The sequence below is a fragment of the Phyllopteryx taeniolatus genome, chromosome 19 (genome assembly GCF_024500385.1).
Source record: "Phyllopteryx taeniolatus isolate TA_2022b chromosome 19, UOR_Ptae_1.2, whole genome shotgun sequence".
In the NCBI taxonomy this organism is placed as follows: domain Eukaryota; kingdom Metazoa; phylum Chordata; class Actinopteri; order Syngnathiformes; family Syngnathidae; genus Phyllopteryx; species Phyllopteryx taeniolatus.
Window position 1 is genome coordinate 5,814,372 of NC_084520.1, and position 233,496 is coordinate 6,047,867.

The following is a 233,496-nucleotide window of genomic DNA, read 5'->3' on the forward strand; positions in this document are numbered from 1 at the left end:
AATCAACAGGGAAAAGGGAAGGAAGGGATGGGGTCTGTTTTTGGAGGGACTACAAATAACTAGTGGAAATGTAGGAATGAATCTGAATGACAACACCTCGAGAAAAAATAATAAAAGACACGAGTGAGACCTCCGGGGCAGAGACGCATCAGGCGACGCATCAATCCAGCTAACAGTGCCTGCCTGTGCCTCACATCTATAACTCCAAAAAGCTCTCCCACGCACATACACAGAGGAACACCCTGAAATGCATTATTTGCCACCCTCAACCCTGAGGGACAAAAACAGGCGATTCGTAGAGAGAGAAAGTCTCCTGTGCTTGCTTTCTCATCTCCAGAATCAGTGCAGGTCTGTACACTTATGAATCAATAACTCGCTTCGGTGGGAATAATTCAATCACACTTGAACTGAGTGAGGGGGAAAAAAAGGTGGCTCGATACTCCAGGTGAGTATCAATAAACCACTTATAACACGTAGCCCCCTCATGCCTATACCCTGACTGTATTCAGCCTTTCTGATGCCCTGTCATATGAGGATGATTGATTTTCTTCTCTGGTTGTCATTCTGTTTAATCGATAGGAAGCAAAACAGAGAAGTCAAAGCACGAGACTATTAGTCTTGAGGGACAGATTGATGGCAAAGAAATGTGTAAAACACATTTATGCCGACAGCCATATGAAGCTGAGCCAACACATACTGTACTTCGAATCGTCGGTCCTTCTTCACACAGCACAACTATTGCCTTTGAGGGCAGCACCAAAATATATATTTTTTGACAAAAACAGGTGATTCTTACCTATAAGATGACTGCTATCTGATGTTTTGTTTTGTTTTGTTTTTTAAAAAAGGATATGGGTTGCAGACCATCTTGAGACACCAGCTCCGAGGACGGGTGCTCTGTTTCATGTAGAAGAAGACCACTGGGGCCAGGGTGGGGTAAGGCAGGCTTTCCTCGCCGGAGGCTGACCCTTCATCCCCGGTTGAAGAAGTCCCGTCAAGGGCCGGGGAAGCCGGGGAAGCCGGTTCCACCATCGCCTCGGTCCGCTCCACACCCCCTCCAGTCCCGTCCCCGGATAAATCATTGAGCCGGATGAAAGTCCTCGGCAGAGAGGAGCGGCCCTCCGAGCCCCTGGAGTCGGGGGTGCCGGAGAGATTTCCCCCATCCTCGGCCATCATTCACCTCCTGCGTGGATGAGCGTGATTGCATCAAACCATATCGCTCAACGGCCATAGTCAGACTTGGTGAACAGCTCACCGAATGCAACATCCTCACAGTAATTCTCAATATCAGTCACAATTGGGAAACTGGTAGCACATAAGATAGATAGATAGATAGATAGATAGATACATAGATGACATTCTCTGAAAACAACACAAAGGCCTGCAAAATTACTGATACAGTAATAAGATATGAAGAATATTAAACATAGTATCTGTACATTTTTATTTTTTAAATACAAAAATAAACTACTTCCAGTGCAGGCTAAAGGTCCAGGATAAGGTTCATGCAATTATGAATTGGTTAATTGGAAAGGGGGGGGGGGGGGAATAAATACATAAAATAAAACCTTGTATTTTACCTGATTTGGACTCGGTTGATGTATGTAAAGCGCGTTCAGTCATCGCATGATCAGTTTGGCGGCTGCAAAGTGGCAGAAGCTTTCGGTGGCAACGGGAGGATTTCGTTCAAACGATGTTGTGTGGGTTTGGAGGACCGCAGAGTTCCCAAGTGGTTCTCTGTCGCACTTGGTCCGTCTCTGCAGCCTCAGTGTGGTGCGCAGGGAGACAGACAGCGAGAGAGAGATTGAGGCCCCCTGAGCGGAGCCCCGGTGTTCAAACCTCTATCCGCGGGGGTCTCGGTAACACTTTATAAGCATCCACCAGTTAGGATTTGCAAAAGGCTTTGGGTCCGGTGCTGCAGCGTGGAGCCTTTCTTTCTGTTCTTACAACTTCTTTGGAATTCCTTCCTTCAGTTGATCCCCCCCCCCCCCCAAAAAAAAAAAAAAAAAAAAAAAGGAGAACTCAGATGAATACGTTCGCTCTTCTTCCACCGTCCTTCCTCTTCTAAATTAAGTAGCCTCCAGCACTTTTCGTTGCATCCACAGGCGTTTTTGTTCAGCGCATACTCCGCAACACGGTTGTAAAAAATCCATCAAGATGCTGCCCGTCGCTAAGTCGAGCCTCACAAACAAAACACGGTGTTACTTTCTTTCTGTTTCTTTTTTTAAGCATGACAGAGCATCTTTCCTCTTTGTTTCCGACCGCACACTCCCGCTCTCACCCTTGTCTCCTCCACAACTGTGTTCTCTCGGTTCCGTCCATCAGGGAAGCTCACACAGCTGGATGGAGAGGGAGGGAGGGAGGGAGGGAGGGAGGGGGTGTAGGGACAGAACTTCTAAATATCTGCCCACCGAGCTCTTCTGAGCCAATCAGCGAGCAGCTTGCTCCACAGCTCGCTTTTCATTGGCCGAGGAAGCTGTCGCGTCAGCTGCAAAGTGAAGGCGAGAGGGACTAAACAGCTGGAAGCTTATGTCAATAGTCAGCCAATGAGGAGCAAGTGTGTGAAGGCATTTTGGCAGCGGCGCTCTGTGATTGGTGGAGAACTTTATGACCGGAACTTCTAAAAAGTGATGGGGAGTTGCACCATGGTGCAATGGGACTTGGACTTGTTGGTCCAACGATAAAACACGAATTTAAAAATAGTGTTTTTAAAATGTATATTTATTATGATGTTTCTATACTTGATTCTCATCAGAACTATAAATTTACAATACATCTCCTTGAAATATCTTAAAAAACATAATTCTCCAAGTCAGATGAATTGTCTTTTATATATTTGTTTATTTTCATTCCCACAAGCCATCGCTGTACTGAACACCAAAACATATTCCAAAACGCTGCTACTTTTTACATTAAATATATTCCTGACCCCGCTGCTCCTTCTGTATATCAATTATTCCAATTTGTACTGTATTATGTCTTAGTTCAATAATTTTTGATTTTTTTTATTCTTGATAACAAACGTTACCGTCCAATTTCTTTGAATGTGCGCTAAATGACAAAAAAGAAAAGAAAAAAAAGCTTTCTATTTTTTATTTCTATTGTTATTGTTGTTGTTGTTGAAGTTGTGGTGGGAATTGAGCTGGCATGCGGAACTTCTATACTGCCAGCTTTAGTCAAGTGCACTTGCACAATCTGAACGCAATGAAAACATCTTTTATATAGATCAGTGCTTCTCGCAGTGTGGTACGAGTGCCATTGGTGGTACGTAGGCACCCTCTAGTGGTCGGCGAAAGTATCACTGCCCAAGTACAGTTCAGTTTCATTTAACTTTTGAATTCAATACATCCATCCATCCATTATCTGAGCCGCTTATCCTCACAAGGGTCGCGGGAGCGGTGGAGCCTATCCCAGCCATCATCGGGCAGCAGGGGGGGGGGGGGGGGGGGGTACACCCTGAACCGGTTGCCAGCCAATCACAGGGCACATATAAGCAAACAACCATTCGCTCTCACATTCACATCTATTGAACCCTGGTTCTTTAGAACTGTGAGGCAGACGCTCTAACCATTTTTCCGCCGTGCCGCCGAATTCAATACATTTTAATTAAGTATTTAAGAAGTCTGCTTTTAAAGATTTTACATTTTTATGTAACAATATATAAACACAGTGTTTATGTTCAAACTGCTTAATGTTCCAGTGGCTTACAATAATATTAAATATACATTTTTCAACAATAAAACCTTTTTTTTTTTTTTTAGAAACACTTAGCACTGTTACTCTACAATTTTAATATTGGTCATTATAGTAGAGTGCAAGAGAGAGAGAGAGAGAGAGAGAGAGAGAGAGAGAGAGAGTGAGAGAGAGAGAGAGAGCGAGAGAGAGAAGGGTAGAAATTTTTTAGGTGGTACTTGGTTTAAAAAGTTTGAGAACCACTGATATAGATATTAGGCATCATTGGAAGAGAAGGAACTGACTGACATGGAAAACACTTTTTATTGAAGTTGTACAACAGTTTGCATTGGCTTGGATCTGCTTCATTCTTGCAGAGAGCTGTTTGTACAACCCCAATTTCAATGAAGTTGGGACATTGTGTTAAACATAAATAAAAACAGAATACAATGATTTGCAAATCATGTTCAACCTATATTAAATTGAATACACTACAAAGACAAGGTATTTAATGTTCAAACTCATCAAATGTATTGTTTTTAGCAAATAATCATTAAATTAGAATTTTATGGCTGCAACACTTTCCAAAAAAGGTGGGACGGGGTAATGTTTACCACTGTGTTACATCACCTTTTCTTTTAACAACGTTCAATAAACGTTTGGGAACTGACGACACTAATTGTTGAAGCTTTGTACGTGGAATTCTTTCCCATTCTTGCTTGATGTATAGCTTCAGCCGTTCAACAGTCCGGGGTCTCCGTTGTCGTATTTTACGATTCATAATGCGCCACACATTTTCAATGGGAGACAGGTCTGGACTGCAGGCAGGCCAGTCTAGTGCCCGCACTCTTTTACTATGAAGCCACGCTGTTGTAACACGTGCAGAATGTGGTTTGGCATTGTCTTGCTGAAATAAGCAGGGGCGTCCATGAAAAAGACCTTGCTTGGATGGCAGCATATTTTTCTCCAAAACCGGTATGTACCTTTCAGCATTAATGGTGCCTTCACAGATGTGTAAGTTACCCATGCCATTGGCACTAACACAGCCCCATACCATCACAGATGCTGGCTTTTGAACTTTGCGTCCATAACAGTCCGGATGATTCTTTTCCTCTTTGGCCCGGAGGGCACGACGTCCACAATTTCCAAAAACAATTTGAAATGTGGACTCGTCGGACCACGGAACACTTTTTCACTTTGCGTCAGTCCATCTTAGATGAGCTCGGGCCCAGAGAAGCCGGCGGCGTTTCTGGGTGTTGTTGATAAATGGCTTTTGCTTTGCATAGTAGAGTTTCAAGTTGCACTTATGCATGTAGCGGCGAACTGTATTTACTGACATTGGTTTTCTGAAGTGTTCCTGTGCCCATGTAGGGATATCCTTTACACATTGATGTCGGTTTTTGATGCAGTGCCGCCTGAGGGATTGAAGGTCACGGGCATTCAATGTTGTTTTCGGCCTTGCCGCTTAATTGCAGTAATTTCTCCAGATTCTCTGAACCTTTTGATGATATTATGGACCATAGATGATGAAATCCCTAAATTCCTTGCAATTGTACGTTGAGGAATAGTGTCCTTAAACTGTTCGACTATTTTCTCATGCACTTGTTCACAAAGAGGTTAACCTTGCCCCATCTTTGCTTGTGAAAGACTGAGCAATTCAGGGAAGTTCCTTTTATACCCGATCATGGCACCCACCTGTTCCCAATTTGCCTGTTCACCTGTGGGATGTTCCAAACAGTTGTTTGATGAGCATTCCTCAACTTTCTCAGTCTTTTTTGTCACCTGTGCCAGCTTTTTTGGAACGTGTTGCAGCCATAAAATTCCAAATTAATGATTATTTGCTAAAAACAATAAAGTTGATCAGTTTGAACATTAAATATCTTGTCTTTGTAGTGTATTCAATTAAATATATGTTGAACATGATTTGCAAATCATTGTATTCTGTTTTCATTTATGTTTAACAGAACGTCCCAACCTCATTGGAATTGGGGTTGTAATATTGTACCTTATTTAAGGGGGGCAGAATATTATATAATATTAAAGACACTTATTAACACTTAAGTCGTAGTATGGTGCGATGGACTTCATATTGTCAAAAAAAAAAGTGTAGTCATTTTTGGCTTGACAATGTTTTTGATACAGCTCATGCAGGCTCTAATAAAATAGAGGCAACAATAATGTCCACCTTCCGCAATAACAAACAATGTAGATTTAAATTGAAATTTGGGGAGTGTGGGTCACATAAGAGGGCTATGACATGTATGCCAGTGGCCACTAGAGGAAGATGTTGCCTTAGGTCGCCTAATACAACGCAGACTAATGCTGCCTGAGGTAGAAATGATGTTTGCTTAGTTGCTGTGTCTTGTGCATTGATTTTTGTCCCTTGTTTGATTATTAAACATCATGTGTTGTTAAAATTGTACATGCCTTGGTCACAGCTGCACTTGCAGTTTCAACCCTCTTTATTCTTCATTAAACAATATTATTATTGATCTAAAAGAAGGAGGCAATCAATGAGGGGGATGCATTTCCTTTTTTATTACATCTGTGAAAGCCGTAGTGCTTTTGTGTGGACTTCTAGTTATTAATCACCCAGGACATTATTCGGCACGCATGGTGAAAATAAGATTGAGAATCCCCACGTTTTCTCACATATGAACTAAAAACACCCGCGAGTGAGCACAGTAAAAGGACGAGAGGAGGTAGAAAGCGAGAATGGGACTCTTTGCTGTGGCTGTCAATAGCGCCTGTTCAGACTGATGAGTTAATTGTGTTATTTCTCAACCGAGTATTGATCCAAGCCTGCTGCTACCTGTTAGGCATCAACAGGGCCCTGTTGTGATTAGCTAGAGTAACACAATAAAGTTCTGGTTGAAGTGCACTGGAAGTAACATTCATTAATAAAATACAGCACAATTAACCATCTATTATTCATACAATGGAATAAAGCATTGGTTTTTCAACAGTGAATGCGTGGGAACACCTCCCAAAGCGATTTTTTTTTATGACGTTGATTACATATATATATATATTTTTTTTTTTTTTTCTAGGTGACATTTTCTTGTAGAACTTCAAACCAAAAAGTTTGTACTGTCCTCACCTGAACATTCGGAGGAATCTAACTGTCAGTGAATTCTGAGGGAGTTAAAGGGGGAGATTTGTCACTTGGAGGTCGACAGGAGACCTTTATCAATACGCTTGGCAGCTGCTGCTCTTCGCCATTTCTGAAAGAAGAAACATCAAATTGTAAAGGAGTGATGATGAGTGGACTACTGTATAATAAACACCCAACTCCCACATATTGTGATTTGACTTCGCAAATTCACTTATTTGGGGATTTTTGGGAGAACCTATCTTCCATTATTCACTGAAAAACTTACCTGTTAGCTGTTTTTGAACTCAGGTCCAACTCTTCGGCGCCTTCTTGTGGCCTCTTGGTGTAAAGAGCCCTACAGTACGTTGAAGTGAAATGAGGAGCACCATTTGGACAAAAGTAATTTTTTTGCATTCCTCGCCATTGTTCTGAGTATGTGTACATTGCAGAGGCTTCTTATTCTGTTTTTGATGAATTCCTGTGGCAGTGTTACAGCGCCACCTCAGGCCTGGCATATATACGACAGAGTTTCCGCATCTGTGTGGACACACACATTTTTGGAAACGATTTTGTGTGTACGGGAAACTTAAAAAAGGAAAAACAAATAGATGGGCACTGTTTCAATGTGGACATGGCCTCAGTTATTACCGTGTTTGGTGGTTTACAGTTAACTTCTGACACATTCATTTGTCCATCCATCAATTTTCGGAGTCCCAGGTGATCTGGTGGCTATCCAAGCTGACTTTGGGCAGAGGGCAGACTACACCCTGGACTGGTCAATCACAGGTCACATATAAAGCAAACAACCATTTCCTCTCACAATCACACCTATGGGCAATTTAGAGTCTTCAATCTAGCACTGCATATTACTCTGTAACAATAAGAGTGGCACAAAAGGTTATAAACTTCTTAAGTAGATGATCTGAACTATCATAGTAATTAGCTGCTTGCAAGCTATTATTAGCAATAATATTAATAATATCAAGCTATTATTTCACAGATTTTTTCTTTCAGCTCAACCATCACTTCTTTAGTTATGAGCACATTTTATCGATATTGTACTGTCAAATTTCTCAAGTGAAATAATTAAATGTGATGTATGAATTTGGAATGATTCGTCTTTAGTTGCATGATCTCTGGTGGGGTTGCCTGCTGTTAGAAATACAAACCAGATTCATGTCAATGATATTGACCAGCCTCATAATTTGTGACCCTCAGGGCAAAGAACATTGTGTTCCACATCAAGTACGTGCCAATTGTATAAAACAATAAACTCATGCCTATTGGATGGATCTGATACATGATCATCACTCATTAGCAGGCATCAATGCGCACACTGGCATGTGCGATTTCCCTCTATGCATGATATTGAACGCTCATTAGTCCTTCCCCTACAGGAAGAGGTTTTTTTTTCAAAAGCAGTAATTACTATATTGATTATACTATCTCTCCCTGCTTCCACATTCCTCTTTCAGTTCCAGTCACCTACAGTAAAGGACTATGGGCATGTATTCACACAACAGTTCCCAATAACTCAGCTGTAGAAAGGAAGAAGTGTCCCGAGTTGATCAAACGTTCGCTGATGCTAATGAAGGCAAATTCGGTTAAGGGAACATATACAGCAGCTGCAGGTAAGTTTAGGTTTGGTAGATGCGGTATTAACCTGGAAGGAAATTCTTCATTGGTATATGTTTGCTTATGCAAGGTGGCCCAGCAAAAGATTTCTGAAAGGGGGAAACAAAAATCGGTGGATGTCTCGAGTGACTGCTCATCCACAAGTGGTGTATACAGTCAAATTAGCCAGTGCTGGCTATGCGCACACGCAATTCATTTGTGGTCTTGACGTGGAGGGGGGGGTGAAAATTTTCTCTGGACGGAGTCTCAGAGTCTACAGAAGTCTTTGATAACACTTCAAAAAGTGGCTAGATTTGTTGCTCATGGCTTTTCAGAAAAAGAAAAAACTAAGTTGTTTAAAAAAAAAAAGAGGTCAGAAAAGTTTTTAAATACTGATGACCACAGCCTATAGTTGGCAACACTGAGTAGGCTTACTTAATCGCATAGCCGAGCTCCACTCCTTGTCATCATGGTAACAGGAGATGCACTCTACATTTGCGTGAGACAGAACTACGCCCCAGAATGGCATGTTTTGAACCAGTATGTAACAAGTGGATGTTAAGTGTGCTGTTCTTCGTTATTTCTATTTTGTTCATCAAGACTCGTGAGTACTGTTTGAAATTGAAAATGCTCTTTTAAGGTTGGCACCAATAGAAAAGGACAAAGCCAAACAATAAAGGTGCACAAGAGATGCCAAAGAAAAATTGCTTGATGTTGCATTGAAACGTACTGAATGGAAAAATAGAAAAATGCAAATGCAGACATTTACAGTATTTAAGCCCCCACGTGTATCCTCCAAACAACAAAATAATGCATTGCACTTTGTGTTACCTGTGTGGTGTGTAATTACATGCGTGGGAGTGTGCAATGGCAGCTTAAAAAGGTCAACAACAGCAATAGTCATTTAGAAACAAAGTTTTAAGAATATTCTTAGTTTAGTACTTTTGGATCTAGACCCAGGTAGCTGTCTAAGGGACCCACACTTATTATGAGAGTATTTTTATTATTTTTGTTCAATGCTTGGAATGTGATCATTTTTATAGGATTTATGGTAATCTTGTGCATCTTCCTGACAGTTTTTAAGGTCATGACAGGAGTAAATGTTGTTGTGACCTTTTGGTTGTACGCACATCAGAAATCATTTTCCTTTAATTTCCTCCCTCGTGACTGTCAGCCAATCAAACTGTTCATTAAGAGCAGCTTTGTGAGGGGACTGACTGGGTATGTGAACGTTCAGAGTAAACACAAAACGTTGTACAGGTACTTTAAAATAAGAAAAAAAATAAGAAAATAGCAAAGTTCTTCATATTACTTCTGCTCATTCTTATCCTAATTACAAAGTATTTTTTTCAAATGTACTTTATCAAGAAATAATGCAGCAATGGATTTCTTGAAGTTGATTTCATATTTACTGTATTTTCTTTGAACAAATGTTCAGGCAGAAACAAATATTTTACATAAAATTGAGTATGGAATGTTTGTTGTTTTCTATTCTACACTACACTATACTGTTACTTTGTTATACTCATATACTTTGTATCACCTTGGTAAAGGCGAAGACACAGACAAAAGACAAAGAAGGTGTCAATATGGATACACTAAATTGACAAAAGCCATGTACAGTAAGTCTAGGAAGTAATCGGCCTGAATTGGAACAATTTAGCATGCCAAACGATTTTGGACAATTCGATACTTTGAACTGTGTGGAACCAGTTTGGGGAAGGCTCTTTTCTGTTCCAACATGGCTCCTGAATTCATAAAGGCATATTTGGGTAAGCATGTGAGCACCACTGACCCCGCCTCTCGCCTAAAGTCCGCTGCGATAGGCTCACGGTAACAAGGACGAACACTATAGCAAAAAGATGAATGGAGATTGAGATGGGAAAGAACAACATAACCTAAATACAAATCCAAATTAAGAATAGAAAGAGGAAGAACAGGAATAACACAAAACAATACGGTGCAATTTAGATTGGATTCCCACATCCTTTCTCTATCTCAGCCCAATTAAAAGTTTCTTTTTAACAAATGGTAACAGAGACTAAATCATTGTAGATCATCGAAAGAGTGAGCCAGAGAAACAAAAAGCCCTTTGCTTGTTTCGTTCTTTCATCTTGCGCTCTCGGAGCATCCTACCAACTCTTTGGGTTTGGGTTCCAGATCTCTGTGCTCCCATGGGGGATCCTTCCTAGTCAACTCAGGTTGAGAAGCTCCCAGAGGGGTAAAGCTGGGCTGAATGTGGCCCAGCTCTGTCACCTGTGCTATACTAAACAGCCAAGAGCCAACCAGAAGAGCACATAGAAAAGCAAGGGGAAAATGAAGAAGGATGACATTTTTGAGCAGTCATGTGAATTCTTGCTAATGCCCAGGACCAATTTAATATATACAGCATTATGCATGTGCACATTGCAATGAATATTTACATGTTGCACATACAGGGGTTATGTTATGTGCCACAATATTTTCAAATCATGTAGTTCCACCACTTGTGTTGACTGCTTTGTTTCATGATTTTTTGTTTGTTTGTTTGTTTGTTTTTCTCAGAAGAACTATGCACCAGGAAGTAGAGGCAAATTCCAACTTATTTATTATTGTGACCTTATTATCTTAGTAAGGATTTTGTATTATTAGTAAGGAATTGGAAGACAATGTAAGCACTACATTATCTACATATGGAATATTAGTTGACAAAAATGAATCACCCACACTATAGTATGTAGCAAGTGGTAAAAAATTAAAATAAACATTTTAAAATGGGTTTCAACCCTAACAAACTGTCTGACCAATGAAAACAAATTCTCAGCAAATTATGCATTTATGATTATTTCCCAAGTAATAAAAAATGTCTTTTTTATTTAAATAGCATGAAAGAGCCTTCTTGATTTTTCTACAAATTCTTAACTCACAAACTTTATTGATACATTTTTATTGGGGAAGCATGGTTGCTAGTAGTTAGTACGTTGGCCTCACAGTTCTGATTTCTGGCCTTCCTGTTTGGATTTGGTTCATTTCCTGCTTGTGCGGTGTTCCTCCCACATTCCAAAAACCTGTTAATTGGATACTCTAAATACTTGCACTCCATCGGTGTGAATGTGAGTTTGAATGGTTGATTTTCTCCATGCATATGTGCCCTGCGACTGAGTGTGGACCGATAGGTAGAGTGAGAAAAAAAGAGAACAGCTATCATCCACTCTGATTTGAGGGTTGCCATCTATCTAGGTGGGTTAAACACTGCCTGCGCCTATTTGAAAATATATAAATCAAAGGCATTGAAGCTTTCTTATAGGGTGAACATATTATACTGGCAAACCGGCTTGGGCTACTCATAAATCAATGTCTCATGCATTGTACGACGTGTACTTTTCCCGTGGATGCAACGGCTGTGTCGAAAAGAAGATTATAATGTTGCGAAGATAATAATGTTTGGTTTCAAAGGTGCCATATCATGTTTTTATTTTTGTGTCGTAGAACTGCCAAACCTCTTTTGTCAAATTAAGAGAACCAACATATTAGAAGCCCATCTCAGAATGATGGTGTGCAATCTCTCTGAAGTGCCAATCAAAAGTGGGTATTATCCTTTTTGTAATGGCATTTTTTTGTTTTAATAATACACTCCTTATATAAAGTGGTATTTTTTTCAGAGCAAACTTTTATCACTACTTTCCATTATTGTGAAATCTGTCATGTCTTTCGAAGATGTCAATCCTTTTTTGGGGTTCTTTTATAACAAGTGTAGTGGTAATAAGATGGTTTGTCTGTCTGTGTTCTTGACCTCTGACCTCAAAAGGGATTTACAGCTGCTACCTGCCAATTGTGCCTGACAAGTTGGTCATCTACCTATGATGTCTCCACACGTCCATCCTGTGAGCACCGCATAAATGCACACATACACTCCTCTCCACACACACACACACACACACACATACACGAACACACTGGAGCACCACTTGATTGTATGAAGTGAAAATTGACTATAACATCGAGGATCTCTCATGCATCATTCCTCTGACCACACTGCGTGGTAGATCAATTATTCAATTCTTATGATGGCTGTTGTGGGTGTTTTAAATGAATCGAGCGATGGAAAAGTTAGGATCTGCGCATTACATAGAGGACTGAATTTTCAGTGGATTATGGAAATGTACTCCTACTTATATCAGCATCTGGTCCACTGGTGCCTTCTCTCTGATCTGTGTCCAGATGACATTTCTGTCTGGTCAGCTGCACTGCAGTTTCTAATCAATGAGGCTGCCTGATTTGCATCATACATTGCTGCAACTGTAGAAGCCGGAATAGAAGGACACCCTCCTTAAAGTCTGAATGGTCAAATATACAAATGTAATTTGTTACCTCTGCAAACAAAGCCTTTGAAGTCAGATAATTTGGAATTTGTCTGTATTGTTTGATATTTTGATTTCAAACCACCGTGACATCACGTGACACTTCAGCTTAACGTATCAAAATTCAGCAAGCATGAAAGGATGAACATACAATTTGTTTTCTCAGCCTAATAGTCCTTATTTTATTGGGAATAGATTTTTTTTACTATTCCCAAAGCATTTGTGCATATGGTGGAAAAACTAATAGAAGGATTTTGAGCTTGACTCACTTTTTAAAACACTCCGAACACAACTGTACACAGAAAATTAGACTCACATTCAAAGACATAATTTCTTATATGTTACGGTAGAGTTTCTAATGACTTCTTTTTTTACTATTAAAATGTAACTTTGTTCTTCAGTCGTGTGATACTTCTTGAAACAGACGTTGTGTTGTCGTGTTCAATGGGAGGAGGGAATGCAGATTTCAATACTGCACAGCAGCCATTTATTTGTATTTAGGAATATTGATTGGCTGATTTTGGCTTAGGTGTGCAGATCAAGTTATGCAGGGTGCCAATATCCTAATCAACAAGGCCATGAAAATGTGGGCCTTGTGTAGCTCCTGTGCTGGCTACATAATACAAACTTTGACCTCCACAACCACTTGGGAAAGGGACCTACATTATGACAGGCCAGCTTGAAGCTGACTAGTACTTCAATGGCGCTGATTGTCTTCTAGAGAACAATATGGAAACAGTCTACTTTATTTTTTATTGAAGAATGCCAGTATGAAGCCTGTTTTGTACTTCCTTTTGTGACAACCTTGTCAAAGTTTCCTCACAACATACTATTAGCAACAAGCGATTTGTGATTCTGTGCCTGTTAATACTAAATTCAAATCCACAATGCTGTAAATGCTCTGGCCTATTTGTGTGCATTTTGCATGCTCTCTCCCAGGTTTGTGTGGATTTTCTGGGGGTTCTCTGGGTTCCTCCAACATTTCAAGAAAATGCATATTAGGTTAATTGAAGACTCTAAATTGTCCTTTGGTGTAAATTATGCATGCAAATTGTTTGTATGTGTTTGTCCATGTCTCCCTGCAATTGACTGGGAACAGTTCAGGGTGTACCCCGCCTCTCAGCCATGATAGGCTCCAGCACAATGAGGATACGCGGTATAGAAAACGAATGGATGGGTATTCAAAGAGAAAATATGTTGTGCTATGGAGTAGAAATGCTGAAATGATTCCTCCGTTTATTCAATCATTTGACTGAGATTTGGCTTTTTGATCATCAAATAAAAACGTACAAATTCTGATTGTTCTCCAAACCGCGTTTCAAGGTGGTCTCAATAGCTGATTCCAAATATCAGTCTAGTTCAATGTGTGTACTCACCGCACATTCTTGCCAGTACTTTCCCAATGACAGTAAACGTGTGTTGAAGCTCGCCAAGACCCGAGCACGCAACATCAATGTGGCCAAGCCCTGTCCTTCGCGTGGAGAGAGTCTTGGTGTGATGAAGGAGTTCTGTGCCGTAAATTGACAACTAAATTATTTGATGATGAAGATGATGCATATCTTTTATTTATGTTCAATGATGTCGTCGCAGTTTCGACCACAATCCAGTCACTTTAGACCATTTTGGAGTATGATTAAAGTATTCTGCCACAACATTAAGAATCATGTTTATAGTTCATAGAGTTGAAATGCACTAAGAGAGATTGCTGAAAGAAAATGGCATATTACAAACCAATGGACAATTTGTAGATTTTTTTTATCTCCACATTTACACAAAGAACAAGGCCACTGAACCATGGTACACACATACACACAAATTAAAAGGAAGACTAATGGATAGACAGTTTGATTTGTGGTATTCGTGAATGTGTGTGTGTAAACTGTGTGTGTTTGTGTGCTGTTTTCTCTGGAAAAATAGAATAAAGCACCAGGAGAGACCTATTCAGGGGGGTTCCATGAGTGGGTATGCTCTGACTGAAGTGACAAGACAAAGACGGAACAAATGGATGTGCAAGTGTGTATGCGTGGGTCTGCGTCTGTGCCACTACAATATGGTTGGCCTTCATCTTTTTTCAACAGTCTGCAGAAAGTTATGACCACAAAAGCGAGAAGCCACGTAAAGTGTTCCCACCCGGCTGAAAAACATCCAGAAGAAAAATGATCTGCAGCTTTTATCCATGTTCTTTGTGGTCACACCACTGTTTATAGAGTTGAGATGTCTCATCAAAAAGGAATTCCACTTCCACTTTATCAGTCTTTGTTTCAAGAGGCCAGGAGCCTGCAAAGGAGTTTGCAGATGTGACCTGGTGGGATTTACGTGTGGGTTCATATAGCCGATATTATATAATTGGCCACACATGGAATTATTGCTTTCTTTAACTGTACTAATAATATTTGGCCCTAAACCAATTAATGAGATCTGCAAGAGGGTTAAGGCCTCTTCATACTCCCGCGGTCACGCGGCCGACAACACCCGCATCACATGACCGACGAATTGGCCCTCGCGGCCCCTCTGCGTAGCTTGACGCATACACGGCAAAAATAGTTATAACGTCAAAAATAGTCGAACGCCGCGGAGATCATCTCGTGATTGGTCTGTTTTAGTCACATGCTGTGATGACGTACTCAGCGTGCCCCTTTGTTCTACATACCATCGACGCCGCCGCCTTCTCGATCGATTTTGCGGCTTAATTAAATGTATGATCTGGTCATCTAGGTCCATTTGTTCTAGCAGACACTGTTCCACGGTCGCCATTGTTGTTGCTTTGTTCCTTATTACTGAAAGGAAAGGAAAAACATCTACCGGAAACGGCCAGAAAAATGCAGAGGAAACTCCACCCTGTGGTGTCCTAGCCAATACCTTCGACTTGGAGGTGAACTGCAGTACATTTTCAAAACTGCGCGCGTGGGTTGCGCTCAAGTATAAAGGCAAAGGCGGGACATCCGCAGTGACGTCAGCACGGTCGCCATCCACGCGAGTATAAAGAAGCCTTTAGGCTGCCATATGGCAGAGATTGATCAGTTAGAAAACACCTGGTTCTTCCATGATATTGTCCTAAATTGTTTCTTTGTTAGCGTAGCTAAAAGAGGGAGGTCTGCGCTGCTGTGGGTGTGTTTACGGCAGTCTTCATTTGCCGCCAATCAAAGCAGCTCCTCTCATTCCCTTTAAATGTGTCGCACACTGACAGACAACCAAATTTTTCCCAAGAAGAAACTGATTTACTTGAGTCCGAGAGGTCGAAGTGCGCAAAGTACGTTTATATGGAACTGGAAAAAGACATTTTAATAATAGTAATAACAATAATAATGCATTCATTGAATTGATTTCTACAAAGATTCTGAGGTACTGATGGCTGCTGTTTAAAAATCTATGAATTAAATATGTCTGACATCAACCATGTCCTTAGAGCTCAGAATCTGTCTGCCTATATGCCCCAATCAAATTCACGACAAGCCAGACCAGCGGTCGACCTACTGCGCAGGACTTAGACGTGGTCTGAGCAGTTATAAGTTTAGACAGACTTTCTGCCACCCAATAGTGACTCTGCCGGGCGCATGTCCAAGGACACACCCTGCTGTGCCAGAACGTAAACACGCACAGCGAGCCTTGCGTTTGCACGGAAATCAGCATATGCCAGCGTTTCCGCCACACTGCAGATGCGCCGTCTACAAAAATAGAGTCCTTTGACTAATGACTTTAATCTACTGTGACTTGTGCTGAGAAGTTGAAACATGTTTGTGATGATTGACAAGTAGCAGTGAGTAAAGATGAAGACTGCTACAGTATGCTAGCTTCTCGGTCTATTCGTTAGCAACAGTCCCCTACAAAGGTATTGGAACAGTGAGGTCACTTCCTTTGTTTTTGTTGTATACTGAAGACATTTGGTTTTCAGGTCAAAAGATGAATATGAGGCAAAAGTTCAGAATTCCAGGCTTTATTTCTTGGTAATTACATATAGATGTGTTGGACAACTCAGGACAGAGCACCTGTTGTTTGAACCCACCCATTTTTCAAGTGAGGAAAATTATTGGAACATGTGACTGATGGGTCTGTCTAGTTGCTCAGGTGTTGCCTTTTAGATAGATTGCTTAAACATTAGATAGTGCTGGTTTTTGGCTTTGGGTTGCAGCAAACATGAAGACCAGAGTGGGATAAAAGCAAGCCATTTTGAAGCTGAGAGAAGGGGGAAAATCAACCAGAGCTATTGCACAAACATTGGGCATAGCCAATACAACAATTTGGAATGTCTTGAAAAAGAAAGAAACTACTGGTGTACTAAACAACAGACATCAAACAGGTCGGCCAAGGGTATCAACAGCAGTTGATGACAGAAACATTGTGAGAGCTGTGAAGAAACACCCAGTCAATCAACAGTCAGTGACATCACTGCCAACTTCCACAAGGCAGAGTTGAAGGTATCACAATCCAATGCTCAAAGAAGACTTTGAGAGAAGACTATACAGGCCATACCACAAGATGCAAACCACTGATCAGCAAAAAGAAACGGATGGCCAGATTGGATTTTGCAAAGTACAGAGATGAGCCACAAACATCTTGGAACAAAGTTTTATGGACTGATGAGACCAAGCTTAACCTCTACCAAAGTGATGGAAAGGCCAAAGTATGGAAAAAGAAAAGATCTGCTTATGATCCAAAACACACAAGCTTAATTGTGAAGCCTGGTGGAGGTAATGTCATGGCTTGGGCTTGCATAGCTGCTTCTGGAACGGGCTCACTAGTCTTTATTGATGATGTAACTCATGATGGTAGCAGAAACAAAACCATTTTGTCTGGCAATTTACAGAATAATGCATCCAAAATGGCGGCACGGTGGACGACTGGTTAGTGCGTTAGCCTCATAGTTCTGAGGACTCGGGTTCAATCACCGGCCCCACCTGTGTGGAGTTTGCATGTTCTCCCCGTGCCTGTGTGGGTTTTCTCCGGGCACCCATGTTTCCTCCCACATCGCAAAAACATTGGAGACTCTAAATTGCCCGTAGGTGTGAATGTGAATGTTTGTTTGTATGTGCCCTGCGATTGGCTGGCAACCAGTTCAGGGTGTACCCCACCTCCTGCCCGATGATGGCTGGGATGGGCTCCAGCACGCCCGCGACCCTAGTTAGGAGAAGTGGCTCAGAAAATGGATGGATGGATGGAATGCATCCAAACTAATCTGGAGAAGCTTCATCATGCAACAAGACAATGACCCAAAACACACTGCCAACACACCAAAGTACTTCATCAGGGAGAAAAAGCGGAAGGTCTTAGATTGACCAAGTCAATCACCAGACCTTAACCCAATAGAGCATGCATTTTAACTCCTGAAAAGGAAACTGAAGGGAGAAAACCCTAGAAACAAATGGGAAGAGGCTGCAGTAAAGGCTTGGAAAAGCACTTCAAATGAAGAATGCAACAGTCTGGTGAAGTTAATGAGTTGCAGGCGTGATGCAGTTATTGCAAGTAAGGGTTATGCCACCAAATATTAAATGTTATTCACTTTAAGTTAATTTAAGAAAGTCTGTTCCAATACTTTTGCTCATTTGAAGAGTGGGTGGCTTCAAACACAAGGCCCTCTGTCCTGAGTTGAACACATCTAGATGTAAATACCATGAAATAAAAGTTGGAAGTCTGAAATTTTGTCTCATATTCATCTTTTGATCTGAAACCCAAATGTCATCAGTATACAACAAAAACAAAAGGAATTGAGCTTGCCATTCCAATACTTTTGGAGGGGACTGTTGCTCGCTAGCTGGAGATTGTTGGTGCCGTATGCTATCACTCATTTGTCATTTAGTTAAGTTAAAAGACGACAAAAAATTTACTTTTTTTTTTTTTTTTAAATATTCATATTTGTGTGGTTATTCATCTGCTTGTATTTGTATGACAGTTAACCATTTTAATGTTACTTAAAATATTGCACATACAGTACAGTTGATAGGTTAATTCTAGAGTTGAGTGGTAAAATAGGGTTGAAATCCTCAAAATGTAACTGTAGTAAAAGTGGTTTCAAAATATTTAAAATGCCAAATAGCTCTTGAGCACCCTAAAATGTTTTTTTTTCTCTCTCTTGTTCCTCCTTCATAACCAATTTACAAATCAAATGTAACAGAAATTAAAAAATATATGGGGTATGATTTTGTTGAACTCTTCCTTGTAGGTTAAATTGTTAAAACATTTTGTTATAACACGGACACATTTAAAATAATAGTAATTATGCTCTGAAGTTGTGTCACTCAACATATACATATACACGCAACCCTGTTATTGAAACATTATTGGCCACCTAGAAAAAGAGAAAAAAAAAGTGAGGCTCATCAAACTAATTGCTCTGACCGTGGGCAGACTTAAGGTAATTCCTCTCTTCGATTTTTTTGTTTTGTTTTCGGTTATAATGGTGTGCCACTTAAACCAATACAACCCTGTTATTGATATTACCAGAAAAAGACCTATTAATATCAAAATGAAAAGGAATGAAACATAAACCCTGTTACTGTCATCAGAGAAACAAGGTTAATTAAGAGCCCTGCATATGTTCTAAAATGAAAATAGTATTACAAATATTTAACTATTTAATTGTGAATGATGTATGGGTCAATATTTAAAACAAAAACAAAAAAACAAAAGAAAAGTTTTTCAAATTTGAGGCTCCAAACAGCTCCATCCCTGGTTCTCTCGTTAAAGCAAAACTGGATGTAGCCTACTTGAGTTATCACAACCAAAACCAACTGCTTTCAAGAGAGCTCTAACAAAAGTGGGTGATGTATTTTGGGAAATTCTTTAGCCTGTGGTCTTTACTACAACCTTAACATCATTACATCATCATCATCATTATCGGTTAAGACAAATATCTAAAATGATATGACTCATTACTGACTTTAATGAAGGGGAATGAGACTGTTGCTTTGGTTAAACATTGCTGGGTAATTTTTCAAATTGAAAATTGCTGGACTATGAGCGGGATTATGCAAAACTTGCATGTGTTGTCTTGAAATGTGGGTTGAATTTTTGTTTTTTCAATCATTGTCTTTCACATTGTGGATTGTTTTTTTTATATATACAGTTTGCCAATTTTCCAGGTGATTTAGTCATACTTTGGACACAAATTTGTATCTAACAGCTAAACTATGTTAATCATCATTTTAAGTATACCCAGTGATGGAAAATTACGATGATGCAATTATAGTTGATGGTTAACTGGTTTAATCTGTGCAGAATTGTACACGCAATGTCTTCCCTCGCAGCTCAGAGTTATTTTAGGAAACAACGAACTGCAATGGGACTGATGGTAACGTTCATCACACTATGTAGTTTCAGGGCAAGTTAAACAGTTGTTTTTGCTTTCAAGGCCACCGACGTTAAAAAAATATAAACATGCTGTGCCAACTATAGGAGCTATTACTATTGTACAGCATGTATGTACTGTATTGTTTTGCCTTGAATGTCTCCCAAACTATGACTTAATTTTCCATTGTTTCAGCATCAATCACAAAATTAATTCTATTCTTTCAGACAGACCTTTGTCGTTGTTGTCAGAAAATGGCAGAATTCATCATTAATTTGTATCGGAAAAGCAAAAAAATACATATACTTTCTTCATGGTTTACATGAAAGAAAAATACCAGAAAATCTGGACATACATGCTTTTCATTCAACACCAATGATTCGGATGATTACTTATTTCATCCAAAGATAGCAGCATTATGACTCACTGCAAGACAAGCAGTAGTAATGATGGAAGATGTTTGTAGCCTTTTAAAATTCAACTAAGAGTCACCTATCCTACACTTTTAATAAACCCACGAACCATGGTGTTTTCATGTGTCCGTAAATGGCAATACTTGATATATGAAAATAGGTAAACCTTTAAAAAAAAAAAGATAAACTTTTCTTTAGAAATATGAGCATGTCAACAGATTTAGGAGGGCCAAGGCAGCATAGTGGAAATCAGTCCAGCAGTTCAAGAAACTTAATTTGACTAATTTCTTAGGCAACTATTTGACACATATGAAAATGTATAACCTACATTGATTTAAACATACTATAAAAAATAAATGCTATGTAACACAACCTTGTTGACGCAAACGTTAGTCCAATCAAATTCCATCATGTTTTGAAATTAGTTGTTGTCATGAACGGAACAGAGGATAGGACCCAAAAATGCACGACTCCACTACAAATGGACAGTTTCAAAAAGAGAGGTTTAATATACTGGCAGAGGTCGGTACACAGGTAGGCAATCCAAAAAGGCAACAGTATCCAAAAACATGAGGCAAAAAGGCAAGGTCGATAATCGGAGCTGCTAAGGACCTGCAAGTTAATACTAACCTCAGTGGCAGTTACGATGGATAATACAGACACATACAGCAGTAAAAACTGAATAATAAGCACCAAATACCTTCTAGTGTCAAGTGGTTGTATGTAAGTTATGCACATAACGGATAAGTGCAACTGGAGAAGAAAGTGGAGAAATTGTGAGGTTGGTCAGACCGGATTTAATGAGCATACCTCTCTCTGTGCTTTCGCCTAACTAGGCTAGCATGATAAACTAGTTTGCTCATTCCCCCTCAGCCTCCATCGCTCTACTTACCTTACTTGCCGCTACGCAAACTGGGGCCTGGCAACGCATAATAAATCTATGGACAGAAGAGGAGTTAGGGGTGGAGGGTTCACTCTGGCGAAAGGAAAAAAAATGCTGATTTGTTCTCAGATTTGTCTGTAGATAGAACTGTAATGTATTTTACCAATGCAATCCTCATTGTGATATACTGCAATACATTTTCCAAACAGGCGGCACGGTGGGCGACTGGTTAGAGCGTCTGCCTCACAGTTCTGAGGACCGGGTTTCAATCCCCGGCCCCGCCTGTGTGGAGTTTGCACGTTCTCCCCGTGCCTGCTTGGGTTTTCTCCGGGCACTCCGGTTTCCTCCCACATCCCAAAAACATGAGTGGTAGGTTAATTGTATACTCTAAATTGCCCGTAGGTGTGAATGTGTGTGCAAACGGTTGTTTACATGTATGTGCCCTGCGATTGGCTGGCAAACAGTTCAGGGTGTACCCCGCCTCCTGCCCGATGACAGCTGGGATAGGCTCCAGCACGCCCGCGACCCTAGTGAGCAGAAGCGGCTCAGAAAATGGATGGATGGATTTTCCAAACAAAGCAACAAGATTAATGGACTTCTTTTATATGATGAGTAAGTATAAGGCCAATTTCATGCAAACATGTACCGTAATACAAAGTGATGTTCCTGATGTAAACACATCTTGTAAAAGATGAGCCCCCCCAATTTACACACATGGCTGGCAATGAACATAAGTCATGAGAAAACTGTGATCCATATATTGTACACTCATTAGACAATTATCTACACCTATACTTGAATAAGATTCATTATAGAAGCTGCAGATCATATCAGATCAGGGCGCAGGTGGAGACAGGCTTAAGCAACGAGACGTGGAAGGTTGGGTGAATTTTCAAGGACAGTGGAAGCTTCAACCGGACGGAAGTGGGATTGATGATTTTGGTCATCGGGAAAGGACCAATAAAACGGGGAGTGATCTTACGGGATTCAGTCTGAAGTGGGAGGTCGTGAGAAGAAAGCCAGACAGATTGTCCCACCTTGTATTCGGGCGTCAGGGAGTGGTGATGGTCTACGAGCTGTTTGTTGCGTGGGGCGGACCGGGTCAATGCCGCACGGATGTCATTCCATACAGCCTGGATCCGCTGGAGATGATCCTTGACTGCGGGGACTGCCACTGCCCGCTCCTGCTCCTTGAACAATGGCGGTTGGTGACCGTAGCAAGCCATGAATGGGGACATACTGGTAGCGGAACTGGTGAGGGAGTTGTGGGCATACTCAATCCACGGGAGGAATGAGCTCCAGGAGGAGGGGTTGCGTGCGGCAACACAACAGAGGGCTGATTCCAGGGAATGGTTTCCCACTCCGTCTGGCCGTTGGTCTGCGGATAATATCCCGATGACAAGCTGGCTGCTGCGCCAACCGCTTTACAGAATTCCTTCCACACCAGGGATGAGAACTGAGGACCTCTGTCAGAGACAATATCGATGGGAATACCTTGGATTCTAAAGACATGCTGGACAAGAAGGTCAGTACTTTCGAAGGATGGTAGCTTGGGGAGAGGTATGTAATGGACAGATTTGGAAAAACGATCGACAATGGTGAGAATGACAGAGTTACATTCAGAAGGAGGTAGACCGGTAACGAAGTCCAGAGCAATATGGGACCAAGGGTGGCCAGGAATAGGCAATGGACACAGCAGCCCAGCTGGGGGCAGGTGTGAAGACTTCCCTCGGGCACAGACGGAGCAGGCTTGGACGACCTCCCGGGTGTCTTGAACAAGGCTGGGCCACCAGAAATGCTGCCGGATTAACTGAATGATGCGGGTGATGCCAGGATGACAGGTGGGTTTGGAGGTATGAGCTCACTGAAGAACGTCAGAGCGTGCAGAATCTGGTACGAACAGGCAGTTTGGAGGCCCAGTCTTGGGATCCGGGTGAGTTTTTTGGGCCTCCTTAACCACCAGTTTGATTTGCCAAGTGGCAGCTCCAACGAAGCATGAGGAAGCAAGTATGGGTTCCGGTTTGTCAGGGCTGGTGGGGAGTGAGTAAAGTCGAGACAGGGCATCGGGTTTTCCGTTTTTGGAGCCAGGACGGAAGGAGAGATTGAAATTAAACCAGCTCAAGAAGAGAGCCCAGCGAGCTTGTCGGGAGTTAAGGCGTTTGGCGGAACGGAGGTAAGTGAGATTCTTGTGGTCTGTCCAAATGATAAATGGTTGTTCAGTCCCCTCCAACCAGTGCCTCCACTCTTCCAAGGCCCATACAATGGCCAGTAGCTCTCGGTTTCCGACATCGTAGTTCCTCTCGGAAGCGGACAGACAACGAGAAAAAAAGGCACAGGGGTGCAGTTTCTGGGTCGTGGGGTCCCGCTCCGAGAGGACAGCCCCTGCCCCCGTGTCCGAGGCGTCAACCTCGACCACGAACTGGAGGGAGGGATCTGGGTGGCAAAGAATGGGCGCACTGGTGAGCAGGGTCTTGAGTCTGTTGAATGCTTGGGATGCTGCCGGGGTCCAACGAAAGAGGGAGCTGGCGGATGTGAGGCTAGTGAGGGGAATAGCGACCTTGCTGTAATCACAGATAAACCGACGGTAGAAATTGGCAAAACCAAGGAAACATAGTTCTTTGCGGGTGGTGGGAGTGGGCCAGTTAACGACTGCTTGGATCTTGGCAAGGCCTGGTTGTAGTTGACCTTTGGAGATGACGTAGCCCAAGAAGTGTACGGAGGAGAGGTGGAATTCACAGTTTTCAGGTTTAACATAGAGCTGGTTTTCAAGCAGACGCTGAATGACTTGGCGTACATGTACGTGTCCCTCGGGTGGTCCTGTGGGGGGTGCTTCGGGAGTATGGCGTACCGAAGCCCCTGATATGGGCTGTCCGGTCCCTGTACGACCGGAGTCAGAGTTTGGTCCGCATATCCGGCAGTAAGTCGGACTCGTTTCCGGTGAAGGTTGGACTCCGCCAAGGCTGCCCTTTGTCACCGATTCTGTTCATAACTTTCATGGTCAGAATTTCTAGGCCCAGCCGAGGCATAGAGGGGGTCCGGTTTGGTGGCCTCATTATTGGATCTCTGCTTTTTGCAGATGATGTGGTTCTGTTGGCTTCATCAAGCCGTGACCTCCAACTCTCATTGGTGCAGTTCGCAGCCGAGCATGAAGCGGCTGGGATGAGAATCAGCACCTCCAAATCTGAGACCATGGTCCTCAGTCGGAAAAGGGTGGCATGCCCTCTCCAGGTCGGGGATGAGATCCTGCCCCAAGAAGAAGAACAAGAAGAAGAATCACCTTTTATTGTCATGAACATGCATGCATGCACATGAAATTTGTTCTCTGCATTTAACCGATCACAGTGACCACATACACATGTTAGTGGAACACACTGGGGCAGGGGGCAGCTGAAGTGCCCGGGGAGCATTTCGGGGTATCAGTGTCTTGCTCAAGGACAACACAGCCGTGAGTCCAGGGGATGTTGGCGGATGGTCCAGTCGGGGTCTTGAACTTAGGTCCCCCACGGTGGCAGGCGATGAGCTTAACCACTTGAGGTCTTCTTCACGAGTGAGGGAAGAATGGAACGGGAAATCGACAGGCGGATCGGTGCAGTGTCTGCAGTGATGCAGACTTTGTATCGATCCGTTGTGGTAAAGAAAGAGCTAAGCCGAAAGGCGAAGCTCTCGATTTACCAGTCGATCTACGTTCCCACCCTCACCTATGGTCACAAGCTGACGGAAAGAACGAGATCCCGGATACAAGCGGCCGAAATGAGTTTCCTCCGCAGGGTGTCCGGGCTCTCCCTTAAAGATAGGGTGAGAAGCTCGGTCATCCGGGAGGATCTCAGAGTAGAGCCGTTACTTCTTCACATCGAGAGGAGCCAGATGAGGTGGCTGGGGCATCTGATTCGGATGCCTCCCGGACGCCTCCCTGGTGAGGTGTTCCGGGCACGTCCCACCGGAAGGAGACCCCGGGGACGACACAGGACACGCTGGAGAGACTACATCCTTCGGCTGGCCTGGGAACGCCTCGGGATCCCCCCGGAAGAGATGGATGAAGTGGCTGGGGAAAGGGAAGTCTGGGCGTCCCTGCTGAAGCTACTGCCCCCGCGACCCGACCTCGGATAAGCGGTAGAAGATGGATGGATGGATGGATGGATGGATGGACCGGAATCAATCAGGCGCAGTGATGGGGGTGCTAAGAGCCGAAACTATAATGCAAGCGGGAACGGTCATGCGAGAAGGAGAGATTGAGGGGATGGAGGTTTGGCTCACCACGACGCTCTCAGGTTGCGGTGAGCCTGGTCTTTTGGCTTGAGGGGACATAAGGAAATAAACTGACCGGTTTCACCGCAGTAGATACACAGCCGCTGGGCGATACGACGCTGACGCTCCTGTGGATCTAATCGTGTCTTAGCAACTTGCATGAGCTCTTCAGTGGCTATGGGGAGTGACGGAAAGGCGGAAGACTGTGCAGGAGGCGGGTGTGAAGCTGACGGCGCAGCGCTCGGAGTGGGAGGGTTTTTACGCGAGGGAACCCCCCCTCTCCCGTATACGCTCTCGCAGTCTGTTATCCAGACGGATGGAGAGGCCGATAAGATGCTCGAGAGAGAGGAGGGCTCGTCCCGGACTGCTAGCTCATCCTTAAGCTGCTCGGAAAGGCCATTGGAAAAAAATCCCCCGAAGTGCCACGTCATCCCACCCACATTCACCCACCAATATCCGGAACTCGATGGAATATTCCGCTGCAGAATTAGCACCCTGCGTGAGTGTGAGGAGACGACGGGTGGCTTCTTTGCCCTAAACGGGGTGATCGAACACTTTATGAAGTTCATCGGAAAAGGAATTGAATGCCATAAGGAAGTGGACAATTTAGCTGCTTTTCCGCAGAGGATGTTAGTGACATACGCTACTTTGGATTGTTCGGTGAGATAACTGTATGGTTGAAGGTTGAAAACAAGTGAGCAATTGAGTAGAAACTGGCTACATGCACCTAGGTCCCCGGAGTAGGGCTCGGGCGGCGGAACATGATGTTCTTTATACAGGAGGCATGGTGGCGCTGAGGCTGCTGGCTCGGGAAGGCGTACTTACAGGTGGATGGTTAGCTAGCATTGTCGTAGAAAGGAGGGATACCTGTTGTGTGAGAGAGTGTAGGGATTCCGTGAGTTCTTGGAGAGTATTTTCATGTTTTCCTATGTGGGCTTCTTGGAGAGTGAGTGCGTTAATCAGTGCCTCCGGAGTTGCTGGGGTCCATCATGGTCGAAGTATTCTGACATGAGTAGAGGGTGGCTGGATACAAGAGCAGTCGGAGGCAGATGTGAAAGGATGAATAGTTTATTGATGAAAAGGTAATGGCAATATTTTTCTGGCAACCCACTTCATATTTTTCCCCACTTGAATTACTGACCTGATGGCTACCTGTTTCTTCTTTCATCCTTATTTCATCTCATTTTATCATACATATGAATAATCCTCTGCTTCCTGTCCCCCTGCACACAATGTGTAGTGAGGACATGTGAACTGAGCTACAACTAACCGCATTTCTTGAACTGTCCTTTAAAGGGGGTATAACCCTGAAATAAGGGACAGCAAGGACTTCTCTGCTCCGCTAAAGACTATCAGAAGGACTTACCTACGTTCATAACCTAAATTGTAATATTTGTTCTATGAAATTGTATTAATCAATTACCAACGGTCTAGTCTCCTCATTTCTCTCGGCTCCACAAGGCTGGCCTTCGATGACATCAGCATTTTTCCGTCCTCAAATTGGTTGGTCAGAACAAAACTTGGTAAAGTCGTAGCAATCAAAATATTTAAGAATCAGCCTCTCTAGTGAATATTATGTCTTGTATTAATTTCTTAATGTTTTTGTCATGTTATTAGATCAATATTGATTCTGAACTGCTCAAGGTGACATACGTGGCACATCTGAGTACAGTAGTATTCCAGTTTTACATTGTTTTCAATAATTGCAATATAATGAATGAAGTCAGGTATGTCCCCACTGAAGGCCTGGGTAAGAAATACACAGCCCACCACTAGATAAGTGTGTTATAATTCTTTACAGTTTGAGTATTTAAACCAAATAGTATCAGAATCTTTTTTAAAAGACACCTGAGAACTGCTTGATATTGGCCCAAAAAATTGATAACAGTGTGTTTCTCGCACCCACAACTGGGTGCCCCTCCCCTCAGCTACTTCAATGAGCTAGCTATGTGGTCCCCACATCTCTGTCCAAGATGCTCAGTATACTACTGCTGTCAAGTTTTTACACTTGTATGACAGTTAAGAATATTAAAATATTACTTAAAACATTACCTGGACAGATAATAAAGGTTTAATGACAGCAACATATTGACCCTGCAACATCCATACCGTACATGTTTTTTTCTATTGCGCTTGTCCTCATTTGGGTAACAAGGGAGACCATTATTATTCCCATTATGATGATTTTGTTAAAATGCAGAAATCCCAGTTTGGCCAGTGTCCCTGAAGCAATCGTGGTTGAAAGTACAGTGGATCCTTCATTTAACGGACCCCAATTTAACAGTCTTCAGATTTAACAGACACAAAATAGTGTCCAGTTGGAACTCAAAATCACCACTTTCATGCACCAATGAGGGAAGTTTGGACAAACTTTAAAACTTTTTACACCGTTTTTATATATATTTACACTAATTTTGTACTGTAATGAGTGTTTTATACCATGAAAAAAAGTACAAAATAATTTTGTACTGTAATGGTGTTTTCAAGCCAGAAAAAAGTCAAGGTTCCACTGTGTTTTCTGTTGTCATGTACCACACCTGTTCTTAATGCAATGCATAATACATACGTAATTTGCTGTTATTCACATAGTGTCCACTAATCAGAAAAAAAGAGACCAAAATAAAAAGAAAGCTAGATGAATGCCCCATGTTTCTGTTGCAACTTCACTGACCCATCCATCCATTTTCTGTACTGCTTATCCTCACGAGGGTCACGGGACTTTACTGACCCATTTTATTTATTTATTCAAGCTAGACAGTGACGATAACTCCATCTCCACCTGCCCTCACGCTGACTGGTCGTCCTGTTGGCCCGGAGGAGTCTCCCTGGATGCGCCCCGCTGCTCATGACAGCTTTTGTGATGCTCTTGTACCCAATACAGTTTCAGCCATGATCCAATTCTGTTGTCTGACTACGTCTGGCAAACATGTCAACACCAAGGGGGAGAAACAGGGCGCTGCGGTAGCTGAGAAATGGGCTTAAGCTTCAATTTCTTTAAGTTTACAGATGTACTTTTTAAGAAACATGTATAATAGGTCCTACAAAGTATTTTATGAACATTTTATCTTTTATCTGAACCTTAAAGCCCTTAAAAAACCTAAATGAATGAATATCATGGAATATCATTATGTATTTTCATAATCCCATTAAAAAAGTTAAACTTGCATAGACTATAGTTTCAGGGCCTACAATTTAAACAATTTAAAGTATTTATTTGTTTATTTTTACATAATTTGGGCTTCCAACTCACAAAATACACAAAATCAGGAATTCAAAACAAATAGAATACTGTGAAAAAAAATCAGCCCAAATTTTGCAGGCCATGAATGTTTTAAACTGAGTGTCACACACTAATCATCTACTAAACTCAGGGAACCTGCACAGGTTTCCCGAGGTGTCATTAAATTGCTTCAGTTTGGTTGAATTGTCTGAGTTGGGTTCAATATGGGGATTACTGCAGACTTGACAACTGGCCAGAAGACCACCATTGATACCCTCCATGGGTAAGCCACAAAAGTTCATAGCTAAGGAGGCTGGCTGTTCACTGAGTGCTGTGTCCAAGCACATCAAGGGAAGGTCTAGTGGAAGGACAAAATGTGGCAGAAGAAGATGAACCAGCAAAAGAGATGACCGTGGGCTTCAGCAGATTATCAGAGCTGAATGAGGTGGGAGCCACAGCTTCAAAACCCACCACATTCAGCATCCGGGGATGGGCTACAACTGTCGGGTTCTTCGGGTCAAGCCACGTCTGAGCCTAAGCCAACGTAGGAAGCGTCTCAACAGACCCAAGGAAAAGAAGGACTGGACTGTTGGCTAGTGGTCCACGGTCCTCTTTTCCGATGAAAGTAAAGTGTGCCTTTCATTCGGGAATCAAGGTCCAAGGGTTTGGAGGAAGATGGGTGAAGAACAGAACCCAAGCTGCTTGAGGTCCAGTGTGAAATATCCACAGTCAGTCATGATTTGGGGTGCAATGTCCAGTACAGGTGATAGTTAACGCTGCTTTCCTCAATCCAAGGTCAGCGCAACAGTCTACCAGAATGTTTTAGAGGGCTTCATGACTCCTTCTGCTGAGGATCTGTATGGAGATGCAGATTTCATCTTCTAGCACAACATGGCCCCTGGCCATAACGCCAAAAGCACCAAAATCTGGTTTGATGCCCATGCCATCACAGGCCGGATCTAAACCCCACTGAGAATCTATGGGGTATTATCAAGAGGAAAATGAGGGGCACCAGACCCACAAACAAAGAAGAACTGACAGCAAGAATCAAGGAAATCTGGGCTTCCATAACTCAGAGGCAATGCCACAGGCTGATTGCCTCAATGCCATGGCGCATGCATGGTAGGTTGATTGAAAACTCTAAATTGCCCGTAGGTGTGAATGTGAGTGCGAATGGTTGTTTGTTTGTATGTGCCCTGCGATTGGCTGGCAACCAGTTCAAGGTGTACCCCGCCTCCTGCCCGATGATAACTGGGATAGGCTCCAGCACGCCCGTGACCCTAGTGAGGAGAACCGGCTCAAAAAATGGATGGATGGATGGATTTTGCGGGTTTTATGAGCTGGAAGCCCAAATTGTGTAAAAATAAACAAATACATACTTGAAATTGTTTAAATTGTGGGTCCTGAATCTATAATCTATGGAAGTTAAACTTTTTGAATGGAATTATGGAAATAAATATACTTTTCCATGATATTTTTGATAGTTTTTGGAAAACGGTCTGTATATATTCTGGTATAATGTAGTTTTCAATCAACCAATCCAACCATTCATCCATAAATCAGTATTTTTTTTCATAAAGCGCATTTCATTCCTAAGGCAAACTTAATATGCTTTACAATAGTTAAAAACATTATTATACAATGCAGTAACAGTGCAAACAACGAAGTGCAGAACTTTTTAAAACAAAACAAATAACTCAAAACAGTATATATACACATTTTTCCACATGCATGCTCCAGGACACACATGGGCACACATATACACATATACCTACACACAATTTAATCAAATGCAGTTGTGAAGAGGAACATTTTTAACTTGATTTTGAATGTGGCCACCGATGTTGCCATTTTTATGACCTCGGGCAGGTTGTTCCAGATGCGTGGGGCATAGATGCAAAAAGCTGCCTTCACTTGCCTGGTCTAATTGCGAAGAATGCTTAGACTGCAATTGCTGGTAGATCTGAGAGTTCTCCGAGAGTTCTAATGATATCCAAGGCCTTTGGTGCCAAATGGTTTTTAAAAAAACTCACTTAAGGAAGCATTTTATTTCCCTGCACGTATGATTCATTTTAAACGGCAATTGATTCAAAGAAATTCTGTATTTTTGTGGTGAAGGTTTCCACATGATCACCAGCTATATAACTCGTTGCCATTTATTTGAAAGCTTTGAACATGTATTATGATTAATAATGTTGTTTAATGGTCTGAGTACCATTACCGTCTATACGGAAACAGCAGACACATCAAAGAAAATGCAACAGTGATCTGCCAAAGCAACATCCATAGTATGGGGTGCTGTGATGAGATGTCAAGTCCTTTGCGATGATGAGGTCAAGAATACGTCCTTTATTTTGGGTAGATCTACACACATTCTGTGACAGATCAAATGACTCTGAAACTGAAATTAGGAGGTGTAGTTTCAATAAGAGTAGCGGCATCATTTCTATCTAGTCAGGTTTCAGTTAACTGGGTAAAGTCTAAACGAAGGGTGCTGACGAGAGTGTTTATGAAGAATGATTCATCTTAAACATAACATTTTATCAATTTATTTAATGGCTATGTATGATTAAAATTTTTTATTTCAATCCATTTAGTGATCACTGTGCAATCGGCTGTGATAGGCTCCAGCTGTCCTATGACCCGAATGAGGACAAGCACGATAGAAAATGGATGAATGATTACTGTATTTAACTGAAGTGAGAAATGTTGGCTCTGTGTTGGACACTCCCTGATAACATTTATGGTACCTTGCCTGTTGGCTAGTACCCTTCCATTGATGTGCTTGGACACAGCACTCAGTGAACAGCCAGCCTCCTTAGCTATGAACTTTTGTGGCTTACCCATGGAGGGTATCAATGGTGGTCTTCTGGCCAGTTGTCAAGTCTGCAGTAATCCCCATATTGAACCCAACTCAGACAAAGGTAAATAACCTCAGAAATAGGTGTATAACTAATACAACATAGTTTTCTATTAAAACTGTCCATCCATCCATCCATCCATTTTCTTATCCAAGGTTGACCCCGAGGCCTCCTCCCAGTGGGATGTGCCAGGAACACCTCACCAGGAAGGCGTCCGGGGGGGGGCATCCTAACCAGATGCCCGACCCACCTCATCTGGCTCCTCTCTATGCATAGAAGCAGCGGTTTCACTCTCATCCCCTCCCGGATGACCGAGCTTCTCACCCTATCTCTAAGGGAGAGCTCTGACACCTTGGGGAGGAAACTCATTTCGGTCGCTAGTATCTGTGATTTTGTTCTTTCTGTCATGACCCACAGCTTGTGACCATAGGTGAGGGTAGAAACGTAGATCGACCGGTAAATAGAGAGCTTTGCCTTTTGGCTCAGCTTTTTTTTTCACCACAACAGACAGACACAGAGTCCGCATCACTGCAGACGCTGCGCCGATCCACCTGTCGATCTCCCGCTCAATTCTTCCCTCACTCGTGAACAAGACCCTGAGATACTTCAACTCATCCACTTGGGGCAGGATCTCTTCCCCGACCAAGAGAGGGCACTCCACCCTTTGCCGACTGAGGACCATGGTTTCAGATTTGGAGGTGCTGATTTCCATCCCAGCCGCTTCACATTCAGCTGCAAACCGCTTTAGCGAGAGTTGAAGGTCACAGCTTGATGAAGCCATTAGAACCACATCTGCAAAAAGCAGAGACGCAATGCTGAGGCCATCAAACAGGACCCCCCTCAGCACCTGCTGTGCCTAGAAATTCTCTCCATAAAGGTAATGAACAGAATCGGTGACAAAGGGCAGCCTTGGTGGAGTCCAACTCTCACTGGAAACATATACAACTTATTGCTGGAAATGCGGACCAAACTCTGACACCGGGCGTACAGGGACCAAACAGCCCTTATTAGGGGGTCCGGTACCTCATATTCCCGGAGCACCCTCCACAGTGCTCCCCGAGGGACACAGTCGAACGCCTTCTCCAAGTCCACAAAACACATATAGACTGGTTTGGCAAACTCCCATGCACCCTCGAGGACACTTCTGAGAGTGTCCTTGACCAGGACGAAAACCACACTGCTCCTCCTGAATCTGAGAATCGACTTCCAGACGGACCCTCCTCTCCAGGACCCCTTAATAGACCTTACCAGGGAGGCTGAGGAGTGTGATCCCCCTGTAGTTGGGCCATACCCCCACCAGCCCAGTCTGCCAATCCAGAGGCACTGTCACGCGACACGCAATGTTGCAGAGGCATGTCAGCCAGGACAGCCACATCCAGAGCCTTTAGGAATCCGTGCGGATCTCATCCACCCCCGGGGCCCTGCAACAGAGGAACTTTTTAACCACCTTGGTGACCTCAAACCCGGAGATAAAAGAGCCCGTCTCAGAGCCCCCAGACTCTGTTTCCTCTTGGGAAGGCATGTCGGTAGAATTGAGGAGGTCTTCGAAGTGTCCGGCCCACCGACTCCCAGCGTCCCGAGTTGAGGTCAGCAGCGCCCCATCGCCACTATACACAGTGTTGATGTGGTGCAATCCTTTTCCCTCCTGAGATGCCGGAAGGTGGACCAGAATTTCCTCGAAGCAGCCTGGAAGTCGTTCTCTATGGCCTCACCAAACTCCTCTCACGCCCGAGCCAACACACCACCAGGTGGTGATCAGTTGACAACTCCGCCCCTCTCTTCACCAGAGTGTCCAAGACATGCGGCCGCAAGTCTTATGACACGAACACAAAGTCGATCATCGAACTACGGCCTAGGGTGTCCTGATGCACATATGGACACACTTATGTCTTAACATGGTGCGCGTTATGGACAATCTGTGACGAGCACCAAAGTCCAATAACAGAACACCGCTTGGGTTCTGACCGGGGGGGCAATCTTCCCAATCACGCTCTTCCAGCTCTCACTGGCATTTCCCACGTGAGCATTGAAGTCCCCCAGCAGAATGAGGGAGTCACCAGCAGGGGTGCTCTCCAGCACCCACTCCAAGGATCCAAGAAGGATGGGTACTCTGAGCTGCTGAACAGTAAGGACCCATCCCCCCACCCGAAGGTGTTGGGACCCTCTCGTCCACTGGGGTGAACCCACACGTACAGGCACCGAGAAGGTGGACAATCAGTATATACCTACACCTGCTTGGCATTTCTCACGGTGAGCAACTCCAGAGTGGAAGAAATTCCAACCCCTCTCGAGAAGATTGGTACCATAGCCCAAGCTGTGTGTGGAGGCGAGCCCAACTATAACCAGTCGTAAATTCTCGACCTCGCACACAAGCTCAGGCTATTTCCCTGCCAGAGAGGTGACGTCCCTAGAGCTAGGTACTGTAGCTGGGTTTCGGACCGCCAAGGTCCCCGACTTTGGCTACCGTCCAGCTCACATTGGCCCCTCCCACAGGTGGTGAGCCCATGGGAAGGGAGACCCACGATGTCTTTTCGGGCTGTCCGGCTGGGCTCCATGGGTGCCACGATAAAATGATGGCTCCAGGAGGAGCTATTAAAATAATCTCATACAAAATGTTGAAATATGAATTAATTACACTATGAATCACTCTCATTTATTCATGAATTTTACTTGAATCATAATGTTCCCATATAAATTCAAAGTTTGGAACAAAGTGCAGTAACTTTTCAAAATCAATCCTTTTTTTGACAGCGATGTGAAATGTTCTCGAACATGTGAGAAGCATGGAAATCATTTTGAACTCACTGAACGCTCTTCCTTTCTTCAAGTTAGTGTGTCGCTGTTGTCAGGCCCCCTGTGGCCTTATTATCATGCAGACAGATGAGAGAGACAGCAACCAAATCTGGAAACAGGCACAATAACAGACACACAAACACACAGGCACGCGTGCGTGCACGCACACACACACACACTCGTCGACAAAACCTTTTTTTTTTGCTACCCAAATTGTTTCACACAACATAGCACGAGGACCTGGCAACAATCACTTATTCAGCTGTAAAAAGAAACAAAAAAAAAACAGTACTGCACAAACCCTGATCGTGTCCTCATTAGGACTTAGAAGGACACCCATACATGAACACTAACTTGTAATTTGAAAACTGCATTTTAATTTAAAAAAAAAATCACCCTAACCCCATAAAGCAGCAGGACTCACCTTAAGTAGCAGTGATTGTTCATGTTGCAGAAATACAGTTCAGTTACAATATTATTGCTTACGTTAAATTTCTTACACTTCCGAACAAACCCCCTATATTTAACGGTTACCCCATGGTAGGATACTACAAGGCAGCACGGTGATTTAGTGGTTAGCACGACTGCCTCACAGTTCTGAGGTTAGGTGTCCCTGTGTGGAGATTTCGTGTTGTTCCCATACTTGTGTAAGGTTTTTTCAAGCCTTCTTCACACATTCTAAAAACATGCTTCTTAGGTTAATTGAATACTCGAAATTGTCATTAGGTTCGATTGGGAGTTTAAATGGTTTTCTGTATTGCTTCAGCTCACCTGCGACCCGAAAGAGAATTAGAGATCGGTATGTCCTGATTTACATATCATATTTGCCTTTTTCCATATCTATCATTAAAAAAATCTAGTCTATCTCCCTTTTATGGTTTTGCACCTTTAACTATAGGAAGTCGTATAGTTTCGGTTCGCAATTTCTATTGAAGTACAAGTTGAAAGTTTTCTCTTTTGAAGCAACATGCTTTGGTAAACAGTTGAAAGGGGAACTAACCCCCCCCAAATTTAAAGCAAGAATACAATATATGTGCCAGCACTATTCAAAACAAAAACACGCTCTCTCGTTAATATTGTGTTAGTGGAATAAGACTTGAATGGAAAAATTCTTCAACGTAAGAAGGCCGCCATGTTCAGTGAAATGGCCATCACTGCAGATCGGAAGTGACGTCACAGCTGCAGTTACACCTTAGTCTGCTGCTATTGAACTGCTTGGGTTGACAGATTTTGAGAGCCATGGATTTAATCATTCAATCCTGAGATGAAAAAGATGCAGCGAGCAGAGAAAGTGAAGCAAAGACTAAAAGCATTGTACATCAACTTTTTGAAGTGAGAGAGATGTAGATCGGCTCATGTAGATGATGACGTTTATGATCATGGTCCATTATGCAGCTTTTGTACATGAAATGAAATCGAGTACGTAGGTTGCTGTTGCTGAATATTTACCAACTGTATGGTTTTCTTAGTAAACAAAGCATACAAGAATTGGCCAACACAAGTCACATTCTTGCAGTTTTTGAGAGTGAAAAGACCTAAAAATGGCAGGCCCCGTTAATGTGGCGTAAGTAGGAAGCGTTGCGAGAAGGGCAGGCTACGCAGATGTAACGAGATGACCATCCTAAACGTGTATCACATTTGTACGAAATAAAAACAAAGGGCTTAAGGCAGTTTAGGTTGGGTTAAGGTTAGGAATCGGTGATTTAGGGGTAGTGGGGAAACATTAACGCCACCACACTTAAGTCACATACTTCTTTTCCCGTCTGGGAGCAGTAGGGTGTGTTCTACCGGGATGCAGCATCCAATCATACTGCAGCAGCGTGTGTCCTGGAGCCAGTAATATTGGAACAGGGCGTGTCCTGCCTGGAAACTATGTGGGAATCCTAATAATGGGTAAATGATGAGATTTTTTTAATAAATACTAATACAGTAGATAAAGGAGATATGCACATTCAAATACACCAGAAAGTTTTGACATCTCGGTTTAGTTCCACTTTAAGATGAGCAACTTATCATGTTTAACAAGGAATACTGGTTCAGAATAATTTAATTCTTGTTTCAATTAAAAACTTGTATATTGAAACAGTGAAATGGGTTCTTAGAATAAGAATATAGAATATTAAATGAGGACTTGCGGGTATGTTTTCAAATGAGGGCAGTATGCACATTGAGATGTCGAAAGTCGGACGCCACTGGGGTTGAACAATTTGGAATTTCTCCAAAATATTCAGGAAAAATAAATATGAACTGACCACTACCAGTACTGATGGATTGACTCTAGACATGCTTTGAAAAATGTTAATGAGATCCATATGCAATATGCAAGTCATTTTAGTATTACAGTTTAGCATTCATTAGTAAAGTAAGGCTTAAAATCAACTGTGATATACTTCAGTCAAAATACCCCAAGGATCAACAACTACAGAACACTTATCACCCGTACCCCATAACAGATCCTTTTGAAATCAAGACTGTTTTGGAAGACCTTCATTTGTCATGCAAATGAGCCACTGCTCAACCCGCCCTCCCCTATTGATTTGCCGATTCAAGTATGGCTTCACGCAATCATGATAACCAAACATGAATCCTAGAAGAAACATGGCTCCATTTTTGTCTCATCTTTCCAAAGGACATTCTCCCAGTAGCTTTGTGACATCAGTATGCATTTTGGCAAATTTGACTCTCATCACTTTTAAATTTTTCTCAGTGACCATTATTTTTTCTTTCATTAATGGAAGAGTATGAACGATTTTGTCCATGACTTGAACCCAGAACAAGGTGACTCAAACTGAGACTCCATCCATCCATCCATTTTCTACCGCTTATCCGAGGACGGGTCGCAGGGGCAGTAGCTCTAGCAGGGACGCCCAGACTTCCCTCTACCCAGCCACTTCATCCATCTCTTCCGGGGGGATCCCGAGGCATTCCCAGGCCAGCCGAAGGATGTAGTCTCTCCAGCGTGTCCTGGGTCGTCCAAGTGGTCTCCTCCCGGTGGGACGTGCCCGGAACACGTCACCAGGGAGACGTCCAGGAGGCATCAGAATCAGATGCCCCAGCCACCTCATTTGGCTCCTCTCGATGTGAAGGAGCAGCGGCTCTACCCTGAGATCCTCCCGGATGACCGAGCTTCTCACCCTATCTCTCAGGGAGAGCCCGGACACCCTGCGGAGGAAACTCATTTCGGCCGCTTGTATCCGGGATCTTGTTCTTACGGTCACGACCCACAGCTCGTGATCATAGGTGAGGGTAGGAACGTAGATCGACCGGTAAATCGAGAGCTTCGCCTTTCGGCTTAGCTCCTTCTTTACCACAGATGCCTGTCGATCTCCCGTTCCATTCTTCCCTCACTCGTGAACAAGACCCCAAGATACTTGAACTCCTCCACTTGGGGCAGCTTTTTCTGGCCATGCTATTTGCTGCTACCATGTAACAATATAACGATATATTTGTGTTTTTGGCTTTGACGTGATAGTGGTTCCATGTAGCCGTCACTTGGGGAAAATGTGTCAGTTTTTTTTACCCACTGCAAAGTAATGGCGGGAGGAACTGTAGGTGCAGTATTATGTAAATTAGTCTGATTGTGATGCAACAATATGGCCAAAATAGTAAAATGGTAAACAGACTGCAATTATCTCCACTATTAACAGTGCCCAAAGCGCTTTACAAAGCCTCATATTCACACACATTCATACACCAATGGGCGACTGCTGCCATGCAAGGTGCTGCCAGGCCCACTGGGAGCAAATTAGGGTTTAGTCTCTTGCCCAAGGACACTTTGACATGCGGACAGTCGGAGCCAGGATTCGAACCACCTACCCTTCGGTCACTGGATGTCCCCGCTCTACCTACTCAGCCACAGCCGCCCACAAAATCTCAACAGCTTGCTTAATTAAAGGTCAGAGGACAAGATTCCGCCGCACGGAAAGTCTTTGCCGTGTCTGTTGGCTTGTCATATAGGCAAAGTACAGACAGTACTGAAACGTACAGTGTGGGTCTTTTTTTCCGACTACCCAGTGCATAATAACCATAATAGTCATATGTATGTATAAGGAAATCCTCATCTCTTGTCTGCGCCATGGCACCGTGGCGGCTGCGAGATTTAGTTCTCTTGCTGGTGGTTGAGGTCCCAATGGCTGTAGGAAAAATAGTTGGCACCGCAGCTGGTTTCAGCCTCTGCCTAACGACACCTGTGTATCCAATTCTTTCTGCTAAATCTGTCTCAAAACACGCCGGTTCGAAGTGATCAGCACTGTTTGGAATGCCTGCTAGGCACCCACAGCTGACCACGTTTCTTCCCCCGTCGATTGACTTTTTTAAATTCCTTTTTCACTTGGAAAGCCAAAAAAACTCTTGCCACTGCCTGAACCATTTGTACAACAAAATGCCACCCAATAAACCATCGTGACATCGCTAAATCATACGACAACAAATACACAAGGATGGGAACAACAGGATGGAACAATAGCACGCAACGCCGACTGAACAGTCTATTTCCCTCGTGTTTCGTCACAGCGCCAGATAGAGCCGAAGACCGGAAGGCGCTGGAAGCAATAAGCAGAAGGCGCATTCGGAATCATATATCGGTTTAACTCGAAATGGCAGATGTGGTTTGTAAATAAGTTCGAGAGTTATCACCTTACATCTGTCTTCTGTTGAACTTGAAGATATGCATTTTTAATCACATTTCATTTGTCGAAAGTATTGTGTGTGCCATGTGTGTGAAATTATTTCATGCATCTGGCACCAGATGGAGGATGATAGAATGAGACACAGGTGGAGGAAAAGAGCGATGAGTGAGGAGGGTATTTGAGGGAATGCAAAATAACCACAAAAAAGTAAAAAAGTGAGATGCGCCAAAACACCTAAAATAGAACGAAGTACTACATCTTGCGGTCCCTTGTCAAGCTGTGCTCTGTACTCTCCCTTAACCTCTTCTCTATAAACAATTTCCAGTTAAAAACATCTTCTACGTTTGCCACAGAAAAGAAGCATGGATTATCTCCATGATCAACCCGACACACAAAAGTTGTGCGAAAGAGGGAGGAGAAAAAAAACTGCGGAAAAGGAGCAAACGCACAGTGGATAAGGTGACAATTTTCCTCAGGCGAGGAGAGTGATGCGGTGCTCGTATTGTGACTGGATGAAACATCTTATTTGTCTCCTTCATTCCAGAGCCCAGAGCAGGAACCTGCGAGCCAAACTGCATCGCCTCAACATCAGCCGCCCATCTGTCTCCTTTCCTACACTCGCATAGAAACACATACACACATGTACACTGAATATTCCCATGTGGCCCTTCTCCCAACAACACAAAGTCACACAGAGTTTACATTACCTTCATTCAGCCTGCTGGCATTCCAGAGAGCGACAGGGGATTTCTCTGTGTAAGGAGTATAAATAGTACAAAAGAGGAATACGGGAGACAACTGGGACATAATCACTCTCCTCCAGCTGGACTTTTCCCATCTGAGATTTATTGCAGAAAATAAAAATGAACACAAAAGTCAGACCATTTATTAAATACAGTATTATCTGTTTACAGTTATGCCCATGAAAAATTTATATCGTAAACACATTTTGAGGGAAAGTGAATTTCTATTTGGGGAATTAGTATCTTAAAGTTGGAAATGACATGGGTGGAAAATGACGGTAGTCAGCAATCAAGCTTCAATAATTGAAATACAAAATTTTCAGCTTTACTGTGTTATGTGCGATATCTTTAAAAGTATATTTTAGTAATCAAGCACATTATTGGCTGCCTTTCTTTGTGCATGACATTATAAAATAATGAAGTGTCATTATTATTATTATTTCATTAAGAATCATCGATGATGCCCTAAATACAAATTAATGGTCAAACATTTAAATAACCCTCTCACTGCCAAATGCATGGACTGGGAATAATACATATTTTTTAATATGGAGGGTCAGATGATTTAATGTAAAAGCATGGGTTTCATGGGCTCTCATTTAACATAGTTCAGAAGTGCTAATCTCCTCAGAGCAGGTTGTCATTTGTTGTACTTGCTGTATGTGGCGTCTTAAGAGATACAATGAAATTGTTTTAAGATGCGAGTATAGTGCTGCTATTTTTTTTTTCTTCCAAAAAGGAGGCATTCAATTAGCAGAATAATAAACTTTGGGGTATAAATTGTTGTATTTGGGACCAAAATGCATACATTTTTTTTTAACCAGGATTTAAGAAGAATGACAGCCCGACAGATGCCACCATTATGATTTTGGGGCGGGTGGAATGTTCCATGGATGCCATTGTAACTCAAACAGTGAGAACAAACTGCTGTCACTGCACCTTCTTCCAGAGCTATCCCGTCTCCCAAGTTTTCAGGAAATTTGATTTGTTTTTCTCCCTCTAAATGTATCTGGCCTATTTATTGTTTAGGACTTTTCTAGATAAATGTGCTGCCTATATCGTCTTGTAAAGTTGTCTTTGCTGATATGGTGAATTTTAAGATTGCAAGAAAGTGAGTGAGGATGGATGGATGAGTGAGGGTGAGAGCAGATGTTAAGAGTGGGGCTCCTCACTTGTGCAGCTCGCTCACTGTCAAGTGATTACACATGAAGTCAAACGCAGAAACGTACAACTGACTAACAATAGATGGTACATGCACCCACCCCCACACACACACTCACATTTCCGATGTGTGGGAAACTACCGTCAGATCCATTTGACATGTGAGCAGGAACACGAGGCTTGCAGAAGAAAACCGATTCAGTTGTAAAAATGCAAGTTCAACACAAGGTTAAGTTCTATTAAAAGTGTGCGACTCTCTTCTGAGCAGTCACAAAAGACTAGAAGCGCTTCATATTTAGAATAAGCTGCCACTGCAGCTGTGTGTTTCTTGACAGGGACTTTTGTATACCTAATCGGCTCTATGAGGCCGGTAAGGTTAAGACCGTGCAGATATTTAAAGTATTAAGGAAGAGCAATAATTAAAGCTACACAGATTAGTTTAAGTCTAATGTTGTGGCAAAATAATAAATAATAATAATAATAATGAATGAATGAATGAATGGAGCACTTGATGGGTACATCCAATTTAACTAGCCACTGAAAGAACAAGCTAGGCTGGCCAGGTTTGCTCATAAATTGAGTTTTTAAAGCTCATTTGGTGAAGTCGGACAGTGTTTCAACTCATCATTCTGCCTGCATCTCCATATGCCCGTCCAGTAGCAGCCTGCGTAGTTCCTGGGGTTCAGTGACGGGCAGCGAGCAGGTGAAGTCCTGGCACACGTAGGCAGTGGCCACGATGCCCTGCTGAGACATGGCGGAGAGCGCAGGCAGACGCTGGCAGAGGAAACTGTCCGCCTTGCCGTCTAATAGCATCAGGACCTGCCAAACGGGAGTAAAGAAAAACAAAAGATTCTTAAAATATGCTACAACGTAATTTAGAGTGATGTACATCAGCATCTGAGACCATATAAACCTATAACTGTTTTCAATAAAGCTGAACCCTACAACATTTTAGGGCAAAACATGCTTCCAAAGTTACACGAACCTCTGAGTTTGAACTGCTGTCTCTACTTCATGTGAGACATCAGCGCTCATCACAAAAGCTCAGTTCAGAAAAAAAAGAGAGTTTATTTTGCTTGTTGCGTGGCTGCATTGCAATGCTTAGTCCAGAGAAGCCTCAAACATGGGGTCTTGATTAGAGAAGAACAAAGTGAGAAGAAGACATTACAGAAATTACAGAAAATTGAAAGACTGACACATCACTTAACAGGTAAGGTGTTTTGTCGTTTAACTTCTTTTGAAATTGTAAAAAGATCATTTCAAATTATCTTTGCATTACTCCATCATTTGCAATAGGATTAAGACGAGTGATTTATTGAGTTTTATATCGTAGTGAGTTCATATCTTTTTACACTTGTATGAGAGTTAAGAATCTCCCAAAACGACTTCATCTGTATGGTCAATAAAGATTTTATGAGGGTGAAAGACTATTTCTACTACTTCTTTTCCTTATACGAAAAGTTTTGAAATTCAAACAACAAAGGGTGGCCACGGTCACAGAAAAGATTGTGTTCAACACTAAAATATTCACTGATGAGTCTGTCCGAACTAAAAATATTACAATTAAATAGAAATTACAGTTTGCCCAGAAGTTGTATGTACATTAACATGCCAGCATCATTGAGAGCCAGGGAATGACATAGCAGCAGTGCATCTTGACAGAAAGCCATTTGTACAGGATGATTTAAAGAAGACTGTCATGGGAGACAGTGTGTAGTCTCCACAAAGTATTCACTAATTAGTAAAGAGGAAAAGCTGAAGGTAATTGCGACTGATTGAGCAGTGACAACAGCAGTTATTACTGTAAGCATCTTGAACTAGGGACATCAAATCAGGTCCTCGCGTCATTTATTTATTTTTTTTCTTCAATGGCGACTGGATCTCGCCAGATTGCGTGTGCGTTTGACCACCTCACCTTACTCATCGCTCGGTGGGGAGTGTATGCTGCGGGTAGCTGCTTATAGTATTATACAGTATGTGTCCTTTAAAATAATGAGTAATATGCTCATCAATTTTGTGTTTGGCATCAAACCAATGGCGCTCTAATACTGGAAAACAACAGAGTTCTCTTCCTAAACAATTGAAAATACTCAATAGTGAAAAAAGATTACTTTGTGAGGACTCAAATAAATCAAGTTTCATACCCTAAGAAATTGTTGTTTGCATTCCAAGTGAAAAGGCCAGTCTTGATGTTGACACATTCATTGTGTGTATGTGTGACTCAAGTTAAAGAGCACTATCCTATTTGTCCCTAGTGGCTTCCTGTGTTGGAATCAAAGACAATCACGTAATTTCCTGCTCTCCATTTGTAGTTTACGCCGAGAAGTCAACAAATTAAAGGTAATAAACAAAGAGTGGATGATTTGAGAATAGTATGATGAAGGGTGGCGTGCTTACCTTTAGTGAGAGTCCCTCAAGACTGTGGTTTACATATTCATTTGAAACTGCAGCATTGATTTTATCATGAAACAGGCTATACATTTCTTTTTTAAATAAAATGTGCAGTGTTTCCAATAGCATCTATGGAAATAAAAGCTACTATTAGGGATTTTGAGCTTTACTCACACTGCTATTATTGTGGGAGTATTGTAGAGTGAAGGCCTGCATGTGCCAAGCAGACCAGGAGAAGCTTATCCATGTGTTTATCACAAGAGCATTAAACAGCTGCCCATCATGCATCAATGCTGCAGCTCGGGTTCTGACCAGAACAAAGAGATCAGAACTCCAATGCTAAAGTATCTACACTGGGTCCCAGTCACCTTTAGAATAGACTTTAACATTCTGCTACTGGGCTATAAATCACTTAATGGGTTAGGTCCTGAATACATGAAAGAAATGCTAATGCGATATAAACCCACTAGGGCTCTGAGATCTGCCGACAGATAACGAAGCACAGAGTCCAACGCAAACATGGTGAAGCAGCTTTCAGCTGCTATGCTGCAGGCAAATGGAATTAGTTGCCAATAGAATTGAAGTCAGTCAGCCCCAAGTGTCAATGTCTTTAATTTTAAGTCCCGGTTAAAAACCTTTTTCCCCTCATGCTTTTTAGAACATTTCCACTTTTAAATGATCTTTCCTGCACTGTATGTTGTTTTTAATTTGATTTGTTCTTTGTTTTTAAGATGCTTTTTATTTTGCTATTTTTAAAAACACTTTTGATCACGTAAAGCACATTGAGTTTCCTTGTTTATAAAATGTGCTATATAAATAAGTTTGCTTAGCTTTTATTCTGAACACAACTTTACAGTATGGTATTCTTTGGTATATTATGTGGATAACATTTGAAGAGAGGAATCACAACAGAGACTTTTTTAGGGACCCTAAAGACCTTCCACCCAAGCCCACTGACCAGAATCTATCATATTGACAGTCATATTGAGCTTTTGAGTTTTCATGCACTGGCGGCCTCAATGGTTCCAAATCGTTTACGCATGTGCACCTCTTATGCCAGGAATCAATTAGTAGGTTAAACTGCATGTGTTTGAAAGCTGTCACAGCATCGGAGAAGTATTTCTATTACCAATCCAAGCAGGAGGGGGAAGTACGCACGTACGTACGTCATCATTAAAATATTAAACATTTATGCTGCACTATTTCATTCAGTTTACAGATGGTGGCGAGCATAAGGAACTGGAGGCACAGGTAATTCGATTTGCACAGGGTGCTATTGACAACTGGCTGTAAACATTTCTCCGACATTTAGACACACACACGGGAACACTGTGGCAAAAAGAAAAAAGTGTGATGGAATGTGTTCATGACGGTGTGACTGTTGCTAAGGAGACAAGATGAGGATTTCCATGCCAAGTGGAACCTTTGGCTCTTTGTCCTGTCTTCTTTTTGCTTGTCAGCATCATGTTGTCCCCACGCGAGCCCAGACCACATGGAGCTACACAACCTGTAACTAGAAGGTCACACTGCAGTGTGTCTGTGTCACAACTCACTGCAAACACCCATGGGGACAACAAGAGTCATGAGGAAAAAGAGGGTGTACGAGATGGCTATACTTCATGTAAACAAGGATTATAAATTAGCTAAAGTGTGTGGCCTTGCCCATTATTTTAGTAGACCTTGATGAGGAAAAACTCATCACAATTACCGGAAATGAGAAAGTTTAGTTTACACCAAGGCAGTTTTGTTTAACAGGCGTTCTTAGTAAGCCATGTAGGTTCGATGTTGTTGAGCTCTAGGTCCAGATCCAACATTTGTGAGACAACATTTCTACAATAGCATTGTCCTTGTTTTCTCAATTAATATTTGAATAATTTCTACTGAATATTAAAATCTTAATTGGATGTTCAGGCAATTTATTAAGTCATATCTTGTTCCAACGGTCAGACAAGTGTAGAGGAGGTTAAAAAAAAAAAAGAATTATAAGACTCCCTATGTAGGAACCCTAAAAGCAGAAGTGAGAAGATCTTTCTTAACTGTCATATCAGAAATAATTTATTTACTCTCCAGTTAAACTTAAATTTGGTACTCACCCTTAACTTTGGGTGTCAGACAGTGAGAAAAAAAGAGGATGGAGAAGTGAGTCTCTTAACACAAAACATTAAAAAGATTAGGTCTTAGCACTGGAGCACTGTAGTAGCAACTAGGGATAGGCATTTTAGTAAACTAACTAACTTGCCTTGATCAATCAGTAATTATAAATGTTCTGTTCAAAACTCCTGTTTCAAATCCGTCACAGTGAGCAGAATAATGCTACCAAGAGATGCTTCAGAAGCAGTTGTCTTGTAGATGTTCATGCGTGTATCTGCAACGTCTACTACCATGAGCAAAGCCTCTTTTCAAGTTTTCAACTGCACTCATGTTAACAGATAAGCCAACAGTTAAATCTGGCTTCGTCTACAGTGGGGCAAAAAAAGTATTCAGTCAGCCATCAATTGTGCAAGTTCTCCCACTTAAAAAGATGAGAGGCCTGTAATTTTCATCATAGGTATACCTCACCTATGAGAAACAAAATGAGGACAATAAATAAATAAATAAAAATAAAAATAAAAAATCAAGAAAATCACATTGTCTGTTTTTTAACGAATTTATTAGCAAATTATGGTGGAAAATAAGTATTTGGTCAATAACAAAAGTTCATTTCACTACTTTGTTATTCCGTTTGTTGGCAATGACAGAGGTAAAACGTTTTCTGTAAGTCTTCACAAGGTTTTCACACACTGATTCTGGTATTTTGGCCTATTCCTCCATGCAGATCTCCTCTACAGCAGTGATGTTTTGGGGCTGTTGTTGGGCAACACAGACTTTCAACTCTCTCCAAAGATTTTCTATAGGGTTGAGATCTGGAGACTGGCTAGGCCACTCCAGGACCTTGAAAAGCTCCTTACGAACCCACTCGTTCATTGCCTGGGCGGTGTGTTTGGGATCATTGTCATGCTGAAAGACCCAACCATGTTTCATCTTCAATGCACTTGCTGATGGAAGGAGGTTTTCACTCAAAATCTCACGAAACATGGCCCTATTCATTCTTTCCTTTACATGGATCAGTCGTCCTGGTCCCTTTGCAGAAAAAGAGCCCCAAAGCATGATGTTTTTGCCCCCATGCTTCACAGTATGTATGGTGTTCTTTCGATGCAACTCAGCAGCCTTTCTCCTCCAAACACGACAAGTTGAGTTTTTACCAAAAGGTTCTATTTTGGTTTCATCTGACCATGTGGCACTCTCCCAATCCTCTTCTGGATCATCCAAATGCGCTCTAGCAAACTTCAGACGGGCCTGGACATGCACTGGCTTAAGCAGGGGGACACGTCTGGAAATACAGGATTTAGTCCCTGGCGGCGTAGTTTTTTACTGATGGTAGCCTTTGTTACTTTGGTCCTAGCTCTCTTTCCACCATAATTTGTTAATAAATTTGCTAATAGTCTCGGCGCCCTTTGCACAATGGTCATTGCACCGGACTATTGCAATATTAGTCATTCGAACTGCTCTAAGTGCTAGAGGACTCTGCATCTTTTTGCACAATTCTCAAAAAAAAAATAAAAAAATGTAACGGCATTACCAGATAACTAGCAACCCTTTACTGCTCAGTGACTGTTTTTTTTTTTTGTTTGTTTTTTTTGGTCAATGTCTTTATGTCTCAAAAGTGTTCTGTCAATTGACTGTCTGTTGTCGTACTAGAGCGGCTCCAACTACCGGAGACAAATTCCTTGTGTGTTTTTTGGACATTGGCAAATAAAAATGATTCTGATTCTGATTAAATTCTTTAAATATAAGACCATGTGATTTTCTGGATTTTTTCCCCCCTCATTTTGTCTCTCATAAGTGAGGTATACCTATGATGAAAATTACAAGCCTCTCTCATCTTTTTAAGTGGGAGAAATTGCACAACCTACTCTTTCTTCTTCTTTGTATTCCTGACAGTCTGGATACCTGTGTGGCCCCATTTTGCCTCTCACAGGTCAGTGTGAGCACAATGATAGACACCTAGTCAATAAGACGAGACCTCACCATAATTTTTGTTGTGTTGTTGTTGTTTTTTTTTCATAAATATTCCTCACGAGATCATGTTGAGTTTCATACTGAGTGACTATGTGTTAAATTACACCAGACATTTGGCTACACATGAGAGCAGACAAACTTAAACCTACATCAACACAACTCCCACCCGTTAAATATTCTCACAGTGACATCTTCTTCCCACTCTCCCCACTGCATTCTACCAAACCAGCCAGGCTAAAACACAAAAGAACGCTGTGTACTTGTGTTGACAGCAAACCCATCTTCAAGGCACCATTTCACTGTGGTTTCTGCAGTCAATTTAAAATCAAGCTGCAACACAACTGCGGGGGTGCCCACTCAGTGACACCAACGTGAAAGTCATGCAACACAATAAACACACACAAAGTTCTGTCATTCCTGGGGAAGAGTGATGATGGTGGCTCAGAATAGGGCCATGTGCAGCAGAGCATGAGGAGATTTACTTCCTCAATCCATCCCTCATTGTCCCTTGTTTTGACTCTCTCTCCCGCACACAGATATATGAAGAAAGCAGCCCAGTCATCATAACAACCAGGCATCTGGACTCCAGCCCCAGGACAGACACACACACATTCACACTTAGACAGCTTGGAAAGGCTGGTGATGGTGGGTGATGATGGTGGTGTTGGTGCTGCAGGACCACATGCACTGCAAACATCATCAGTCATCCCTTGACATCCACTTTACTAGCAGCTCCATTCACATGTATGGTTTTTCTTTCTTTCTTTCTTTTTTAACCATAATATTAGGATTGTGGGTGGTAAGGAGAAATAAAAAGCACAGGTGGAGAAAAACACAAATGAGAATTCAGCAGGATTATTAGATCACATATCTGCTAGCCAGTACACATTATTGACTGCAGTAAATATTTATGGTCCCATTGGTCTCTAGTATCCATTCCACAGCCCTATAAATTACAGAAGAAATAAAGTGCTTAACAAATGTATTAAACCATAACCCAATGTAAGGTTCATACCAGATCTAATTTAACATCATACAAGATTTTCATATGGAAGCTCTAAAACCAGAATGAGATATCAATGCTAAAATTAAATTATTATTATTGCTAGCAAAATGTTTTTTTTTTAATAGATTTCTAAAATATGTTAAGCACTGAATATAATAGAAGGTTGATGTCTCACTCTCCACAAATGGACCATCCATCGAAAACTTGCACTTTATATTTGGGTTGAATATCAGTTTAGAGATGCTGAAATGTTTGTGACTTGTGATCAAGAGGTAAAGTGTTTGATGAAACCAAGATTGAACCTTTTGGCCATAATTTCTAAATGTATGTTTGACGAAAGGCGGCACAGTGGAGACTGGTTAGAGCGTCAGCCTCACAGTTCTGAGGACCCGGGTTCAATCCCCGGCCCCGCCTGTGTGGAGTTTGCATGTTCTCCCCGTGCCTGCGTGGGTTTTCTCCGGGCACTCCAGTTTCCTCCCACATCCCAAAAACATGCATGAATTAGAGACTCTAAATTGCCCCTAGGCATGACTGTGAGTGCGAATGGTTGTTTGTTTCTATGTGCCCTGCGATTGGCTGGCAACCAGTTCAGGGTGTACCCCGCCTCCTGCCCGATGACAGCTGGGATAGGCTCCAGCACGCCCGCGACCCTAGTGAGGAGAAGTGGCTCAGAAAATGGATGGATGGATGGATGGAATGCATCCAAACTAATCTGGAGAAGCTTCATCATGCAACAAGACAATGACCCAAAACACACTGCCAACACACCAAAGTACTTCATCAGGGAGAAAAAGCGGAAGGTCTTAGATTGACCAAGTCAATCACCAGACCTTAACCCAATAGAGCATGCATTTCTGAGCATGCTCAGAAAATGGATGGATGGATGGATGTTTGACGAAAATAACACTGCTCATCACCGGAAGAGCACCCTGGACAGTATATCCATTGTATCCCTAAAGAAAAAGGTAAACAAAAAACATATGGTTTGATGGGGTGCAGATGCGTTTCATTGGGAGGCTCTGTCCTGTGTCACATTGGCATCAGTTTTCACCCGTTGACAGTCTCCACTGGAGCCTCTCCACTAAATCACTAAAGGTTTGCTGTGAGTTGTGAGACACCTCGGTGTCAGAGCGGAATTAATGACCGAGCTCCTCAATCAGTCGCTGATACCTACGACATATTTCACCAGCTTGTGCTGCATTCACAATGAAAGCAAATTCTCCTTTGGTAGAGTCATAAAAGCCACATCACGTTTAAAAATGTTGGAGATCAAACCCGACATGCGAGCGTTATAAACGAAGATTGACTGGGGAAGGTTTAATAAATACATCAGTGACACTATGAACACTAAAAAAGTAAATGCCAACACACATCAACAAACAGAACTTTAGTGGCACGCTACAGACATCCATCCATCCATACATTTTCTGAGCCTATACCAGCTATCATCGGGCAGGAGGCGGGGTACACCCTGAACTGGTTGCCAGCCAATCGCAGGGCACATACAAACAAACAACCATTTGCGCTCACATTCACACTTACAGGCAATTTAAAGTTGTCAATTAACCCCACTACAGACATCTGATCTGCTAATAAAACAGAAAAAAAAAAAAAAAAAAAACTGTGCATGTATGTTAGTAGTTAAAACACATTCACATCCCCAGTTACAAGAGGGTCTGTACACTTGTGGAACCACTATATCTTAGCTGTTTATTTTTCTTCACCTCTCTACAATTTTGTTTTTCAATTGACCTGTCCAGGTTATACGTAACATTATTGTCATAATAGGTATTAAAATCTAGCATTTGAACAGGGGTGTGTAGACTTTGTGTCCACTATAAGCCTTAAGATGTTCGGAATAGAGGGAGCTGACCATTCCACCACTCAAATAATGGTAAGAAGAGAAAAAAAAAACCTGTATCTGCATTTTTATTTGGATTTCCATGAAAGTTGAAAGCATTTTTTTTCCCCATCACATCACATCCACGTTTCATGGAGCTCAGTTATGCAATTCTTTTCCATAATGAAAAATAATTTTGCCAAATTTATAATTGCTGTGTGAACATATCTGAAACCTCTTGCTCAAGAGTACCAAAAACTGTCCACAAAAACTGTCTACAGCGCTGCAGAAAAGGCAGCCATATGTGAGAGGAATCTTTGGTGTTGTTTGGCAACTTATTGGAGAACTATAAGTAAGTTAAAACATGGAACACCTATAATAACTAGATTCGTTTAACATTGAATATTTTCCACTTTTGTATGTAGACTACAGGGAGAGTAATTTTGCATTATTCCTACATTGGCCAAATTGAGAGTTAAAGTTATTTTGTTGATTTATTGAATGAGCGCGGCACGGTGGACGACTGGTTAGAGCGTCAGCCTCACAGTTCTGAGGACCCAGGTTCAATCCCTGGCCCCGCCTGTGTGGAGTTTGCATGTTCTCCCCGTGCCTGCATGGGTTTTCTCCGGGCACTCCGGTTTCCTCCCACATCCCAAAAACATGCATTAATTGGAGACTCTAAATTGCCCGTAGGTGTGAATGTGAGTGCGAATGGTTGTTTGTTTGTATGTGCCCTGCGATTGGCTGGCAACCAGTTCAGGGTGTACCCTGCCTCCTGCCTGATGACAGCTGGGATAGGCTCCAGCATGCCCGCGACCCTAGTGAGGAGAAGCGGCCCAGAAAATGGATGGATGGATGGATATTGAATGAGCATCTTCTGGCTGGAAATTACAAAAAGTGACAGAAGACTTGGACATTTTGTTGAGCCATATGTATGTATTTATTTATTGATTTACTTACTTTTAATGGTAATACAGTACTACTGTATTGTACAACTATCTATTTTCTATACCGCTTAGCCAGTTCAGGGTCATGGGCACCAACAGTGAGTGGAAACTGAACCCACGCTGCACCGAAGTTCGGCGGCTTGCCGAGTGTACCACTCCACCATCAGTAACCTTGTACTGTACATGATACTGGTAAAAAAAATATTTTTTTTAACTTGAATGTCATCAATCACTTTTAAGGGTGACATCCTCTTTGTTCTTTCCAATAATGCCTTTGAAAAAGACTTCTTCACATCGGAACATGGTTTCAACTTAGATGAGTACATTAAACCCAGTGCATCTCACATTATTTCAGTAGAAAACACTCCCAACCTATATAAATAAGGTGAAGGAAACACAGACATATGTAAAAGCGTGGGTGTAAATGTATCCGCATGTGGCCATCTTATCTGTCAAACATAGGTCTTTATTAACCAAGCAGAGATGGGGATTAGCGCGGTGGGGAGCGTCAACTACGGCAGACGCGCAGACATGATACAACCACAGGGAGGATTAAATCTCAAACAAGCCAGCTAAAGCTGTCATGAACATACAGTACCTCCCCCATATCTTTGTGCATGCACAGAGACAAGATGGGTTTACTACATAGGATGACAAAGAGGAAAATGTAATATTCAGATTAGCAATTCTAGGAAGGGAAAAGTGGGATAATTGTCAGGCGTTTACGGGGAATATTTGTGCTGAAAAAAAATGATATCTCAGTGGTTTACAGACTAGTTGAGAGGTACATTCTATCGGCAAGAACCATCTGGGACCTTTCTCACAGCTGCCAATCACCATGTGTCCAGCGCTTTGACTTGTTATTGGGCTTAGCAGGTTATTAACACAGAGGGCGCCAATCTGTTCCAAGCACAGATAATGTCTTGGGACAAATAAACACACACATCGGCTCTGATGGGTGAAAGGGAATTGTGATGGAGGGAGACAGGAGTAGCAGCAAGACAGCAAGTGGTCGTGAGGGTGCTAAGAAATCATAAATGAGTCGAGAGGGACCACATTGCTATAATCCTCTTCTCCTCGGTTTCTTTGGAGTACGAGTTCGGCACTAGCTAGTTTCTTTACCGTTACATGTTCATCTTTCTGGCTGCCTTCTTCATCACCCTTCCAACCTTTTCTCAGTCTCTACGGACTTGTTAGGGGTATCCTGACGTTTCCCTCCAGCGTTTAAAAGGTGCTTTCTGTAAGAATCATCTTTCCTCTTAAAGGCCATTGCTATTGCATCCTTCTTTTTGAGCTGTACATCCCGCTCGTCTACCTCTCAGGGTATTGTGAATAGAAAATGTGAATGAGCAAAAGGACAGAGAAGCAGAGGTTTTGTTTGTTTGTTTGTTTTTTAAGGAAGGAGCAATTATAGTAACAGTTCCCTTCTGATGTAGATCTCCATAGATTCTCACTGAGTTCCTTGGAACATCCCATTGTTCTGATTATTGGTTGATGCATGATGAGTGATCCTTTTATACTGACAAACAGAAAGTACCAGCAGTCAATCATGATCACTAATGAGAAGTTAATTGGGCATGGGCTTGTCAGGTCAAATTAAAAGACATTCTTGAACGTTCAGCACCTCTAAACATTTTAGGTGGCAGTATCTCTATATTTTGAGCCCATATGTATGATTTTGACCCAGTTTAGGTTAGAGAAAATCCTAAATATAATGTAAACCAAATCTTGCTTTTCAAAAAAATTGTAGAATAAGAACAGTTCAAACAAAAAATCCAACTTCCCAAATCTAAATTTATGACAGAAACTGTATGCTGTACTGAAGTAGTTTTGTTCTTTTGCAGATTACAATTTCTATACTATTATTATATGAAAATATTATAACAAAATGTTGACAAATGTATTTTATAAACTTTAACACTGTACTGTCAAGCAACTTTATTCACCACTAAAAATCATGCAAATATTGATTTTATCCTGTGGTTGTTTGGAGGTACACCCTTCACTGTTCGAGTTTTGTTATTCCTTATATTTTTAAAACTAGCATTTTTACGTGCTCTTTTCCTTGCAGTATGGTACTTACATACTTTACTTACAGATGTAACCCTCTTATGAAATCAACAGCAGTTTGCCAAAACATGTCAGGTACTCTAAATGAAGACCTTTCCACCCTGTCACATACAAGCAATCTAAATAGTATAATTCTGAGACAGTATGGGCCTTGTTACAGCCATTATTAATTTTGATTTTGTTATACTACTTATTCACCAGAGGGAAAATTATTTGTTAATTTGATGCGTAGTGGAGGTTTGTGGACAAAATGTCAGTCAGTCGGCAAGAGGTCAGTGTTAAGAACACAAATTAAATTATCTGGAGACCACATCTTAACGTGTTCCGACTTTACATTGCACATCAAGAGCTTCAGCAATTCCAAAAAACAAAGGTGAACCATGCCGTAATCAAGCTACAGTTTTGTGTAATGGAATAATTAACTGTAATTTAATGCTGCATTTCCAGTACACACAGCAGAATTCTATATGTCCTCATGGATTCAAAGAGCAAATGAGATTCTGAAGGAATTTGTCCTGGCTTGCTTGTGTGCGTGTGTGTGTGTGTGTGTGTGTGTGTGCGTGTGTGTAGTGCTCAGGGCTTGGTACAGCTCATTCAGCACACAAGCGAGGAGTAATTGGATTTAAATTAGACATGTTCCTCGACTCAGAGCTTCCTAATGTAACGTGAAACAGAATACCCTCACTTTCTTGTCTTTATCTCATCCAGTTATCTCCTTTAGTTTGTTTTGCCACCCGTAGTGATGCCACTCCCCTTGACCTTATTAATTATTGTGTATGTATCCGTTTACTATTTAAAAAATGTTTCAGATTTTTTACCAGTCAAATGTTTTCAGTAGAATAAGAAAATATTGTATTTTCTTATTTATTAGGTTCGCGCTACTGTTAAAAAATGCGTTTTCGGAAGTATCAATTAGCATTTGTCCTTGTGATTAACTTGTTTGCGGGATTGAACATTTGACGTGTTGTTGGCGTATATGATTTAATTTGTGGGTATACCCGCTGCTGTACAGGGATATCCCTGTAAGTGCACTATATCTTTATAAGTGTGTTGTGCTAATTCACTGGGAGGACCGGATCTCATCATCTGTTTGAGCGTGGAGGTGTGGGGGTGTATGTGTGTGTGTATGCAGCAACTAATGGGCAGCAGCTCACCCAACATCTGAACATACATATATAGTAGCCTACATGCTTGCTGATACAGAATATGTGATTTCCCCTGCAAATACAGTCTGTTGTACAAGAACTTTGCCCTGGAATAATACACTTCGCTCAGTGCGTATATAGACAAGTATGACTGGGAACTTTGCAAGCATTAAGGGGGGACATATTATGGAAAATTTACTTTTCATAGTTTGTATACAGGCGGCACGGTGGACGACTGGTTAGAGCGTCAGCCTCACAGTTCTGAGGGCCCGGGTTCAATCCCCGGCCCCGCCTGTGTGGAGTTTGCATGTTCTCCCCGTGCCTGCGTGGGTTTTCTCCGGGCACTCCGGTTTCCTCCCACATCCCAAAAACATGCATTAATTGGAGACTCTAAATTGTCCGTAGGTATGACTGTGAGTGCGAATGGTTGTTTGTTTGTATGTGCCCTGCGATTGGCTGGCAACCAGTTCAGGGTGTACCCTGCCTCCTGCCCGATGACAGCTGGGATAGGCTCCAGCACGCCCGCGACCCTAGTGAGGAGAAGCGGCTCAGAAAATGGATGGATGGATAGTTTGTATACAAATACAGACCCCCTTTCCAAAAAAAAATGAATATCACGAAAAAGTTTATTTATTTTCAAAATTCCATTGAAAAAGTTAAACTTTCATAGATTATAGATTCAGGGCCCACAATTTAAACAATTTTAAGCATTTATTTGTTTATTTTTACATAATTTGGGGTTCCAGCTCATAAAACCCACAAAATCAGGAATTCAAAAAATGTTATTACTGTGAAGAAATCAGTGCAAATTTTGCAGGCCATAAATGTTTTAAACTGTATGTCACAGACTAATCATCTACTAAACTCAAAGCACCTGCACAGGTTTCCCCAGGTGTCATTAAATTGCTTCAGTTTGGCTCAATTGTCTCAGTTGGGTTCAATATGGGGAAGACTGCAGACTTGACAACTGGCCAGAAGACCATCATTGATACCCTCCATAGGATGGGTAAGCCACAAAAGTTCCTAGCTAAGGAGGCTACCTGTTCACAGAGTGCTGTGTCCACGAATATCAATGGAAAGTGGCAAAGACAAAATGGGGCAGGAGAAGCTGCACCAGCAAAAGAGATGACCGTGGGCTTCAGCGGATTATCAAACAGAGAAGATTCAAGAATCTAGCAGAGATCCAGAAAGAATGAAATGAGGCGGGAGTCAAAGTTTAAAAAAACACCACATTCAGATGCATCCGGGAGATGGACTGGACTGTAGGCCAGTGGTCCAAGGTCCTCTTTTCCGATGAAAGTAAAGTGTCCCTTTCATTCAGGAATCAAGGTCCAAGGGTTTGGAGGAAGACAGGTGAAGAACAGAACCCAAGCTGCTTGAGATCCAGTATGAAATATCCACAGGCAGTCATGATTTGGGGTGCAATGTAAACTCTGCCATTGAGAATCTATGGGGCATTATCAAGAGGAAAACGAGGGGTACCAGACCCAAGAACAAAGAACTGACAGAAAGCATCAAGGAAATCTGGGCTTCCATAACTCCCAGGCAATGCCACAGGCTGATTGCCTCAATGCCACGGCGCATCACGGCAGTGATTAAAGCAAAGGGATTCCCAACCAAGTATTGAAGATTAACATATCGCTTTGAAAGTACCATATTTTGATTGATTTAATGTGACCCTAATTTCTTTCTTTTTTTCTACAAAAGATGAGAAGTAAATGGTGATTTCACAGTTTCTCATTTTTGGAATTCCTGATTTTGAATGGGATTATGGAAATAAATAAACTTCCATTTCTGAGCCGCTTCTCCTCACTAGGGTCGCGGGTGTGCTGGGGCCTATCCCAGCTATCATCGGGCAGGAGGCGGGGTACACCCTGAACTGGTTGCCAGCCAATCGCTGGGCACATACAAACAAACAACCATTCGCACTCACATTCAAATAAACTTTTCCATGATAATACATTTTTTGGGGAAAACAAGTCTATATACAGTAGTGCTGTGGTAGACAATCCAGTGTGATAAAGTTGACAGTAACAAGGTTCAGCATGTGACTGGCTGTGGCCCAGGTGTGATCGTCCATCCGGTGCATTCCCCTTGACAATAGATCAATGCTGATAATGACTATCTGGCTCGCTCTCGGGTATATTCTCTCCCCACAGGGGATGAAACCATAACCTCATGTCTGATAACGCACAACTTGGTTCTATTACATTTGGAGGCCTATTGAGTGTGAGTGTCTTTGTACAGTGAGAATAAAATATGTACTTTAATTTGCTGATCTAGTTATGACTTTGGTTAAGTACAATACAACCTAATACAAACTTGTAATTTGCTTTTGTAGGATTTGCTGTGGCTGCATGTTTTTCATTTTTTGTGTGTGTTCATTTTGGAGAAAGTTACTTTTCTGCTTGTGTTTGGCTTTGTTATTCACATGTAAAAATGTGTTTGTTTAAAAATAACCAAACAATCATTAGCTGAGGGAAGAACGGGGAAACAAGGAGATTGTCCAAATGTAAGGACTGTGCCCATAAAAACTTTCACAATCTAATATGTTTTTTCTTTTAACTATGCCCATGGTGTAAAAAAAAAAAAAAAAAAAGACATTACATTGGATCTTGCTAGGTTGATTTTTACTGGAATATTTCTTGGTGATTACAAGACTTTCACAATTTGTGCTAATGAGTGATTATTTTCAAGGAAACATTCATGAGGTATTTTTATTTTTTAGAAACCACAAATATGGTACTTTTGGACAATATAAAGCGTTATTGTTAAAGGAGACATATTACAGATTTAGATTTAAATAGAAAATAGTTTCTAGGTCTCTTAATGACATGTCTGTAACAATACTACAATGATCAAGAACTATACATAGCACTGTTTATAAAGCATTATTCTTTTCTTGCTGAAATTTGCTTTTAGGCGGATGTACAGTACGCCTTTTGGCTGGCATTTGGCCATTTCCCCTTCCACATAACCCAGCAGTGAGAATGCCGAGTGTATGGAACCGAGGCAGCAGTTCATATACTACACTGTGTGTTCGTGGTGCCTGGAGACATCACCAAACACAAATATCACCCAACCCCCTCACCTTCACCATGTAGACAATTTCCCTGAGCAATCAAGTAAGTGCAACTTATCAGAAGCTAATGCAGAAGTGCAGAACGGCTTGCTCGCCGACACATTTTCAGAAATAGGCTGAAAGAAAGGATATACTTGGTTGTTTAATTTCACACTTGATGGGTACGCATGAACTCCAGAGACTCAACTATTTGTATCCAAATAACGAAAAGGCAATGTTCCCAAATTTCCTCTTTAAATTTAGAAACATCTGAAAAAAAAGGTACCCAAGAGGAAGATCCAGTCACTGATGGTGTAGTGGTACACTCGCCACACTTGCGGGCAGCGTTGGTACAGTTCCCACTCAGTGACGGTGTGAATGTTGAGTACAAATGGTTGTCCGTGTCTATGTGTGCTCTGTGACTGAATGGCGACCAGTTCAGGGTGTAGTCCGCCTTTCGCCCGAAGTCCGCTGGGATAGGCTCCAGCGCCCCGCGACCCTAACCAGGATAACCGGTGTTGAAAATAGATGGATGGAAGAGGAAGATCCACGTCAGTTATCTATCCTGACTTGAGCTCTGAGTGTGACAGCAATTTTATGAATTTAAGACAGTTTGAGCCAAGTGAGGCGAGGTAGAGCCGACAAGAGGCGAGGAACTCAAGTTGCCCTTTAAGGATCCACACTTAAATCTTACAAACCGTCAGGCTGCTCTGTCTTGGTCCCACCAGGCATTTGTGCCCGCATTTTCACTTGCATGTCTCAAAGGCTACCACTAAATCTTTTAACGCCTCAATGATGATCAGTGAACATTTTCCCAGCGAGGGGAATGATGGACTGTGTTTGTTAAGATTAGGTATAAGATACAGATATAAATACAACCTATAATACTTACCCTATGTGGTACAAAGAGGGAGTTGACTGCCTCTAAAAGACCTTTAGTATCTGGAGAATCTCTTTGGCCACAGATCACAACCTAAGGAAAAAAGGGGTGATGTGGGAGAAATATAAAAGTGAGTCAATGGGAAGGGAAGCGAAAGAAAACAAAATGAGAGCATGATTGGAAAGAAAAAAAGAGGGGACAGGTGGTACATAAAGGGGGATAAGGTGACAGAGGTCAGTGTTGTATTTGTAGCAGTAACAAGGAAGGCAGGTGTTGCCACTGCGACTGCCTCACCCTTGAGCTCGTTACTCTTGCCCAGCAGCCCTAACTCAGCCTCCGCAGGTCACATACGTTGGAGAGAAAGTTAACTAGACTCGCTACTGTGTTTGTTTTTTTCCTCAGGGAAAGTTTGTCAGGGAAAATCTGATTGAATTGTTTCTCCTAACAGAGGATGTATGATGAACAAATGAAGAGTTGAAATGGAAAAGCAGCCATCAGCATTTTTGGGGGGTAGTTTCTGGTTACAGGTTAAAGCGAATAATTTGTATTTAGGGCAGTCTAAGTTAATATGATTATGCAAGTTAGAGGCTAATTTGGAAAAAAAAATCCTAACTTTTATTGAAAAGACATCTTTTCTTTGCAAAACCAGACAAGTCCAAGAAAATAATTTTAAAAAACATTTAATTTACCTAATTTTCACATTGCGCAGTCTACGAAAATAGAGCCCTATATGTTTGCATTAAACTTGTGTTCGACGAAATGATATAAAATGATATGTTATACATTTTGCACATTTGTATGCATGTACCCCACACAAACTGTCTTTGACACACAAGAGAATCTTAGTGGCAGGAAAATGAATAGACGAACAATATTTCATGTTTGCTTAAGTGTGTTCGTGAGACGAACCTGCTTAAGCATGTGGTGCTGTGCCATAAGGGCACGGACCATCTCGGGTAGACTGATGGGGATATTGGTAAGACGGTCAGAAAAGGCTGCCAGCAGCTGTTGGCATCTCTGGAGCCATTCTTGCCTTCCGGTGTACTGAGACAGACGCAACAGATTGGATGCTGACACAGAGTTAGCACTGGCCTCGGCTCCATCCTGATCTGAAAGACACAAAAACACAAAAGGAAATGATCAGAAATACAAACACAACTTTAAATCCGGCTGTGTGCTGTGGCAAATAAGAGTGTATATTCTTTTTTTATAACAAATTGTAAAAAGTGTCTGCGAAACCACCTTATAGCTGACCGATTATTACGTTTTATTGCAGTTTCTACATCAGGAATCCACATAAAAATAAAACATAACTAAACATGTCTGAAAATGTGATCCATACAAAGTACTATAACAAATATTGATTGTTTACCTGGAAAGTTATTCAGTGCATTAGAGTAAATCAAGAGATCACAAGTAGAGGTGCAACAATTAATCAATTCATCGACAGCTAATCAATTATCAAATTAATTGATAACTATTTTGATTATCGAATAATCGTTGAGACCTTATCTAACTTAAAATTGTCCAAATCCTTAGAATTTTAGTCTCAACAGTTAATATTTTCAGATTTCTGTAGTCTTCCATGAAAGCAGACGGATTATATTTGTGTTTAATCAAAATAATACATTTGCAAACATCTGCTTTTACTTTGGAAAACAATGCTCAACATTTTTGCCTATTTTCCGACATGTTATTGACCAAATCAGTAACGGAATCATGATCAATGTTTTTTCATTTTCCAAACTGTCAATTTAAAATAAATAAAATAATATTATCTAATATAGAAATAATAATTGGAAATTTAAAAATAAAATCTTTTGATCCTATTCATCGAAAAAAAATAATAGATCCTAATCACAAGTAATGAGAATATACCTGAACTTTCCGCAAAGTAAAGACCCCCCATATTTAATGTCATAACAGAAACAAGGCACAGCAATGATTGAGATGGTACACTGGCTTCATATTAGGAGTATGCCGTCTTAGCCATTATTCCTGACTAGTGGTTTAAAATAATGAACAATTTTCATCATCTCCTTTTAAAACAGTATACATGTAGCTGAATGCAATGATAACAAGAATGTAGCTATGCTGCTACATCTTTTTGATAGAAACTCGGCTTCCCATCAGGACAGTGGTTTCTCTGTTTCAAAAACAACAGATAATTTACTTAAGTGGTCCATAATAATAGGACTAGCTCGGACATTTCTCATCTTGTGGTTCATGATAGCCATGGAATATCATTTAAATTCCGTATTTTTAGTACACTACCTTGAGTCACCTATGAAAGCTCTGATACTTACAGGAGTGCAGATTTTTTTTTTTTTACCACAAAAGTGTAAACGTCATTGTTACTTGTACTTTTTGTATAAATGTTATCATTGACTCAAAATGATATATATAATGCCAGCCATCATCATCATCTTTTTTTAACAACATACATGCTAGAGGAGTCTGCATCTTTTTGCACAATTGTCAAAAAAATAATAATAAAAACTAAAAATATTGTACCGGCATTACCAGATAACTAGCAACCCTTTATTGCTCAGTGACTGTTTTTCTCAATGTCTTATGTCTCAAAGGTGTTCTCTGTCAATTGACTGTCTGTTGTCGTACTAGAGAGGCTCCAACTACCGGAGACAAATTCCTTGTGTGTTTTTTGGACATACTTGGCAAATAAAGATGATTCTGATTCTGATTCTGATGTGACAGAATGTTTCGCCATTACATTGACAATGGGGAAAATGTGAGCTCTGGGAGTTATTTCTGATGATTTATCATGAACACTAAAGATACAGCCATTCCATTAGGATTCCATCCGCTCAGTGTGGGGTGTGATGAGACCAAATTATATAGCCCTGTTAAGTGATTGGTAATCTTTTATCAGTGTCCAGTGAGAGCCTGCAGGCCATCTTCTCATAACCTATGACCCCACAAAATGCCTGCATCTCAACAAGATGTGTGTGGAAATAATGTCTTTTTTTTTCAAGGCAATACAGTATATCCCATGTCCTTTAGAAGGCATGACTATCCATCCATCCATTTTCTGAGCCGCTTATCCTCACAAGTGTCGCGGAAGTGCTGGACCCTATCCCAGCTATCAACGGGCATGTGGCGGGGTACAGCCTGAACTGGTTGCCAGCCAATCGCAGGGCACATATAAACGGACAACCATTCACACTCACACCTACGGGCAATTCGGAGTCTTCAATGAACCTACCATGCATGTGTTTGGGATGTGGGAGGGAACCGGAGTGCCCGGATAAAACCCACGCAGGCACGGGGAGAACATGCAAACTCCACACAGGCGGGGCCGGGGATTGAACCCCGGTCCTCAGAACTGTGAGCCAGACGCTCTGACCAGTCGGCCACCCTTCCAAGGCATGACTAAATAAAACAAATTCATCTTTCAGGACAGTAATAAATATTGAAAACATTTGTGGAAGTCAGTCAAAAAAATCCAAATAATTTTTATTTTTTTTTTAAGGTTTTTATTTGGATAGTTTTTAAATGGCATGCCTCAACTCGACATATCTAAATGTAGAAGAAAAACACAAGTTGAGAGAGGCAGTGGTGTAAATTGTGGCAGCTGGGTAATCCGTCTTGCAGAGACCGGCGACGCTACGGAGACAGACGTACGTGCCGGTGTAGCTTCACGAATAGACTCTGGCCCATTCCAGTGACACCACCATAATGTCACAGTCAGTCCTTTCAGATGAGAGGTCTCTCACACGTCGACTTCAATCAATACACACACATGCAGGTGTGACAGCCGTGAGAACCCTGACGCCGCGTGCAAGCTCTCTCAAATGCCATCTCATCAATGATGTGTCAACAGTTCACAACCTACATAACTATTAGCTTTTCCCCATCTTTCATTACAATATATATTTCTATTTCTTTTCTATTGTTTACGGTAGTGTTGTCGCCGCCTGGTTTTGACAAAGTTTTGGACGCATGTTGTTTCATGTGTTCAGTGAATGTAAAAACATATTGCATATGTGTCATTTGAAATGTTTGTGTAAATAGAATCCACCCTAAAAAGTTCTGTAATCACAATTCCATGAGGTTTCTCCATATTCCAGCTTCCTCCAGGAGTGCAAAAACATTTGTAAGATGTAGGTGTGAAGAAGAGTGTGAATAAGAGTGTGAATGGTTGTATGGAAAATGGACTGGTGATTAAATGAGCCTCAGTGACAGCATCAATCAAAACTGGGAGAATTTTGGCAACGGCCATTAGGTGTATGGAACCAGCAAAATTTGACTAAAGCAATGTAGTACAAAAATACAAAATAATAAAAGGGAAATGCATGGAGAAGCATCACCAATTACCGGAAGTGTGCATTTACATTTGTTCAAACACTGTTTGGTCACTGCTTCTGATTTAAAAATAAAAACGGACTGGTTGATAATAAAACCATTAAAATAAAACAATTAAATCATAAAACCAGGTAATTTAAAATAACTAACGTAAATCTTGCAATGTTGTAAAAATAAATGATATGTCAAAGGCTTTAAACATTTGTCAACCCTGAGCAATATTTTAAAATAGACAGTCCAAATATGATAGTGAGAGTCTATACACGATAAGTCTGTACAATATTAGTGAAAAACATAGGTTAGGACCTTTAAAATGCCCATTTTACCAAAATGTCCTACAATTTGAAGTCCAACCAAAAATTTCCACAAAAGTTCCACAAAACTGAGTTTGAACCATCGTCATCAAGATATCAGCAAATACAATGTCAGTAAATCTCACTAGCCCTCAGTTCAGCATGCATACATGATCAACTCTGTGTATTTTGCTTTTTTTTTCTTTATTTTTCTTCTTTTTTTTTTTTAAAGGACCGGTCTCAAGAGAATGTCAACTGACAACAGGCTGCAGAGCATTTCAGGGTCAGACATTACATTGTTTGAACCAGGGATCTCTTGACTGTGAGGCAGATGTGCTAACCACCACTCTACTTACCAGTACTCACTATTTAGAGTACATGACATATCAATGTGTAGTACATTATGCAAGCCCCACTGCTCCTTCATTTTGGTGCGTATTAATGACCTGAATTATTTAGTTTACCAATTAATTTGTGAAAATGTGACTCAATCCTTTGAAGGCAATTCATCCATCATTCACTCACTTTCTCACCTATCACAGCCACCAGCAGCATTGATTATTTTTATGCTACATAAAATTAGTGATGCAGACTTTGTATCAGTCTGTTGTGGTAAAGAAGGAGCTAAGCCGAAAAGCGAAGCTCTCAATTTACCGGTCGATCTAAATTCCTACCCTCACCTATGGTCACGAACTGTGGGTCGTGACCGAAAGAACGAGATCCCGGATATAAGCGGCCGAAATCAGTTTCCTCCGCAGGGTATCCGGGCTCTACCTTAGAGATAGGGTGAGAAGCTCGGTCATTTGGGAGGGGCTCAGAGTAGAACCGCTGCTCCTCCACATTGAGAGGAGCCAGATGAGGTGGCTGGGACATCTGATTCGGATGCCTCCCGGACGCCTCCCTGGTGAGGTGTTCTGGGCACGTCCCACCGGAAGGAGACCCCAGGGACATCCCAGAACACGCTGGGGAGACTATGTCTCTCAGCTGGCCTGGGAACGCCTCGGGATCCCACCGGAAGAGCTGGATGAAGTGGCTGGGGAGAGGGAAGTCTGGGTGTTCCTGCTAAAGCTAATGTCCCCGCGACCCGACCTTGGATAAGCGATAGAAAATGGATGGATGAAATTAGACTATCAGGAAAAAAAAAAAAAGAAATTGCTTTGTTTTTCATGACAGGTCAAATATTTGGGGTCTTATTTCAAACTGTTATTTTTAGTTGTTCAAAGTGTCAAGTTCTTATCGAAAGAAGGATTTTAACTTCCCAAATAATGATTCCTATGCGAACACCTCCAACGGGCAATGCATAAAATATTTGAGCAGAGCTACTGTATAAGATGAAAGCCTTTATATTTTTTTAACCATGCATCTAACCTGAGAGTATTTCACTACAACTAGTAATACGGTGAGGGGGCATATGATATTACTGTACTGTACATCTCTCTCACCTTCTTTGAGTTGCAGAAGAACAGTGCTGTCACTGGGATCACAGCAAAAGTACCCTCCACCCGCTGAATCCCAGAACAGCGCATCCTGTCTGATCTGGAGCTCTTCGGCCCACTGCAGCCACTCTGTCTGCAGTGTGGCCTCATAGAGATCGAGCAAGCCGCAAATGATGAATGCGTAATCGTCCAGGAAGCCAGAAATAGGCGGTGATCTGTAGACGGCATTAAAGGGATGATTAATGTCAGCAAACTTGCGATATGAAATGTGCCTATAGTCCTGGTCCGATAGGTACGGCTTATATTTGAGCCGAATGTGTAACTTCTACACCCACCTGCCACAAAATATCTGTCTTTACCAAATCACTGAGGAGGTTCAGTAATTTATCAACGTGACAGTTATTGCGGCTGCAGTTCGCATTGGTATAGAACTGCAAGTCTGCCTCATAGTGGAGAGGTTGAGTGTGATGTCACAGTAACATTTTATTGAAAATCTCAATTCTACTGAATTGCATGAAAAGTTGCAACAAAAAAACAGTATTGTTTGAAAAAGTACAGGATTACATCAATAAGAGAATTTCAACCCATAGTATTTTGAAGCATACTGTTAAACTTCATAGCTCTGGAGTCTTTTTTTTCCTCTTTATTTCTTAATCACCTCAAAATTCAAGCATGAAGGTGTATAATTTGGTGCCAATCCAAATTTGAATTATTCAGCCATTCGAATTCCTCAAACATATCCGATGACAGTCTTTTCCATTTATCCAGTTTACTTTCAAACAAATGAATTTTCTCATTTTACCAAATTCTACTGTCCTATGCCCAATTCCCTCTCCATCCCCATACATCTCTTTCAGGACCTTAAAGGGGGTCACGTCTCCGTTCACTAATTGCATTCCCCCTCAGGTTCCCACAGTGACACCATGCATGGGTGAGTGCAAGCGGATGGACAGTGACAAGGGGTCAGATAGCACTGTGTTAGGGAAGACTGGTGGACAGAGCTATGGAGACAGCAAGGAGAGTGCTCAAGTGGCTGAAAACAGGCCTTTGGATGACATGGAGAAACTTAGTGCTCTTGTAGAGGTGAGGAAACCCATTAGTTTCTCAGACAGAAAGTCTGAGTCATAGGTCCGAAGGGGGAGGCGAAGGCTCAGGCATTTCACAGGAACAAAGCTAGACTTGAGAAATACATTTTGACATTGTGGCAAATTTGAGGGAAAACGAAGTGGCTAACTCTGAAGCAGCCTATGGGGTTTGGAAAAGTCACGAAACATACAATATCATTGCATACTTTGCATTCAGAAATGCCACCGTGTTTGTTAAAATTTTAAATTAAAAAAACACTTCCTATTATTTCTTGCTAATAACATAACATTTGTCCAAGACTCAGTGTCCAATAAATTTGTATTAGCCATGTCTAAATGTAAATGAAAACACTGCAACTTTGCCTTAGAGGGCAATGAAACATATTTGGTTAATTCATATTTAAGAATAATAATTAGGGATGTTCAATGCAACTTTTTTTAGACCAATACCAGTACGAGTATTTCTTAAATACTTACCGATACTGAGTATATAATAATAATAATAACAACTTGTATTTAGGCGGCACGGTGGCCGACTGGTTAGAGCGTCAGCCTCACAGTTCTGAGGTGCGGGGTTCAATCCCCGTCCCCGCCTGTGTGGAGTTTGCATGTTCTCCCCGTGCCTGCGTGGGTTCTCTCCGGGCACTCCGGTTTCCTCCCACATCCCAAAAAACATGCATTCATTGGAGACGCTAAATTGCCCGTAGGCATGACTGTGAGTGCGAATGGTTGTTTGTTCCTATGTGCCCTGCGATTGGCTGGCAACCAGTTCAGGGTGTACCCCGCCTCCTGCCCGATGACAGCTGGGATAGGCTCCAGCACGCCCGCGACCCTAGTGAGGAGAAGCGGCTCAGAAAATGGATGGATGGATGGATGGAACTTGTATTTATGTACTGTAGTCTCTCAAGGGATCCAAGGACAACATAATTTTCCTCAAGTTACAATTTTAAATTTCCAAACCTTTCAATGAGTGTCCTGTAAATGGTTTGTCATACTTCAATTTCTGCAATACTTCTTATTATATTGTGTCTGTATTTATCAGTGACTAAGAGCGCACTAACTAGGAAAGCCAAGCGATGCTTGGGCTCACTTGACACCTGAAGTCTGTTTGTGTGAGTGCTCCAATCTGTACTCAAGTTTAGTACACTTTCTCTCATCTGGCATGCTTCGAAGAAGTGGGCCAAGGCCCAGCCCAAGTGGTCAAGTAGACGTTTCATACAATTACTGCAACGCAATTGCTGAACCCGTTTTTTAATGATAACCATCACTTGCATAACGAGAATAAACAGAAATACTAAAGACAAAATGATACATACTCCGGTGTGGTGCACTTCCTCTGCCATACTTTGAAAAGGTAGTAGTCCAGGGCCAAGCCAGACTGGTCAGTAAAGCAAGTGTTTTCAGAATGATAAGTAGTAAATGAGCAATTTGTGTATTTGTGTGCAGAACTGAATGTTTTCTCTGAGGGCCCATGTCAAATCTGTTTGTATAAATGAACTAAGGTACAAATGGAAAGTCCTACTTACGTACAAAATCCTACTAAAAGAACAAGCTATGTGGATAGCAGTTCAAGATGTCAATTACTCTACCGGTATAAGCCTTTGAGTTAAGGAAGCTGCGTGATAAGAGTTCAGCGAGGAGGTCTATAAGTGTGATGGCTGTTTATCACAGAATGAGAGACATTATATAGCCACTACACCAAAGAAGAAATTATCCTGAAAATGACGCCCATCATCATAGCTACATTAAAGTATTCCCCCAGCAACCACATCACAATTGCACTTTATCTCAGATAATAATGTCTCCTTCACACAAGGACATGTCAGTTGGTTGAGGTGACCGGTTAAAAGGACGACGGCCTTCAAGAGAAAAACTCTTAAGAGATTAAAGCGTGTTGGAAATGTTCAAGGGCCTTTCTATTCCCCCTTCTACTTGAAATGTTTTAACAGAGGTGAACCAAAATTGGGAAACAAATGGAGAGGAACAGTACAGATCCTTGATGACCTATTTTGTTGCTCTACCCTCTCTGCAAAGCATCAAACACGTAGGCAGGGAACACATACTGATACTTGGGCCAAATTTGAGGATTTTCACCCCTTTTATCAAAGTCAGCAAAGGGTTGCTCATAGAATATCTATAAATGATTACCCTGACATGACCAACTATCTTACAGTGTAGGTTGTGTTGAGTACTTTTTTGTTTGTTTGTTTTTCGCACAGTGATCTGCTCAGGAAACGGTTGGGCTGAAAATTGAAATGTTAAACCTGACTTGAAGCTTGCGCTGTTTCCAGAGAAGAGTGACTCAATGTGTGGAGTATTACACTGTATTACGTGTAAATCTAGAATAAAAAAAAAAAAATCACAAATTATATCTTAATACAAGATCAATATTTGAAGAAAAAGAATAGCAGATGAGCAGCTGTGAAGACGAAGAATGTAGTTATGTAGTATAATTTAATGTAATGTAGTAACTTTTATTAATTTGGAACATTACCATCTTGATCCTGGTGTTATGTTCATACTCTCTTTATAGCTAAATGTGCTTGTAAGTAAATATATAGATGTTATAATGAAGTTTATGAGTTTTTCTCAGATATTGAAGGTCATTCAAAAGAAAGAAAAGTTAAGTGTCAATCGTGCTGACATTTCTATATGAGCCTGATTGTTTTGTTGAACTCTTTTATGTTTCATAGACATTCCAAGAAAAAGGATGCCCACTTGGATGTGCGGTTATCACATCTACAACAATGCCTTTTATTTTATAATTTGAGCCTGATTGTTTTGTTGAACTCATTTCAGTCTATAATACCACAAAATATTTGAGGGTGCCCTATGGATATATTTTATTTATCCAAACTACAACAATCCATTGTATACACTGAAATTTCTATTAAGTGATTTACTTAAAGAGTAATCAGTAGTGACTCACCATCTCTACTCCTTGTTAGTGAAAGCAGTAAAAATATAAATGATCCAGGTCCTGACAAAATCTATAGCATCAGCTCAGCAACACACCTATTAACTATTAACCCAGTTGGCCGCGATACTAAACATTGCTCCTGCTAAATGAGTCCACACTCCATATGTGCCTCTTATGACATACATAAAAGCTGTATCGCGCTTGAGAAAAGCGCCATGATAAGCATTCTCCATGCTGACACGCAAGCAAAGATGACAATTATGAATGAGACAGGAGCTGTGGATCAAGGCCAGGGTGTTTAAGCACAAGTGTGTAGCTCTTCATGTGTGTTTAAAAATGAATGTGTTTTATCTTGGGCGTTGTGGGACTCCTGGCATATTTGTTTTTCTGCTGATGCGGTTGCTTTATACACACACACAGTCATTCACATTAACTAGGCCACAGTGTTGGTCAACAGAACCAGGACACCTGCAGTGGTGCTGTACATGAGTGAGTATAAGAGTAACGTATTTTCCGCACCATAAGGCTCACCGGATTGTGAGGCGCGGTCTCAATTACGGGGTCTATTTCTGTACTTAAGCCATACATAAGGTGCACCGTATTATTCGGCGCATGCTAAAACAAGGTAACAGAAGCAAAACAGTGAGTTTGGTTGAACTTTATTCTACTACGCATTTAAAAATACACTCATTATTTTTTTATCAATCTTTTGTCACAAATCCATCGAAGTCCTCATCTACTGTATTTGAATTGAACAGCTGGGCAATTTTGCCATCAAACATGCCGGGTTCCCTCTCGTACTCGTCGGAGTCAGTCTCGTTGCCGGGTGGCTGTTCAGCAATGATGCCGGCTTTCGCGAAAGTTCGGGCAACAGTCAAAGCAGATACCCTAGCCCAGGCATCCACAATCCATTCACATATGGTGGCGTAACTCGCCCGGCGCTGCCTCCCAGTCTTCGTAAAGGTGTGTTCGCAGTCTCTACGCCACTCGCAACTTCACTTTGAACGCCCTGTTTTCACCAATGTCCAGCGGTTGGAGTTCTTTTGTTAAACTTCCCGAAATGATGGCAAGCTCCAAATTCTTTTGCTGCACTTGTTTTTTCACAACAGCATTGATATGGGCGCGCATGGCGTCTCCTGCTTCCTCCACTTCCGAACCATAGATTCATTGATTTTGAATTCTCTCACGGCTGCTCTATTCCCATTTACAACCGCATAACTGATAGCCTATAGTTTGAATTGTGCCTCGTAAGCATGTCTCTTCGCCAATGCCATTTTCGGGGGTCCTTAGACAAACAAATGTTTAGCAGCATACCAGTAGTACAGCATACCTACCGGAGGCGTGGCGGAGGTAAGCGTACGTACTGTACATACCTTTACGTACCTTTACGTAATGTTCTCTAATTGGTTTATCGCTGCCAGCGTACGTAGTGTACGTATTACGTCCCTATGTCGGCGGGAAATGCTCCGACAGTCAATCAAGCAGAGCGCTTACCAAAATCGCACAACAACATTTTTACAGATTTTGGAACACAGTGCACAAATAAGGCGCACCGGTTTAAAAGGCGCACCGTCAATTTTTGAGAAAATTAAAGGTTTTTAAGTGCACCTTATAGTGCGGAAAATATGGTAGACACAAACAAGGTTTCGCTGGCTTGCTTTAAAAACTTAATATATTGCAATCGCTTGTTATTTCTGTCATAAAGGCTCTGACCTGAAAATGTCCACAGCAAAAAGATCATATTCATGCAACAGGCTTGCATAATCAGTTTAAAATTTGGCCAACCTTGATTTAATCATGCAGTATGATCAGACTGTCGAGAGGTAATGTAATTACGGACTGGTTCATGCAAATGCAGGGTTGACTATAATGAGGTTACTGTGTCATGTTTTTGGACCTCCCATTCAATTTCTTCCAATAGTCCTTTTACCATATATGCAGGACCCGTTTTCTTGCATCCACACACAAACCAATTTTTAATATTTGAAATGTGAGACCCCACACATGACGAATAAAGTGTGTGTTTACTACTCTTATTGTGCGTGCTGTACTCAAGATAACCAACACAGCACATATCTCCACCAACAATCGCAAGTCTGTGTGGGAAGTAGCATGATTATCGGTATGTGTTCCATCCATCCATTTTCTGAGCCGCTTCTCCTCACTAGGGTCGCGGGCGTGCTGGAGCCTATCCCAGCTGTCATCGGGCAGGAGGCGGGGTACACCCTGAACTGGTTGCCAGCCAATCGCAGGGCACATCGAAACAAACAACCATTCGCACTCACAGTCATGCCTACGGGCAATTTAGAGTCTCCAATTAATGCATGTTTTTGGGATGTGGGAGGAAACCGGAGTGCCCGGAGAAAACCCACGCAGGCACGGGGAGAACATGCAAACTCCACACAGGCGGGGCCGGGGATTGAACCCGGGTCCTCAGAACTGTGAGGCTGACGCTCTAACCAGTCGGCCAACGTGCCGCCCGGTATGTGTTCATCCTGCTTAATGTAAAAACTTTTTTTTAAAGCGTCCTGCTTTTTGAGGGATGTACAGTGGGTACAGAAAGTATTCAGACCCCCTTAAATTTTTCACTCTGTTATATTGCAGCCATTTGCTAAAATCATTTAAGTAATTTTTTCTCCTCATTAATGTACACACAGTACCCCAGATTGACAGAAAAAGGAATTCTTGACATTTTTGCAGATTTATTACAACTCCAATTCTAATGAAGTTGGGACGTTGTGTTAGACATAAATAAAAACAGAATACAATGATTTGAAAATCATGTTCAACCTATATTTAATTGAATACACTACAAAGACAATATATTTAATGTTCAAACTGATAAACTTTGTTTTTAGCAAATAATCATTAACTTAGAATTTTACGGCTGCAACTCCGTTGTCGTATTTTACGCTTCATAATGCGCCACACATTTTCAATGGGAGACAGGTCTGGACTGCAGGCAGGCCAGTCTAGTACCCGCACTCTTTTACTACGAAGCCACGCTGTTGTAACACGTGCCGAATGTGGTTTGGCATTGTCTTGCTGAAATAAGCAACCATGAAAAAGATGTTGCTTGGATGGCAGCATATGTTTCTTCAAAACCTGTATGTACCTTTCGGCATTAATGGTCCCTTCACATATGTGTAAGTTAGCCATGCCATTGGCACTAACACAGCCCCATACCATTACAGATGCTGGCTTTTGAACTTTGCGTCCATAAGAGTCCGGATGGTTCTTTTCCTCTTTGGCCTGGAGGACACGACGTCCACAATTTCCAAAAACAATTTGAAACATGGACTCGTCGGACCACCGAACACTTTTCCACTTTGCATCAATCCATCTTAGATGAGCTCGGGCCCAGAGAAGCCGGCGGCGTTTCTGGGTGTTGTTGATAAATGGCTTTTGCTTTGCACAGTAGAGTTTCACGCACTTGTTCACAAAGTGGTGAACCTCGCCCCATCTTTGCTTGTGAATGACTGAGCAATTCAGGGAAGCTCCTTTTATACCCCATCATGGCACCCACCTGTTTCCAATTAGCCTGTTCGCCTGTGGGATGTTCGAAACAGGTGCTTGATGAGCATTCCTGAACTTTCTAAGTCTTTTTTGCCACCTGTCTCAGCTTTTTTGGAACGTAATGTTAATGATTATTTGCTAAAAACAATAAAGTTTATCAGTTTGAACATTAAATATCTTGTCTTTGTAGTGTATTCAATTAAATATAGGTTGAACATTATTTGCAAATCAACTTCATTGGAATTGGGGTTGTAAAAAAGAAAAACTGAAATATCACAAAGCCATAAATAAGTATTCCGACCCTTTGCTGTGACACTCATACACTCTTGAGAAGGTTCAACACCTTCATTGGAGTCCAGCGGTGTTTGATTATACTGATTAGACTTGATTAGGAAAGCCACACACCTGTCTATATAAGACCTTACAGCTCACAGTGGATGTCAGAGCTAATGAGAATCATGAGGTCAAAGGAACTGCCTGAAGAGCTCAGAGACAGAATCGTGGCAAGGCACAGATCTGGCCAAGGTTACAAAAAACAAATCTGCTGTACTTAAGGTTCCGAAGAGCACAGTGGTCTCCATAATCCTGAAATGGAAGACGTTTGGGACGACCAGAACCCTTCCTAGAGCTGGCCATCCGGCCAAACTGAGCAATTGGGGGAGAAGAGCCTTGGTGAGAGAGGTAAAGAAGAACCCAAAGATCACTGCGGCTGAGCTCCAGCTATGCAGTCGGGAGATGGGAGAAAGTTCGAGAAAGTCAACCATCACTGCAGTCCTCCACCAGTCAGGGCTTTATGGGAGAGTGGCCCGACGGAAGCCTCTCCTCAGTGCGAGACACATAAAGCCTGCATGGAGTTTGCTAAAAAAACACATGAAGGACTCCAATATGGTGAGAAATAAGATTCTCTGGTCTGATGAGACCACGATAGAACTTTTTGGGCTTAATTCTAAGCGGTATGTGTGGAGAAAACCAGGCACTACTCATCACCTGTCCAATACAGTCCCAACCGTGAAGCATGGTGGTGGCAGCATCATGCTGTGGGGGTGTTTTTCAGCTGCAGCTGCAGGGACAGGACAACTGGTTGCAATCGAAGGAAAGATGAATGCGGCCAAGTACAGGGATATCCTGGACGAAAACCTTCTCCAGGGTGCTCAGGACCTCAGAATGGGCCGAAGGTTCACTTTCAGACAAGACAATCACCCTAAGCACACAGGTAAAATAACAAAGAAGCGGCTTCAGAAAAACTCTGTGACTGTTCTTGAATGGCCGAGCCAGAGCCCTGACCTAAACCCAATTGAGCATTTCTGGAGAGACATGAAAATGGCGGTCCACCAACGTTCACCATCCAAACTGGCAGAACCGCAGAGAATCTGCAAGGAGGAATGGCAGAGGATCCCCAAATCCAGTTGTGAAAAACTTGCATCATTCCCAAAAAGACTCATGCCTGCATTAGCTCAAAAGGGTGCTTCTACTAAATACTGAGCAAAGCGTCTGAATACTTATGGCTGTGTGATATTTCAGTATTTCTTTTTTCATAAATCTGCAAAAACTTCAACAATTGTTTTTTTCTGTCAATGTACATTTTTTCGGTGTGTACATTAATGAGGAAAAAAAATTTACTTAAATGATTTTAGCAAATGGCTGCAATATAACAAAGAGTCAAAAATTTAAGGGGGTCTGAATACTTTCCGTACCCACTGTATATTTCACTTGGTTAATATTATTTCAATCTTGATAATGTACCAGCAAAAATGTAATAGTTAATCACGTACACGTGCTTATATCTGGAATACTGCAGACAGCATTACCTGAACATATTAGGGCATGAGCTGGGGCTTATTCTAGCTGACACTGGGCAAGAGGTGGGGTACAACACAGGGTGCAAAACCAAACCAGGGACTTCTCGACTCTGAGGCAGACACGCTAACCACTAGGTCACAGAGCTGCCACATTAAAATTTTGATTATCTCAAATAATTAGATCAACTTAAAAGTAGTAATATGATTCAACTACAGTATATCGCCTGACAACTTTGTATTCCCATGTGCCCACTTTCCTCCTTACAGAGACATGTCATTGTGCTACACTCTTCTACCATCTTCTGGTATGCTTTGGTGCTGTAACTAACTCCCCAAATGACACATTTGATATATACACAGTCTCTTACATTTGCTGCACCTCCATCTGGTCTCCACGGTAACAAGATCGCAGAACGGTCTGCCTCTCTGTATCCCACAGGTGTTCCTTGAGGAAGTGGCTGGCCTGCACCGCCCTCTCCAGCAGGGCCTTGTCCCCAAGCACGGCTCCGACACGAGCGTATGCTGACAGCATCAGACCTGTTGGTACACAATGATGCTTATGATAATAATGCTTTGCTATAAAATGACTGCTAAAAATATCCTGTCCTTTTATAACCACCCAACAGTACAGCTATTTTTCTCACTCTTTGAAGTCTTATCGCTGTGCTCTTTCAATCGATTCCATGTTCCCTCTTTACATAATATTCACCCGTGTTTTTTCTTTCCAGTCCCCTTTCATGTGTGTATCAAAGCCCGGGGAGGGCACAGTCTTGTCTTCAAAGTGCTGCAGCCGAGGACAGGTGACTAATGGAGGGGTTTTCTTCATTAGAGAGGATGGGGGAAGTCTTCTGTCTAATTGGAAAGTTCCGAGGAATGCAGGACCTCATTAGCTCGCTAATACAATCTGTCCTGTGATAGATACTGAGTGGGAGGCAAATGAGGAAACCTTTTCCCCCCAATGTAAATGAGTCTCATATGCAACTTCACCTTACCACCAAGAAGTCTGCGTATTTGTAATTCAGTATGGTAAGGTTTGGAACGGTAAACGCTGACCTTGTGTGCTTTTACAATGGTTAGGTAGTTGGGATGTCATTTACATATTTTTTTTTACATTTTTCTTGCTTGACACACTATAACCCATAAATGAATGACACGAAAGAGTAACCTTACAAATGGCCACAATCCAAGTTACCGCAAGTTACCTCCGCATTCAGCAAAACGGGTCTAAGCACTTACTCCTGGATCGGGTGAATGGGGCTGTTACAAAGCAATTGTAGGTACTTTAAACGTCCTCAATGTTTTGTGTTTTTTCCACTATAGAGCAACCAAAACTCACAATATTTGATGTTTAGGCTTCATTCGTGTTCACATATATAATATAATATACATTTATTATTTAGTATTTAACTTTTGCCCAAAGATACCAGCCATAAAGAAAAATTATTTTTTCAAGTTTGGCTTCAAACAATCATGCAATCAAACCCTACTCACAGTCAGCACAGTTAAAGGTTGAATATTTGTATTATTTACTAATTATTGTTTACTTCAATGTTGTCACTGCCCATTGTTGACACTTATGGGGTTATTTATCTGTAATTTGGCCATCTGCACATGTGGGTTGTTTCATGTGTTTGGTGGATGTAAATACAGTCATATCATGAAATGCAGTATGTGTCACTTGAGATGTACACGTAAATAAAAGAGTTAAGAATATTGGATATAGGCATTAAATCAGAATTGGGCACTTGGACCTGCAGTGTAAATGCAGCACAAAGGTCTGCATTATAAAGAGCAAAATACAGTGCAGTATTTGACGAAATTGGTGGGATGGTTGTGTTTGAAATGGATTTAGTCACCTCAAGGTTTTAAGTTGTGTTGTCTTTGTTGCGACTTCATACAAATTTGAGATACCAGCCCGTTGGTGTTAGGGGGATGGCCGGGTTCATCTGGCTTGAATCCAAAATGATCCCACATTGTCGCATTGGCGTTAGGCTTTGGAACTAATTCCATTAATGCCGCTCAATTATCTGCAAGTATGCAGCTACCGACTCGCCGTCAGAAAATTTTCAAACACAAACACACGCACGAACACAGACACAGCCAATAAGACGGAAGGTCCTCGCACTTCACTATCTCTGATTGGTTTAGAGACCACGATGGGTTTCATGTGTGTGCTTTCAAGTCGCGGGAATGTTTTGTCCTTCCTAAAATGACTGGACACCTCTATGCACCCTGTTTTGTTTTGGGGTTTTTTTGCAGCATCATTCATGAATTAAAGCGCATGCAACCAAATTACTCGCACTCTAGAGTCCTGTCTTGTCAAAAAAAAAAAAAAAAAAAAAAAAAAATTCATACACTGGATTTCCAGCACCTTGACTGAGTACTAAGCCACACCTCTGTGTACTAAGACCCAGATTGATCTTACTTTATGGGTCCCTGCTAATTTTTGTGCATCTCACATGTGGGATGGACATCGAACGAGATCCCTGGTTATAATTCATGGGAAATCGATACTACACGAGTAATTTTTTTAAACACAATATTACACTACCGGTAGCGTCTACCCATCCATTTTCTGCTTGTCCTCATTAGAGCTGATGGCTATTGCAGCTGAATTTGGCCGAGAGAAGCGGGTGCAGCCTGGACTGTCAGTCAGTCAGTCACAGGGCACTTATAGACAAACATCATTCAAACATCCCGACTCACATTCCCACCTATGGACAATTTAGAGTCTTCAATTAACCTAACATGCATGTTTTTGGAGTGTGGGAGGAAGCTTGAGTACCCGAAGAAAACCGACACCAGCATGGGGAGAACATGAAAACTCCACAAAGGTGAAGCCAAACACAGAATCTCAGAATGTGCTTACCACTAGGTCATTGTGCAACCCACAACTGGGATTTGTGATGAGTGCATACTTGTCATTTATATCCCACCAAATCAACTGGAAATGTCAGATGAATTCAGAAAGCTTGACTTGTCTATGCAGAAGCAAGCTATCAGGTGTAATGCAAATGTGTGAGTGCACTAATAAGTCTTTACCATTCCAGGAGGCCACCATTTTGGTGTCCAGATGTGGGCGTGGCCGAATCTTCCTCACTTCTGCCATTTTGGCTCGTGCCGAAGCCAAAAGCTCATTGACCGTCTCCAAGCTAACGCCAAAGTGCGCAGCTGTTAATTCTGCGGAATACCGCACAATCAGCACATTCTGGCCCTGCAGCTCCCCATGAGGGTCCTGGCAAAATACAGAACAGATATGAACTCATATGGACTGCAGATGTCTTCTTTATTCTAACTGTCATAATTCCTGACAGCTCCTGTCATCTTTACCTGCAACTTATGCAAAGGTTGTGCAAAGGTTGCAGCATCAACAGCATCCTTGCTCACCTGTTCTGGGGCAACATTGCCTTGCTCTTTCACTCCATAATGATGCATGAAAACATCTGCCAGGGTAGTGGGCCCACTAGCACCCACTGCCACATCTGCCAGCAGCTGCCTAACCTCCGAGGCTGTCCAAACGCAGAAAGCTCCCTCACGCTTTTCGGAACCCCCTGATGTTGGGACGGAGTCTGCATCCTCTGCACTGTAGAAGCCCCCAGACTGTTGAAAAAGGTCAGAGAAGGAGCAAGCTTTTTAACCGCAAGCTCATTTGAAATCAACAAAGCACTAAGAGCCTTCAGATGACACAGTAAACATATGAAGTCGCATTATGAATAAATGATAAGAAAATGTCAAAACCCCAAATTAATAGACAAACAATTTAAAGGAACTAAACAGATGTAATAGCACCAACATTACGCACTCATTTACTGAAGGAAAAAAATAGCTTAAGTGTGGATTTATATTGCATGGTTCACATGACAATTCAGATTTTGTTTTGTTCTCAAGTGGTACAATACAAATATACAGCGGCTGAAATAAGTACTTAACGTCACCATTTTTCTCACTAAATATATTTCCAAAGGTGCTACTGACATGAAATTTTCACCAGATGTTGGGAACAACACAAGTAATCCATACATACAAAAGAAAGTAGAACAAATCAGATCAGAAATTAAGTCGTGTGTCATAATGTGAAATGACACAGGGAAGAAGTATTGAACACATGAAGAAAGGCAGGTACAAAAAGGCATGGAAAGCCAAGACAACACCTAAAATCTATCAAAAATCAAAGAGTAATCCAGCCCCTTGTCAGTGCAAATGAATATCAGCTGGTTCAGTCCTAATTGATGGCCTACAAAAAGGTCTCATAATATGTTAAGGGGAAAGCCAATCATACCACCATAAATTTGCTTCGATCAGGTGCTCCTTGCAAGATTTCTGACAGAGGAGTGCAAAGAAAAATCAGGAGTTGTCCAAGAGCCAAGGACCACCTGTGGAGTGCTTTAAAAACACCTGGAATTATCAGGTACTGTTGTCACAAGGAAAACAGTGAGTAATGCACTCCGCCACCATGGCCTGTATGCACGCTCATCAGGCAAGACCCCATTATTGGAAAAAAGCATGTCAAAATTTATTTCAAATTTATTGAACAACATTTGGACGAGCCAGTTAATTATTGGGAGAATATAGTCTGGTCTGAGGAGAGAAAAATTGAACTGTTTGGATGCCATAATGCAAAGCACATTTGGAGGAGAAATGACACTGCACATCACCCTAAAAACACCATACCAACAGTGAAGCTCGGAGGTGGGAAGATGATGGTGTGGGGCTGCTTTTCAGCAAATGGTACCGTTAAACTTCATATTATTGACGGAAGGATGAATACGCAAATCTACAGAGACATTCTTTACAAAGATCTGCTGCCATGTACGAGGATGATGAAAATGAAACAAGGGTGGACATTTCAGCAGGATAATGATCCAAAACATACTGCCAAGGAAACTCTCAATTGGTTTCAAAGAAAAAAAAAATAAAGCTGCTAGAATGGCCCAGCCAATCACCTGACTTGAATCCAATCGAATATCGATGGAAAGAACTGAAACTCAATGTCCATAAAAGAAGCCCATGTAACCTTCAAAATGTGAAGACTGCCTGTGTGGAGGAATGGGCCAAAATCACACCAGAGCAATGCATGTGACTTGTTTCTCCATACAGTAGGTGTCTTGAACCTGTCATTATAAACAAATGCTTTTGTACAAGGTATTAACTAAACACCAGTTGGCGTGTTCAATACTTTTTCCCTGTGTCATTTCACATTATTACACACAACATAATTTCTGAACTTATTTGTTCTATTTTCTTTGTATGTATGGATTATTTGGGTTGTTCCCAACATCTGATGAAAATTTCATGTCAATAGCACCTTTGGAAATATATTTAGTGAGGAAAATTATTATTTTGATTCATTATATTTATTTATGCTGTGTTAAATACTTATTTCAACTGCTGTATGTTCTGGCACCACAACAATAAAAAAAACATCTGAATCAAATGGGAATCCGGTTTCCTCCCACATCCCAAAAGACATGCATGGTAGGTTAATTGAAGACTCTAAATTGCCCGTAGGTGTGAATGTGTCTGCAAATGGTTGTTTGTTTATATGTGCCCTGCGATTGGCTGGCAACCAGTGCAGGGTGTACACCGCCTCCTGCCCGAAGATAGCTGGGATAGGTTCCAGCCCTCCCGTGACCCTTGTGAGGATAAGCGGTAAAGAAAATGGATGGATGGATGTACTGTATCTAGTATCTGTGAATTAAGTGCAATGTAAACTTTTTGGATATACTATGTCAAGGCACACAACCCAAATACCATTCATGTTCACCATTGCAAAGTACTGTACTGTGCCATCTCATACAAATCCCAACACCCACCTGAATAATAGCGAGTCGTATCATACTGTAGGACATAATGCAAGGAAAAAGCAATCTACTTGCTGTACATTTAATCATTACCATATAATTGCATCATTAATATTAGAAAATCTAATGATTACAGCAGGTGTGGGCTTTATTTCATGACCTATTTGTTGTAAACTCATTCATCAAAAGAAAAAAAGGTAGACCCAGGGAACGCAAAGGTTTAAGAGGATGTTTGTAATGTCTTTCGTATCAAACTCCTAATGAAATTAACTGTTCGTGTATGTCCTTAGTCAGCTGATTGCTTTCTTTCACTTGCACTAAAAAATCTTGCAAATATGAATTTTAAACAAAAGACTGCAATGCGTACTTACCTGTTCATTTTATACCTATCAGTGTACATTATGTATGTTGCGATACTTATTTGTAAGCATCATTACCAAGTCTTCACATTATTTAAAGTAAGTGATGTTCACCAGAACATCCAAAAATTGTACTCAAGTAGGAGTACTTCTCCTCACTAGGGTCGCGGGCGTGCTGCAGCCAATCCCAGCTGTCATCGGGCAGGAGGCAGGGTACACCCTGAACTGGTTGCCAGGCAATCGCAGGGCACACACAAACAACCATTTGCACTCACATTCACACCTACGGGCAATTTAGAGTCTCCAATTAATGCATGTTTTTGGGATGTGGGAGGAAACCGGAGTGCCCGGAGAAAACCCACGCAGGCACGGGGAGAACATGCAAACTCCACACAGGCGGGGCCGGGGATTGAACCCGGGTCCTCAGAACTGTGAGGCTGACGCTCTAACCAGTCGTCCACCGTGCCGCCACATACAATTACATATAATAAAATTTTAACTTCCACAAGAGAACTCACCCACATTTAGCAGAAATATTGACATGTTTCCATCCATCCATCCATTTTTCGTACAGCTTATCCTCACTAGGGTCGGGGGCGTGCCGGAGCCTATCCCAGCTGACTTTGGGCGAGAGGCAGGGTACACCCTGAACTGGTCGCCAGCCAGTCACAGGGCACATATAGACAAACAACCATTCACACTCACACCTACGGGCAATTTAGAGTTTTCAATGAACCTACCATGCATGTTTTTGGGATGTGGGAGGAAACCGGAGGACCCGAAGAAACCCCATGCAGGCACGGTGAGAACATGCAAACTCCACACAGGCGAGGCCGGATTTGAACCCAGGTCCTCAGAACTATGAGGCAGATGTGCTAACCAGTCGTGCTAACCATGTCACCCTGTTTACATATTTCATAACACAAAAATAATTTGAGTTCTGCAAACTTCCATCATTATATTTAGTGATGTGCATACATTGCAAATTTCCTTCTCTGCCCGCTCCTTTTGAATTAGCGCCAGCCTTTCTACAGCGAGGAACAGAGCTCAAACGGGTCTGATTGGGTCAGACAAACTGTAATTTGCTTTCATGTGCTGTGGTTGACTTGCTGGTTTTATCCCACACAGCATTACATTTTAAAAAGTCAGACCGAGACAACCTCTTATGTTTCTCCATTTCCAACTGGAGTTCTTGTAGGCTGAAATGCTGGCATTTTCATGCAGATACAAATGGCTATTCTTTATCATAGGCAATCTATCCATTTTCCATACCACTTATCCTCACTTGGGCCGCAGGTGAGCTTGAGCCTATCTATCTTTAAGTTAACAATACGGTAATTTAGATTTCTGCCATGTTTCATGTGAAAGAGTCCCTTTGAAAACTTTGCTTCTGTGTGGAGTTCCATAAACCGTGCGCAGTCATGTGACTGCCTGGCTCTGTTTTGATTGGTCAAATGGAGTCAAGCATCACAAGTTGCTACGTTGTATTGATGAAACAGTAATGTGAAAAGTCTCTCTGACAAAAAAATAAATAAATCGTGCAAATAATAAATACCTGTATAGAAAAATACTAGTGAGCGAAATGTAGCTCAATGTAACAGAGTAAAATTACTGTTTATTCTTAACAAAAATACTCCACTAAAAGTAAAGCGTGACATTGAAACTATTTTGACAAGTACAATTTAACAAAAAAGTTATTTAAGTACCTCTTGATGTTAACCATGCAATCAAAGCTACACACCATTGAAGGGATCATTTAGATTGAAATTTAAAATAGTCAATTCCTTTGTTTTTGTTGTATACTGAAGCCATTTGCGTTTCAGATCAAAAGATGAATATGAGACAATAGTTCAGAATTCGTTTTTATTTCATGGTATTTACATCTAGATGTGTTAAACAACTCAGGACAGAGCACCTTTTGTTTGAAGCCACCCACTTTTCAAGTGAGCAAAGGTATTGGAACATGTGACTGATGGATGTTTCTAGTTGATTGCTTAAATAGATAGTGCTTGCTTTTGGCTTTGGGTTTCGCCTGTGAAAACTGCATTTGCTGTTAAGTAAACATGAAGACCAGAGAGCTGTCTATGGGGAAAAAAAATAAAAAATTTTGAAGCTGAGAGATCAACATTGATCAGCGCTATTGCCCAAACATTGGGCATAACCAATACAACAATTTGGAATGTCCTGAAAAACAAAGAAACTACTGGTGTACTGAGCAACAGACATCGAACAGGTCACCCAAGGATATCAACAGCAGTTAATACCAGAAACATTGTGAGAATTGTAAAGAAACACCCAAAGAAAACAGTCAGTGACATCACTGCCACTCTCCACAGGGCAGGGGTGAAGGTATCGCAATCCACTGTTCGAAGAAGACTTCGAGAGGAGAAATATCCAGGCCATACCACAAGATGCAAATCACTCATCACAAAAACAATCTGATGGCCAGATTGGATTTTGTAAAGAATGTACAGAGATGAGCCACAAAAGTTTTGGAACAAAGTTTTATGGGCTGATGAGACGAAGATTAACCTCTACCAAAGTGATAGAAAGGCCAAAGTATGGCGAAAGAAAGGATCTGCTTATGATCCAAAACACACAAGCTCATCTGTGAAGCATGGTGGAGGTAATGTTATGGCTTGGGCTTGTAATGGCTTCTTCTGGAATGGACTCAAAAGTCTTTAGTGTTGATGTAACTTCTGATGGTACCAGAAGAATGAATCCTTAAGTCTACAAAACCATGTTGTCTTGCAATTTCCAGAAAAATGCATCCAAACTAATCGGGAGAAGCTTCATCATGCAACAAGACAATGACCCACAACACACTGCCAACACAACAATGGACTTCATCAGGGGGGAAAAGTGGAAGGTCTTAGACTGGCCAAGTCAATCACCGGACCTTAACCCAATAGAGCATGCATTTTACCTCCTGAGTAGGAGACTGAAGGGAGAGGGTTATGCCGCCAAATATAAAATGTTATTCACTTTGTTAATTTAAAAATGTCTGTTCCAATACTTTTGTTTTGAAGCCACTCACTTTTCAAGTAAGCAACACTTGAAAAGTGAGTGGCTTCAAACAAAAGGTACTCTGTCCTGAGTCGTTTAACACATCTTGATGTAAATACCATGAAATAAACGCTGTAATTCTTAACTTTTGTCTCATTCACCCTTTGAACTGAAACCCAAAAGTCTTCAGTATACAACAAAAACTAAGGAAGTGACCTTGCCGTTCATACTTTTGGAGGGGATAGTAACTTGGTGCAAAAAAGTTTGCAAAGCTGATTAAGCTTGATGTTATGTAACATCAATTCTCCATAAGACCCCTGACAGTAAGAAGAATGTACACAAACACAAGAGGAAGAACTATCCATGGTCACCTTATCGCTCAAGTCTCTGGAGACATAAAGCAGTATGTCCTTCGCCACATCCACAAAAATCTGCTCACCTGATACCTGGGAAAGAAGCAAACAGCACACAGATGCTTAGAGTCGTGATTCGACATGAAGGTAACCTTCAAGCTGCTGTCAGGTGATTTATATGCAGTGTAAATGCTGAGGTGGTAGCTAAAGCCTCATTATACATGGGCATGTATGAGGCTGTTCATATTTGAGCAACCCAGCATCCGTGTGCCCTAATTAACTTTATTTTTAATGGTTGCTCCCTCGGGAAATGAGGCCAAACCAGCTAGAATAAACTTAATACTATAATAAAACAATGTTATCATTCAATGCTGAAATTACTATAAATGAGAAAATCTATTGAAATAATAAAATATTTTTTTCAAAATGTCATAATTACGTTGGTTGCAAGTTGCGAGTGCGTTCCAAACTTCAGGCTGTAAGTGACTGCAAAGCATTTGCAACCATGTATTAAAAAGTGAAACTTTGATTTTTTACTTTTTGGGGAGGCCTGTTTATAAACTGTTGCAATTCCTACACTGTTAACCTGATTTGGATATAGAAATACCCTCAAATTAAAGCCGAAAGTCTGTGGTTAAAGCAAATCCTGTTGGTTTCATTTCATACCCATTGTCGTGGTGTTTAGAGCCAAAAAGATGCGAATTGTGTCAATGTCCAAAAATGTATGTGCCTGTAAAGTTTCGCTTACTGGGTCTTCTTCAGGGAGTCCTACTGGTGAGACATGCCCAGATAAAGCCCCTGACAACTGGAGTACTGGGATCTACTGTAAGGTTGACCACAATAAGATGATGGCTCAAGTAGACGTGTCTGCATGTAGTATTGAAAACAAAAACAAAAATTAAGTATGTCTAGTTATCGAAAATCTTTTTTTTTTTTTTTTTTTTAAATCAAATACTTCTATTGAAATGTGATTGTGATTAATTAATTGCAAGTTCAACCATTGATATAAACACTATAATTACTGCCACAAGAATCACTAACAAACTGGGTAAAATAATGGTGTAGTATTAATTGCCCTGTCAGTAGTGAGAAGAACCCATTCACACAGCCAGGGGACACACAATCACACACAAACACACACCTGGAAGGCAGTTATGTAAGCGACGGCAAGCTGGGCCTGGTCGTACAACATCTTTTCAAAGTGTGGAACGTGCCAAGAGGAATCTGTGGAGTAACGATGAAAACCCTGAGAAAAACAGACACAGAGAGCAATTGGAAAAATTAGGGATTCTGCTTTGTGATTGTGAAAAGCCTAAAGGGGAGTTTGCAAATCAAGAGTAAACCTGGGCAACGTGGTCGTGGATGCCACCCAACGCCATCATACGGAGTGTATGCAAAGCCATCTGGAGAGCCTCAACGCCCTCCGAGGTGGAGCGATTCACAGACCAGTAAGACATGAGGAACATCAGATTCACTGGAAAGGGAAGAGACAAAAGGAAGTTGAGAGGAAAAAAAGGTAGAACGCAGAGAGTTGACTACTGAGGCTTCTGTGGTCATGCCTACCCGGTGTGGGGAACTTGGGAGCATCTCTGAACCCTCCATACTCTTCCTCATAAGAGCGAGCCAGCTGTTGGAAGCAGCGTTGAGCCACATCAGGAGCCAAAGGAGGACTGTCGCCCAGGTTTGCAGTCACAGCCGTACCTTTTTTCAGTGCCTCGAGGATTCTGTCCCCGCTGGACTCCAAGTGAGAACGGTTATTCTGCCACTGAGTAGATGAGAAAAACCGGCAATATAGCAGTGTGTGCTCAAATTATAGAAAACTCATTATTATACCTGATCCATGATTCGGGTGAGGACTGTCTTAAAGCCAGGTCGTCTTCCGTGGTCTCCGGGTGGAAAGTAAGTGCCCCCGATGAAAGGACGGAGATCAGGAGTTAACCACACACTCATGGGCCATCCTCCCCCTCCACTTGTTGCCTGCAGACATTGCAACCCCCTTAGACCACAAGAAATAAATTGCAGCTTTAACAAGATGAACCTATGTGGCAAAGTACCTGTACGAAGGTCATGTAGACTTTATCCACATCCGGTCTTTCTTCTCGGTCGACTTTGATGCAGACGAAGTTGTCACTGAGTAACTTGCCAATTTCCTCATCCTCAAAAGACTCCCTCTCCATAACATGGCACCAGTGGCATGTTGAGTAGCCCACTGATGGTCAAAAGGTTCCAAATGTTTAGTTTTTCAAAACAAGTGAATGAGAAAAGTGAATTTAATTAAGAGTTTGGTTGTAATTACAAGAGTTAAGTCCATATATTATTTGAATGAAGTCATAATTTCAGAGGAAAAGGTCTACATACATGGAAAGAAAAAAATCTAAACACAACACTTTTGTTTTTGCTCCAAAAATCATGAACTGAACTCAAAGCTCTAAGACTCTTTCTATGTACACAAAAGATCTATTTTGCTCAATTATTGTTCACAAATCTGTCTAAATATATGTTATTGAGAACTTTTTCGTCGTAGAGAAAATCCATTGACCTCACAGGTGTGGCATATCAAGATCAGACAGTATTGCACAGGTGTGCTTTAGGATTATGATGATTATCGTGGACATTTTAAGGCACACCTGTCCAATAATCATGCTGTCTGATCTTGATATGGCACACCTGTGGGGTGAATGGATTATCTCGGCAGAGGAGAAGTGCTCACTAACAGATTTAGACACATTTGTGAACAATATTTGAGAGAAATTGGCCTTGTGTACACACAGAAAGTCTTAGATCTTTGAGTTCAGCTCAAGAAGAATTGGAGCAAAAACTAAAGTGATGGGTTTATATTTTTCTTCATCCATCCATCCATCCATTTTCTGAGCCGCTTCTCCTCACTAGGGTCGCGGGCGTGCTGGAGCCTATCCCAGCTGTCATCGGGCAGGAGGCGGGGTACACCCTGAACTGGTTGCCAGCCAATCGCAGGGCACAGATAACAAACAACCATTCGCACTCACAGTCATGCCTACGGGCAATTTAGAGTCTCCAATTAATGCATGTTTTTGGGATGTGGGAGGAAACCGGAGTGCCCGGAGAAAACCCACGCAGGCACGGGGAGAACATGCAAACTCCACACAGGCGGGGCCGGGGATTGAACCCGAGTCCTCAGAACTGTGAGGCTGACGCTCTAACCAGTCGTCCACCGTGCCTCCTATTTTTCTTCAATTAAATTTATCTTTAATTTACAACTTCTTCCTTATAACTATGCACTTTTTGTTGTTTGTATTTTGATTATTACATTTTAAAGCAGTGATTTTCAAAGAGCTGGTACGCAAGCTTACTCTATTGGTACACAAATGAATCACTGCCTAAGTACAGTTCAGTTGTATTGAACTTTTTTTTTGTTCACCACATTTGGATTTACATTTTAAGAAGAAAAAAAATCACAATTGCATTTTTGTTGTATTGGATTATTTTTTTTTTTAAACAAAACACCTGATAAAAAGATTGGTTTGTCTTCATGCCGTGCCTTGTCAAAGGCATCTTGTCCCCATGGATACCTGATAGAAGCATAATTAACATTAGAGTCCTGATCAGAAGCACTTGCTAAATGCTAGCCTATCTGTGGTTAAACACTACTCACCAGTCAACGGGGTTGTGTGCATGTTGCAGCAGGTAGGGTGACCTCTCCTTAGCTAACCTGTTGGTGTGTTGGGGAGGAGTAGATGACGAACCTTCACCCCCTGATGCCATCGTAAGGGAAGATGATCTGGGTAAAAAAAATATATATATATTCCGTTTGTAGCTTATTTATAAGCATTGTATACTTTTATACCTTCACTTTAGAATTAGTTAACAATTGCCTTCATAATGATAGAGTACTAGGAAGATTATGGAACAGAACCACCCTAAAATAAAGTATGTATTCAGAAAATACGCCTTTCAGCTTCCGTAGCTACTCATGCTCAAACCCATGTGCGGATTTTCTTTGAGAGATTCTCAATTTACGAATCCTCCTTCACAGAGAACAATTCAAACGCCCAAAGTCTCTCTAAAGACCTATTCCTAAACATCAGATCGTTCCTCTACATTCGGCCACATTTAAACTACATTAGCCCTTTGCTTTGACTTTTGGTATTGCTTTGGCTGACTAAATTTAACCTTGCAGGAGCAGTCCTGTCACCATGACTCGACATGTCTTCGCAAGACAATAACACCACGCACTCGACTTAGGTTGGTTTTTCATGAGAATGCAACTATGCCGAATGAAAATATACGGCATTTAGATAATAGCTGGAAGTGGTTATCGAAATAAAATGTCTAAAAATTGTCAATAGTCTCTGGGGAGTTATAACGACTATAATTTATTATTGAAGTCTCGCGTAGCACGCCTCAACAAATCCTAGTTAATCGCACACTAAAATATAATTATTTATAGTATATCTGGGTTAAGTAACGTCACAGTTATCGTCTCTTTTACCTGTGGAAGTGGACGGTTGCTGAGTGGTGGTGGGTAAACTGTCGGAACAACGTTACGCTATTAACCGAACTCTTGCCAGGAGGGGTCGTGTGCCCGAGGGCTGCAATGACAAGACGCGCAGGTTCCACGCAGCTATATTTGGACGCCGAGCGACACCATGCTAGTCTGAGCATTCTAATCCATAAAGTGTGGCAAGCTAGCATTTGGCGTTGACACAGTGAGGGTGGTTCCAAAACTTCCCGACTAAGCAGGCACGAGGAGGCGTTGTTGTAATACCGTAAACGGACACGCGATGTCGCGCAAAAGCGCTGATGCACAAACTGTTGGGAAGACGTGAAGATGACGATAAACTTTTATGTTTAGACATGGATTTCAAAGGTTTATTATTATTATTATTATTGCTGTTAAATTAAACCAGGCCACCACAATGCTTGTTTTTGTAAAGTGTATTGTTCGAAATCATCAATTTAATGATTTATTTATTCTTTTAGTTTTTATTTCAGTTATATTGGACGTTACAAGATAGCATGCTACTTTTAAACTAAAAATCTATATACAGAAACACTTTTGTTTTTAAATAAAACCAAAAATGTGGGTACGAGGCGGCACGGTGGCCGACTGGTTAGAGCGTCAGCCTCACATTTCTGAGGACCAGGGTTCAATCCCTGGCCCTGCCCGTGTGGAGTTTGCATGTTCTCCCCGTGCTTGCGTGGGTTTTCTCCGGGCACTCCGGTTTCCTCCCACATCCCAAAAACATGCATTGATTGGAGACTTTAAATTGCCCGTAGGTGTGACTGTGAGTGCGAATGGTTGTTTGTTTGTATGTGCCCTGCGATTGGCTGGCAACCAGTTCAGGGTGTACCCCGCCTCCTGCCCGATGACAGCTGGGATAGGCTCCAGCACGCCCGCGACCCTAGTGAGGAGAAACGGCTCAGAAAATGGATGGATGGATGGACAGTGGGTACGGAAAGTATTCAGAACCCCTTAAATGTTTCACTCTTTGTTATATTGCAGCCATTTGCTAAAATCCTTTCAGTTCATTTGTTTCCTCATTAATATACACACAGCAACCCGTATTGACGGAAAAAAACGGAATTGTTGAAATTTTTGCAGATGTATTAAAAAAGAAAAACTGAAATATCACACAGCCATAAGTATTCAGACCCTTTGCTGAGTATTTAGTAGAAGCACCCTTTTGAGCTAATGCAGGCATGAGTCTTTTTGGAAATGATGCAACAAGTTTTTCACACCTAGATTTGGGGATCCTCTGCCATTCCTCCTTGCAGTTCCTCTCCAGTTCTGTCAGGTTGCATGGTGAACGTTGGTTGGCAGCCATTTTCAGGTCTCTCCAGAGATACTCAATTAGGTTTAAGTCAGGATTCTGGCTGGGCCATTCAAGAACAGTCACAGAGTTGTTCTGTAGCCACTCCTTCGTTATTTCAGCTGTGTGCTTTGGGTCATTGTCTTGTTGGAAGGTGAACCTTCGGCCCAGTCTGAGTTTCTGAGCACTCTGGAGAAGGTTTTCGTCCAGGATATGCCTGTACTTGGCCGCATTCAGTCTTTCCTTCGATTGCAACCAGTCTCCCTGTCCCTGCAGCTGAAGAACACACCCACAGCATGATGCTGCCACCACCATGCTTCATTGTTGGGACTGTATTGGACAGGTGATGAGTAGTGCCTGGTTTTCTCCAAACATACTGCTTAGAATTAAGGCAAAACAGTTCTATCTTGGTCTCATCAGACCAGAGAATCTTATTTCTCACCATCTTGGAGTCAGTCCTTCAAGTGCTTTTTTTAGCAAACTCCATGTGGGCTTTTATGTGTCTCGCACTGAGGAGAGGCTTCCGTCGGGCCACTCTACCATAAAGCCCCGACTGATGGAGGGCTGCAGTGATGGTTGACTCTCTAGAACTTTCTCCCATCTCCCGACTGCATCTCTGGAGCTCAGCCACAGTGATCTTTGGGTTGTTCTTTACCTCTCTCACCATGGCTCTTCTCCCCCAATTGCTCATTTTGGCTGGACGGCCAACTCTAGGAAGGGTTCTGGTCGTCCCAAACGTCTTCCATTTAAGGATTATGGAGGCCACTGTGCTCTTAGGAATCTTAAGGGCAGCAGATTTTTTTTGTAACCTTGGCCAGATCTGTGCCTTGCCACAATTCTGTCTCTGAGCTCTTCAGGCAGTTCCTTTGACCTCATGATTCTCATTTGCTCTGACATGCACTGTGAGCTGTAAGGTCTTATATAGACAGGTGTGTGGCTTTCCTTATCAAGTCCAATCAGTATAATCAAACACCGCTGGACTAAATATACGAGTGTCACAGCAAAGGGTCTAAATACCTATGGCAGTGTAATATTTCAGTTTTTCTTTTTTAATAAATCTGCAAAAATTTTAAAAATTAAAAAATTTTCTGTCGATATGGGGTGCTGTGTGTACATTACTGAGGGGGAAAAAAGAACTTAAATTATTTTAGGAAATGGCTGCAATATGACAAAGAGTGCAAAATTTAAGGGGGTCTGACTACTTTCCGTACCCACTGTATAAAAAGACTGTACACAAAATGTTAAATGTTACAAATTATCACACTTACTAATTTTAAAATGTAATTGTTTTAATTAAAAAGTGTAAAAATGTAAACAAAATGTTGATTGTTACAAGATACTACTGTTTTTAAAATATTAAAAAAAGTAAAACAATTTTGAATGTTACAGGGAATGGGAATGTTCAAAAAAATGCAAAACAATGTTTGATGTTACAGGATATCACATGATTTAGTTTTAAAGTAAAACATATTGTTACAAGGTATTACAATATATGTGTTATGTTAAAACCTATCACACATTTCTTTTAATTCGAAAAAAATATATATTGCAAAAAATGTACGTAAATGTATGTCCTATGATTGACTGACCAGTCCACCTTTTGCCCAGAATAGGCTCCAGCTCCCCACAACCCTGAACTGGCTAAGCGGTGTAGAGAAAGGAAATTATAAAAAAATAAAATAAAAATTGAATGATACAAATGTTCACACTATTTTTTTAAATAGTAAAATTGTTAAATTGTTTTACAATTTGTCACTGTTGGTGTAGTTGTACATTCACCTGACTTGGGCGCAGGCAGCGTGGGTTCAGTTCCCACTCAGTGACAGTGTGAATGTGAGCCTTTCGCCCGAAGTAAGCTAGGATAGGCTTCAGCGCCCTGCGACCGTGAATAGGATAAACAGTGTTGAGAATCGATGGATGAATGGATTTTAAAAAAACATGTTTAAAAAATATGGAGTGTTACAAGATGTCAAACACTTTCTTAATAAAAACTGAAAAAATAGGATACACTAGTTAGAAAGATTTTTCACATGGCATTACAACTTTTTAGTTTCTTTTCCTTCAAATATTCCAATATCCAAACACGTACACTGAAAGCATAATAGGAAAAACTATTTTTCACTTGTGTTTGGCAAGCTTAGGGGAAGTAATTATTGCAAAAATGTAATTGACAAAATTGAGACCCTGTTGTCTCTCGTCTTTATTCTCCAAAGAAATTCCTCTATGTTTCACCGGTTCCAAAATGTAGATAATTTTGATGTGAAAATGTTTAAGAGGGTCCCTCAGAGATCCAAGCCTTCCTCTTTTTCGGCGCCCCATCGCTGATACGTCTGCTTATGCCCTCTTCGCTATTTGGTCGGTTGAAGGTGAGAGCAAAACTGCCACATGGGGCAACACCGCCTTGTTTTAGCCACAACCTTTGAGCTGCATCAGCTGAGTGAGAGCTTCCAGAATGCCACGCTCTCCTCTTGGGAAAACTAATAAAAGCAGGAGAATTTACAGGATGCAAGCTGTAGATTCCTGTTGCGTGCTTTGCTGCTTCAGTTGTGTCACTAGACATGTGATACTGTCGATGTAATGATTCAGATTCTGAGTGAGAGCTCCTTGTCCGTGGGCAGAGGTGGACTGGTGCATCAGGGGGTTGAATTGTGGAAGGAGTGAAAGGAAACATGGATGAAATGGATTTTTGTGGATTAGCGTAAAGCAAACCTGTCCTCCTGCGTCTTACTTCACCTTTAGTCCTCCCATCACATTCCTGATCCTTTGGATTTGCTGATTTTTTTAATCTGTCCTCACATTTCTCCTTGTTACCGATCTTACTTTTCTTTCTCCTACACAGAGCTCTACATTCACTCTCCAGGTTGTGCACATCCTCAGTTATCTGGGTGACCCGATCAAACTGAGATAGCAAAGCATTGACACACGGCAGCAGGTGGTCCAGGAAAGGTTGGACGTCAAACCCTTGTTCAGAAAGTGAAAACTCCTCAGACAAGACAGAGAGGGATGACGACAAGCGACGTGGAGATGAAAAGGAAGGAGCTGAGGACGGCGACTGAGAAGATGGAAGGGAGGAAAAGAGAGTGGAAATATGGGATTCCTGGGAGACTCTGGAAGAAGGAACGTCGATGCCTTCAAACTTCACCCTGTGCCTGAACTATAACAGAAAGGAAATAGCTAGCATCAGTGGCATAAAGTGACTACTTTTCAATAAAAGTCAATTCATCAATTTTCTATTGTGCTTGTCCTTATTAGAGTGGAGAGTGATCTGGAGCCTATCCCAGCTGACTTTAGGCAAGAGGCGAGTCGTGGGTACACCCTTGACTTGTCGCCAATCAATCACAAATCAATCGCAGGCACATACAAACTATTCACATTGAAGAACAATTTAGAGTATTCAATTAACATGGATATTTTGGAACGTGAGAGGGAAAGCATTGGGAGAGCATGCAAACCATGGCCGGAGCAGAAATAATAAATAAAAGTCAACTAATGTTTATACTCACTTCTTTAGCCTTGGTGAGTCCAAGCCACAGCTTGAGTCTCTTGATGAAGAACTCCACCATCTCATAGTCCTGCGGTTCTGTCGTTGGACGATAAATGTCTGCTTTCTCAGCCCTTGAAAAAAATACAGCCAAATACAGTAATAACAAATCTGGTTGTACAGGAACAGTTGTGGCTGTACGTTTGGCAATGACTCAGATTTCTATTTCACAAACATTGCTTCTTCATTGGCGGCACGGTAGCTGACTGGTTAACATATCTGCCTCACAGTTCTGAGGCCTCGCCTGTGTGGAGTTTGCATGTTGTACCCGTACCTGCGTGGATTTTCTCCGGGTACTCCGGTTTCCTCCCACTTCCCAAAAACATGCATGGTAGGGAGATTGAAGACTCTAAATTGCCCGTAGGTGTGAATGTGTGTGCGAATGATTGTTTTCTTTATATGTGACCTGCGATTGGCTGCCGACCATTTCAGGGTGTACCCCGCTTCTGGATAGGCTCCAGCACGCCCGCGACCCTAGTGAGGGTAAGCGTAAAAGAAAATGGATGGATGCTTCTTCATTTTTCATGGTTGTGATATCATTTTTGTCTACAATTGTCTACAATTGAAGCACTGGACGTTGGCACGGTGAACTAATGGTTAGCATATCTGCCTCACAGTTCTGGGGACTGGTGTGCGAATGGTTGTTTGTTTGTATGTGCCCTGCGATTGGCTGGCAACCAGTTCAGGGTGTACCCCGCCTCCTGCCCGATGACAGCTTGGATAGGCTCCAGCACACCCGCGACCCTTGTGAGGAGAAGCGGCTCAGAAAATGGATGGATGGAGGAAGCATATTAATCCAACCATCCATCCATCCATCCATTTTCTGAGCCGCTTCTCCTCACTAGGGTCGCGGGCGTGCTGGAGCCTATCCCAGCTATCATCGGGCAGGAGGCGGGGTACACCCTGAACTGGTTGCCAGCCAATCGCAGGGCAGCATATTAATCCAGTTTAGTTAATTATTAATGATGCTAGGCTAGGGCAGCCCTGGAGCACGCTTAGCAAAGACAAATACAAAAGTGTTGTGCAGTACCTGTACGCACGAATGAGAACAGCTCCTAAGAGTTTGGCCATGAGCCAGAAACATGCCCCCATCAACAGTAGTCCATAGAGAGGACCGAGGACAGGGTGGACCCTGCATAGTCTTTGGAGGCCAAGCCGGCCACGCAGAATGGACATCAGTGAAACAACCACCTGATGCATGGACAAAAAGCCTTCCACTGACCGTGAGAAGAGCTGAAACCAGAACAGAGATGTTAAATCCAGTTCTTTTTAATAATCAATTCAATTTTACAATTTTACCGTATTCCCGAGGTGAGTAATGAACAAAAGCAGTAGTAGTAAGAGGAAACTTAAGGCCCACAACTCCTTCCAAGCTCTGTTCAGGACTCTGATGATCAGAACCCACCTCCGCACAAATCTTAATGTTCCCAACAGCTGGAACACAAAACAATGGAAAAGTGTATTTATTACAGTCAAAAACAACAGGCCGATATTGTTATGTGTTACAGGAAACTGCAGCTCCCAATTACCTTTAGGACCAGAAGAGTAAGTAAGACAGCAGCACATTGAGAAGACCTTTGAATCAGTAGAGCAGGGCCATGGAAGTTGATGAAGGTGTCAGGTTGAGATCGCAGCTAAATCATAGGAGAGGATCAGATGCACATTACAAGGACCTAAAATACGTATCAAATTTGCATAGTGGAAAGTTGCAGTTGGATTTGGCTTTGAACAGGGATCATTATGTACTGCATATTTAAGCAGTATTTCATTTTATTGACTGCCCTGACTGTTTCCAGAGTGGATAAAAACAGTCATAACACACCCCATGCCACAGGTTAATTGATCAGGATAATATTTTAGAGACATCCGATCAGCAGACTTTTGTTGACTTCAATTGGAATAGAGGAAATCTGTCTTAAATTAAGTATAATTATCGGTACTGTGTGTATGCCCTGTGGAATGATGAGGCCTCTCACAGGTCAGTCCTGATCCTATGCCGGACTTCTCGTACAGGGGAGGAAGATGAAGGAAGTTATGTCTCAATATTTGTATCCATATTTTTTGATTGTACATTTACCTGGGAAACACAGGAAGTGGCCTCGGAGAGAAAACAGAGGTGGAGCACACTTGTCGCCAAAGACAATGCAGCCAACATGAGCTGTAGCCAATGTTTGGCTTGACACAGATACTGAGAACGCTCATTAGCCATCGACCACAGTTCCCCAAACAAGATGAGGAGAGCAGAACTGAGAAGGAAAACCTGTCAAATAGAGCCAGAATGTTTTAAGAAATCAGTTTTAATTTGTAGATGATAAATGTTAGCGCCTGGGTTGGTTTTACCATCAGGACCAGATGGAGGTCTAAGCCTTCATGCGATGATGGAATGAGGACCGGATAGATGGAGAGGGAAGAAGTGACTCTTTGTGTCCAATCGAGTTGGATGGACAGACATAGAAATAAACTGGACTCTCTGTGATACTGTGTAAAATCCAAAGAGAGGGTCTTGAGCCTGAAGAAGGTGATAAACAAGCCCAATTAGCATCAAAATCTAAGCATTTTGACATTATGGGAGATTACACCGGAAATCTGCTTACTGATTAATGCAAAAGGCTCCCATGTGGAGGTCGTCCAGGACTCGCTGTGTCGCCACGCTGCTGTTTCCCAGAGTGACCCGCGCCCGGCCCAGTGTGTGTGTGTATTGGAGACGTGGTGACCCCAAAAGTCGGAGCGAGGGGTTTTGGTGCAGGTAGGTCACCAAGGTACTGTTCATCCACAGCTCTACATCTAAGCAGCTGCAAAAGTGTAAGCAATTAGCGATTAATAATTTTCAGCCCCACTGCACTGTTAGACATTTCATAGAGTTTTTACTACTGGCAACACTTGCCAGTAAGTTTCTCTAAACTTGATTACAGTAGTTACTGACAACAGTGTCAAATCAATGTTTCTATTGATTGTGGTGCTGATGAGTTACACAAGGTAAAAGGGAGTGCTTTTGGTTTGCAGAAGAAGTAGGCCAGGTAACACTTACAGTATGTTAGCTTCACTGAGCATACATCTGAACTTTACACAACCCACAGTCAGGGTTTCATGAAAAAATAAGTGCAACATGTAATGCGCGAGTTAAATAAGACACATTCAACAAACTACGGATAACATAAACACACATGATCAATGTTACGTTAATCCTCATTGTTCATGAACAATAAGGATGAACATCTTTATTATGGGAACAGTTCAACATTTTATGGCACAATGCATGCTGGGAGCACGCAGCTTCACAATTTTGCTGCATGCAAAATACAGTTGCTCTCTTTGTGACAACCAAAATTCCATGATGCAGTGGAAACTGTTGTTAATTACTGCAAAATCACTTTAAAGTATTTTACTGTAAGGTATGTGGTAAATAGCTGTCAATCAAAAGTGAGCATTATTATTTTGATATGAGCACTTGTATTGGATCACTCAATCTTGCAAGTGGTCTTTTTGTTATGACGGGTCAATGTATATTGGTTGTGGATCTGATTTCTTTCTCCAAAACTGGGCCCTAATTTAAACTTCAACAGTAAATCCAATTCAGAAATTGATGTGGTCCAGACATAGATAATATGGCCATTGAGAGATAGCAATAAAAAATAGTAAATTATCCTCGCTGAGTGGTGACTGATGCTATTTGATTTACAATCCCTGGGGCTATGGTAACTGTTCTACTCACCTGATATCTACGTGAAAAGCCTATGATCATTTGAGTTTGAGCTTTCTGTTGCTCAGATTCGTGGCACAGGTGTATTCTTTTGACGTTAAAATGGATAGCCTGCTAAAGTCTACTCAGTGAGGCATTGACTCAAAATAACTTCAAACTTCATACACTTCACTTTTCAACTTTAAAGCCAATGATGAGGGTTTGGTTTCCAGTATGTCCCTTTAAAATGGGCTACAGCTACTCCACCACGAGGTAGTATTGTTTTCTTCTCTGTAGACCAATTTACAAAGTCGATTAACCTTATCCTCCTCACCCACAGGTACTGCTGAATTCAATTAGAATTTTGTTTTAAGAAATAAAAAAACAAAAAGCAACAGGTTTTGGCATGCTTTCAGTTCAGGTCAGCGGTAGTTACTCGCGTTGTGCCACTCGGACGTATTCAGGCGCCAATAAATTAATAGCATTCTGAATTGGTTTAGAGTGCATTGTGCTTACTTTCTGATAGATGTTAGGTTGAGGTCACCGTAGGGAGCGCTGTGAAGCTGGCGTCTAACAGCGGAGTGCAACAGCCGCCCCTGGCTTCTTTCCACACTGTCCTGGTAGTTCACCATGAGCACCAGCAACAGAAATAGCAGCTGGAACACACATTGCTTCATAAAAGATGAAAAAGACAATCAAGATAAATGTGAATTGTAACAAAGACCGTAGCTCTTTTTTTTTTTTTTTTCTCACCCTCATGAGTGACCTCAGTGCACGGACTTTCCTAGCCTCCTCTTTAGCCTGCAGCAGTCCATAGCCACAGGGTGGTCGAACCTTCCCACCATGTTCTCCAAATGCTCTCACCACTGTGGTCTCCTGGGCTAGTTGGTCCTCCACCTCTGGATCCACAGGTCGCCAAATGACAGTGTAGATCAGGGCCTGAATGCACACCTAGGCGAGGTAGAACACCCACTAAAGTTCTAAGAAGCATTGCCAGCGACTTGGAGGGGTTTGATCTGACCTTGAGAGGTTCCAGGAGGAGAGCTGAGGTGAGGAAGGCAGACAGCGCAGATATGAGCCACATGAGGACCACTGTTCTGGAGAAGAGGCTGCCATAGATTCCGACAAGAGCAAGGCAGGCTCCGATCAGGACAGCTACTAGTGGGTAGATCATATACAGCACCCAGGGAGGAAACAGCCAGCTGCGCCGACCTCTAATGATGCCTAAAGCAGAGTACATGGAAATGAAAAAGAAAAATAAAGCGTAGTAGGAGAAACTGAAAGAAAGGAAGCTCGGATACCCGTTAGCTTATCTAGTAACGACATTGCCGTGGCAAACTCTTGTTATTTTTATTTTTTTGTATTGAATGACTTTATGAGACATGTTATACAAACAACACCACCAGTTGCTCCTCTGTTTGTCTCCATCAACAGTGAGCTTCCATTCCATTCCTAATTGACAATAGTTTTATTTCACGTCACAGTCATGGTGTCCGTGGCTCAGCCGACCTCGATGCTGACCACACACATAAGGACTTGTGATTGCAAATATTGAACAGTTTTAATATTTACGATTGTCGACCTGACTATTTTTATCCAAACAGACCGAAGAGGAAAAATCCCTCAAAACACATCCCACACCACATGTCTAGTCGGTCAGGATTATCTGCTAAAGACATCCTACATCCTGTAAACTAAAATCTGTTCTCAATTGGCTTACCTGGTTTGATAAAGGTTAAATAAAACATAAACTGAAATGTTAAGGAATCATCCAACTCTCCATTTTCTGTACAGGTTATCCTCACTAAGGTTGTGGGCATGCTGGAGTCTATCCCAGCTGACTTCTGGCGAGAGGCGGGGTACACTATCCCAGCTATCAACGGACAGGAGTGGGGGTACACCCTGAACTGGTTGCGAGCCAATCGCAGAGCACATTTAAACAAACAACCATTCGCACTCACATTCACACCTACAGGCACTTTAGAGTCTTCAATCAACCTACCATACATGTTTTTGGGATGTGGGAGAAAACCGGAGTGCCCGGATAAAACCCACGCAGGCACGGGGAGAACATGCAAACTCCACACAGGTGAGGCCGGATTTGAATCCGAGTCCTCAGAACTGTGAGACAGATATGTTAACCAGTCACCCACCATGGTGCCCTAATGAATTATTATTATTATTATTATTATTATTATTATTATTATTATTATTATTATTATTATTATTATTAATCTTTCAACTGTGCAACTGTGGAGGGCTGCCCTGTGAATGTTTTCTTAATTCAAAGACACTACTATGGCTATTAATTTTGTATTTCCCACCGACTTTACTGTACCAATGCGTGTGGTGGAGGAGCATCTTGTCGAGTCAGGATAAGGACTCGGTAGGAAGGTGCTGGCCACCGAGTCCATAGATAGAACAGACGGACATTTGTAGAGTTTTGTCTCGCATAGGGAAGGACACGAATGAGGCTCAAACTTAAGAAACTCCGGCTCATGGAGGTATTTATCCTCAGTGTGATCCGACCAACTGCTACACAAGGTGCTCTGGCTAAGAAAAGACAAGAATATTAATAAATCGTCAAAATAATCTTGGATCATGTCTTAAATTACAGTAAGCAAGCCATGCAAAGAGCAGTCAGAAGTAGACCTTACGCATTAGAGAATGATGAGGCCGTAGTTGGAGAGTCCCGACCGCTGTCTGAGTTGTTTCTGGTGAAATGGACACTGTCCTCTGTTGCTTCTTCTATTGACATCAGCAGATTCTCCTCTGAAAGAAACACATACAAATAAAGATAAACTCTATTGTAAATAATTACATTGATTTACTCACTCACTCTTCTGTTGCAGATTAGGACAAAGATTCTCTTACCAGACAGAGTCAAAATGTTTGTCATATTGTGGTTGTGAGCCTGCAGCGGATTGGAAATATCCCGATCCTGTGCAGGAGAAGAGTAATAGTCCATAGTGTCTTTTTGGAGGGGATGAAGTAGGGCAGCAGGTGGGTCAGAAGAGGAGCGTGGGGTCAAGTTCAGCTGCATGCGAGCCTTTTTCCTTCTTAGTTGGCGTGTTGTGCACAAAGTAAGTGAGGCCTCACAGGTGTCAGGGACTTCCGATTCTTTAAGCAGACTGTCACAAGATGCCCAGGAAGCCGCAATATCGTCCTGACATGTGTCGTCGTTTTGGGGCACCAAACCAGAAGCAGCCCAGAAGTCCAAGATGCTGGAGTCAATAGCTTTGCTCTCCAGTAACTACAGCAAAATTATTTAAGAATATTAAATTTTAGCAGACCTTGAGCAGCAGAGCAGCAAGAAAAGTGTATTCGTGTATGCTCACTGATGAGGGACTGTCTCGAAGTGGGCTGGAGAAAGATGGCCCTGATAGTTCTGATTGGCTGAGGTAGACATCCATCTCCACAGAATAACAAACTGGTGACGGAGGAACTGACATGTCCACGATTACCTGTGTTACAAACACGCCACAAACATCATGTACTTTTATCGGTCCGTCCATCCATGGGATAGGCCCCAGGCGAGAGGCGGGGTACACCTTGGACTGGACGCAAGTCAATTGCAGGGCATACTGTATGTTAAAAAACAAGCATTTACACTCACATTCACAACTACGGACAATTTAGAGCACTGGTGTCAAACTGGTGGCTAGGTGGCCAGATGCGGCCCACCACATTATTTTATGTGGCCCGCGAAAGCAAATCAAAATTGCTCATTGTGTTCTGGTGTAATACCAATGAGATATTTGCAAGCATTTTTTTGGTTACCAATCCCCCTTTGAAAAGAAATGTAATGTAATGTTTTTAGAGGCTTCTGATTTCAAAACTGGTTATTCATCAATGTGTTGTGTATACTGTATGTAATAACAGTATATGAGGTAATCTTTAATTGCTATGGGTTCACAGTCGTAGCGGCCCTCCGAGGGAAGTCATGACTACGATGATGTGACCTGTGACAAAAATGAGTTTGACACCCTTGATTTAGAGTCTTCAATTAACTTAACATGCATGTTTTGGGAATGTGGGGGGAAGCTGGATTGCCCAGGGAAAACTCATGCAACTACACAGGAAGGCCGTAGCCAAGATTCAAACCCAGGATGTCTCAACCATGAGGCGAATGTTCTCACCACTTGGGCCACTTAGCTGCACTTTGTCCTTACATCAAAGGAAAGTAGCTGTGTGAGGGTGTACCAATAGAACACAACACGGAATTTGAATATCATATATATAAACCTACCATTACGTGGTAGATGAGCACAATGTTTGCTAGCCAGGCATCCTCCAATTCTTTAAGATGCTGTCACTATAAAAGTTGCTTAACACAAGAAACAGGCTCTCGTAGTAAATTGTTAACCAATTTACAAATGTGATTTAATCTATGAGGACAAAATGTCAAAACTTCCTCAAAATTGAGAACAGTTTAATAATTTATATTCTTTTTTTCATTTTACAAATTTCTGAATTACTTGTCACGTTTCTGAATTCGGAAGCACAGCAGGCAGGCTGGTGGTTAGCATGTCTGTGTCAGGTTTTCCTGTGGGGACTTTCCATGTTTTGTTCTGCCAGTGCTTGCCTTGGTTTTCTCAGAGTACTCTGGCATTCTCCCACATTTAAAAATCATGCATGCTAGGTTAATTGAAAACTCTAAATTGCGAATGCGTGTGAAGTTCAGTATGAATGATTGCTTGTCATTCTATGCAGTATGTGCCCTGCAATTGACAGGCAACCAGTCCAGTTGGATTAAGTTTGTTTATCAACACGTACAACTAATTACAGTTACATAAGAAGATCTGAACAATGTTACATTACCTGACTGTGGGCATTTCTAAACAAAAAGCAGATCAAACACTGAAGAGGAAACAGCAGAACTGCAACAACCATCCCCACCGCAACAGTTTCCATATTGACCAGCAGTTTGGCTGACACTGGCCCACTTGCAGGAACACAAATACTAATTGTTTTAATGCTGTTATAGCAGCCATTCAAACGACTCGATAGTTATGCAGTTTTTACCTGTGCCCCTCGGAACCCACAGCCCCGTACCACAGAGCAGCCAATGCCAGGTACAGATGCAGCATGAGAGCACTACAGGTAACTCTCTGAGCTCTGGTGAAAACACTGTGGATGGGGCGTTCCCATAGCGATAGCCACAAGTGGCGCTCCACCATTCCAAAAAGCAACTGGGATGACAGGATTCGCTGAAATTGGGAAAGTTCTTCGGGACCTGCGAAGAAGGAGTTCAGGTTTTTTATATTTGACTTTATGTTATTCTTTTGCAAGGTGGACGTTAAGTAATCTTACATGAGGCCAGGATTTCTTTCTCCACTGTACCATTCTTCGGATTTTCCACAGAGAGCCAGTCATCCACCAGGAAGAAGAACATGTGGTCAGTCATAGGGTCCCAGACCACCACATGGTGAACATACCAGGATGGGTCTAAGCCTACATGGACAGAACAGCGCATGGTCACGTGTAGTCATCTTTTCAAGCTTAGATCTGTTCACGAAACTCATTCAGCCATCCATTATAGGGCACATACAGCACAGAAAAAGAACCATTCCCACGCACATAAACACCTATGGACGATTTATATTGGGATGGCTGCAGCCAAGATTCCAACCCACAAAGTCAGAATTCTGAAGTAGATGTGCCAACCACTAGCCCTCCCCTGTGGTCCTCCAATTTGGAATTTGATCATAATTTTAGGGGGGGGTGGGGATTGAAGCGCCGTCATGTGTGACATCACGAGAAACATAACGAACTTTAATTAGATCAACAAACACACTACTTATAACCCTGGAACTTATTTATTTTTCTAGCGGTTATCCTATTTTTACAACTATTTGATAAACATTTTAAGTGAGATATTTGAGACAACACTCACCTTTGCATTAGATTTATTTTTCTCTTTGTAATTTAATTTAAACGTTTATTGTATTTATGTTGAACAGTGATTATATTTTTACACAAAAAGGTGTGAATGTGAGTGCAAATGGTTGTTTGTTTCGATGTGCCCTGCGATTGGCTGGCGACCGGTTCAGGGTGTACCCCGCCTCCCGCCCGAAGATTGCTGGGATAGGTTGCAGCAGCCCACGACCCTAGTGAGAATAAGCGGTAAAGAAAATGGATGGATGCATGGATGGGTGATAGCACTTCAAGTTAAACATGAAAGTGTTTCTTGAAAATAGCTATAAAGTTAATTGGCGTTATATGATGGCATTGTTTCCCATAGGAATAATTACTTCCGTACCCGAACAAGCCAGCATTCGAGAGAAAAAAATGCATTCAACTTTAGAGGTTCCACTGTACAGTATTTCTGCTCTCACCACATACCTGTGTTGTCATGCCATATTCGAATTTTCCAAACTTCGCCCAAATTGTCGTCTGTCTCTAAATGAAACTGGTCCAGGCTGCCACGTTGAAAAGCTCCATCCCTTTGCAGATGGCGAGAGCCGCTCTTGTTGACACCATACAGACTGATGCCAACATGTGCTGTGGTACCTGATGGGATAAGGTTGTGCATTAGAATTTGCTGCACAGTATTCTGATCTGTATTTTTCCATGAAATGTGTGTACTTTGTTGTTACTTTTGCTGACCTGCTCCATGCCTCCAACCAGTCTTGACCAGCACTCTGTAGTGGTACAGTCCCGATCGACCACACAGGGGTACTTGCCTCTGTCTCAAGCTGTCCATGTGGTCCAGTTTATGGGCAATGAGTCCCACCAGCAGGTGAATCAGGATCAGAACAGCACATACAATCCCCACCATCACATTAAGACTGGGACCACCTGCCTGGATAGACATGGACCATAATTCCAAAGGGCTATATTTACTCGTGTGTGCTGGATTAGACCACATACAGGCGGCAGTAGCACAACGGCCCCAGGATGAAGAAACAAACTGGCCCCAAACATGGTGAGGTGGTGCGTTAGGCACTGCACTGTTTGGAGTGTAGTGTCGTCCAGTGGCTTGAGACCCTCACTACTCCAAGTCCTCTCCTTGACGCTGTAGTACTGGCACACAGAGCTGAACACACATAATGACACGGCAACAGGACCGCCCTTCACCATAGATGAGGTCAGGCTCACAGACAAAGTCTTCTCTGTCCGATCGAAACTGTTAAAGAGATTTTTTTTATATATATTTTTTTTCAATTAGATCAGTTTAAGTAATATGAGAATGAAAGTGTACTCACTGTGGGGACAGAAATATAGTTTCCTCTGTGAAGGTTTTAAGAGTCGAAATATTGATAGGCCACTCTTTTATGAAGGAATCCTGAGATGCACTTGTCATTTCTATCGTAACAAGGCCCAGAGTCTCTGTGGTGACTCCTAGATATGCATAATATATCACATCATAATCAAAACGCTCCTAGATAAAGAAGGATCAACACTATTTTAATTTGTTGTAATTTGAAACACTCATATTACACTATTCAGACACATTATGCTCTTTGTAGCTACAGTAGGTTCAGTGCATGTAAATACTGCAAAAGGAAAAGCTTTAAAATATTGCCGGTGTTACCTGGTAACATGCTGAAGTTGAAGGAGATGTATAAACCTGTATTGTCATCCAGGCCACCCACAGTTTTTATTGTGAAGTTCAAATGTTTCTCAGGTGGAAGCGCAACAGTGGGACATGTACCATTAGTATGTCCATCCACTCTCCCATCCCCACTTGAGTTACTCTTCTCCACAGAAAGCTTGCTGTGCAGGGTGACTCTAATGGCCTGGTCAGGCTCCAGATCTTGGATGGGTATGGGCTCGCCCTGAGGAGTGGTTATCTCCATGGCGACCAGGGTGGTGGTGATTGGAGGGTCAGCGGCGGGCAGGAACGAGTGAGACTCATCCAGACCCAAAACCACCTGCACCAGCTCTGAGCGCTGACTCTTGAGGTGAGTGGTGAGTGAGGTTGGGATTAGAAATGGACATGCTGGAGTTGATAGCTGGGAGGGATTCGACTGCTTAGAGCCGAGAAGGTCGGAGGGGTCTCCAATGAAACCGGCTGTACTGATGTAAGGTGTGACGAACGAAAGGGGCACCTCACCAGGAGCGGGTGAATGCATCAGGGAGCGCATTAAGGCCCCTGCATGGCTCATTGCCGACAAGGTGATGACTGAAGCGGCCTGCAGACTTCTGGAGTAGTTCTGACGAGGACTTGAAGCAATGGCCGATAACGACGCAGCAGCCAGAGAGCTACCTGCAAACAAAGACCACATAACTTCACCTATTTTGATATATAGTATATATAAATCCTCAATTCTAATTTGGGCAAGCACGGTAGTTGTAGTGGTTAGCAGCTCTGCATCCCAGTGCTGACGTTTAGGGTCCAAAAATCTCAGCTCTGGCCTTTCTGTGTGTTACCCCCATGCTTGCATGTGTTTTTTCCAACTACAACAGCTTCGTCCCACATTCCAGTAGCATGCATGTTAGCTTAATTGAAGACTCTAAATTGTGAATGCGTGTGGCTGTGTGTCTATGTGCCTTGCGATTGGCTGGCGACAAGTCCAGGGTTTACCCTGTCTCTCGGCTCCAGCTCACCCAAGAGCTTTAATGAGGATAAGCACAATAAAGAATGGATGGATTTGAACTTGCATAATTAGTACTGATTAAGTTTTACACCGTGTTGGGGCAATGCGTAGGAACCAAAACCGAGCTAGCGGCATAAAAGGCCGGAATTCAAACTACTGTGTCCCTGATACGTACCTGTGATTTTGTTGGTAAAATTCTGGGCATTTTCAAAGTTTAAAATTTACATCATGATTTATGAGTGAGTTTATAGGAAGGTGTTGGAATAAAAAGTGGTCACCCACACACATATTTGTGATCCTATACTATCGGTTTCACCTATTCGCAGATTTTATTTTGTAACCTATCCTCTGTTATTTGCTGAAAAACTCACCTTTTCGTAGTTTTTGTGTTCACGCCAAAGTCTTGTGTAATATAAAAAAATATTTCTTTGGCATCATCTTGCAGCATCTTGGTGCCAAAGGAACAATGTTGAAGTGAGTTGAATATTAGTCATTCGAACTGCTCTAAGTGCTAGAGGACTCTGCATTTTTTTTGCACAATTGTCAAAAAAAAAAAAAAAAAAATGTAGCGGCATTACCAAATAACGAGCAACCCTTTATTGCTCAGTGACTGTTTTTTGTCCTTGTCCGTGTTTTTGAACATACTTGGCAAATAAAGATGATTCTGATGATGAGTTGCATGTAGTACTTTGCAGTCATGTTATGGAATCTATAGGTAAGTTGAAACCTTTTTTGGGGGTGTCAGTTCATATTTTTGCTATTCGAACAATGTAATAATAATACAGTAATTGTGAAATGGACAATCATATGTGGTGGCATTATTCAATGAAATAACCTTACATACTTAAATAAGGTTATTTCATTGAATAATGCCACCACATATGATCATCCCAAAAATACATACAACAACAAAAATACATAACACATAAATTCAATTTAAATAATTCACATTAGTTTTAATGAAACACATGTCTGCTTGTATAACAACATAAAATGTGAACTATTCTGTTTCTATATGCTACAGTTTGTACCTAATTCTCATTATTTCACATGGAAACTTTCCAGCAACTCTGAAACTACAGAAACATTTCTAGAAATTTACAAGAAATGTTCTGGAGCCTTGCGGCCTTTGCAACCCTACCTATGATGCTAAGGATGTTCCTCCCGGTGTCAAACGCTGAAACACCACCACCAGGACTTTTGTGTTCTTCCATTACATGAATCATCTTCCCGACTGCTTCAAGAACCTTCTCCTGACAGTTGGCACACATTAACTCAGGGGGAACAGCCTGGAGAACATTAAGAGTGGTTACAAACACTCGTATAAAACACAGCATTATTATCTATTTAACTTTTTAACACTGCTAGCGATTTGTATTGTTGTTGGTGAATGACTCATTCTAATGTAAAAAAAAAATGTATGTGTGAATGAATGATGGGATGGAGACAGAATAGTACATTCTTACAGTGGACTGGGCTAAAGCTGAGCTGATTTGATCAACATCCATCAGGGAGGAAATAGGGAGAGAGACCAAAGCTTTTGTAACATTTTCTCTTATCTCCCTCTTCATTGTGAGCTCTCTGGTTCTTTGTCCAGACATGATCTGTGGATCAGAGGGGGGGGGGGGAAGATGTGTGGACATTGCAAGCAAAGGTAAAGCTTTTAGTAATTGTCTTTTGTCCATTGTCTGGAATCATGGTCTAAATGAAAATAAACATGTAAATGAAAACCAATGAAAATCAGTCACCTCCTGGAGGATGCTCATGCACATGAAGGTAAATGTCCATGAAGAAGAGCTACAGTACATGTTCTGTGACTGAAATCTGCTTTTGCATATTACCTGGTTGAGCTGACTGGTGAGAGCAATGGAATACGGGATGATTTCCTGAGGGTTGCCATGTTGGACTAAGGCCCACATCTCTGTTTGGCTCTTTGTTCTAAGCCACTCACTGGCATTTACGTGAGTCTGAACACTCAGAGTTCTGAAAGGTAAAGGAAATTGTGAAAATACAAAGAAAATGTGCATTGAACACATTAACATGGTGCTTTACCTGTTTAGACCCAGGATACTTGCCCCAAGATTGTCTTCTATGTGCAAAGTAACGGTGATAAGTGACTTATTTTGTCCTTTCACAGGACTCCCCACTGGAACTATGCTGCCAAAAGTTGACCGGGTGCCCCTTGGGAAAGAGATAACAAGCCTTTACATACAGACAAGACAGAGTCAGTCTGTCCAGTCAGCTGGGATATGTTCCTGTTCCCCCGCTGATCCTTATGAGGGTAAGAGGTACTCTATATAAAATGGATGGATGGACATTTTCTGTTAATGCTGTGAGGTTTTATTTACTTGTACAGAGTGAGAACAGGGCACATTATAGGATGGCATGGTGCAACCTGAAAGGTATAGATGAGCTCAGAGGATGTGTTTTCATCATCTCTCCACCCTGCCATAAAACAGAACATACAGTACAAGTGTATGTGACAAAAGTTTAAGAAATAATACAGGTGTGATAGTTTTGTGTTGTGTCATGCAAGATTACCCGAACAGTTGAAGGTGACTATAGTCCCCAGCGAATGAATGTGCGACTCCGGCTTCAATTCACACAGGCCTCCATTAGGGGGCTTGTTAGGTACAACCATTTGACTTGCGCTGCCCCACCTGCCACTGCCAGGCAAAGTCACATTGACAGTGAAGGTATACATGTTCCCTGGCAGCACAGCATCTGAACGTAACACCAATTTAGAGGAGTGTCTTCCTGTAGATGTGGCGACCTTTTCGAGGTCAACTGTCGTGCCTGACTCATCCTCAGCGCTCCAATTGTACTGCGATGACAGTTACAAACCACAAAGTATTTAATTAGTTTTAAAACGGTTTCCACAGTTTAACAGAATTAGTCTAATTCCCAGAGGAGATCAACCTATCCATCTATTTTCTATAGCGTTTGTCCTCATTATTGTCACAGTGTGCTGGAGCCTATCCAAGCTGACTTTGGCAAAGTAGCAGGGAAGACCCTTGACTGGTTGCCAGTCATTCGCAGGCTATATACACAAACAACCAATTTACAGTATCCAGTTAACCAAAACAAAATAGATGGCTGGACAACACTGTGGACCAAACACCATCACATTGATAACCGATAAAAAATAAACAAATTATTGATTTATTTATAAGTTTGAAATACTCACTCAGCAAAGCTTCATCAACATACGACCAAATATATATCTTAGCTTATTAAGCATCTAAATTCAAGTGTTGCTGTTGTTTTTTGTGACCAAAAAGGTTTACACCCTGAACTGGTCGCCAACCAATCGCAGCGCACATATACACAAACAACCATTCGCCCTCACATTCACATCTACGGGCAATTTAGAGTCTTCAATTAACCTACCATACATGTTTTTGGGATGTGGGAGGAAACCGGAGTACCTGGAGAAAACCTACACAGGCACAGGGAGAACATGCAAACTCCACACAGGCGAGTCCGGCTTTGAACCCCAGTCCTCACAACTGGGAGACAGATGTGCTAACCAGTCGTCCACTGTGGAGCCACGTTGAATTTCATAGCCTTTATTTTCCTGAGACCAAACTGATGTGCTCTTACAAGCTGAACTCTTACCTGAGCTTGGTCATCACACTCTCCACAATGTCCAGACAGGATGATGGGGGTGTGGCTTGGACAGGATAGACACTCCACAAACACAGCAAGTTGTTGTGTTTCAAACACAGTCACCTATAAAGATCGTAGACATCAGAATGTGCTGCTGGGATTTGACTGTGAAAGAAAAATGCCCATGAAGATAATTTTACATCTTAATTAAGGAATAATGTAAAACGATAAATTTGAAATTTGACATATTGGGGTAATAATCATTACAGAAAACGATTTTTTGTTCATTATCAATGCTGTTACTTTAGGGCAGCATGTGTTCAAACCGTAGCATTGTCTGACTGATAGATTTGATGAGCGCTGTACATTGAGGATATAATACTTTATAATTGCAAAAAAAAAGCAAAACAAAAAACTATAATGTCTAATTATATCATACTGGTTTATCATTATAATACATTTAGTGTAACAGTGGACAACCTCACTGAAGGGTTAAATAAATGTAATAATAGTACAGTAAATGAGAATTAGTTCTCAAATGACTTACCTGGTAACATAAAAGTTATAGTAAATTAAAAAAAATAAAATATTAAAAAACAATCTACAAAGAGCTCTACTGCATCAATAACAACAGCAAAAACATCAATAACAGAAGAAGGAATATGAATCAAATACAAGTTGTGTAATAATGCACAGCTCAAAACAATTAACAATAGATAAATAAATAGACTTTTTAAAATGTGGCTTAAAGGGATACACCAACTCTGTAAGTATTGAAAGCGGGGAGCATTAAAATATTTGTGAAAGGCTGTTCTAGTCAATACTCACTGTCTGTCTGAAGGATACCGGTGTCCTTCCCGTCTTATCGATGATTAGGTTGAAAGTATAGATGGTGCCTGGATGTAACTGTATACTGGGTACAGTCACAATACTACTGTTGCTCTCAATGGGGATTGTGAAATTCTGCAAATTCAAACACAGGGAGGTAAATTATTAAAACCAGAGTGCTATAATTAGAACTCAATTTGTTTTCTAATATCACACTTAAAATGATGGAAAGTACAATGGTCCCTTGAGATAGGAGTTTAATTCGTTCCGTGTCCATGCCCTTAACTCAAAATACTCTTATGTCAAAGTCATCTTTCCCCATTGAAATGAATGGAAATACCATTATACCGTTCCAGTCTCCCCGTCCTCCCCCAGAGAAATAAATAAATAAATAAGGAAAAATAGCATTCTACAATATTGTACTTTATAAAAGCACAGGGCTATAAAATAATATAAATAAAATATGAAGCATTAAGCACTTTATGCCTCTAATGTTTTATCCATCAGTGTGCTGCGCCTTCTAGTGTGGCCGCCTTGGCCACCGAGAGGCACTACTGTATAATACAGTCAAACGAAGTCGAATAGACTTTTTCTGCTGCTGTTCGACCACTCATTAAGTTGCTGAAATATTTTTTTTTGTCGAGGATGAAGAACATATGCCTGTGAATAATGTAATATTTTCTGTCTATATGTGTTGTTCGGCCATATGTGTTCAACTATCCATTTCTTAAAGGGTTCAAAAACCGCGACTGTCGAACTGTTATCATGTCAATAGTGTTTTTCATTCATTTGGTCGTTGTTTGTTAGCATTAAGCGAGCAGATTTTCCTAAGAGGCGGCACAGTCAACGACTGGTTAGAGCGTCTGCCTCACAGTTCTGAGGACCGGGGTTCAATTTCCAGCCCCACCTGTGTGGAGTATGCATGTTCTCCCCGTGCCTGTGTGGGTTTTCTCCGGGCACTCCGGTTTCCTCCCACATCCCAAAAACATGCATGGTAGGTTAATTGAAGACTCTAAATTGCTCGTAGGTGTGAATGTGAGTGTGAATGGTTTTTTGTTTATATGTGCCCTGCGATTGGCTGGCAACTGGATCAGGGTGTACCCCACCTCCTGCCCGATGATAGCTGGGATATGCTCCAGCACTCCCGTGACTCTTGTGAGGATAAGCGGCTCAGAGAATGGATGGATGGATTTTCCTAAGACAAAGCAATTTTATGCTTAGTTTGACCATAAACCTCAACTAGGAGTAGCATTAAACAGCTTGAAACCTCTCTTTTTTGATGAAATGTTCACCATTTGTAAAAGTGCTGCTTATTGTGAAGTGTGTTGTATTGAGTTTACTGCCACCACATTGTATCTCAAGTTGGCACTCACAAGTCAAGGTAAACAAATTATATTATTTATTATTATTTTTCGTATCTCGAAAAACTCTTAAATCAGGTCACCCGTATCTCAAGGTACCACTGTTATGCTTAAATCAAGTGGCATGCACCTCTATCATGAAGGTCCAGTGATATTGGAGTGCATCCTCTTCGCCTTGGCCTGCATCAGGATCTTGAGACGCACTTCCATCCAGAACAAGATTACGGGTGCTTGACCACAGTCTATGTGAACCTCCCTTAATGACAGCCACCAACGGGGAGCAGACCACCGTGACTGTGGTTTTTTGTTGCACTAGCAAAGGGGTTCCTTGGAGTGAAACGGTGAATAAAAGGCAGTACTGTCCCACATTGAGCGTATGCTTTGGAAGACGGAGAAAAGGTGACGTTGTACCATTGAGAAGGACTCTGTTCCCAGTGAATTCCATATTAACATTAGTGCAATTGGACACTCTGAACATCTCCCACTGGTATGTTGTCTTGTAGGCAGAGCAGTTAATATCCACACTTGCTTCAAAGAAACTCACTCTGGATCTGAAGATAGTTGGCTGGCTTTGGATAAGTGAGGCTTGAGGGTTGGAACATTCCAACTCCACCACTTCTATGCATAGTTGTGTAGACATTTGGCTGACACTGTTGGAGACGTTGACCATTACAATGTATACCCCAACATTGTCAAATGTATGATTGACTGCACTGAGATGTGTTGGCCACTCTTTTATGGAGTTTCCAAGTTTCCACACGTATCTCAGGTTGCTCCCTCCATTAATTTTAGCAGAAAATAATACAAGATGGCCAGAAAATATTGGTTTTGAGTGACAAAGAAGTTGGACCTCTTTAACAGGCCATTCAACTGTCAGAGTCTTGTTTAGCATCTTGAAGCAAACACCATTGCTTGCCAACACAGTCACTGACAATGAACCATTGATGTGTGGCGTAAAGATGACTTCTTTTCCTCTGCGCCACAAAGGTTCAGTATCTCCTAGGTAAAATATCCAGGTGTAGTTGACTGCAAACTCATTTTTATTATCCACCTCAAAATGAAACTTCTTCAGAGCCTCTATGGCATGGTGGACAGGGGTTAAGAGTCGTACAGTTTTTACATTCTCCAAGATCTGCAGTTGGGTTGACATCTGTGCACTGCTCACCTGATTCCAAGCTGTCAGTTTAACAATATGTGTCCCTGCTGGAAGGTTTGATGTGGTGAACAATCCATCAACCACATTCTGACTATGCATCCAGTCTTTAGTTTCAAACATCAAAACAAAGCTTGCATTGCTTCCTTTCTTGACTGTTGGTAAGAAAGTAACTTCCTCCTCAGAACAGAGAGTATCCTTGGTAATGTTTAGAGTGAGACCTTCGATTCGATCCTGGACGATTACACTGTGTGTAACTTCCTGCCAGTTAATTGCATTGGAGACATTCAAAGACACTCTGTAAATGCCTTCATGGAGAAAGGTGTAGGTAAAGGTGTGGTTGGTTGCACAAAAATGGTTATTTATGGAATCTCTAATTTGCCAGCCCCAGTGCAGATCACTACCTTTGTTGACAAACCCTTGGAAAGACACAGCAGTACTTGTGCTCATATGAAACGGAAACATCTTGCCACCTATTCCAAAGTCCACCTCTTCGATCTCTTCTTGAACTGTAAAGATTTTGGTGTCGTTACTTTCACTGAGGGCGTTCTGAACTGAAACTTTAACAAAACGATGCCCTGAGCTTGTGAACCTGTGAAGAAGAAAAGGGGCATCTGTCTCAAGGAGTGGAAGATCAGTGTCCACATACCAAAAGTACTTCAGGTCAGAACCGGTAAGGACAGACACTGAAATATTCACAAACTTCCCCACTGCCACAATATCTGTCCGTGTGGCTATGTGTGCACTTGTTACATGTTCTACAGCCAGAACAGAAGCAATGCTATTGGAATCACCCAACTTGTTAGAGGCACTTAAGTGAATTGTGAGCCGACCAGGAGTTCGAACAACAAACTGAAAACGTTCTCCATCAGCTGTAACCTGATGCTTTATTTCATTTTGTTTAACAAGCCACTTATATGTGATATTGGAGCCTTTTGTGACAGAAGCGACAAACACCACATCCTCGTGGGTCGGTAAATATGTCATATTTGTCAGTCTAGGACAATCAATGTGAAGACCCTCTATTCTCTCAAAGACTTCAACGAAAATCACTGCCTCCCTTCTGCTCACCAAGTTCTGGGCTATACTTTTCACTTGATACACTCCTGCTTTGGGGAAAACAAATCTAAACTTACAAGTTCCTTGTTTTGGCACCAAACCATCCACTGTCCAATAGTAGGTGGCACTCCTCTCTTCACTGCTAACTGCTGTGATAAAAGTTTCTTCTCCAACCACACTGTACGGCTGCATAGTTTGAAGGCTAAAGTCTGAAACAGGATGCAAGACATTCACCTTGAGGGTCACAGATTTATGACTTATGGCGTTAAATGCAGTGGCGGTTGCAGTGAATTCACCCGTTGCGGTAAAGACATGCGACACATTTTGTTTCTGCTCTGCCCGGGAACCATCTCCAAAATCCCACAGCACAGACACATTGCTGCCTGTGCAACTGGCAACCCAAAATGATACAAATGTATTGACAGTCACAGTCTCACTTTCACACACCAAAGAGAAATTGCTGACAGGTTTTTGAACAGTGATGCTCGCAATGACTGTTTTGCTGCTTACTTTGTTACTTCCTGTTACAGATACCTCTTTAAGGCCTTCATCACTGAAGGTAAAACACTGTTGAGTATGTTCTGTCATAGAAGCTTGACTGTAAGAGCTGCTGAACCACTTAAATTGGCAACCTGGTCTCAGTTCTGGAGAAAATAACACCCTGAAACAGACTTCCTCCCCTGTGGCTACTATATCTTTAGATGACTGCACTGCCATGTCAGTTATTGCTGTTTGGACACAGATAGTGCCATTGTATGAGACAGTCCCAATAGAGCTTTTCACAGTAAGATTAACATGGAAAAACCCTGGGCTGGAAAATATGTGTGTAACTGTGGATTGCCCTGTCACCACAGTTACAGGTGTTCCTTCACCAAACAGCCAAAGGAAAACTAGCATGGATACATTTCCATTCAGCAAAGCAGAAAACTCAGTGTTTCTACCAGTCATGACACACTCAGTAGGTGTCACTCCTATAACAGCCAACCTATAGACCACCACACTGATAAACTGGTGTGCATGGCTGACAGAATTCGAGACATTTACCCTAACTGTGTATTTTCCAGGAAACTTGTAGATTTGTGAAACTGAGCCATCTGTGAGGCTTCCGTGCTTGGATCCATCGCCAAACTCATAATCCCAAATAAGCCTCGTACCAGTTGCAACAGTAGCTCTGAAATCTGTAACAGAGCCCAACTCACTGGGTCCGTTGCAGCTGACCCTAAGTCCAGTTATTTTCTCCATAACTTCTACCATGTGCCAGGTGTTAAGCACAGAAAGAGTGTTGTTGGCACTCAGTGTGATGTTGTAATCTCCCGCAGATGAAAAGGTGTGATCAACTTTTTGGTCAGCACATTGGACAATTTTGGATTTGTCACCAAAATCCCATGTGTAGGTGATGTTGTAGGCGGCAGGAACAGTGGAGGCCTCGAGAAGATAAGTCTCATTAACAATGCCCACCAGAGGGAAACAATCGAGCAAGAGACATTTTAACAGAGGACGAACGCTCATCTCGATAGATTTATGTACTTTTTCATACTGGTTGGAAACTCCCACTTGAAGTTTGTAGTTACCTGCAATGAAGAAAAGCAGATTCAATTTAATTTGCTTGATTAAATATATATGACAGTTAAAATATTGCTGACTAGTGGGGAACACTGGATGTATGACACAAAATGGAGTAATTTGTGTTAAATAGAGCAACAACAACAGCAAAAAAAAAATTATAGCATGAAGAAAGGTGAGTGTTTACCTGGTGTCGAATAGGTAAAGTTCACAGAGTGCTGCACAAACGCTTGAGTCTCTCCTCTTTCCGCAAGTGCCTCCGTGGTCTCACAAGGAGCAGGCTCGGTATGGATAACTCTACTGCTACCATCTCCAAAATCCCATCTACATAGCATGCAGACGTTAACTCACATGTATTATTATTTATATGTATATATATATATATATATATATATATATATATATATATATATATATATATATATATATATATATATATAATTATATAATATTTCATATAAGGGTACACACAAAAGAACAGGTTCTAAATTAAAACTGTGACCTATGTGCATACGGCATACTAAAAAGCATACTATAAAAAAGAATGTATATGTTTAAAGTTAAGGGAGAAATATGTAGCATTATATAATTATAGCGGTAGTGGTTTACAGTGGTGCAGGACGGTTCAGCATATATAGTGATGTTTCTAATATTTTGAGTATATTTAGTTACAGTACATACTAACACGACATGTTGTATTCTTCCTTCTTTACTGAGTTTTATTGTCCTGCCAAAAGCAACATTTTGGAACAGTCCTTGTATTGGATCAGTCTAGATTGTAGGTATACCCAATGTGTTGATTGAGTGTACATAGAAGCATACTTTACCTAAATGTAGCTGGCAGGGCGATGTCCACTTTGACCCTGAGGGTGAAGAGGTGTGTAGCACCCACTGCTACAACCTCCCTGACAGACATGAACTCAGGCTCACCCAGTGGGTTAATTTCATCGACAGTCAAGAGGAGCTGTTTGCTCTGAGAGCTCACAGGGTTGGATGCTGTTACCTGTTAGTTCAATAAATGATGTTGAAACAGCACTATTAAAATCATTTAAAAACTGCCGTACCTTTAGTTTGTACTCAGCAGCTTTCTTGAACGCAACACTGTAAGATTCTCCTTCATATGCAAATGCTTCCAAGTTGTCAATGACCCATGAGAATATCACAGATGAGCCACTATCCACTCGGGCTGTAAATGACTGTGAGATAGGGAATATGCAGAAGAATTAGGATGTAACAATTCTTGAAAATTGAGCAACACGCCTTGTACTCAAACCTGAGGAATGTCCACAAGCATCCTCTCGTGTCCACGTGGCTCCACGCTGAGTCCCGACACTGTATCGTAGCCACACATTTTCACATTCAAACTCTGAGATCTTACTGCATCTGTCACGCTGATGTTCAGCGTCTGAAGCCCCACTGAAGGTAAGACTAGAGTCACAGAAGAGAACCACATATGCTCAGAATAGGTCTCGCATTTGGGCAGAACATCGGGGCAAGTTCGACTGAAAGGAAGTCCAGTTTGGAGCACTGGAGCTGACCATGAACACTTGGCTTTCTCTCCTGATCGTACCATGACAACCATGAGGGTTGGAACGTTACGTTGAATGTGGATCTGGTTCTTTCCATCCAGTGGAGGGTGGATGAGCTTTAGCCCAAATGTAGATCTTACACTCGGTGTCAGGGCATTCATGTAAGAGGGTGTGGTTGTTTCCACCATCAGCTTATGCTCACTACCTCCATGAAGTGTGTCTACATAAAGCAATCTCAGATCACACACCACCCCATCCACCCAGTGTTCACCTTGGGGCATGAAAGGGAGGCCTCCCTCCCACCAGCCCCCCCACTCCGTCCCCCGAAGAGATCGGTAACTCTGTCGCCACACAGAATTTAGGGAGGCATTGCTGGTGAGGCAGTGTAGAAAGGCTCCAGGGTTACGATTGTGTTGAATGGCAACAATATCGTCAGGGTAGACAATGATGGCTCCTTCTGGAAGAAGAACCTGCAGTGATATACAGAAGAACGTGTCACGAGTCACGACTAACAAAAAATTCAAAGTTGTAGACAACCAGTATGTACTGTATGTACTGTATGCTCCCACATCCTCCGATTGTAGATTTATTTTGGCGGTTGGGGGGGAGGGGGTGATACTGGAATGACGAGCTGAAAGATTTTTGCATTGTAGTCTACTTGAAGACCTTAATTAATGGCTTGGATGAACAGGTTTATGTAGATGTACTGTGGATATATTATCAAACGTATTGTATATTATGTGTATTGTATAGTGCACATTTTGAGGATACTCACGCTGAAAGTTTGCAGTTCGGAGAAGGGGCTTATTCTCAAGGGTAATTCTGCTACCAAGTGGTAAAAAGGTGCTATTGCTGGGTATCTGGGTGGTAACGCAAAGCCGCGTCCCACTGCTGCTGAGGCGTAAAGAGAACAGGGATCGCTGTTGGGAAGACAGGCTTCTAGTATATGACACCAGTACTGGCCCGTGCTGCACCCCCCTGTCGTGTTGCACAGCGGAACCACTGAGCAGCAGCTGAATGGATTCAACAGAGAACTGCAACCTGAAGGACCAAAATGAGTATATTGTCGCTATTGTGATGTGTTTTATTAACAGATATATACAAAAAGGGTGACTTGTATTGTACCTGGAGGTACTAGGTGGTTGTTGGGGTTGCAGTAGGGTCGAAGGATTTGAATGCGGGCCAAAGAGGAGGTCGAGCTGGGCTGCACCACTAGTTCTAGTGAAGTCACCTGACCTGCATGATTGAACCACAAGCCCGGGAACAACTGTATCTATAGAACAAAAACAGTCACTTTCACACTACAGTCACAAACATGTCCCTTCAAATCCTGCACATTTACAATTTTACACATTTTAAAAACACGGTTCTCTCTGTGCTTCATCATGTACAGCAATATGTGCTTATAGTTTTCAGCATATCAATACAATAAGAAAGATATTTGACCATTGTGAATGTCTTGCTACTGTCCAATCAATACTGCACATATTAAACTGCACCTTATTTATGAACTGCACTGAACTGAACATAGTTACTGATCATTATTTATTTTTTAGTAATGCTATTTGGATCTGTGTGAAGGGACCTGACAAAGTAAGAATTCCATTGGTCAGTCTAATCCATTTGTCTTTGCTGTCCAAATGATAATGTGATCTAAAGATCTTTAACTGGTGATATATCTAAAACTCATGGAAAATGACTGTATATACATGTATGCGAAAGGCTTTCAAAATTCCAATTTCTCTCTAATTAATATTAACTTTCACAAATTACATAAAATTTCACATAAGTGCCTTTTTTTTTATTTTTAACTGGCTTCCCGCATTTGCTGAAAAACACAAATATGTGATGTTTTGTTTTCAGGGCCAAGCAATAATGTATTACTTTGGCACCATATTGTGGCATTTTGCTGCCAAGAAACTATTTAGAAGTGAATTGAGGAGCTGCATTTAGATAAAAGGCTATGACTGTCCGCATGTCGAAGTGTCCTTGGGCAAGACACTGAACCCTAATTTGCTCCCAGTGGGCCTGGCAGCGCCTTGCATGGCAGCAGTCGCTCATTGGTGGGTAAATGTGAGGCTTTGTAAAGCGCTTTGAGCCCTGTGATGGTGGAGATAAAGCTCTATATAAGTGCAGTCCATTTACCATTTAAAAGTAGTGCTTTGCATCCATCTTCTGGCATCTTGATGCCAAGAAATTATGTTGAAGTGAATTTAGTTCATCTAGGCAAAAATAGTACTTTGCTGACATTTTGTAGCATCTATAGGCAATTTTGCTGCAGGGCTTGGTCCTTATTGTCCACATATAGCAGGGTAATACTGTACAGTATAAGTTTATCTACAGACATCCATCCATTCTTAATACAACTTATCCTGTTCACTGTCGCGGGGTGCTGGAGCCTATCCCAGTTGACTTCGGGCAAAAGGCGGACTACACCCTGCATTGGTCGCCAGTCAGTCGCAGGGTACATGTAGACATGGACAACCACTCGCACTCACATTCACCCCGTCACTGAACTGAACCCACGCAGCCCACACCAAAGTCAGGTGAATGTACCACTACACCAAGTCTCAAAACTGAATCACAACTCTGTATTAAATATAAGATACAAATGGGGCAAAAGTAAATTTACCCCATTCCATAAAGTCGTGGCTGTTCCGAACCTAATGCAGAGATGCCACCAGATATTTTACTGACCTCCACAGTGTGTTGTTCAACATCAGGGACATTTGGTAAGGGGTCGATCCGGACACGATGGTAGATGCCAGTCATCAGAACCACTCCCACCAGGTAACTGTCCGGGTCTGGCAAAGACTCTGGGACATACACAAAAGAAGTACATTATGGAAAGACTTAGAGAGTTCTCAATAGCAATTATGAACTGTCATGCTGAAGCTTTAAAGCTTACCATTGAATTCATTTTGACAGAAGAAGTAGTATTGTTTAACACAGGGGGATGTCCTCCAATTTCCAGGCATCCCCAGAGCCATCTGAGTGCACAATTTCTGTTTGTCTCTGCCTCCACCTTGCCATGCAGGACTTGCTGACTCCACAAGTCCAACCTTGTCTGGTCCATCTCCACTTGCTCCCTGAATCCAAACCCACTCAGTGCTTTTCCTAGACAAAAAAAGCGGGACAAGTGTGATCGTTACTCAAAGGGGGCATTTGACAAACTGGAAAATTGACCATTTAATTGTTTGCAAACAAATAGTTTGGGTCTCTAGAGAACAACGGAGTGTGCCCAAGTGTGACATTGGAGAATGAAGTTCCTTTTTTTTGTGCGCAGACTATTTCCCAAAATATATGTGAGTAAGCTGTTCAGAATTTTGCACAATTGTGATGACACAATTTGCATATAAAATGTCGCCGCTAAGCTTTTGAGTCTTAATGACTGAGACTCAGTTTTCACAAGATGGCTGGAAATTCACCCAACAAAATTTCATAAACTTTTTTTTATGCCCAAAAAGAAAGGAATTGAAATAAATATCTGACACAAATTGTGGAAAAATGTTTTTTATCAAAGTTAATATATTATTATTTTTATGTCATGCTGTTTGGGAATGATACAGTTTTTTATTTCTTTGTGGACTCACACTGGGAATGAGTGGTGGAGGAAGTTTTGGAGCGCCAAATTGTCAGCAGCTGCCACACGTCCTCCGCGAGTTTGCTGACAGGAAGTTGAAGCCTCAGACCACGTGGACGGCTTCTCAGAGAGCCAGAAGCATCGCAGGCTGGGCAGGTGGACACGACTGCCTTTTGGACAGGAGCTGACTTCTGCAGGGCGGCCTTCACATTCACGTGCAAAAGGAACTATTGAGCACACACATCATCAGCCTTAAATACCGTATTTGTCACTTAAACACTCACACATACTATATGTACAGGCTGTTGTGTTAGAAGTTTGCTGAAAGGGGATTGTCTTGCTTATAATAAAATATATTGTACAGTTTGAGATGAATGGGCAATTAGCACATTTCTCAGATTGATGTTTGTTTTGAGTTAGATGGCATAGTAGATTATTCCTTTGGAGTGGAAGGGCTCATATTTGATGACTTAAATTGAAATGGACGCCACATGACTTGCTATAAGGCAGTAGAAGAATGGTGCCGCCGTTTTTTGACATTAAATCTATATTAATATTTCTTACTGGTATATAATTACAGTGTTAAAAATAATCAAGCTCAGCATTTTGAAAAGTTTTTTGTATGTACTGTACAACAATCATTCTGATGTCAATTAATAATAAATGTGAATTAATAAGGCCTAAGTACTAGTGTGTCTGAAATAAAGTAAATACAGCAAAAACGGACTTTCATTACAAAAAAGAACAAATCTATTATGACGGTGAATCCTCAACATCACTGAGTGGTCATTGAAACCACGCTGGCTGCCCAGATGTCAGTCGAGTTAACCAATACCATCTCTAACTCACTTAGTAAGCAGTGACATCCAAATTCAGTCAGCAAAAATTGGACCAAAGTCTCAACTGAGCTGCAAAAAAAAACTGTCCCAATTAAAGTTCTAAAACAAACTTCTCACCTCCTGTTGTGCTCATCAAAACAATGCAAAGAATCCTCCATGCTTGCTTCTGCGGAGTGAGCATGACTCTCATCATGCACAGTAAGAGGTGTATCCTATACAAAAGAAGCAGTCATAATACCTTGACTTCCCTTACATCTTCAGTGCAGTTGTACAGGGAAAAAAGGATCAGGTCCTCACAATTATTTTTGCTTTTCTTCAGCTTCAACCTGAAGCTGTGTCTTTACTCTCTCCCTCACTAACATCCTGTGTCTTCTCACAACCGTCCCACAATGAGTTGTGGTGATGTGTCTGCTCAAAAGGCCTCTTCGCCACTTTCTTTCAGCACCCGGGTGACTTCTTCTTTGTCTCTCAGCAACAGTCGTAGAAGCAGAGCGGACAGCGGAGGCCCACACATTAGCAAGCTGTAAAACTCATAGACAGACACAATACAGCACAGGGCACACAGAGATAAAATAAATCAAGCTCATTGGGTACTGTTGCATGAGACATGTTTGAAGAATATACAAAGAAATGTTGCTTTGAAAAATGGTATATATATATATATATATATATATATATATATATATATATATATATATATATATTAATCAATTTGGTGTGCTCCAATTTTAATCTCATCATTGACTGAACAAAGAGCCTGTGACGCACATGCAAAAGAAATGGGCCTGGTTTTAAAAGAAGAGATGCCATTGGTGTTGCCTGGAGAGAAGGCAGAAAGTTGGAAGGGGGTGGTAAAGCAAACCTGATCTGACAAGTTTAGTCCATTACCATGGAAACAATTGTGGGTTTTTTTCATGGAACTGATTCCGATAGTATCTTACATTTTCCCCCCATCCATTTTCTCGGACGTGCTGGAGCCTATCCTGTTTACTTTAAAATTCCAATTAAAATAAAATAAAAACAAAAGTTTCTTACCTTGGACACAACGCCGTCATATTGTCCGTCAAATGCAAACACCTCCATGTTGTCAATCATCAAAGAAAATGTTACTGATGAGTCTACGGTATAAATTATGATTAACATGTATTACTGTTGAAAGTTAATTATTGATAAAACAGGATATTATTTTGTATAAATATGGTTGATAATAGTTTCAATAGTACAATATGAAATTCGTGTTTTCTTTAAGAATATGAAACACGTTGCCAAATTGGTGTAATGCTACATGGAGACAGGAGGGGCAGTAATGTGCATTTGTAACTGAATTTCAACGTCATTGAAATTACAAGGAAGAATAAAACAGGAAAAGCGGACGGCCTACGGTGACACATCGCTGGTAAAACCTCGAAAAAAATATGCTTTTTCTGTTTAATGACCACATGTCAAAAAGCAAAGAACAGTTTTCATAACAATAAAATATTTTTTTGTGATGGTTGCGGTTGTTGTTTGAGCAGAAAGTGAATGGAATCGGACCCGTGCGGAAACACGGATTAACATGACGGGTGGGCTTGAACTGTTGTTTACATTTAGCTGCTAACGGTAGTTTAAGATAAGGATCAATATGTAGATCTTAAATCGTCATTATTTTCCTAATCGTAAACGGTAATTATAGAAGAAAACGTTATTTACAATTAACCGCCAACATTAGCTTTGTTTGGATTTAACCTAGTGGCATTTATTCCGTCAATGCAAGTATTTTGTATTTTATTATAGTTTCCTGGGCGTAAACGATAAATGTAACTATTCCTTCTTTAGTTGATATCTTAGTGATGTGTATCTTGTTTATTTATGTTTTATCTTATGTTGTGAGGAGAGTATTGTATAAACATTGTATGAAATGTAAACGTTTAAGGCACAGCTTCACACCACTACAAACTACAACTACATCATTAACTATATTGCTGAATTAATACCTCTTTAACATTGGAAATTTGGATTATTGTACACTGCTCACAAAAAGTTAGGCAGAGGTAGGTAGGAACCTTTCTCTATTCCAGTTGACATCATCTGTGTTCGTGTGCCTTGTCCAGCAGGTTCTCTATGCTCCAGCTCAGGACCACAGAAGAAGAAAGTTGTTGTGAAATCTCCCAGCTCCGACAAGCAGTGTTACAAAACAATGAAAGACTCCTGGATGAGATGTTGTGCCAGGAAATCTACAAGAAGGTCATCAACTACCGAGGAGGCTGGGGCATCGCGGGCACCCCTCTGCACGCCGCGGTGTCCAAGGGCCATCTCAGCTGCCTGCAGGTCCTGCTGACCCACGGTGCCCTGGTGGACTGCGTGGACGTCAAGGCTCAGACGCCGCTTTTTGCCGCCGTTCGCGGGAAGTACCTGGACTGCGTCTTAGCGCTCCTCCGGTCCGGTGCCGACCCTAACGGGAGCTCCTCCAACAACTGCTCCCCCGTCCTCACCGCGGCTCGCGAGGGCGATGTGGAAATATTACAGCAACTGCTGAGACACGGCGCCGAGGTCAACTCGCGTGCCAAAGTCCTGCTGTGGACCTCGAGCGCCAGGGTGTCGAGCGGCCCGCTTTACCTGGCAGCCGTGTACGGACACATGGAGTGTTTCAGACTGCTACTCCTCTATGGTGCTGATCCGGATTACAACTGCGTCGATGCCAGACTGCTGAGCTCCATCAAGCAGCCCAAAACCGTCCTGGAAATGTGTCTGAGGCACGGCTGCGGCGTGGAGTACATCCAGCTCCTCATCGACTTTGGCGCCAACGTCTACCTTCCCACGCTCATCATCGAGAAGTCCACCAAGCAGAACGAGGCCGTGGAGTTGCTTCTGCAAGAGAGAGGTGTCACAAATCATATGAATATATGTGATTATAAACAAAACACTATCAGCGTACTCAAAAAGTTGCTGTAATGCAACAACAAAATTTGGTTTAGCATATTAATGACCAAGCATCCAGACTCACGTTCACTAGATTGGGCAATTTAGACCATCTTCAATGCCATTGTTTATATAAGGCGGGTACAAGCCGGACTACCAGGAGGAAACGTGGAGAACGCATGAACTCCACCCAGGAGGACAGATGTGTTAACTACTAGTCCACCGTGAACAAACCGTTCTTAAAAACAAAAAAACAGCATTATTCTTTAAGCACAAATTAAACCCTGACATTGTCTTGCTTGTTGGGACGAATAATCATAAAAATAACAACCTGGCAATTGTGATCTTTTCAGTGGGATGTTGTGATATTGATACATAGAGTACTTAATGTATACCCCCCACCCCCTCTGTTATGTCCTCAGGAAATCCCAAGGCCTTGACTTCACAGTGCCGATTGGCGGTGCGAAGATACCTCAAAAAGATCAACAAGATCCACTGTATTGAGCAGCTGGACATGCCAACGAGTCTCATTCGCTTCCTGCAGTACAAGCCGCTCACAATTCTGGTTCTCTAGCTACAGGCTAAATCATGTAAAGGAAAAAAAAGTGTGTGTAATTAAAGAATGTCCGTCTTTTTTATTGACCTCCTACTCATGCTTTATGCTCTTAACTCTTAATACATAAAATGTTTATGTGTGACTTTGTAGTTATTTATTCGGTTAGCAATCTCAAGAAAAAAAATGTAGATTTTCAAATAGAACATTTTCAAGATTAAAGTCTTAATTTTAGAAGAACAAAGTCATTATCAATTGATAATCTAAGAAATACTCACAAATACACAATTTTATTCTTGTAAAATTACAAGTCTCAAAAATATGACTAACTTAAAAATGTGCGACTTGTCAAAATTGTATTGGCGTCCTTATTGTGCATTAACACACCAGTAGATGGCGTCGATACGTTTCTTTATGATCTCTCGTTTACAGAGTCGGGGTTTTTACGTCACGTGACCGGAAGTCCATCGTCAACACTGATGACGGGGGCGCGAGCTCCCTCTAGCTCGCACTCTTAATTTTAAAATGGTTCTAATTGCTTTTAGCTGACATTGTAAAGCGAATCAGGGTGTATTATTTCCTCCTGCTTCGGGGTGGGGTTCCACCATGGCGGGCCCTCTGCTGGAGTTTGAGACCGAAATGTTTCTGAGCCTGTTCGGCTGTGACGGGCTGCTCGCGGTGGCGGAGGGGATGGGGATAGACCGTATCCTGCTGCAGTTCATGCGGGTGTACTCGGAGCAAGGCAGCCTGGTTCTACTTCTTAACACCACCACCCCCGAGCAGGTCAGCAGAACCACCACATCGTTAGCCCGAATAGCATACTTGCCCGAAAACAAGTAACACCGCAACAAACCACATGAGTCACGTTGCCTCGATTCAACCTTTACAGATCTCCATAACCTGGGTGACTGAGAATCAACACAGACATTAAAAAAAAAAAAAAAAAAACGTTTTAGCAGGCATGTTGGTATTTTTTTGAATTGATATTGTGACCCCAAGGTAAAAAAAATTACCTATGCAAATATGCTATTACGCTAACGACATTCCTATAAACTGCCAGTGTAGTGTATCGTGTCAAACACCAGATCTTGCAAAAGTACTCACACTCTGTACTTAGGTAGAAGTATAGATACTTATGGTTTAAGTAGAAGAGATGTAATAATTAAACTCGTGTACACTTTTTTCCTTTTTTTTTTTTTACTAATGACTTTTACTAATGACTCAAATGTACTTAAGTAGAAAAGAAAAAAGCCCTTCTGATGTCAGTTACATAATATATATATATTGATAACTGCACAACGGGATGTATCTGTACACAAAGTGCAGTGTTTAATGAACAGCACTTTGTTACAACTGCGGTTTTTCTTTAAGTGCTCTAGTAATCAAGTTGAGTTGAGTAGTTACGCTCTTTTATTATTAACAACAACGTGATCTCATAGTTTACTAACGTTGTAAACTAACAAAAAAAAAAAGATGAATTAGCAAATTATAACAACTGTCAAATTTTCAATGCCAAATGCTGGTGGTTTTTAGGCTGGACGGTTATTCTTGGAGCTGACAACATCAAACAATTGTCTTTAATATGGCCATGGATGGGGAATATCTTACTTCTAGGAAACTGTTGCGTCATTACTGTTAATGCTCCCTGGTTCACGTTCCTTCATATCACTTCTGTCCTTGTTTTTTCCACTTTATAAGTTCCTGAATAAGAATCAATATTTTGACAAACGTCAGGAGTAGAAAGTACAGATATCTATTTTGAAATGTAGGGAGTAAGAGTGAAAAGTTGTCAGAAAAAAATATATACTCACATTACAGATACCTGAAAACCCCTAAGAACATGAACAAAGTATTACAAAGTACAAGGTTATACTTCCCACGACCGCTGTCAAACACCAGGTGTTTTCATTATTAGGAGTATTTTACGGAGCAGTTGCGAGTGGAAGGTGTGACTCACTTGCCAAGGACGGTGACCAGCGAGGTCCAAGGCACCGAGCGATACAATGTGTACACCGAGGGAGGGGTACTGTTTGTCACCAGCAGAATCCTGGTGGTCGACTTCCTCACCGACCGCATACCTGCCCATCTTATATCAGGTGAGTGTACATGCGTCGTGGAGGCATATTTCTGGTTGACGTTGTTGAAATGGTTTACATCATGTTAATTGGAACTAACACATAAAGCAGTAGAATTAATAATAATAGTAATGCCTCGTCTATATCAGAATAGCCCTGTAATGTATTTTAAAAACTGTATACAGAGGTAGGAATCGGCATAATAATCAATTACTGATTATTAAAGTAGAAATTAATGCATTTTTCCACAATTTAAAAGCATTCCCAGGTGTCATAATGAAAGGTCTCTGACATTATTTCATCAAAATGTGCAAATATCTTGTGTAATGTCATTGCAGCACACGTAATAATCACTTGTCACGCTATGATTTAGATCACTTGATTTTGGCGGTTATGGTTCTGTCTCAGGCAGCACGATAGTGAGTGGTTAGCACATCTGCCTCACAGTTCTGAGGTTCAAATCTTGATTCCGTCCTTTCTATGGGGAGTTTGTATTTATTTATGTATGTATGTATGCATGCTTGCGTTGTTTTTCTCCGGGTACTCCAGCTTCCTCCCACATTCCAAAACATGCATAGGTTCATGCGCGTTCATTGAAGACTTGTCAACACTTGTCCATAGGTGTGAATTCTTCTTTTTTTTTTTTCTTTGTGTTGTGCAATTGACTGGCGACCGCTCCAGGTTGTACCCGGCCTCTCGCCCAAAGTCAGCTAGGCTCCTGCTCACCTGTGAGAAATGAGGTCTTCTGGAGACTCTGAGACTCCCTCCAGAGCAGGCGATGTTGACCCCTACGCGTCCTCACTGCAATTGACCCAATCAATGTGCGGGGCAGCTTTTAATGTAGTTTTGAAATTTCAGAAAGGCTCATTAAAGAAATCCAGTGAACCTCCGTTCATTGATGAAGAATCATCTTTTATTGTCATGAACATGCATGCATGCTCATGAAATTTGTTCTCTGCATTTAACCCATCACAGTGAACACATACACATGTTCGTAGAACACACAGGATGCAGGGGGGCAGCTGAAGTGCCCGGGGTGCATTTCGGGGTATCAGTGTCTTGCTCAAGGACACCACAGCCGTGAGTCCGGGGGATGTTGGTGGATGGGCCAGTCGGGGTCTTGAACCTAGATCCCCCACAGTGGCAGGCAATGATCTTAACCATTGGGCCACGGCTGCCCAATGGTTGCAGGGAAATGTTCCAGACTCACCCGCAATAGGCGAAAATCCGCAATAGGGAGACCATCTAAAAACGTAGTTTTAATTGATCCCTACCAACCTTGACGTACGCGTTAAACACACTTAAACTAATTGAAACACATTGTAAACTATTTGGGTGCAAAAAAAGTCATTCCAAGCCGTATGAGTGTGTGTGTGTATGTTACAACTGCTTTTCTGCTTGCGTTGCAAATGTCACATGATCAAACCTGGACAACAGGTTTGCGATAACTAGCAAAACTATGGGTTGATGCCCAAACTTGTTAAAATTTCGTTCAATATGCAACACATCTGTATTTGATTGTGCAGGTGTACTTGACCGACAGTACTTTCTTGGCCAGTGAATATGCACACAACAGACAAGCTATTTATTAGAATTTCTATGTTCCTTTGGAGTCAATTGTGCATACATTTTCTTTCTGTTGCCTATACTTTCTGGCAGGCATCCTGGTATACCGCGCTCACAAAATCATCGAGTCGTGTCAGGAAGCGTTTATCCTACGACTGTTCCGACAGAAAAACAAGACGGGCTTCATCAAAGCCTTCACCGACAAAGCCACAGCCTTTTCCTCAGGCTTCTGCCAGGTGGAGCGTGTGATGCGGAACCTCTTTGTCAAGAAGCTATACCTTTGGCCCAGGTATGTACTGGAACTCATCACAAATCAAAGCAGCATAATGTCTTGACTATCCAGTAGAACCTCAAAAGCAGGTGTGTCAAACAATTTTTTGTCACAGGCCACATTGCAGTTATGGTCATTACGACCGCGAAACCATATAAATGTTTAATCGCCTCAAAATATACACATCAAATTGATTGATGGGTTTTAGTAACAAAATAATGCTTGCAATAGCTCAACGTTATTATTAATTACATATGACCAGATGTGGGTAGAGTAGCCAAATGTTGTACTGAAATAAGAGTAAGGTTACTTTAGAATAAGATGGCTCAAGTAAAAGTAAAAAGTAATCCACCAAAGAGTAAGAAAGTACTCAGTGAAAAAACTACTCAACTATTGAGTAACTCGTGAGTAACTTCGGGTTTATTTATTAAATAAGCGCATGAACGTCAAATAAAATAATATCGTGTGCATGCATACCTGTTCATGACAATAAAAAGGTTATTCTTCTTCTTCTATAAAATAAAATGTCTGTAAAATAACAAGCCAAATTCAGCTCCAAAAATGGTCTTATACTATATTGTTTCCACTTGTTAAACAGCCCAATACTTTAGGCTCACCAGGCAGATTAAAAACAGGGACAAGGCTGCAGTGTATATTCAAATTATACACACGCCTGGTCAAATGCCAGGTATTTGTGATGGAAAAGAATTTTGACTAAGATAATTCTTTTTAAAACTTTTTCCACCCTTAATGTGACTTACAATTTGTACAACTCAACATGTTTTTGAGAGGGGAGGTGAAAATAAATAACTGCAACAAACTTGTATGTGATTCACTTGGACATGACGAACTTTCTGCTTTCTTGGCCAGGTCACCATTGCAATAGAGATGTTCTGTTTTAAATGGTCTTTTACCTGATTACATAAAGGTTAAGTCAATTAATACAACTAAATCTGGTTGCACAAGGATGCACTCCCTCTTGTAACTGGCATGTGGCTGTGTTCAGAAGTAACAGATCACATTCAAACTCATGTTCAATGGGAGTCCACATACACCTGCCACATTAACACAGGAATTTTGGTACAGATCTTAGCAAGAATCATGGAGGTTGACGCATGATTTGCTTTCGCGGGCCACATAAAATGATGTGTCAGGCCTGTTCTTCACACCCATCAAAGTCCCAACAAATGGAAACAGCTTCCTGTAACGTTGTGTGTTTGATTTCTGATGGTCTGCTGCCATTTGTCTTTTACTTTTTTGTCCCGCAACATCTCACACTGTTTCTCTTTCTCTCTCTATGCTATGTTCAACAGATTCCAAGCGTCAGTGAACACAGCCCTAGACAGACACAAGCCGGATGTGGTGGAACTCCATGTCTCATTGACTGCTTCTATGAAGGCCATCCAGAGCTCCATCTTGGACATCATGGGTGCCTGTCTGAAGGAGCTGAAACGCTACAATCCCACCTTGGAGGCGGAGGATCTCTCCTTGGAAAACACACTTAGCAATGCCTTTGATAAGGTGCGTACAGTTTATGTTGCTTGAATCCAAGTATAGGTAAATGAAATATAGGCAAGTGTATTTCCTCTTCTGTTTCATCATCCAGACCATCCGCCATTACCTGGACCCCTTGTGGCACCAGCTGGGATCAAAGACAAAGGCGCTGGTCCAGGACCTGAAGGTCCTGAGGGTTCTGCTGCTGTACCTCACCCAGTACGACTGTGTCACGTTCCTCAATCTGCTCGAATCCCTTCGCTGCAGCCAAAAAAACTTTGGCTCCAACTCAGGTGAACTGCTGCCCCGATAATTTTAAGGGTATTATGTCTGTGCTAAGAACAGTGGCAGTCATAAATGTGCATTCAATCATATGCCCATCAGTAACAACTCATTAATTAATCTCTTCTATTTAACTTCTAATAGAAATTATTTTATTAATATTTAAATTCAGGGTGGCTCTTCTTGGACTCCAGTACCTCAATGTTTGTAAATGCCAGGTCCAGAGTATACCACATCCCGGAAAGCAAGAAGAAACTTAAAGTGGGAGCTGAAGCAGAAAAAAACCAGCCACCCTCCGCTTCAGGTGACTCAATTTAACGCAACTTTATTTCTATAGCTCTTTAACAACAACCACAGCTGTAACAAAGTGCTATGCATAAAACATAAAAGACAATAATTAAAATAATGAGAAAACAATCATAAATCATCAAATAAAATATTATTTCTAATTAAAATATACAAGAGCTCCGTTTACATTGCCCTTTTAGTATACAGGAGTGCTTTATTCCCTCTTGTTGCACATTCTACGTTGTGAGAAGATGTTAGTAGATGAGAGAGATGAGCGAGATTGAAATCTCCAACGTACAGAAAATACACACAGAAGACAGTTGAGTCTTCATGCAAAGATTGCTTAAAGCGTGTGTGTGTGCGTGTGTGTGTTTGTTTGTGTGTGTGTGTGTACGCGTGTGTGTATTTCAGAGGTGAAGCGGGTGCTGGTGCTGGAGAAGAGCCCAAAGTGGGAGGCTCTCTCTGAAGTCCTGCAGGAGATTGAGAATGAGAACAAGAACTCCCAGTATGAACCAGGTTAGATTTGTCATCCTTAGAATAGTTTCTGTATTTACCCTTACACAGACTTGGGTATTTTTCAAGTAAAAAAAATAAAGAAATAAATAAATTTCTTCACAGCAGTGGTGTTTGTCCACACAATAACCACTTCAGCCAATCTCATTTTATGAAAATTAGTTTTCAAATAAAATTTTCAGAGAGCTAATATATCGTTTGTGTGAAAACAAAACACATAGAAAAAGATTTGAAGTACAGAGGAACCTCTAAGGCAAGGGTCGCCAACCTTTTTGAAACGGAGAGCTACTTCTTGGATGCCGATTAATGCGAAGGGATACCAGTTTGATACACACTTCTGAAATAATACAATAATTAATTACTAATTAAACTAAAACTAAAAAACAACCATTCATCCATATCCAACACTTAATTCCTATATATCTCTTGCAAGTGTTTACATTTTATAATGATCACTTCTACAAGATTCTTAGGACATCATAATTTGCCATCACTGGTGAGCTATTTTTAGAAAGAGCTCGCAAGCTACTCATGTGGTCCTTAGGGGCTACTTGCTGCCCGTGTTGGTCACCCCTGCTCTTACACTCTCAAACACGATCTGTCCCAGAATGTTTTGATTTCAAAACTGAATTTTCCATAGGAAATAAAAGAAATATAAATAATACTGTTCCAGGGTCAAACTGTCAGCAGTTATCTCGGTAGAGGCAATTTGAAGTACTCTGAAGTATAGTCCTATTTGCATTTAATATTTATCCATCCATCCATTTTCTGAGCCGCTTCTCCTCATTAGGGTCGCGGGCGTGCCGGAGCCTATCCCAGCTATCATCGGGCAGAAGACGAGGTACACCCTGAACTGGTTGCCAGCCAATCGCAGCATATAATATTTATCAATTATTTATTATTGGTATTTAATTATTATGTTTGCATATAATACTTCTTTTATAGTCCTCTATGAGTCTCAAGGTCTTTTCTTTAACACCCCTTGCTGGTCCTTCTTTTGGACTCATTGTAACAGAAAACCCAAGGAAAAAGCCCAAGCGCGCACAGCATGAATTTTTTTTTGCTACAACCTCAGGGGCAGCACAGTAAACGATTGGTCAGCGCGTCTTCCTTATACTTCCAAAGTTGTTTTTTTCTGCTGGCATGTTTGGTTAATTGAAGTCTAAATTGTCCATGGGTGTGAATGTGAGTATGAATCACTGTTTGACGATATGTGCCCTGCCGATTGGCTGGCGACCAGTTCAGTGTGTACACTGCCTCTCGCTCAAAGTCAGCTGAGATAGGCTCACGCTTACCCGTGACCCTAATGAGAACAAGTGGTATAGAAAATGGATGTACGACCTCAGGGTTGTCCTACTTTAGACGTTTTACTGTATTTAATGTGGACATATTATGTTATGTAAACAGATATTTTAATGGCTTGTAAACATATAGTTAGGTCTGTATGGTGCCTGTCCACCCATGAAGTGTGAAATAAAACAATGAGGTCAATATTTTGATGTTTGCCTTTTTTGGAAATGTATCTGTTCGCGACCTGTTCCGCATTTCCACCTGTAACAGTGAGGATAATTTACTAAATAACTTCTGCTCACACCGAGTTCCTGGTTAAATTAGCCTGTGGTGGCTTTGTGCATGCGCCATTCAATTGCAGTCTAGATGCATAGGGGGTGAACATCACCTGCCTTGAAGGGAGTCCCTGAGTCTCCAGAATTCTCCACTTACACCACAAAAAGTCATTAGATTGCTTCCTCATCACTTTAAAAAAAAAAAAAAAAAAATAGTTGCTTAAGAGGTTAGATAAGTTATCGCTGAATATAGAGACAAAGTTGACAACACTGAATAGGCTCGCTTCATCACCGGTCATCATGGTTACGAAAGCTGTACTTGGAATTTGTATGAGACAGAACTCCCCACTGAAAGTGAGTGATTCTAACCAGAGTGTGACAAGTAGATATTAAGTGTGCTGTATTTTATTCCGTTGTGTATTTTACTGAAGAATGTCAGAGACCTTTTATTGAGACCTGAAAACTCTTTTAAATTGTAGGGAAAAAAATGTACGTCTTTTTTAAAACAATTGTGGGGAAAACTGCTATATTCTCTAACAGTGTGCACGCTTCGTATTGTTGTGTATGGATATTAATAATCATAATTGCATATTATGCTTCTATGAGTCCACAACATGAATTAGCTTCTTTTTCTTTTGATGTTGTAACCCATCACCTTCCAGGTCGCGTGCTGATCTGCGCCAGCGATGACAGGACTTGTGCTCAGCTGCAGCAGTACATCAGGCACGGTGCAGAGTGGCTCCTGAACAGACTTTACACACGCACCATCGCCAAACGAGATCCGTCGTCCGCCTCTGCTTTTGAGTTGGCGAATCACAAAAAAGACAAGGGCCTTCTCAAAGGCGGGTCCAAAGGAAAGGGCCGAGGGAACGCGAAAGGGAAGGAGCCGAAAAAAAAGACTAGCAAGGCTAAAAGCAGACCCTCTCTGACCTTGACTCAGATGATTGGTAAAGAGCAAACCGTTGAAGCGGCGGTGATGGGCAGCAGTGAGGATGAGGATGACTTTGGCGATGAAGACGATATGGCGGAAGAAAATGCTCTGAAGCTGGATTTGTCATCTGACGCTTACTACGCAGTCCTGAAGGAGCCCCTGATGGTCATTCACCCACTGAAGGGTTGCACGGACCCCCACAGCCTGACGCGTGTGTTACATGAAGTGGAGCCCACGTTTGTGGTGCTTTACGACGCTGAACTCAGCTTTGTGCGCCAGCTGGAGCTCTACAAAGCCTGTCGACCTGGCAAGGCACTCAGGTGTGTGAGTAGGCTATTACTTCCACGAAGGAGAATGTCTTTGTTTGCGTCTATTTTCCTGTCTACAATTATTGATCAGGGCAAGACATATTATTTGTTTTATTTCAATATTTTCAATCCTCATAATTATATCTACAACCTTGAGGAACCAGTATAATATACTTGCATTTAGTCAATATCACCTTCACTGATTGGTTCGCAGAAATCAGATAATGTGTCATTGCAGCATCAAGAGAAAACATTGCATGGAATCGATTGTCTTCATTTGCCTCTTTAGGGTATACTTCCTCATCTATGGCGGCTCAACAGAGGAGCAGAAATACCTGACCGGGCTATCCAAAGAGAAGAAAGCCTTTGAACATCTCATTAAGTAAAAATCCTTTCACTTTCCCATTCAGTTGCTTTAGTATTTGCGGGTTTCGGTGTAAAACGGCTTTGCTAACTGGTTGACTTGTGACTGTGCAGGGAAAAAGCTACTATGGTCATCCCAGAGGAGAGGGAGGGACGAGAAGACACCAACTTGGACCTTGCCAGGAATTTAGACCCTGCCAACGCCACCACCAACACTCGCAAAGCCGGCAAGTTTGTTTTTGTTTTCATTTAGCATTCACAACAAAACAACCTAGTAAAAATGTACAGTATTTTTGAAATAGTTTATGTAGCAATGACAATGTTTTGTAAAAATAATCACACTGATCTGCAGAAATGCAAACAAAACATGTATGCTGGACCAGTAGTTAGTCAAGTCCTGGGCGAAAACGATTTTTGTTGGTGTACTGTAATTCTGACTTTACGACTGCATTAGTGTAAGTTAGTGATAGTATACGGCACGTTCTGGCTGTGTACAAATTCGGGTTGTATTAGGAATGGAACTCCTTCGTAAACCAAAGACTCCCTGTATCCATTTCAGTAGTGGCAGTTGCAGTGCTGGTTCACAAACTTCAACCTGTTCTAGATTTCCGATGGTTACTGATGGTGAATCAAATTTTTGTCTCTCATGATGAGGATCAGTTTGTGTTCAAACAGGAGGCCAAGACCAGCCTAAAGAGCCCTCCCGAGTCATTGTAGACATGCGTGAGTTCCGCAGTGAGCTTCCCTCTCTGCTCCACCGCCGTGGCCTGGACATCGAGCCTGTCACTTTGGAAGTCGGGGACTACATCCTTACGCCGGACATTTGCGTGGAACGCAAGAGTGTCAGCGATCTGATTGGCTCCTTGCAGAGCGGTCGCCTCTATACCCAGTGCCTCTCCATGAATCGCTATTACAGGAAACCAGTGTTGCTCATCGAGTTCGACCCGGCGAAGCCCTTTTCCCTAATGGCCCGCTCCGACTTCCGCCACGAGATATCTGCCAACGATGTTTCCTCCAAACTCACTTTGCTCACGTTGCATTTCCCGCGTCTCCGCATCCTCTGGTGCCCCTCGCCGCACGCCACATGTGAGCTTTTTCTGGAGCTGAAAAAAGGTCGCAAAGAACCTGACGCCGTGGCGGCTCAAGCGGTCACAGCCGAATCAGACGTGGTTGCTGAATCGACAGAGCTCTATAATGCCGGGCCGTACGACTTCTTGCTCAAGATGCCGGGGGTCAACACGAAAAACTTTCGAGCGCTCATAAGAAATGCTGACAGCCTGGCAGATCTAACCAAACTGAGCCAGGACAAGCTGGCAGAAATACTTGAGAATGCCAGTAACGCCAAGTTGCTCTATGAGTTCTTGCATAATGTTGCAGATGTTCAAATTCCACCACAAAAGGGGAACAAAGATACCATCAATTTAATGCAGACTTTTTAAAATATATTTTTCATTTAACAGTGCAAAGTAGTTTTGTGCGAATGTACAGAATTAACTGAGTATTACTAAGTATTACACTGTAAAAATGATTTAAAGCCATGAACAAATCTTTTTTTACATTAACTATTTTGTGTCTTGTCAAATAAATCGATACACTCCAACGCTTAGAGTAAAATATATGTGAAATATTTGTTCTGTCTGAAAAAATATATTTGTAATTCCATCCATCCATTTTTTAAATGTTGCTTTAGCCTCATTAGGGTCACGGGTGAGCATATCCCAGCTGACATTGGGGGCGGGGGGGCAGACTACACAGTCAAATCACAGCAGGTCACGTATCGAGACAGACAACCATTCACACCGAAGGACAATGTGTAGTCTTCAATGAACCTGCATGCATGTTTTGGGAATGTGGGAGAAAGGCTGGGTTTTAATATTCAGCATTAACAAGTGCAGTACACTAGAGTAATTTGTTAGGAATTAATTTCATCCATCCATTTTCTACCGCTTATCCTTGGCACCACGAGAGAGTTGTTCAATCAGCGCTGCAGACAAAAAAAATTAGAATGGCAACTGTAGTTGTTGGAGAGATGCACATCTTCTTGACTACTATTAAGGTACCCTTGAGCAAGGCACTACCTCTGCCCCTCCAAACCCAACACAAGAGGTGCAGCACTGTTTGCGTGCGCCTTTCACTCTGACATTTTGCATGCCTGTGGGTGTGATACAAAATGTATAATATGATTAGTGTAATATGATTAGTAAAATAAATGTAAAGAAAATATCAATATTTTGTTGTAAAATAGTTTGTTTAAAGGAATTGCAGAGGCAATGTTTTTGCTACATATTTAACTGGGTGTTTCAAATATTCTAGAAGTGCAATGATTAATCGATTAGTCAGCAACTAATTGATTATCAAATTAATCGACATATTTTGATCATCGATTACTCATTTAGAGACCTTGCTTAACTTGGAATTATCCAAATGCTTGGAATTTCAGCGTCTCAACAGTACATATTCTCAGGTCTTTGTGTTTCATCAAAAGAAGACATTTGCAAACTGCTTTTACTTTGGAATACAATGATCAGCATTGCCTATTTTCTGACATGTTACAGATCAAACCAGTAACTGAATCATAATCATTATATATTTGTGCATTTTCTGCACTGTCAATTTGAAATGTTATTTTTAATAAAGGGGTGGAAATTTAAAAAAAAAAATAATCTAATTAATTGAGAAAATAATCAACATGGATGGATGGATGGAATTGTTAGTTGCCGCCCTAAAGTATCAAGTTATGAAATTTGAGAGGAATTTATTTGAATTATTAATTTCATACTGTACCTTTGTCTTGAGGGTGTGGGGGAAGAATATAGATTTTACAATTCCACACTATTGCAAAATTATTCAAATATAAGGAAAGGATTTACCTCACCCAATAACAATTAGTTAAACAAACAACAAAATGTATAAAATAACACTATGGCTGTTTTACTGAAGTAAACACCTAAGTCTATATTTAATGCAAGTGGGCTATTTAATTACAGATTAAATGCATTTCTAATGAGCTGGTTCAGTTTACATGCTGTGCACATGTGAGTGACTATTACGTAACACGACAACACGTCGAGAGACTCGAGACGAGACTTGAGTTGTTCAGTGTCGGTGTTACGAAACAGGTTTGACACGGAACGAAGGTGTCGGGTTCCTGTTGTACCCGATTGTTAACCTACAGCTACAGAGAGTTGGCAACACCCTGGCGAGTCGCCACGCCCCCCTTTTCGTGTCCGGCTGCGCCATGACGTCACTCCAGCAGCACCCACGGAGCAGTCGCAGCCATTTTACTCCGCCAAATAAACTTCAACCTCACTGCCGGAGGAGAGCAAAACATCACAGAGGACTTGCCAGTTGTCACCTACGGATATAACACCATGAACGTTAAGTCGGACGTTCTGAGCTTTCCTGTGTTGTCTAGTTGGTGAGTTCTGCTCGTCATGGCGGCGTTGTCTTGTTTTTAGCATGTTAGCTCGCTGTAACTAGCCAAAATGCTGTAACTAGCCAAAATGTAAAGATATGCACAGCGACATAAGTCTTGAGAGGGTCTACACACTAAAGCATAGGTGCACCATGAGCAGTCAATAGTTGTATTTATTTTCAGTACTCGGAAACAATCAACAATGGCTCAGTGTTTAGTGTTTGATCCTGTGGGTAAGTGACTCACCTGTCAGATTGAAAGTGCTGCGCCCCACACCCACTGACCTTCTCCTTTACGAACAATGCCCAAAGCAATGTCATTCAAAATGTATTTTTACCTAATTGTAACCCTCGTCCTAATGAGATGTTTATTTATTTATGTACATTTCTAACGAATTTGTTTGTGTGTTTAGCTCAGAGCTGTCCAAACTACGGCCCGCCGTTCTTTTTTTGTCCTACTAATATACCAACTATATCCATCCATCCATCCATTTTTCGTCTCCTCACTAGGGACGTGCTGGAGCTTATCCCAGCTAACTCTGGGCAAGAGGCAGGGTTCACCCTGAACTGGTCACCAGCCAATTGCAGGGCACCTATCGACAAACAACCACCCGCACACACATTCACACCTATGGGCAATTTACAGTCTTCAGTTAACCAACCATACATGTTTTTGGGACTTGGGACGCAACCGGGGTACCTGGAAAAAACCCACACAGGCACGGGGAGAACATGCAAACTTTACATAGCCGAGGCCGGATTTGAACCCAGGTCCTCAGAACTGTGAGGAAGATGTTAACATTTGACACAGGTGGAGGGGGTCTTGGGACACACACGTTCCCCATGGGTGCGACACCCCTAAAAACTACTATTACTAATACATTGGTTTTATATCGAGTTTTCTAGTCAAGGTCCAATTTATGAACATATCACGTTAATGATTCTCCAGACACTATCCCATTCACTATCAAAAGTCTGTCTTTAGAAATATATTACGGCACATCTTTGATTCCACTGCTAAAGAGGTTTTAATTCTTCCATACAATTCATCATGATTGTGGTTCGTATTTGTGCAGTTTTTCCAGTTTTTTGCTCGTGATAATGAGAATGACCATTATTGTCTACATAGAATGTTTTTTGTTATTGCTCTGCACTTGATCTAATTAAGCGGGGTACACGCATACCGATAACCAACAGAATTTGACCCTTTTTTTCCCCCCGCACCTTTCGACCAAAGTCAGCAAAGACCTAAAAGTCGGATGTCTCTGAAAGATTATCTAGACTGATTATCCTGTCGTAGGTTATGTGTTAAGAGTGTTTTTTACTCCTTTATCTGCTATTGTCGAGTCTGACAATCGTAAAAGTTAAACCTGTCCAATATTTACTATCGGAAATCATTGTGGTTAACACAAAATTTGGGATTCAGTCACTGTGAAACGAAATGACTGATAGCCAGTTAGGAAGCTCATGCTGTTTGCCAGACACAAATAGAGGAACGACTGGTCGTGTGGAGTGTTTGTATAATCTGTCTCATGAGTCATTCACCAGATTTAAAATAGGTAGAAGCGTTTGCAACACCAATCTAGTTAACAGATAAGCTACTTCTATTTCTCTGTCTTTTTGTTTGTATTTTACGATAGTCTGGATGCTTTATGGCACCATTCTGCCTCTCAGTGGTCAGTAGTTGGTACTATGACAGACATCTGGTTTGTGGGGTGGAGACTTTCAGTTGAGTCACTGATGGTGTAATGGTTCACTCAACTGACTTCTCTGCAGGCAACGTGTGTTCAATTCCCACTAATTGATGGTTTGAATGTGAATGTGAAAGGTTGTCTGACTTAATATGTGCTCTGTGATTGAGTGTTGACAATTGCAGGGTGTGGTCCACCTTTTGCCCAAAGTCAGCTGGGCAACAGACCCTGAACAGGATAAGCTGTATAGAAAATAGGATGGATGGATGGACTCGATATTGTAATGTGTGTGGTTTTGATCATCTTGGGTGCACCACACACTATAGAACAAACAAACGAAAACACATAACTGTATGTCACTGAAGTCATGAGAGACAGGATAAGGTTGGTCTCGCCGCATGATGTTATCGCCCTCTAATTGATCTGAAGAAGTGAGGTGATGCCTCAGCAAATCCAGACTGTGAGTCATGCATGCAGGAAGGATGTGGTAGCCACATGTTGAAAAGTGTGCATTAACTTAAACGTCATGCGTATGGTTGGATGGCAAAGTAATCATCACTACCTGAGTTTTTATTTCAACCTCCTCGGGCCGTATGAATTTATGGGAAGATGAGTCTGATATGTTAATACCAGGCTTTCCGTGACTTCCCACTCTTGAGCTGGAACCTCTAAACTTGCTCATAATTCATTGGTCGAGCTCCAATTTGTTCAGATTTGTAAACAACTTTTGCCAATGGAAATCGAGATACAGTGAAGTTGAGTGAACCCCTATCCATGGCTGGGCATAGGTTCCCTGCATTAGGTGAAAATCTGCAATATGTAAAGGCTAAAGACCATTAAAAAATATATTCTCCCCCCCATTGTTTTTACCTTTAAACTAGGGATCTAATTAATCTTGTATAATGTGCATTTCCCCCCCCCCCCCCCAAAAAAAATTCAAAAGTCACCAGTGCGCATTATACATAGCTATAGTAAAAGTTAGAAAATTCCTTCACAGTGAAATGAGGTATATGAGGAGATGTGTGTTTTAGAAAAGCTATCAGTTTTAAGTCTTGTGATTTATGTTTACATCATATTTAGGTTCACATTTAAAATAATTCATCTACTCCTTTATTGTGTCTAGGTATTGAGGCTGTGATGCACCCGAATATATAGTTTTTACACTGCAGTATGATTACTACTACTAAGGTTTACTAGTTCTTTAGTAATGTATGTAATACTGTGGCGCGCACACACATTTAGTTTTATCACTGCAGTTTTTCTACCTCTCACATGACCATTAGCACGTCAGTCAGCTTGCATAACATACAGAAAGCTAGAGTGGTCATGTGCCCAGATAACACGTTCATAAAAAGAATAGTTAAAACACAGCAAAAGCTGCAAAGGGCAGATAAACGCGCATAAGATCTATTAACATACAGATTATTACAACTATTTATGGGATTAGGGGACTAACTGATTTAAAACAGCATTTTATCAACTGTACAATAGCGCTAGGCATGCTGGGAAATCCTCTGACAGCAAGCCGCCACAATGACATCAGCAATGACGTCCCATTCTGCAAGGCCATGCAGCTGAACATGACAGGTTAAAAACAAACAAAACAAAAACAACAATAATGATGTCATCATAAAAACATGGCGGCTCACTAAAGCTGCAGTGTAAAAACTAAACAGTAGGGTGCACCACAGTAATATATACATTACTAAAGAACAACCAAACCTTAGTATTAATAATAATACTGATCAGACTTCCATCCATCCATTTTCTGAGCCGCTTATCCTCACTAGGGTCGTGGGAGTGCTGGAGCCTATCCCAGCTATCATCGGGCAGGAGGCGGGGTACACCCTGAACTGGTTGCCAGTCAATCGCAGGGCATATATAAACAAATAACCATTCACACTCACATTCACACCTATGGGCAATTTAGAGTCTTCAATTAACCTACCATGCATGTTTTTGGGATGTGGGAGGAAACCGGAGTGCCCGGAGAAAATCCACGCAGGCACGGGGAAAACATGCAAACTCCATACAGGCGGGGTCGGGGATTGAACCCTAGACCTCAGAACTGTGAGGCAGATGCTCTAACCAGTCATCCACCGTGCCGCCCTGATCAGACTTAATTAAAAAAAACAAATTAGGAGGGGATCACCACTAACATTTATATCAATGGATGTGGGTTATACATAGGAAGAAAGGCTTTCCTGATTTTTGGGGGTGCGCATTATACTCGAGAGCGTATTATACACAAGAAATAACGGTATATCTGCTGTTCCTGCTGTGCGCGTCTTGGCCTCTTAGGAGCAGTGTGGTGCAATGCACGCACGGAGCAAAACGTTAGCAGTAAAAAAAAATGTTTAGAAATAATAGAACGTCGTATAAATCAATTTACTTCTTTTTTTTATAGATTAGGAAAAATATATGCCTTTGAGTATTGTTATATTGCCTGTCTGTATGGTACTGCAGAGTTTGTGTATACATATTCGTTATTTAAAGGTAAATCCTGCCTGTGATTTAGTGCTAATTCTAGCAACCCCATCAATGGTGGTTTCCATTGACTGTTAGCATTGAGCTGGCGATTTCTAAAATGACCGGGTCATGTATTTAAATATACAATGTGTGTAATTATTTTTGTTACGTCTTTAGTTTCACAGTAACTACACTTGGGTTGTCATTAAACAGTTTAAAGCACGCTCAGGGAGGGCAGAGACTGTGTGTGTGTGTGTGTGTGTGTGTGTGTGCGTGTGTGTGTGTGTGTGTGTGTTTGTGTGTGTGTGTGTGTGTGTCGCACGCACACACGAACACATTGAGTCTGCGTGTCAGTTTCACTTACAGTCCCCTCCAAAAGTATTGGAACGGCAAGATCAATTCCTTTTTTAGGTGTATACTGAAGACATTTGTGTTACACATCAAAAGATGAATATTAGACAAAATTTCTGAATTCCAGCTTTTATTTAATGGTATATACATCTAGATGTGTTAAATTTGATTTCATGTTTGCTTGCATTTGCTGTAAAGCAAACATGAAGACCAGACAGCTGTCTATGGGAGAAATACACACCATTTTGAAGCTAAGAGAAGAGGGAAAATCGATCAGAGCTATTGCCCAAACATTGGGCATAGCCAATACAACAATTTGCAATGTCCTGAAAAAGAAAGAAACTACTGGTGTACTGAGCAACAGACATCAAACATGTCAGCCAAGGGTATCAACAGCAGTTGATGAGCTGTGAAGAAACACCCAAAGAAAACAGTCAGTGACATCACTACCAGCCTCCACGGGGCAGGGGTGAAGGTATCACAATCCACTGTTCTAAGAAGACTGAAAGAAGAAATATACATGCCATACCACAAGATGCAAACTACTCATCAGCAAACAGAATCGGAACGCCAGATTGGTCTGGTGAAGTCAATAGTCGCTGGCTGGATGCAGTTATTGCAAGTCAGGGTTATGCCACCAAATATGAAATGTTATTCACTTTAAGTTAATTTAATGTCTGTTCCAATAATTTTGCTCCCTTGAAAAGTGGGTGGCTTCTAACAAAAGGTGCTCTGTCTTGAGGTGTTTAGATGTAAATACCATGAAATAAAAGCTACAATTCTGAACTTGTCTCATATTCATCCTTTGATCTGAAACCCAAATGTCTTCAGTATACAACAAATACATAGGAATTGACCTTGCCGTTCCAACACTTTTGGAGGTTTCTGTATATTATACCGGTACAAAAATACCCCAAAAAGTTACATTGTTTAATATGAAACGAAGCTATTAGTGTTGCATTTGTCAAGCTCTTTGTACCTTTGGGTTATGTTGTCACTTTGTGACATTTAAAATGTCAGAAAACAATTAAAACCCATCTTTTTCACCCAATATTGATAAGCTGAAAATCACGTCATAAACCCCGAAAAGTTAATATTTTCATTGTTTAAAAAAAAAAAAAAGTCGATATGACCACCCAAAAAAAGATTTAGCGATTAAATGGATAAATCGCCCAGCCCTCATTCAGTGAAGTGAAAGTTGCGTCGCAGTTGTGCTTCATGTCTCATTTTTTTGTAACATGAGCTTAGCTTCAAAAGTTAACCACTGATTTAATGTGAAAACAATAAAATACTCTCCCCTTGATAACAATGTGTACAGCAGCTAGCCAGCCAGCTGCAATCTATCTGAATAGTTACGGTTTACGGTCAACGCCACTGTTGGTAACATTGAACACGCAATCGGCGACACATTGGAGTCTTTCTGCTTGATGCTCGTTGAATTGAACTCCAGCGAGGTATATGCTGAGGTCTCAAGATTTTCTAAGTCTGGTGAGATGTCGTTTCCCAAAAGCTTTGTGGAATCGGGTCATGTTTTTTTGTCCTTTGTCCATTCCTTAGCTACCGTTTTCAGTGCACAAAGGCAGCCAGGAAGGAAGCGGCGACGCACGTGCGAGTGAGACTGTGAGAACAGAGCCGACCTCTGCCTCTACTTGATGAGTCCAACTTCCAAGTGATGACATCACCGCTCATCTTATCACTGTATAAAAGCAGATGTTTTTCTTTGACCATATAGTCTATTTAGGGCCCTAAACTGCAAACGCCAACGGAATCTTGACACAAAGGGATTATCATGCATGTGTGCAATGTGTGTATGAGCTTAGTGCATATACATATACTGTATAAAACTGTGCACAATTGTTTACAATAGGACCTGTTATAGGTTTATTTAACCATTAGGTTATGGTTTATTTGTAAAACACATTAAACGCACAGTATTTATTAGGTACACGTAGGTTTTACTTCTTCCTCTGACTAGTAGCACAGTGTTTCAGTATGGGCTAAAATTTAGATTGTAAATGTTCATTTCTTTGTTTTTGGGCGGCATGTTTGAAACAAACCTTTAATCATTCATCACATTTTCATTATCCTTATCAAAATAGTTAATTTGCAGTGTTTTTTTTCCTTCTATCAAACTTTCAGTTTTTGATCGGAACAGGATCATTTTAACAGTTAGTGCTACATTAGCGTTTAAGCTAAGACTGCTGTTAACACATAACGTCTGTCACTTGAGGTCAGGTTTGTGTGGGAGTTGACGCAGCCATTACTATTTGTAAAACAAACCCTTTCGACATCTTCATGTTGTTGCACCAAGACTGTGGGACACTGACCTTTCTATTCCCTCAATGACGGTAAAACAACTCATTTGTTTGGTTTGGTCAAAATAGATTGAAGAATTTGAAGTATTTTATTGGTCTATGTCCAAAACATTGCCGCAACCAGGATGGTGGTGTTTTCATTAAGAATGGAAAATTACTAGTAGGCTATTGTTCATGGAAAAATAAAATAAAAGTCCATCTTATCAGTTCAAGAAGTACTGGTTTCTTGACCAATATCTGGCTTTAGATGCTTTAAAGCCATATTTCCATTTGGGATAGCAATATAACTTGTTTAATCATGATGAAGTTAATCGATTTTATGGAATTAATTATCAGTAGCATCAGCAAAAACATGAGTGATGGGAAGTAGTGCTGCATCCACGCTTCGGCACAACTCATCTGGCCAGTGTTATTCTGCTCAGTACAACCCAGGTTTTGAAACAAATTCAGAGCGACAATGTGCTTTTTATGAAGCTCATGTTGGATGTTATTAGATAAGCCTAATGGCTACCTACATAATAAAATGCCTAATTTCCTCTAGCAGTTGTACCGGTATGTTCATTGCAGTTTCATGTATCGACTTGCACTTTAACCCGTGGGACTCTTAGGCCCACTGCACACGGAGCGATGCGGCCGAAACCGACTACACTGTTGTTGTAGTGTACATGGTTCGGCAACTATGTCTAATGAGTGCCTGACTGTCTGCCACTGCTTTTGCTGTGATTCAAGTCATAACAATAGAGAGAGAGAGTGTGTATAGTAGAATACTTACTGACTGTATGTTTATAATTTCATGTGTACCTGTGGCGGAAAAAGTGAAGTGTGGTGATTCATTTCGCTTGCATTTCCACTCTTTGAATTATTCTAACATAGCAACAGCGGCCAGAGCAAGGTGTCAATGTGAGTGTGAATGGTTGTTTGTTTACATGTGCCCTGCGATTGGTTGGCGACCAGTTCAGGGTTTACCCCACCTCTCGCCCAAAGAGAGCTGGGATGGCCTCCAGCATGCCCGTGACCCTAGTGAGGAGAAGCGGTACAGAAGATGAATTAATCAATGAATACTGCTTATGTGGTATCTCAAAAAGCTGTTTCCCGATAAGAATGTCAGGGGTTGCAGTTTTTCTGTTTCAGCAAGTTTGTCTATGCCAATCGCCTAGTGTGCGGGTATGAGTCACCGCTGAATTTTTGTCATGATTATCCAGTTCAGTTGTTTTCGGCGTGTGCGGGACGAGCCTTATATTCTATTTAAAGAAAACTGCACATATATTTATCACTGCCTATGCAGTTCCAATGTTTACTCTTCACTGGTTTGCGTCAGGCATAACAGTTATGTATTCCTTCCTCTCTCTTGCATTCTCTCACATTTTTTTTTTTTTCCAGAGCCCATTCTTTCATTTCTGAGTTGTTTTTTTTAGCTATCTCGGACCGACTCAAACATTGCAGTTAGCTATTTTTACATGGCCAACATGATGCTGTGTTCAGTGGGGAATACCACATGAAAACATCTGTTGTACAAAGGCAGCGCCGTAAATTCACTTATGAATCCAAACCAAATGTTTTGTAACCTAGGCACATTTGCTGAAGATCACTTGAGGAGTGTGTGTGTGCGTGCGTGTGCGTACAGATTGATTTTGTATTCTGAGAGTCGCTCCCCTCAGACTGCAGTCTGGCTCTCTAGTATTCAGTTCCATAGAGCCATTGCCTTTGTTCCAAGCAGTGTGCGAGCTTCCCTTTTGTATTCCCTGTGTCCTTAAATGTCAACTACCTTCATTCAGGCATCTTAAAGTGGTGCTCATCCTCCATTTTATTGTTGCTCTTTCAACAGAGAGCCTTGCATGTTTTTATTTCATTCATGTTTTTACCAGACTTGTTCCGTATATAAATCCTCAAGCACGGACATCCAAAGGAATCTTAAATTTCATGTTTGGTGTTTGTCATGATAAATGCCTCATTTTGTCTCCTATCAGGTGTGACTCCATGGTCTAACATTACTGTCAAGGGAAAGAAGCCTCTAACCTCGTTCCCTCTATGTCGTCTGCTACTTAAGGTAGGCACTTACCATTATAACAGCAATAATATGGTTATTATAAATGAAAGCTCATCATTAAGGGTGGGGCAAGATATTGATTTTTATGCATATTCCCTTGTCGCCTACTCACTTAACGGAGAGTTTTTATTGTAAATTTTGTGATGGTGTCTATCCAGAAGTAGCACGACCTTCCATTAAGTTTACTTTATCAGACTTCAGCAAAGTGTGTGAACCTCACACCACAAGCAAATAAACATAACTTTTACAAATCCATGTATTACATATTGGCTGTAAATAGAAGGACAACAGCCTTTTGTTGGTCCCTTGAGGGGAAATACAATGTTATCTTGAGCATGGGTACACTCTTGGGTCATAGCTATAACCACACAGGCAAATGATGTCAGAGTGAGCTGGCTGCATACAAAAAAAGCAAACCAAGCCAATGGGGGATAGATGGAACACAAGCAATGCATGGGAACAGAACTGGCACCTCCCCAGTATCCAGTTCCAATAGTCATATTTTGGTCCGTAGCAGGATGTGAACCATCCATCCGCCAGTCACCAAGCCAAGTCATAACCAACTGAGCCCCGGCTGCCAAAATCTGCAAAATTATAGGACCGCTCACTATTGGATTTGAAGTACAGTAGTCACATTCTATAGCAGAAGCACATTTATAATGCTGTCACTCAAATCTGGCAAGTCCAATTTCCAGAATCAGGACTATAATAGCACAGTGTTGTTGTAGTGTTGAAGTGGGTGTGGCCAAAAAGCTATCCTTTAATAACTGTTTGACCCTCCGTTAGTAGTAATCAGTGTTGCCACAGTTACCTTGAAAAAAGTAACTTATTTACTTTACTGATTACTTGAGCTTAAAATTTGAAAAGTAACTAAGTTAGAAAAAAGTTACATTTCAGTTACTTTCAGCAGCTGCCAAGTGGCACGAATATCACTTATCCACAGTAAAAAAAAAAAAAGCATTAGCTTAACTGTACCCATTACTTGGTAATGTACGCCACACAAGAATGATGTCCTCAATATGAACCAATAACTTAAATATTTGTGTAGTTGAAGCCACATTAAATCGGAAACTTAGGGCTGACTTGACATGACAACACAGTACAGTAAGTACCTAGATGTAAACAAGCACACCATTCTCAGTAAACCTATCTAATCTTAACTGATAGATAGATTGTGGTCCATGAAGGCAACTGCGTGTGTGTGTGTGTGCGTGCGTGTGTTTGTGCGTGTACGTAAACGTGAAAGTGAGTGGCAGTTTGATATTGGAGCGCACACACACTCACACATACACGCACACATGCACTATTGCTCCCAACATCATAATTTTGATGAGAAGAGTGAGAAAAGGTGACAAGATTACGCAACTGTTTAACTTGCAAAGCTGTGGGTGATTGACGGGGGGAGAACCACTTACTTATGTGACGTCAGCCGTGCAGCGCGTCAAACCAGCTCATAATACAGACAAACTTGAAAGTTCTCACTTTTCTTTGTAAATATAATTTAAGATAAGTATTGTAAGTCCTTCCGTGAGTCAGTCCTTATTGTGTGAGGATTTATGACCGCGCATTTCGGTATGAATAATTAATCTACAATGCATTAAGCACTTAACATGGCTGTAAAACTGTATTATTAAATGTGTAAATAAAAAAGTAACAACTATCAAATACACTTTTTACAAAGGAAAATAACAAAAATAGTGTGGCGATAGTGAAATCGTGCATTTCTTTGCACTTTTATGGGACTGCACCCCGTCACTGTGCATTGTACAATCAACAATCACCTCCCAATCACTTTCCGCCGCTTACTGAGAAATCAGCGGTCTGCGTGAACGGTTAAATGCCATTGAATGGCTGAACTGTAGGGCACGGTGGGCGACTGGTTAGAGCGTCAGCCTCACAGTTCTGAGGACCCGGGTTCAATCCCCGGCCCCGCCTGTGTGGAGTTTGCATGTTCTCCCCGTGCCTGCGTGGCTTTTCTCCGGGCACTCCGGTTTCCTCCCACATCCCAAAAACATGCATGAATTGGAGACTCTAAATTGCCCGTAGGCATGACTGTGAGTGCGAATGGTTGTTTGTTCCTATGTGCCCTGCGATTGGCTGGCAACCAGTTCAGGGTGTACCCCGCCTCCTGCCCGATGACAGCTGGGATAGGCTCTAGCACGCCCGCGACCCTAGTGAGGAGAAGCGGCTCAGAAAATGGATGGATGGATGGATGGATGGCTGAACTGGGATTTTTTGAGTCACCAGCAGCCACAAATCAGAGACATTGATGACTCAAAAGTAACTATTGCTGGTTTGAAAAAGTAACTGTAGTCTGATTACTCTCCCAGGGAAAGTAACATGTTACTTTGCTCGTTACTCAAAATGGCGGAATTTTGGAGTAACACGTTACTTAATAACGCGTTACCATTGATGCCGGGACCAAACGTTTTCTGTACTTGCAGATCAGATGTACAACGATCAGGATGAGTTTTGGGCCATTCCTTTTTAAAATCTGCTGCAGTGCACCAAGATTCCTGGAATCCATCCATCCATCCATTTTCTATTGCTTATCCGACGTCGGAGCGCGGGGCCAGTAGCTTTAGCAGGGACGCCCAGACTTCCCTCTCCCCAGCCACTTCATCCTGCTCTTCCGGGGGGGATCCCGAGGCGTTCCCAGGCCAGCCGAATAGACCTTACCAGGGAGGCTGAGGAGTGTGATCCCCCTGTAATTGGAACACACCCTCCGGTCCCCCTTCTTAAAAAGGGGGACCACCACCCCAGTCTGTCAATCCAGAGGCACTGTCCCCGATGTCCACGCGATGTTGCAGAGGCGTGTCAACCAGGACAGCCCCACAACATCCAGAGCCTTTAGGAACTCCGGGTGAATCTCATCCACCCCCGGGGCCCTGCCACCGAGGAGCTTTTTAACCACCTCGGTGACCTCAAACCCAGAGATCGGAGAGCCCGCCTCAGAGAACCCACACTCTGCTTCCTCATGGGAAGGCGTGTTGGTGGAATTGAGGAGGTCTTTGAAGTATTCTGCCCACCAACTCACAACGTCCCAAGTCGCGGTCAGCAGCCCCCCATCCTCACTATACACAGTGTTGGTGGTGCACTGCTTTCCTCTCCTGAGACGCCGGATGGTGAACCAGAATTTCCTCGAAGCCGTCCGGAAGTCTTTCTCCATGGCCTCACCGAACTCCTCCCATACCCGAATTTTTGCTTCAGCGACCACCAAAGCTGCATTCCGCTTGGCCAGCCGGTACCCATCAGCTGCCTCAGGAGTCCCACCGGCCAAAAAAAGCCCGATAGGACTCCTTCTTCAGCTGGACGGCATCCCTCACTGTTGGTGTCCACAAACGGGTTCGGGGATTGCCGCCACGACAGGCACCGACCACCTTACGGCCACAGCTCCGGTCGGCCGCCTCAGCAATGGAGGCGCGGAACATGGTCCACTTGGACTTGATGTCCCCCGCCTCCCCCGGTACATGAGCAAAGTTCTGTCAGAGGTGGGAGTTGAAACTCCTTCTGACAGGAGATTCCGCCAGACGTTCCCAGCAGACCCTCACAATACGTTTGGGCCTGCCACGTCGGACCGGCATCTTCCCCCACCATTGGAGCCAAATCACCACCAGGTGGTGATCAGTTGACAGCTCCGCCCCTCTCTTCACACGAGTGTCCAAGACATGCGGCCTTATGTCTGATGACAGACCACAAATTCGATCATCGTACTGCGACCTAGGGTGTCCTGGTGCCAAGTGCATGTGTGGACACCCTTATGCTTGAACATGGTGTTCGTTATGGACAATCCGTGATGAGCACAGAAGTCCAATAACAGAACACCGCTCGGGTTCTGATCGGGGGGGCCGTTCCTCCCAATCACACCCTTCCAGGTCTCACTGTCATATGGTGGTATTAGTTCAATCAGACTGTGTTAGTTTATCCTTGTGATTTAAATTCAAGTCATGTTTATTTGTATAGCCCTTAATCAGAGAAGTTTTAAAGGCCTTGACAGGCCCACATTTGGCAATTATTGACTACATCCCCTAATCTAAACCCTCTACCCCAACCACCACCCCAAAAAAAGATGCTGATTATCAGACCACATTTTATGACCAATTTATGAAGAAATTTAAGAAAGGGTTCGCATCCTCCAACTGTAAATGTACTAATATTTGTTTATTAAAGGTGATAAAAGGGGTGATTCTTCCCCCTTGAAAGGCGCTGTATAAATCTAAGTTTGAATCTTGGCTTGGAGCGTTCCATGTGGAATTTGTTTTCCTTGTGCTAGAGTTGGTTTTCTTAGTCCACTCTGGTTACCTCCCACCTTTCAAAAATACGTTGTTAATTGAAGACTCTAAATCGAGCGGGTAGTCTATTTGCTCTGTGATTAACTGCCAATCAATCCACGGTGCACCATGACCTTGAACCAATAAGTGGCAGAAAACGGATGGTAAGGTAATACAATCATTACTCAAAAGTTTTAATCCATACCGATGAGAGTATAAAACAAACCTCCCTCTTTCTCTATCACCCAAAGGTGAGTGCGGTGGCCATTTGACACTAGTAAACTCATGATCAGAAACCATTTGGAGATGATTTAACGTTTGTGACATGTTACAGTGTCTTACTGGAAGTTACCAGCCGAACATCATAAAGGTGTGGTTGGAAACAATACCAATGCGCATGGGGTGTTTGTTACTTAATGTGACATGAAAATTCCTCCCTAACACTACACCCAGCCTGAATCCTTTATATAAGGCTGGTTGGAGCCCCCCCCCCCCCCTTTTATTATTTGTATTGCAAAATTCTACTATCCCATTGTACATACAAATGTCAAAGCAGAAATCATGACTCATCACACTTAGGTTTTACAATCTTCTGTTGTTTCATTTTGGTTTAGAATAAACCCCTGGTATACACAGGGGATGCAGACTGAGCCTTGCCGCAAATAGTCAAAATAAGCGAATAATTGCCCCCCCCCCCCCCCCCCCCAAAAAAAAAAAAAGGGGGTAGGGGAGATTTATTTTAGTTTATTTATTTAACCTTTATTTATACAGGTAAGGCAATTGAGAACAGATTTTCATTTGCAATGCTTTTTTCGTCTGATCAAAAAGTCAAGCAATCCACCCAGAAACTGCTGCTCAGTCATTTTCTCATTTTCAGAACAAACTTTGTAAACTCCAAAAACATAGAAAAGATTCTACTACATCAGCAGTTGCTGAAATATTCAGACCACCCTCTGTGACACCAACAACCATGTCTCATACAAAACTTAACACTTTCACGCAGTTACACAGTTTCATCTTTGTCGTTTCCAGTTAGTCAATAACAGACAAAATATATATGATGCCTGATTTGATCATATAGCAATTTTTCATTGGAGGAAAGCAATGGTTTTAAGAGAGGTGTGGTTTGTGGTGTTTGGATGTATTACTTTGCAATCACCGTCACTTCCAAGAATGAACACATTTGAGTTGTAGCCACATATTTAAATTTCTCTCCCATATTCTATGTGGATCATCTCATCATGGAACACTTCTGGTACTTGTGGACCTACAGGGAGAAATGACAGCGACCATGTCAACATAGCCAACAGTAACATCAGAATCGTTAGTTATAGGTCTTGGAGGTCCTGGAATGGAGAGATGTTGGCAATAGCACTGCTAGAGATTGATAAATGGCATTCATGTTTAAACCAAGCATGCTGTCATCTATTTATTAAGTACCCGTTGGGAAGCTTAAATGGTTTGTTTTGCTCCCCGAAATGTTTCCGTTCCCTCTGTTCGAAACCACCACAACGATGTCATATTCCAGATTGTGAAGCCTGTCTGAACATAGAGACATTCATGCTTAAATGGATGTTGTTTTCCATGGGCAGCGGTTATTCTGTATAATGGTCATCCATGTGGGCTTGGATTGAGCTCTTCCAGATGGCTGTAATGAATGCCACCCTTAGCATTTTGCCAGTTGGGTGAAGTAGTCATACCAACAGAATGATGATAATGATTCTGAAGTGCTCAGATGTTCCTCAAGAACCTACAAGAATGTCTTAATTCTTGCAAGATTTTCTATGCGAGACAATTTATTCTTTCCCCTTTTTCTTGTTTTTTAACAGGTAGCAACCACACTCAACCTGAAGGACGGTGACCTGTTGTATATACTTGTTGCGTGCCTGGGACACCTCGAACAGCCCCAAGTTCTCTCCTGAAGCTGGATGGAGCCCCAGGCTTCCCAGGGGCTCCTTGGGGCAGAAGGGATGTGTCTGCTGGTGCCCAGTCCCCAGAGTGAAGGAGTGACCCATGAAATGGAGGAGTTGTCACTGCAGCCCACCCAGAATCTGCTGCCGCTCAATGAACGCAAAAACGGTGAAGTTACTAACCTGAGTGTGCATGCATGGACAGAATCATTAAGTGGGCCATTATGTTGAAAGAGTGCAGGAATTTTTTGGGACTCATGGTCAGTAATTAACTTGTCACATCTTGGTAACAAATGCGGAAATCACGCAGTGAGTTGAAACGAGTCCTTCACTAGTGTCCAGAGATGAATGCATGGTAGTGTTGTAGTAAAGTTTATTGCCTTCTTCATAAAATACCGTAATTTCTCATGTATAATGCACATTTTCCCCCAAAAAATTGTCAAAAGTCAATAGTGCACATTATACATAGGTATAGGGGAAAATGAAAAAAAAACGTTCACATTTTATAAATGTATGCCGCCATCTATAGGTTATGAGAAAGGTGTACACTTTCATTATAATATGCCACTCCCCCCCAGAGGTTATGAGAGGTGTACACTTTCATTCTAATATGCCACTGCCCCCCAGAGGTTATGAAAAAGGTGTTGCCTACACTTTGATTCCAATATGACAGGGGTACGTCTGACTGCATATATGTACAGTTGTGCTCATAAGTTTACATACGCAGGCAGAATTTGTGAAATGTTTTTTTTAAATACGACTGATGACTGAGCAACAGCGATCATTAATTTCTTTATGGTTATGTTTTGTTTCATGATAATGGATTTCTGAAATGCTTGACAGAATCCCATTAAAATACAATTGAATGTGTTTTGCCTGGTCCTTCGTTTTCTTTAAAGAATTGTACCCATCTTACAAATTCTGCCTGGGTAATCAAACATGAGCACAACTGTGTGTTTTCTCATTTACTCACTAAAAGTAGGGCCGTGAATTTCAAAGTAAGAGCAAGTAAATAAAAAAAGTATTACATGTTCAAATAAGGTGCTTCACGTCAGAATAATTCTTTGGAAAAAATTAACAAAATACAGATAATGTTTTGATCATATTGTTAGAAGCAAAATCATGCATTGTAAAAAGGCATTTTACATATGTAGAAGGGTTTTCCAGAATTTTGAGGTCAACTTTGGGGGTGCGTAATATACATGGGTGCGCATTATACGCGAGAAATAACTGTACATAGTTGGTAAAGCTTGTCACCACATGTAGTCCCGTGTTAAATTGCTTTTCTTTGTAATACCAGCTCATGGTAGATTCATTGAACATTGTTGGAGTATGATACTGTAAGTTTGTCAAAATTCAGTTTACAACTGGAAAGAAAGAACAGTCAATATTTCTCGTTATATGCCAACCATTAATAAATCTCTCCATATCTTTTGGAGGGACCCTGATTGTACTTCCCAAGAAAACTGAGATAGCATGATATCAAAGTGCGGTTGTTTCGCTAACCACACAGCGATGGGTTGGTCATGACAGTCAAGGTTGGATTTCAACTCGTGATTGTTAAATTATATACTGCACAAGCTTTAATCTCAATCAACACACTAGTTTATCAGGGGAATGCAGGGTGTAGGACTATATGCTGTGCATGGTTGCTGAGTTCTGCAAGAGACCCCAGTTAAACGTCTTGGCGGTGGAAAGGGTTCTGTGGAATGTCAACTGTAGTAGTGCTCACTCATCATTTGGGCTTTTGTCATTTCCCCTCCAGTGAGAACACGCGCACACACACTTCATGCTTTCCACCATATGATCCATCACTAGCACTGGGCCAACCACAGAGCCCCTTTAATATATTGCCCCTAATGCCCAGATGTAAATCTGCCCGCCATCATTCCTGTGTCGGAGACACTTCAGTTGCACTAGGCACGTAGTTGCAGGAAGTGGAGGGAGTGCTGGAATGCTGCTCAGTCAGCAGAGTAGCAAACAGTCACTCAGATCTTGTTGTGGCTAAGATTAAGCCCGGTTTATATTTGTGTAACCATAATTAATATTCCAGTGACTTGCTTTAGGGAAAATGTCGTTTATTGATTCAATAAATTTCTTAGTGTTACAGATTAAGCTCAATTTTCTTTTATGTTATACAGACAGTAATTTTAAATTGTATTAAGAATACCCTAATAATTCTTCTTTGACCTGCCAATAGTGATTGTTTGTCTCTCTAAACAGCTCACCTACCCAATTGCGTCAATTCTCGTCATGTGTTTGTCAAGTTGACTGGAAGTGTCTGTGATTCACCCAAACCAAATGTGTCGCTGCGTGCTGTTCTTGATTGCATTGTTTTTGCCAGTTGATCATGCAGATTCTCAGCAACCGTAATAGCCCACTTTGTGCAGTAGAAATGTTTCCTGCAGCAGATCGATGCAGATTTCTATACTTTTACGAGTGCAAGATGCAGTTGCCAGGCAAGCTTGACCCCCCCCCCAAAAAAAAAAATAAAAATAAAAAAAACACTTTACCATAAATGTCAAGGTGATACAAGTTTTAGCAAACTGGGTAGGACACCAATGGCTATATACCAACGGGACCTTTTCTAGATGCGGCACACCCTATGAAGCTGATCACAGCCGCTTTGTTGTACACTGCTAAAAATACATGCCCTGTCTATTTTCGACAGGGGACTCATTACACTACACAGCAGAGCAGATGAAGATGGGCAGGGAGTCTTCCATTTAACTTTCATAATGAGGCACTCCATCATGTGATCATTTATTATGCCATCATTACAAGCACCAAGAATAATCTAAGCCTATCTGTGTGATGCACAAGCTCCAGAGTTGGTGTACCAAACAGTTAAACCATTTCTCTAGAACAAAAATGATACTGATGATTTAATTTATTCTCTTATGTAATAATTCACATTTACAGTGTTATCATTTTTATCACACATCCACCAAAAATACATATGTAAAGTCAAATCCTATGGGATGCAGTGAAGGACTGATGTATGAGATACACAGTGCAGCCCAACCGTTGGCTGTTCAGTACCTTGTTCACTGACACTACAGTATGGGTGAGACAAATATTTTGTTTATCCAGGTAAGACAATTGTGAACATATTCTCACTTGCAATGTCGACTTTGCTGGAGACAGCAGAGTAACAAAATTGTGATATATCGATTTATTTATTTTTTTATGATACAGTATCTCAAGCATCAGCATCAATTGTAGAGAATTTTGCTGCGATGAAAACAAAGTGTGAATCTCAAATCTCTGTTTTGCCATCACTGCATATCAAAAGGAATATGCAAATTGTTTAATTTACAGTTATGATAATATAGTATCATTCAGTTTTTTTTGTGGTTACTTTCCACTCTTGCACCAGGAATGCAAACTTTCACAGCACTTACAACCAGTCCCTATTTCAATATCTTTAGCCAGTAGCGCTTGATGTAAACCCTCATTGGTGTGCTAGACATTATACCATATAGAAAAAGTTTTTTAGATTTACAGTTCAATCAGTGAGTCAATCACTGGAGACTTGACTCGTTTTGTTCCTCCTGTGTCTTCATTTTGAGTTTTTGGAGAGGCTCTTTTCTGCCCCAGTGCACAAAGCAAGGTCCATTAAGTCATCCTTGGGTGAATTTGGGCTAGACAAATATGACCATCAAGAACCGTTGGAATGGACTAGCGTGAATATTATGAAAACTGCCCTATATTGCAATATAGTGTTGGTTTGTGTCAGTTGGGTTGTGGCTTCTTTGAGGTTTCCACTTTTGTTTTCATTTCAAATCATGTGTATCCCTTTTTGGTCTTGTTCTTCTTTGGTGAGTTTGTCTTTTTTGGGTTATAATATTGTATTTTTCCTACCAGTGCTGCAGTTGAGACTTCAGCAAAGACGAACTCGGGAGCAGTTGGTGGATCAGGGCATCATGCCACGTGAGTAACAACGCTCGTCAGTTGGACATCAATCTAAGGAGTGTGTGTTTGTGTGGGAGCTTACCTAATACTGACAACTGTGATGATTTGCATGTTAGCCTTTATTTTTTAGTGGGGGTTCATTGTTTGGGAATAATGTTGGACCAAATTGTGTTCTGTTTAGCGCTAAAGAGCCCGGCTGCGTTCCATGGGCAGATTCGCAGCTTGGAGAGAGCCAGGGTATGCTGCACAGTTTGAAAATAATTTGGGGGGGAAAAAATCATAAGCTCTGAAAGATTTTGTCTCTTATGTGACTCTCCTCAGACTGAGAATTTTCTTAAGCATAAGATCCGCAGTCGTCCAGAGAGAGCAGAACTGGTCAGGATGCATATCTTGCAAGGCAAGTATAGTGTACATTTTATATCCATGTTTGGTTTTTGTTGTCCCCCCTAAACCCAAGATAAAATTGCTCCGCTGACCTCTGCACTAGACACTTGATAGTAAATGGATGTTTCCCTAACTAAAACTACTTACACGCTTTTATGTATACTTAATCTGTGATGTTTTCCTCCAGAGACTGGAGCTGAGCCATCACTGCAGGCCACCCAGATGAAATTGAAAAGGGCTCGGCTGGCTGACAACCTGAATGAAAAAATAGCCCAGAGACCCGGTCCCATGGAGCTAGTTGAGAAGAACATATTGCCTGTGGATTCCAACCTTAAAGAGGCCTTAATAGGTGAGATCAGAAATAGTACCAAACAGCAATCCGATTCAGGATCACAGGGAAAAAATATTTGCATCAACAGTTAATTGGAACTATGCTGCTCTGTGAAGCTTGTTGTCTCTTCATGGTTTCTTGGTAATAGGGCAGGTGAACTATCCGAAGGTCATGGATGAGGACAGTAGTGATGCCTTGTCCCCGGAGCAGCCTGCCAGCCAGGAGTCTCTGAGCTCTCTGCCCTCACCTGGGGACATCAAATGGCAAGAACCTCCCTCGCCAGCCCTACCTCCTCCAGGCCCCATTTTGAAGGTCAGATAGAGTAATACCAGTGCTGCTATCTGTCCTCAAAAAGTTTAATAAATGTCTGTACTTTTGTCCAATTCATCAGTCCCCCTCAGCTGCTACACAATCCACGACAGACTTGATGAGGGTGATCGTTACTAATGAGCAGCCTACAAGCCGCCCAGCCATTTCTCATGCTCAACCAGTCACTACAGTTGCTTCCTCTAAGCCAGGCCCAACCTTGGTGAAAGTGCGTGTAATAAGGTTTCTTCTTCTGATTGTCTTTTTATCTGAAATCTTTATGGCACAGTTAAATGTTTTGGTGCCCTTCCCCTACAGCAAAGCCAGCACAAGATGCCCTCTGAGAAGATCCGCAGTAAGAAAGGTAAAGATGCCAAACCCAGAGTGAAAAAGCTGAAGTACCACCAGTATGTTCCACCAGACCAGAAGCAAGAGCCCAGTGAGGCCCCAATGGACTCCTCCTATGCCCGACTTTTGCAGCAACAGCAGCTTTTCCTGCAACTGCAAATCCTCAGCCAGCAACAGCAACACTACAACTATCAGACTATATTACCAGCCCCACTCAAGTATGTTTCTGTAATAACCAAAAACAATACTTCATATCACACCAGGGACAGGCCAGGTCCCAATTCTTCAGTTTTCATAGTTGTAAAAACTACTACACATAGGCATCTTTTGAGAAACCATTTTAAGCCTCTATTTCTGCGGTAGGGATATTTACAACTGTAAAGTGATAGCCACACAGCTGGTTTTAACAGTCTAAAAATGGAAAATGGGACATCTTTTTTTTTTGTTTTTTTTAACTTCTCCTTTTTCTGTCTTTCATCCTGTTTCAGCGTTTCAAATTTTACTGTTTGCTGTGATGATGATAACTTTTTTTTTTTTTTTTTTCCTTTGTGTAGGCCTGTGGCAGAACGCCAGAGCAGCAATGCCAGCGGTATACCGGCCTCCATTGTGGTTTCTTTGCCCACTGCACCTCCACTGCCCCCAATGCCTCTGGCCCGGCAGAACAACTCATTATCAAACCGCAAGCCCGGAGTCTTGCCTGCCAACTTGGAGGAGATGAAGGTACTTAAACTTCATGAAGTGACCTCACAAAAGCGCCACTTTCAAAGCATGCCAGGGACTTTTAAACTATATTGTCATTTTATGAAAGGGAGGGTGTCTTATATTAAAACAATCTGTATAAATATAGGAAGCCATTGAGCAGACATACTTACCTACCCCAACATCATGCGCAATAAAACTCAGCTATCCATTTTCTTTACCGCTTGTTCTCAGGATCGTGATTGAGCTGCAGCGTGTACCAACTAACTTTGGCCGAGAGGTGGGGTACACCATGGACTGGTCGCCAGTCAATCACAGGGCAGATAGACAAACAACCATTCACACTCGCGTAGGGTCTTTAATTAACCTAACATGCTTGTTTTTCTAGATTGGGATTAAGCCGGAGTACCCGGAGAAAACCCACACAAGCACGGGCCGTACATATAAACTTCATACAAGAAGGCCTGTGCTTAAATTTGAACCCAGAACCTCTCAACTGGGAGGAAGATATGCTAACCAGTGTTTCGACATGCTGCCCTTAAGAAACCCAATCCAAGAAAACTAATATTTTATAGCTAGCAGGGTTTTGCAATTACGACACCCATCGACATCCACATAACGGTAGTGCTAAGTGTTATTCTAGGTACCAATAATTAAGAACATTCAATCAATGCTGACACTTTGAGCTGATATATCATTGGCTTGAGCTAGTTTTCCATGATTTCTCTTCTAGGTGGCCGAGCTAAAATTGGAGCTAAAACTGCGTGGCCTCCCTGTGTCAGGAACTAAAACAGATCTGATCGAAAAGCTGAAGCCCTTCCAGGATCTTCCCAGCTCCTCAGCTCCCAACACTATTCCCACACCTGCCACTACCACACTCACTGCCATCCCCATGGAGACTACCACTACCAGCCCTGCCATTGTCCATCCACCCCAGCAGGGAGCTTCTGAAAACATGAGTGCCACACCTCCAGTCTCCCCTGTTCCCAACGATCCATTCACCCTCCACCAGGATGCCAGCATGTCTGAAGTTAATTATGAAATACAGTTAGTATACTCAGGCTCAAGAAGGCCAGGCTCCTCAGCTCTCCCAACCTTGCCCGTGCCAGAGAAGGACAGAAGGCTCCATGAGAAAGAGCGGCAAATTGAAGAGTTGATGAGGAAGCTTGAACAGGAGCAGAAGTTGGTGGAAGAACTCAAAATGCAGCTGGAGGTGGAAAAGAGGAGTCAGAGCAGCTATACCGATTCTACCACCATAGGCCCCAAGCTCACTACAGTTTCATGTTCCATGAACCCTGTTTCCACAGTCCTGAACGCAAACACTGTAAAACCAGAGAAAACAGTCTTGACAAACTGCTCTCCAACTTCCATTCCTAATTCTATCCTGGGCTCCCAGACTCTAACAAATCCACTGCAAACTGTGGTCAAGTTGGAGGATGTGACTGTTTCTTCTGGAAAGCCAATGCAGCTGCAATCCCAAACACAGCTCATCACCCAAACCCAGGCCCAAGTAAGCACTAGTCCACAGCTTCTCTGCCATTCCCAGAGAAGCCCCAAACTCAAGACCCAACCACAGTCTCAACCCAACACCCCCAGCTTGCAGCAGTTCCTCATCAGCCATCCCGGCGGGGTGTCCCAGGTGCTCAGGCAACGCCAAACCTTGTTAACCACAACTGGACAACCTCCAACTCTGCTGACAGCAAGTGGCCATACTGGAACTCAGATCCTGCTGCCTATGTCACTACCTAACAACCCCACCGCCATCAAGCTCCCAAGCACAACCGTCAACCTGCAAGTAAGAAGAGAGCACAAATGCTTAAACCATGTCCCCAGTTCAGTTTAGCTCACTTTGAAATGGTTTAAAATGGGTTTCCACCGTAATGTGTGTAAGTTAAATGGTGATAGTTGTATCTGCTATGTAAATGGTGTTCTACATCATACACGGTTAATGCATTATAACCTGCCCAACACAGATGAACCACCCTTTAGCTACTGTACCACGTAGATCGGTGACAGATTGCAGACAGATAAGTTGTTTGTTTTGGAAGCACTCAAGAAATTTCCTTTTTCTTTTTTAAGCAAAGAAACCTAAAAATGTACAGCACCAAACTAAACTTGTTTTTCCCTTCATCTCAGCCTGTCCTTCAGGCTACTGCCTCAAATCCAGGCCTCGTCCCAGCCTCTATTTCTCAGCTGCAGAGCACCAAGATGGAGATGTCCCCTAACCAGCAGTTAGCCAATCACAACTCATTGCTGCAGGTTAGACACGCCTCAAAACAAGTTGCACATCAAGCATTGCTTTCTGGAAATTTTTTTTTTTTTTTAAATCTAGTATTTGTCATTCCAGTTGAAATGTTGTTCTTGACAATGCTTACAGACTTTGACTATGTGCAATAATACAACTGACATGGAGAACCACACTCGACTCGAGATAAATCCCCAGTGTTTTCTGAGGAGCTCCCCAGACAGAAGGGCCTCGCCCAACCACGTCAGCAATGGGCCGCTCAATAAGGTATCTGCAGTTATCCAACTTTTATTTGCTTGTATTATTTAAATAGATAGCAATGAAGGACTTCCATACCTTTATGGCGTTACTATAAATATGGAAGAAAGGGACTGAGCCCTGCCTCAACTATAGGAAAAAAATGCGAGTAATTGAAGCGTATTGGCATATATTAATAGTTTAAGCCGTAGATATACTGTACCACAAAATATCCCCAAAACTTCCATATTTCAAACTCATCTTACCACATTACTCTTAAAAATAGTTGGCTTACAGATGATTTGATTTATGGACTTGTGGTTAAAGAAGCTAGCCTGTATGTCGCCTTCACAACCTGTAAAAGTAGCATGATTCGGTATTCGTTTTTTCAAGCCAATTCGCAAATTAATCCGAATTGGCATTGTTCATTTGTTCCTAGCACTACTTGACACCAATTACTACTTTCATATTAACTTTGGCACCATATTAAGGGTACATTAATAGCTGAGAATACTGTCGGTTCCACAGAAAATGTTTACCTAATAGCGAACTTGGGTTCACTGTATTTCTTTACTTTTACTCAGTGTCTTTTGCTTCTATGAAATGTGATATGAAAATCCAAGTTATTATTAGTGCCCTTGTTTATTTTAAAGACAAATCAACTGCCTTTTTGGTGGCCTTTCCAAATGCATTCATTTTACTGATTCCAAACACCACCCCCTCAAAACTCACTCAGTAGGGCCCACCTGTAAAGTTAGAAACAATTAGCCCTGACACCGATTTCAATGATCGACGCAAAATTTGGTGGAAATGTCCATCATAAGAGGACTCAAGTCTCAATGTCCCATGCATGAAGTTGAACAGGACCTTTTGGTTTGAAGCAGCCATTTTGGGTGTATACTAAGGTTTTATACTTCTTAGAGAAACTCCTACTAGGAAATCCGCCCAAATGAGCCCCAATCAGAAGTATCCTGGATAGATGGCGGACACTATATTGCAGAGCTGTTTTGCCTATGCCATCTAATTTGGGGGGAGCGTTTTGAATTGAATTTCTTAATTGAGTTCTTTATTCGAATGTGAAAAAAAATAAAAAAGCAGAAAAACAAGATTAGAACAAAGAAAAAATGTAAGTTTACCTTTTTGAAAAGGAGTAGGAAAAAGTAAAAGTTTGATGATTGTGACTATTCATCGCTTTTGCAGCTTCAATAATAATAATTATTATTATTATGCTAAAAATATAGTTTGTTTTTCTTTACGTCAAGTCTTCCTCTCCACAGCCCACCTTCATCCTCCAGCCTACGTCTCTTCTATCTCAGCCTCCCAAGACACGAGAGCCTCCTCGCTATGAGGAGGCTGTCAAACAGACCCGCAACTTGCATGTTAACAATGTTTCACAGGTTAGACTCCCCTCCACACAAACACGCACACACTATTCACACCATGCGTGAACCTATGTCAAGTCCCCCCTCCCCCCAAAAAATATATTTTGTCTTTGCAGGTTGCCACAGCAACAAGTCAGCAGATGGATGACTTGTTTGACATTCTCATACAGAGTGGAGGTAAGGAGGCTCTCAGTGAGTTATTCATTTACTTTTGCGGGAGTAGCAATTAATGAAGTAGCATGGCGTGAGAAGTTTAAAAAAAAAAACAGTGGTACCTTGACTTACGAGTGCCCAAACTCCTGAGTTTTTCTAGTTAAGAGCTGTTGGCTTGGTCTTTTTTTGTGCTGCTGCTAGAGTTAAAAAGGTCATACAAAATAAAAACACTCACAAGCATATCATATATCAACCTAGCCCGACGTACAGTATGGCTAATGCACCCACTCACATCAATATGGAACAAAGGAAAGTAAGGAGCAACATTTAGCTTCACTTTCTATAACCCGTAGCTAAAAAGGGCACCGCAAAGAAATTTGGGAAGCTGCAGCAAGCACCATGAGAGCTCTGGGCTGTCTACAACACCGAGACTGTCACTGTGCGGTACATTTAGTCAGCGAATTGCCCATCTTTTGCACATCTGCATAGGTTGACTTTCATGTCACTCAAGCAGAGCACACCCGCCTTTTAAAAAGCTTGTGTAGAGTGTGTGGTTGGCGACTTCATGTGGACAAATAAATACCTGTAACACATTTGAATTGCATTTATGAAATTAATATCAATAATAAAGTAAATAATTAGTCGCTACTTGGCGAAATTCGTCTGTTGTGGAGGTTTTCTGGAACGGAAGGTACCCCTGTACCTCAAGTGACTTAAGGCCTCAAAGAAGTCCTCATTTAAGATGTTTTCTGTGTTTAATCCCTTTGCCCCATTTGACCGTTCTTTAGAAATCACTCCATTTATCCAGCACAACCCTGAAGTCTCTGTCACCAAGACCCAGCCGGTCACTGCCAACATCACCACCCTTCCGGTCAACACCGTCCTCTCCAGACACCCTCCTCAGATCCAGGTGGCTCCTCCTCCAATCTTGAGTCTGGCCATCGACCCCAGCCTGCCTAACATCTCCTCACTACCCACCGACAACCAGTTGGAGGCCTTTCTGGAGAGGACGCTGGCCGACACACCGGCGGCATCCGACCCTCGCACCCGGGGCCTGATGGAGGAACTGCAGGCACAGCTGATGGACCATCAGCCTTACTCGCCCATGGATACATCTGACCTGTCCTTCTGTGACTCCTCCTCCCCGCATTCCTCTTTCAATATGGGTCTGTCTGATCCAGCGCTGGACAACATGGAGTGGCTGGACGTCACCATGCCACCAGGTCCCGGCGGGGCTCTCACGCCGCTCGGGATCCCGACAGACTTCCTGGACACACATGACCTGCAACTGCACTGGGACTGACGAATGAATATGAGAAGAGCTGGGGAAAAGTAGCTGAGAAGGAGCGCACTAAAGGAAAACCGAGATCCCGAAATATACCCCACCATACCACTACACAGGCAGTGCACTGATTCACAGGGAATGACAAGCAGGAGATAGTACAGCTTTAAATGATGTCACTTGTAGTATTATGATTGGAGGGGGAAAGTAAGCGATAACGACTGTTTCGCCGTCTGATGTCACGATTGTTTAGCGAGGTAAATAGAATTTGAAACCAAAGGAAATCTGGTAGCAAGGACTTTTTGTACATAATACGTCCTCCAGGATCTCTAGGCCTGGCTCATCATATCCATTGCAGGATTATCAAGCAGCAGCCGTAACGATGGCTGCTGTATAAAAATGAAGTCGTTCTAACACGACGACAGTCTTCCTGACCCATCCTGCATGTTTGCCGACTTATCAAATGTGACTTGTTACACTGTTATGACGCTGATGAACTGATTGCGGTGGAGGTAGGATGCTATGAAAAGCAGTTTGAGCATTTATTCGATACCCTTGATATCCAGCTTAAAGCCCAGTAGTAGTATGTTCGTTGTCCTCACTAGTAAGACAATTCAGCACACCAGTAGAGTTAATGTTATCTTACTAGTAAAGATTTTTTTCAATAAATGCTCAAAAGGCTTTATGGAAATTCATATGAGCGTTTATTCAATGTCAAGGATATGATTGAAAATTGTCTTAAAATAAGTACAGTAAGACGTTTCCAGTAGAAATAAGATAAATTCACCAAGTAAGATTTTGTGTTTTTGCAGTGTAATACTGAGGACAAAGCGCATACTAGAACATGGACCTTAAGGATATCGAATAAATGCTCAAGCGGCTTTCCATAGGAGTCCTCTCTGACCACACGGGAGCTATGCATCGAAGAGGTGTGGAGTCGGTCGCCTCAAAACTACGCTTAATGTGAACTTCGCATATCACAAGTTGCTCCAAAACGATCAACATTGATTGTGATCAGTGCCGCTCGGGATCACGAGGCTGATCGTCTTTTAGAGATTTGCCGTTGGGTCTCTTGTTTTTGAATGTATTCTGCAGATTTGACAAAAAAGAGATTTTACTCGTAATGCCGGCAGCTATTGTGACGAACAATTGGGGAAAGGGAACAAATACCAATCGCACTCTTTCAGTCGGTGTGGCTTACGACTGAAAAAACACTTCAATTAACAATTGATTAACAGTAGGGTTGAAGACAGCCAATTTTGCTGCTGTCTTTTATTATCATGACTAATGTCAATTATTCATTGTCCTGCATGTGCTACGGTGCATCGTCTTCCCGTCTTTCTGCATGTGTGTCGTCTTTCCGTCTCCGTGTGCATGATTGTCCTCAAGTCTCGGCGTGTCAACAAAACGTGCTACCACGATCAAATCGTTTTCGAATGAGTAACAAAAGGCTTCTAACGACTTTTCTTGGCTATTTGTGGTCCAAACATGTACTGACCCCCTGAGAGGTGTCAGCAAAGAGGGCTCTGCTATTTTTAAACCTTGTCTGTGTCATATATGCAAAATAGCGAGCCGCTCTCGTCCACATCTTCAGTTCAGTGCGGAGTTCCAGTTTGAATCTGCTTCTTTCCCTCATCTCGTACCACTTGTTCTGTTCTTACGTCCGTGACCACTAGAGGGCGTCACCACGCTTGGTTTTCAACTGCAGCATTCCAAAGGATTTGAATTATGTTGTCGGCTGGATTTACACTGAGCGCGCAATTCTGATTTAATGTGTTTTTTTATTTTTATGTATATTTCAAGTGACACACATCAGATATGGCTGTGTTTACGTTGACATGAAGCAACCCGCCCACATTGCACGTGTACAACTCCACAAGTGTCAAAACCTGGCAGTGACAACACTGAATTGAACAATAATACATAAAAAATACAAATATTAAACATCACATACAGTTAAGATGGCCTGGGCTGATTTAAATGATGCCATGGATTTGATTGTCAGATCCCCCCCCCCCCCCCCCCACACACACACACACATTTTTTTGCTCTTGAAGCTGCCATGACACACATCCAAATTGTCTCACATGAGCAAAAAAACAAAAAACAAATCTGATTTGGTGTCACGTGAACCACGCAGTGTAAAACCAGTTTATTTCAAAATGCTAAATAACCGAGAGCTTTTTGTCAGTGCTGTAGCCACACAGTGACGCACACTCATGTCTGCGTCTGTGTGTATGTATGAAAGTGCACAAAAGCCAGCAATACCTGGAAAAGGTTTGAGCCAAACTCAACTTTAGACCCCGTTTGTTCCACATCTGTGCACAAACAAACATGAGTTGAAGCAGTTTGGTGGCGATCTACTTGTGTTAACTCTGTATTGTGAGGCCATCTTGTATTTTTCTCTCCCCACATTACTGAGCGTTAAATCCTCGGGGCTAGGTTATCCTTTTTGGTTTTATATTAATATCTGTTTGCTTTGAATGCTCTATGCCCCCCCCCCCCCCCCAAAAAAAAAAAAAGCGTTTGGATATATTATCACTTGTTTTTTATATATATATATATATATATATATATATATATATATATATATATATATAGAGGCGGCACGGTGGCCGACTGGTTAGAGTGTCAGCCTCACAGTTCTGAGGTGCGGGGTTCAATCCCCGTCCCCGCCTGTGTGGAGTTTGCATGTTCTCCCCGTGCCTGCGTGGGTTTTCTCCGGGCACTCCGGTTTCCTCCCACATCCCAAAAACATGCATTAATTGGAGACTCTAAATTCCCCGTAGGCATGAGTGCGAATGGTTGTTTGTTTCCATGTGCCCTGCGATTGGCTGGCAACCAGTTCAGGGTGTACCCCGCCTCCTGCCCGATGACAGCTGGGATAGGCTCCAGCACGCCCGCGACCCTAGTGAGGAAAACCGGCTCAGAAAATGGATGGATATATATATATATATATGTTTTGTCATATCAGACCTCTCGGCTGCAGTTGTGCAGGCGATCGGACTCTCACTGGCCAGTTGAGGACAGCTCGTGCTGTAGTGATGACAGCTGCTCCTTTTCTTGATGTACTGTACTTGAATGCAGACTCACGCGACACTCAAAATCCCTTCATATCAGAACGCTTCTTACAGACTGCACATTTTATTGCCGTGCTAACATTTTGAGATTTTCAAGCTAAGTGCAAACTATTAAGGGATGTTAAACTAAGCACAAGTGAGGTTCTGGCCCTTCTGCAGCCGATCCCTTCATTGTAGCTTTTGGTCCCTCTTCTCCCATTGCCTCTTGTTGTTCGTAGGCCATATGTTTTGCACATTATGTACATATTTATATAGATGTAATTCATATTTTTATACATGTGTGACTTCCACGGGCTCTCTATTTTGTAAATACTCAAAGTTGTATGACTTTTATGTGACAATAAAAATCTGGTGTACTATGAACGGATCGTTGTCAACTGGGAGTTTGTTGCCTTCTACTAACTGGGTTCTGCCTTAAAAACCACAAGCTGTATCAGAAGCACTTTACAAAAACTCAAACTGTACAAAATCCTACTAAGGTCAAGGTCAGTGCTGAGAAAAAAAAAGAAAAGTAATAGTTACAGACTCACAAGACGAGTAGTAATACGGTATTACCAGAATATATTTCTGGTAATACCGGGGAATATAATTCCCCGGGCGCTTCAGCTGCCCCCTGCTCCAGTGTGTTCCACTAACATGTGTATGTGTTCACTGTGATGGGTTAAATGCAGAGAACAAATTTCGTGTGCATGCATGCATGCATGTTCATGACAATAAAAGATGATTCTTCTTCTTCTTCTTCTTTTTATGACTAAAATAGCCTCTTTGTTTTGATTTGGACTTTGATTTTTGATTACTTCTAAATCGAGACATAAGCAGCTGATCTCAGGCATTTTTTTTGTGTGTGTGGAAATTTATAATATATACAGTGGGACAAAAAAGTATTTAGTCAGCCACCAGTTCTCCCATTTATGATGAGAGAGACCTGTAATTTTTAATGTAGGTTTACCTTACCTATGAGGTACAAAATGAGGAAAAAAATCCACGAAATAAAATTATCAGATTTTTAATGAATTGGTAAATTCCTCTGTAAAGTAAGTATTTGGTCACCTACAAACGAGCAAGATTTCTGGCTCTCAAAGAACCTGTAACTTCTTCTTTTAGAGGCTCCTCTGTCCTCCACTCGTTACCTGTATTAATGGCACCTCTTTGAACTTGTTATCAGTATAAAAGACACCTGTCCACAACCTCAAACAGTCACACTCCAAACTCCAGTATGGCCAAGACCAAAGAGCTTGTCAAAGGACACCAGAAACAAAATTGTAGACCTGCACCAGCCTGGGAAGACTGAATCTGCAATAGGTAAGCAGCTTGGTGTGAAGAAATCAACTGTGGGAGCAATTATTAGAAAATGGAAGACATACAAGACCACTGATAATCTCCCTCGATCTGGGGCTCCACACAAGATCTCACCCCGTGGGGTCAAAAGGATCACAAGAACTGTGAGCAAAAATCCCAGAACCGCATGGGGGGGACCTAGTGAATGACCCTCAGAGAGCTGGGACCAAAGTAACAAAGGCTCCCATCAGTAACACACTACGCCGCCAAGGACTCAAATCCTGCAGTGCCAGATGTGTCCCCCTGCTTAAGCCAGTACATGTCCAGGCCCGTCTGAAGTTTGCGAGAGAGCATTTAGATGATCCAGAAGAGGATTGGGAGAATGTCATATGGTCAGATGAAACCAAAATAGAACTTTTTGGTAAAAAACTCAACTTGTCGTGTTTGACAGAGAAAGAATGCTGAGTTGCATCCAAAGAACACCATACCTACTGTGAAGCATGGGGGTGGAAACATCATGCTTTGGGGCTGTTTTTCTGTAAAGGGACCAGGACGACTGATCCGTGTAAGGGAAAGAATGAATGGGGCCATGTATCGTGAGATTTAGAATGAAAACCTCCTCCATCAGCAAGGACATTGAAGATGAAACGTGGCTGGGTCTTTCAGCATGGCAATCATCCCAAACACATCGCCCGGGCAACGTAAGAAGCATTTCAAGGTCCTGGAGTGGCCTAGCCAGTCTCCAGATCTCAACCCCACAGAAAGTCTTTGGAGAGCGTTGAAAGTCTGTGTTGCCCAGCAACAGCCCCAAAACATCACTGCTCTAGAGGAGATCTGCATAGAGGAATGGGCCAAAATAACAACAACAGTGTGTGAAAACCTTGTGAATACGTTTGACCTCTGTCATTGCCAACAAAGGGTATCTAACAAAGTATTGAGATGAACTTTTGTTATTGACCAAATACTTATTTTCCACCATTATTTGCTAATAAATTCTTTAAAAATCAGATGTGATTTATTTTTATTTTTTCCTCATTTTGTCTCTCATAGGTGAGGTATACCTATGATGAAAATTACAAGCCTCTCTTATCTTTTTAAGCGGGAGAACTTGCACAATTGGTGGCTGACTAAATACTTTTTTGCCCCACTACTTTTCTTTAAAAAGAATGTGGTTTTCTTGTGAGATCACTTTTTTGCCATCACAATATTTTTAGTTTTTTTCAAATACATTCCATGCCCTCTAAAAAAAACCCTGCATTTTCTACTACTTACACTCCTTTATCTTTAATGCAAAATCCTACTATATTGTCACCACGACAAGACTCCATGACCAATGAATTTTTGGCTTTTGTGCGGTGGCGGTATTGCTAGGAAAAAAACAACAGTACAGCACTTTACAGCTTGTTTTTGTTTTGTTTGTTTTTTGGGGGGCTGGTTTTAGGGTACGAAGTGTAACATCATCCACAATGTGTCTGTTCTTAGTCTTGAGTATAATTCAATGTAATGCGACAATCTCTCAACCAGGCTGATAATCATCCCAAAAGAAGACCGTGACTTCATTCAAAATAAAAAAAAAAAAGAAAGGAAACAGTGTCCTCGGGAAGTCTTTAAATCAGTTGTCGTCCTTCAGCCTCAAGAACAAAGTGCCCATGAACTAAACCGAGTGCATGTTTTCCTATAATTTGCTAACAACTTCCTAAAGACCGCAATGACCTCGTTGCATCTTGGTCACGATGACTTCATTGCGACGTCCTCTCCTGTTTCCCGTGTTTTCCCAAGAAATTCTCTGCTTTCTTCTTTCTTGGCACTCCTTTTGAGGCTCATTGCTTAAAACTGATGCGGTCCGGTTGGAAGGTGTTCAGTGATGTGTTTCTCTCCAGGATAAACCACAATCAGGTTTTCAAAGGAATCTACTCCCAAAAGCCACTCACGGAGGCAGTATTTGTTCTTGGTAGGGATGAAATTATTACTGAAATGGTAACCCTCTCCTCTAGAAGCTCTGCCAATTATTTAGAGAGCAGAAAGTATTCAAACATTTTACCGAGGCTCTTGTCCATCCATTTTCTCCACTGCTTATCTTCATTCGGGTTGTGGGTGAGCTGGAGCCCATCCCAGCTGACTTTGGGCAAGAGGCAGAGTCCACCATGTGGGACATGTGTTTTTGGAATGTGGATTAAAGCCGGCCTACCTGGAGGGGGGGAATAAAATAAAAATGCAAGCATGAGGAGAACATGCAGACTTCACACAGGAAGTGCAGAGCTGAGATTATTTTGTTGTTTTTTTTTTTGTTTGTTTGTTCCAGAACCAGCTCAACCAAGGTGTTTGAACTGGAAATAAAATGCCAGGAAAGGCCTACTAAAACATCTGACCTTTATTTGGGGCTCGTCTTCAAATGGTGGCAGTTGTGTGCTGACTCCCATTTGACATGAGGTTGAGTACAGTTGTTACAAAACTGAACACATTTTCAGAAATAGGCAGATAACAAAAGATTAACTTGGTTTAAGTTCGCACTTGATGGCTGGCCAGGCACTTAGAGAATTTAACTATCTGTATAAAAGCAATTAAAAAGCAAGTTGTCAGGCAAAAATGTTAACTCTTTAGTAGACAAGAGACAGGACAAGCACTTTGAGAATGAAATATAGAATTTAATAAACACTTGCAAGCAAGGAGAATGCTCAAATGCAACCTGTTGGCTCGTTTCAGAAGTGCCTGCCTATTTCTCCCTAGGCAAAATTATATACGCACATATGAACGGGCAGTTATCATCTGCCTCATGCAACTGGGACCCTCAACCGCAGACATCTTGCTTTGTCTCACAGCAAAGTGAGAGGGACAAGGTCTGCTTTCTTATCCTTGCACGAAACCAAAATATGATATAATATTATAATTAACAAAGGATACATTGTATAAGTGCAAAGGCATCAGAATCAGAATCATCTTTATTTGCCAAGTATGTCCAGAAAAACACACAAGGAATTTGTCTCCGGTAGTTGGAGCCGCTCTAGTGCGACAACAGACAAGTCAATTGACAGAGAACACTTTTGAGACATAAAGACGTTGACAAAAAAAACAGTAACTGAGCAATAAAGGGTTGCTAGTTGTCTGGTTTCTAAGACAAATGTTCCCTTCAATATTCAAGATTGTCCATTGGAATGTGCTGTGCTGTACAAAAAAATAATACACAAATTTAAAAAAAACAACAACTATGTTTTAAAACCATGAAACGCTATTGGTGAAAGTATGAGAAAATGTGTGATCAATATTTTAAAATAATGGTGTTTCAGTTACAAAGCAGTTGTATGACGGTTAAGCGTAACCTCTATGAACCTCTATTACACGGGGCAAGATTATCCCCATAATGATTGTCTACAGTACTGCAACAAGTGAAATCCGCGAGGTAGCGGCCACCTTTTTTGGATTACAAATATTTTAAAGCTATATGATCCTCCCCAGATGCTTATGAATCTTCCCCACAATCCAATAAACCGCTACCATACTCTTACAAACACTTTTTATACTCTTAAAACACCTTTTAAACTCTTAAACCTACAGTAAGGCAAAGTAGTACTGTACATGCATGTTTTATTCCTTGTAATATGTTTAATGAAATGTTCTTCTTTTTTTCTTTTAACAATGTAATGTTTCAGGCTGGGAGGTATTTATTTGACCACAAATAAAAAATCAGGCAAAAAAGAATTTGCAACGCACTGAATCCGCAATAGGTCAACCGCGATATAGGGTTAGGGAATATCGTATATCAAATTATGAACTGCAAAGCTTTTCAATATCGCTTAAGTGACAGTAGAGCATGAATGATTAATCCTTAATGAATGTTTCAGAGAAAAGCGAAAGTGTGTTTTGATTTGCTACATTGCAGCTGCAGATTTCGTGCCTGCGTCAAGGCAGCCTCTGACCTCGGTATATGACTTCTGTTCCTTCCTTATGTTTATGATGAGTGGCCATTCTTATCTTCCACTGTTTCGAGATTCCCCCATGACCCTTCAAAGACCACCAGCTGCCTGTTTCCGTTGGAACCTACACAAATGCGGTGGTTGCACAGACAGTTCTCGGGACTGTTTCAAGCTCCTCTGTGAACGGCGTAAGAATACACATGCATATGACTTGGACTCATTTACTGTTTTGACGTTACCCCATGACCCTCCGTAGACCAACAGGAGCATGTTTCCGAGGGAACGTGGAAATGTGGTGGAAACACAAGACAGTTCTTGGGACTGTTTAAAGTTCACTCTTCAACACTGTTACCTTTGTCTCATACAAAATAGAGAAATTTACGGCATGTAAGGTTTAACAGTTTCAAGATTCCCTCCATTTTCCTTGGTTTGACACACTTGTACGACCAGACACGGGTCAAACCTCTTTGTGGCACCTGTACAAAAGAATGACATTTGGAAAATATAAACATTTTTGGTGTATTTTGGACCACTTTAGAAAAGGTCCTCAAATTCTGACATTTAAGGTATCTTTATTGCTGTCAGATGTCAAGACCAAAGGGTATGTAAAGGTTAACACACTACAGTTACATGGTCAAACCTCATGAAGCCTTACCTTGTGACCTCATTGAGCCACCTTTATGTTTTGACGCCGTGCGACGCTTTGGTGGTGACATCCTTAAAGCTTTGTGTTGCCTTGTTCCTATGGTGCTTGCAGGTTGTCGGGTCACTGTCATCATGTTGATGTCACGAACCCAAAAGACTGCAGGATTCTTCATGCTTTACTGCGGATTTACATTTCTATTTCCCACCCCAGATGAAAAAAAACCCCCAACGTGTGTGTGTGTGTGAGTGTGTGTGTGTGTGTGTTTTGCGACCACTAGATGTCATCGTGGCACACTAAAACCAGGAGAAGAGGCCTTCGGTGTCCTCAGTTTACATGGATGACATCACCAATCCTGCAGGGGAAGAAGATCCAACAAGCCATCCATCATTCCATCCAGCCAGCATCCATCCATCGGTGCTTGTATGTATTAACCTTATTTCCCAGCCACTGATGGTCTAGTGGTTCAGTTTCCTGACTTTCACGCATTCAGTGTCTCTGGGTTCCCACTCGGTGACAGTATAATGTAAGCGTGAATGGTTGTGCTGTGCTGTGATTGACTAGAGGCCAGTCTGTGCTGCGGTCAACTGGGATAGTCTGGAAAAAGGACGAATGGATATAAGCAATCAATTTCCTCCATGCAGTTTGCTCTTGCACTAAGACGCCATTTCTCACTTGTTATGAGTGTGAGATATCAGCTGAGATCAAATAACAATAAAACACGCGTGTGTGCCACCTGTCGGGGTATTAGTCACAAGGGAAGGGGGGGGGGGCTCAACACAGCCCGCCTTGCCTAATGACTTTCATAATTCAACTGCAAATGTTCCTTCTCAGCTTGTGTTCATTGAAAGTGAATATTTGCTCCAATGGCATCTAGTTCCAAATGCACCGGAACCAAGGAAACGTGAGGCATAGGTACATTTCCACAATCTAATGTGATCCAATGGAAGGGATGAATCGCAAATCATTCCGTCATGCTCGTATGGGTTTCTAATATTTTGCTTAACTTATATAGCGACATGCAAGATAAAACATCATACAAAGCTCCCAATATGATGTTCTTATTGTAAACATCTATAAGCGTCTGACATAGGGATGTTCAATACCACTTATTTTCAGATGGATAACAGTACAAGTATCTGTAAGTATCTCTTGAGTACTCAACGATACCAAGTACCGCTCTCACTAGCACTTTTGATACCTAACATTTCAATTAACACAATGACATAATTGTGAAGAAAGACCATTCTTTATTCCTGACGTACATGATGATTCGCCAATGTGTCACGAAAGTATCGGTGGCTGGTATCGGCAGCCTTCACGAGTACCCAACAGGGTAGAAAAAGAACAGGCAACTATCGGCCCGATCGGTACTCACCCATCCCAAGTCTTCAGTAAGGTGCAATAGTCTTATATCTACGCGATGTATACCGTATTGCCTCAAATAGTGGCCAAGGCCGGTTTATTTACTGCATAGAGTACAAGGCATGTATTGAAAGAAGGTGTCTATTTGAGCACATGTCTTGATTTGTACCAATAAGGTGGAGAGGGACTACAGTATTTACTGCAGTGAGTGCCAGTGTAGGGATGGGAGAGTACCGATACCAGGTATCGGTATTGGGCTGAGCCTTATTTCAAGGTATTAGGTACTTGTGAAGGCTGCCAAGATCAGCCACCGATACTCGCTGCCATTGACGGCTTTAGAAGTCAAATATCCATGTTAACTGGGAGGGCTGGCAGTGAATGAGGGCAAAATAATATGACATCGACTAAGTAATTCTTTACGTGTTAGCAATTATTTGTCTTTGCGTGAACTGATATTTTATGTATCAAAAGTACTAATGGTATCAGTATCAGTGAGTACTCATGAGTGAACTGGTACTGGCAACGGTCTGAAAAAATTGGTATTGAACATCCCCACACCAGTGTAATCCTTTGAACAACTCTTACAAAACAAGATGAAAGCCAAAATGAACGTCATTGCTATGCCATTCATTGTGTACAGGCTTTACTTTTATTAAGTACGTTCAGACTGGGCCAATATTTGTTTGTTCATAAAATTCAAGGGATTTGCGTGAATTAATATCATATTTTAAAACAAGTGGATTTACAGCGTTTTGGATAAGAGCTCTTCATTTGTACAAATGCTTGTTTATGGTTGGAGTGGCACTATTTACTGTAAGAGCTCTTCCAAAAGGAGATAAAAGCCAAATATAAAACTGATCAGTCTTACCATGCCGTTCATTGTGTGCAGACTGTTAACGTTAAAAAAAAAAAAAACTGTTCGGACTGAGCCAATGAATTGTTTTAAAGGATTAAAATTAAGTAAAAAAAAAAAAAAAAGGTTAACCACATTAAAAGATTTTTCAATAAAAGCTAACCAAATTAGGCTGTAAAAAAAAAAAAAAAGCATTTATGTTGTTTATTTGATAATGTTGACATCCTTTTTGAGGCATGGCATCCATTAGAGTGTTAGAGGCACCTATTTGGGAATTCATTGTATAGTGTGCAGTAATAGCAATTTTCTGATTGCTAAATACAATACATAAAATCAACCAATACAGGATAAAGAAACCAGTATCGTGATACCTTCCCACTCAAATTCTACCAGCATAAGGTCAGTTCTCTACAATAGTCCATGCAAACAAGCAATAAGTTAACACAAAGCTCCAAATACATACGATAAGCACAGCATCATTAACTTAACTATTTAGTATCTTTAATACACAAGAAAAACTTAAATGGTATTTTTTCCAACTGTCTACACATACATTTACTGTACACAATATGTACTCCATTTCGATATACAGTATGTTGCCCATTGCACAAATTACACTGCTCTAATGTAGTTTTGCACATCATTTGCATAATTTAAACATGCCAAATATGTTTTTTAAAACACCTCAGAGGCACAAATGCAACAAATTATCATTTTGTGTCCATATTTTATTTAACTTTAAATTTGTCAAATCACAAGGGAGATATTCAAAATGACTGTTACTACTTAAAATATTGGAAACAACTCTCAATATGATGAGGTTTTGAAAACTACAACCACCGTTATATGTAACTTCGGGTTGTAGCCGACTCCCTTTTGTGATATAATTGTAAATATAATAAATGAAACATATTATGGTATTAAAAATAAGTATGTATAATATAATAAATGAGAATATTATTTAATACCTCTCAAGTGAGTGTCTATCAGAAACCATGTATTTAAAGGCATCATTTTTGATGCAGCTATTGTATTGAATGTCATTAAATTGCTCAATTTTACCTAACGAAGTAGAACAAGCATACGTGTATATTGTACGTACAACTCGGCCGATGCCTGTTTGTCTCTTGCAAATAGACGATTTCAAATTGAATCAAATGTAGTAAATCATCACTGTAAATATAATAAACTTGAAATGACAAATAACCACGGCAACAGATAAGCAGCCAGATAATGACCAGTTTGCTTATGTGAAGCCAGTGAGATACCGTTACGTAACTCCTATCTTAAGGCCTATCAGAGGAAGCGGCTCTTTGGAGTGTCACGGTATCGTAAATGCACTCGATGTAGGTCAATCTGTGATGAGCCGGCCGTACAGTAGAAGAGTAGCCGAGGATTATTTGAACGCGCTCTTGCCGTCCGCTGTGACGACATTCGGTTGTGGCTCAGGCCAGGCGTTGGCGTCATGCGTGGAATTAGTGTGTTTAGTTTGTCTCCTGCCTTTAAAATTCTGACATCATCTTGTGGAACATACTGCCTTCACGCATCACATCTAGTTGGTGATGTCATTGATCGTCATAGGGATGATTGTTGATGCTCACCACACAATAACGGTACAGACACACACACAAAATCCCATTTAGCAATTTTTTAAAGACAACTTGAATGGCAAAGAAGGAATGTTTGTAAAATGACCCCAAAAAAAGGAACTCGGAAGACACTAAGCTGCATTTGCGTTATGTTTCATGGAAAAGGCATATTAAGCAATAGGAGAAAAATCATGACACCTCATTTGGGACACATAACGGTGACGATATTTTGGCATAAAAGGTTTGACTTTTTTCTTAGAAACTATTATTACTGTTTCAATGACGACAACGGGCAGTAATTCAAGTCATATTGGTAAAGTTTGTAGATTTTCAAAAGGAAATCAGTGGGGTATCTCTTTACCATTATTGATCCAATTATATGAAAATGACCGATATGACGTGTGCTTGATGTATCACATTGTTATGTCCACTTCCTGTCCTTGAGATTGACAAGAGGCGAATCTGATCTATGATGTCTAGCATGCTTGAGGGAGCAATGATGTCATCAAACTGAGACAGTTTCTTTGATCTTTTTGGATGGATGGACAGCTGCGATCATTGCGCCACCGTAGTGAGGGAAAAGGGGGGGGGGCAAAAACAGGACGAGCGAGAGGATGTCAGGCACTGTGCCAGCATGCGGGATCAGCACTATGAAAGACCACATGTGCATCTCATTCGGCTCGCACGCGCACATTATCTCTCTGTACCACAAGTTACGCTCACAATGGGGTCGCCATCTGTCGACACAGCACACTCGGTTTCTATTCCGATATTTTTTACCAAAATATGAATACACTGCTGCCATTATGGCAGTGGCGGGCCATGCATTTGGTTACCAGGGATTTACGTGACTTTATCCAACTTAATACCATCACTATGACGTAGTCATTAGAGAAACCAATACTATACAAAAATTGCAATATAACGCACGGAAGCTACATTTTCTGATTCCTTGTTATGTACTGGATTTATCCAAACAATTTGGGTAAAATGGGTTTTATTCTAGCTTCATCATTTGGACATTTTTTTCTTTGTTTTCCACCAGATTACACAATTTATAAATGTTTTTACAATCGAGTAATTCCATGTAATATTCTTATATTTCGAAAGAGCCGTTTAATGGCTTACTGCGCACCAATGATGCAAATGAATGACACAACGGGCTTTAAAATGCCGAATGTCACGTGACCAAACTGGAGAACAGGTTGGCGGGACTTCCTGTGTGCGCAGTGATAACTACGACAACTACGCATAACACCAATAAAGCTTAAACATCTGAAATGGTCATCTTTGGTAGCAAGACATTTCGTGTAAAACAAATTACATGGTAGACAATTCAATATTTCTCCAGGTGCTTTGTGCCAGTCTCCTGCCATAGGGCTCCACTATTGACCTGAACCGCACCCTGAATCAGCGTTCCTGATGTGCTTCTATGTGAAATTCTTGCTTGGTAAATAATCATCATATTGCTGATCACATGTGACCGAGCTATCTCGCATTGAATATCAGTCAAAATAGTAATAATGTCAAAATTGATAAGAAATCAATAAGATTATCGCTCTTAAAACAAAATTGAACCAAATGTTTGAAAGAGAGAATTCTGATTGGTTGGAGTTCTTAAAAAAAAAAAAAAAAAAAAAAAAAAAAAAGAGTCTCTTGTTCTAATTTTTGCATCTGTGCATGCTTGACTGTTTCTTGTGTTCCGTAAATGTAAACAGTCATATCGGATATGTGTCACTTGAAAGAAATATTCATGTGAATATATGATATAGGCATGATATCAGAAGTGAGCACTTGGACATGAAGTGTAAATGCAAATTAGGGAAATTATGATGTAATTAGTGGAGGTAAATAGTCGTGGTAGAGGACTGAAAATATTATATTGCAACTTCCTGTAATATGGACCAATTGCAATCAAGTTTAGAGGCCAAAATAAACTGCTGCATGTGTGCACAATCGACAACATAGCAGCATGGACACTGAATTTATTAATCCCATAACTGTATGCGTGGTTGTGCAGTATGTACACATCAGGTCTATTTTGTGTTAAGTGTTCATTTCATGTTTTGTACAACCTATTTGCTGTTTCTCTGCTCGCTCTCAAATGGACAAATTCCCCTTGGGGGGATCATAAATGTTTCATACTAGCTGCGAGCGTAGATCTGCCTCGCAGATGATATCAGTGCAAAAAAATGTGTTTGATGCAAAGCAGAATAGCTATAAGTGCATACTGACTCACACTTACAGTAAGTCAATGTTTTGGAGATGGGCCGTTGTTCCACTCGGTTACAAAAGAACAGCTGCCTTCATCAACTGGGAAAGGAAGTGTGTGTGTGTGAATTTTTGGGGCGGTGATACCCTGCAGTGTAACAAGCTGCTCATTCACCTGTAAATGTCTTTTATTGTTGGACACTTTTGCGAGGCTTCTCTTGTGGAAATTTTATTTGACGCATTCCAGTCTCCCCTTGTCAGGAGGGAGGTGGAGTTACTTTGAAAGAGGGTGTGCTGGCTATATTTCTGTTGTTTCACATTGAATAAAAGCCATTTTTATTGGGGACACAAGCATTTCAAGCTAACTGTGTGAAGGTATTTACAGTTGTACCTCCACTTAGAACTAACCGGACTTGTGAGTTTTTAGAGATACGCGCTGTCGCTCTGGCAATTATTTGGTCTTGCGAGTAAAAATTTTAAGTTACAAGCGCTAGATGGTGGCAGCAAATTTCACAGCAAGCAGCAGATAGTGAACAATTCTTACTTATAGTGTCCAGATGACCTATATATTCACAAAGTTCTCATGTATTTTTTGCTTAAAAACAATTTTTAAAAATGAAACTGCCGCCATTTCCAATAATATCAATTCATTTTGGAGCAATCGGTAAAAAAAGTAAATGCCCTTATATTGCTATCATGTACCGTTGCACACCATGTCAACTCAACATGTCACTCCAAAATTATGTTCAATTGCTAATTTTATTTGTTGAAAAATTGCTAATTTAATACGCTATCATTGATAATAATTGTTTATACACGGCGAAAGCCCATCAAAGTCCACTGCGGTCGCACTTCACCACCGACCGTACAAAGAGCGTTTAACTTCACAAAAGCAAATGCCTGTGGTATGCCATCTTCCCAAATTCTTTTTAAAGGTCTTCGAGCCACGAGTGATGCAATAAATACAGCAATGACCTGACTAAACCTGTGCATCGTGCAAACTCCACACAGGAAGACCAGATTTGATCCCGGAACCTCGGATCTGCTAACCAGTTGGTCACCGTGCTGCCTCAACATTTTCTAATAATTTAAAAACATGGCCTGCATCAAAGACACAAGAAAAATGTAATTCAAAAATGAAAATGTAAAAAAGCTGTTGCTATGTCATACTTTATTTGATTTAAAAAATTTTAAAAAAAAAAATTTAAAAAAAAGGGAAAATTTGTCACACTATATATTTTTAAATTAATATTGTATCGCTCCATCAATTTTCCGTATCACTTATCCTCACGAGGGTCGGGGGGATTTTTTTTTTTTATTAAAAGGCATTTTTGATTTCACAAGACATCACACTGATACGTGTCCCGTTTTTCTTTTTGCTGTACATCCATATATAGAGCTGCTCCATGCCAGACTATTTGAGCCGCTTTTAAAGGAAATGGAAGAAGCTGCTTCGACTGGACAGGATTAAAGTCAGATGTGGCAACTCCCGCACCAGTGCAGACGTCCCACTTTTAAATGCACTGGGCTACGTCGCTCCAAAAAATTACCAACATCTGGTCTAACCTGCGCGGCACGGTGGACGACTGGTTAGAGCGTCAGCCTCACAGTTCTGAGGACCCGGGTTCAATCCCCGGCCCCGCCTGTGTGGAGTTTGCATGTTCTCCCCGTGCCTGCGTGGGTTTTCTCCGGGCACTCCGGTTTCCTCCCACATCCCAAAAACATGCATGAATTGGAGACTCTAAATTGCCCGTAGGCATGACTGTGAGTGCGAATGGTTGTTTGTTTCGATGTGCCCTGCGATTGGCTGGCAACCAGTTCAGGGTGTACCCCGCCTCCTGCCCGATGACAGCTGGGATAGGCTCCAGCACGCCCGCGACCCTAGTGAGGAGAAGCGGCTCAGAAAATGTTACTTTGTCTTAAGAAGCCAACTAATAACAACCTTGGATCAGAAACACAATAATTCTAAAACCATTATTTTTAGAGGGACAGTAATGGTCGTTACTTCTCTGTGCAACGCTGTTGAAGTGAAAACGTCCTTTGTATCTACCAAAGCCTCACGGTTGCTCTTCTTTGAAAGCATGAATTGAAACCAGTTCCGACGAAACTGCTGCTATGGCAACATGCACGCTAATCTACAGTTTACAGGCTGGCCGTTTCTCCTTGGCTCACAACATATTCAAACGCCCACAGCGGTTGCCTCAAAGGACGCTCATTGGTTTGGTCTGCTGTGTGTTTTTTGGGACCGTACCAATCGTATCAGTTGGAATAGTACTACGGTACATCATTTTAGTCACACAATCCAGCTGCCTTACAGGAAATGGGAATGTCACTTCCCCCCAGTGCATGTGTGTCTATTTGCTGAGGCTGGTGCTGGTGCTAATGCATGCAGTCAGGCAGCACTGATACAACTGCGAGAACAGAAAGAAAGCCGGCTTTGTGTTCCACTCAGGATCTCGGACACAAGAGTGGCTGGAATGGCACACAGCCATTGTCGCAGGTTCATTGCGGTCACACACACGCCGGGCAGAAAGTGCAGCAGCAGTGGGACTGTCGCTGTAATCTTTGGCAGCCATAAACACAGACAAGCAGCAACCAGACTTGTGTCTTGTTTTTTTAAAATTGAGCAATTTGACAGGAGAGTTGCCTGATTACAACACGACAGAATGTTCTGTTTTGTCTGTCCTAATTTAATCTTTTTTGGTTCTCATGCCCGAACACATATAGCAATATCACTAGAGATTTGGGAGGTTCAAAAGCAGGTGAAAGGGTATAAAGTAGGTCTTAGTAGCTTTCAAGTTAAAATAATAGATTTTGATAACACTGAAGAAATGGCACTTTGTTGCAACTTAAAAGTAGGCAGTGTACAGCTTATATAACAGTGTACATTTATTGATACCCCAAAATAGCTCAACACACAGCCTTTAATTTTGAAATCACTGGCAACAAAAGTAAGCACACCCCTAAGGGAAAATGTGAAAATTGATCCCAATTAACAATTTTAACTTGGGAGAAGGTGTGTTTAATTTGGTGTCACTTAGAAGTGTACTTCCTTTTGTTGCCAATGGTTTAGACATAAAAGGCTATGTGTTGGGAGTTATTTTGAGAAGAAATTGACATACATGCTGTAAACTTACTGCTTTACACTGTAGTGTTATTCCTTCAGTGTTGTCCCATGAAAAGATAAAAATGTGAGACTTTTGTGAGACAGTAATTCCTTGTTTATCCGGGACAAAATGCAACTGAAAGCGCTTTACATGAATTAGCAGAGCCCCCCGAGGAAACACTGGAAACAGTCAAATAAGATATTAATCAAACCTAAAAAAAAAAAATTTTTTTAAATGTAAGTCACCTAAAGATATAAAAGCAGTATGACGATACAAGATGAAAGAATGGAAATCAAATAAAAATAAAAGCTAAACTATTTTAAGTAAAAGGAAATAAGTAAAGATAAAAGATTAAACAAATACATATAAGTTTTATAAAAAGGTGATCTGAGCCTGTTCTTAAAAACAAGAACATTCTCTCCTGCTAGCTAGCTTCGTACCTACCTAGCCAGCTAGTTAACTAGCTCGCTGGAGAGAATGTGGGTGACTATTTTGGTTATCTTTGTGAGCTACAGGATAGGATAGGATAAAAACACAAACCGAAGACTCTTAATTGTCCATAAGCGTGAATTTGAGTGTAAATGGTTTTGTCTATATATGTCGTGCGATTGACTGGCAACCTGTCCAAGGTTGCCCAAAGTAGGCTACAGCTCACCCGTGTCCGGGGTTAGGACAAATGTATAGACAAACTATGTAAATTGTTGAGATTTTCATGATGAAGAACTATTTGCAAGCAGTCTGTCCTCGGGAGGGTTTTGGCATCCTTCGTTACATTTCTGGGTTGTTACAGAATACTCCCGGCATAAACTTGTGTTCATTAGCGTTCTTGTTTGCGTTGCAGTTGTCGACATTCACTTCCAAATCCCCAAGCAACTCGAACATTGACAAATTGGGCTCACGCTCGTCATCATCAGCTCCCACAGAGAAGGAAGCGGTGGGAAAGTCAATTTAGGACAGAGTATTCTATTTACTGTGCTTGCGCTTATGTGTTGGATGCTTGTGGACAGCTGGTGTTTTGTGTTTACATCAGAAGAGCCAACGATTCAAGGAGACATACTTGGCTTCACAGCTGAACTCATTCCTTCAGAAGCTTTTCTCTCATCCCGTCCCCCGTTTTGCTTTTCATCTGCGGCCCGCTTCTCTTTCAGGGTGGGGTAAAAAAATGCTCAACAAAAAAAATAGGTTTGTAGTAAAACGGAGGTCTGTCATTTCCTCCAACAACAATTTCCTATTAGTGGCTGTGCTGTCCACTTGAATAAATAAGTAAATGCGACACCTCAAATACGAATATTTTTTCCCCCCACATCAGGAATACATAACCGGTAGTGCCACGAGTAATTACCTTTACTATGGCTAATACCACGGTATGAGTTTCAGGGTGGGCATGTTTACCGCAAACTGCCAACAGAGCAGAGGTGGCACCTGTAAAGCTGATGAAACAGAACGTGTGTGCTCTTTTTCAAAATTCTAATAGATAAATTGAACTGCAACAACAGCAATAGATATGGCGTGGCGTATCACTGTGGGGAAAAGTGTTCAATAAAATAAAGTGGTACAGTAAAGCCTCGTTTATCACAGGGGTTACCTTGCAGAAAACCCTTGCAATAAAGGAAATTTGTGTAGTAGTAATACTTTATTACATCATATACATTTGTTTCATATATGTAAATCCAATGCCAATATGTGATACTTTAGAGAGGTGGAGATATTTTGTCATCTTGAGGTCACCACACACTTTACACAAGCACATGCCATTTATCTTGTTTTTATACATCACAATGCTATTTTTCTTGATGAAAAAAATGTAACAAAATTTGGTTTTGGGGGCTTGGAACGGATTCATCTCATTTCAAATCATTTCATCAAATTATGCTCCTAAATCAAGGTATGCCTACCACACCTTAGTGCTGATAATCTCTCATGTATTCATCTAGTAGCTATGATATGAGAAAAGTATTTACAAAAAATCTATACATATATATAAGCAACGTTTTCATTGACACAAAGCCACGCTCAATAGGTTGACAAACAATATTTATTTAGGTTCACAAAAATGATAAGTTAATTATCAGGTAGTCCACAAATATTGTGGGAATGGTCTCATACAGTCATACAAAGTGGGGGTGGTGGATGTACATGAGAAACCATTTCTGAACAGGCCAACCCAGAAAACACTCAAGATTTAACCAAAAAGTATGAAACTGGGAAAGATGAACTGAAGCACAAGTTCAAATAAAATAATAAGGAAGATGATTATTTGTTATTATTATATCCATAATGTCCCTAAATATCTTGATCTTTGAAAAAAAAGAAGAAAAAAAACACCGGCTAGATAAAATGTTCATCTCAATTGAAAAAAATAAAATAAAAAATACCCAGGGGCGGACCCTGCATGTAATATATTGCCGTAAATCAGGGCCACCCCTGAGCTGCCCCTCGCCCCCCTTAGCAAATCGGAGGACTAGCGACTAATTCCACATGTGAATGTTGTAAAATCCCTGGTGAACGTTAGCATCCTGTCTTTTTGAGTCTGAATTATGAATGAGCATTAGGGCCACATAAAAAAAAAACACAATCAACGGTAAAATTACGAGCGCAATCATATTTCATTAAAACGGTCACAAAATCACAAAAATTAAGTAGCAATTTTACAAAATATAATTCTTGTTACAAGAAAGGTTTTAGCTAGTGATGCACCAAAATGAAAATTCTTGGCCAAACACGAACACCTGAAGCTGGCCAACTAATGGCCGAAACGCCGAAAGAAAATATGTAATAGGATAAAAATAATTCTGTATACTGTTCATTTTCACACCATAATCGTTACTCTATAATCTTTAAATACATTATGGCTTCAATTTTTGTTATTTTAACGTATTTATTGCGTCAAATGTCTTCTCTTTTGCGTGCTCATTTTGTATTTCCTGTACCCACTATTGCGGCTGAAATGATGCAAATTTCCCCATAGTGGTACTATAAATATAGTCATGTACTTTTCAATTTATCAGCCCATTTTCTCAAGTGACGTAGCAGCAGTGATATGATATTTCATTTCTGGTTTCTGTATGGCTGTCTATCATATTTTCCTCTATAAACGTACGAATTTGCCTGCCATTTTTCTCCGCCCGACCAATATGACGAGTGCACTGTACCACCCACTCACTTATTTTGCTGTTTTTCGACATCATGTCAGAATTGCTTAGCGACTAACATAACGTACCCGTCTCTACCAGTCTTTCTCCCGGCCTTGGTGATAAAGATACTTGTCTAAAAGTGTAGCTTATTCGCTGCCATGGAGGCGACAATTAGTGACTTTTATCCTGTGTTGACAACGGGCGCGAGGCACACATTCGCCTCCGTGCTTGGGCATTGTATTTAGTCCCGGTAGCTGTAGCTGGGGCGGCACAAAACAGCATGCAACAAGCATTCCACCAGCGAAAAGCAGTGAAAACACTAGTTTGGGCTAGGAGCCGATAGCATGACAATGGCAAAGCCACGGATTTATGGTCCACTATGTCATTGTGAATTTGTAGGTAATAGTGACATCCCAGTCAATTCAACTGGATAGCCAGCAAAGCTCCACAGGGCATTGCTTATGAATAGTAAATCTTTCTTAGGTATTACATATATGTGCTCGCGTGTCGGCTGCAGCAAAGCTAGCGGCAATAAACAACGTTATTTCGGCAACAACTGTCTTTCGGCCCGAAACCCAAAATACACTTATGGGTCATTTTCGGCCACCAAAATTTCAGTGCATCACTAGTTTTAGCAAGAATAATTTTATAAAAAAAAACATGTTTTTTTTAATTCTAGTAATCATATATGACTATTCTCTTGAATCCTTTTTTTTTTTTTTTATTATTAGTATTGCCCTAATACTTATTCAAAACAAATAACCCGTCAGGTAATATATCAACAGGTCGCTTTGTAAAGTTTACCTTCATTTTGAGATGAGCCGACTCTAATTGGTTGTCATTATTAGCTTTGGAAATCTTGTGGAATTTTTGCTGTAAAAGATGTTATTGACAAGTCATGCTAAATGTATACAAAGAGTCAAAAAATGGAGTAGTCTCATTCCCCGCCCCCCACCCCCAATCTGGAGCCAGTTCAGCTGCTTTAGCAGAACCGCCTCCCTTAAATCCACCCAGATAATAAAACTATCATCATTACAAACAATATTATATTAAACCACTAGTGATGTTTTTATTTTCTTGTACAACCCATAATCTCATAAAAGTATACAGTTTGTAGACTTCGGTTTCAAAATAAGCCGTTGTGTTTGCGGAGAAGCTAGCATGAACCGAAACTGGCTGCTGCATTTAAGAAAAACAACAACAAAAAAATGTTAAGAACATGTCCTGTGTCGTCAGCGCAAACAATTGGTTTAAGAAGAATCCCTGATTGGCTAAAAAGAAGTCAGGTGACCACCAGGTGAGGTAAGAACAAGCCCCGCCTTGACGATGGGGATGACAATATGGAGGTGTTTCCTCTAACGCGTGTGTGTTTACATAGACATTTCTATAAATTTCCGCCTATGCATTCCGACCAGAGTTGCGAAAACACACAAACATCCGCGCACGCACACGTACACGCTCTCGTGCATGATGCTTCAGTCACTTTAAAACACTGTGTTGCAAGTTCCTCGCTGTCGTCATGCAGCACAGACAGTTGAAAAAAAAAACAAGACCAGCGGGTATGGGGGCCGAAAATAATCACACTGGCTAATAAAAAGTGTTTACCGGGAGGGGGGTTAACAAAAAAAATTACAAAATTGATTTGCTGCCTTGAAAGTCCTTGACCATCATAGAGAATCCTTGGGCGTGACGTTTCCTTTTTCCAAATTCCAATATTTGTCATTTATGTAAGAAAACAACTAAGATTTCACATACTCTTATTACTATGCATGTGCGTATCTTGTATTTATTTTTTTTGTCTACTTTTGTATTTGCATTGGTTTTCTCCTTCTTGAAAGTGTTCACCTAAAGTTTTTCTTGGTTTGCGTAGATTCCGTCTCTTTCCACGTCCGACTTGCCACGTTTTCCGTTTTCTTTTGGAAAAAGACAAATGATCAAAGTATCGCCCCCTCTCCCCGGGGTGGATGCGGCGGCGGGGCGACGTGGCAATTCATCTCTCCGCCTCCATCGCTACGCTGGCCTTTTGCTCGGCGCCCGCGTGAGGGTTGACGCCCGTGGGCCAGGCGGGGCAGGGCTGTGTGGGGGGCTGCCCCTGAGTCCAAAGTCCTTGCGGGGGCGGCGGCACGTTGGGCACGTTGGGTGACACTCCCCAGCCGCCTACTTGAGGGGGTGGAGGAGAGGTGGCCACGGACGCCGCCATGGGGCTGCCGCTGTTGAAGCTCTCGGATGCCTTGAGCCGGGAGAACATGGTCAGGGCGTCCGGGAAGTTGGGGGGTGTCGCTGGTGTGTTGGCTGGTGTGCACATCTAAGGGCAAGGAAAGAAAGTGAAGGATTAGCGTTTTTCAAAAACAGGAAGACATTTTGATGATGATGATGATGATAACGACTGATTTTTTATTTTATTTTTATTTTTCAGTTAGAAACTCAAAGATCCCAGGAGATCCCTTTTCATCATGTTTCTCCAAGTGACACGATTACATTTTTTTTTTTCAAGTGGCACAATTCAGATAAGCGTCATGGCAGCATAAATAGGAAATCAGAATCAGATTTCTTCCAAATATGGATAAAAAAAAACTGATACAAATCAGACAGCTGCCATATAAATGCGGTGTCAACAAATAGGATATGGGTCATTTTTATATAATTTGATCAATAAGGGGAAAGACACAAAAAAAATACACAATTTAGCCATTTTTTTAATGTTGACTTTATTTTATATTTATAAATGTCTCCCAAGGTGAAACCACCACGCTTGAAGTTTCCAAGAAGTTATTGATTATTTAAAATGTTAGGCATTCACAGTAAAAGCAATCCTTATTGACAGAGCAAACGGTGGTGGCCCACTGAATTACACTTCTTGCATATCGGTAAAGATACAAACAGCTTCATACAAATTGTGTGAGTTGCACAATTGACATCTCTTGCCCTGCAAACTTTGGATACAAGTTCAGAAATTATCCTAACTCCTCATAAAACCCATTGCACTCTTTTGTCTTTATACAATTGTTATAATGGTAAAGAAATGCAATAGTTCCGACATTTTCACAACTTCATACATACCTCAGAAATAACACCATTTATTTTACTGTACATAACAGAGTGAAAAATTTAAGGGGTTCTGAATACTTTCTGTACCCACTGTATAATCCTACGTTGCGGTTTTTCACCTTTCGCGGGGGGTTCTGGTCCCCATTAACCGCAAAAAACGAGGGAACACTGTTATTATTGTTTACTGCCTGGTGCTCACGCTGGTGTCACTTGATATGTTCATGAAAATAGACAGACTGGTTCTAGGCATCGGGTTGGAATTGGCCACTTGGACCAGAAGTGTAAATCAAGCTTGAGGCACGACAACATGGGGAGTAAAAAAACTGTTTGAGAAATAGTCCTAGTAAAAGTCGTCGTGCCTGGAAATATCCTTGTCCACTCAAACCTTTTTAAGACAGATCTAAACATATGCACATATGCCAAAGCTCTATGTAGCACTGCTAATGATGCCACTGAATTAACCGGAAGACCCTGAACATGCACTGTGTGGAAACTCCTAACAGACAAAGAATAATGACAAAAGTCCCTCTTGTGAGCTACCATGTGTAATCTGCAGGCAACGCGCGTTATGGCAGGGGAGCTTTTTCCCCCAAGGAGCCCTTCATAAGACAACAGAAGAGAATTTATAACTAATTGGAAATGTTCTGTTCGAAATGGCAGCAAAATATTTAGCCCTATGTTTTATCACACAAAATGAACATGAGATTCATGACGCACTGAACAGCAAAGTTGTCTCTTTCTTCCTCACCATGAATACACGCGCACGAACGCGCACGCATAACCCATGACTGCGTTGAAAACAGAAACCAAGTGCCTTGAAGCTTCCAGGCCCCATGTTTTGTGCCTTTCGCCCGGTTCCTCAACATAAAAACACACACAACTCCATGCCCGGCTTTGTCCTCCAAGTCGTTTGTGACAAAGAAAACAACCTGCTGTATTCCAGCGGAAGGCAAAGGTGGAGTCACATTCAGCCCGAGAGGCTTGCCCTCTAAAAATAAGAGGTAAACACGGCATGCAACCAAAGTCACAGATAAAACTAGCAAGACAATCAGACTGCAACAAAGCAATTGAAGTTGAAGACATCTGTCATAGCTAACCGTGCAGCTGCAGCTGAAGGCGACATGCTCAAAATATTGCTCATTGCTCCACTATAGTAATTTTACACACTTTCATCACAGATCATTTGTAAATGTCAAAGCAAGAACCTTATTGATTGGGAAGCATTTCTGACAAGCTGGCTGAGGGTCAAGTGACAATGATTTGACATTGTCGGATCAAAAGTTCATGTTTGTCGTCTCAGTCAAAGTGTTTGAGCTCGATCCCTGATATCTGTCAGGTTTTGAACACTCAACTTTCACCTGAGCGACTACAAACGGTTCCAATGTGCAGTTTGTTTGGACACCAAGTGGTCAAATTACTTCAATGCATCCATTTTCTACACTCCTTATCTTATGCAGAATGATGGTGTCCGGAGTCTATGCCTGTTGACTTCAGGCGTCCATTTGTCACAATGTAGTAAATGTCATTTGTCTGACCATCTCCTGGGCTCCATACAACACACTAAAAGCTGTCAATCAGAACACAACAAACCAAATTCACGTACTTATAGGCGTACTAATACTTGACAATGCCGTTAAGTCTCGCAATTATGATGTAAATGTGTTTATACGTCAATCAAATATTGCTCAGAAACACAACTATCACTCAACTATAACATTTTTTTTCTAACAGTCTTGCCACACATTTCACTTAACTGTAGCTGCTAAGACAAGGTACTTGAGATTAAAAAAATAAAAATAAAAAATGTGTGGTGTTTCAATCTGAACAACAGGGGCACTAGGTAAAAGGTGTGGACGATAAGAGACTAAGAGAAGTGTAGATGCTGGTGGATATACAAGTAGGAATACGGATGCCATGTTACACAAGTTATAAAATAAACTAACAAAAGCAACTCGCGGGGTAGCCCCCTCCGTCACCGCCTGAGCAGAGCATCCATTTTGAAGAGCATATTTTGCCCTTGATTAACAAAGTGTCGTCGTCCGTGTATACTGTAAAGTATCACCACATGGTTGACAAGGCTCCTACTCCACCTGTCAGGCTGGTAAAGTGGTATCATATGGAGTTTGATTACAGTACAGTGGGGTATCGATGCATGCCTACCTACACTTCTTACTAAAGCTGGCTTTGGCTGAAGAACCTTGACTTAGAGTGTCCCAACTTAGAAGTTTTGTTGTATTTTTTATTTTTTTGCATTGTGTAGCGAGGCAAAACTTGACTTAAGCAAGTTGCTGCTTGAGTGAAGTGTGGGGGTGGGGGGGGCAATACCCATGTTTATTTAATAGGACAAAAAGTCAAACACAAATTGAAAACACTCGCAACCAGACTGCACTCCAGACGTCACTCACTAGGCCCTGCCGCACTTAAAGGCACATCAACACACAAACGTACTATGTTTTTGTGCGTTTGTGTGTGTTTTGGCTTAATTACACTTTATAAAAGCCGTACATTCTCTTACATGATGTTTTTATACAGTATTTGTATTCTTCAATACAGTGCCACACCTACAATACAGTCCTACATCTTTATTCATGTATCATCAATATAATTGATATAGCATTTTTTTTTTTTTAATTGCAACAGACTATAGTGTACCTCTACATACTCATGGCTTGGCACCTGCGGATTCTTGAACTCCACCTATTCAAGAAATATTTGTTTTTTTGGGCAATGCAATTATAATGGCCGTTAATTGTCTGTGGGTTTTCGCCAGCCTGGTCACTATTCCCTGTGAATAGCAGGAGTCAACTGTGATGAAAATCGATTTGATATAGGGGTGGCACGGTGGATGACTGGTTAAAGTCTCTGCCTCACAGTTCTGAGGACCGGGGTTCAAATCCCAGCCCCGCCTGTGTGGAGTTTGCATGTTCTCCCCGTGCCTACGTGGGTTTTCTCCGGACACTCCGGTTTCCTCCCACATCCCAAAAACATGCACGGTAGGTTAATTGACGACTCTAAATTGCCCGTAGGTGTGAATGTGTGTGCGAATGGTTGTTTGTTTATGTGTGCCCTGCTATTGGCTGGCAACCAGTTCAGGGTGTACCCCGCCTCTTGCCCAATGATAGCTGGGATAGGCTCCAGCACTCCCGCGACCCTGGTTAGGATAAGCGGCTCAGAAAATGGATGGATTTGATATAGGAGTAAAATGACTAACAATCGTGGTCAAACTCATAAGTGAAGGTACCACTGTATTGTATTACAATGCTTGTTTAAAGCTTGCTGTCAATGTTGGGTACTATATTAGGAGGGATGGGCATGATACTCAGTCAAGTTGATTGTGACTGATTGAGTGCAGTACCAAGATGCAAACAGCAAAGGCGCTGTTGACCTCACCCTCAGATAGTGGTTTAAAGAAGAACATGATCAGTCAGGCCTATATTCAGTGAGACCACTGTGATGGCATAACTCCTCTGGCAGCATTATTCTGCTCAATATGACACTGGCATGGAACATTACAGAACATTACAAGATGGGGAAAAAAACATCTATATACTGGTAATACAATAGCATGCTGTTCAGTATATTTTTGTAAGAAGACTGCTGGACAACTGAACCACTTTATCAACAAATTAGTCACCTTCCTAGATTATGTTCTCCTGGACTATAAAGGAAAATATTGAAAATGACCCTCTAATGTTGACCAAAAACCATTACTTGACCCATGTCTTTCTCTGGATTGTACCTCCAGGCCCAAACCACACCCCTCCACAATGTTTTACTAAAGTACCTTTTGTTTAATGCTGCAGATCAAAACATAAAAGGCAATGAAAACATAAACTCCTTGGTGGATGTAACTATTATTAAGATGCTGAAAAACAGGATAGGCCGGAAAACATCATATTGCTTGGTGTCACAGACCTTAGCTTGAACCATTGTATCCTGTAATGTCATCCAGATTGCCACGCATACGACCTGAGCGCCCAAGCAGTGGTCCGAAAAACAATCAGAGAATAACATCCCTCCCTAGGAGGGGGGGGGGGGGGTGAAACTGAACCAACGTGCCCCCTAAAAGTGCTGCTTCTTAACATCCGCGGGGTCACGCATGGCCGGGTTACACTGGACCATAGGTTCTCCCGGTGGCAAGCTTTTATGTAAGGTGAGCATGGCCACTGTGCTCTCCTGACAGGAAGAGCTGGCTCATTCATTCTTTGAGGCTGTTTCCTGCGGTAAAACGACACCCTAGAATGTACTCGTGACCCCTACTGCTTTCTCTAAGCGTATAATGGTGGTGGCTAATATCTGAATTTGTTTAGCTTCCAAACAAATGTGTCAATTGTATTCCTGTGGGTGACTGAGCCTCACGTGAGGCCTTCTATGTCCTTGAATAGAAAATGAGTGAAAAAACCTGACACCTGTCTTAGCTTGTCCGCCGAGACGTCTGACTCATCCGTAAACACATGCATTGTTCAGCTATCACATGCTGAGACCACACACTGCAGTTTACACATTTATTTTTTCTTTTAGAATTAGAAGACAACTTGGAAAGGAACGATGGACTTAGAGGGTAGGGAAAATTTGAGTACTTACCCTTAAATAAAAGCATCTGTGCTTACAGTGGGATTTGGATTGACATGACATTATAAAAAAAAAAATGTTGGCTACTTGGCCGTTAAGTCCTACAGGAAAATATAGTAGTCGGTTAGTAACAAAGCTTTGGGTGTGTGTTTATGGAACTTTTTGTCCATTGATCCAGAGGAGCGTTTATATGTTTAACAAGGGCTGGGCGATATGGAAAGTAATTTCACGGTATAAATTGAATTCCTTCACGGAAACAGTATATATTGCGATACAAACTTAAATGTAAACATTATAATGGAAGTATGGAAGGTTTATATATTACAAAAATGTATAAATAAAAGATTTGTTTTTCACATTTCAAACCTCAAAATTAAACACTATGGAGGAAACAAACATAATATTGCTGATAAATATTGATTTATAATATATATTCCTAAAATTTTGACCTTATAGGCTCCTCATCCAGGCTGTGGTATGTGGTAACATACTGACTCCTTTCCGGTTTATGGACGTGTGCTTACTGTGTAGCTGTTTTATTATTTTCTCTCTAGACACCAGACTAATTTACCAGCTCATTTGCAGTTCAGTTGGTTACTCTGCGCTGAAACACAGTTTCAGCTAGAGTACTGTTAAAAGTGGAATGTGCCACCTAAACACTTCTGATGTTTTGCTACTCTACATTGTACATTAGCTTAGCGGTTAGCATGGATTCTCCGTCTTCTCCAGTTCTCTCATCTTGGTAGATGTGTGACATGCTCAGCTCCTGGTACTCTAGTGATAACAATACTCTTCAGAAGTGTGTAGCTTATTCGCCGACATGGAGGCGAGGATTAGTGACTTAGACGAGTGGCTCTACACTGGAAGGAGAGCGTTTAGCTCCGGTAGCTATCCAGCAGCAGCTTGTAACTGGTGCGATGCAAGCTTACATTGCAGCTGGAAAAGCAGGGAAGATGGGTGACTGTTCGACGTAGAAGCACATATGGTTGGAAGCTCCTTCAGGTCCGTAGTTTACAAATATATACAGTGGTGTGAAAAAGTGTTTCCCCCCTTCCTGATTTCTTACTTTTTTGTCACACTTAAATGTTTTCCATCATCAAACAAATTCAAATATTAGTCAAAGTCAACACAAAATGCAGTTTTTAAATGAAGGTTTTTGTTAAGGGAGAAAAAAAATCATTTTATTAAGGTCATCCCACAGCATCTCAATAGGATTCAGGTGAGGACTTTGACCAGGGCACTCAAGTCTTTGTTTTGTTTTTCTTCAGCCATTCAGAGGTGGACTCGCTGGTTTCTTTTGGATCATTGTCCTGCTGCAGAACCCAAGTCCGTTTCAGCTTGAGGTCACAAACAGATGGCCGGATGTTCTCCTTAGGGAATTTTTGGTAGACAGCTGAATTCATCGTTCCATTTATAACAGCAAGTCTTCCAGGTCCTGAAGCTGTTATTTTACATACCATATTTTACTGTTGGTATGATGTTCTTTTGGCGGCACGGTGTAAGACTGGTTAGAGCGTTCTGAGTTCTGAGGTCCGGGGTTCAATCCCCGGCTCCGCCTGTGTGGAGTTTGCATGTTCTCCCCGTGCCTGCGTGGGTTTTCTCTGGGCACTCCGGTTTCCTCCCACATCCCAAAAACATGCATGGTAGGTTAATTGACAGCTCTAAATTGCCCGTAGGTGTGAATGTGAGTGCGAATGGTTGTTTGTTTGTATGTGCCCTGCGATTGGCTGGCAACCAGTTCAAGGTGTACCCCGCCTCCTGCCCGATGATAGCCGGGATGGGCTCCAGCACGCCCGCAACCCTAGTGAGGAGAAGCAGCTCAGAAAATAGATGGATGGATGGATGGATGAAATGCGGTGTTACTTTTAGGCCAGACGCGTACCTTCCAAAGAGTTAAACTTTTGTCTCGTCAGACCACAGGGTGTTTTTCCAAAAGTCTTGGAGATCATCGAGATGTCTTCTCGCAAAATTTAGATGAGTCTTCATGAGTGGTTTTTGTCTTGAACTCTGCCATGCAGGCCATTTTTGCCCAGTCTCCTCCTTGTTGTGGAGTCTTGAACACAGACTTGACTAAAGTGAGCCCTGCATTTCTTTGAATGTTGTTCTGGGGTCTTCTGTGAGCACTTGGATGAGTCGTCGCTGCGCTCCTGGGGTAATTTTGGTCGGGCGGCCGGCCACTCCTCCGAAGGTTCACCACTCTTCTATGTTTTCTCCATTTGTGGATAATAGCTCTTCGCTGTGGTTCACTGGAGTCTCAAAGCGTTAGAAATGGCTTTATAACCATCTGTACACTGACAGATCTCAATTACTTTCCTTCTCATTTGTTTCTGAATTTCTTGAGATATCGGCATGATGGCTAGCTTTTGAGGATATTTTGGTGTACTTTGTCAGGCAGACAATTATTTAATTGATTTCTTGATTGAGAACAGGTGTGGGAGTATCAGGCCTGGGCCTGGCTAGAGAAATTGAACTCAGGTGGGGGTGGGTCCAATATTTTTTTTCCATACAAGGCCATGTAAGTTTGGATGTATTCCTGTGGGTGACTGAGCGTGAGGCCTTCTATGCCCTTGAATAGAAAATGAGTGAAAGAACCTGACACCTGTCTTAGGTTGTCCGCCGAGACCTCTGACTCTGCATTTTGTGTTTACTTGTGTTGTCTGACTAATATTTAAATTTGTTTGATGATGGAAAACATTTAAGTGTGACAAACATGCAAAAAATAAGAAATTAGGTAGGGGCAAACACTGTTTCACATCACAGAGGCCAAATTTAAAAAGGTTTGCATATGCTGCGCACCTCTACGTTTAACACTGATCTTGGACCAGTGGCTAGGCTCACAATCCCTGTACTAGTTAATCCCAACCGTGTTTCATGGTGTTGAGGTCAGAATTCTGGCTCAGTCGGGATCAAAACCGCCAAATTTACCTTTGGGTTAGGAATGCAATAAAATATCGTCATTGCGATTATAGTGTTGCTTTATTTGATTGTACAGTATCAACACACCAGCATCAAATATTGACATCCAATCATATGTCCAATAATGCAGTTGCAAGCAGCCATGTTTTGACTCTGTATAATCATGTGAATCTTATGTGAATTTACCATCCTACTGTCAATACGACATTCTTCAACGGCCAATGAAAACGTTTTTGTATCATATGACATCACAACAGTTTGCCAGCAATAACAATAGTTATTGATACTGATGGTATTGTTGTTGCCAAATGATCATGATTACCTTTACAGTACAACAAAAAGTGACTCCTTTAATTAGTGAAAAATCTGTTATCTACGGAATCAAACAAAAATTTAATGACTGACCTGAATCTATCTTAAAATATAGATTTTAGTTTACTGAGAAATTGCAATATTCCAAAATTGTTTAAGTGATCCTAATTGCTTTGAAATGCTAACATCTGTCCATAAAAATGTTGCTTAGGAGACTGAGGTTGTGAATATCAAATATTGAGCAGTGTATAAACAATGCTCTATTTGTGCTATAAAGGTCACTTCAGTACCAGAATGTGTAGTGTCAACAAAGAGAGGATTCAAATTTACAAAGCTGTTTATTCATGGTCGTAGCAAGGAAATGGGCACGATAAATGAATTATCATGATCATGATCATGAAGAGTTTGAATTATGTAGAATTAGAGCAATCTAACTTTGTATAAAAAGTGGCGTATTGTGTTATGTATATCTTTGAAGCGTCATGTGGATTTTCAATATATGCCAGCAACCAACCAAGGGAGCAAATAATTCAGGCAACACTAGTTTGTCATCTTAGCAGCACTTAGCAGTAACACCGAACATAAACCTTGAGAACACCGAACATAAACCTTGAAAACAAACTTTTTTCTGCACTACCTTTAACTTAAAAAAAAATAATAATAATAAAAATAAAAAGTCTGACAATGCTTCAATATGGGAGGCATCTACCATGATTGATTGTCCATGATGTAACCTGCCTCTCACCCAAAGTCATTTGAGATTACTGCAGTTGGCAGCTATAATACAGATTGGTGTTTTCGGCTGATTGACTGACTAGTTAGTAGACGAAAGTTTTTGGGTTTTTTTTAAATATATTTTTCTTTATATTAGTTGGTTGGTGCATGTGTAACTGAGACAGTTGCCCTTGGAAACCAAGCTCAAGTGATTTAAACAGTGGATGCTTAACTTTGATTACTAGTGGCTGCCAATGAATGTTGACTCTCATTTAATCAAAAACTGAAAATAATGGTTCTACATTTTTTCCAATGATTGAAGCCACTGATCCAAATATCACTCACTACTTGTAGTGAAAAAGCTGATCCAAGCAACGTTAAGTGTCCAATGCAGAGTGATTTAAGTTTCTGGAGGTCTAGCCATTTGCTCTTACACATGAAAAAGACCAGGGGAAAAGCAGACGAGTTGGAGTTTGTGTTCAAAACACAGCCAACAGAGAGGCGTTACCATGGGGACAACTGTTGTGAGGCAAGAGCATAGATCTTCTGTTGACAGGACGAGACTCTGCGGTCACAATGGCCCTGACAGCTCTGTTAAGAATCAGTTTGCCGGCATGAGGAACGCGTGGCTGATGGTCAGCAGCCACCCAAAACATGCCGGGTTGCGGTGAGACTCTTCACACCTAAACACTCAGCCGTTTGTGGGTGAACATGGATGTGTTTGTATGCAAACAGATGAGATGGGAGTTATTTCCAGCCTCACCAAACACATTCCTGAGAAATACTAGGAGTGTGTGCAAGGCTGAAAGGGAGAAGTGGGGGTTCTCTCATTTTACATACTACGTTATGTTATCCTCTATGATGTTAGACCACACGACAAACTCGCATGCTTTAATTCGCTTCTTAGCAGCCTCTCTGGGTGGTTTAATCCAGCTGGCACGGGAATGTTCTGCAAATTTTGCAATACATGATTTTTAATCTCCTCATTCCCCAACACTCCAGCAAGGAGACACAATTAGATCTTGGCCAAGACCATTCACTTGATCGAACGTTCAGTATTATTGTTTGGCTGCGAGAAAGACAACTAAATGGGATAGGAAAATGGAACCAATCCTTCAGTGTGTGTTACTCCCCAGCGGACGAACCATCGACTGCTAGAAAACTACAGTGTCTTGATTAATTTCAAACTCAGCTTGTAGAAAATAAGTGGTGTCATGCACGTCGTAATCGCGACATCTATGATCCCGGCGCCCTCATACTCGTCTATAGGGACTTCGATCTTGCACCTCTATCATCTACTAACAGCTTCAAACAATGTGCAACAAGAGGGAATAAAACTCTGCAACTCCTGTATGCAAAGCGGGAATATAAAGGGTTAAGATGGATTTGTATTCAAGATTTTGTTATGCTTATGTATTTATGTTTTGTGCACAGTGTTCTGTTACACCTGCTGCTGTTGTGCAAGCAGTATATAAATAAAGTTGAGTTGAGGTTCTGGAGTATGTGGAACGAAAAGAACTACATCTGAATAATTACAAATGGGAGTATTTTGAAATTGACTTGCTGAATATACACACATTTTACAACAAAAAAGGCAGTTAGTTTACATGTTTAAAACAGTTGCGTAGGTGCAATTGCAAATGAAGAGACTTTTTTTTCTTCTGACTACCTAACAGACTGTTGATAAAAGAAATATTATGTTGTTGTGTCTAAATACTTAAAGGTTTTGTTTATGTTTTGGGGGGAAAAGTTAAGTCATAATATGTGTGTCAAAGTCCAAGTAACAGAGGCTCACAACTGCAGCAAAGTGGCTCCTGTGAACTACTTAAAGAGTAGACAAACTTGAAATGCATAATAGATAACTTTCCTGTTTTTCCACCAGCAAAGTTGATGAGGTCATCACTGGGCAATGAAAAAAATGCATTCACCCATTATTCACTTTGTCCAATGAGTCTACTGAACAGTCAACGTCTTGCAGGAATGGAAGTAAATGAAAAGAGGGGAGGCATGCATAGCAGATTCACAAATCAAGCGTTTCATTTAGTTGGAGTGTGGTTATGGTTGTGTCTGAGTTGATGTCAAGTTTCGAAGAGGTTTATGCTTTTTGGATTTTTAGTTTTTGTTGTTTTGACCTTGAACATTCATGTTTATACATCCACATAAATGGCCAGAACATTTTGAATAGCTTTCCCGAACTGACAACACAATCCAAATCAATGACAGGCGTTACGTCAAGAATTGAAGTGATATGTACTTGATAAAACAAAGAGCAGGGGTTGGATATACAATCACAGTACATGTTGCTGCCTGCCTACCTCCATTGCAATCAGTTCATACGTTGAATATGTGGCCTTATCGTGAGTCCAATGACAGGGTAAAGGTAAACCATACTAAGTCTACTTCAAAACAATACAATTTGATAGTGTCGACATGCTTACAGCAACATACAGTACCTTTTTTTTCTTAGAGCTTGTTACATAAATGCACGTTTACCACTATATATTTGTATTACACAATGTCCTCAAAGTGAAATACACTGTAGTCTTGGGAGGGAAAATATTGCTTCAATCACATGACAATCATTTAGATTTTTTTCTGAGAATACATTTTAAAAATTATATTAAATAGGATTTTATGAAAACTATTAGACAAATTTGGCACCAGAAATGTAAATCTTTTCACAGCCATTGTTGTATGTTGTACATGTTTAATGTTTTTCCATTATCCAGACATATCTGGAATGTATTTGTCTGTATGTGTGTCTGCGAAAGAAGACGTGTGCATTAGTAATGACGATAATTAAACAAAGTAATGACTGAGTCTTTGTTTTTTTGAAAGACAGTTATGGAAGCGAATGGAGATACTCATATGTTGTCACATGTTTATATCAGTGAATACAATATGGTATCCATCCATCCATTTTCTGAGCCGCTTATCCTCACTAGGGTCTCGGGCGTGCTGGAGCCTATCCCAGCTATCATCGGGCAGGAGGCGGGGCTGCCAGCCAATCACAGGGCACATACAAACAAACAACCATCCGCACTTACATTCACACCTACGGGCAATTTAGAGTCCCTAATTAATGCATGTTTTTGGGATGTGGGAGGAAACCGGAGTGCCCGGAGAAAACCCACGCAGGCACGGGGCGAACATGCAAACTCCACACAGGCGGGACCGGGGATTGAACCCGGGTCCTCAGAACTGTGAGGCTGACGCTCAAACCAGTCGTCCACCGTGCCGCCCCCTACAATATGGTATAAAGTCAAAATAAAGTTGAGATAAAATCTCTTCATCAGATCAGGGGTCACCAACGTGGTGCCCGCGGACACCTGGTAGCCCCCAAGTACACCTAAGTAGCCCGCGGGCCTGTTGTAATAATAGCTCACCAGTGATGGGACATTGGGATTTCCTAGGGAATGTTGTAGAAGTAGTCATTTGAAAATGTAAACACTTGCAGACACAAAAGGTTGCATATTGATATATATGTTTCCTACCTTGTTAAATCATAGTTGATAAATTATTGTAAGAACTCTGTGACATGATCAGGATCTTTGCATAGATGAATATCATTAATAACGAAATAAAATTAAAGGTCATTTGAGCACATTTTTTTAAATTTCAGAAATGTGTTTCCCTTAGAGTCACTGATGGTGTAGTGGTACACTCGCCTGACTTTGGTGAAGGAAGCGTGGGTTCAGTTCCCACTCAGTGACGGTGTGAATGTGAGTGTGAATGGTTGTCCGTGTCTATATGTGCTCTGCGACTGACTGGCGACCAGTTCAGGGTGTAGTCAGCCTTTTGCCCGAAGTCAGCTGGGATAGGCTCCAGCGTCCCGTGACCCTAACCAGGATAAGCCGTGTTGAAAATGGATGGATGGATGCTTCCCTTGGTCTAGATAGTGGTCCCCAACCACTGGGCCACGATCTGATCGGGACACTCCGTCTACCCTCACATGGACAATTATGTTCTTTCCCAAAATTAGACCAATAGGTGCTGCTGAATGAACTCAAGTGACCGTCACCTCCACTTACTAACGCTGACCCTTCACTCCTTCCACCTCAGCCAGCTTCAAGCAGCTGAAACCCCCTCTCACACAGACTTATACAGGCACACAGTTGATCATTAGCCAGTCCACCTCGTGTTTGTGTGCTTTTGTCAAATGTACAGTGAAACAACAAAAGGAAGACTGACATTAGGAGGTTGCAACAGGAAGACGATAGGAGAACTGGGAGTAAATGGAGCAATTGTTGCACTCTGCAGTATGCACTACAACAGCAAGCATGCTAACAATAGATGCCATGGCCCACTCAAACTGTATGTAGAAAAATAGTTTGCCTTGGCTACGGAAACTGGGCCAAAGGTCATCATGAGGGAGAGCAGCTGCAAAAAAAAACAAAAAATCATTTTAGCTTGCCAAGAGAAGCACTATTTGTCAGTATCCGACCAGGCTAGTGGCAGTCAGTTTTTTTCTTGTTGTTGTTGTTTTTTTATTATTTCGCTTCACTCCGCAAACTTAAATGTAAACTTGTCAGGACAAATACCAGGATGAGAAATCAGGTCGGCGGTTACTAACGTGATCCAGGAAAGCAGGAAAAGGATGAATGAAGCTTGTGAAGGTGAGAGCACAGGAATAGTAAGATTAGATCTTAGCTAGCCACTGTTGAAATGTCATCTGATCAGCCAGGCTGTATGCTCCTGCCTAACCTGAGGAAACAAGCCTATGTGACAGCAATATTTTGTTGCTAAAGACGAGCTCCCTCAAGTTTTGAAACCATTTGCCTGGCCTACCTAACCACAGAACAGCAACTACAGAAATTAGTTTGAAGCAGTCTTTCCACTAAGATGTGTGTTTAAAACCTTTGTGTGAGTGGTTAGGGTTCTGGGAAGCTGTGCTCCAGGAAACATGCAGGGTAGCATGCTGGAACAAGTAGAGCACAGCCCTAGCTAGTGCCTTCAGATGTGGCCAACTGCCTAGCATGGACGTGCATTGGTGTACAACACTTAGCCTCACACTATTGCACGCCCATAGGATTATCCTGTGCACACACCAAAAATTTTCTTATTGATTCAGATCATGTAAAAATACATTAACAATTGGCATTCCACCTCACATCTAAAATGTCTATTGTGGCAGACATACAAAGCAGACCTTAGTAGGGCCAAATGCCTTGCATTGGCATGCTATTAGTCCACTTAGCCAGACGTGTTGGCGCAAACAGTCCCCTTTATTCGCTCACTGGTGGCTAACACAACACCCACCATCTCTAATCCATTACGTCTCACTCAGTGACGACAGATGGAAGGTGTTTCAGCCAGACAGAAATGAGAGCAGACAGCCGATGCGGTCCCATGATTGATGAATGCCATATTACATCTGCAAGCGTCTGCACGGGAACGGTACCAAGTCCAAGTCCAGTCTCCAAGATAATAACTTGGTCATCAGGTTGGCATACCCTGATGCCAAGACCAAATTTTGGCAGCTATACAAACCACAACACCTGAAACAGGCTTGCTTCTTCGCTATACAGAAACTGCACATTAACCTTAATAAAATGTGCTCAATTCACCTTGTGCGTGATAACCAGCAATTACGGCACAATAAAGTTGGGGTAAGTGAAAACACTGTTTATTCCTGACATTTATCACACAGTCCTGATAGGGGCACTCATCCGTATGAGAAGCCAGTGTTAATTAATTTAACTGGATACAACTGAGCATTACTTTATAGTTAGCAGATTTGTCCATAAAAATCCACGAGGTGCACTGTAAGCTGTTCTCATTGTTTTTAGTGAAGGTGATGGTTGTGTTTTTTCCTTTGGCTCATTAAAAACACTTATATCCTCGTTTTTCAAAGACCCTAGTCCTGGATTTATTACCAGGAAACCTCATGAGGCCCTTTCTTTAACAGCCATAACTGTGGCAGGATTAAAGCAGGCTTTGTCCCTGTGTAAGTTTCTCGGCTGAGTCACATGATGATGGGGTCACATGTTCCCGGACAGCTGTGGAAGTCATCCAGCTGGGCCACTTCCTTATTTCTGGTCACATGAGGATTCACTATGTTCATTGGGTCTGTACAAGGAGAACAAGTCATCATGGAAACACTGATGACGGTGTTCTTCCCTCCGATATCCATCAAGAGACTTGGAGAACATCTCATGACACGCAAGCAGCACCCAATCAAACATTACATGGAACTGCATTTCGGTGCAGGCAACGTGGGTTCACTTCCCACGAGGGTTGAACCCAGAGTCAAATGTTCATTTTAGTCTATGTTGCAGGCTGCTAAGACAATGGATGTTGATAATTTAGACACCCTTTATTTAAACCATGTGAACTTTTTTGACCCAGCCCACTAAAAGAATTGGAATTGAGAATCGCTTGGAACCGGAATCGAAATGAGGAATCGGGAACGGAAACGGTCAAATTCAAACGATGCCCAACCCTACTTCCCACTCAGTAACGGTGTGAATGTGAGAGTGAATGGTTGTCTGTCTTTAAATATGCGACTAACTGGTGGCCAGTCCAGGTTGTAGTCTGCCTTTCACCTTTACAGGATAAGTGGTACAGAAAATGGATGGCTGGATGGTTATGCAAGGTCACGTTGATCGCACTAAAGCAACAGATACACTGGTTGTAGATTACAACTACATATCTCTATGCGCATTCTTCAATTGTTTATATTTTATAGTACAGTATTACAGGGACTATATGTCGCTGCATCAATGAAGTTGTAAGTAGACACTAAATATTTATTACCATTCATAGGCCATATTTTAGTTTATCTCAAACACAGAGGCAGATGTTTTTTTTTTTTTTGTTTTTTTTACATATTGGGCAGTTTATCGGCACGGTGGAAGACTGGTTAGAGCGTCAGCCTCACAGTTCTGAGGACTGGGGTTCAATCCCCGGCCCCACCTGTGTGGAGTTTGCATGTTCTCCCTGTGCCTGCGTGGGTTTTCTCCAGGCACTCCGGTTTCCTCCCACTTCCCAAAAACATGCATTAATTGGAGACTCTAAATTGCCCGTAGGTGTGACTGCGAATGGTTGTTTGTTTGTATGTGCCCTGCGATTGGCTGGCAACCAGTTCAGGGTGTACCCCGCCTCCTCCCCGATGATAGCTGGGATAGGCTCCAGCACCCCCGCGACCCTTGTGAGGAGAAGCGGCTCAGAAAATGGATGGATGGATGGGCAGTTTATTATGTCCACCTTCGACCACTACAACTATAATCTGCGCACTTCCTGTAGGTGTAATAGCCAGTTGCCCCAATACTTTTGTTCATGTAGCATATGTGCAGAAAATGTGTTTTTTTTTTTATGAGCGATTAGCAAAAAATGACAAGAAATGAGGCACAAGTGCTGCTACTTCATGAATTCGTGACGTCATGGCTATATAATTTACTGTATGCCTACGCATCCATGCAATAATGAAGGGAAGAGGAGTGTATGGTATCGACTTAATGTTGCCTTCTCACATATAAATGCGAAAGGTGTGAGTATGTTTGATTTTATGAGTGCATTATGTATGTGTAGAGAAGTGAAACAAAACGAGTATAGTATAAGTATAAAACGTGCCATTAACATACCCTAATGTAATCCTATGATCCAAAAACAGATAACCGTTGGAGAACTGTCCCACACGTGGGTTTGGGTAGCATGCTGAAAGTGACACACTGGGTACACAGTTAAGGAAAAACAAACTTTCTTGACAGCAATTCTGTGCAGTGATGGCAGCTCTTTTACATGGCGTGCCCGAGCACACGCAGCCACACAGTTGGGAGAAGGGAAATGATGGCAAGAGATTTAGCAAGCTAAATCCTCCGGCATTCATGGTACTACTTGTACTGGTGTGTGTGCCAACTAACCTTAAATGACTTTTTTTTTTCATTATAAGGCAAATAGGATGCACTGGTGGAGGGGAATGCGAAGGCTATACTACATTTTGGGACAGCCCACACGACATGCTTGGTTGCCATGGTGATTAAAAAATATATATTTAAAACTGCACATCTGTGGAAGTCAAACATGGAGCAGGATGGATTTTCTTTAGCAAATTCAGGCTCATGAAAATATATGACCCTTAATGTAAAAATATGCAACAACTGTACAAATATTCCACTGGTTTTTAATAACGGGGAAAAAGAAGGTACTTTTTTTTAGTTATGGTGAACCAGTATTTACTACCTACTTTACTTTCATAAACACACTTCAGTCACCACTCCCAGGATATGAAACGTGACATCCAAGCAACCAATCACTTGTCAAATTGTCAAACGGGACAGAAAAAGAAATGGCAATTTATAGTGACAAACAGGTAGAGATGTAACCGATTTTGGTTCACTGATGGCTGGGAATTCTGGCGATGGCCTGGAGCTGCATCTCAGTCGATGCAACTGAGACAAAATGGAGTGCAGTGTACTGTCAATTCAGTGCAAATTAGTTTGCAGTCTGAACAATCATAACAGTTAAGGCCAACATCAATGTAGAGCTACTCTTAACACAACTATGACACTGGCATGGAAATAGGTGCTCAGAACATTCACAATCAGTTTTATTCTGGTTTTAAAATAATAATTAAAAAAAAAAGGGTCAACCATTTTGTCTGACTTTGTTGTAACTAGAAATTTACTTTGTTGCTGCTGTCTCCCAAGTTTTTGCTGATTTTATACTTTTTATTTTAAAATAAAACATTGATTTAAACGCTATCGATTCAGTAAGAAGGTGAAATATACAATTAAGAAAGAAATGCAACAATTCTGAAATATTTATTTTGTGTCCCATGTAAAAAAATGTCAAAGGTCACGTCATATTATTAAAGAAATAAAAAAATTTTAAAAAAAAGTGCACATAACCTATTTGTGCACAAAGAGTACTGAAGTAAAAATCATGACAGATGTGTAAAAACACTGAAAAGGTAAAGTGCATATCAACTTAAATGTTTATTTCCTTTTTGGAAATTGTAATAAAAATATAAATTTGCACAATAACTTATTTTTGGGCATATGGAGTAAAAAAGTAAACCTATGATGACAGCTCTGTATTGCAAAAGTGGATGTATACTTAATATTTCTCATCAGGGTTAGGTTTCCTATTATTTGCAGCGTTTTTAAGTAATTCCTAATTAAGCACCATGATTGCGGCATTGTAACAATTGCCAATACTTTTCTTTGTCAAAACCCCATTCATTTATTGCCTCTGTCAACAAGTTCGCTGTATTGCTTCCTGTGTGGCTTCGGTGAGGGCACTAATCTGCAGAACATTTGACATTAATTTTCACTCGTTAAAAATGAGAAGTGATAGTTACATACGTATGGGATCAGTCGCTCTTTCTGCCGACTACTACGATTCCGAAACGGCTGTCTTAACTGTTGAGCTTCGCGACGGCAAATTCTGACGCGTTCACGTGTTGGTATTGCTTATCATGGTTTGAGTGTCTTTTGTCAATTTCCTGTGTTCCGGATTTACAGGGGAATCACAAATGATTTAAAAGTGGAAGTCGCTCGCTTCATGCTGCTGCTTGCTTTTGTCGCCAATTTGTTGTTTCGTCGAGTGCGGCTTGCGTCCATACAAGACAAATCACACAGAAAGAGCCTCTCACTAGCCAGGAGGTGATTCAATTCAGAGGATTTGTTTAATTGATATTGAATTCTGGGGAGGGAAATATCGCAATGCATTGATGACTCGATATTTTTACACCTTCCTACTTGTTGCAATGCTTTAGTCGTATGTATATGTAATAGGGCTGCATGATTATGGCCAAAATAATAGTCACAATTATTTTGATCAATATTGTAATCATGATTATTACAGATTATTCCTCATGTTAGAGAAAAAAAAATCTTTTTATTGTACTACGTTTTAACAATTTGCAGTTTATCGACAAATAAAGGATAATAATGAAAAAAATTAATGTACCCAAAAAAATTCTACTTCAGCAAGGGGTAAAGGAATAAATGTGCTATTACAAATTGCAATCATGAATTGCAGCTTAATGGCAGCAAATACAGTTAATGCATAGAAGGGCAACAACATTAGGCGACAAGCACCGACTTTTCATTTGAAAATACATGTCGTCAGTATAGTGAATTGTCAGGAATGGGACGTCTCCGTTGTTCTGCTTGACTATTGGTCAGTCGTGCACGGTCACAAACTGCAAAGAACTTGACAGTTGTGATTTCTGTCTCTATTTACTCTATTTTTTTTTCCACTGCGGTCAGGCCAGCCGAAAAGTTAAATTCAAGGCAGCCGCTACGACGGTTGTTAATTGTGTCATACGTGACATGCCACCTCTCTGCCAATGTGTTGAGAGGGCCAACTTCAAAATAAAAGCTTCATATATTACTACATTGGACATCAATGCCAATTTAGGCTTTTATTCTGAAATTGACACCAGAGCACAGTAAGAGCTTAATGAAGCCTTAACCGTGGGTTCGCCCCCTGGTGGCTGGGAGACTAGGTTGCGGGCACTGGTGCAAATGAAGCATGTTTCATATGCAGCAGTGCCCGTATTTTAACTGTAAAATAAAAACAACAAAATTAAACAGATGATCAGGCTCATTTCATTGTGGCAACTATAATTGTGATCACGATTAAAATTCGATTAATTATGCAGCCCTAATATGGAATGTTTTTTGGTTCTTTTAGCAATATTGTGTTAATAACGATACTTTTGGTCTCATTATCTAAATGTTCCCACCGTTTCATCTTGAGTTGTAACATGACGACATACGTGTATTAGCTTTGTGAAGTACAATCTATTTGTAAACTAGACATAAGTTGTGTCATCTTAAAAAGTAACGAGAAAGTTCATCCTCAACGCTATGATCAACACTATGATAATTTGTCAGCATTATAGCATCATGTATTTTTTATTAAACATTGTCTGTTTCGGCTGGTCCACCAATTTTATAGGCCTTAAGTAGGTGAAGCAAAGCTGCTATGGCAACAACTGACACAATATTTTCCTTATCACAAAATTTTATAAATAAATTTGAAGCTTTTATTTAAAAGTGACATGGTTACATATTGACGCTTTAATCTTATTTATAAAAGCTTTAGACTGAAACAAAGGAAAATTAAGAGTGAGAGCACTGGAGCGGAGTGAATTTAATCTCTATAACAATGAACATAGTGGCCTGAATACCTGCAAGAAGAGGACATGTCACCCTTCTGTACTACTGTTGTGAGTCACACACGCGCACCCACACACACACACAATGTGCAAGCTTAAGATACATGAATGTAAAGCGGACAAGAGGAGAAGGGCGAGCATGCTGGCATAAGACAAAAAGAGAACAAGAATTTGTGATTACGCAAGAACACACCTCTAAACACAACACCACACACATTAGTGAGGTGTTTCCATGTCTGAAGCAATGGGTTGCACTAAAGATTGACAAAATAGCATTTCATGGATTACTATTACTACTATGACACTCTTATTGTGACTGAATGACAAGCAGGAGCCTGGTATTTTTTCGCTATGAAACCATAACATGGCCGTAAAAATCAAATTACGGCCAAACGCGCTGCCCCTTCACTACAAGTAAACCAAGCAGCAATTATAGATGACTCACTCCAGGGTTATTGAAAAGTAACTCCTCATTTTAAAATAATTGTAAATTACTTTTTCACTATTTTTTTCCCTAAAATTGAGTTCACCCATTAATGTATGATATTATTTATTCTTTTCTTCTTATTATTATTTATGTATTTATTTTTACAAGAAATGGACATGAAACTAAGCATTTGGCATGAGGTTTTATTTGAATTTATATATTGGCACCAGAATCAAGCTACCAGCTTGATGAGTTGCCCAGGTATCACGTCAACTGATTTCACCGGGAACCCTTCAGGTTCTTCCAAAGTCTTGGTTCTAGTACAGTAGACTTGCTCCTTTCAACAACCCCAAAGAAAAAAGATGATCAGGATTTTTTGGGGCCGATCACCAATAGCAAGTTTTAAAAAACGATAACCGATCTGAAGCAATGATGAAGCAATGTGTCTATTTACGACTTGTTCGTTTATTGTATATACTTGTGTGCTGTATACTGAGTATCTTAAAGTATTCTCTAGTAATACTATTCTCATTTTAGACAAAAGTTAAAACATCAATGACCTCTAGGGGGCATTCAAGGATTGGCCACTGACATAGGTTTAGGTCAAATCAACATTACAACATGACAGAAATAATGGGTGCTAACTTACTGTAATTAAATTACTTTCACAAATACTGTTAATGATATAGCGGCACGGTGGACGACTGGTTAGAGCATCTGTCTCACAGTTCTGAGGACCGGGGTTCAATCCTCGGCCCTGCCTGTGTGGAGTTTGCATGTTCTCCCCGTGCCTGCATGTTTTTTTTTTAAATTGACCCGTAGGTGTGAATGTGAGTGCGAATGGTTGTTTGTTTCTATGTGCCCTGCGATTGGCTGGCAACCAGTTCAGGGTGTACCCCACCTCCTGCCCGATGATAGCTGAGGTAGGCTCCAGCACGCCCGCGACCCTAGTGAGGAGAAGCGGCTCAGAAAATGGATGGATGTTAATAACATGCTTATAACTTTCTCGCTGTCCCGGCTATATGAACGGGTGTTCTCCAGAGTCTGCGTCTGTTTGGCTTTTCCTTTTTTAATTTTTTTTTTTTCACGCTGTGTTGCTTGAACGTGGCATGCTCCTCCTTGTGTACATTCTTCTGGTGCTCGATCAAATTTGTTGTGTTGAAGCATTTAGATGATGTTCCCCACGACGTACTTCAGTTGTGCACAGACTGCAAATAACTTGTTGTTTGTCTGAGACACCGCAAAATAGTCCCACACTGACGACGCGTTTTTTCACCGAAAAGATTGGAAAAAAAACGATTTGCCGTCAGTTACAGTATTACGCCACAAGACACGTGACAAGGCTAAAAATAAACTAGCTTTTGGATTCATACGCCGTTTATTGAATAGGACAAACAGTCAAACACCGATCCATCCATCTTCTATACTGCCAATCCTCACTGAGGTGACTGGTGTGCTGGACCCAATCCCAGCTGATTTAGATGAGAAAGTGTGTTTAAAATGTGTTTATTTGGGGCTTGGGGCAGATTAATGGCATCGCAATTCAGTTTAATGGAGAAAATGGACAGTTTGAATTAAACTTCTAAGTCAAGGTACCCATGGAGTGCTTCAGGTTTTAGAAAAGTGTAAAGTGCAAGTGTGTGTTTATGTAGCTCTGACACCTTCCACTTTACCCCACAATGATGTGCCTACCCCCCCCCCCCCCCCCCCTCCTCCCCTAGAAGGTTGCTGATGTGTCATGTGAGGGGGGTAGCAACAAGCATATGAGATGAATACAAGCACAGTAGGACTATTGAGAAAGGCACTGCCCCTCTTCCAGGAAACACTGTGTATTTTCCGCTCTGAACTAAAAAGAATTTCCTCATTAAAGAAAAATACTTTTTTTCCCCATAAATACATTAGCAATTGCTTCTTTTTTCCTCCTTGAAGGCCCTTGTGTGTCAGTGTGCCTGCCTGCCTGCCTGCCTGTGTGTGTGTGTGTGTGTGTGTGTGTGTGTGTGTGTGTGTGTTTACAGTATTTCTGGAGGCTCACAACATGGCCGACATGTGCTTTGTTATTGTTAGTAACACACCAACCCTCCCAGTCTGTGAGAGTCGTTATCGCCCTTCATGCAACCTAGGAAACCGTTAGATATTATAGATAGCCTTTTTACTCCAAAGGGTCATACGTATTACAAGTTTAAAGAGTTTATTTTCACCCCACACTCACCATTTGATGATGATGATGGCCATATGGGATATTTGTTTCTTGGAAAAAGGCACTGAGGGCAGTCTAAAAACCGAAACAAAAACAGAAGTCAGATTACATTTTGTAGCTTTTATTCTAAACAGATGCAGAAGCCAAAGCCACAGGCGAACATGGCTTGTTTCGCAACAGAACAGGCATGTGGCAAAACAAATGTCCGCGTTTACCATACGTTAGTAGACAAAACATTGGCCATTATTGCGGAATTGCACACAGATGAGCAGCCTTTGGTAGGACGGTAGTATTTAATCTAGAGTAGTCTAAATGGATTTGATAAAGAGTGTGTTTCGCCACACTGCTATAGTTTTAGCCCGCGAATAAAATGAATGTATGGCGTAGAATTGCTATGTTTTGAAGGCGTGTTTGTTGGAATATAAAGGAGTAGCAATGTTTCACGAGGCACGCGGGGGGGCTCGCTAGCCGAACGTAGCAAACATAAACAGTCGCCGCGTGGCTGCCTCGACCCGCGGCGACTTCATTTTCTTTCGCCAGGCTCACCTCGAACTGCCAATGTGCCGCCTGCAGGAGCTGCTTCGCCTGGTCTGCCGCACAACCCGCCGTCAGGACGAACTGGTTAATCATGACTTGATGTTTAAGTTCATCCATTTTCGACGAAGTCCGTGTCCTAAGTCAAAAGCTAAACTTTCGACCGTTTTCCTCTTTTCTTCACTCGAGTTGTATTCCGTTTTGCTCCCCTTCAGTCGTCCACCATTACAGCCGGCTGGGCAAACACAAATATTTACTGGAGGAGCGGTGGAGGGCGGGAATTCGCGTGATTGACAGCACAGTTTAGCCAATCTGGTAAGCGCATTGCGCGTGGGAAATGTAGGCGGAAACCGCAGTGCCTCGATCAGGCGTGTCTTTTAGTCGTCTAATATCGCCGCGTTTGACCTTCGAACGATATAAAAGTCCAAAACACATTGGAAAAAGTGCTTTATTTCAATCAGAAACTCACAAAATGTGAAAATCTCCGCAGTGGCTCAAAATAATACTTAAGCAATCGCGACGAGGGTTTGTTTTGGACTACAACTCCCACGAGCACCCGCTTTGTTTGTAAAGCTCAGGAAGGCTGACATTTGTGAATGACGGCCACTCTCGTCCAATTCCGCCGCTTGCTGCGCCGCTCTCTTGCCAAATATGGTAAACAAATCCACCAACGCCAATTACATCGCTCTGAGTTAATTTGGGGACAACCGATAGCCATGCAAGCGACTAGTATTTCTAACACTGCCCCTCATGAAGTAACCTTTTTTTTTTTTGTATATGTGCACTGCCTCCGCGACCACTTTTTTCTGCACTTCCATTATACTGCATTTTCAACCAATACAATATGTCAGCAGGTACAAATGTGCATTTATGGATAACTAACCTGCTACAAACGCTCTGGATAACACGCAGGGCAGGTCAATTTTAACCATGTCAGTAATAGGAAGGAAATTAAAAGTTGTTGTTATGAAGCACAGGAAATCACTCACGCGAGACTTGTACAATACGACATTAAGACGTCAAACACACGAACAACAGGATGCGGTAACGGAGCGGCATTAGGATTACGTAATTCCCGCAATACTACTTCCTTTGTTAAACTGCAGATGTGCAAATGTGTGTGGTGAGGGATTATAGTCGGGGAACTAAGATTTTGATTAAAAGATTTAAAAATAAAAATAAAAAAAAAACACATAATGAGTACATCTTTTGACATTGTAAACATTTTATCAATGGCAAGTTTGTTGGAAGCAGTTTTCGGCCAGTAAAACAGAAGATTTGGAAAGGTTGACCCCTGGTGGTCAAATGAAGAATCTAATGTTTAACAGCCTTCAGCCAGTTGAATAATAATAACAATAAAAACATTTAAAAATGACCACAGCAGCAACATATCTTTTACAAATAGGAAAGGAGTGGCGATTCTAGGGCGGAGGCATTGCCTCTGTAACACTATGCCTTGACCCCCCCCTACAGTTACAATAAAATATTGTTGTTACATTGCGTTACTGTAATGGGCACATTACATGCTGACTTGAAAAACTTAAGTCTTAGTCCATGGACAATATTTATAATACAATTAAATAATATACTGAATGCAATTCAAAATACAATTAATTGATGAAATTAATAAATACATTGAATAAATAAATGAAGTGAAGCAATTCAGACACAATAGTGTGTGGGTATGCGTGAGCCTGCATGCGTGTGTTTAAAACTGACATCTGACAAAATCCCTGGTCCCAGCCTGCCCTGCCCCCGCAATCAATTTGGTCTAGAACCACCACTGTCAGAAAGGCATGCATAAATATAAAACAATGAAATGGACAAATAGTAAGGGCCTCCATGTGCCACGTTATGACATATTTTGCTGCGTGCACGATGTCGTATGTTGACCTTTGTAAACCGAACCCCCCCTGTATTAATGCGGGGGGGGGGGGTGTCCTCGCTTAAATTGTTGTATTAAACTCGTAATTAACAAAGGCACTCTAACATCAATATATTTGTGCGTAAATGTTAAGAACATTATTTGAAAAGGTAGAAAATTCATGGCACTTTCAAATATATAATGCTATGCATGTACATGCCAGCCATTGCTTCACGTCTGTGTGCTAAAATGAGACAATAACCTGTAGTAGTTTGCATCACTTGGCTGCACAGTGTGTTAGTGGTTAGCACATGTCTCCCAATTCTGAGTTTCAGTGTTTGAATCTCATCTTACCTGTGCAGTGTTTCCATGTGCTTTCTTGTTCTTGTGCTGGTTTCCTCTGGGGCTTCCTCCCATTCCCAAAAACATGCATGTTAGGTTAACAGAAGACTTTAAATTGTCCAAAGGTCTGAGTGTGAATGGCTGTTTGTCTACAGTATTCCCACTCCCACACTCACACTCGCCAGGCGCCCAATCCAGGGTGTAACTCGCCTCTCCCTCAAAGTCAGCTAGGATAGGTTCCACCTCAGTCCTAATGGGGACAAGCACGTTAGAAAATGGATGGATGCAATTTGGATTAGACATGTTAAAGCATGCTTCAGGCGTGGACTTAATATAACACATTATCTGCTTTAATTGATGACCCTGTTTGTATTGTAAGTCAAAAGTCATTCATAAATTTCCTTAAGTTTATGTTACGATCATTTATCCCCAGAAATGGTGCTGGAAGCTTCACAGTGTGTTCAGTTTCTATTTGTGTGATTTTTTTAAAAATGTATTTATTTTTTTTACACCAAATAAAGGACAATGATGCTATTTGCAACACCAGTGTTGTAAAGAGCCCTCATTAAGCTCCTTTATCCAAAGCAGTACATGTAGATGTGCTATGGGCCTTGTGTGTGTGTGTGTGTGTGTGTGTGCGCTCACTGCTCAGTTCCTGGTACTGGGAGACGAGAGGACAGTGGGAAGCCGGGCAACAATAAGAACAGCTGTTCAAACATTTGCATGTCTCACCAAGCAAGGCCTTTGTTAAAAGGGGACCTGAACAAACCCGGAAACTGCTAAAATCAAGCTTCCTTGATGGGCTGCGACAGCTGGCTTGACATATACATACATGTATGCACATTCTTTGAGTGTCAGTGCATGGACATTCTACACGCAGCCAGTGAATGCAAGAGTTTGTCGGGCCTCACCCCTCCAAATCCTCATAAGGTGTGTTCTGGTTTGAATCATAGGAAATATCTCCGTTTTAAAACTGTGCCGCCCAACGTTAAAAAAATTTTTTTTTAAAAGTGTGATTTGTGTCAATACTACTATGAGGGTTTATGTTTTGTTCATGTAATGGGGCATATATCCACTAGATGGAAGTGTTTCCTTGAAATTCTGAAAGACGCGCCATGCTAGAATAGAAAAGAATAGAAGCTAAATTGAATAAAGCCTGTATTCAATATTGCATAATATACAGGAACGAACGTAACTATAACATAGATATACAATATATGACAATAAATATATATTAGAGGGATAAAAAGGGAATAGCTGAATGCACTGGTATTCATATAGGGGATTATGTAATATAATTATCGACAAGCCTATACGATAAGTGCTGTGATTACAAAAAAAAAAAAATCTTGATTGACATTGAAGAATAAATGTATTTATTTGGCAACGTGTTATTATTGCGGTTTTGCAATGATGATGTTCTACACAACTGCAATATTATTTTTTTTGTTATACACTATTAATCTGCTGACAGTGTCACTCAAAACCACCTTTATTATTGTGCTTTGCGCAACAACAACAAAAAATGAAACCTTGCGTAATACATTGCCATACTTACCAACATTCCATTTATCCCATTGACCACATCATATTATTGTTGCTTAATTACCTTCCCACGTGTTATCGTCTCTTCTGAACGCTGTCTCGTGTTTTGACATTTTGTATTGGTTAAGTCCTCACCTTACGCGGTTCTCGACTCAGGAGGTTTCGATTTTACGAACGGTGCGCACTGAACGAGTGTAGTTCGCCAGCGGCGTAGAAAATACGTTGTTACGTTGCACGTGAACGCACGCACAGTTACCGCCGCCGTTTTTTGTTTTGTTTGTGTTCTTCATTTGTATGGCCTATAAGTGTCCAAGTGATTCACTTTTAGGCAACCGCCTGTGTACACCTGACCAACTTGATCGTTTCAAATGCAGTTTGTAATCGCCAGCCAATGCTTCATTGTATTTGTTCCGCGTGTCAACGAATCTTATAGCGGGACGTGTGGCGCGCAAGAGGCGCGCAGGTCAAATTTCCGTGGGTTTCCAAAGCAGGGGAGTGAAATGGAAATCGACTTATTTGAAAAGGAGGCAGAGGGAAGGAGAGAGAGGGCAAGGCCAAACAGCCAATCAGAGCTCCCTCCAGTCACTTAAAGGGATGGTGGGCAGTCTTTCCCTGGGATCTGCGCGGCTTCTTCTACTTCCTCCTGAGCATCTCGCGCCTTGGCTCGCCAGCAGCTGCACACTGTTGACTCAAAAGCTCACCAGAGGAGACATGGAAGTGACTGAAGTGGCTTTTTATTTCTTTTCCCTTCTTCTTCTTCTTCTTCTTCTTCCATGAGCTGCGCGACAGACCGAAGCGAGCCCTCCTCCTGCCCCCGATGCACTTGTTGCTGCGCATGGACCTGATGCGCCACTTGAGTCTTTGAAGAGCTGGCAGGACGCGCTGCAACAGGTGCAGGCACTGCACCATCTGCTCCCAAAAAAAAAAAAAAAAAAAAAAATCAATTAAAAAAAATAATAAATAAAGCTGTAAGGTAACATTACCCACTCATTGGATTAATTTGAATTCGTTTAACATGAGTATTTGGGTTTCTATTCCGTCAGATTTTGAGGTTAGGTTGTTGTCGTCGTGCTTTGATGAATATGACGATGCGTTAATTGCGCTTTATTTTCACTTTCAGGAATAGACACAACTTTAGATGCCAATCTGTTGATTATTCGGCACGTAACCATGAGGATGCCGGTTCTGACGAGCCCTGACAACGCGACTAAGTTCCAGGAGAACTGGTTGACTGTGTACCCGCAGGATCAGGTCCCCCTCGATGACAGCCTCACCAGCCTCCACTGGCTCCAGAATTTCTCCATCGTGAGCGCAGACCCGGAGCGTCCCGGCGGGGCCGCGGCGGAGGGCTGCCCCCCCGCCTCCTCCTTCTCCCCCTCCTCCCATCAGCACCTCTTTCTCAAACACTTCCCCAGAGGGGGCACCGACTCCCCCTCCAGCCCTCCAGCAGGGGACACGGCCGCCACCGGGATGCCTCTTTACCTCGGCAGCCCGGTCACCTCCGGGAGCGACTCAACTTGGACGCCACGCTTCTCCAATTTCGCGCATCTCGGCAGCGCCTACCAGCCCATCCCGATCCAAGCCACCCCGCCGGCGGAGGTCGACTACAAGACCAACCCGAAAGTCAAACCGCCGTATTCCTACGCCTCGCTCATCTGCATGGCCATGCAGGCCAGCAAGCAGCCCAAAGTGACTTTATCCACCATCTACAACTGGATCACGGAGAATTTCTGCTACTACCGACACGCGGAGCCCAGCTGGCAGGTAACCGACACCAGATCACCTTCCCTGCTATATTATTGATGAATCCGATAAATAAGTGTGTGTGCGAGGCAAGAGTAATTGACTCCAGACACCCCACACTTGGAGATGGGTGTTGGGGGGAAACTATTCTGAAATGACACAATATGATGATGATGATTTACATTTTTGTTATCAGCGAGGGGTGGAGAATGAACTTGAGTGTGTTTGCTAATGAGGGCTCCCGAGAGATAAGCACAGCTGATCATGTTTTGGAAGTACAGTCGGCCTCATTAGGTGCATTTGCTTCCCGACACAAACAACAACAAAACACACGTCTCCTTTTCTCTATTTCCCGTCATCCTGGAGGAAAGATTGCGCCAAATCAAGGACATGAAGAAAAGAACGTTAGACTTGATGGATGATCACATTGCACTATTAGAATCATTTTCTTGGTCAACTATGGACAAGACAATGAACCAATCATTTTAACGAGTTTGGCTAGTCCTTCTTTAAACAGCACACGATTTGGCACTTAATCAACAGTGCCTCTACTGGTTGCTTTACTTATTTTTACACTTAAAAAGTCCAAAAGCATTGCTTGCATACGGTGAATTCTTGTTTATTAGGGGCGGTTTGTCAAAAAACACCCACAATAGCAAAGCAAAGCAAATGTATTTATGTAGCGCATTTCATACACAAAGTAACTCAATGTGCTTTATATGATAAAAAAAAAAAACAAAGGGAAAAATAAAAAGCAGCTGAAAAATATTTTTTTTTTAAACAAAGAGAACAAATAAACGTAAATACAACGTACATTGCAGGAAAGATCATTTAAAAGTGGACATGTTCTAAAAAGCATGAGAAAAAAAAGAGTTTTTAACGAGAACTTAAAGACCTTGACACTTGCGACTGACTTCAATTCTATTGACAACCTAGTCCATTTGCCTGCAACATAGCAGCTAGGAGCTGCTTCACCATGTTTGCTTTGGACTGTGCTTCGTTATCTGATCTGAATTGATAGATCTCAGAGCCCTACTGGGTTCATATTCCATGAGCATGTCTTTCATTTATTCAGGACCTAAACCATTTAGTGATTTGTAGACCAGTAGCAGAACTTTAAAGTCTATTCTAAAGTTAACTGGGAGCTGGTGTAAAGACTTTAGAATTGTAGTAATATGTTCTTATCTTTTGTTCTGGTCTGAATGAGCTGTAGCTGTTTAATACTCTTTTGGGGGAGTCCAGTCAGAAGACCATTACAATAGTCAAGCCTACTTGAGATAGAAGCATGGATGAGCTTCTGCTTGTCTGCTTGACACATGCAAGCCTTCACCTTGGATATGTTCTTTAGCTAGCAGGAGACTGTTTTAGTGTTGACATGACTGTTGAAAGTGACTGATGGTGTCTATCAACACAACAAGGTTGCGGACTTGGTCTTTGCTCTTTAAAGACAGTGTCTCCAGGTATTTACTAACAACATTCCTCTTTTCTTCACTGCCAAAAACAATTCTCAGTTTTGTTGTAGTTTAATTTAAGAGAGTTTTGTCTCATCCAGTTATTTATCTATTTTAAACAGTGACACAACACCTCAATTGATCTGTAGTCATTTTGAGACACTGCTAGATGATAACTGTGTGTCATCTGCATAGCAATGATAGTCAATATTGAGTTTCTGAAGAATTTGAGCCAAGGTTAGCATATACAGGCTAAACAGGCGGGGTCCAAGAACTGACCCTTGAGGGATTCCATATGTCATTGCCATTCAATGATATTGAACATTTCCAGTGGTTACAAAATAGCTCCTTTCCTCCAGGTAGGACCTGAACCTAAGGACAGTTCCATTTAGTATAATAGGTGGAAAATCTGTGTTGGAGAGACTATATACATACATATTAAAAATATATATTATCCCTCCCACATGCTTTAAAGTTAAACACATTGTAAACATATTTGAACGGACACAAAAATTACAAGCATAAAATGATTGGAAAAAATTATTTTTCCTATTGGAAAAAAGTAGTCCCAGGAGGGATTGTTTCACCTCAGAGTTTCTACTATCACTTAAATGTTGATTCTCTTTCTCGCAGAACTCGATCCGCCACAACCTGTCCCTCAACAAGTGTTTCAAGAAGGTCCCCAGACAGAAGGACGAGCCTGGCAAAGGAGGCTTCTGGCAGATCGATCCTCAATATGCCGACATGTTTGTCAATGGCATCTTTAAACGCAGGAGGATGTCTTCAAACAGCTATCACAACAATAGTGGTGGGGCTCACAGACAGAACAAATTGGTTCCAAGCAGCCACAGTACCCACAATGGCTGCCCTTACCAAAGTGGCAAGGATATAGGCAATAAAAGGAAGCAGCTGGCCACGAAGAAAAACAGCAAGGCAATAAGGGCGACCGACTCCCCACTTTTGGGGACGGATGCCCCAAAAGCAGACATCCTGAAGGGGGATTTCGACTTGACGTCCATTTTTGATGACGTCCTGAGCGAGAACTGTAGCACCTTTGAGGATTTGGACATCAACACAGCGTTGAATTCCCTGGGCTGCGAGATGGAGGTTACCATGCAGGGGAGGCAGCAGTCGGCCGGGCTGGGGCACTGGTGCGGAGCAGGGGACCTCGTGGGACCGAGCCAGCACCTGAACCACTCTCAAGCATCCTACGACTATCTGGACACGAGCGCCGCCTCGGCCGTCAACATGGCGGAGGAGCTGCACGTGTCGTCGCAGCATCCGCAACAGCTGGACGGACAAGATCAGCTCCTGCAGAGTCAAAATCAGCTGCAGAATTTCGAGGAGGACTCCTCGCTGTTCCAGGAGCAGCCGGAGGAGGTGTTGTCTTGGGAGGAGATCAAGGAGGAGGCGCAGGCCAATACACTGACTCTGGATCAGAGCTTTGGCCTCTATGAAGGGTTCTTTATGGATATGCAACCATGGGAACGGGTGGAGGCCTATCTGTGATCATTGACTCCCCGTTCCATTTACTGAATATCCAATGAAAGCCCGATTTCCAGTCCAAGGATCAACCTTTTATAGTCTTTTGATTCAAACACAACACCACCACACATGTTGACTTTTACTCAGCTCCCTCGAACGTAAGGAAAGACATTTAGCAGTCATTTTGTTGTCTTTCCCACAGTGTGTTATAGTACATGAAGCAGCTTTGATTTAAACATCTCTAAATTTTTAAACAAAACTAATGAACCAGCTCAAAAGTTAAATCGAGACAGTGAAAGTTTATCAAGAAGCTGCATGGAAGAATATGAAGTGTGGGGTGTTCCATCAAAAGTCTAAAAGCACTCTCTATGACTGAGTACTGTCACGGAACTGAGAAGACATGCAGGATTCTATTTTGCTACATTAGCATTCAGCTGGCTTTCTTTCTTTCTTTTTTTTTTTCAAACTAACAGTGCAGTAAAACATTTAAAATGCCATCTCTAATGTCTATGCTGTGTGACGATGAAAGATGCAGATAACGTTAAAGTACATAGTCTGAAATTAGCAGTCAGTCACCTATGACATTTCTATATATTATTATTAATATATTCACCACAGTATATAACATGAAGCAGGAACCTTTTCCACTCTTCTACTCTGAGAGGGGGTGCAGAGCTAAAACTGATTGCCTTGTTTGTCAAACATTATGCACTTTGATAGGCAGCAGTTCTAGATGTCTAATATTCAGGATGTTACCATTTAGTTTTCCTGATATTCAATTGATGTTAGTTGTCCTGATCACAATGCAACTCGAGGGCCTGATTTACTAAGATCCCAAATAACGGGAGCGTAATTGCGTGTTCACTCACTCCAAACAGACTGCATGCACTGCTAGCAACAGGTGTGAAATGGGAAAATGTGGGCAATTCAAAAATCCAAGTTTGAAGTGATGGAATTGGAAGTGTTAGTGGAAGAGGCAATAACTAATTTGGGAATGCCAGCAACTGTACAAAAATGCTTTGTTTGCGTTAACTCATCCGATGTGCGTGGTAATTGGATGTACAGGTATGTGGCCATACATTAAGATTGTGTTTAAAATTTAGGATTGCACATGTGGAAAAACTGCTTTGGGAGAGGTCAGCACCATTTGTCACCATGTACTGAAATGACCTTATGGCATGACTCCTTCTTGTGACTGACCCCAAGTCAGCTCTCACATCACGTAGAAGCTCCAAAATTGCACTGCTAAATAGACAATATGTTGCAATTTTTTTTGTAAATGTTTACACCAGAGGAAAAATTCTCCGACCGCCTCATTTTGCTATGCTGGCACCGCCTTGCATGCTGTTTGCACCTGCCTTGCAGACGTTCAGTTTAAAGTAAAATCAGTTCAGCAATTCATCTCAGGTTTGATAAATCAAATTACCTTTGATTAATCAATTTACTCCTTCCATAACTTGCAAAATGAACTGGGCAGCAATTTAGCGTGCTTGGCTGACGCAATCCTGGTTGGGCCCGTTGAGTTGATCAGTTTCTCTTTGGATGCGCAAAATTGCAAGTGTGCAAGTTTGTGTCCATATTTGCATGCACAATCCTTTAGTAAATCAGGCTCTAATTGTCCTTAGACTGCAATAACTTATCTGGCTAAAAAAATGCTTAAGTTGGATATAAATGTTTTCTAAACCATACTTACATACTGTATACTTTGCATTTTCATATTTGATCATATTTCGCCAAATTCTTTTGATAAAAAAATTATGCAGGTCATTGGTCTTTCTCTGTTGATTCATAATTCTTGTCACTGGGTGATATCATTTTCTGTTGTCTTTACTTGTATTTTTTTTCAAAATTGGTTTGTTTTCTGAAGTCTTCATCGTGTAATTTTGAACATGTATGACATTAATAATGCCGTTCTATTGAAATCAACGCAGTAGTTATATAACCTCGGAAAGGCCAGTTTGAATTGATGTATCGTATGGATCGATTGTTTTACGCTTAGATCTTACGATGTTATTTTTCTTTGTACTTTTTTTAAAGAGCTGTTTGAACATGCAACCATGCCTTGATGAAGTACATGGTGTCAATTAAAGAAAGAATAACACGATTGTGTACTTGCCTTGTGAAATATCCATCCATAGGGTCTTTGGTTGCCTGCCAATTGCAGGACAGATGGATAAACAACCATTAACACTCACACCTACGGACACGAACGTTCAATAAAGTTTGTGATGGGACCTGCAGCTCCATTTGACTGTACTGAATCCCTAGAATCCGTTCATTAAAATTGTTCGAAAGCTTCATTCTTGAATCAGTGCTTCGTCATGCAGTTCATGATTCAGCTCTGAGGTTCACATTCACTCAAACATGTTCACATATTCAGGAACGGTGTGTTCACGTACAATAGTACGCAGTCATTCGAGAGAGATGCAGCTTTACTTGAGTGATGTGCACTAAAATCACTGCACGATGAACGCAAGTCAGTTATGTTGTGGAGTTTACAAAATTGTAAACGAGGAAAGGCGGGGACGGATAAAAACCAAACAACAAAAACATTGCCGCTATACTACATAAAATACGTAATAATGGCAGTAGAGGCGCAGAAGGGATAATGTTTATGTATACAAACACATTTGTTATGTGAAATCTACAGTTATATCTCCTGACTCCCATCACTTTATGTGCAGTCTGTTGGGTTGTATGTGGTTTTCATGTGGCCTGACTTAACCTTAGCAGTTAGCATGGAGAAACACCAATAAAAGCGAAGCCCTGTGAGGAGAAAATGTTTAGTCAGAGGGGGCGGAATCGTTCACTGAGTGATACATAATCGTGTCTTCACAGTGAATCAGGATGAACCTAAAATGCACGATAGCCTTTGTGAGAACAACATTTTAGCTGCTCTGAACTTTTGAATGCACGTCCAACTGTTCAGTGTCCAGCGTGTTAAGTACTTTTGCACAACTTGCTGTTCTCTTAACCAGGAGCTAAACAGCAAATCTTGCAACAGGTGTTTGATCCATGAATGGACCAATACACTTCCTGGTTGAATTAGAATTGGCATTTTTCCACAGTGCTCTTCATTACACTGTTCACATTTTGATGAGACCATGACGGCGCCTAACAATGGCTCAAAAGTACCTTGCTAATGCGAGGCTGCGAACGGGATGTTTTTAGAGGAAAGTGGCCACTGCTCTTAAGATTGTCACACTGTCATGAACGGATTAGTTTTACTACAAACTGCTAATCACATGTTTTTGGCATCTCATCCGCCACTTGGCCAATTCGCAGAGGACGTTCGACTTGCCTGTCTGCTGCCATCACCACACTATATATTTCCAAAAATGAGACTGGTACCACCGTCACTTGCAAATTGTGCAAGTACATGCTAAAATAAAATAAAAACAAATGAGAACTTGAAACAGAGAAATTCTTCATTTTCGTTAGCCTGGCTGTGATGTCGCGTCTTACAACACGTTATGGAACGCAAGATAAGACCGGACGGCTCTACAACTACATTCAATTTGATGGAGAGTTATATTTTTAACCATTTGTTTTTGCTTTTTTTGTATGCTGCTCTGTTGAAATATGTCTTTACGTTAAACCGGTCTGTGGTGCAAACAAAGAAAAAAGGTTGGTGAATGTTGTACTCTGCTGAAAAATAAATCAGCGATGTCATCAATTAATTGACTATGACTCGACTTTCATCACATTAGAGTAAACTACAAAAAAATCTTTAGTCATTCAACCCTAGTCATCAGAAGCTTGCAACACAGATACAGCGAGACTGGAAGAGTCACAGAAAGGCATAATAGTGGGCGTCCTTGTAAATACGTTGGTCGATGCGCATCCAGACTGTTGGTGGTTTATGGAGGAGAGTATCGAGCTAGCTCGCACGCCCACACCACTGGCTGCTCATCTTGCAAAGTACCTGTTTCAGTAATGAAGTTACATTACTTTACCATTGTGGTACTTGGATTACGTTACTGACTACATTTATTTACGACTACAGGTAACTATCAGAATACATTTTTTGAGAACCCTCACAACCCTGGGCATGAGAAATACTATTCTCCTTATGATGAGCCTATGCGCCATCAACCTGATTTGGGAAGCGCCATTATAAGGTAAATTATTACCCATTTGTGCTTTAAGTACATTCAAACTCTATGAAGTGTGCGTCACGATTGAGGAGACAGACTGCTCCATTAAGCACTGCAAATTATGGTCAGTAATGATGGTTATTTGCCATTTGAAATGCGCTGAGGGTGAGGAGGAAAGTGAAATTGCTTTATTAGTTTTTTTCCCCTCCATTTGATTCTGTCGTTTGTCGATCAAGGCACCCGGTAATGGTGTCATTCCTGTTGGAAAAACTCCTTCAAATCCACTACCTCTTCCCATGCCACGTTATACAGAAATGCGCTTTTGCACCCCAAATCTCTTTTTAATTGAAATTGTTGGCTGGCTCACAGCTCCCGGTGGTGGCAGGTCATGTGTGGAGATCTCCAGGAATGGGGGGAATAACTCAGATTCCTTGAAACAGCATGCGACTACTACAGTCAGATTCAAGTCCTCAGCGGGAGTGTGTGCAATGACCAGCTGATGGAGATTCTGATACTATGACAGCTCATTTCATGGGAGAAGAACAACGACGTCACGATCCCTGCCAAGATGACAAGCTAGAAAAACCAAAAAAACAAATGTTAATTTCCCCTGATTGTCACCGGCCGTGTGCCGTTTCATAATACACCCGTAATATTTGTGTAGCGCCACAGGTTTCATTGTCCCCCCGCTGTGTGCTGCCCACTGAGTGTGTGTGCACTCGGTGGCTGTGGGAGCCCCGTGGTGGCACAGATAACACTATCTCTGTGGAGCCAGAGCCCCGTGGTTCTATTCACAAGGCCGCTGGATGAGAGGCTAGGACAGCCCAGCACGCGGACTTTGCTCAAAAAAGAAGAAACAAGCTGAGCCATCACTGCTTGCTTTTAATGGCTTGTAATCTCCTCTATGGGAAGTCTGCAGACCAGTCCGTGTGTGTGCGTTGGTCACAGAGGTGAGAAAAGGCAGAAAGAGAGCAGAAGATGGAATATGTGCTCGTTTATTGCCATCATGGCACCCTCTGGACCGAGCCTGATTAGAGTCACACAAATAAATAGGGTCAGGCAGCTTTGCTAAAGAGGCGCCCCTCTTAGGGTGACATGTTGACAGAGGCTTCAATTCCCTATTTATTGGGGATAGCCAAAGAGCTATTCAAGGGGAGGAGCAGATAAGACACATGATGGGGGTCCCCCTCTAATTAGACATCTCATTGTAGCACAGAGCAAGGAGTGGTGGTGAGAAAATGTCCAAAGTCTGTTTTATGGCCTTGGGGTAGCCTCTAAGCACCAGTGAGTACACGTACAGATAGGTGAAATTTCCTGAATGGCACATGAACGCATAAAATCCCTTGTCTTTTTTATTCAACACAAAAAGAACCTTGTGGGTAACCTTAACCTCTTTGAACCAATGGGAAATTGTCATCCAGCTCTGGTTTCCAAGCGCTCATCACATATTGATAAAGGAAAAGACTGGAATGACATTCAACAGTCGGGCCATCCGTTAATGCCCTCCCCATACTGCCTTTGCAGAAGAGGAGGGACTTCACCAGGAAACACAATTTAAAAGTCTGTTTCAAGGCTTTTGTTTATGCATGTGATGCTAATGAGGAGTCCACTTAGTTCTGCAGTCCCCAGATTAAAACCATTTCCCCCGTGTTCTAACCTGCTTTTTATGAGCGTTTATTGCACAAATAGATCTCAGAATTCTACACTGGTTGCTCAAACCTAAAGCTGAAATCATTGTCATCACAGTCCTTGTTTTAGAATTTCATTTACACAATTACCTATGCATTTATAGTCCACAATGAACTCCATAGGGTATGAGATGAACTCATCCTTAATTGCTGCGCAATAGAAATATTGCATATTATGTTCACAACTCACAATTTGGCACATGGTGGTTTACCTGGCTGCTGGTATTAAATATTATTTTTCTATTTTTTATTTCTCTTGGGGGGGGGGGGGGGGGGGGGGATGCGTATTGGTGTTTTTCCCTGCTTATGGAATATTTTTGTGTTAAAAAAAAAAACCCAAAACAAAAATTCTACGTAATTATAATGGGCGTCAATTATCTGCGGATTTTCGTTATTCGCAGTCCGACCCTGTGAATAGCAGGGGTCCACTGTATCTGCAATCAATATTATGCATGCTAACTTCTTGCATTTTTATTTATTTTATAGTTCCTAAAATTGCCAACGTGTGCGACACGGCCAAAATAATAATAATAATAAAAAAGACAATTCTTAACCCATCACGCAAGCAGATTCCCATTCAGGAATGGTTTTGCAATAGGTGGCACACAGAGCATTTCCTTGGCGGGAACCACATTAGGAGATGTCTTGAGGAAATTCACAAAGGTGTTTGATGTGCTTGTGACTCATCAGGAACTTGTACAGATGTTTCAGGGAGCGCACACAGGCAAGTAGACGCCATACACACAGCTGAACCACGTTAGGAGCGATCTTGAGGAAATTCACAGAAGTCTGACGTTTCTGTGACTTATCGGGAGTCCTCAGAGGTTTTAGGGAGTGCATACATCCGGCTAAAGCCCAAACACATTACTGGGGTGTATTAGGAGTCGTCTTGAGGAAATTCATTGAAACTGGAACAGCCTATAAGCTCATTTTTCTATAATAGGCTTTTTTTTTCTTTTTTCAATTTTATTTTTAATCTGGGGTTCCTGTTCAATAAATGCATCAATTAATGTATCTGCTGTTTTGGTAACATATTTACTGTTCTTAATGTTCCACCAATGCTACTCTTTTCAGTTTATCAGTTTATCTTTGAAAGGGGACAATGCAATTTCATAAAACACATGAAGTACACATGGTTAAAAAAGCCAGAATTAGCCAGAAGGCTAGTTTTCATCTGTAGTCCCCTGTTTTGTTGTTGTAATTGAATTATCACACGTGCAAAGCTATTCAAGACGTTTTGCAATACACACAGACCAAAACAAGCAAGATTTTTCATGCTTCCATCTTTCAGAGAGCAGTTTCGTTCCAGTCTAGATTGATTAGATTAGCCCTAAAATGTATGTTCGTATGCAAGAATCTCACCCTAAATAATGTTCTTGCGAGATGATGAGTCATGTGGGCTTTTATTATCACAGGACAAAATGTGCACATGTTCGTATTTACAGACAACAAGAAGCAGCTAATTAGAGTGAAGTGTAGCTCTCAGCATTAGGTAGGGTATAGACAGCTTTAGAGCGGGGGACGGTTTATTTCTCTGAATTTGCCGACGGCTAATGAAGTCCGGGTTCCCAGTTTGTCAATAAACCCAAACAAAAAACCCTCCAGGTTTAGTTTCAGTTTTGATGTGCTAATTTGATTCATTGGCCGCACGTCGAGCGCGCAAATGCACGTGTGCAAATGAGCGCAAACAAAACTGCACAGGCACAGATGGCAATTAGTGACAAGTGTGGGGGATCTTTAAGGCTAAATAGGTTCAGTTCCTCTTTAGCCTTTTTGGGCTCTGGATGTTTTCTCCTACAGTTCAAATGAGACATTGTTATGTGTGGATTCAGAGTGACATGTTTGAGACACACACCTCACTAATCAGTTTCTTAATCGGACTTTTTAAGCGAGGTACACGCAGATGATAATCGGGCTGAATCTGAGCAGTTTTTCTCCTTCTGATCAACGTAAAAAGCAGTAAGAATACACTCTATGTGCCAGCGCTAGTATAAACATGGTACTCTGATAAATATTTCCTTTGCCGAATAAGAATTAAACAGTAATTAATGAATGCAAGGGGAGCATCATGTTAAGCGAAATTAGACACAATTCTATAATTCATTGATATGTTTCATACCGATTATTAGTAGTCTGGAGGCCGGTAGCTGATATTTAGAGCTGATATTCATTTGCTGTAAAAGGGAAAATATTGGTGTTAAAATTTTGTTGGTTGGTTTTCTTAGTAAATAAAGCAGGCAGGAATTGGCTGAAACCTGTCACATTCTTATGAATTCGCACTCTTGCAAAAGTAAAAAGACCGAAAAACGGTGATGTATTTTTTAGAACAAATAGACTTTGTAGATTTTTGTAGATTTACGTAAACATCAGCTGATAAAGACAATATGCACATTTAAATACATTTGGGCTTAGCTTCCGTTTAAGGGTAAGATTATTCTGACTGATTATCCTGTGGTATTAAAAATGATTTTTTTTCCCCCTCCCCAATCTGCTTGGAACATAGAACCAACAATTGTAAATGTTAAACCTATTCAATAGTTCCAATTAAAAAAGTTCTACTGGATGATTGGACTAACCTTCCAATACTTATAATACCCTAAAAATATATAGTAAACAGATTTTAATAGATCTAGTAAATCTAGTATTAACTAAAAACTCTATATTGCATACATACAACAAATATTTTCACTTCCTGTAGGAGCCAGCTGTCCCGCTATTTTTGGGCATGTAGTGTTTTTCCATTAGTGCTGCGATGCTTTCTAGGAGTTCCAGGCCAGTCTTGTGGAAAACATTTCAAGCCCAGATTGTAATTAATGCATATTGTGGAATTAGGCTTCATTTGACTGTGAACAGCACCCGCTCCATTGTGCTGTGTGTGTGTGTGGAGGCAGCCCCATTGTTATCGAATCGCGTTGGCAAGATTACAGGTGTTGTGTGTCATCATCATCATCAATGGTATACGTCGTGTACTTTCGCCGTGACACCGATATTGTATTGCAGATTCAATCAAATCACTATACGTCATCGCATCTCATTACAATGCCTTTAATACAATATATTCAGCTTTTTTTTTTTTTTCAAAAACAAGGACACCCTAGGTCACAGTTCGATGATCGACTTTGTGGTCGTGTCATCGGACTTGCGGCCGCATGTCTTGGACACTCGGGTGAAGAGAAGGGCGTAGCTGTCAACTGATCACCACCTGGTGGTGAGTTGGCTCCGATGGTGGGGGAAGATGCCGGTCTGACGTGGCAGGCCCAAACGTATTGTGAGGGTCTGCTGGGAACGACTGGCAGAATCCCCTGTCAGAAGGAGTTTCAACTCCCACCTCCGACAGAACTTTGCTAATGTTCCGAGGGAGGCGAGGGACATCGAGTCCGAGTGGACCATGTTCCGCGCCTCCATTGCTGAGGCGGCCGACCGGAGCTGTGGCCGTAAGGTGGTCGGTGCCTGTCGTGGCGGCAATCACCGAACCCGTTGGTGGACACCAACGGTGAGGGATGCCGTCAAGCTGAAGAAGGAGTCCTATCGGAGGAGGGCATGGAGAAAGACTTCCGGACGGCTTCGAGGAAATTCTGGTCCACCATCCGGCGTCTCAGGAGGGGGAAGCAGTGCACCACCAACACTGTGTATAGTGGGGATGGGGCTCTGCTGACCTCGACTCGGGACGTTGTGAGCTGGTGGGGAGAATACTTCAAAGACCTCCTCAATTCCACCGACACGCCTTCCCATGAGGGAGCAGAGTCTGGGTTCTCTGAGGCGGGCTCTCCTATCTCTGGGGTTGAGGTCACCGAGGTGGTTAAAAAGGGTTAGGGTCATCGGGGACAGTGCCTCTGGATTGGCAGACTGGGGTGGTGGTCTCCCTTTTTAAGAAAGGGGACCGGAGGGTGTGTTCCAACTACAGGGGGATCACACTCCTCAGCCTCCCTTGTAAGGTCTATTCAGGGGTGCTGGAGAGGAGGGTCCGTCGGGAAGTCAAATCTCAGCTCTACACCCTTGGCAGGGTCCTCGAGGGTGCATGGGAGTTCGCCCAACCAGTCTACATGTGTTATGTGGACTTAGAGAAGGCGTTCGACCGTGTCCCTCGGGGGGTCCTGTGGGGGTTGCTTCGGGAGTATTGGGTACCGAACCCCCTGATACGGGATGTTCGGTCCCTGTACGATCGGAGTCAGAGTTTGGTCCGCATATCCGGCAGTAAGTCGGACTCGTTTCCGGTGAAGGTTGTCACCGATTCTGTTCATAACTTTTATGGACAGAATTTCTAGGCGCAGCCGAGGCGTAGAGGGGGTCCGGTTTGGTGGCCTCAGTATTGCATCTCTGCTTTTTGCAGATGATGTGGTTCTGTTGGCTTCATCAAGCCGAGACCTCCAACTCTCACTGGAGCAGTTCGCAGCCGAGTGTAAAGCGGCTGGGATGAGAATCAGCCCCTCCAAATCTGAGACCATGGTCCTCAGTCAGAAAAGGTTGGCGTGCCCTCTTCAGGTCGGGGATGAGATCCTGCCCCAAGTGGAGGAGTTCAAGTATCTTGGGGTCTTGTTCACGAGTGAGGGAAGAATGTAACGGGAGATCAACAGGCGGATCGCTGCAGCGTCTGCAGTGATGCGAACTTTTGTATCGATCCGTTGTGGTGAAGAAGGAGCTAACCCGAAAGGCGAAGCTCTCGATTTACCGGTCGATCTACGTTCCTACCCTCACCTATGGTCACGAGATCCCGGATACAAGCGGCCGAAATGAGTTTCCTCCACAGGGTGTCCGGGCTCTCCCTGAGAGATAGGGTGAGAAGCTCGGTCATCCGAGAGGATCTCAGAGTAGATCCGCTGCTCCTTCACATCGAGAGGAGCCAGATGAGGTGGCTGGGGCATCTGATTCCAATGCCTTCCGGACGCCTCCCACCGGGAGGAGACCACGGGGACGACCCAGGACACGCTGGAGAGACTACATCCTTCGGCTGGCCTGGGAACGCCTCGGGATCCCCCCTGAAGAGCTGGATGAAGTGGCTGGGGAGAGGGAAGTCTGGGCGTCCCTAATAAAGCTACTGCCCCCGTGACCCGACCTCGGATAAGCGATAGAAAATGGATGGATGGATGGATACTCAGACGTCCCCGCAAATTCCAAAAACATGTACGTAAGGGTTATGGGTGTACAGCGACACCATCTCTCACTTAAAATCAGCTGGGATAGGCTCTACTCGACTCTAATGAGCGCAAGATCTAAAGAATATGGATGTTTAATAACAAAAGATAATGGAAAGAACTAAACTAGTTTTATAAAGTGTAACTAATGTACAGTGGGATAAGCTGAGTCACAAAAACAACAGCTGTCGTGTTGTATTTGTCGCTTGATAGAGTTCCTAAAAGATTAAGCCCTGAATTACCTTTAGTTTGCAAGCTTTACTTCGGTATAAAATGCACAATAACTACCCCCGTTTGTAGCCGGGGTTCCCATAATATTGGACTCCAAATGACCAGTAAATAAAGCAATGTGTATGTTTCAGAATATATGGGTCATTTTGGCATGTTTTGGCATCCACCAATTGGCGACTGAAAGACATTCCTGTCCCGTGTCTTTGGTCTCTGTGGTCGCAGGGAGCGGCGGATTGTCCCGCAGGCAGACAGGAGGAGGGCACACAGCTGCCACAAATACACACACACAAACGCACACAGATACAATTGCACGCGGCCTTTTGAGGTAGACCAACCCCACGCACGCTCATTACTCGCACAAGGAGGACGAAGCCACAGGGCAGTGTGTCAGGAGGCTGAGTGTGTCAAAAGCGAGCCAGGTCAGCTCTGGAACTGTGCCACTTACACAGCGTCAATGTCAGTGCCAGGGAGCAGAAGGGGGGAGGGGGGGAATAAAACAAAACAAAAAATACTTTGTTTAGGAGGAGCATCTTTTGACTGTAGCAATAAAGCGCCTGGTGTGAGTACTGTGAGTTCTTAGGTCTCGACCCTTGGGAGCTTGTAAAGTTTCTGTCCTGTAGTGACTCCGTGTTTTGTCTGCCTAGTTTCACTGTACAGTGGAACTTATAAGGTTCAATACCATGTATTCTACCATGCTGGTCGAGCTTCGATTGGTTCCTATTCAGAATCAGTTTTTCCCCAAAGGAAGAGCCAGATAGTCTAAACGTGACCATCATAAAGTTTTACTTTATTAAGTGTGCTTGCAAGGATTTACATCACATTCTCTTTATTATTATTGCGCTTTAGCCATATAGTACTGAGCGGCCAGGACAGAGGCATGGCCAGCACTTTTCGACATTAGCAATCATTTTCATTTATGGTTCTATAGCATTGATGCCAGTAGGGCATTACAAAGATGTCATCGATCAGGTGACGTGTTACAAACTCAAACAATTTGGTCCGGTGACATTTGATATTAAAATATGCTATTTATGCTCAGGTAACGTATTTATCATTAATGAACTACAGTGCTTGGGAACATGAGGCAAGTCAATAGCTAAGACACTTGACTCAGTCACGGTGCATGTCATCAGTGTAGACCAATTTTCAGCCATTGTTTTAGTAATGACTAATAAAACAGACAAAAGACACTATATTCTTAACTATCCATAACTAACTAATGGACGCAACGACTAACAACAATACCGAAAAAAGGCGCAATATTTATAAACGGCGCAGTCTGGGGCAATGACGTCACGTGACGTGTTGAATGTTTTCAGCACATAGTCAACTCACGTGTACTCACGTCACTACTTTGAGTTTCTCTAAAGAGGACAATACTAAAGTTCGTTGTACACACACACACACACTTGCCTTCATGGACCCCCACACAATCGGCGGGGTTGCTACAGTCTTTGTCAGTCAATCAATCAATCAGTTAAGAGTCTTTAAAGAAGTGTACTGAGAATGGTGTGCTTGTTTATATTTAGGTGGCTATTTGGCACGTCAAGTCTGTACAAAGTTGCTCATTTAATGTGGCTTCTTCTACGCTCATATTTAAGTTATTTGTTCATGTTGATGGCATCATTCTGTAACTTGTGTGGCGTACATTACCAAAACATGGGTACACAAGGTTGTGATGAACAGTTTACTCCAAGGGGAATGGTCCTTGAGGTGCGCTGGCAGGTGGTGGAGGCAGGGACGTGGGACAGGCGATGACGAGAACAGGCGGCAGGCTTTGACGGCGTGGTGGCAGGAATCCACTTGACGAGGAGCACGGAGGGAACACTGAGGACAAGGAGAAACACGGGGTCAGAGCGATGGCAAGGAATTACTTTGCTTACTTGAGACAGGTGAGCCGTGGGACCACTGTAGAAGCTGCAATACTCTGGCAACAGTTTCTGCGATCTGGCAGACTTAAATGCAGGTGGTAACGAGGGCTTATTGCTGACAGGGGCGCGGCCGAGGAAGGTGCTGGAAAAAGAGAGTGGGAGGGGAGAGAGCGGGCGAGAGGGCGAGAGGGCGCAAAGCTCCCACAATGGAACTGCAGGGCAGCTCATGACATATGGTTAAGCTAATGCTTTTTTTGTACTGTGGATAAGTGATATTCCTGCCACTTGACAGCTGCTGAAAGTAACTAAAAAGTTACTTTTTTCTAACTCAGTTACTTTGGAAATAAAGTAATCAGTAAAGTAACTAAGTTACCTTTGAGCTCAAGTAATCAGTAAACTATCTAAGTTACTCAGGTAAGTTGGTTAAGGTAACTGTAGTAACACTGTTCTATAGTGATCATCATTCCAATAGCCAAAGACAAATGAAAACACAATACATTTTCTATTAATAATCCTTTAGATGTTGACTGAGATGAAGTCAAAGGAAATATCCTGAACTCTCAAGACATCTGCTGAAATCTCTGGCCTCTTTAGCAACATCTCGTTCCCCAAAAATATTGGTATTGTTGGACCTGCGAGTGCCAGTGCTCATGGTCACTGTTGTAGTTCTATAAGTTCTGATTGTCTCCAGGGACACTCCCTCTGCTGCGCTAAGCTGTTTTCTGTGTTTGGCTAAATGTCGTTCTGCATATAGCAGATTGTTCAGCTAATGTGTTTGGTCTCAAAACCTTTGTCTTTATTCTTAACATGGATTGGCTCTCAACTCTTCCCAGCATTTTGTTCATGCTTTTCACCAAAAATCTTCTGTGAAAAAAAATAAAAATAAAAAATCAAGCTTCAATAAGCACTCAGCCAGACCTTCAAATGTATTTCAGAAGTATTTTTCTACAGCAAGGCCACTAATGAAAGACTTACAAAGTCGAGGACATTTGCAAAGAACTTTAGACAGAAGATGTGCGTTCGAACTAAACCGACACATTCACATCCACGGCAAGTGTGTGTGTGCGTGCGTATGTGTGTGTGTGTGTGTGTGTGTGTATGTGTGTGTTTGTATGAGTGACAAAAATCCATCCATCCATGCTAGGTTGTGCAGGTGTATATCCTTCCACCCCCATGCATTATCCGAGACCTCTTAAAGTCGCTGGATTGCCTCTGCCACCCCCTCCTTCACACACACATGCACACACACACACACACACACACACTGTTCTTCAATTCTTTCAAAGTCTGCACAATGGTGAGGGCTCTTATTTGATTAGCTGCGATTTGCTTTGTGAAGCACTGAAGCATTTGGCTCACCGGGGGAGCTATACACTGCGCACACAGACAGACACTTTTGACAGACACATGCAGTCGAGTGGTTTTAGACAGACATAAAACACACATAAACACCGGATTTATGCAGATATGCATTTTAATCTAGTCGCAGGGGCTGTGCCGCCACAACCCCCTTTCACACCACTGGGCGCCGGTTAGTCTAATCGAGCAGTTGCTTTACTGCAATACTGGCCACTCATGCCAGAGGAGCATCTGCCCCATTTGCACACTGATTGAGGAGTATCTGCAACATTTGCACAATCAACATCGTCTCAGATTATCGCACTACTCGTCACGTTAAACTGCATACAATCCTTGAAGTCTCGGCGCCCTTTGCACAATGGTCATTGCACCGGACTATTGCGAGATTAGTCATTCGAACTGCTCTAAGTGCTAGAGGACTCTGCATCTTTTTGCACAATTGTCCAAAAATAAATAAATCAATCAATAATTTGTACCGGCATTACCAGATAACTAGC

General features: G+C 41.7%; 8 protein-coding genes and 1 long non-coding RNA gene across 17 annotated transcripts in view; 4 read left to right on the forward strand and 5 right to left on the reverse strand.

The window, feature by feature from the left end:
- Positions 1-1,981, reverse strand: part of cacna1g (calcium channel, voltage-dependent, T type, alpha 1G subunit) — a 256,127-nt gene extending 254,146 nt beyond the window's left edge. The window contains exons 1-2 of the mRNA XM_061755517.1: positions 1,581-1,981; positions 852-1,183 (exon numbers count right to left, since the gene is read on the reverse strand). Of these exons, the coding sequence (XP_061611501.1) occupies positions 852-1,176 (325 nt within the window). The 5' untranslated portion in view covers positions 1,177-1,183; positions 1,581-1,981. The remainder of the gene's footprint in view (positions 1-851; positions 1,184-1,580) is intronic.
- A 37,888-nt stretch (positions 1,982-39,869) lies between these two features.
- spata20 (spermatogenesis associated 20) lies at positions 39,870-87,982 on the reverse strand. Of its 6 annotated transcripts, XR_009785626.1 has the most exons (17): positions 87,708-87,978; positions 86,871-86,996; positions 86,723-86,787; positions 85,294-85,448; positions 85,073-85,216; positions 84,803-85,004; positions 84,583-84,713; positions 84,381-84,485; positions 83,258-83,332; positions 77,108-77,320; positions 76,763-76,955; positions 74,089-74,257; positions 64,407-64,615; positions 59,258-59,457; positions 58,361-58,441; positions 41,935-42,079; positions 41,630-41,768 (listed from the first exon to the last, which is right to left on the reverse strand). XR_009785626.1 is itself a non-coding variant. In XM_061755883.1 (16 exons), exons 1-16 carry the CDS (start codon positions 87,908-87,910, stop codon positions 41,574-41,576), a joined length of 2,466 nt encoding a protein of 821 aa, XP_061611867.1. In that variant the 5' UTR covers positions 87,911-87,977; the 3' UTR covers positions 39,870-41,573. The 6 variants fall into 6 exon arrangements, 5 of the variants coding, with proteins under 5 accessions (XP_061611867.1, XP_061611869.1, XP_061611866.1 ...); XM_061755883.1 differs by lacking the exon at positions 41,935-42,079 and having other exon boundaries at positions 39,870-41,768; positions 87,708-87,977; XM_061755885.1 differs by lacking the exons at positions 41,630-41,768; positions 41,935-42,079 and adding an exon at positions 44,068-48,166.
- Positions 87,983-90,427: 2,445 nt separating this feature from the next.
- Positions 90,428-120,891, reverse strand: pkd1b (polycystic kidney disease 1b). The gene is made up of 43 exons (XM_061755888.1): positions 120,613-120,891; positions 120,433-120,527; positions 119,487-119,703; positions 118,802-119,010; positions 118,591-118,709; positions 117,019-117,166; positions 116,669-116,934; positions 115,638-116,363; positions 115,429-115,560; positions 115,192-115,367; positions 114,552-114,688; positions 110,720-114,372; positions 109,229-109,363; positions 108,410-108,523; positions 107,333-107,615; positions 107,140-107,236; positions 106,844-106,972; positions 106,633-106,774; positions 106,258-106,395; positions 105,933-106,080; positions 103,786-104,460; positions 103,457-103,592; positions 103,122-103,377; positions 102,858-103,053; positions 102,594-102,761; positions 101,562-101,702; positions 101,274-101,484; positions 101,070-101,193; positions 99,587-99,712; positions 99,123-99,501; positions 98,906-99,020; positions 98,587-98,801; positions 97,270-97,472; positions 97,002-97,199; positions 96,765-96,919; positions 95,164-95,361; positions 94,910-95,078; positions 94,647-94,829; positions 94,099-94,203; positions 93,869-94,003; positions 93,600-93,802; positions 92,532-92,643; positions 90,428-92,182 (listed from the first exon to the last, which is right to left on the reverse strand). Exons 2-43 carry the CDS (start codon positions 120,506-120,508, stop codon positions 91,298-91,300), a joined length of 12,333 nt encoding a protein of 4,110 aa, XP_061611872.1. The 5' UTR covers positions 120,509-120,527; positions 120,613-120,891; the 3' UTR covers positions 90,428-91,297.
- A 701-nt stretch (positions 120,892-121,592) lies between these two features.
- On the forward strand, positions 121,593-123,855 carry asb12a (ankyrin repeat and SOCS box-containing 12a). 3 transcript variants are annotated; one of them, XM_061755240.1, is made up of 3 exons: positions 121,593-121,711; positions 122,409-123,175; positions 123,636-123,855. In XM_061755240.1, exons 2-3 carry the CDS (start codon positions 122,416-122,418, stop codon positions 123,785-123,787), a joined length of 912 nt encoding a protein of 303 aa, XP_061611224.1. In that variant the 5' UTR covers positions 121,593-121,711; positions 122,409-122,415; the 3' UTR covers positions 123,788-123,855. The 3 variants fall into 3 exon arrangements, with proteins under 3 accessions (XP_061611224.1, XP_061611223.1, XP_061611225.1); XM_061755239.1 differs by having other exon boundaries at positions 121,595-121,711; positions 122,406-123,175; XM_061755241.1 differs by lacking the exon at positions 121,593-121,711 and adding an exon at positions 121,733-121,877.
- A 351-nt stretch (positions 123,856-124,206) lies between these two features.
- ercc4 (excision repair cross-complementation group 4) lies at positions 124,207-135,022 on the forward strand. Its single transcript, XM_061755238.1, has 11 exons — positions 124,207-124,549; positions 125,682-125,862; positions 127,501-127,696; positions 128,992-129,199; positions 129,285-129,465; positions 129,627-129,758; positions 130,154-130,258; positions 132,483-133,071; positions 133,349-133,441; positions 133,537-133,649; positions 134,098-135,022. The coding sequence occupies exons 1-11, from the start codon at positions 124,373-124,375 to the stop codon at positions 134,859-134,861; spliced, it is 2,739 nt and encodes a 912-aa protein (XP_061611222.1). The 5' UTR covers positions 124,207-124,372; the 3' UTR covers positions 134,862-135,022.
- A 1,534-nt stretch (positions 135,023-136,556) lies between these two features.
- Positions 136,557-166,615, forward strand: mrtfba (myocardin related transcription factor Ba). Of its 2 annotated transcripts, none has more exons than XM_061755236.1 (17): positions 136,557-136,840; positions 145,630-145,709; positions 151,810-152,059; positions 155,758-155,823; positions 155,987-156,042; positions 156,127-156,202; positions 156,377-156,538; positions 156,669-156,832; positions 156,912-157,055; positions 157,145-157,392; positions 157,729-157,894; positions 158,607-159,668; positions 160,010-160,132; positions 160,251-160,385; positions 161,618-161,752; positions 161,854-161,914; positions 162,679-166,615. In XM_061755236.1, exons 3-17 carry the CDS (start codon positions 151,909-151,911, stop codon positions 163,191-163,193), a joined length of 3,264 nt encoding a protein of 1,087 aa, XP_061611220.1. In that variant the 5' UTR covers positions 136,557-136,840; positions 145,630-145,709; positions 151,810-151,908; the 3' UTR covers positions 163,194-166,615. The 2 variants fall into 2 exon arrangements, with proteins under 2 accessions (XP_061611220.1, XP_061611221.1); XM_061755237.1 differs by having other exon boundaries at positions 136,564-136,840; positions 161,633-161,752.
- A 2,204-nt stretch (positions 166,616-168,819) lies between these two features.
- On the reverse strand, positions 168,820-172,749 carry LOC133469356 (uncharacterized). Its single transcript, XR_009785684.1, has 3 exons — positions 172,520-172,749; positions 172,097-172,439; positions 168,820-171,917 (listed from the first exon to the last, which is right to left on the reverse strand). It is a non-coding gene; the product is annotated as an uncharacterized LOC133469356 (long non-coding RNA).
- Positions 172,750-183,226: 10,477 nt separating this feature from the next.
- On the reverse strand, positions 183,227-210,470 carry ubald1a (UBA-like domain containing 1a). Its single transcript, XM_061755975.1, has 3 exons — positions 210,204-210,470; positions 209,670-209,732; positions 183,227-186,648 (listed from the first exon to the last, which is right to left on the reverse strand). Exons 1-3 carry the CDS (start codon positions 210,309-210,311, stop codon positions 186,334-186,336), a joined length of 486 nt encoding a protein of 161 aa, XP_061611959.1. The 5' UTR covers positions 210,312-210,470; the 3' UTR covers positions 183,227-186,333.
- Positions 210,471-214,700: 4,230 nt separating this feature from the next.
- Positions 214,701-220,818, forward strand: foxj1b (forkhead box J1b). The gene is made up of 3 exons (XM_061756944.1): positions 214,701-214,833; positions 215,063-215,706; positions 217,770-220,818. Exons 2-3 carry the CDS (start codon positions 215,113-215,115, stop codon positions 218,643-218,645), a joined length of 1,470 nt encoding a protein of 489 aa, XP_061612928.1. The 5' UTR covers positions 214,701-214,833; positions 215,063-215,112; the 3' UTR covers positions 218,646-220,818.
- The last annotated feature ends 12,678 nt before the right edge of the window (positions 220,819-233,496 follow it).

Excerpts from the sequence above, each read along its gene's own strand:
- asb12a (XM_061755240.1), top strand. The coding sequence starts at position 122,416 with ATGCTCCAGCTCAGGACCACAGAAGAAGAAAGTTGTTGTGAAATCTCC. Across the intron at positions 123,176-123,635 it reads GTTGCTTCTGCAAGAGAGAG|GAAATCCCAAGGCCTTGACT; the intron begins GTGTCACAAATC and ends TTATGTCCTCAG.
- pkd1b (XM_061755888.1), bottom strand. The coding sequence starts at position 120,508 with ATGATGAGAGTCATGCTCACTCCGCAGAAGCAAGCATGGAGGATTCTT. Across the intron at positions 114,689-115,191 it reads GCCCTGCCAGCTACATTTAG|ATGGGATTTTGGAGATGGTA; the intron begins GTAAAGTATGCT and ends CATGCTATGTAG. Across the intron at positions 114,373-114,551 it reads CTTTACCTATTCGACACCAG|GTAACTACAAACTTCAAGTG; the intron begins GTAAACACTCAC and ends TCTTCATTGCAG.
- foxj1b (XM_061756944.1), top strand. The coding sequence starts at position 215,113 with ATGAGGATGCCGGTTCTGACGAGCCCTGACAACGCGACTAAGTTCCAG. Across the intron at positions 215,707-217,769 it reads ACGCGGAGCCCAGCTGGCAG|AACTCGATCCGCCACAACCT; the intron begins GTAACCGACACC and ends TCTTTCTCGCAG.
- ercc4 (XM_061755238.1), top strand. The coding sequence starts at position 124,373 with ATGGCGGGCCCTCTGCTGGAGTTTGAGACCGAAATGTTTCTGAGCCTG. Across the intron at positions 129,759-130,153 it reads CCAGCCACCCTCCGCTTCAG|AGGTGAAGCGGGTGCTGGTG; the intron begins GTGACTCAATTT and ends TGTGTATTTCAG. Across the intron at positions 133,072-133,348 it reads CGACCTGGCAAGGCACTCAG|GGTATACTTCCTCATCTATG; the intron begins GTGTGTGAGTAG and ends TTGCCTCTTTAG.
- mrtfba (XM_061755236.1), top strand. The coding sequence starts at position 151,909 with ATGGAGCCCCAGGCTTCCCAGGGGCTCCTTGGGGCAGAAGGGATGTGT. Across the intron at positions 152,060-155,757 it reads GCTCAATGAACGCAAAAACG|TGCTGCAGTTGAGACTTCAG; the intron begins GTGAAGTTACTA and ends TTTTCCTACCAG. Across the intron at positions 156,539-156,668 it reads CCTTAAAGAGGCCTTAATAG|GGCAGGTGAACTATCCGAAG; the intron begins GTGAGATCAGAA and ends TCTTGGTAATAG.
- spata20 (XM_061755882.1), bottom strand. The coding sequence starts at position 87,910 with ATGCTAGCTTGCCACACTTTATGGATTAGAATGCTCAGACTAGCATGG. Across the intron at positions 86,788-86,870 it reads GCACACAACCCCGTTGACTG|GTATCCATGGGGACAAGATG; the intron begins GTGAGTAGTGTT and ends TGCTTCTATCAG. Across the intron at positions 83,333-84,380 it reads CTTACATAACTGCCTTCCAG|GTATCAGGTGAGCAGATTTT; the intron begins GTGTGTGTTTGT and ends CTTCTTTCCCAG.
- ubald1a (XM_061755975.1), bottom strand. The coding sequence starts at position 210,311 with ATGGATGAACTTAAACATCAAGTCATGATTAACCAGTTCGTCCTGACG. Across the intron at positions 209,733-210,203 it reads CGGCACATTGGCAGTTCGAG|ACTGCCCTCAGTGCCTTTTT; the intron begins GTGAGCCTGGCG and ends TTCGGTTTTTAG. Across the intron at positions 186,649-209,669 it reads GCCATCATCATCATCAAATG|ATGTGCACACCAGCCAACAC; the intron begins GTGAGTGTGGGG and ends CCTTGCCCTTAG.